Consider the following 265856-nt stretch of genomic DNA (forward strand, 5'->3'; position numbering starts at 1 on the left):
GCCTCTGACCTTCTAGCTTTTAGAAATGTTTTAGGTACTTATGATGTTGAATCCTGTAATCACTTGTGAAAATTTTTCTAGTCCATCTTCCTTGAATGAATTGAAATGTCTATTTCCTACAAGTAAAAAGGGCCTAACTTTGGCAAAAAGCATTGCTGATCATGAACTTGCTGAAATCTGTGAGGAGAAAATATGGAATTGACTTGCTGAACTGATAAGATCTGTCAGGGTCAGTCATGGGTAATTACCTCAACCTCTCTAATAGAAAAGATTGTGCTTGGAAAAAAGCATGGTAGGAAAATGCACTTGTCTCAGCAAAGGAATAGTGAACACTTGCCCTGTGCAGGGCCAGGAGTTGGACTCAGTAGTCTTTATGGATATCTTCCTACTCAGGATATTCTATGATAGCATGATTCTGTGACTTGAATTATTTTCCAGAATCCATGTTACAGGAAATAGGAGTTTTATCACAGCAGATTAAATTTTTATATTAAATGTTCCTCTTTGTTCTGCAAACCGAATCTCATTCCTCTTGACCTTATTTAATATGGTGGACACCAGAGTTTAATATAAAAAAAAGAGAAGAAGTATTTGCTTAACTTCTTAACCCCCTTTTATATTACAAGGCTGTGGCTGGGTGGAAGGACAAAGGTATGATGCATGAAAACAGGAAAGGTTTGTGTTCAAGTTGATGTCCCATGTTGGCTCCAATATATGAGCATCACACTTTCCATCAGGGTGTCACAGAAATGCCATGAATCTCCTATATGCAGGTGACTTCTACTGAGAACCAAGGTAAAAAACATGACCCAGTCAAGTGTGTGATAAATATAGACACCCACTGCAGCAACTTGCACCAACACAAGCTCTGAGTCGCAAGCAAGACACGTGGCTGTGTCTCAGCAGTCAATCCCTGCTCCAGGCTGCAGTTCAGCTGCACTGGCTCCCAGGTTATTGCATCTGCACCAGCCATTTGCATGGTCCCAGGAAAGGTCTTTGTGAAGTTTTGATAAAAGGTGGTTAGATTTCAAAATGAAACTGAAAGGACATTAATACTGAGTAATCTGGGAGATGTCTCTCTACACAGGCTTTATTAATTGTTTCCTTCTGTGGTTATTTACTTACATTTACAGAGCTCAGCAGAGCTATTCCTTGCTCTGGTTTTATCTCATAAAATTCCAATGTAGAGAACTGCCATTCAGGGATGACACAGTGTGATGTAATTTAACTATAGGTAAGGTAGCTTAATTAACACTTTCAGCCTGTCTTAAGGTGGGCTTAGGATATGCAATTTTGCCTTGTGATAACAACCAGTTTTTCATTTATGTCTTTCCTTTATCACTGTAGCAGTGGAAAAAGAGCTGATATACTCTTTCCTTGTCATGTGACCTTGCAGCTCCACAGTGGGACAGGGAATGCTCTGTTCAAGAAAAATCAGTGTTTTGGGGGAAGGACTCAGCAAATTAAGTGGGAGCCTGTTTTTTCTAAAGGCTGATTCATACCAATGTGAAGATCCTCATACACTGTGGAGCAGCACTGTGCTGATCTCAACAGAGCTACTTTGTTTGATGGGGGTTAAAAATCCCAAGTGTGTGTGATTCTCTTCTGCTGATGCAACTATCACCACTGTGCCTGGGAAAGGTGCCTCTCTCTCTTCCTCTTCTCTCTTTATGGCCTAGCAACCCTACAAGGCACTGTTTGTCCCCTTTTGAAGGTTGCCCTTGCTCACGTGGTGAGCTGTGGCTCAGTGTTGCTCCTTGTGTGAGCTTTGATGCCATGAGCCTGGCAGCAGAGACAGCACAGCAGCACTGGCTTTGCTGCAGCTTTACTCCCTGAAATGAGACCCCAGGGCCTGGTTTTCCCAGCTTAGCCAGGCTGCCATCTCTGTGCTCACTCTGCTTGTCTCCACATAGCAAAACTGGGCTTTTCTCCCTGCAGCAAGGCATATTGAGGTGGTAGGAGTTATCCTGGGATGGGCTCCCCTGCTGGCAGTGGCTTATCATGGTATATTGAACTGGCCTGCTTCTTACATGTGGCAGCAGGAAAAGCCTGTCCCCATGCTGCTCCTCCTGCTCAGTTTATAGTTTTAAAAGGCACAGTCTGCTTGAGTAGCCCTTCTTCTGTGTTTGTAGGTTAGACAGAAGTCCCTGTGGGTCAGCTTTACATCTTCAGCTGTAAATGTAGGTCAGCTGGCTGCTGGGCAGAGTTTTCCTTATCCTTAAAAGCACAGCTCCTCACACACAGCTTCACAGTACATTGCCTTTGCTGGTCTGTAAGGAGGCTCCTTTTGCCAGCATGGCAAGGGATGCAGCTGCCCTCCTGACACTGGCAGTCCTGCCAGCATGAGAGCAGAGTATGTATTGGTCTAGGTGGAGCAGATATGCAATGAGAGCAATTTCTGCTGTTTCTGACACTTTCCTTTAGTAATGAGAGACTGATATCAGGCCTGTTAATGAAATTAATTATCATAGGATGTGACAGTGTCTGTAAATCAAAGCAAGTCCTTCGGTTCTTCTGTGCCCAGGCTTTGTTTATTCTGATACTAAACCTAAGATTTGCTCCTTCGTGAATCTTAGAGAGTCCATCAGAAGTCTAAAATCTGGGAAAGGTTCTCAAGAGCTCACAAGGAACTAGTTTGGTTCAGTTACACTGTTGCTTCCTTCACAGCTCACATTTGGTTTACACATCCCTGCCTGCAGGCTCTAATCTTGGCTGTGACACTCATTATGCTTTAATTTTTTTAGCTCAGTTTCCTAGGAAGTTGAAGCTTATGCAATCCTTATGCAAAAGGAATAGCCCTGAAAGGTTTCCTGAAAAGACAGCACAAACCAGCCAATGGGTTCCTGAATCAGAAAACTTATGTTAAGGTGCACACAGAAGAAGGTGGCTGGTGCAGAGCTTCCTTTGTCCATGGCTATAGAACCACAGCAGGGTATGACTGGGGCTTGGATGACCTCCAGAGGTCCCTTCTGTCCCCAGCCATCCTGTGATTCTGTTGTCCAAGAAGCACTAACATTTCAGCAAAACTCAGCAGAGGGGGACAGCTCTCAAAGGCAAACAGGTTATGACAAGTTTGAGAGGAAGGCTGTGGCATGTGGCATGCATGGGGTGGTTGGCATGACTGTGCTTGGAATCACCAAGTTCATGATCCTCCAGTGTCTCTGGTGGTTGGTGGATATAGAAGGGAGTAAGAGGATACACGGGAGGAGGGATGTGTGAAACACAAGACCTGTTAGGTGGTCTGTGGGGAGCTAAGGAGGTGCTGCATCAATGCACAGAGTCTTTCTAGACTTGATCACCTCTCCTGGAAAGACACCTTGCCTGCAGTGTGTAGAGAGAAGGGGATGCAGATGTGGCTGTGGTAGTTAACTAGGAAAGGAGTGTGGTCCCTTTTGTGGATCTTCAATTTGCTTTCAAAGATGCAAATTTGTGGAGACATCATCAGTGGGGCCAGAAAAACGAACATAATCTGTTTGTAGTATTGTAGTCCCTCTGCTCAAAGTTAGGTTGCCAAATTTCTCAGGGAAGAAAAGCCTTTTTAAAAAACTCAAACTCCTAAAAAATTAAACTAATTTTCTGCCAATCTTTATTACTGAGATTTAATATATTAGTGCTTTATTGAAATCAATTTATTTGGCTACCAGAAAGAGTAAAACAAATTCAGGAAAAATTAAGAAATGGGGTTTTAAAAAGTGAAATATCTTGCATTTTTTAAAGAAAGTATCACTCTGTAGTAGATTATTGAGACTATATGAGATTAAGTCAAATCCCATTAAATTTTTTTTGTTTTGTTGCTTCTAGAGAAGTATATTACTTTATCCTGCTCATGAATATTCAGTTCACTTTTTTTTCTTTTAACTGCCTCCTCCTCCTTGAGCACAAACCATAAATGCATAACCCCACATGGGAAACTGAAATACAAAATTCTACTTCAAAAAACCTCTGCTAAATTGATGTCACTTTAGTAAGCCATTTGCAGGGCCACTTCACTTAAAAGCAAAGAAACCTTTAAGGGCATCCTTTAGGTCATCCTGACCTGTTAGCTCTGCTGAGGCAAGCTGTCTTTGTTCTCAAAATAAGAGAAGTATCTAAAGCTTTGGGAAAAAAGCTATCTCAGACAGAGGTGCAGGACTTTCACATGGCACCATTTGCACCCACATTTGGTGGGTGCAGCCAAAGCCAGTTGAGTTCACCACCTGGTGGGCATCCAGCCCTGTGGAAGGTATCAGTGACATGTCTTGGTCACTTGCAAGGACGAATGCCATTTCAGCTTCAACTGTAAATAAAAACGTGGTGCTCACAGGGAAGTTAGTTACCACTTTTCTGCAGAAGAGAATTGGGCCACTTGGAACTTTAACCCATTTTCTTTCACAAAGTTACAGAAGAATAAAATAGGGTTTCATAAGGGAAGCAATGTAGCAATAAATATGTCTTGTCCTTTACCTCCCTAAAAGAAACCAAAGACATATTTGATTTGACAGTGGACATAAAACCCCTCATTTTTTGCCTCATTTCCTTAACCATAACTAACAAATATGCAAGGCTAACTCTACGTATGTTAGCAGTCATTTCCATGTGGTAAAGGAAGAATTTCTTGTCAGTTGTTAGAGTACTGGCCCAGGGAAATGACAGAAAAGTTTGATCAAGAGCCAGTGCTGGGAATATATCACAAGTCTGGAGGTATGACAGGCTGCCCAGACTGCAGTGCAAGGCTGAGGCAAACCTGCCCAGCTTGGCCCCGAGTTCACCCATCAAAAAATCACTGCCAGGATATGTGCAGCTTTCTACTTTGATGCTCCTTGTTCTGCCAGTGTGAGATTTGTTCATCCCCTGTCCCTCATGATGCAGGAGGATGTGTTTTGCAAAGATCATCGGCTTCCTCTGAAAAAGGCATTTCTGTCCTGGCCATGGCTGGATGCAGAGTAAGATTTATCTGAGCTGCCAGAGCTGAAATGACTGGAGATATGTTATTGTATTTCCAGGGAGAGTCCCATACGCTGACTGTGTATATCAGCTGGATCACATCCCCAGAATCTCTGGGAAAGAGAAGAAAATGACACCCCTCTGAAGAGAGGATGTCTGGTTTTACATGCACAAGGATCAGTCAGGTGCAACACAAAAGGATGCAGTGTATGTCCAGACCCTCCTGAGCAAAGTGATGTCAGAGGGTTCTTCCCTTGAAAGGGTCTGCAGAGAAATAGTCCTCTAAAATTGCTTGGCTGGAAACACATTTCTTTCTATAATCTACTAAATAGATGCAAACAAGATTTCATCAGGACTTCTAATGGATCTAGGCAGATTCAGAGCTGCAATCAGACTGTGACCTAACCAAATCATGTCTTCTTTGACTTCTCTAGGAGCTACCTGATGTTGATTGGCTTTTGTTACAGAAATCTATTTGGGCAGCAGTGAGGACAAGCAGGGAGCAGATGTTCAGGGAACAGTTTCCTCAGAAAGGAAAAGGCTTTTTCCTGTGGCTGCTGTAATGTCTTGAATGGTGATGGGGAAGGTGCCTGAGCTTTTATGATTCCTGCAAATACATACATAGAGCAGGAGCTGGGAGGAGAAAGGAAGGCTTTAGCACTGTCTGCTTTGCTGTCAGCTGAGGGTCAGGCTGCCAGCAGCCAATGCTGACAGTGGCTGTTTTAACTCAGACTCTGTCAAGGTTTTGAAGGTGGAGGGAATGTGCTTTTAGAGGCAGGGCAGTGACCTGGAAGGATGCAGCAAAATCACTGGAGCAGATGAGATGTGGGTCAGAGGCAGCACGGAGCAGAAGGTGCTTGCTGAGCCAGGGCTGTCTGCCTCAGTGGGAGGTGGGTGCAGGAAGAAAATGAGGTGTTTCTACACAGCCACTGCTCTATGCTATGGTGTAAGAAGAGGGGGCAGATCTCCTCAGGCATTTGAACCAGCTGAGCTGTACCTGGGGAAAGAAGTCAGATGCAGCTGGTTTCTGGATTATTCTGACCAAAAACTGCAGTCTGGGAGTTGTCTGTCTTGCCTCCTGCCAATGTACTGGGAGGACTGACTTTCCCATGCCACCTGATTGCAGCCTGTGGATATTGGCAGTGTAGGTTGCTGTGAGAGGATGCTGTGTAGGAGCACTCAAATTGCTTTCTTGGCTGTTTCTGCATACCTGGAGCAGTATAACTGCCTCAGATCATCCCCAAATGTAGGCCAGCTAGCTTGCCTTACAAGAACAACACGGTCAGGAGGGGAGCAGTATGTGGAGGCTGTGCTGCTGGTAGTGCTTGATTTACCTCACCCATCCCTGCCCAGCTGTGCATCCTGCTGAGGGTTCTCTTATCAGAGACAACAGCACATCCGAGGCTCTGCTGCCTGAGAGTCAGCACTGGGGGTGGAGGATAAGCAGATAAACATAATCTTTACATGAAAGAGGCTAATCAATCACTGAAACAACTTATCAGTGCGTGTGGGGGGACCCTTCACCTCTAACAATAGCTAAATAAAGATGATGTATGGGGTTTTTAAAATATAAAATACATATACATGAGTTCAGTGACATTTTCTGCCTTGTTCCAAACAAAAAGCCAGACTATGAGCAATGATGTTATGTGGCCTCACAAACAACTCTATACATAATTTATAGAGTTCTAATAAATATTTGAAGTATACTAATAATGTTCTCTTGAAATATGTGTACTCTTATGTCTGGATCCTTCTTTTGATACACAAATAGATTTGATAACAAGTTGATTCCTCCTAGCTAGTGACCTTCATTTATTCTGGCATAAAACAACTAGTATTTTTCCAAGTCTTCCACAATCTTACAAAATTAAGAATGGAAAGCTGAAGGGAAGTTTTGGAGTCCAGAACTACTAAAGAATTGAGGACCCAATGTGAAAAAAAAATAGTATCCTAATATTAGCAGAGTTGATAATGAATTGCAGAAAGATCAGGATTTATGTAAATTAGCAGACTTTGAATATGAATCCAAAATCCACTGAGCAATCTGGAATATCTTCCTGATGAAGCATTTCACCATGTTTCAGGCCCATTTGGGTCTCCTGCTTCTTTTCCATACACCTGCTCATTGTTCCCAGGTGTGGCAGTCAGCGGCCAGAGCTGTTTTTAAAGATGATAGGCTGTATTTTGCTAGGATGTATCTTTGTGTAGGTTACTAGCTATTTCCAGGAGGTAGCTCACCAGGACTGCCTGGAGTAGTTGGATCTGGGTTTTTTGGCCTTTTGGTGTGTGCAGCTGCTGTTTTCCACATGCCTCAGCAAATGTGGGATTGGAACCAGGCTCCACTGTGGAGGGGACTGACACAGGAAGGAAGGATGCCTGCAGTGCCAGTACACCCTGCAAAAGGAGCAGGAGGGCCAAAGGCATCAAATTTTGAGACAGGGCAAGATGCCCAGTCAGGAGCACAATTATTCATGGACTTGGCTATGCAATTTGTAGTCAAGGAATTTTATAAACACCTTATTCACAGGTAAGTGTGTTGTCTTGTGACAGCCTTATGTCATATCCCAAAGTAAAAGGCCTTTATCAAGAGCTCTGCAAATTAAATTGCTACTTTATATTAGACTTTTTTTCCAGTGGCTATGAATTCCTTGGAGGTGCTTTGCTTTATTAACAAGAGGAGTGTGTGCTCTGCCAGAAGCTGAGAAGAAATAGGTTATGGTTTCTGGAGGATTGGATTTCAAAAGCCCTTGCAGCTGCTTAGGTAGAGTTTAAACCTTTTCTGCTTAGGCCTTGCAAGTGCTGTGCTTGCCAGGTTGGCCCTTAGCCTAGGAATGTCAAACATCAGTTCTCACACACTCATTTTATGCCTTGTGGTTACCTGGGGTGTCCACAGAGGGAACACACCGCTCTGTGCTCAGACACTGGTCCCAGTAAAGGTCCAAATATGCAAATTTAGGCCTACTGTAAGCTTTTTGTAAAAACTCTTGTAAACTCACCAAACTGAACTCTCAAGTGCTAGAAACAGGAATTATTCTACTTAAATTTTCAATTACTTAATTTCCAATTACTTCAGGATTTAAGCCCAGTATAGATAAAGCCAGCAATGTAGTGAAATAAATTTGGAGAAATGGAGTTCAGTTATTTTTAATTTGGGCAGCTGAGCCTTTCTTTTCTATCAAACAAAACACAATCCTTTCTTTAGTTGTTTCTGGACATGCCTAGAAGCACTAATATTTTTGCAGCTTGATTTTTAGCTTCTTTTCACCTCATATTCTCTCTGCCTTGAAGAACAATGTATACCCTTAGCCATGATATTTAAACATGCACCCTCTTCTTTGGCCTAACACTAGAAATGTTTTTATTAGACAATATTTGTCAGTGTCATGGTTTACTTGACAAAGTAAAAAGTCATTGTGGTGGAATATACTCTCAACCCTGGTGTGACAGTGTGTGCTCCATGGTGCTGTGCAGAGTCTGTGGTGGGAAGCAAGGACAGCTGGCCTCAATTCACAGCAATTCTGAGATTGCAGCTGAGATATTGGCCACTCACAGAAGGGAGGATCCTGCCAAGGAGGTTTTTTCACTCTTTGCTCTCAGTACTTGCCCAGGATTGAAGGGCTGGCTCTGCAGCAGGTAGGATGGGGAAGAGAGAAAAACTCTACCATGACTCCCTTTGGGAAATCCTCGTGTCTTCTGAGATTACTGTTTAGAGACTGAATTTTGCTGCATCTGTAAGTCAACAGTGGGGCAAGAATTAAATAATCTTTTTTTTTCCAGTGTGTTACAGGAAAAACCAACTTTACCTCCTTTATGTGATTGTTTTTAGGATGTTGAAGAAGCATTTGGCATAAGAAGGATAATTTTCCAATTAAATACAAAGTCAGGTCATACACCCAGCTCCTTCTCAGCTGGCTGTCAGGCTGTACAGCAACATGCCAGGCAGTGTTGTCTAGTGCCTTGCTGGTAAAAAAAGGCACTCAAACCTGCATGCTCCCTTTTTGAGTACTTGCTTTAAATCCCTTCAGTTAAACAAGGTCTTCTTGTAGGGATGTGAAATCTGGTGGACCTCTGCATGAAAGCCTTAATATCCAGGACATAACTGTCTCTTTTAGTGAGATTTGTTGCAGACCAAATTAAATCACTGGAGGAAGTTCAGCTGTCTTTCTGATAGCACTTCCTTAATGATCAGTGATTTTACACTTGAATATAAAAACCACAACATTCTCAAAATGTTTGGCATTAATGGGAATGTACTCCCACTGAAGTCAATCATTAAATGATCTTCATTTTAATGAAAATAATTCTAAAATGCCATCTGAGAAAAGCCTTCCAGGCAAATTTTTAACTCTACAGAAGTTATTTTACTTTGCCAGACTATCTGACAAAGTAAGTAACTTTATCTAACTTTAGTTTGACTTCTGGTTGGTAGGAATCTTCCAATAGTCAGTTGAGAGTGAGCATTCCCAGAGGGCAAATCATTGTAGCCACCAGTGATGCCCCTTTTAAAACAGGATTAACTACTCTGTGAAGGTTTAGGTTGCAGTGCATTAATTGGATTTTTACTCTATTGACTATACAACTATAGATACTTGTAGTTCACTCCAGGTGTTTATTGTTTACCACATATTCTTAGGTGCTTATAAAAAGGGTTCAACTTAGTCTGTCTGTCAAAATGTGTGTAGATATAGTTGCAGCTCATACCAGAGGTGAATTTAATTTAAAACAACACAGATTAGCCATTCTTTAAAAGCCTCATCTTGATCACTGCAAATTTTCTAGGCAATGAATCAAATAATACTGTCATTTCTACTTAACTTTCCCTTACACATTGCCTTTGCTATTCAGAAGTTTTTCTCTTCACTGGTTTTGTTTGTTTGCTTTCTCCTCTGTACTCCCAGGAAGCTGTAAGCTCTTGTAGGGCAGTGCTGGGTTAAAGTTTAGTGAAATCAGATTTCAGACATGTTCATCTCAAAGTCCTCTACTGCAATGTTGTGACTCTCCCTAGTGCCAGTAGGAGTCACACAACTCAGCTCTTGCATATTGTTTTGAAAATACTGAAGCAGATTCAGTCTTTTAAAATATATTGTACTTCCTTACTTTCTTGGATAATTTCCCTTTCTGAAAAATGTGCTAATTTCTGTGCATATAAACACTTGCTGTGGAGAGCAGCAGAAAGAATCCATTTCCTGTAGTTATTTTGTCAGGGCTACAAGTGAATGATTCTCATTTAACAAAAAAATCCAATTGAAAATCAGCAAAACACTTTGAAAATTTGTGTTGATTTTGCAAATAATTCAGGGAAGAGGGGGAAAAAGTCTCATCACAATACACCTCAAATCCTCTTGACCAGCACATCCTCTGTTATCATACATTATTAAGTTAACTGTAGACCTGAGTAATTTTATCTAACCAGGGACATATTTTTTAGTCTTTCTTTTTTATTCATCTGCTCTTCATGGGCACCCCCTTATGCTTTGCTGAAATCTAAGAGTATGTAGAGTTAGCAAGATTGCTCTGCAGAGGGTACCCTGAGTGCCAGAGAAGTGATGGAGAATGATTCCAGTGTGTCCTGCTTTCCAGCTGGGCTGGCAGAAAAGCTGTCTTGATGGTATATGTTGTACTGCAGGACAACCATCTTCTGGCTAAAACACAGCTCAGTACTGGTGTAACCCTGCTGAAATGACCAACATGACTCAGAAAGGCTCAAGCTTTGTCCTGGAATGGCTTCCACAAACAGGAAGCCAACCCTCAAAGAAGCACACTGATGTGCACACACCCAGTGCTAATTTGGGCACAGTAAATATCATCCTGACTCATCTGTTGGCTTTCTCTGCCACTCTTTCTGGAGGGTGAGGACTGCAGGTTTTATGGATGGTGTTTCTAACAAGCAAATCAAATGCTTCAAGCCTGAAGGGAAAGTCACATCCCCTTCTCACTACTATAATTTCTACATTATCCTGACTGAAATTAGAGGTACAGTTCTGAAAATATATCTAAAGGTAGGGTCCAAGGGGAAGAATCTTTAAATTTATTTTTATTCTTGTAATTAGATGCCTGAGGAGGAACAAAAATCTCTCTGTGAGAGTATAAAGTGCTTACCGGTTAATGAAATGGAATCATGTTCCCCATTAATTTGCTTTGCACTCATTTATTGTGAACCTCTTAAAAGAGCTGATGATTGAAAAGACATATGTCTTGAAAGCATAAGGATTTATTCTGGAAAAACATCTATTGTTAACAGTCCCATGTGCAAACCATCTAATTGTATCATTGGTAGCCCTGGGGTCTCATTTATCTTTTCCTTTTGCAATTTCAAGGTTTAGTTACATTTGTTTCTACTTGTACCAGCCAACCTCATTTAACAGACTGACAACAGGGAGAAATGTTCCCTCTCTAAAAGGCTCTTTCAGGGTGAAAAGGGCTCTGTGTTCTGGAGAGACATTTATCTCAGTTCTAAGGCTGGCACAAATCTTACAAATCTCCCAAATTCTCCCTTTAAGCCTTCCCAGAAGAGTCTTGGCTCTGAATGCTTCCAGGTGTGGGTTCCTTATGCAGGGCTGTGTTTCACTGCACAAGGCATCTCTAGAAGATGTGCCTGGAAGAAAAGCCAGAAGAATTAATATACAAAAGTAGCACCTTCCCTGTTTGTTTGCTTGTGGTTTTTAATCTCACCCCCACAATCTTCTGGAAGGATTGGGGAATCTCCAAACAGGAGGCAGCCAAAATCTCTGTAAAGAAGGTGGCTTAACATAAGCTGTGATGGTGACCATGCTGAGCTGATGCCCAAGAGAAATGTCTAGTAAAGATGAGAAAGGCACACAATTTGCAGGTAGAAGGCAGCATCTCAAACACAAAGCATTGTTCTCTTTTATATCCAGCACCTGCCTGAGAGAGCAAAGCTCTGTCCAGGCTTTGTGCTAGGCATTTCTGGAGTGTCTCTGATGGCTTGTCTGCTGTTTTTTATTTTATTTATCTTTGTACTGGACTAGACAGGATCCAGAAAAGGTTTTGCTTCTTTTTACCCCCCTTTTGGGATGAGGAAACAGGCCAGCAGCAGGCAGTTTTCCCTAATTTTTATTGAAACCTTTCAGCTTTAACAGCTCCACATGTGCCAGTACTGAACAATAAGTGCCAAACTAATTTTTTACAGGTGGATAAATTAGGTGCCTGAGTGTTTGCACATGTGCCCCATTTATTTCAACTGGCACTGTAACATATTAGCTTGAGCCATAGGCCCATGCTCTATGGAAGAAAGTGAGATGGAATAAATCAGTGCAAAGCACTGATGCTCCTGAGGTAGATTTTTTCCAGCTAGCTGGAGATCAAGTATTGCTAAAGCAGACTTCATGTAGCAGGGGAGAACAAGGCTGTCCAAGGCCCTGAATATCTAAGTATTCGGAAATTATTTCAAAGATTTTAGTATGTGAAGCTCCTGGAAAGAGGCAGGCTTTCCATCTGTACTTCTAAAGTCCCAGTGCAATGCCATACCTATCATAACTTTTCTTCCCTAAAATGAGGGATTGGACAAAACTAAGGGAAATTTTCCCATTTCAGTGGTGTTTTGGTGTAGTTTAGTCATGCATTATTAACGGTAGCCAATAACCCAAATGCACACACTGAGTTTCATCAAGGTTTAATGACAAATGCCATGGACCAATCACCATCTTCTTTCTGTAAACTGTTAACAATTACGTTTCCAGTATTACCCACTCATGCCCATCACCCAAACTCACAAAGGTGTGTGCATCCTCCCTGTCCACACAAGGTGGCTCCCCCCCATCCACAGCATCTCCTCACTTCTTTTCATCTCCCAAGGCTGTTTTTCTTCCATGTCCCTATTCCTGCACCTCAGTCCCAGGCCCTGCTGTGGGTGCCCGTGGAGGGTGCAGGCAGCAGTGGGAAATGGGGGCCTGCTGCTCTGGGAGGTGTGTTTGTGCTGGGCTGATTAACACCAAGCAGCTCCATGGTGTTCAGTAGCAGAGAGAGAGAATAAAAAGAAGGTGCTTCCCAGAGCCCAGTTTGACTCAGAAGATGAGAAAATGCAAGGGGATTTAATGAGACTGTGGTCAATGTGAGTCTTCAGCAAGTGAGGCAGCAGCCAGATGTGTGAAGCTGGCATTGCTTGTAATATAATATAGGCCTGAGGTGCTCACATTAGCCTTCCTTCCTTCTTTCCTGAATGATGTCAAGGGTAAGGAGACTTTTATTTAGCTTTTCAAAAAGAGATAGACCCTGAATACAGGCAAGGTTTTGGGGTTTGAGGGTTTTTTTTCCCCTGTAGAAAATTCCAAGAGGATTTTCTGTGTTGGAAAATCACAAGCTGACTGAAGAATAGCACTGGGAAAACAAGGTGAAGATATGCAGCACTGGGCTGCCAAGGAATTTTCTGGCTTGCTGATTCTGTAAGTATCCCATTAGAAACTCTTTTTGCAACAAGCTGTGCTTCTTTTTGTAATATAGTCTGATAGGGCAATTTAAACACTGCTTAATTATCAAGTCTGATATCCATTATGTTGGAATGAATCAGTGTGCTATTTTGTAAAGTAGATAAAACTAGTGAGATCATATTCCTCTTTTATTTTTAATGGGGATTTCTTAGATGTCGCTCCAGCTCTTGTAACTTGAAAAAGGATGTAAAAGAATTTGGTGTGTTACTGAAATGAGCAATGTTAAGGCATAACCCACCCCATAACGGGTTGTTGTCTTATCTCAGCTTCACTTAAATGAGAGTGAAACTACTTTGCTGAATTGCAGTATTTATTATTTAGGCATGCAACATCCACTCTGTTACAGTAGTAACAGTCTGAGAATACCAGGTCAGCCTGGCAATTACTAGCTGCTTCATTTATTTGTGGAAGCAATTTGTGCAATTCATTATCTCTAAATGTAACACAAGAGGTTTGCTGCATTTTAGCTTTTTTCCTAAGAGTTTTTACAGTATTTTACTGCTCTGACTCTTGCAGAGTCATTTTTAGCTGATGGGAAACAGAGTAGGAAATGGGTGAAAAGACAAATTCTCTTTGTCTTAGTGTAGCACAGTGTAATTTCTTAGTAAAAGATAACACCATTTGTTCTAGCAGCTTATTGGCAGTAGCAATTTACCTTCTACCCTGGAGTATCTGAATTTGACCTCTTACATGTCTTTTATACTGTAGTTTTAAGATTCTTAAGAGCATTTTGATTTAGGCACAAATGCAGCAATGTGATTAAATCAGGATGAAGCATCTACTTAAAGATAATTATGTACTTATATATGTTGCTGAAGATGACTTTCCTACTGATTTATGCAAGGGGAAAATTGAGTACAAAAATACCTAGGAAATAAGGCAGGTATCTATTTCTTTTGAGATACCATATCCTCTCTCCTCCTCTTTTTTCCATATCTCATTTAAAAAAACGGTATTTTTTGATTTTTAAACACTCAATAAGGGTGTTTTCTGCAGCTATGCTGATGTCCCTAAATTTATGCCAGTAAGTTGAATCTCCATATGCTTTCTATCTTTCCTTAGCAGTCTCACTAGGCCTACAGTGTCTGTTAAAGTTGTTTTGCTGTTTTAACAGATACTGTTAAAGAACAGAAGTTCTAGAATTTTAGAACTTCTATTTAGCTTTTTGTTGTTGTTGTTGTTCTATCTTCTGGAAAGATTGATGTTGACAGAGACTATTAAGTTTTAAATTTCTGGGTTCCTTCAGCTTAGTGATGAAGGGACACTCTCTGCAGTCACAGAGCCTGTGCAGGATATACCAGAGCTCCCTGCCAGAGGACTCTGCTCGTTTAGGAGAGCAGCCTCATTGTCTCTTTCAAAGCTGTGGAGTAACAAGGGAAGGCCAAAGTTTCTGGGCTTTCACAGCACACTCTGATACTGGAGGACTTCACCCGTTTCCTACTGGTCCAGTACTTTCCAAAGCCCAGTGTGGGCAGACTGCTAGTCCCCCAGCAGTCTGTTTAGGTATGGCTAACTGGTACCTTTACCATTAGATGGTGCTTCCAGCCTGTTCCTGCCTAACACTTTTATTCCTGGCACCCCAGCCCTGCAGTTACCATTGCTGTTGGAGGGGAAGAGGCCCTCTTGCTGGCACTTGCAGCAGAGCACCTGAACGAAGCCCAGGAAACAATTTTTCTCTTCATTTCCAGGCATGGTGCTTTGCTGACTTTGTGGTTACTCCAAGCTAGGATATAACATCTTGGTGTTGATGTATAAGGTGGGAAGTAGTTCCATGTGCCAGGTTAACTTACAGTCCCTCGTAATCTGCAACTATGGAGGAAAAAAAAGATAACCTGTGCCCCAGAAGAAGTTTATTGACTGGATTGTGCAGTCAGGACAATTAACCTATTCCTTATTTCGAAGTTCATTAAAACACACTGCTTTTCCTGATAAGTGGTGATAGTCAATGATGAATATTAACCCAAAATCCATAACAGGCCCTCTGGCACCCTGCTCTATACATCATGGCAAGTGTGGTTACAATTCTACCCTGGTGCTTTGCTGCCATGCCCTTGAGCTACTCATTAATATTTGTGCAAAGAGTCCCTAAACCATGGACATGCCTAAAATGTGAGCCCACCAGAACATGTGTTGATAGCCAAATTATGGGTACCAGTGGTACACACTTCACTGAGGCCTGAGTAAGTGTAGGTAGCTCAGTTTGGCTTTGCCTGGACCAACATTTTGCCTTCCCAGGGCTGATGCATCCCTGCAAGTGGGGCAGAAAGGCACATGGCATCCTGGGCAGCCTGTGCAGGGTACACAGGAGAGAGGATGCTCCCCTTTAGTACAGTCACACCTGGGGACTGAAGTGTTTCCTTCCTGCATGTCTGGCCAGGCAGAAAAGAGCGGATCCCTTCTAAGCCATATGCAAAAAGAAGGCATACCCTGTTTTTGAGGGTGGAGATACCAAAGTGCAGGACAGGAAGCTCTGAAGCTGGAATGTGGTGGGTTGGGAAGGTGCTCCCCAGACCTCTCTCTGGAGCACTGACTCACAGCTCCCAGTGAATCAGTGCTTCCAGGAGTATGAAGCAGGATGCAGCCTATGGCAAAAATTGCAAGTAAAAGAGCTGTAAAAAGAAAATGTGCAGAGTTCTTGAGGTCAGCTGAGAGCAATTTTTAAAAGAGGTCAAATGTAGATCATAATGTTTAGCCTTGGAAACATTGTACTCTCACAAGCTGCTTTCATTTGCGTATTTAGAGAAACAACACAGCATGTTGGGGCCTCAGTTTGGGTCAGGCTGCCTCAATATAATGAGTGGGCAGTAATCATAAGATTCTGTCTCTTTAAATTAGAAAAGCCAGAAAATCTTCTTGCTGAGCCTTCTTGCTATCACAGAGGTTTACAATTTACGTGGTATTTGTCTTTTAACCCTGAAAAAAGGGGTGACAGCAGATTGTGTTCAGATGTGTAGATAAGCTCTAATATATGGAAAGAAGTCAATACTCAGAAAAAGCTCTCTGTGGGCTCCAATATATAGATTTGCCTAAGAAAAAATCCAGACTTATGCCATAATATGTATTTGGGAATTTATAAGAGGGGGATAATACTCTAGTTTGAAAGGGAAGTGGGGGAGTTTTGAAGGCAATGTTTTCTCCACTGTCCAAACCAAGAGCCAGAGCAAGAGGACAATTCCCAGAACCGGTCTCATCAATTTAGCAAGACCTCATTTGCTTAGGAGCAAGCATTAATTGATGGTGATTGTAGCAATTTATTTATCTAGTGGTGAAAACAGATACACAACTCTACCCTTTGGAATTAGACACTTGGATCTCCAGGCCAGGAAAGAAGCACATGGAGATGTGGACTCCTCCTGAGCCACAGGGCTAGCACAGAAATGGAGAGAACTCTCTCCTTTGTTTCAGCTTTGTGGCAGTGTACATAGGAGCACTTAACCCTGAGGCAAGGAGGTCAGCCTTTGGCTCCTGCAGAGAAGAAATGAAGGGATCCAATAGCACAGCAATCCTTTAGTCCTCATTTCTTTTTAAGCTATGCATGATTCATGGGTTACACTAGAATCCCTCCAGCAGAAGGCCATGGATCATTAATGCACAAGTCCACAAGATACGTGACTTCTTGCTGCTTTTGTTACAAATCACATTGTCTACCTTGCACACAGCCAACTTTACCTGTGGCTCTCAGCACCCCCCATTTACAAGTAAATTCTCTGTGCTCCAACGTGTCATGTTAGATGCACCTCCTGTACAAACCACCTCTGTACAAAGAAACCCTACCACTTCAGGAAAATGTGCACTGATGAAAGCAGTCAGTGCCCAGGAAGAGTTACACAGAGCAGCTTAACTTACACACTGGAGCAGGTCACACTAATGTAATTGCTGACCCTCTGCCTTTGGGCACAGAGCACAGCATCCATGCCACCCCTGCAGTACTGCCCTGGGTGGAGAGGATGCCCTTCTGGCTTCCTTTTAGTTCAAGTCAGACAAAAGGATGTTTTGTGTTGAACTTGAAGACTATCTCAGATTTTAAGTAATTTTTTTCACTTACTGTGTGCTCTCTTTGTGAAACAGTAGCTGCAAAACACATTAACAGCTGTGGTCCAAGATGTCTGATTGGATAGTAAAAAGCTAAAGATAAATAAATAGGCTGGGGCAGACAGGTACCAAAAAGTAGCAGATGGATCATCAGTGGAGCGCAGTGTGATCAAAGGTACATTCATTTGCAATACACTATGCACAGAGGAAAATAAGATGTTTCTACTTGTCTGAGTGGCAGTAAATTTGTACAGTAACACTGAATTCTGGGGTCCTATGTGCGTGAGTGCTCAAGATCAGACTACTTTGGTAAATGTGCTCATTTTCTCAGCTAAGCTTCAGCCTACTCATTGAGTTAATACCCCACCTAGCAAAGCCTACTTGTCTTCCCAGCATGTTCCCCTGAGAGCAGATAAAAAGGTGACTTTTCCTCTGCAGCTGAAGGAACCTCCATATGTGCCCCTGTCCCTTATGACTGGGGTTGCCTGTGAGTGGGAATTGCAGTCCAGCCCTTTATAGAGTTGCCAGAGTGAAATACAAGAGTTGTGCCCTGGAATCACACCACAGATGCATCTAAAACCTGCCCCCAAGCAAAGACAACATCACTGTAACTAAAAGTAAGATATTTTAATATAATCTTCCATCTTCATCCTTACTGCTCTTATAGGGAGGATCCAGCTGTTCAAGTGTGAACAGCTCCTTGGTTAGCAATTTCAGGAAATCAAAAGTTGGGAGAAGTGAAAGCTTACAGATTTGTGGCCAACTGGGACTCATCTCCTGCCCAGTCTCCAAAGAGATGCGTTTTTCAGGGCCAGGCAGCTGTATTTGCATAGCAGTTTTTGTGGGCTCACCATTTCTCAACAAGTAGCTTCCAAAAGTCTCACTTTACTCCTACTTCCAGGTAAAAAGAGCTGCAGAACAGCTAAGATTGGTTTGGTCTATTGCTGCCCCAGAAGGTGTCACTGAAGAGCCAGGAAAGGGGCAGGTTCAGTAATAGTTTTAACTGGGCTCTTAACTGCAGCCTCAAGAGGTGGTGCCTGGAGGTTGGAAACAATTTGGAGTTACAGATTCATGTGCCTGCTGTGGACTGAAGATCTGGAGAATTTTGCATCACAGAATAAATACCCTGAAACTTGCAATGCTCTGTTATTCCTCAGCTAAATCATCCCACACTCTGTAACAAAACCAAACCATTCTTGGGAATTTGGTGGTAGGAGTTTGTTTTTTATAACACACCTTTAAAGGATTGTGTTAATCTTCTTGCTCTTCACTCTGTTGTGTCAACATTACATTATAAATAGTACATAATTTTAAATAATATCATTTTATTGTCCAAGTCTTTAGGCCTTTTCTTAAGAATAGGAGGAAGAGCTGGGATTTCCAATTGCTTTGCTATGATTTATTATTATTACGCATCGTCAATAGTCATGGAAGAAGCACAGATTTGGCAGTGATGTGAGAGGCCTCAAGCAGCTTGTACTGTGAATTCCACAAAGAACAAGTTATACACAGCAAACTGGGTGTCCTTCTCTCCATTTGGGAAAGGTAGTTTGAGTTATTGTTTTAAGTCTTTTCTCCAATGTTAAGCATTTTAGAATTTAGAATTGATCTGATACATAAAGCAGATTTATGAAGGCTATTCACCTCCATCACGGATATTGGAAAGAAATTCACCACTGACGTGGCCAGAGTAGAAAAGCCTCTCAAAAGGATATTAAATGCTCTGCTTTTTAGCCAGTCTCTTAACTACTGAAGACTAGGCTGTGATCTGATCAGATGTGGGGGGTAAGATTATCCTACACCAGTCTACTGCTGGTTGTTAGTTCCTTCCCCAGAAACATGTGCTGCTGTCTGAGGCAGGGTAATGGACTGGATTATTGCATCCATATTCCCCTTCCTGGGCTTAAAAGAAAGTAATTGGAGGGTCTTAGAAAAGGAGGGGGGAAGGGGGAAAAAAAGGGTGGGTTAGGTGATGTTGAGCTCTATAGCTGGTAGATTTCTAGACAGTTTTCTGATCTTCAGAGTATTGATATTGCAGATCTCCTCCTTTCCTCTAGTTTCCAATAACGTCCTCAGCTGAATTGGTTTGTCTTGTTTATAGATTAATACAGCACAGCCCTTTGATATATTGCAGCTCTCTGAAGTAAAAGAACAAAGGAGGGAGAATAGATTTTTCCCTGACAAAGCTATGTCAGGTGAATTTCTCCACTGTACTTCCAAGATTTGAATCAAGAAATATGAAAAAATGTTCCAAAGTCACTAAAAAGTGTTTCTTCTGGTTTGCTAAAAGCCACTCACAGTTTCACTGTAGTGAAAATTCAAATATTTTTCCTAACCTGCTCAGCACCAGATGAACCACAAAGTGGCGGCAAGTACTTCTAATGGTATAAATACCATAAGCTCATAGGAATGTATAAGAAAAAATTTATTTTGTTTCAATGAGAGGAAAATGTGCTGAAACCCCCACATTTTTAACAAAATAATAGAGTGTACACAGTGACATTCTGCTAAAAAGTTTGATGTTCACACTGAGGGAGTAGAGCAGAGGAGACTTGCAGGTTTCAGTGCTGGAATTTTGCCATTTAATCTTTCCTCTGGCGGATCAGCATGGAGATTACATAGCCTCTGTGCATTGTTATCCACAGAAATAAAACCTATAAGAATTTGTTCAGCCATACTCCCCACTTTACTGATCCATTTTTTATTTCAGCTGCTAATCTGCTAAGGATTTCAGCCTTTAGCTCAGGGTTATCAGGATGGCATTGTGAGTGGATAACATCTGTTTCAGCTTTCATCCATCTAGAACACAAGCATTAATCACTAGAAATGGAGTGTGAAATGGAAAGAAAAGTTAAATGCACATTTGATTCTGAATGCTCTTGGAGAAAATGTCTTTCAGGACCTGACCAGAGGGAGAACTTCACTGCACTATAACTGGGTTTGCCAGTGCATCTTACATGAAAAGCTAGTCATTATCTGATAGAAATTCTGCTCATTTCAGTTTATTTTAAAGGCACAAAGCTTGTCCTGTCTAATTTAAAAGTTTAAAACAACTAATCCCAAAACAGTGCATCTTTTCAGCTTAATTTGGTTGTGGTCATCAATAAAGCTTCTCTTCCCATGCTTTCTGTGCCCCAGCTCACACCTGGAGCCCTGAGCTGCTGCAGCCTCATGCTGCAAATGGGCAGCTGTGGCCATGATTTCTGGGGGTGCTGAGGAATATATAACAAGGACTAGGACCAGTCTGGGACCAAGACACACTAAGCTGACTCAATAGGCCTTTTCCAACCCGAGTTTCTAGATTTTCAGAGATGCTGTAAGGAAATGTGTTGATTTTCTACTGTTCTGGCACATGTCATGGGAGCTCTTAATTTTTAACTCTAAGAACAATGATCAGCCTGCCTTGATGGGAGCAATTATGCATGAGATACTGTGATCAGAGTTAATTTGAGTTGTTTCTGAGCATGTGTGCTTCTCTCACAGCTGCATGGGAAATGTTTACAGCACAATGGGCTGGATTTGCTCCATTTTTTGAGGATTTATATGTGGCAGGTATCCTCTCTGCATTGGAGATCATGTTGGGTGGTGGCTCTGGAAAGCTGGAGATGGAAGGTAGCTAGATTCAGACCTAGCTGAGGATACATGTTTAATATCTATCCCCTTTCAGATGATGTTTCCAGCTTTGCTTCTTACATCACTGTATGCTCAAAAAGCAGGCAGTAATTATATTCTGAACCTCTCAGAGAAGGCTTCTTTCAGAATTCCTCCAAAACCACAGAATTTAGTTCATCCATAGCTGTCAATACTACCTACTACTGTCATTTTAAAACCCCTTTTTCATCAACAGTGAGTTTGTCAATGCATAACTTCTCTGCAGTGGAATGAATTCAGCAGATTACCTGCCTCAGTATCCTTTATCATTCTTTTCCTTTGTCATACTTTGAGACAAACCGTTCTCAGCATCTTGATCTCTCAAAGTCCCTGAAGAAAGCCATTATAGCTCATTAAAAACATCCCAACAGCCCTTGCCCATCCATCAGGTCAGTGCTATAGCTCTGGAAGCATCCTGTTTCCAGATCCTGAGAAGGATGTCTCTCTGGGGACAAGAGAAAACCTGTTAATGAGAGTATTATTTCTCTAGCATTTCAAAACTGAGCCCAACCTTAACCTTTTCATAAAAATTACTTCATTTGGTGCCCTCCCTCTGATTTTCTTGCAGTTTAATTGTAGGTAGGCTTAAATACATTAATTTTATGCATAGCAGCAGCCAAGCTTGCTCTGTATTCTGGGAAGTGTTTCTGCAGGCCCTCTGGTCCTTTGATTTCCTTGTGTGCTTTTTAAAGAAGTGAAATAGTTGATGTTTACTCATTACAGTCACAATACTTGTCAGCTGAGTTGGCATCTTTTCAAGTGAAGGGAATGTCATGCAGCAGAGATCAGCTCAGTCCCTCCTCAAACTCGGCTGATCAACATGGGACAGTTACAATAGAAAGGGAGAGACTTTGAACCTCTCTAATTAAACCAGCAGTCGTTCCCAGGAGGACACACTGTGTCTAAAAATCAAGGCCTGTCTTTTTTTCTGTTCATTGCTGCATATGCTTTAAGCTATTCTGACAAGATGTAGTCTTCACCTAAAATGAGTGTGTCCACCCTGGTCTAACATGAATCATCTCATTAGACCAGGAAAAAACAACTGCACAGACAAGCTCACAGATATCTATTTACATTCACTTTGTGTTTAGAAAAATCCTTTCCCATTCTAACAGATAAGAATTTGCTTTTACAAGTGAGGTGAGAATATGTCAAGCAACTGCCAGACATTGAATCCTTTGTGTTTTCTCCAGCTGATGACATTTACCTGTGCTTTGAGTAAGAATTGAGAGTCTGTCACCTCCCCAGATAGTCCTTTCCTACCTTTACACCCTCAACTTCCCACTACCAAGTAAGTTTTCCTTTCTGCTTAAAAAAAAAAAAAAGGAGAGAGGAGAGGAAGAGAGAAATGATTGGCCTTATGCTTTTTGGGTTATGTTGTTTAAGGCATATCTAAGGCATATCTTACTACCCTTCTTATAAAAAAGACAAATAAAGACATTTATTACTTGGTTTTACTTCTGCAGAGGTAAAAGTCTAAACCCAGAATACCATCTCTGACTAATTTGTTTCTTCTATAAACATAACTTTTCTTCTTTGCAGGTCTTTTTAGATTTGAACATTCCTTCCATTCTGAAAACTGGTACTTTTAGAAACCTCTTGTGAGTTTTAAAGGGAAAATGTAACAAACTCACAGGAAAGCAATAGAGGAGTCAGTGACTGTTTTTCTGTACAAATGCTGAAGTGCAAAACTGAACTGAGATAAAATATTGTTATTTATATCAGAATAGGAGTAACTGCAGTTCTAGACGGGGTAGATAAGACATCAAGAGTATAAAATGTATGTAAGCAAAGTCTGTGAGAAATATTTCATTCTGTGCTTAAAGAATTAAAGGCATAAAAGTTTTGCAAAGAGAAATTCAGCATCTGAGGCCAGAACCAGGACCTAGTCTGGAGAAGAAGTTCTTTTCCTCACCAGATACTCCTTTCCTTCCTTTGAGTTCTATGTTCTGTACCAGCTCAGAGAACAGACTTCTTGAAACTACTTAGTATTCACCACAGAGATCAGCCTTGTAATTTTGTGAAAAGTAACATCTGTTCAGGGAGAAGCTCTGTGTACATGCATAAGCAGGTTTCCAAGACGTGTATTTCAGAGAAGAGGAAACAATTTTGCTCAAATATCCCTAAAAATTACAGCCTATTTAACATAATCCAGTGACCCAGAGCAACCTTCCTGGGGAAAGAAAAAGAATAAGTGATGATGTCCAGACCCCCACCTGACACCAAGTGATATTGCTCCTTTACAGATCTACTCCATTATGGTTTTGCTGCCTGTTAAAAAGAATTTCCTGTCAGTGGCAAGTGCAATTTTTCAAAACCAATCTATATGCTGGACTTCCCTCTGGCTTTAGGCAGCAAAGCCTTACATCACTGTCATTGCTGACACAGGCATCCTGTGAGCTTTCTGACTGCATCCAGAACTGCTGAGGTTCATCTGCTTTCACTGGACACTTTGACAGAGCTGTGAGGAACATGAAGTTTTGCAGCAGAAGCACAAGCTGGCTGAGATGCTTGGCACAGCTCTGATGAAAATGGGATAAATTTGAAGGTTTTAATATGACTCCACACCCGTGTAGGTTGATTTGGATTTTGTTCTGCTTAAAAAACCTCTTTTCCTAAGAGTTACTTGAGGTACTTCTGAAAAGCACTACCAAATTAACTCACCATGTTCAAATGTAATTATTTTTTTCACTCTGAGAATATTTTATTCTTCCTATTATTCTTTTCTCTTCTTTGTAGCCACTGGGAAGCAGGACAAGGATTAATTGCATATCAGAGAATCTGCTGTTCTGGGTAGCAAGAGATCATTGATGGTCTTGAATTCTGGTTTCAAACCTATATACTGGATGAACATTACACCTTTAATTGTACACATATAAATATAAGTGATAACACTTAATTAACACATTCCGTATATTTGTGTATTTTTTGCAATTTCTCAGTCAATGTAAGCACAGGTAGCATTTGTTATTCAAACCTATGATATGTTTTTCGCTGATTGCCTTTCAAAGGACATCTGTTCTTACAAGTTGGTCTTACTTTTAATGTCTGTATCTTTACCACAAGAGTTCAAAGTGAAAAGCTGCCTACATTTAACAGTTCTTCTTCAAAACAGTGGCACAAAACCACCATGTGACAATATGTGATTGAAAAAAGCAGCCTTTGGCCTCATGGCAAGGCTTGTACCCAGTGGAGACCTGGTGGAATGTGGGGCTATGGTGTTCCAGCTGTGGGATCTGCTTCCAGCAATGTCCCACATGGGTTAGCTGCTCCACACAGCTGTTTTCCCCTGGGTGTGAACAGGGACAAATATCCTGACCTTCACAGCCATGTATAATTGAGGGAGCATTAACAGAAGGGCTAAGCAACATGCTCCAAGGCTTGTGCAAACCTAAGGAGCTATTACCAGTCATTAGATAAGATGACATGTTATCCTAAAATCTGTGTCTTTGCATTCAGGGTATTTTTTTCTATCAGCATCTTCTTTGTTTTTTTTCAGTCAGCAGCCTCTTAGTTTCTCAGATGTCACTCTCTCTCTTTTTCAGACAGATCAGCAATGTGGTTTTGAGGCAAATATCCGGATAGTTTTTATTTACTGCTCTTTGATTCATAGCCAGAGCAGCCTCAGAGTACATGCACCTGGAATCCCTTTCAGTGAATCAGCAGGGGAAGATGCACTCTAGGAGCATGCCTAATTTGCTGCAGTTGTTGATGGATGCTGACTTGATGGAACCAGACTAAAGCTACTCCAAAGCCAGTTCTCTGAAATGCAAATAGTGTGCATGTTGCATCCTCACTAGCAATTTCTTTGCCTTACAGATGTGCTCCTGCTTGCTAATGCAGCAACAGCACAAGAAAGTCACACACCACAGCAAGCCTGGTTTCCCTGTGTGAAGGGATCAGGAGACACAGTCACTGACAGGGGTACAACACAGTTCATCAGGGCTGAAAACATAATTTAACTTGCAAAATGATGGAGCAGCCACCTACAGTTCTCTGTGGCCACCATCAGGTCACCCATGTGGAGGTCAGAGTTCCAAAGGTATTATCCCACTATTTCAGGACTCCAGTAGTAGCTAAATCAAGCCATCCTCTGTAAGAGCACCTTTGTGTTTTGACTGCAACAGCACAGATCTAATCAGTGACTCTGGGATCAAACCAGGTCCTTTGTGGCATAAAAGGGACAGACAACTTGCTCTGGAACAAACCTTTATGTGCTGTCCTTTTGGGCTGTAAGTCAGAGCATGGTCTTTGATAGTGTGAGATCTGTTCTCAGGAAACATTTTTCATTCAGGCTTCAGTATTTTGTGTTTTACTTCTATAATTGTAACTTGTGGCTGTAACACTGGACAGGTCTCCCTGTTTGAAGCAAAAGGATGACAAAAATACTGGCATCCCTCTGTGCAGACAAGCCAGATGTCCTTCAGAAGCAGCAAAAAATATTATTGTACTTTTTCTTCCTGATCTCCTTCAAGCCCCTGTGGGAGTTTACCAGAGGCATCAGCAATAACAAAGAGTCCTTAAAATGAATTGTAACAGCCAAGGAGACCTTTTTGCTTGATCACAAATGGAGTCAGAAGATGAATTTCGGAGAGAAGAGCAGGGAAGAAGCTGTGAGAAGTTCCATAATTTATTAGAGATGAGCTGGCTACAAGAGTGAGTCAAGAGTCAGACAAAATAAAAAGGGTCAAGAATGAGAACAAACACAACCTGGGAAGCAGCTGCAAGCTTGGGAATAGGATACAATGTTATTACAAAGCTACTAATAGAGCTGATTTGTTACTCTCTGGCCTGACCTCCAGATCAATACTACACATCGAGTGTCAGGAACTAGATTCAATCATCTGTAATTCAAAATGCCCCTCTCTGGAGAGAACAAAGTAGTAAACAAATAGGAATTAAGCTGTGATTTCTGTCTGTCTAGATCCAGATCTACCTATGGGCAGAGTATTGATCAGTCAATACATAACTAGGTATGTGTGCAGAGATTGGTACTGGCCCTCATGAAAATCTATGTGTCTATGTTTATGAATCTGATAGGAGAATATTTTATAGAAATACATGTGTTGGATTAGGTTTGCATGGCCAAGATTTTGGTAGCATGGGGACTACAGAGGTGCCTTCTGGGAGAAGCTGCTGGAAGCTTCCTCCCTGTCCAGCAGAGACACTCCCTGGCAATCCAGAGATGGAAGTGTCACTGGCCAAGGCTGGGCCAACTAGAAATGGTGGTAACCCTTCTGTGATAGCATATTTTAGAAAAAGAGAAAAAAAGTGATTGCACAGTTGTAATTGTGGCCAGAGAAGAGCAGAATGAGAACATGGGAGAGGAACAGCCCTGCAGGCACTGGGGTCAGTGCAGAAGGAGGGGGAGGAGGGTATCTCTGCTGAGATTCCTCTGCAGCCCGTGGTGCAGCCCATGGTGAAGCAGCAGTGCCCCTGCAGCCCACAGAGATCCACAGGGATGCAGAGATCCCCCTGCACACCAGAGCAGGTGGATGCCTGAGAGGAGGCCATGACCTGTGGGAGGCTCACAGTGAGAGAAGCCCACACTGGAGTAGCCTCTCCATAGTGGAGAAGCCCTATGGAAGAGTGACCTGTGCAGCAGGAGTTTGGAGAGGACTGCTGCCCAGGGGATGGACTCACATTGCAGCCATGCTAGAACATCATTTATACACATATTTATATGGTCAGATTGGATGGGACTCTAATCAACCTCATGTAGCTGAAGATGCCCCAACTCACTGCAGGGAGGTTTGAATGGCTGACCTTTAAAGATCCCTCCCAACCCAAACTCTGCTATGATTCTACTTATGGATATGTTTACATATACATGAATGTTTTTGTTTCATCCTTTGAGACTTTGTAACAGCTAGCTTGTTTTGTAATTAACTTGAAACCTGACCAACAACAAGGGCTATTGGAATGGTTTTGAATACCAAATTGGTTTTGTGTCATGTCTTATCAAAGTTTTTGAAATCTAGCCCAGATTTCACTGGACAATTTGTCAGATCCTGGATATCTCGGCTGCTTTCCAGTCTGCTGCAGAAGGAACCTTGCTCACTAGATCAGCTCAGCATGTTGGGCTATTCTCTGAAATGATACTTGCAGTTAGTTACTGGCCAGGCCTGTGGGAGCAAATCAATAACAGCCAAACTCTTTGATGTATTTTTCACACCAAAGCCATAATGGCAGCATTCAGCTTAATTTGCTGGCTTAAACATTTGGAGGAAAATAAAATAGGTCCATGGTGCTTGATATGAACTGGCTTCAGTTGAATAGTAAGAAATTAGGAGCTTGGGTAGTCACAACTAAACATCATTTAACTCTAGCTGTAGCAAGACCCTTGTATGTGGAACAGTTTACTTCCCAACACAGACTGTAGTTTGGGATTCCTGAATGAGTGCTTTGAGACAGAAGTTTACATTGGTGAGGGTGCAGGGTAGGGAAAGTAAGGTCTGCTCTAGAAGTCTTGTTTAATATAAGATACCTAAGATCACAAAAAAATTTCTCTGGAAAGAGGTCTGGGGTGAAGTAGTTGAAATGGCATTGTATTTAGATTCCTGAAAAACACCCTGGAGGCTACAGTTATAGAAAGCAGGGTACCATGAAAGCAACTGATGGGCTGGATAGAGAAAGTAAATCAGGTAAGAGCAGCTGGGATCTGTTATCTTGTTACTGGCAGGTCTTTAAAGCTGCCTATGAAGCCTGTGCTACAAGCTCCTGCTGAAGACTTTTATTGGAAGCTCAAAATCTTGTTGGCAGGACCACCAAAGCTGTGAGAGGCTCATGAGCCCTTTGGAGGCTTGGCAAGTGGGGTCAAATTGCTAGACAGATAACCTCTTTGCTGTAACTCCAGCCCAAGTGTGGACATGGGAAAGCTTTCTGATCACAGTGTGTGAGTAAAGAAAGATTTTCAGGTTGTTTACCTACTCCATCTTCTGCAGTGATGTTCCAGGCAGGGATCATGGCACTAACGTGGCCAACATGCATCATTCATAGAAATGTCTCCTAAGATGAGCTCAGGGCAGACCATAGGGTCTGCAGACAGGAGACAATGCAGCAGAAAAGGAGATGGAATACAGAGCAGCAAGATCTAAACAAGGTCTCAGAATTGTGTTATCTGCCCAGCTCAGCCAGACTGAAAAGAAGGATGGGAGCTGACCTCTGATACTGTACAGTGAATATATTAGCCAGGAGAAACATTTTTGCTAGCAAACCACTTACCTCTGCTAACAGAGACAGAAAACAAACAAACAAACAAAAAAAAACCCCAGTCAGAAACATCATCTCAGCAGGGAACACACTAACAGAAAGGAGCTACCACAGCAAACAGAAGTCTGCAGTATCAAAACACTGTGGGATCTGCTCATTTTGAAGCTTGCCCACTGCCAGCTGCAAAGTCTTCACACTGCTGCTTTTATGCTCTGCAATGTGACACGAAGCCAAGCCCTTTACAGAGTAGATACTCCCTGCACCTCTTACTGGGTCCCAGCTTTCAGCAGTATCAGTCACTGGAAATTTTCTTCTTCCTTTTGCCACAAGAGGACTCCAGTCTCCAGTGGCTCCCAGGGAGATGGTTGTGGATTTTCTGTCTAACTTCTCCAGAGACCTGTTCCAGCAAACTAGCAATTAGGATCCTGGTTTAGCAGCAGCTCTGTTTTTCAAAATGTAAAATGAACAAACATGTTTTTTTAGAGCTCTAAACAGACAGACTACTATTTGTTAACAAGAAACTCCTGTTCCATCCAGCTATGACATTGAATATTTTTGCTAAGGAACACTGCACTGGAAAACCCTTGTGGGTAAAAGTGATCTTTTTCTTATCATTAGTTGTATACAGCTGTGAAGCTTATGACTAATGATAAAGACCCGTGTTTAATAACATTTTTTCACTCATTTCTTTTAAGCTTCCTGCTTCTTGTCTCACTATGTGCCATGAGCTTAAGGGCAAGTATCTTACAATGCTAACAACCATTCATATGATGTCTGATTAATGTGGTTATGGCTCTAGAGCCATTGTAGTAATTATAATGATAGAAATATGATCCTCTCCATTTTCATTTTAATAGAGGCCAATAAATATATCTTATGGCTTTTATGGCATCTAACTATCTAGTCATGAAGGGGAGCTTGTAGAACTATTGTAACTATGTTGTGAGATATAGGAAAGCATAAAATGCAAGTCTGACAGACTCTGCCCAATGAGTATGCATTTACAGTTCACATAGGTGGGGTCTGATCTCTGATGGGGGAAGAGGAGCTGATTCAGCAGCTGTGAAAGGTGGAGGATTGAAAAGGAAGATACAGGGGAAAGCACTGCAATGATTTCCTTGGCAGGCTGCTGACATGAGAGAACTCAGTGCTCTCTTTGTTTCTGCTGCTCACCTGCCTGTCTGCATTTACCACAATTTCTAGACAACATTTATACTCTGTTGCTGCACATCTCCAAAGGTTGCCATAAAAATATGTGAGATACTGCTTTTCAGTGTTTTGACTATTAAGGTCTTTGAGTTGCATTATTGGATTGTTAGGACTGAAGTAACAACAGCTGAAACAGCCTGAATAGACACTCCTAGCACTAGAATTAAAGCTTATTGTGCTTTGCTGCTTTTGTTACCCTGTTTATGATAGAGTTCACACCAGTTTACAAGCCCTTTTAGGACAGAATTTTGTTTCTGTGGTAGGAAAGTTTAGTGTTGCAAACACTGGCAAATGCCCAAAGGAAATACCACAGCTGCAGACCCCCTGAAAGGAATGTTGATTTCTTGTAAAGGAGAGCTGAAGCCAGAAGGGTCCTCAGCCCTAACTGCAAGGTACATCCATCAAAGAGCTTCTGTCTAAGGGATGTATGGCATCTGGGGGACACTGCTGAATTAGCCTTAACCTAGGAAGCTCAGGTGGCATTAGGACACACAAAGCTCACCCCAAATGCACGGCTGGGTTATGAGCTCTGTACTCCACATCTACATCTACCCACTTAGGGTTTTATGATACACACCTCAGGTGTATCTGCATGGACTGCAGGCAGCACATTACCAGCAGATGTGTTTTCTAAATGGCTGTTAACAGAACAGACACTAGAGGGCTGTGGAAAATGGTCTTCAAAAATATTACTGTGTGCATTGCTTACTCCCCACATTTCTGTGCGGGACTTATAAGGGGGAGAACAGATCTAGGTCCCAGCTTTGACAGACAGACAGGGAAGTGATGGATTACTCTAACACAGTCAGGAGACCCATCTGGTGCAAGGTCTGAAGACACAGCAAATTCAAGTTCAGGGCTCCCTGGACCATAAGAAATGCCATGGCTGATGCAAAGCATCAGTCTGAGGTAAATTTTCTCTCATTTTCTCCAGTTTATGGACAAAGTTTTGACAATTTAACTGACAATTATTCTGTTCTGTGTATCACTAATGTCTCATGCTTTGTCCTAGAGCACACAGGAAAACCTAATGTGTTGGTTTTTTTATCAGGGTCTCTAACTGTTTTGACAGAAATAATTTTGGATGCTCAGGTTTTTTATCAAGTTAGTGTTGTGTAGCAATGTGGCAGATGAAACCCTAGTAATCATGGAATGATTGCCTGATAAGAAAATAATTTAGTAGAAATCTTAGCCAAAACACTTTTAGAAGGGTTTTTAAAAATGTTCAAAATGGAAATTCCTGGGAAGTGAACTCTAAGTCCCACCAAGATTCTTGTAGGGTGCTAAAAACTGTAGATCTCTGTACTAAAGTAGCTGAGAGGCCATGATGGGACAAAGCCAGCCTGAATGCAGACAGGTAGACCAATGTCAAGTCCATGCTTTTGTTAAAAAGCCATTTATACCAGACAAGGTGCTGGCAAACTACCTGGCTGCATTTGAGTGTTCCAGCTCTAAAAGCAGAAGGAAGTGGAGAACACAGAAAGGACCCCAGTGTGGCCTGAAACAGACAGGACAGGAGGCAGCAGGGAGAGTGAGAAGGCAGCATGAGGCAGGGTGAGCTGTTTCATGCTCTGAGAGGATGGCTCAACCTGGCAGTGCCCTGAGCCAGGGTGATGAGAGGCCTTGGCATCCCCATGCAGTGCCCTGCCCCATTGCACGGTACAGGCTTGCCCTCAGGATTAAATTTTGGTAAGGATTAAGAGAAAATCCCGGCCAACTTGAAGGCAGCTGGAATCATGACAACTCTCCACACCTTGCAGATGATGGCAGAAATCACAACAAATACAGGTGAACTTAGAATCACCTGCTCTATGCAAGTGATTCAGGGGCTTATTTAATGGGTAGAGAAGGGCTGTGTGAATAGCAGGGACAGCTTAAACTGTGTTTATAGTGCTTCTTTCCAGGGAAGAGAAAAAATGGATGGTGACTTCTCCTTCCAGCACCACGATCTACTCCTAGCTAGGTACAGTACATTCTGCTCTATGTCCCATTGAGCTCACCAGGAGAAAATCAGCTACCTCTACTGGCATTAGGTATGTGGATATCAGTGATGCAGGGTGAAGCCTTGTAGTCCCTGCCTGGGCTGGAGTTGACTGGAGGCAGTAAATCAGAGAAACTGTGCCCTGGTCCAAGCTGAGATTGCATCTTGGGATGAATTCAGGATTTTTCATTAAGATCTGGGAAACTTTTTCAAGTAATGAGTTGCTTTTTTTTAGTGCTGGAAGCTGGCTTTATGTGTAGTATGAGGAACATCAGAGCTATTGATCTTTGTCTTGCACACACTAAAGAGAAAAAGATCTGGCTTTTCTGTGAAGGGTGGGGTAGTAAAGCATTTCAAGCACATGATTTAATGCTTCTGGTTTCAGAAGCATGAGTCTGAGCTTCAAGCTGTATTTTGCACCAAAGCTTCAGCTCTACATGGGTGATTCAGACTTTAGTGATGCAAGTCAGACTCATGTTGGTCACATTATTCCCTCATGTGATTTTTGGTTTCAGAAAGTTTGGGTGCCTTTTAACTTTGCTACATCTCTTCCCATGGAGATGATAGAGGTGTGAAGTCCTGTTTGGCTTCCTATTCTCGGTCCAGTGCTGAACCGTGGGACCCGCAGAGTGGAGGAGAGAGGCAGCATCAGTTAAATGCGTGTGGCTGGGTCGTTTTCTGCCGTGATGCTTCACCAGATACTCTGCTGCCTATAAAGTCATGCCTCCCCCGAAGGGCAGGCAGGCTGAGACCAGGGATGCGATGATTGGACTGTCCTCCTCGTCTGGAGGAGCTTAGGGGTCCGTGCTTGCCATGGGATTGATTTTTCGCTCTGGATGCACAGGCGAAGCTGGGAGCGTGCCCAGCTGCGTGTCAGGGCTGCATATTGCATGGGCGCCTTTGAGGCACGGCGTCGGCGGAGGCGTGCGGCTGGATGCTGAGACAAAGTGCTCCTGCAGCTGCAGGGCTTCAGCGCGGTGATTCCTCCAGGTTGGCTTTTCTCCATTATCTTGCGCGTGGCGTCAGTGAACCCCAGGGAGGGCTCGCTGCTTGCTGGCCGGGGGGTCCGCCTGATTCTTGTTTAAAGGGTTGGTTTTGTTTTATTTACTCTGCCTCGGCTTCGGGCTCTCCCTGTGCCGAGGAGAAGAAAGACACAAACTGCGGGGAGTGCGGGGGGGAATAACAAACCGAAGGGAGCCGAGCTCCGGCCGGGAGAGGCCGAGGCGCTCCCCGGGGGCGCTCCCGCGGGGAGCCGAGCACCGCGCCCGCTCCGCGCCGATCCCGCCCGGATTTTGCACGTTTCCTTCTCCCTTTCTTTTTTTCCTCCCCTCTCCTCCGTTTTTATTTTTTCCTCCCTCTATTTTTCTTCTCCATTCCCCCCCTTCTCTTCCCTCCCTCTCTCCCTAGCGTGGTTGGATCAGTCTTTTGGTATTTCCTGCCGCCGCCTCCCCCGAGCAGCTGTCCGGCCGCGGCCCGGCGCTGCGCGCTTTCCGTGCCGCCGGGGGAGCGGCTCGGCAGGGCCCACGCGTGTCCCCGCTCCCGTCCCACGCGTGTCCCGGCGATGCGGCGGCGGCGGGGCGCGGCGTGCTGAGCGCGGCACCGCGCGGGGGCTCGGCCGCCCCAGCCAGGTAAGACGCGCCGGACATCCTCGCCTCCCCCTAAAAGCCACGTCCTCCCCCGAATCCCCGAAGCCATCCTGCCCAAAATACCCTATAAAAGCAAATACCGCCCCCCCCCCCCCTCCCCGCCCTAAATTATTCCAATAAATCCATCCCCCGCCTCCCATGCTAGCTGTTCTTCCTGTCCCCCGCGCTGCCAGGCTGCCTGTTTTTAAGTATAACGTGGTACCCTGGAGTCGGCTTGCGGGCGGCGTGATTTCAGCGAGGGTCTGAGCGCCGGGAGGGTACCCTGCCGCCTGTGCCCGTGCTTTGTGCCCAGGTTGTGCGTCGCCGTTTCTACGTGTGCCTTTTTTGGGGTTTGGCGACGGGAGCTGTGGGGTGGATCCCCTTGCCCCCCGACTTCTCGGCATGGCAGGGCTGGGGGGCCAGCAAGCGGCCGGTGTGGCGTGTGGGATGGCGTGCTGTCAAGGAGACCTGATTTCTTTAGACATGTGGGCATATCTGGTAGGTGGAACGCATTTTTAATGTACTTCTTCCAGCATGGTGAGGAACTAGTAAGGAGACTGCACTGTTACTAATTGGCTACGTTTAATTGACAATAGTAATTACCTTTCCTATAGGTGCTTGTACAGATACCGTAGTGGAGACCATAAGTATTGCTATCTGAAAACCAGATTTTGGAAACCTGACTTTGGAAATGCTTGTAACTTGCACTAAGTGAAGCAAGGCAGCATTCCTAGAGAAATAAACACATAAGCACATGTGACTTGACTGTTGGATCAGAAATCATATTTTTAAAGTGCTATGCAAACCTAGAGCATTGTAGTGTGAAACAATTGTTTAACATAAGTGAGGGGGAAAGTTCTTTAAACTGTGTAGCAACCTCCTAGCTTCATCCAGGTGCAGCAGTATCTTTGTTGTCAAAATATTCCTTCCCCCTCTTTGCACTGTTGTAGGAGATAGCAACAGTATTCAGCAGTGTCTGTACAGCAGAGAACAGCCGTTGCACTGGATGTGTCCCCAGCTGCCGCCTTTCCTCCTTGGCAGCAAGTTTCCAAAAAGGTGTGAGTGGGGAGGGAGACACAGACGCCTCGAGCCAGGCTCTGTGTGTGGTAAGTTCTCTTCCCCAAAGAGGAGAATGGGTGCTCTGAGCTGGGCAGTTCCCAGTAAGACGGTAGTGACCCTGGGAGCATCCCCACCCCAGCAGGGCAAGGAGGGGGACAGAGCTAGGCCAAAGGGACCTGGGGGCTGCAAGGGACTCAGATTCAGCTCCAGGGGTTACTTTGGGGTACTGTTGATGGAGGCACAGACAGCAGCTCTCTGATTCAAGGAGAAAATACAGGCCATAGTCCTACCCACCGCCTGTTTTGGTTTGAAGAAGACAATGTGAACCTAAGGAATGATTTAATCATGGTGATGCATGAAAGTAACTGAAAGGTGGATTCACTGCTCTAATCTTTTCATGGTGCTTAATTTAATTTTCATGTGCTTTATTGCAACACTGATTCATCAGGTGAGTGGGAGGGAGGCTTGTAGAGTACAGGTGGTTCAGTTTCCATTACTGGATTAGATATTTCTCAAGGTGCTTTCTTGGCTACAGCAGGAGGAAAATGGGTCTGTGTCTGATACAGTGTTGTGGTTTGGAATCAGGTATCTCTAGGGATAGGCCATTCCTATAATCTGTAATATGCAGTGTTTGAAATCAGTGTGCCGTGCTCAGAGCAAAACTGAGACTCGACTAATTCTTACTATGTTCATAAATCATAAACATTTCAGTTAAGCTAATCTGAATTGGGTTAGACTCATTCCATGTCCAAGGGAGCTGTTATCTGCTGGAGGTAATTGTGAGATTGTCAGCGTTGCCACTGCTGAAGGTCTTTTAGTGCTGGATCTGGGGCTGAAGAGGTAAAAATGAAACTGCCCTGAAGTGTGTCAGCAGGGCCCTGCTGCTTCTGAGCTGCAGAGCACAGACCTCCCTCTGCAACTGCAGAGATTTGTGCTATTTGATCTCCTGTTTTATTTGGGGGAAAAGCTGCATTTAGTGTTTTTTCTCCTGACCTCCCTGCCTTTGGAGCATTAACAGCACAGTGTTTTCTCAGCCAGAAATGCTGCTCCTCACGCCTCCAGTCCTCAACATGAGATGTCTCTGGCAGCACGTTGTAGGTGTTTGTGCATGCCTGCTGTGGTTACTGAGGTAAAGGAAACACAAGAAGCAGCTCAGGGAACGGGAACAATCCACATGCCAAATACACATCGGTTTTGGCAGGAATGAAAGTGACCTGCTCTGCCAGCGTGTCTCAGTGTGGGTCTGGGCTTGCTCACTCCTCATGCAGGCTGCTGACTGTCACTGCTGGTGTTTATGATGTGCTTTAGAGCATCAAGCATCTTGAGACTGAGCAAACTCCTCCCTGGTGCTCCTCAGCCCTCATTTTGGAGCTCTGTGGTTTTGGTGCATTTAATTGTACAGGGCTGTGTCTAAATCACAGGTTCTGCCTTCACCTCAGCTCCTCCCCACCACTGTGGCTCTTTCTGGTCATGCAATGAAGGGGGAAGGAGACAACCATCCTGAAAAACACCCTTTTGATAAGTAGCTGCTGAGTCTCTGTGGAGGACTAAGGAGATGTACAACCTGCCCAGGTTTTCACATTTCTTAATTATTGGAATACTCTTTCTCTGCTCAAGGCGTGGGAGTGTTGTGCTTGCATCAGGTCTAAGTACTGTATATGCATCTGTGGAACACAAAAAGATCAAGGGACTAAAGGGGAACATTCTGCAAAATTGGAAGCAGCTAACAGCAGGCTAGTAAGAGTTACCTGTAAATGATTTCTGCCCATCACAGAAGGAGAGTGATGTAAAAGGGGGATTAGGGTTAGAAGGTTAGAATAGTCCAGCTGCTTGTGTGGTAGTGTTTTTTAATTTCTTTCAAGCTGCATAAAAACCATGGACATATCCCTTGTTCTTTAGTCTCAGTTTTCTGTAGTGTCTTTAGTTGAAATTATGCCATTTTTTCCTTTATGCTCCTTTCACATTGAAGGATTTATAGGTATATAAATCAAAGTCTGAATTGAAAAGGCTCAGTTCTCCTCTTTGTTTAATAAACAGCCAGCTGTATACCTGGGCTTTCCTTTGCAGTGTGCCACTGAGGCCTGTGCTCAGTTCCAATATCAATAACTTTACTGTGTTGGCAGTTTTCTTGATAGTAGTTTTACTATGTGTTTTGTTAAACTCCATGCCAAGCTTCAACTTACTGGGAATTGACTGCAGGGCTGCATGCGTTTGAGTGTTTTGGCAACCCGGTTACCGTTCGCATGATTATAGCATCAGTGAAAAATTAACCAGCTAAAGGCAAAAGAGAAATCCTTAATAAACTGGGATGTGTGCAGCTCTCCTTGTGGGGGGGAGGGCGAAACTCAACAAGAGGCTTGCCTGCTTCATCCTATCTAATCTGTCAGTGAATCAATCAATGTGAAATTGTACCCCCAAGGAATAATGTAATAGCTATTTTGTGTGTATTCTCAAACTGGAATGCTGCTGTGGTAGAGTCCTGAAGGGTGTGCTGTCTAAATCGATCAGCAGAAACCAAGATAAAAGCAGACTTGCTGCTGATCTATCAGATGTGGCAGAGAGGCATTGAGGGATGAAATGTCTCGTTCTGTGTCGAGTGCAAAGCTTAAATGTGGGCTTGGTCCTTCTGCATCCCAGCACTTCAGGCACAAAAGCAGTTTTCTGATAGCTCTCCAGTTTTCTCTCAGCAAAATCATGAGATTGCTGTGAAAGGTACTTTAATTTTCATGCCAATGCATTTTGTTGCAGACAACTGTCGTAGTGTCATTGTTCCATCCCACCTTCAGTGCTGCAGAGGCAGCTTGCCTTTTCTTACCTGTGTTGTTTGATGCCAGTTGAGAGTGGAAAGGCTATGCTAGCGCTGCATTTTTGAATTGATTTGCTCTTTTCTCAGGTTAAAATGATGGGGAATTCTCTCCTCACAGCAGTAAATTGCCATGTCCCAGTGAGGAGAGGAAGGGAATTCTGCTCCATTGCATGTGTGGGTAACTGTTGGTCATTGTGAATAATCTTTGCAGAAAAAAACAATTTAAATTTGTGTTATTGTTTTGATATTTTTGCTCTTTCTCTTGTTGCTATCACTTCAGCATCAGGAGAGAATCATTTTTATGTAGAAGTAGGAGGTGACCAGGGCTTTTATACACTTTATCAAAGATTGCACAGTTCATTTGGGCAGCTGTTGCTGGCTCATCTGTAAAATCCCTGAAATGTGAATGTGAAATTGCCACTGGAATTAATGCTCTGTCAGAGTGGTTATTCTGGCAGGCTCCTGGCATGGATGCAAATAAATGAGATTTCCATTTTATAAGATGAATCTTTATGTCTTCTCTTTCTGTCTTGCCTTGAAAAAGAGCCTTGTGCACTGCTGCAAGCCTGACAGTTGCTGATGGAGAGTTATTTTTTTTTACCTTACCTTACTAAGGAAAGTAATCTGGATTTGCAGATAATTTCATTTTTTTTGTGTGTGTGGGTCAGACTGTTCAGGTCTCAACAGTATTTTTTTTTTCTTTGTAAATTTGTAAATCCTTACTTGGACTATGAAGGCTTTTAGTGGGCACTGAATGCACAGTACAAATTGTAGCATTAGTGGGCAAGGCAGTAATTTAAACTGCCATCCATGGAGCTCTGTTGTTGTAATCTAGAGCAGGACACAGGTGTGTTAGATATGAAATACGCAGTGTTTGCATTTTTCAGTTTCGTTCATAGTAGATTTTCTTTCCATTTTGACATCTGTCATTTGCCCCAGCCTCTTTGTCCTACTCTGCCTTTGTAACCCCTCTCATTCAAGAGGAGATAGAATGTATATAACCATGTGTAAGGTTTTTTTTTTTTTTTAATTCAGGTTCAGTGGATGCAAACAAGGCTCTTTTTTTTTTTTATATTTGGCTTGGTTGTTTTGGTTTTTTGTTGGTTTGTTTTTTTGAGGGTTTTTTTGTTTGTTTTTCTGACCAATGAACCACCCAGGCTTTGTTGCCTGTAATCAAACTGCTGTTACTGCCTGAATTTCTTTCTGGGCTCCAGGTCACGGGAGGCACCTTGGCACAGCTGCAGTCATTTATTAATACCTGCACTCATTTATTCCTACACCTATGCATTGCAGTAGACTTGGGGAGCTCCACTTGTGGACAAGGCTGGAGGCTGCTTAAACCAAGCCTAGACTGTCAGGCTTCTAACCTAGTTTTTCCCAAGTGTTTGGTGTTCAAGTTCTGGCTTGTGGAATCCCTCAGGGTAGGTGCTGAAAGCTTTCTTTTCCAAGAGGGTGAGGTGTGCTGAGGAGCTGGGAGGATCTCTAGCCATGAGTATGTCTGAGAAGTGTAGTGCAGGGTCTCTCATTTCTCAGTTCCTTGAGAAGATACATGGCCAGGGTGTGTCAATATCAGCTTTCCATGGTTTTTTTCATCCTCTCCTCTCTCTGCCTGGATTGTGTTGTTTGGCATCAAGGTCTCTTATTGGAAATTCACACAATATTTAGAGCAGTATTGTCTTGGATTTTGCTGGGCTTTTATGTAATATAAATAAAACCAGTCTCATTGTGTAAGCAAGATACTGAATAACTTGTCTAAAAGAGCTAAGACAGTGGGTACAACAGTGGCAGTTTTATTCTCTTTGGACAGGTGCATGCCCATGAGGAAATAAGAGGTAGGTAGGGACCAAGTGAGAAACATTAAGCAATAACCAACTGTGACTCAGAAGCAATTTAACCATAATAATCCCCACAACACTAAAGGTTCTTTTTCCCAGAAATGCACAATATGCTTTTCTCTGCTATAAAGCTGTTGTCAGCTGACATCATTGTGTTAACATAAGGCTTGCTGTTATCCACAAGATGCACAGTTAGCAAAGAGTACTTCCAGTGCTGGCTTCTAATTATTACTAATGTTCTCCCAGTTGTTGAAAAACAATATATTAAAGCTATTTCCTACTTAATATTTTATTCCTGATGGCTGGTAAGCTTATGTTGTGTTAAAAATAAGGCTTCTAATATCACTCCAAGTATTACCAGCATTTGATTTATTTAGAACACAGAATGACCATTTACCAAATGCCTCTCTTGAGTACCTGTTGTAGAGATGCTTTGTCTTTTTTTTTTTTTTTTTTTTTAATAATTTTTTTTAGAGTACCAGTGTGGAAATTTATGGCTTTTATTTTTTGTTTATCATGACCCTCTCAAAGTCTGTGTGTTTTCCCATTGACTTCATGGCAGCCAAGTGCTTTTTATCCTGTATGTTTCTTGGAGAAATCACATTAATGATGTATCACTAGCCAGAGAGAGCTTTTGCTGAAAGCACACAAAGGCAATAATTTACCTTGTGATTTTATAAAAGCCAGACTTTTTCCCCCTCATATTAAAAAAGGAAGCTGTTGAAGGGAAGGAAAGTGAACGGAGAATTGGTGCTCAAGTACTGTCTCTTCAATGCGAGAGGGACATTGCAACACCATTAATGAGATTCTCCCATTTTTCCTTGGAGATGTGGTATTGAATTTAGAAATAGATTTTGAACAATTTTCCACTGAACATCTCACTTTTCTGCTCACTGAATAGCTACAAACCCTTATTGTTTAATAGCTATCTTCACTTTTAACTGATAGAGTTTCACAGAGGTACGGTAATAGCTGTGAAAAGGTAGGATTTTTTCTAGACACTGTTTAATTTACTGTAATTATATTAAGTGCTAAATTGAAAGAGGCTTTTCTAGTTAAGATGAGGATAATGAATAGTTGTGTGTTATTACCATAGCCACAATGGGGGAAGGAAGAAGTGATTTAAGTTTTGCTTGAGACAGAAAGAAAGAAAACCTGCCCCAATGTGGTCCTTAATAATTAATTTTCCCCTCTCTATTGCTGACTCCCAGGTTTTGCTAGAAGAGTTTTCTGCCCTTGTACCTCAGGGATGCAGCAGTTTATTAAAGGAATCAGCAGGCACTCCAAGTGAAAATGGCTGTGGAAATAGAGTGAAGATCCAGATTGCACCCTCCAGCCAAGCCTGGAGCTACACAGGCAGGGGCACACGCAGCAAATGCCATTGCAGCTCTGAAGGCACTGCAGTGTAGCATGGCTCCCCCGAGGCTCTGCTCCCTCTGTGCTTTGCCCACACTGCAGAGAAAGCTGTGGTTTGCTGCTCTTTTCTGCTTGGAGCAAGTTGCAACATCTCAAGTCCCCGGGCAGGCTGAGTGGGCGCTCCCAGCTCTCTGCCACCCACCAGCACCCGCCCCTGCTGCTCTTCCCGTGCCAGAGCTGCGGCTCCTTGTGCTGTTGCTTCCCTCCATTGGCCTTGTTTGAGAGCCTGAGCAAATCACAAGGTGTGCAGAGTTGTGCACGCCATGTGAAAACACACCAACTCACTGTCTTGGCATATTTGATGCAAGTGAGAATGGCATCTTTTATGCCACTTTTAACATGGAACTGCTGTAAGCACACCCTGCCTCTCCATGTGGATAGAAGTGCTTTATCTGGGGCAGGATTTCATTGTGTCCTTGGAAGTTGAAGCTCTTAAAGGGAAAACCAAAGCATGTTCCCTCGTTTATTCACCTCTGTACCCTGGGGTCCAAGACACCACTTCTGTGCAGTGTTTCCTGCACTGGCTTCCCTTGCTGTCCTGCTAGGACTGCTGCCAAGTTATCTACAGGGACTTGTCCCATACAAGTGTTTATCTCCTGGGAGTTGCACTCGTGCTGTGCTCTTACCTCTCAAAGTCTATCAAGAGTGCGTGTGATTGTACTTGACACTTGAGATCTGGGCTAGATGTGAACCCCTAGGGAAAGGCAGCGTGTGAATTATTTAATCTCTTGAGCATTCCAGCCCCCTGTATAAAAAAGCATTAAGCAATATGGGGCTTTTTCTTGCTCTAAGAGAAGGTCTGTGTCAGCCTTGCTTGAACTCTCAGAAAGCTGAGTATTTTGAGCACTGAACTTCATACCATTGTTCCAGATTCATTGGAGTGCAGTTATGGGGGACCAATGTGAGCAATGTTTACTCCCAGATGGACCAGAAATATTGCTGATAAACCTTCTGTTTTCTTCCCTTCTCTCCCTCTTTCTCTTCTCAAGTAATTTGGTTCTTCTGGATGAGACAGGTTGAGGCAATGCAAGTAGGATAATTTTGTGGTTAGGGTATTTGGCTTTGAAATCAGGAGATCAGTGTTAGTTCCTGCTTCCATCACAAGCCTCCTGTAGCTGTGAGGAGATTGCTTGCACCTCTGTGCCTCTGTCTGCACCGGAAAAATAACAAAGTAAGTTTTGGGGTTGGGTTTTATTTATTTTCCTGTGCTGGCCTAAGGGGTTCTGTTATGAGGGCAGGGAGAGGGTCTGATCTCTTCTTGGGGTTATTTGGCATTGTCTGCTGGCCCAGTTCCAGCCAGAGTATGCCTGTTTTCTCTGTGGATAAGGCTACTAGGAAGTCTTCAGGTGCATCTTTTTTCTTTCTTTTTTTATTCACTCCATTCTTTTCTCATGCTTTTTGCTTTCATTTAACATCAAAATTAAATGGTGAGTTAAGCAGAGCAGCTTTTAATAATGTGTAGAAAATGAGCTGAGCTGTACACATAGATGGTGCCTGTAGGAAGCCTGGAATTATCCCGTAGTGTTTTTAACGGGCAGTCCTACTGCACTGTGAGCTGTTGACTCAGTGAGGCTGTCTTAGATGAGCTACAGATGAGACTCCCAGTACTGTAAATATCTGTGCCATTTAGCTTTGAGTACCAGGAAATGAAACAGCGTGGGAAATAAGAAAAAGGTTTATTTTACTGAAGTCAGTAAAACAATATTTTCTTCAAGCTGATTTGGAAGTGGACCTTAGAAAAGTTAAGCGGAGAAGAAATGCAGTGTTTTGGGGCCAGAAGTGTTTAACAAGAAGCATGAGCTGCCCATAGCTGGCTGCTCTGCTGCTTGGTTGCAGCACAGCGAGGTGCAGGTCAGGCAGCTGGAGAAAGGAGATCACCATGCCAACTGCTGGAGAGCCTAAGGTGCTTATCTGGTGAGAAAGTGGGCTCGAGTCGGAAGGCTGGAGTTCGCTGTCTGGACAATGTAGCTTTTCTTTGCGTCTTGGTTGTTAAAGCCAGCTGTATCAGTCCTGTTGATCTCATTTGACTTTGCATCTGCAAGGATTTTAACCTGGGATTCTTACATCTGGTAATTTCTGGTTGAATTGCAGCATTTTCCTTAGGCAGGTAGTGCATTTTAATTTTTGGTGGTGATTCTTTTGTGCTCTTCAGAAATGGGTAGAAATGGTAGTTTTCTTTACAGTAAAAGATTTCTCTGTAATCTGGCATTTTTCTATCTTCTTTCTTCCTGCTTTGACATCTTTTCCCTCTAAGTGATTACAAACTATGATCTGGTGATCCCTTACATGTCTTTGATTAGTTAAGTAGGTTGAACATCTTAAGTCTCATTGCAGTTGATTAAAGACTTGGAGACAGCCTTATGGTTTTTTGCTGGGTCCTTTCCAATTTTTCATGCTGCTGCATTTCAGGTAAGGATGAAGATTGCATGTGCTATGTCAGCAGTGATCTTGCAGCTGTCGAAGACAGAAGTAAGGCTGCATTCTGGCTCCTGCTCTTTTTGTTCCTTCCCCCCTTGTTTATGCTTCCAGGAACTGAGCAAGGCCTGTTCACCCACGATATTGCACTTGGCATTCAGACTCTGTTAGTTATCTATAATTCTTTATAAATCAGAGCTGTTTTGGAAAGCTAAGATTTGTGTCTGGACAGGGAGGAGGGGGTGTTTTGGTCTGGTATGTGGCAACACAAAGTTATTTATCATAGATTGTGCTCTCTGCACTTCAATAATCTGCTGACATTTTGCCAGTAATAAAAAGGTCGAGGAAAAAAGTTGCTTCCTACAAATCATGGCATTTGATTGTTCTCATTATTAACAGAGCATGGTTTCCTTGGAACAACATTTCAGCCATCCCCAGCTTTGTAAACAATAAATTACCAGCTGGTACAAATGCATAAAAATGAAAAAGCAGCTTTCTTTTGATGTTGCTGCTCCCTATTCCAGTGATTTGTCCTTTCCTGAAGCAGGATGTGGGGAAGATGGAAGAAAGAAGTGTCCCTTGGATGTTAAATACAATAGCAAAAAGAAATTATGCAAAGTTGATACTTGAAAAATGAGCCATTAAGTTGATTTAAAAGGCCAAAATCTCTGTGGTCTAGGGTTCACAAAATGTTACATATTCCTAATTTTTAGAAATGGCTTTCCGTGTCACCTGTTAATAATGCTGTGTTAGGTCCAAGACACAATAATGCAGTTAAACAAAACATTGTATCCTCTTTTTTTTTTTTATTTTTCTCTTTTTTTTCGTACAAACTTCCCTATTGATTTTTGTCCCTGAGATGCCTGAGCTAGCAGCTGCAGTGCTGGTTTTTTTTGTTACCCCAAGTGGTGCTTTCTGATACAGAGATCACTCTGTGTGAGGCAAGGCTCTGGTTTAAGTATAACAGCAGTGGCTGGGCAGTGGATAAGCATCAGCAGTCAAGTTGGAGATGCTTGGCCACCATCCACGGTGGGGAGCTTGGGTGGATGTGAGGGAGCTCAGAGGGAAGAGGTTACTGTTTGTGGGGGCAGGCTGGTGAGTGTTAGTGCTGTCAGTTAGGGTAGTTTGTTAGTTTGCACAAGAACCAGGAGAGTTGGTGTATTTTTGTTACAGGAAATGAACAAAAGTGTCTTTCGGAGTGTTGGCTTGTTTCTCTTGCAGCAGGGTATTTGCTGCTACCCCTCCCAAAAGCATCTCTGTAGATACCTAAGAATGCACGCCTAAAAGCTGAATTATAACAATTACATAGCTATGGTGGACAGAGGAATTGTGTGCTGCAGTTCTTACTGCCAAATTCAAAATTAATTTGAATGTAAATCTTTTCAAAAAAGGGATTGTAGAAAGGTCTGTGTTGAGGGAATACAGCTTTTGTAGTCTCTGGCAGATAGAATCAGGTTTTTTTAGGTTTTTACAGTGTCATTACATGAAAGTCCAGTAGTCAGAAGCTGCATATTTATCTACCCAGGAATTCAATATTGCTGTTAATTGGTGTTGGAAACAAGCCAAATCCACTCGAAATAGATTTATTAAAAAAAAAACAAAACTGTTTTGCCATTTGAATTACTTCAGCCAAACACTCCTGGGCAGCTTGTTGGGTTTTACTTTTTTACAGAGCATTATATATGTTGGTCCTGGCCATGGCTGATGCCTTGTAAAATGCTGAAATGCGCTGGAGCTGGAGCAACCTGCTGGCTGTGAGGGGGCCAAAGGAGCATTCCCAGCTTCTAGCCATTCCTAAGGAATATGGGGAATTGCCTTCATGCCTTCTCTTCTAGTCTTTTGTATTTAAATGTTTTCAAAGGTTGTGCAGGATAATGTAGTGTGTTTCTGTACTTGCTTTGTATCAAAAAGACACACTGCTCCTTTTCACCCAGCAGATGTGTGCAGGGTACCTAAGCAGACTTCACAGAAAGCCCCTGAAGATTTGTGTTTAGCACAAAATGTACAAAATCTTCAGCTTTGCCTTTAAAGTAACTTTTCTAGGATGACTTACATCTGGAGGTCATTCTTTCCTCTCTATGCTCATTTCTGCTGTAAGAAAGGATGCAGCAGGTTTCCCTTGTGAAAGCATCCGGTGCTGCTGTGTTTGGGTTTGTGTGCTCATCCTCCTGCTCTCTGGAGTGTGTCTCTCACAGAATACAGTCATTTCTGCTCAAAATTCTTTGTTTAACCAGCTCTGGCAGGCTGGGAGATAAAGGTGGAAACTTGGAACGAGACTGAAGAAATGGTCCTAATTTTGGGAAGGTTTGAGTGGAACAGGAAGGGAGCAGGTGGGCAGGATGCTCTGGGGCAAACACATAGTGAAATGTTAGTGCCTGTGTGCATGCAACAGTCACATCTTCCTTACAAGTCTGTTGGACTGATGTGACATTTCATTAATCAGGCACCAGTGTTATCCTGGGAATTTCTGTGGCTTTTCTCCACCCCACTTAAAACTGGACTTAATGAGCAGCTTCTGGAAAGTGAGGGGGGAAAAATACGTCATGCCTGCCACTGTTTCCTTTCACAGCTCATTTACTGGGCCTTTTCTTGATATATTCAGTAGTTCTTCATAGACTTCAGAAGGGTTGTTTACAAGAGAAATTTATCAGGTTGCGTTTTCTCATAAATGTAATTCAAGGAAATGTCTCCCACTGCTATTTAAAAACTAATATGAAGTCAGGCAGCTTTTTGCAGCTATCAGAGGCTATGTCAATGGCCATAGAAAACAAAGAGGGAGCCAAGGAAAGAAAGGCAGGGTAATGCAATGGCATTTGAAACACTGTTTTGTTTTCATTCAGATATTTTTAGCTAATGGTGATTTTTTTCCTTTATGTGAGTTGATGTATTGTGTCAGTGGTAGAAGCTGCCAGTGTAGATGTTTGTCCCAGGAAAAAGATACCAATTGACACTGAATACATTTCAGGGGCTGCTGGATAAAATTATGTTAAGAAATGCTTCAGCAACTCTCCAAAATCTAGATTAAAAATTGCAGCCCCAGTTAAATCAGGGTTTAATTAGTCTTACAGCAGCCCAGAGCCTTTGCTTTATTTCCACAGCTATCTTCCTGCAGCTTCAGGCACCCCACTCAGGTAGACACGTTGCTTTGCTTTGTTTCCTGCAGTCCTTCCCAGGAGAAGTGATCTAAATACTTTCCAAGACACTGATTGATTGTTTCCAATCTTTCCTTGGCTTGAAATGGATTTTTGTCTTTTTGATTCTATATATCCAGTTAAGTGCTGATCTAAATCCCACTGAAGTTATGTTGGTAGTGGGTGGGCACTGGGGAACGGGCAAAGGTGGATGATGGGAACAAGTAGAAAATCAAGCCCATGGGTTGTACTCATGGCTTGAATATATAAAGGCATTTTCTTCATATACATTTGGGCTGTCATTGTAGTCCAGTTTCTCTGGGCCTTGCAGCTTTCATGGACTGACAGTGTGATGCAATGCTGGGGACTTACCATGTTTGTAGGTACAAGCAGGACACGCCCTTTACTAGGTGTTCATGAGTTTTCTGGTATTCTACAGAACAGCTGCTCTAGAAGAGTAAAATGATGCAAAATGTATGTAAAAACAGAGCAGAGGACCTTCCCTGAGTCTCCCAGAGCATGCAGACCACAAGTGCCTTGTGCTTAAAAAGTTTTCTTTCCTGAAGTTATATTTGCTAAGCCCTCCAGAATGGTATATATTCAGCACTGTCTGTTCTGGAGCAAGCAAACTGGGAGCAGTTCCACAGCATCTTTAAAAGAAAAATAGCACTAGAGGCACGCACAAAAAAAAAAAAAATCCCATTCCTTGCTGGAAGGCAGCCCCCAAGACTGCAATAATTTATATGCTTTCCTTTTTCAGTGCTGTCACTGGGGAAAATAACAGTGTGCCTGCTTGCTGTCCACGGATCTGCTGTGCCAAAGCAAATAGTTGCAGCAAGTGGCAAGCAGAGAAGGCACCAAGGTATTTGATGGATGAGTGTTCCTCCCCCAAGCAGAGAGGAACATTTGTGAGAAACTAGTAATATACTGTGGTTGAAATGGCCCATTCAGGGTATAAAATTCCTAATCAAGTTGCCCAGGAGAGAGCTGGACAGCTGGCGCAGGAGCAGAAATCACTGCAGATAAATCAGGTTGGCATCTAATTGACTGTGGGCCCTGGACAGGCCCTGTTAGTTTTTTTTCCTCTGGTGGATGAAGTCAGGAAAGATTTCACTGTGTGATGACTGATGTTTGTTCCCCCCAGCTTCTTGCCTTCCTCTCACAGCTGCCTCGGTTCAAGAGAAACAAGATGCTTGTCCTGTTTTGCTGCTGTTAGATTTGGCTTTGCAGCAGTGTCCCCAAGTCCTTATCCTGTCCAGTCACGGCAAGGAGCTGCTCAGACAGGTCCCAGAGCTGGTGGTGTGGGGCAGCATTAAGCTGGATGGAGAGCTGCAGCATCACTGTGGATGAGCGTGGCTGCTGAAGAGCCCCCCAGAAGTGGGAGCAGTTCCGGCTGGCTGTGAGGGTGGAGGCAGGCTCCTGTGCTATAATTACAAAGGCTGATGTTTAATTGTTGCTTCCTGCTTCAGAGGTGTGCTGTAAACTAAGAAGGTGCTTTACAATAGTGTCATTTAACTCCTTTCTATCATCTGCTTTTATTTTAGTTGATCTGGGCTGGGATTTCTCAAGGAAGGTTTCCTGTGCTCTGCAAATCCCTTGAAAGAGTGTGGGTTCTTAGCTCTCCTGGGGGTGACTTGATATTCCCTCTAAACCAGGATAATTGGGCTCTTCTGCACATCTATTTGAGCAAGACCACTGTGTCCCACATATGAAATCCAGGGACTAGTTGATCTTGTGTTCTTGTTGTATTCATATTTCTCAAGTCCCATACTGTACCAAGCTGTTCTTCTCTGCAGCACAGTCCTTCATGTGTCTTCTCAGGGGCTCCTCCTGGGCTCTAGACCCACCCCTATTTATTCCAGTTACCTTCACAAGCTACAGCTGCTGCCCAACTCAGGACTTTGCAGCTGTAGCTCGTGTGGAGCAACTCGGACCCACACAGATCTTACAGGGACTCTCTCCATAAGGACCCACTTATTTAATACATAGATCTTACCAGGGACTCTCTCCATAACAATACATATATTCAGGCCCCCACAAGTTGAGTTGATGTGAGAGGAATCTGGTCCACTTCTCTGTGTTTCATAAACTGAGGAACATCCTGAGATGCTCTGTGATTGCTGGATGTAAGGGAAGCGGAACGAGTGCACAGTTGGAGGGATGTGCAGTTCGGTGGGGCATTGAACTGCAGCCCTTTAAAAAGTGCTGAAGGGAGAGTGGGCAAAATAGTGCCCTATTTTGGGGCTGCTAGCTGTTCTTCCACCTTTCTTTTTCTAAATTTAAATGAGATAAAGACCAACTCAAGGCTGGAGAGATAAGTTGCATATTGACTAGGTGTTCAAAATTAAAGCTCTGGTGTGTGAGTATAGTCAAAATAGCTGTGACAATGCTTCTCAAAAAGTACCTTGCTCATCCATTTGTTGGCGATAATATTAAAGATTCAGGAAATTTTTTTCAGTCTTGGAGATCTCAAGGATGTTAGAAATTGTGAAGCTCAGTTTAAGAATAGGAACGTCAGGAAGGGGGGCTGAGAAGCCTTCTTTACTGCTAAATTTTTAAAGTTCTAGCTCCTGTTCCACACACACATCCAAGCTTTTCTTTCTCCAAGGAAAAGGTTGGACTTTTTTCAGGTTTTACTGACAAACAAACACTTTTTTGAAGCAGTCCCCTGAGGTTTAACACAAAAAAGAATATTGTGAAATTGATTACAGAATGTCAAATCATGGCAGCCCTAGTTGAAGCACACAACAGAGCCAATATCTCTTTAGTATCCTCTTTTGCACTTCCAATTAATGCCAGAGGAAGGTGTTTGTTCGTATGCAGGACAAATTGGACTCAACTCCAAGATAATGCCATGGATGGGTCATAGGCCTCCCACTGGCATGTGAGCTGTGTGGATATGTGCAGATAAGAGCGTTGGATGTAGGTTTGTCCATAGGAAGATGTCGGGACTGGCATGTTTACTTGTAACATGGAAGCAAGGTAGCTGTGTGAGCCAGGTGCTCCTCCCACGTTGCTCTGTTCCCAGGGGCAGCAGAGTTTGTAGCCATGTGCTTAAACTGCACCTGGTGCTTGGAGCAGGACACTCAAAGGTGCTTTTTATCCAGCTCTGTGCTGTGCCTTCCTTTGCTGGCTGTAATTGGCAGGCTTTATTCAGGAAAACACTCAGGCCAGTTGGTGTGGTGGTAATTAAAGTCACTGTTATATGTTATAATACTGTGTGTTGTGTACTCTTTGGAGGAGGAAGGCAAAATAGGTGAGGAAGTGGTAGCTTTGAAGAAGAGGAGTGGTTGTGCCAATTATCCTGGATGAGTTGTTCAGTGGCAGTTAATCCATGTGAGTGAAAACAAGTCCTCTGTGATGGAGTGCCAAGGTCAGGAACTTGAGCTCTGTTTGAAGAGTGAAAGTTACAGTCTTGCGGATTAGAGCTCCTTGGAAGAAAACATCTCTTGAAAAATTGAAGCAGAGCTTTTCCCACTGTGTCATCCATGTAGTCTTCCCTTTTTGATGACCAGAAAAGGACAATGACAGAGGAGTGTTAAGACCCCCTTATATGAGTTATTCCACAACTCAGGGGTCTGACACAATGGCTTTGTGAAACTTGCCTCAGAGTATGTCCATATTCATGCTTTTGCATGCAGGCTGCCAGGGGAGATCAACCACTGCATGCACTTGATTTTGCAGAACAACTACTGCAAAGATGCATTATCCTTTGCCATCCCTGGTGTCAACAGAGCTGAACTGATTTATACCACCTGGAGCTTTTGTTCAGTATGCTGCTACATTTTTAGCAGGTGGAAAATGGTCTGATTCAGAAAGGTGACTGACATGATTTTGTCTGTTTTCTCATGTTGCTAACAGGATTGAGTCAGGACTCAATATGTTGGAGGCTTAGCTACATTTGCAATACAGTTCCAGTAGCTGGTAATTTGGGGTATCTGGTTCACCCATATGAATCCCTCTATTGTGTAGAACAAGGTCATTTTCCTTTCTGTCTGCCTTCTGTTTATTTAACCAGACACGATCTTGTAAACATTTTGTTCAATATCTGTGACATCATTTTCGGTTCACTTCATATGTGGGTTATATGTGTTTGTCCGTGTCCCCCTGCCCACCTCTCCACCCCCTCATTGCTAGTGGATATGTTCTGTAGGCTATCCAGAGATTGACATGTCATTTTAGTCTCTGAAAAATGATGCTATTGGTTCCATGATAGACTGCAGTTTGTAGCACATGTGATCTGTGATGCTGAGCAAGGAGACACCCCTTTATATCATTATATTGACCTTGCTGACACGTAATCACACCCACTGTAGTATGTACTAGTGCCATGTATCCATAGCAGAATATAAATACAGTATTTTCTGTATATAGCTTTTTTTCTTTAATGTAGTAATTTTGTGTAAATGGTGCTGTTTGCATGCACAGATTGCTATCTGCCTGTGCAAACAAACATGTAAGGCCTTGGATTTGGAATTTCATTGACTTTATTATCCACTTATATTGGTGTGCTTGAGCAAACAAGTCCCCAGTAAATAAAATGGCATAATGTATTTTACACGTACCTCTCCTGGGAAGTGTGTGTATGGAAGGCAGTTGTTGGGCCTTAACAGTACCTGTGAGCATTAAGTCCATTGAAAGAACCAAGTTGGATGGATATTGGTCCTTGCACCATCAGTACCTCTAGTGCAATGTGAAAATAAACACTGAGGACATTAATTCCTTTGGAAATGGCTCCCAGTAACTTCTTTTTTTATTGCTGATCCATCTGGGATCCATTTGACTCTTTTCTAACTTACCCATTAGTAATTTACCATTTTCTCTTTGTCTTGGGTTGTTTTTCCTTGCATGTTTGTGGTGATACTCCCTTCTGTCACTGAGGCACTGTAAGTTTAATTAGTATGTTCCAAAGGCACTGGAAAACCTGGAGGGCTGTATTTGGCTAGGAGTAGGAATTTTTCAGAGGGAATACCCCACTGCTCACATATAATTGAAACCAGGCCTTTCCAGAGCATCTCACACTGGAGAGCTGTGAGTACAGACACACCCTGTAATTGCATAAATCAGAATGAATCTAAGGGGGACAAAATCTGTTGAAATTATATTTTGGAAGTCAGGATTGCTATTAATGTTTTGAGGTTTGGTGGCTTTCTGAGCTGTTTGTGGATAGAAAAGCTGTCATTGCTCTGAGAAGTTCCTGAGCACATTCCTGAGAGGGGATAAGCCAAGGCAGTTTTGGGAATGGAGCTTGGGGTTCCCTTTTCTGCTGCTGAGCAGTCACACCAAGGCAAACACCAGTGCTGTGAGCATGCACCAAAGCCAACTGGGCAGAAGGGCAATTCAAATCAGATAAAACCAGTTCTTGAACAGATTGAGCTCTGTGCTCTTCTAAATCAGAACAAAAATGTCAAATTCCTTATAAATACCAGGCAGTGCACAGCTGCACTGACCTGGCGTCTGTTCTGCTCTGATGGGTGGAGAGCAGAGTCGAGCTGTTCCTCTGTGAGCCTGGAAGATGGAGAAATATTGAGGTTTTCCTTCTCAAAAGCAATTATCTGCATTTCCCCCCAGCCTGAAGCAATGGGTCACGCTCTCCTTAGCATGGTGAAGAATGTGTCTAGTCAGCACTGGGGGAAATTCTGGAATAGTCCAGGAGTGCCAGGCATTCAGACACAATACCATCATTGGCAAATCTGCGTGAATAACTTTGGAGTGCTGCAATGTGGGCTGCAAATTGTGAGGCTGACTCCTTACACAGACCACAGATCCATCACTTTGAAATGTCAGGCCTTTGTCACCCAAAATAGTCTTTTGTCTTCTTTTTCCATGCATGATACATGGAATTTTTTCTCTTTTGCTTTGTGTCTTACAGTGTAGTTGGAAAAGAGCCTGTGCAGTTCCCACTGAGAAGCTCAGCTGGGAAGAAAGGCTCTTTCCTGACTGCTTGTTGACCAAAGAGATGCAGACACAGTTGAGCTGTGGTCAAGGCAGGAAGCCAACAGGCAGCTCTTGGGACTCCTGGCAGAGTGTTGTGATGCTCTGCCCTGCAGTGCTGTGTCTGTAGGTTGTAGGAGACAAACCAAACTTCACCTTTTCCATGGCTGGAGCAGCAGTCATGGTCCAGCCTGTCAGATTGGCACTTTCAATGACAGGATTGTGAGAGTGGTCTCTCTCCCTCCTGCTTACTTGCATGAATCAGGTATGTGGGGATCCTCTGTGAAAACACAGTATGTGGTATTAGCAAGAGGGAGCTGTGATCCCCCTCAGTTCCTCAGCTGTGGTGATTTTCTGAGTCTTCATTAAATGAGGTGTGATCCATATGCGAATTCATGTTTCAGAAGGGAAAGAAAAACAAGTTTCTATTTTTACACACATTCTTGTACGATCAGAATTATAGCACCTGCTGAAGTGTAGTACACGCTTAAATCTCATCTGGTTTTGAGGCTGAGGACTGTGCTACACTGTGAGCAGTGGGAGGGGAATCAGGGTGTTCCCAGTAGCATTTTTGTTTCGAGATAAGGATTGTGCTTGCAGATAGAGTCTCCACTTGCGGAGTAACTTCCACTTCCTGTGTTCTGTTTCATGTTGTGGAGCATTTTTGGAGTATGCAAACTACATTGCCTTCATATGAAACCAAATTGTGTTTATGATAACCAGAAGAGATAGTCCAAAGTGAAACCCGTCCTGTGACTTGATTCCTTAATCTGGATGCATCAGCAATGTTGGTAATTACAGTTCATGAGTTTGGATCTTCATATTTGGGAAAGGCACCAGCCTATCAGCAGCCTTGGAGAAAACAGGCCCGTGTGCTGTGTGGGAGCCTGGAGGAGACACGTTGTCTCAGGACCTTTCACAAGTGTGGTGGAAGATCAAGAGGGCTGAAGTATTGTGTATCACATTGCTCCCAAGGTTAGCCCCAGCAGAGTGGAATGTATTTTTTCATGTGATTTCTGATGCTGTTGAGATTTGACCAACAACAGTCAGAGCTCAGTTTCATTCTCATGGGTCTTCTATGCTCCAGAGCAAACTGGGGGCTTTTGGCCTTCTCAAAACTGAAGTTCACTATTAGTGCTTTTTCTTGTGCTACACTTAATCTTCTAGAAGATGGTACTCTTGAGCTCTTTCCCTGTAATTATTACTTATCAATATCACAGAGGAAGCCCAGCATTATGAGAATTATCTAAATACATGAAGAGTGCACTTCAATTTTTAAATTTAATGTCTGAATTTGCTTTTCCCCTTTTAGATTTGGTATCTTTCCTATATAATTTAATTTCAGGTAAGAAAAGGTGGGTTGACAAAGGTGGATTTCATTTTTTGGTTTTGTTCTTACACCACTCTTCTACTCTTCCTGGGTTAGCTTCACATGCACAAGTTGATTCTGTGGAAGGAGGTGTACAAACCCAATCACTTCCATGCTCCTAGTGTTTGTTTTTTTTAAGGTAGGACCATAAATGCTTCTTCCACTTTCACTAGGAGGCAGGGCATGAACACTGTGTAACTGAGTGAGTAGCAGAGGGAAGTGGATGTGTATTTGTACCAGGATATGTCCCTATCCAGCACTGAAGAGCACACAAGAGCAGCTTTTCCTGAGCAAGTTCTGCCTTTCTTAGCACTGTCATGTAAGTAAGTCCCTTTTTCATATGCCACTCTACCTTTCAAGTAAATTGAGGAAACCCAGCAGCTCTCATTTCCAGCCTGAGACATGTGAAGGAACTAGTCTGTTTCTGGGAATGTATTAAATAAAATCCCCATATCAGGTGTAACTTTAGTGGAAGAAAAGAGGATATTGTCCTCCAGCCCCATTAATGTAGGTTGTAATTGACTGGCTCTATCATGTGTAAAGCTTGAAAAGTCTACTTAGAGTCTTGTTGGGATGATCAGAGTTGAATTTGACCAGCTTAATCATCCCATACTATTTGCTTATGCATCCTAACATTGTGTCAGAGGGCATGCCAATGAGATTAGGGCCTTATTTTCTGAGACATACAAAAACCCAGAGCAGTATCCCTAAGCATTCACATCTGGGGGCCCACCCATGATATTTCTCCCCCTGCCCCAACACTGTCACATCACTGGTGCTTTTTCAGAGCTCTTCAAGTGTAAATCAGGGTTGGAAAGTCTGCTCCCGTGGATTGGTTTGTAGGATGAAATCACAATGTTCAAAGGCGTGAGCAAAATTCTCCTACCAACCCAGAAGAAAACATTATAACCAGAGTGTTTGACTTCTGTTTAGGGGGAAGAGGACCAGCAGCAAATGTACAATTACTGCTTAATTGTCAGTACTATCAGCATTTATCTTGTGTTTTCTGATTGGTCTAGAACAGGGAATTGTTTGCCATGTGAACCATTTGTTTATACCTTTCTAATACCAGGAAGTTTTAAATATAAAAAAATACCATTGTTTGAGTTGGCTCTGAACAACACTCCTGAAACCTTTAATGGGCTCTGAATGAGGGCAAGAGCTCAGTGGCTCACTGTTCCATCCCTCCTTGCAGGGGCCATCTCTGCAAGTGCTTCTCTCCCTCTGCTCTTAGGCTTTTACCCTTTCTGGTTGCACAGAAACTGCGCAGTCAGACCCCCAGGATATGGGGAAGGGTGTTACTGTCCCACATTTCATGGGACCTGTGAGGTCCCATGAAAGGGTTTTTTTTTTTTTGTGACAGAGAGTTGTGTAGGTGTTAGAGGAACAGCTCAAGCTGACCTCAATTCCAAAATCTTTTTGTGCTGCAGCTGTCTGCTGATAGAGTCCTTATTGCAAAATGTCACATGGACCTGAGGCAGCTGTCATCTGAAAAGGTTATGTTTTACCAGCAGCTTGAGTTTCTTTGTTTTCATAATGTTGAGTGAAGCTGTTTTAAATTTTACTGGGGAAACCAGGGACACTGACTGATAACCTCAGAGCATCCTGTAAATGAATCTGCATGAGCAAATTTACACAGAAAGTCTTGTCACTGACCTCCTAGATAACCTAGATAAAGATGGAGCTCCTCTTCAGCACTCTATGTATTATGCAAGTAATACTGCAAGTAATAGGGTGCTGTGAGGACACTCTCAGATCCTTTTTTCTTTTATATGCTCATCTGGTTTTTTTCTTGTAAGTAGTTTTAATTTTTTTTTAATTTTGGCAGCTAGAAAGTAGAAAGTTGTTGCTGTTGAGCTAGAGCAGGCTGTTGTAGCCTAAGTTGTTGCTTGTTGATTTATCCTTGCACAACTCCCAGGAAAATGTACTGCAAGCTTTGCTCCATCTGGCTAAATGCCCCATCCTCTGTGAGGCACAAATTGAATTAAGAAACAAAGCTGTTTTCTACAGTCTGGCTGTTGCTACTCTGTCAGACACTGTTAAGAATCCATTTTAAACATAGATCCCAAAGTCAATTCCATGTTAAGTACAAATAGGTGCTAGAAAGCAATATCTTTGTAGCTAAATGCTGAAAATGGTATTGATTTTTCCCATTGTCAGTGCCAGATGTGGAATATGAACATGCCCTATTGTCCCAGGCAGACTTGCTTGGTAATAAATAGTTCTACATATTATTCAGGTGTCTCCCTATTGGCAGCAGGATTCTTGGAGATCTTGGTTGACTTTCCAGAATTAAAATGTAGAAAATCTGAGTCTGAACTTTGCTAGGATATCTACCTAGCAAACAGCTCCAAGAGAGGTGTGGGATGGGGCAGCCCCAACCTGGTGTCAGGGCCAGGTACTGGCAATAAAGACTGCCTTGTCCTAAGCCTTGGAGATGGAAGAGTTTGGGAAACAACGTGCTATTTTAGCAGATGTATGGGTTTAAACAAAATAAAGTGAAGCTGTCAGCCCTTTCCCCAGTCACACTGAAGTCCTGAGTCTAGACACTCCCCCAGGAGCCCAAAGGTGCATCTCTGAGCTGATCCAACTTGCTTCTCCAGCTGAGACACATCTGTTGCAGGCACAGGTTTGTGGTCAGCCGCCAAGGCACCTACTGGTGTGTCAGTGGGAAAAGTCCCTCAGGAATGTATACAATAAAAACAAATTCCCTCTCCCTTAAGGTCACACAATATGAAACTGTCTACCATGGAGCTCAAGGGGAAATGAATAGTGGGGACCTTGGAAATCTAGAGCTGCATCACTGAGTCTGTCAGGTGTACGAGCTGAAAGCTCTGACGTTTCTACAATTGCAAGCTAGAAGAAAGTGTGAGATAGCATTGCTGTTTTGGCCTCTCTGTCATCTCCCTGCTCCTTTGCAGCTCAGTCCAATCTCAAGATGGATCCAAAATTCAAATACTAGTTGGGAAATTTCTGAGTGCACAATGTTCTTCCCTGCATCCTTCTCTCATATCTCACCAGCTCTATTAAATGAGGAGCAGAAATATAGAAATGCATTTAGTAATGATGTAGTTTCTTCTTTATTTCTTTTCCTCCTCTGTTCTCAGAAATAGGCAGTGAGTGGTTGGATCATGGGGTTGCTATGGTGAGCTTTAAGATACACCTTTGATCATAGTTGGTGAGTGCCAAGCCAGCATATTAATTCCAAGCAGTCCATATGCTTCCAGACCAAAATACCTCTCTCTTGCTACTCTTCATTTTGTTGAACACTTAGCCTGCTAGTTCACAGGCTACTGTGTATTACTGTGTTGCTCCAAGAAATCTGTTCACGTTTGGTATTTCCTTTCCTCGCTGGAGGGGCAGCTGGCAGAATTACTGCCTGAAAGAAAGTCCTTGGACGTGGTTAAGAAAAGACTGAGTATGGCCCTTAGTGCCATGGTCTAGTAGACAACGTGGTGTTTGGTCATGGATGATCTCAAAGATCTCTTCCAACCAAGTTGATTCTGTGATTCAGTGACCGTTTCTCCTCATGGACTACTGCTACCTCAGCAAAACCCCCCAGTAGCAATCCTGATTTCAGGTAATCTGCTGTAGATTTAGATATTTAATGTGAACTTCTGGGTATGTTAAATGAGACAATGAGATGCCTCCCTTGAAAATTAGTAGCAGAACTGCTACTACAGATGAAGGAGACAGGGTCAGATGATTTTGCCCCAATAAGCACTCTGCAGCAAGGACGGCTAGGTGGTGGTTTTCTGGCCTTTGACTTCACGTGTTCTACAATGGATAAATGCCTCCTACCTATGGAAATATTTTGCTGTCCTGTGTGGTTTTATACAAATATAAGTGAAAAGCCAAGCGACAGGGAATGTGGTGCTCAGTTCTTTTCTGTGATTTATGCTCTGGTTTATCCGGCAAGGCAGCCTACGTACCCGAGAGAACAGTCTGAGTATCTGTGAGAACAGAGATCAGATAGCGGGGCTGCCTTGGCTTGCTGGGCTGCAGGGCTTAATCAGCTATTAGAAGATGATATTAGGAAATCTAATTTACAAAGAGACTCTGTTCAGAGTTTTGAGTCTTTTGTCAGCTCTAATATAATATTCAAGAGGAAGTTCGCTATTTCAGTCTAGTTCTTTTGGGTTTACTTTTCATTTTTGTGTGCTTCTTTTTCTGCCAAGCAATTGCCCGCTGCATCTATTTGCTAGGACTTGCTTATCTAGGCTTCTTGTTATTATCCTGGCTAAAAAATTGTTATTTACTCATATGATAATACCTAGAGCTTCTAATCTAGCATCAAAGCTTCATTGTGATGGATGTTACACAGACCATTAGTTTATTAAAGATGGGTATTTGTTGTCTTAGGAATGTGTGGGCTTACTTTATGATAGCAAGAAGGGACAGAACAAGGTAGCAGGAAAGCATTCACACGCATTATATCAAGTGACAATCACACCAGCTTGTTTTGAAATGGCAAAGGTTTGAGCCTGTGGAAAAAAAAATTGTAATGGCTAGAAAATGTTGTTTTCCCCAGAAACAGAAATTATCAAAGTGTTTTCATTTTTGTTGCCTCTGAGAAGTATTTACAGTACTTTGGCAGCATAGAATGGGTTTTTTGCTACTGTTTGCAGGACTACAGCCAATTCCACCAATCACTGGGCACAAGAGGTTTCTTTAAACAGAAATTGGGAAATCCTGGGTAAGAAGTTTGCATGACAAATATTAGTCAAATATACACTCCTTTGAATTAAGACCTGGCCTGAGACTCTTGTAAGTCCTTGGCTTGCTTCAGACCCTGCAAGCTTCTGCATCTTCCAGCAAGTCTGCAACAGTTGGTACAGCTCTTGTTACTCCAGTTGCCTTAAGTCTGCTACAATTGTGTTACAGGAGGCAGCATTACCAACCTTAAAGAAATTAAATTGGTAAATCTGAGTATTTATCATAGGCTGAACTTGATGGTAGCATTAGCCAGCCAGGCTGGGGACTGGCTGGTTTTTGTGCAGCCCTACCAGGAAGGACCGTAGAGGTACTGTGGACAAAATGTTAAAGGTGAGCTGACATTGTGAGTGCAGCAAACTGTCTGCAGGAATGCACTTTGAGGAGCTTTGACAGCAGATTGATATTTTCTTCTACCCTTTAGTGCCCCCTCAGTTCAAGGAGGTTGTGGAGTAGCTCACTATATGAGGAAAACACTGCTAGCAGTGAGTTTGAGACACTTTCAGAGTACGGCAAAGGGAAAGCTGAATGTGTCCCAGCAAGCACAAAGTATGGGAATTTCCCCTCCTGTGGCAATGGAGGGTTTAAATGTTATCTTCTTGATCTTAAATGCCTTCTCAGCAGCCCTGCCTGTACCAGTGGGATTTGTCCACCTACGTCTGGTGGTGTCCTTGGAAGAAAACCAGCTTTTGCATAATCAGTCTCAATAGGAGGGTGCCTAAAGCTTGCAAGGTCAGGTTTGTTTTGTTTGTTGTCTTGCTTTGGGATGTATTTTTTCCCTTCCCCCCCCCCCCCCCCTTTTTTTGGAACAACAGTGTATTTCTCCTGCCAGCAAGATGTTTCTTTTACCTTGGAACTGTACAGCTTGCGCTTCTGGTCTTTTTTGCTGGCTCCTACGCTTGGCTTTCTGTTGCTCCTGCTGGTGAGACTATTTCAGAGATGTGCCAGGCTTAGCAGGCTGATCCAAATTTAGGTCTCTTTGCCTTCAAACAGAACAGAGGGTCTACAGAAGTCATTTTTTAGTGTGACTGTTCAGAATAGCTAATTGGCTTGTTGGCTCTGCATGAGACTGCACAGCATCCTTGGACCTGGCTGTGCTGGGCACTTGACTTTTCTTCTTTTATGCCTTCATTACTTGCCATGGTGATGGCCCTAGGTGACAGAATACCCAGGGAAGCGTTGGGAACAGAAACCTCCAGCCGGGCTTGATGTGGGACTAGACTTAATTTTACTTCTTAAGCCTGTGTTACTTCATTCTACCCAAGCCTGTTTCCTTGCTTAACTTGCTGGTTTCTTGATCCATTTTCTCTGTTCTTTGTATTTCTAGTGACATATTGGTACTGCCTGGCAGGGAGACATATTTCCTGAGCAGGAGATGGCAAAAAAGGGTGGAGCAGAGATAATTTCCCTGATGCAAGCTGGATTAGTGTATACCTTTATAAGGACTGTACCTGCAGGGCTGTCTTAGCTCTTAGACTGCTTTTAGTTACTGAATGGTTGGAGCTGGGACATTTTAGGAATCAGGGAGCTATTTCTGGCTTGTTTGGGTAAGAGGGGGTTGGAAACAAACTGGCTGGTGAGAAACAATGTGGCATATAACTAATTGCAAGACAAATATTGTCTTGTATGAATGTTAATTATTTTGCTTTAAAATCAGCTGGCAGTTAACTACTTAGTCTTTGAAGTCCTTTACGTCTTCAGTTTAACATCTAAACTGTAAAGGAATCCACAGCTCTCTACAGCTGGCTAGAAGCACATTTTAAAAGGTGCCTGCAACTTAGCAGTTACTTAATTTGCCCTATGTTGTTCAGCAGTAGAGCAGTAGTAAATGTATAACTCCAGGAGTCTACTTGTAGGTGTGTCTGCTTACTGTATTTCTTTATTCCTAGATTTTTAAGGAGCTGATATTTGAATAAGCAAAAGCAGATCAAAGGTCTTGCGTTATCACTGGTTGCTTTATTGATTACTCAAGCCTCCTTCACTCTCTCATTAAAAGGTTTTGAGCCCTTCACAATCTGCCGCGTTGCGCAAGAGCTGTGCCAGGTGAGCGGCACCCTGTGCCACAGCTGCCAACTGCATACTGCACCTTCCTTACCTTCCAAAATAGTCTTCATTTTGATGGAATTGTCTTTATTTTGACCTGGTATAGGTCTTGTGATGGGGTTTTATGTTGCTTTTTGAATGCAAAAGTTTAGCTAAAAACCCCAGTGAAATAAGCTTTGAATCTTGGCTCACATGCTGTGGATCTGTGGGAGGAAGTTGGTAGTAGGTACTTGAATAATTTTCAACATTGCATGTTAGTCTTGGGTGGAATTAAACTGCTCTAAAATGAGCTGCTGCCATGGGGACAAGGTACTAATGATTTCAGGGTACCAAAGAATGCTTAGTCAGGATTTGGGAGAATAGCCACCCAAACCACTATGTCCTGTGTCTTCATTCCTTGTTTCTGTATCATGATATTCCTGCTTACAGCCCTAACATCAGTAACTGGGACACGGGAAGGAGCTAAGGTTGCCTTTAGGACTCTGAGGCATTTCAGTGCAGTGATAAATGGCACAAGTGATTTCTGAACTGCCCTTCATGTAGGATCTCTCCCTTTTGTTTGACACCAGTGGCTTTGTGCTACAGTAGTTGCTCTTGAGGAGGAGCTGGGAGTGTGGCTGCTTTGAAGTTATCATCAACTGTGGTGATGAGGGGGGGTTTGGAGTAGGTCAGGTAAAGGAACAGAGGACCAGAGCTCTTCCCCTAAACCTCAGGCCTATTAGTGAGGTGTGAAGGGTAGGAAGGGAGCTGTTGTTGGTCTCCAAGCATCTCTTAAGGGTAGTTCTTTGCAGAGATACCTGGCATAAGATTGCATAGATCTGGACCAAAATATGTCATCTCTATGCCATTAGGTCCATCCCCAGCCTAATTCAGCAGCAACCAGAGAAACATATTTTTTCTATTTTAGGGTTAAATATCTACTTGACTGGCATTTCTATTCTCAATTCATTAAAATTAGAACTAGTCTGTAAGTAGTACTCTGTAGTTCTGAGATTTAGACCTCAGCCATTCATTAACCAACAAGCCAGTGCTAATTTTAATTTCCATGGCTGCAATTTAATTTTGCACTAAGATTATAGATACTTCTGTGATTGCCTTTCAACAGGCTCACTAATACTTCTGCCATGGCACTGTTATTACTAGCAGGGACATACTAATGCCTTCCTGCTTAAACCTGTCTGAGAATCTATTAATGGGGTGGCCTACTTCCAAATTGCAAAGAGGAGCAAAAGCTCATCAGGCAGTGTAAATGGTGATAATTTCAGCAAATGCTTTCTGTGTAAGGAGACTGATGTTTTAAGTGTCCCAGCAAATTGGTAATAATGATCAGCAATTCTCCACCATTCTTCACAAAGGAACAGGTCTTTGAAAGAAGCAATTAAATGCAAACACCTTCTGGACTGAGCTAATGTAGACTTCTCTCATTGGTCTGTGAGTTATCCATTAGACCTACAAGTCATGTTTAATGAGCTTTCTGCTTCCAGCCCAGCAAGGAGCCTGTAATGAAGCTGGAGAAATGTGACCAGCATTTATGGCAAGCGCTTACTTCAGCTTTCAAATGACACTGGGCAAAGCTGTGATTTCCTCATAGTGGAAATATGATAAACCAGGAGATGAGCAATAATTCTGCAACATCTGCTGTTCTGTTGAGCTGTTTGCTCATCTTACAGGTAGTGACTGCAGGATGAACATCAGGTGGTTCCCTAATGCAATGATGTAGAAAGATTTCTGATTGGATTCTGTGTACATTCTGATTCTGTATTCATAGGTGCAAGGAAGAGATTTAAATTGAAGGTAAAAATGGATGCAGAAGCTTCAGTGTAGGGGTCTTTTTGCTTCACTGCAGGCAACATTATTGACATGTCTGTATATTGCAGTAACCCCTGAACAGCTTCACCTGCCCAGCTGCAAGATGATAAAATTCAAAGCCTTTGACTGAAACCCAGGGACCAGGTTTTGTACCCTGTCTTCTGGTTAACAAGAGAACTCAGTTTTCTGATTCAGTCTCCTCCTGAGCCTATGTAAACTCCTTGAACTCACAGTGTCCTTTCACAGGGTGACCCTGCCCAAGTGAAGACCAGAAGTGCTGTTAAGACATTTAGTAGATTCAAGGTCCTGCTTTGGAGAAGACACCAAGCAATCAGTCACTATCCACACTGATGCCAGTCATTCTTTTACAGACCTCTTTGCCCCTAAGTCAGGTGTTTTCCATACTAATGGGCCCCAGACTATTCAGTCATTCCTTAGACTGACTTTTAATCATTCTTGCGGCCTTTCCATATTCCAGCTCTAGTTTATCTTGTCTGAGGTGAGAGGGCCAGGGCTTCATGCAGAATTCAATGTGTGAATTAGCTGTGGATTTATAATGATGTCTTCTCTACTCCAGTTTGGGTTCCTAATGAACTTCACTGATAACCTGTGATAAGGAGTGGAGTCCTTATTTCTATCCTATGTTTCCTAACTTTTAAATTATTCTTTTTCCATTCAGAAACATCCCTTCTTATCCTGAAGCTTTTAGCTTTCAAGAACTTAAGATGAAGATCTTTATCACAACCCCTCTTGAAATCCAGTTTATGTGAGATCCCTTTTATTCACCTGGCTGCTGACATTTTGTGTGAACTCCAAGAGGCTGGAAAGGCAGGGCTCCCCTTACAGCAGCTGTATTGACTCCTCAAGGAGCTTGTATTTATTTGGGTATCTGTTGACCTTTATAAAGGCTTCACAAAGTTGCCAGAAACAAGCATTAGTCATAGGGACCTGTGGCTCCCCATATCCTTGCAAAATATTTCCTAAAGTTGGCTTGTTTTTAATTTTTCAGTGACCAGGCTATCTCAAGTCTGTGTCCTTAAATTTGGAAATTAACACCATCTAATATTGATTTGTTATCAGCCTTTTTTCCTATTTGTACCAGAAGTACTCCTATGAATATTGAAATTTCAGATAGACTCTGAAAAGGCTTTGCTGTGAGAAGCTCCCCAGTTTCTGTTTCTCTTGCAATGAGATCTGTGTAGGTTTTAATGGGGATGGGTTTTTGTTAGTTACTTGAAACAGCTTTCAGATTAATTCCTGCTATAAAGAATATCAAGAGACTAGCTATGTGTCTTTCCCCTATTTACGCATTTTATTTTAACATCAATTCTCTTTAAAAAGAGAAAAAAACACTCCGACAAACATCTCACACTTGTAATATTTTTTGTTGTTCTGGAAAGGCAAAAGGATCTTCATATTTAGCAAATTTTGTTTTGGTCTCTTTACACAGATCAGTGGAAAGCAGTTGCCGCTGTAAACAAGAATTACACCCTGTAGTTTTCTTCTAGCAAGACAAAAATACTTTATGTAGAACTTAAATTGTTGATAAAAGTCTCTTCATTGCTTTAAATCTGAGTGGTCACATTTAAAGAAAAAAATCAGTGCTGCAGTTTGCTCATTCGAGTCAGCTCCTCTAGGACTTATTTCTTTCCTGTGTTTACCCAGTTCCATCTGATAAGACCATCTATCTTTTGGTCACAGTGGGCTTGGACTGTGTGCAGAGCTCACATTGGCACTGTGAGGACAGTTTATGGCTTTTCACATTGATTTCTCTGTGCTGTTACCATTTATCAGCTTGTTTTCATCCCTTGGAGGTATGCAGAAATGCAAATGCTAACCTAGTTCTCTCAATTTCTAGAAGTATCTGAAACCAGTGAATGCTGTAAGGAACTAAATATCTTTCCATCTCAACTGTTGTAACATGAAGTCTTTGAAATAGTACCCAAATTGGGCAGTTAGCAGGCAGGTAAATGGCACTTCAGCACACAGGGCATTTTTTTTGCCTCTGTTCTTATTTCTAGTTGCAACATTTTGGTTGGTATTTTTACAGGTTCCAGCAGAATACCTATTGAATTGCCACCACTACTCAGAAAAACATGCTCAAGGCTTCCTCATCACCTGAGCTGCTTTGTCAATCAGCTCTCCTAGTTTGTTGTTGAGCTTTTTGATAAGTGTTCACTGCTGATGTTTTTGTTATTATGAGAGCTAGAAGCCTGTATTTACTTAAATGAAAGCTGGTGTGACTCGTGTTCATGTTTCACATGGGAAAATACACTGAAACCCTTTAAATGGAAAATGAAAAGGCAAGTTTTCACAGCGAAGTAAATAGTACAATAGAGATACCTTATTATTCTATGAATATTGCAACTGGAGCTGGTGAAACCTGTGGCTGCCCAGACCCTGGAAAGCCAGGCTGGTTTTGTTCAGTTTTGCAGCTGTGGAGTTGGATATGGATATCTGACCATCACATTCTGGATTTAGGTACAGTGTGATCTTTACTGCCCAGTCTGCCTTTCCACATTATTTGAGTTCACCTGCACCTTGGTCTCACAGCTGCTGAAGCCACTGACAAAACTTCCTGTAATTTTTCCATATTGTGTGATTGAGCTGTGCCAGATCTCTGCGTGTTTCTCTCTTATCATCTGGGGAAAATTATATGAAAAGGCAATTCCTGATAACTTTCCTGAAGTCCCATTTGCTTTTAAATATCATCACGTTATAGTAACCAGACCAACACCAAAATAAGTGTGGTATTAGCTGAGAGTTATTAGCTTTGATGTTGGTTAGTGCAGCAGAGGTTACTAAAGTGCTTTTTTTTATTACATGCTTGTGTTTTTAAAATTTGGCAGGGGGTACTAGGAAGAAACATAGGTGTTCTGACTTGAGCATATGAACAGAAAGAAAATCAAAGCTTATTTAAATTCTCCAAGTTTCCTGGTTGATGCAGTGTTTTATACCTCATGACACTGATATACACTGAATGCAAGAGCCCCAAACTATCTGTGTAGCAATAATGATATCCCAGAACTCTTCACATGCCGAAGGCTATGGCTGCTGTCAGTTTTACATCCTGATTCAAGCAAGCAGCCCTGCTCTACAAACCCCTGGTGTACAGTTTAGTCTCTGTAGGCTGGATTGGCATCACTGAACTGCTGTCCTAGAAAGGCAGTATAAATTGAGTCCATGTAATTCTAAAACACTGCTGTGAATGCTTCCAAGGAAGATGCTTGTTATTCTTACATTCTTAATATAAGAATATTCATAATATATGAATATTCAAAAATGTTTATTGAATATATAGCATTAACAGATATCCTGAATTATTTTAGTTTTTAAGTCAGAGACATTTTTGGATACTGCATTCTTCTGTTAAATGAAAGAAAACTATCCTTAGACAATTCTGACAATGACATCTTTATTTTCAGCTGAGGAGCTGAGGACATTTAGTTTTGAACTACTGGTCTCAAGATTTATTTTCCCCATTTCATCAGGTTTAAATGCAATCATGATTGTTCGTCTCAGTCCCAAGCTTTCAGTGTTCCCTCTTCTTGGTTTCAGTTTGATTACAGCTATATCAGGAATACTGCCTTGTAATCCAGCTCCAGATATATGGCTTTCTTTCACTGAGTATATTCTCCTAGGAAATCCAACAAGTAAATTGATTTCAGGGCATAAGCTGAAAAGATTTCACAAATGTGGAGTGATCAGAGTTTTTCAAATGTCAGTCCTGATTTCAGGTTATATCTTTAATATGCCACTTGAAAGTGCTGAAGAAGATCCTGGCTTGCAAAATGTGGCTGCTGAGTTCTTTGAAAGTGGAATCTCTTGTATTCTCTTCACTAGGACATCCAAGTTGCTAGGTGTTTTTCATCATTTTTCCAAGAAAAATGACCCCTTCTTTTTTTCCTCAATCTGAGGAGTGTAGCTGGCTCTTAAATAGTGGGAAAAGCTGTTAGCTGTGTTCTGAGTAGTATGAAGTCTGTTTCTCTTTCAAATTTTTGGTTTATTTAAAACAAATTCTTGAAACCCCTAAGCACTTCTGTATGTGTGTAAGCTCAACCCTAACCCTAGGCAGTAAAGGCAGCCTTGGGCTAAGGCTGGCGCCAAGGAAAAAGTTGTGGAGGAAGCCACGTAGTGGCAGTTCTGTGTTCCCTTGGGATGCCTTTTGGAGCTGCAGTGTGCCTGGAGCTCTGGGCTTTGTGGATTCAAACCCCTAACCCTAGGTACAATCCTAACCCTGACCCTAGGCAGTAAAGGCAGCCTTGGGATCTGTCTTGCCCATATCTAAAAGAAGGAGACAGTGGTGCATTGCACTGGTGGATGTGTAGCAAAACTGGTACTCATAGGCAAAGGAATAAAACTGTCTATTGTACTTCCATCCTTGCCATCTGTTTGGGGAGATGCCAAATAACATCAATGCTTGGGGTGTAGGTTCATACCACACTCACCACGTGATGTGAAGGCCAGTTGTACCTCTGTTGAACTTTTCTCATCTGATGCCCATGCACATTAAAACAGGTCCTACAAAACCATCTTATTTATTTTGGGGAGGTTGAACTTCCTGGATCAGCACACTGTGCCTGTCAGTGATGACACAAGAGGTCAGAGCTGTCTTCCCTCCCAAGGATAAGCAAACATTTCCCCTCTAGGGAGCAGCTGATTGTTGAAGCTGTGCTTTGGGTGAGGATGCCTGCATCCCAGTGCCAAAGCCTGTGTCCATGGAGCCCCTATCCAAAGCACCCCAAGGTGCTTTGGATAGGGGCTCCATGGATGGCTGAAAGTTGGGGAGGGCACATCAGGTGCACTCTAACAATCTCTGCAGTCAGTTGGGTGGAAGGTAGTTCAGATCAGTGACTGGCAGGTGCTTCTGAGCCATTGTCTGCAGGAGGTGGTTGTTGATTCAGAAAGAAGGGACCAAGGTGAGTATATTCTCATATAAAGAGTAAATTTTCATAAGTATGCTGCTAAATCTTGCTGTCTGAACCACAAGCATTTGCTCACCAGCCTTTCAGACCATCCTAGCTGTTTTGGCATTCAATATTTAGAGGTAAAAAATCCACCCCAGCTTCTCTTTCACGTAAGTTCAGTCATTGCTGTAAATCATTCTGCATGTAGTTTGGAATTGCAGTGTAGGTGGTTCTGAAATGAGCCATTGAAAATAATATTAAATCAGGATGTGTGCAAGAATGAAACCGCTTTGACCCTTTGAACTCCCCTGGGGTGTTTAAAATAGTGATTGGTGTCTTTTCTTACACAGTCCTGTCATCTTCCTGAGTGTTTTACCGAGCTGCATATTCTGAGCATTGATGGATGAGCTCTGGGCAGTCTTGCTGCAGCAGATGTAAAAGTTGCTACTCCCTGCCCTGTATTTTCCTGGGGGTAATGGAGCCATAACAGAAACAGCAAAAGGTAACATGCATTGGTAGCTGCAGTAAAAAATCCAGTATTTCAGCCTAAAAATACTTCTTAAGCTGCTCCAAGGAAATTCTTCAAAGCCAGGGCACAGTCAGGGCTACTGTAAAAGACAGGGACACAGTTCCTCTGTTAGTGTGACAATCTCAGATATAACACTGTAAAGCTGATGGACTTTTCTTAAGATTTTGTTTTGTTTTGTTTTGACAAGGACTGGAGAAAAGCCAAAGTGGTATCTGCTCAGGCTTTCCCTCCCTTGGGTTTTTGGGAGCACAGGAGCTGGAGGCTTCTCTTGCAATCCTCAGTACAATTCCAGCTGATTTAAACAGACCCAGAACCAACCTCATGCTCTTGGTTGGTAGTTGTCTCGCTGAGTTTTTATTTTCCTTTCTCTGTCATATTAGACCTTAGATGACACTTTCTTTTAGGCCCCCATTCTGGGAACCAGGGGATTGCCCAGAAATGTGACCTGAAAGTGCTGAAACATTGCATATCTTCCATCTCCTATTTGAGAACCAGGAAGGAAATAAAAGAACAGAAAAATTATATTTTAAAATCTCATGGTGTGGTGTTGTGTTGATTTTTGTTTGGTCATGTTTTTCAAGTTGGCCTCATGAGTTTCAGGGTTTGACTCGTGAGTGTGCAGCAGTTCTGTGAACATGCAGAAGTCTTGGCAATCATGGGGAGTCATGATGAAGGACAAATGCATCCTTATAGTTATTCTGAACAAGGATAATGCCTTAGTGTCTGACACAGCATAGTTTCTGAGCTTCTGGGATACTCCGCCTCTTGTCTTGTGACTTCTCCAGCAGGAACACAGCAAACTATGTTGGCCAGCCAGTTACATATTCTGGGCAGGTTGCTCTTGCTTAGTGCTGTGGTACATGGTATCTGTTTCAAAAGCACTGCTGGCACGTGTGTCCTTTGTCCTCAGCATGCTGGTGGTTTAAGGTAGGAAAAACTTCTCTTGAGGAAGAACTTGTAGAGGAAACAGGAGCTGTATTTTTAGCACTGTATTTTTAGAGCTCTGAACAATTTTGCTCATCTGGAATAGGATGCTTAGCTTGATCCCACAAGTTCTCATTACTTCAGAAAGCAGAGTTGTGGCCAAGGATCTCAACAAAGAATTTTCAAGCCTGGGCTTGCTGTGAAATGATCTGGAGTTTCCTTACACAGAGCAGCTCTCCTGTGGACTTCCCTCATGTCCTGTAGCTCAGCTCCATTTCTTGGCTTGCTCTTGACAAGCATTCTCTCTTTGGTGGGTCTTACCCAGACAGTGTCTCTTTGAGGGGGAGGTCAGTAGCAACACCAATAATTCGCTGTTTATCATTTGCTGCCTGTAGCTTCTGGTGGTGAAGAGTGGTTTCAGAGCTCCATGCTAAGAATTTGTGGTGTAATAGACCAGGCCTCATCTCTCCTCTTAAATCAGGACAAATTGTCTCACTGCTGTCTTTTCAGGGCAGTGCTGGCAGATGAGCTGGACTCTCTGTGGCCTGTGCAGACCATGAGAGCAGCACAAATCATGACCTTGAGGACAGTAATTGTAGCTAAATTATTCCCTCACTGCTTCTATCAGCAGCATTCTCCGTGTCACGGACATGGCTTTTGTCTGACACCTGTGCTACCCCTCTATTATGCTGATTATCTGCCAGTCGCATTTTTTTGTATTGTTTGTATGATTTTGCTTGCTGGAAGCCCCTTTCACATAGCAGCCAAGGGGTTTCACTCTCAGAATACCTATTTAAAAAAAAAAAACAAACCTAAAACCCTCCATGGAAAGACCAGTTTAAGGTTTAAAACAGCTGCCTGTCAATCCAAACACGAAATAGGTAATGACTTGGCATCTTGCCAGTAGCTCCCATTCCTCTGCCATGAATAATGAGATAATGTGTTTCAAATTAACTCTTTGTGTAACACTGGCAGATCCCAGGAGAAGAATCTCCAAATGTGAAATTGTAAAACATGGTTAATGTAGATCGATCTCTCCTTCTCTTCACAGAGGCAACCACGTTGAGTTCAGAGTTAAATTTGCTAACTGGGAGTAGTAGAGGAGAACAATTAAGAGCTAGGAGAAGAATTTTCTGCCTGTGTTTTAAGAAGGGGTAATGGAGCAGATAGTTCAGGGCAAATACAAGAGACTATTTTGGTTCTTAATTTTTGGTGGAATAAATGGGAAAGCCAATAAAACACAGACCTATTCTAATGAAACCAATGGTAAATAAGGAATGTAAATAGCTTGTTGAATTTGGTCCCTACTGTGGTACACAAGGAAAAGAGAAGACAAAGTTCTTCTGTCAAAACATGTCCTTATTGTGGTAACAAAAATAAATATTTGAAAATGAACTGAGCAAATTGGAAGCAAAAAATCAGTTTCTCTTCTGAGCAAAAGCAAGTAGGATACAAACTGTATTTTTGTTACTGGAAATTTCTTTGGTAAGTTTGAGGCAGGGAAGAATATTATTTGCACCAGATAAAAACACATTGCAGAGTCCAGAAAATGAGTCCTTAGCATTGAAATGCTGATGCAATGCAAAGTACAGTTTTATAAATAACACATTAAATTAAAAAAACAAACCCAAGTATGTTTAAACCAGTCCCAGTGGTGTGCATTAGATGAACTGCAACTGGCAGAGGCAGAGATATTCAATCTTTAATCACATTCACAAAGAGGAGGAGACCTCCAAAGATGTGCAGCTCTCTGACATTGAGCCACTTTTAGGAAATATTAGTTTTAATGTGACTACTAAAGTCTTTTTGATCTTTCCAAATAGTTGTAACCAGGAGAATACTAAAAGGCCTTCTTCTTATGTAAACAGCTTGTCTCAAAATTTATGGGGATGTGATCTTAGCTGAGACAAACATCTTCTGTACATTGAAATACAGTGTAAGCTATGGGAAAGAAGATTAATTTCAGCCAAAGATAAATATAAACAGTACATTTTGAGCTTTAGCAGAAGGTATTTCTGGGTGCAGCCTAATAGGCAGCTGTCTCTTGGTGCTTGCAGCATTGCTTTGGCTTCTGACGGATGGGTGAAGATGATGTGCTTGACATTTTGTTGCAAATTTGAGAGTCCTGCTACTTTGAGCATCCTTGCATTTGTTGAGCAGTGCACACGTATATTTGTGCTCTTTTTGAGGAGCAGGTGTCCTGCATTGAGACTATCCATCAGTCTTTGCAGGATGAGGACATAAATAATTTACATCAGTTTCATTGATGGGGCTGTTGCAAAAGCAGCTCTTGAAATACGTTTACTTTGCTCACTGTTCCTGGTTTAATGGACAAAACCTGTCATAAAATAAATGCAAGTACTCAACAAATGAGGTTTCTCTTTGTCAGTTCTGCTCATCTGGAATCTAAGCCACCTCTTGGAATGTCTGTAGATAGCTCAGCTCCATGGATACTCAAATTCAGCTTAATTCCTGTGGAATGAGAAATTGAGTGGGAGACATAAGGCACAGACCAAACCGCAGTCGAAGAATATTTGACATTTATCTCTGTAAGCTTCTGTAAGGTGCTTAAAGCTGCTCAGCTGCTGTTGATGGAGGGCAGTTCTGCAGGAGCCAGGCATTGTGAGCCATGCCAAATGATGTAAGCTGGAGGTCTGGCTCACTAAAGCTGATAGTCACAAGTCCTGAGGGCAGGTACTCATAGCTACCTTGGAAACAAACAGCTGTTGTGGGACAATACACCCTCCTGAACTTGAGGAAGTGCTGGTACCTATCTTCATGTCTTCTTCCATTTAGATGTGTGTGGGTAGCCAGATACATATGTGGCCATGTATCTGTGTGTTTGTGTATGAAAAAGGGAAGGGATGCAGTATATGTCAATTAGGATAGTTCATATTTGAATGCTTTTGAAAGAGTTGCATGGTTAGAAGGAACAGGAAGACAGGTTAGAGCTGGTAGCACTTGGAGCTAGGGGATGCACAGTTGTTTATTAGATGCAAACAATTTCAGGCTGTTGAAAATTGTCAAACGTAATTTTAATACTTCTGGGAAGATCACTGGGTTTGGCTGTCTTCTTATTGTATGCCTTGACAGCAGACTCCATGAGACTGAGGTGAGTGTTCTTACTAGTTTTAGACTTTTTTCTTGCAGATGAACATGTAGAGAAAAGCAATCCCAGAGTGCTGTCAGTTCATTGCTGTTGGCAAGTGGAAAGTTGGTCCTGATACAGGACCAAAATGAAGCTGCTTTCCATTTGGCATGAGACATGTGAAACAAATATTCTGTTATGCTGAATGAATGATGCCTTCCTTTGGCACTTCATCCAAACCAAATCAAAAAGCCTCATCATCCACTGGAAAGAAAATGCTTGCAGCCACAAAGCAAGCAGGGCACCAAAAGGGGTCTGTTTAATCATTTCATGTGTTGCTAATGGGAAAATACATAAAGCAAGCCATTCGCTGTAGCAGGCACTTTTAAGACTTAAGAGGTTTTTAATGCTGTGTGAGTATTACTGCCCAGTAATTGGTGTCATAACTTTTCCTGGTGACTGTCCTGCAGAGAAATTGCAGTCTGGGCCTGAGAGATGTAGTGAGAGCTCTTGCCACAGGGAGTTTCGTGTCATAGTCTGGACTTAATATAACATAGGCAGCAGAAGGTTAAAAGGACAGAAAGTAGAAAATGCAATCTGGAGACTTGGGGGTGACAGTAGGGAGGGAGCAATCACATCTTGCAGCCAGATATTTCTGAAGAGTGTGTCAGACTGCTGAAGATAACTGGTTCATAAAATCAGTTAGTCACCTGGAGAGCTCCATAGCCAAAGACTGTCCTCATAATAGTGTCTGTGATGGAAATGTGGAAATCCTGGACTGGAACTTAGATTTGAAGTATATTGGGAGTTTTGAACATTCTATGAATATTTTAGGGTGTAATATGTATCACATACTGCTGTGGATGTCTGGTGTTCACATTTCTCGTTTGGCAGCTCACAGACTAATTTTCCCAGCTGTGTGGCAGCAAAACCAGTCCTAGGTTCCAGGTCACTGGGTAGTGGGTTTTTGTTAGCAAATGACATTGTTTGCACCAGTCCCAGCAGAGGTTTTTTTGGTCATTTGAAATACAAAGGAGATCTAATATTTTCCTCTGCTTGGTAACAGCCTCCTTAGGCCTGACTCAAGGCACCAAAGGTACAAGACATGGGGTCATGTGTATCTTACCTGTGTGGTGCCTATTTATGAACTTGGTTCATGTGATCAGCCACTTCGTGTTCTGCTCTTACTTTCTTGGTTCTTGGTTGGTTATTCTTTCTGCTGCTTCCTGAGAAAAGTGGTTTGAAAGCCAGAGGAGTCCAAGAAAGTTTTGCTTGCCTGGTCCTGCCCAACCTGGCATTGTTGTGTCTAAGTTACAGCCCTCAGATATATATCACCATTTGATTTTTCGGCTATTTCTGCCACACTGCAGTCACTGGGAAAAAAACTCCAACAAGCACAGTATGAAGCAGATTAACTTTTGTTTCAGCTACTCTTTTCTTCTTAATGTCTTCCATCACTGCCAGGAACTTCTGTCTGAGGCAGTACATTGGAAAAGTTTAGGATTTTGATTTCATGTTACCGTTGTGGGTGAGCCATGGCGCATAAACCAACAGTGATTTTTCACATTGACAGCACACAGATACTGTTTGTTTAGCTTACTCATTTTAAGGGAGGCAAGGCTGAGGGAATGTCAGCTTGTTTTCTGAAATGCCAGCCTTTTCAGCCAGGAGCTCTCCCTTTGCTGTACGTTCAGAGCTGCTGATGCATCTGAAGGATGCCTCCTAGCTTGGATTATTTTTGCATAAATACCTACCTAACAGCTGTTTACAAAAAAATTTACTTTGCATAATTTTTGTATATTTTTTGTCTCATTTATTAAAGACTAGCTTTCATTATCTACATGAAAGGTACAATTCATGTTTGACTAAGTGTGTTAAGATTGTAGAAAGTAGCTCTGTGCTTCACTGTAAGAGGTGTTTCTGTGGTCAGTCCTGGTGTCTTCTGAACACAGAGAAATTTCTCTCATGAAGAAATGTTGGTTTCTGATTTTTGAGTCTTAAAATAGCATAGTACAGAGTGTGGTTTTGGTTTTGCAGCTTCCTCTCTGCAAAACTCTGTGTAGTTCCAAGCTGACAAGATGCTTGTTTGTGAAACTGGAAGCTTAAATATCTGGATGTTCTCAAAATGCCATTGCTATAATAGGGAACATGTGCTAAAAGAGTTGAAAAATGTAAGAACTTTTACATGATTAAGTCCATTTCCTGACAGAGATATGGCAGATTTCAATAAAGATTGTTCCCCACCATTAAAGTGACATTGCAGTGATTAGAACCAAAAAGCTTCTCTTCCAGCTTTTCACATGCTTGCTCACACAAATAATTTTGGTATTGAAGAAAACATTATGAAATAAGTGAAGTGGTTGACCATTTGGGGATTTTTGAAGTGACCAAATGATGCTTTTCCCTGCTTTGTTTAGAATAATTAAGTAAGTAAGACAGTAATACAGAACACCTGCCTGTAGAAGTTTACATGGCCTTTAGCAAGGATAAGGTTTCTGGAACTGTTTGGTAGAAAGCTGTTCAAGTGGTGTGACTTTGAAGAGAGCTGCATCCTCAGGAGTGCAGTATGTTCTTGCTCTCTGCACATTGACAAGACCATTGCAGATAGCAGAGGATTGAATCCTGCATGGTATGAACAGGAACATGCACATAGCAGATTTATTGAATCCTTTAGTTTGGAAAAGACTTTTAAAAACATCAGATTCAACCATTAACCCAGCACTGCCAAGTCCACCACTCAACCATGTCCCAAAGTGCAACATCTACATGGCTTTTAAATACCTCCAGGTGTGGTGATTCAACCACTACCCTGGACAGCCTGTTCCAGTGCTTAACAACCCTTTTGGAGGATAATTTTTTTCCCTAATATCCAATCTAAGCCTCCTCTGGTACAACTTGAGGCATTTCCTTCCTTGTTCTATCCCTTGTTACTTGAAAGAGGAGACCAACTCCCACCTGGCTCCAGCCTCCTTTCAGGTACTTGTAGAGAGTGACAAGGACCCCCTGAGCCTCCTTTTCTCCAGGCCAAACAACTCCAGCTCTGCCAGCTGCTCCTCACAGGACTTGTGCCCCAGACCCTTCCTCATCTCTGCTGCCTTTCTCTGGACACACTCCAGCATCTCAATGTCCTGCTTGTCCTGAGGGACCCAGAATGGGACACAGCACTCCAGGTGTGATCTCAGCAGCCCTGAGTACAGGGGGACAATCCCTGCCTGGTCCTGCTGGCCGCACTATGGCTGATCCAGGCCAGGGTGCCCTTGGCCTTTTTGGCCCCCTGGGCACTGCTGGCTCATGTTCAGCTGCTGTCAGCAGCACCCCCAGGTCGTTTCTGCCCAGCAGGGTCCCAGCCCGTGTCCCAGCCTGTGGCCCTGTCTGGGGCTGTTGTGACCCAAGGGCAGGACCCAGCACTGAGCCTTGTTGAACCTCCTACCCTTCCCTGACTGAGGGAGCCCTTGATCTTCTCATCCAGACCGTCAGTAAAGGTACTAAACTGGCCCCAGTACTGAGCCCTGCAGAGCACCACTTTGGACTGGCTGCCAGCTGGATTTCACTCTATTCACCAACACTCTTTGGGCCCAGACACCCAGCCAGCTTTTTTACACAGTGAAGAGCTCACCTGTGCAAGTCATGGGCAGCCAGTTTCTCCAGAAAAATGCCAAAGTCCAAACACAGCTGTGCTTATTTCAGCCCTCACACACTCAAATGCCCCTGGATGTGCTGTTGTGTGTGTGTGAGAGCTGTTAGACAGACACACTCATTGGCTCACATTGTGCAATCAGGTGCATGTGGGAAGCTTACAGTCATAGGCCCCTCTTTTGCAAACATTTGCGCTACTGAATAATTTCACCAGTATAAAGAGGCCTGTTAGGCAGGAAAGCACTAGAGGCTTTTTATTTTTTTAACTTGGGGTAGTTTTGGTTTGAAATACATGCTGTCCCTCCTTTGTCTTGGACACAGTCTGAATAAAACCTTTTGCTGTTATTTAATACTATTCTGGCAAGAGTAAAATGAGAAAGGAGAGTTTAATACATGCAGAGACCTGTATACATAAATAATGTGTTAGATTCAGATATAGGTGTAGATGGAACTAAGAGGTATGATCACAAAAATGAAATTACTCATCAGTGTAAAACCAGGAATGAGGAAAATATTTGGAGATTAATCCAGATTTAATCAAATCATTGCTTTATGCTCTCTTGAAATGCTGTTTCCTTGCTAGAGCCCCCTGAGGTGCAAACTGCCATACATCATTTCATACACAAGACAGATGATGGTATCTGCAGATACTGGGTTTCTGTAGGGGTTCTGCCCTTGCTTATCTCCATCTCTGCACTTGTATATTGTTATATTAGGGTTAATTGCACCATAAAAGATCAAAGGTGGTTTTTTTCCTAAATCATTTTATCTGTCCCCAAGGCTGCTGCTAGCCCATTTAAAGTTTTGTTTGTTTCCCTTTCACTGGGTGACTGCAAATTGAGAACTTCTTCCTAAGTGGTGCCTTTGAAAAATGCTGATGTGATTCGTGCCCCTTCCCATGCTCCAGCTGTGAAGAACTCGCTGCTGCTTGTGGAATGACCCTATAGGCACCAATGACCCTATAGGCACTGTGCCAGTGAGAGTCCATCCTATACATTGAGATGGAAATAGAGTTTAAGATGGTATATCAGGCATCTGTGAGACTGAATTTATAATTTTAGATTGGAGTGCTGTGCCTTCAGGTTGATTATCTATTAATTTTAAAACTTTATACCCATGAAGAGACAGCAGTCTGGACTCAGCCCCCTATTTATTTGCAGGTAGACTCCCATACTCAAAGCAGGGACATAGGCCTTTTCACTGCCTTGCCTTGCCACTGCACCTTGTCCTTGAACTGGAGGCATTACAGGAGAGGTGGAAGGTCAGATTTTGAGTCAGGCATTAGGAACCAGCTGTGTTCCACTGAAGTACTGGGGGGGTTTGCTCAGAGTGAAAAGTATCAGGTCCTAGACTGTGATCTTGGGGAGTTTGTTCTGGTTGCATCTTCCCCTTATCTCACTTCGTTGCCAGTTCTCAGTGTTCCCAGACATGGCTGGCAGCTGGAAAGGCTCAATGTTGGACCATATGTCCCTGCTCCAACCTGTGTGTGTTTCTGAGCTGGTTGTGCCTCGTGAGGATCTGCTGCCATGGGAGCTGGGTTCAGCTGCCATGGATTTTACCTTCCTTCATGCGTGAAGTGGGTGCAGCAGCACTGGTGGTGTCAAAGGCTGGAATGAAAACACACAGCTTGGCCAAATTGCAGTACTTTTCCATAGGAGTGGTACTAGGATCTATTTGCAAGTTCCAAGTGTGTGTGTGTGTTTGTGTGTCTCAGGGGAGGGTATCAATACCGAGTTTTTCCAAGGCAAGGTCCCTGGCTAGCATGCAATTTACATTGTATCCCCATTCATTCATAGAAATCACTGATTATCTCTGGTTGAAATGTTCTTCAAACCAGCCCTGAGGCAGTTGACTGAGATGCTGAATTTCAACACAAATAGTCTAAATTCAATTGAGTATAAGTCCTCTACTGGGAAGTGTTGAGTAAGTTTAATTACAAGCCACTGCAGTGATGATAATAAGTGTGTCTACCAGTGCCTATGGTACTCTCATTCTTGGTGTAAATAAATTAGTCAGATCAAGCATTAGGAAAACCCATGTACGGTAAAATGAGGGATTGTTGGAAGAGGCTGGAGAGGAAAAGCTGTGGAATTTTCCTCACTGAAAGTTAGTGAGAGCACAGTATAGAAATACCTGCTAGTGCCTGACCTGAATGCACTCAGACTTACTGCGGGCAGAGGCATGGGCAAGAAATGCAGTACAGGGCTGTCTGAGATCTCTTTGAGCCTGGGGTGGAAGGATACCACATTCAGGAGTTAACCATTTCACGTAATTTCAGTATGTGTCTCTCTGTTCCGTCCTGAATGTGGCCTTAAGTAGTCATTTGCTCTCTTTTGCCCCTTGTCAAAATGACACCATAGCTGGGGTTAATTCTGCTGCAAGAATGTCAATGCTGTGCCATTTCATAAATGTTAGTGTTGCCTGCTGCTCCAGATTCTGCTCCAGGTAATGAATTGCAAATCTTGAAAACCTCAAACTTGGAATTCTCCCCTTTCCTCCCAGTATTGTAATTTGTACTTGAGGCTTCCACATGCAGCTGCAGCCAGACTAGGGGAGGACAGTAAGGCAGCCTTGGCCCAGGTGTGTCCCTATAAGGTACTTCAGTGGTAGAAAAAAGTTACAAGGGTAGTTTGAATAGTTGTTTAGGGACCAAAATTGTGACTGCTTACTTTCTGAAAAAGGATGTATGTAAGTGGGATGGAAAGGAGCTTCAGTGGGTATTTTGGCTTGCTGCTTGGAGCTGTCTGACTTCAATGTCTGCCCTAAGAGCATAGGAATACCAGGCTCCTGCTGAGAGAGGCTGCTGCTTTGAGTCACTCTTGGCAGGAGCCTCTCCCCTTCAACTGAAAACAGAGACTAATTTCCCGATTTAGGGGACACAATTTGTTATGAGAAGTTGGGCAATGTAAATACCAGCAACAAGGACCCTCCTGAAAGAGGAGAGCTCTGCTGGAATACCTGCCTGCTGGATGTACAGTTCCCTGGAATCTGCTGCAGGGGGGGCATGACTTGTGGCAAGGAGAAAGCTACTGTGGAGACTCTGGAGTTGAATTTGCTGTTACCTATTACCAAAAATAGACTCCTGTGTTCTGGTGTATAACTTATTATCTATATTTTGTATAGCTGTTACTATCAGTTTCTGTTTATTAGTACTGCTTATCTTTCCAAGGTCCTTCTAGCAGATGTCTGCTTGGAAAGCCTGGGTGTCATTTTGGTTGATATTGTGGTCTCTCTGCAGGCCTGAACAATAGTCTTTTTTATCCCCAGCTCCCCTGCTGCTGGAGCTGAATGTCAGGGATTTACAGAGCAGAGAGCCAGAGAAGAAAAGTGGGGCAGGATTTGGGCTGCTGGTTGTTTTCCATCAGTTGTAATGCTATTCCTCCAGTATAAGGTGCATCCTGATTCTCTCTATTCCACCTGCAAATAGTTTCCACTCTTTTTCCAGTTTCAGGGTTTTTCTCTTTCCTGGATGAGATCAGAAACCCAATGTGTTCGTGCATTGCCCAACAGGGAGAGTGAAACCTACATATTTGTGCAGTTAAACATGGACTAGAAAACAGAAATGCAGATGGTTGGGGTTTTATTCTTATCTTCCAATTCCATGTTATATCCACAAGACCACCAGATTTTTGTGACTAGGTGCTTCATGGTCACGGGAGTATTCAGCATCAGTGGTGACTGGTGGAAAGCTGACCTGTCCCAAGTGTCATTCTATGTTAAACTGTTCTGGAGCAAACAAAGATGAAGTGCTCAGAAAGGACATGTGAGAGAAGCAGAAGTGAGGGAGATTTTTTTTTTCTTGTATTAGAAAGTTAAAGCAAAATGTTTGGTTTCATTTTTCTACTCCATGCAGTTTCTGGAAGCATCAGTACTATCATGCTGGTGAGAAATCTGAGGAGAGTTGCAGGAGTTAATTTAATTCAAATCCTTTTCTATTGCATAGTAATTGGTTCATAATAGATATATTTAGGACAATATGTGCAAAAATGTTGCTTTTCTGCAAAGTGAGGGTGTTCCATGCCTCAGTGTCCTCCAAAAGCTTTTGTGGGCTTGTTCTTCTCTCAGACATTCTAGGGAACTGTGTTGGGGAATGGGTTAAGTGGCTGCTTAGGGCAGGACTCAGGCTGTTGTTTCATGTGAGGACAGCAGAAGTATCAGCTCCAGGATGGGTTATTACCATGCCTAGTGCCCATCTCAGATGTTTGAAACTGACTTGGTATGTTCACCACAAACACAACAGTCTGACATTGTTCAACCTGCTTGTGTGTGTTTGTGTAATTTAAATTGTGCAAAGGAGAGGACACAGGAACTCTATTCCTTGCTTACCTAAAGACACTGAATCCATGTTGTACCCAAGGCAGAAATGCACCTTTTCCTTTTCTTTGGTCTAACATTATTTCTAAAGATAGGACACACCTAATAAATGAGTCAGTTCCCTACATGCCATTAGTCTCATACATGCCATAGTAGAAGGCCACCTCTTTGTGGTAACCAGGAAGGAACAGATGTTTTTATCACCTTTGGTCACTGTGAGTAGTGCCTTACTCATGATAACCACCCATGGGGATCAGTCAGGCTATTTGCAGTGCAGTGTCATTCATGTGTGGGAGATTATCAGAGGCTGGTCCCTTTTATAAAAAACAACCAGTTTTCTCTTGCACTAGAATGTTTCTAATGGGATCACCTCATTTATTTCTTGCCTTAGAATGTTTCCAATGGGATCTCTTCATTTTCTCAGGGAAAATTTCCAAAAATTATTCCCTGCTGAAATTAATTGTGATTTCAGTGGAATCAATTGTGATTTCAGTGGAGCACTTGTGGCAATTTAGGAACAGTTCTACTCTAAACTCATGTGCATGGACTCAGGGTGCCCTGGGAAAGGAAACTGGGTAGATTTGACAGTGCAGTGTGATTCCAGTTTTTACCAAGGCAGGATCTTTGTGAAGACATAGGTACATTCATTGTGAGATGTTTTTCTGCTTCTGTTAAAATGCTGTACCTACCTTGCATGTGGTAAAGATATAAATGCTACCTGCCAATCAGTCTCTCTTTGGAAAAAGCTCCATTTATAATTACTGTTTTATTTGCTTTGATGGAGATGCCTGGGCTTGTTAAGTCCTGCAGTGTTTGACTGAGCTGAGTGGTCTGATCAAGGAAAGTTGCTGTGAAATTTTCTTCTGCTTTGGTGAAAGTCAGTTTGGTGCACAGAGTTGGTGAGATGCCAAAGAGATGTGTTTTTCTGAGGTCTAAGCTCTGCTTTTTGTGAATGTCATGTAGGACTGTGAGATGAGTTCAAGGAGGAAGAGGGGAGCCCTTTTCTCATGATGGAAATCCTTGGAAAGAATTTAAGAGCAGGACACATGAAGGGAGTGGTATTCTTCAACTGAGTGTTCCAAGTGAAGGGTAGAATTGAGTGGATGTTGAATGGGTTAGGGGCTGAATGTGTCTAACCATGTACATGTGCATTTAGTCTTGCAGGTTGCCTTTGATGTAGAATTGTTAATTATCTTTTTTCAAATTACAATTAAAAAAAAAAAGGAACCAGCTGAGGGATTTTTTTCCTCCATGTGGGTGTTGTTTCCTCAGTCCTGGCTGCTCTGGGTGGAATTGTTCATTGCCAAGTTTTAAGTGTAGCTTAAGGTTAATAGTTAGGGCTAGGGGTTAGGATTAAGGGTTGGTTTAGGCTTAGTCAGGGTTAGGTTCAGTGTTTGGGTTCAGAAGCTTAATTATGCCTCTCCATACACTAAAAGCTCATCTGCACTATTATCTTGCTGATTAAATTGCAGTGATCTGTTTTGTTTATAAGCAAAAAAAAAAAAAAATAAGCCAATGTGATATGTAATAGTTGAGAGGCAGTAATTGGAATTTTCCAGTGCTTTTTCAGCAAGGAACTGTAGCACTAAGCTTTCTCAGTCTTGAACTTTCTCATTTGATAGAGGTAATGTATCTAAATAGATATTTCTTTTTCCTTGTGAATGTTTTTTTAAATAGAAATTTTCCACTCATTGTCCATTAATATAATTTGGCACAAAGATAGACTAATTGCATGGGCGGGCACAGTGATAGAGATATAAATCTCTTCCAGTGACAGTGTCTTGAAATAGCAATCAGTAAAGATATCATCACTGCAGTGTTACATTGCAGATAGATTTTGTTGCCTTTCTTTGGGGGTGAGTGTTGTATTGAACCCATCCGTGTGTGTGTGTACATGTGTGTACCGTGTGTGCAGCTGTGGATATTTAATGTTGTTGGATCCTTCTGTCCCTGAACCATTTGGAGGTGATGGATGGTACCATGGAGAGATCTAAGCAAAAAAGCAATTTCTGCCTTCTTTTTTGTCCAACTTCACCCACACTGTAACACTGTGCTGTTGGTGTCAGCTGTTACCCAGAGTGCTCAGGAGTGCTAGGTCATGTTTAGCTATCCCAGGCCCCTCTAATATCCCTGGAAATCCTGGGGTTGACCAGCTTTGAACTCAATATTTGAAGCTAGATTTCAAGGGATTAAATGTATACTTGGCTTGTTTGATTTATTTTTTTCACCAGCAGGTCCTCAGTTACCCACCTTCTTGACTGTCCCCACAGGGAAGCACTTTGGTTGTCCCACCTAAACTGAATCATGGCAATCTGTCACCTCAGTCTTGCTGGAAATGCTGTAAAATGCCAGAGCACAAGTAGCAGGTTTGAGGTCTTGTATTGTGCTTGGTGTGGTCACCTGCTGTTCAGTGCAGGGAGCTGCAGAGAAAGGACATTTGTGTGGCCATTCCTCTACTGCTGTGTTCCAGGTGTGGGATCACAGCTAAAGTCTGTTTTTATCTGTTTTTCCATTACTGGTGTATTCACTGTTTAATACAAGCAAAAATATTCCAGAAGCCAGCCTGGCTCTGACATGTTAGTCTTGGTTCCCTTGTGCTGATCTCTTCTTGCCTATGCTGCCACTGAACCACCAGTGGGACAAGTCTGGAGACTCAGCATCAGGGAATCTCTGACTCACTGATGACACAGCTGCAGAAATGGATTTTCTTGGCAGAAGAGGCTAAAACAGGCGTGGTTTCACAGGAAAAAAAATCCCTTGGCAGCCACTTTATGTTGCCATTTTCAAAATGGCATGTTCTGTCAGAAACGCTGCTTCCACCCCTTCTTGCTTGCTTTGGATTTAGAAACACACTCTTTGATGGGGAAAGCGGACTTGGGGCCACAAGTCCTTCCTTTGGGTGTCCACCCCTTCAAGGCAAAGGCTATTTTCTAGATCACAGCACTCAAGTCTGACTGTATTTATCAGAGTTAGCTGCTGCATGTCCTCCTGTGCCTCCAGCACGTACAGCACCTCCTGGGTGGAGTGCAGGCACTGGCTGTTCTGCTGGATTTTGAGTCATTCCCTCCTTGCTGTGCAGCTGCTGTGCAGCACAGTTTAAACCAGAAGCCCGTGCAACACATGATACCCAGCTATCTGTGGCATGAAATGGTGTGTTACCACTTCAAAGGCAGCCCAGAGCCTCATGGTTGTCCTCTCAAACAGCCCCTGCTCTCTGCTAAACATAAAAGGACATTGTGTAAATAGCCTCACTTGCATCAAAGTCAGGTCACCAGCTGTGGATCTGGCTCCATGTGTCTGGTGTGTTCTTTACCAGCAGAGATAATGGTATTTAAAGTGACTTTTACTGAGGGTTTTGACTCTTTGGTGTTTTTTACTGCATCTGGCTCCATTACTGGTTTTCTTACCATTCCCATAACATCTTTTTCTTTTTGGGAGCTGTTGTAAAAGCAGAATCTTGTACAGCTGAAAGCATTAAAGCCAAAGGGTACATGAAGAGGGAGCAGAACAGTCTGGTTCTGACTCAGGTTGCTGGATTCAAAGGAAGCTGACACATCAGTCACCTCATATCCAGTCCATGGTTCTACCTTAATTTTAAGCTAGAGTACACAATGTTTGTCTGTGTAAAAGGCCATATTGAAAACAAGAGTGTTAGAAGAAATAAGGTAATTTACTTTTTATGGGTGTTCCTTCTGTCCTGGTTTATGTAGCTCCAGACAATAAGTAGTTGCAGTTAATGTAAATTAGGCCTAATGAGCAGTTTAATGTAAGTGCCCCATACATTCAACTTACCAGCACAGACTGCAGAAAAAAAAATGACCACTAAACAAGTTACTGGCATAGTCTGAAGTATGTGGGTCTTACTGTATAAAGTAGTATCAAAATCATGTTAGGAGGCATCAAAATTTCTTCAGATTGCCTGATTCTCTGACACAAAAGCACAAGCTTTTGAACATCTTGAAATCTGGGTTTCTGAAGGTTTGGATAAATTTCCATTTTGCTGGAATTTTTAAAATCTGAATAACTCTTACCAAGAAAAGCCTTTTGCCTTTTTTTGTACCACTTCGTCCTCAGTGGCTGTGTTTCTTATCAGAGGTTGTCTGCCATATGCCAGTATAAAGAAGTACTTAGGACAAAGCATGTTGGCACCAAGCACTAAGTGGGGGTATGAAAATGTGTGACTCTGAAAATGGACCAGAGCTGTGGTTGCAGTTACAATTTTTGCAGATGAGTGATTTGATTTGGAAAAAAATCCTTCCAAAGGTGGGGTGACATGTTGGTTCATGGAAGCAAGCTGCCACTGCTGAGAAGTCAAGTTCATGATTTAGCAAACACTTTTTCATTTTCCCTTTTTAATTGCAGAAGTCAGTCACAGTTCATCTTCTGCATGTTGGGCCACGAGGAAGAACAACTTCCTCGTCATCCCTTATGCTGGCTTTTTCTCACTGTATGTATGAAACTAAGGGGTGATTTTTTTCCTACCAGTTTTAGTAACTAAAGTCACAACAAACAATTCAGGATTGCACATAATCACAATGGCTCAGTCTGTTTAGAAAGTTTACTTTGCCATGTAGCAGCCAGCACATGTTTTTTCCATATGGAGTTTTTTGGTCTTTTGTGCTCTGTAGCTGCTGGAAGCAAAGGACACTTGGGTGGGTGAGGAGCACCCCTGTCCTGCCTTCACTGTGTCCTGGGACATGTGAGCTCCAAGACTGGTCCCAGCAGCCTTTGTCCTGATTTTCAGCAGTCAGAGCACCCAGTTTGCCTGGTGCACTGACCTGTTTGCCCGTGGCTTGCTGAATTCACTCAGCCTTTTCCTCCAGTTCTCGACTGGGCAGCTCTTGAGCCTGCCAGTCCTCCTTGTCTCTGTCCTTCTAGCAGCAGCAAGACAAACTCTCTCATGAGAGAGAGTTCGCCTCTGCACATTTACAGTCTGCCTTCAAGAAAAGGATTTCCCTCTGCAGCTTTTGTTTATTAAACTGAGAAAAAGAACAACACCCCGAACCCAAAGCCCTGACATTTATTGGCAGCATGGCAGTGATTCAGACAAGCACAAATCCTGTCACCACCTTACTGTGTCATTTGGGAATATCATTACAATAGTGCACATTTCACACAGCAGTATTTCCTCTGTGTCCTGGCCCTGGAAAACCTCCTGTTACTGGATACTGACCAAGTTGTTAATGGAAAGTTTGGAAGCAGATGAGGCAAAATTTATAAATACATATTAGCTATCTTCTTGCTTCTTCCTGAATCACAGGACCTAATCATAGATTTGGAGAAAGGTTTACATTTTCTCTTAACTAGGGCTCAAAGCCCAGACCTACCCATAATTATTTCTCATAGCTTTGTTCCCAGAAACAGGCACAGAGAATGTAACAAAAGTATTCTCAAGATTAGCCTGCTAGCCAGGAACATCCTTAGTAGAGTAATCTGCCTAGAGGGATGGATGGTGAGAATACTCTTGCTGCTGTTGGCGGCTCCCCCTTCCTGCCATTTGAGGCTTCTTTATTAGTTTCTAACAGCTTTTATTTTCTGATGCTTTTCTGCCTGGCTTTTCGTACGCATCTTTTTCATACCTGGGATCCTGGGTTCTTTGAACTGCAAGGCAAACTGGCTGTAATTCATTCAAGTGTCTCTGTGTACATGTCCAAAATGGTACCTCTTTAATCTGATCCTGTAATGCCTTGCATTTTTTTCATTCTTCTACCTTGTTACTACAGTATTTTACTGGTCAGGTACAGTGGAGCCCCTGTGAAGGCAGAAAGATAGAGCTCTTCTGAAAATTAGCCCTGTAGCAACACAGCATCACATTCATTGATGGTGGTAGTAGCAGGGAAGATCTGTGTTGGTTAGTAGATGTTAATGCTATAAGTTGACCAAGTTCTGAATGTGTTCTTTCAGGGGACTGCCAACACAGAAAAGCCTGCAGACCAGGCAATGGGATCAGTGCTGAATCTATTATTCTTCAGGAATTAAAGTGCTGTGATTTAGCAAAGTTACTTTCTTTAGCATGAGCCATGAGCTGGGTTGCTGTCAGTGGCAGCACTGCTGGGGAAAAGCAGCATCCTGTCAGAGCTGTACTTTGCATAAAACAGCAAGAATGCCTCAGTATGATCAGGAACCCTCTTCCTATGGCACTGTTAGTTTGCAGACAGAAAAGACTGATTTAGGCAAAAGATGCTTTTTAGCAGGTAGGACTGACAGAACTTTATTTGTTTCCAATGGCCTCTGTTTTATACTTAAATGTTGCCTTGACATATATGAATGTCAAATAAAAACTGTAGCAGTCATTTTAAATATAGCAAAGGCTTGAGATGGGTGGAATTAAGGAAAAGGCAGGAAATTGTTTTAACTCCTGCATTGGTAAAGCCACTGACACAACTTATATATATAAACCATGGAAATCAAGCATGTCTTTTCTGAAAAATTGAGATGTTAGTTTCTACATATTTTTCTTTTTCTATATATATATATTTTTTTATTATTAATACGGCAATTTAGGGAGCTGGTAAAGACTTGGCCCTGTTCAGAGAGCATCTTGGAAGCAGTTTAAGAAAACAGATTAATTAATTCTATTTGCTTAAAAAATAGGTCTAGTTTGTAAATAGCATGAGAAGGTGTAGCAAGAAGGATTTGTAGGATTGTTTGAGAACAGTCTTACAGCAATTTAGAACTGAAAGGTTTTTCTTTATCAAAATTCTGGATATAAAATGGTTTAATCTGCTGCTTACTAAAAATGAAGGACTTTCCTGTGTCATTCCAAAATGTGCATTTATGGAAATCAGCAGTTAATGGGGATCTGGAAGTGGTGAGAAATCATTACCAGGCGTGCATCAGAAAGCAATTCTTCCTCCATCTCCTCCTCATTTTGCTTGATGGAAAAGCAGCATGTAAGCCTGGTATGTTTCTTTTCTGACACTCTGCAATCACAAAAAATGCAAAGCACAAATCTCTTTCATGTCAATGATATTTCAAGAGGATTCCAGGTCTAAAAGGAGAAAGAAAAACAAGTTGTTTCTTATTTATTTGCTTTGTTTTGTTGTTTTCTTTTGAAGCTAGAAATGCACTGTGAAGATTGTACAATCAGGGAAGGGCCTGGGAACCTCAGCTGTGCTAAGCCCTCCTTGCCAGAACCACTGAGGTCCTCATCTCCACACTGGGATGGCCAAAGGCTCCTGGGGCTGGAGGGCTGAGCAGGGTTGTAGGGAGTCTTCCTCAGCAATGCCTGTGTCCTGCTGCCTGGCCAGAGAGGGGTTAAGGGCTGCCTGCCTGCTCCATGATTCAGAGAGATTCCAGGGGAGAAAGTGTGCCTTTTCTTGGAGGAAATCAGAAGAAACAAAGGGAGGTGCCTTTGCTGCTTCAGCTGTAGGAAGAGGCTGTGTCTTGTGTTACTTGGGCATTGTCTTTGACTGAGTAAGAAATGCCCAGAGGAAAAGGGCCAGTGTAGACTTTGAGGCAGGAGCTTGCTGAGATTTCCCTAGACAGGTTAACAAACTTTTCCAAAGTCATTGTGTCTTTGGAAGCAGCTTTGCTACTGGACCTGTGTGGGAATTGAACCTACTTGCATAATCCATGTGTCAGCTCAGTTGGTTTCTAGTTGTGAATTGGTCATCTATTTGTTGCAAGCATCAGAATTTGGAAGTATTTTATGTGAGACTGTCTGTTCTAAGGTCTGGTTTTGCATTGTTAATTTAGTAATACAAAGCTGTATGTGCTGCTTGGCCTTTCTCTAACAGCATTTAATAGAGGTCTTTCTGAATGTTGTCCTCTTTTTGGAAGATCAAAGTGTTTTGCTTGCTTTTTAAGAAAGCAATCAATTCAGCCAAACTTATAGAAAAAACCACCTGGTCATATGAGCTTGGGGACCCAGACATGCTTTTCCATTTACATGAAGGACACAGTTACTTGGCAGAAATGGAGCATAAACAAAGAAAGAAACAGTGAGAACACAATTACCAGGCACATGGAAAATTACTTTCAAGCAAGTCTCTTTGAGATCAAGAAGTGTTAAGACAGATCCTGTCCACACTGACCCCAGGCAGGTCACCACTGACCCAATCCCAGCTGAGGGTATGAGCTAGCAAGAGAGCAAACACATACCAGTTTGCAGAAATTGGTTTTGTTATGGCATTCATTCTGAACTAGTGTAAGAGGTAGGACATCTTGGAAGCAGTTATAATAGCTTCCTTCTGGGAAGAAATTTGATGATTTGCCATTGTTTTTCTGTGCCTGAAATGGATGGTAGAGGTAGATGTGCCATTGTTCACAAATGATGCTGTGACAGTTCCCTGCTCTGGATTGTCATGCCTTGCCTGGAGCCAGTGAGTCTCAAGGCTGCCAAGGGCAGACCACAGTCTAAAACTGTTTGTGAGGAGCCACCAGGTTGCTGTGATATTTAGTGATTCATTGCAGAACAGGGGTTGCTGCCTCTGCATGCACCCATTCCAAAATTCTCTGCTCTTTAAGAAGCAATAAAAAATGGTGAACCAAGGGAAACACAGGGCTGCAGAGACCATAACATCTTTTTCCTGGGCAAAACTGTTCCTAACACCTCCTTGTCTCATGTGCCCTGAAAAATCCCTTCTGTTTTCACAGCTAGGGTGTCCTTCTCAGACAGAAGCCCTGCATCTATCCCATCTCAGTGGGGATCTCGGGCCCTTCACAGTGCTAGTTGCTTGTGAACCCTTCTCTTTAAATTCATCCCAGTTTTTATTTTTGGCTTGTAATACCAAGCCACAGAGACTTCTTTAAAAACTGTCTGAAAGCAAGAGAAACACTTTTGCCTGAAGATTCCCTGAGACTCTGGGACATGCAGTAAAAATTTTTACTTTCCACTCTTTCTGTTAATTACTTCCAGAATTTACTGCAGGGTTCCTCTGCCTTCTTAAGTGAGGCTGGATATTTCTGGGGTACTGTGCACCCTGCATGGTTCCTCCCCTGCTGGTAACCCCAGTTTCTGTGGTTGCCCTGATTATCCCAGCCCCTCGTGGGAGAGGGTCTGTGGATCCTGGCCTTGGTATCACTCCTTGCCTGACACCCCACTGGGATTTATCATTTCCTCCAAGGTGGCAGCTTTAAAATCCTGGCAGTGTTTGTGCTGGCTGACACATGAGCATTGCCTCCCACGAGGCAGGATTTCAATAGTTTCCTCCTGCAGTGTCTCTGATAGTTGAAGTATCTGATCCAATGTAAGATCATGTCTCAGCAGGTGCTGCGGTTTCAGCAAACAAAGGTCTGTCAAGTGTGGAAGGTGGTGTTTATGCATACATTTAATCCTTGTTTGCTCAGTACTTTTAAGGTGTGAAATACCTCTAAAATATTGGCTTCTCATTGTTAATATTACCTCTGCATCTTCATTTATTCATGAGAAATTAGTGCAACAAGTGGGAGTTCTGAAATCCTTTAGCCACACCATTCCTGATGTCTTGGAGGAATCTGGTCTGACACAAGTGTGCCCCAAGACCCTAGTGCGTGCCGCAAGAGGAGCTGGAAACCATGTTTCAGTTAGAATTGTTATCATGGAAACATGTTGGAATGAGTTACACAACTGGAACACTTCAATGGAGGCCTACAAACTTTACAGAAGAGATAGACTGGGAAGGAGCAGGAGTGTTGCACTCTCTGATAAGGAAGGGGGGGATTGTGAAGGGCTGTTTCAGAGACAAACAGCTAAAACCAGTTTGAGCTTGTGGGTAAAAGTCAAGGACCACACCAACAAAGGACACCTTGTGGGTGGGATCTACTGCAGATACCTGACCCAGGGGGAACCTGTTGCTGGGGCCTCTTGGCTCAGCTACAGGAAGCATCATGCTCACAAGCTCTCATCCTGATGGGGGATTTCAGCCATCCAGATGCAGCTGGCTGTAGGCAATCCAGGGGCTTCTGGAGTGCATCAAGGGTAAATTTCAGATCCAAGTGTTACACAAACCCAGTGCTCACCAATGCAAATAAACAGGGGTTCATGGTTACAGGGGTTAAGACTGGAGGCAGCCTGGGCTGTAGTGAGCATGCCCTGGCTGGGTTTGTGATCTCAAGAAACATGGGCGTGGCAAAGAACGAAGTCAGGACCCTGAACTTTAAAACAGTAAACTTCCAGCTGTTTAAAGAATCAGTGGATGAGATTCCCTGGGAAACTCACTACCCTGAGTTTATCCCAAATCCTGTCCTTAGCTGACCAGAGCTGGCAACCCTTTAAGGCCACTTTTCTTAGAGCACATGACCTCTCCCTCTCAATGTGTAAGAAATCAAGTAAGGCAGGCCAGAAACCAGCATGGCTGAGCAGGGACCTTCCTCTCAAGCTGATGAGCAAGAAGAAAATGCACAGCTAGTGGAACCAGGGTCAGATGACTGGGGAATGTACAGGGATAATGTTGGGGTGGGATCAGGAAAGGTAAGGCACGGATAAAATGGGACTTGGCAAGGGATGTGAAGATAACTAGGAGGGATTCTTCAAGTACAGTGGTCAGAAAATAAAGGCTAAAGAGGGTGTACCATCTCCCCTCCAATAAAGGAGAAGGAGAGCTGGTGTCAAGGGAGGGGATCCTGCCCCTCTTCTCTCATGAGACCCCACCTGGAGTGCTGCATCCAGCTCTGAGGCCCTCAACACAAGAAATAGGTGGATCTGTTGGAAAGAGTCCAAAGGAGAGCCATGAGCATGGTCAGAGGCATTGACCACCTCTCCTGTGAGGACGGGCTGAAAGAGCTGGAGTTGTTTAGCCTGGAGAAGAGCAGGCTCCAGGGAGACTTTGTTGTGGCCTTCCAGTACTTAAATGGGGTTATAAAGAAGAGGGAGAGCAACTTTTTACATGGGCAGATAGTGATGGGACAAGTGAAAATGGTTTTAAACTGAAAGAGGGCAGATTTAGATCAGATATTAGAAAGAAATTCTTTGTTGTGAGGATGATAAAGCAGAGGAACAGGTTGCCCAGAGAAGCTGTGGATGCTCCATCCCTGGAAGTGATCATGGCCAGGCTGGATGGGGCTCTAGGCAGCCTGATCTAGAGGAAGGTGTATCTATGGGTTCAGCAGATGATGATCTTTTAGGTACCTTCCAACCCAAGCCATTGCATGATTCTAATTCTCTGAAGTCAGTGTAAAACTGTACAAAACGATACTGACTGATACACTGCAGTGGGTGACAGCAGCAGATAAAGATATTTTTGCAAACTCCTTCTTCATGATAAGGACCAGGGAAGAGCACATGCTGGAGAGAACAACAGCAACACAGATAGCCTTGGGGGCGAGCTTTGGCTGAGGTGTGTGTTCTCTGTTTGTCTCTTAATTTAACAGTATCGGGAAAACCCACGAAGGAAAAAATGTGGATATTTTCCAGATGCAGAGTGATTCAGGGCTGTAATTACAAATGCTCGCCTACTGAAATATTTGTACAATTGCCATGGGATACTGTAACTAGCAACATCCATTGGACTGTTTTTAAATCTAAAGCAGTAATACTGTGCTAGTGTACCTGAAGTCTGCACCAGTGCTTGGCAAACCTGCTTCTGCGTGGCAGGTTTAGGTTCTGTACAGCTTAAAAAATTATGCTTTTACTGCTCTGCTGCATCAACTGAGAAATGTTTGTCAAACTCATTTGTATCTGAGTCCTGTGCAGAGTGCACTGGGTGATTCCTCAGTTGCAAGGATTTACTTTATTCCTTTCAGTTTCATTTCAGAAAGGAGTGAATTGGAGAGGGTTGTTTGTTTCGGTTTGGGGTTTTTTTTTTGCTTTTGATTGCACAGGGATTCTGTGGGCTAAGAAGCCACTAAAAAGGAACAGAATGAGAGTGAGAGATTATGCAGGACAGGAATAGATCTGTCACAGTTGCAGATTGTTTATTGCTGCCGTGCTTTGATAAGTGACAGCAACTGGCTGTAATTCTCCCGGTGCTGCCCAGCTCTTTGATCAGCAGCGAAACTGTTAACAGTGCTGACAATTAATTATTGTGGATGGGCATTGCAGCTTGAACTTCCCCTGCCAAACAGTGGCAGATCACACCCGCTCTGGGCTATTGTTTAAGGCTTTCTTTGGACATATCGCTGGGCTGAATCACGTCGTGCTTCTTCCCGGGATTTTCCTCCACATTGGCCGTGGTTAGAGAGCCGCCCTGGTTTTCGGAGCGAGCGCCGGGCTCGCAGGCAGGGTGCTGGCAGCGTGTGGGAGGTGTGTTTGAGAGCCATGTGCCCCTGGAGCAGAGGCTCTGCGTGCCTCTGTCTTCTGTGGCTCCCGTGCTGATCTGCAGCCTGGAGCTGGGCAGCTCCAGGAGGGGTCAGAAAGCCCTGTGAGCATGTAGCAGGCGGTGAGGAGCTGGGGAAGGGATGGTGGCTCTGAATGCAGGTGTCGTGTGGGAGAGAGGAGTGACTGCCCTCTGAGGCTGCGAGCGCTGCGGTGAGTGTCCTTTTCCCCTTGCCTAAGACTGATCCCAACCTTCCTACTTTCTTAGCACTCTCTAAAATCCTCCCTTTGTGTAGGCTCTTTCTTTGTGCCTTTCAGTCTCTCCTTTTTTTACCTGACCTCCTCTTCTCCCCTCAGCTCTTATTCCCCTCCTTTCAGTCTCCTCTTCTTTGTTTCCATCCCATGCCTCAGAGGCTGGACAGTCTTAAGCAATTGCAGTGTATTCTTCTGAACATTTATAGCCTTATGCTTTGGGAACCTTTGACTGGCAGGGATTGTATCTGATGGATTTGAAAGTATCTGAACACCCTATTTGCATTTCTGCCTGTCTGCTCAAAACCACACGGACACTCAGCTCCCTTGAGGCTTGAATTCTGATAGCAGCAGCTGTGGCAGTGGCGTCCTGTGATTTGCTTCATCAGTTGACATTTCAAGAAATTTGGACTGATATAATAAGGTTGGCCATTTTACTGCCCTCTGCTGCTAAACAGCTTGGGTACCTTCTCACCTGCATAAAGGGTAGATGTAACTGGCTTTATTAGTGAGAGCCCACATGAAAGTGTGCCCCCTCTGTAAGTTTTTGTTGCTGTTATTATTACTGTCCAGCAATCTGCATTGATTTGTGGTGTGTTTTATTCAGCTAAACCCATGATCAGCCCAGTCCTTCTCTGTGTCTAGATGGCGTGTAGAGTTAGGAGTTTTTGCAGTGTTTTCAAGATCAGGAGCAAATCCTCTCAAAATTAGGTCTTGCCTATGTAAACAACTTGCATTGCTTTTTAACTCCTGTTCTGTAATATTGATACAACCCTCCCCTAGTGTGAATTCAGCTATGCCAGTATGAACATGCTTATACCAGTGTGGCTTGTTCCCCTGTGGGAAAGAAGAACCAGCTCTTCCAGTATAAAGCACTTTTTTGGCTCTGATTACATCCACACTTTTGTTGTATCATCAGAAATATAGCAGCAAATAATACTTGTAATTTAACAAGGAAAAACTGGTAAAAAATCATGTATAGAACAAGTCTTGGTCTGCAGACTGCCTCAATAACTCTTTGACAAGAAGTGTTGAATGTGCTGTGTATTCATAATCTTGTCTTTGTGACCAGAGGTACAGTGGAAAGACTTGGTGTTACTGCCATTATGTATTCACAGTTAAGAAACTAAGAATTGGCCAGTGTGTTGGCTATAAAGTCACGACTGTGAGTCATGTGAGTCGTGGTTGTTGTTTATTTATAAATAAAGTACCAAAGATTTTATTCACTTTCAGAGTGATTACTGACCATTGCTTTTATGTGCAGCCAATTGGCAATGTAATGGCAGAGATGTAAATTCCAGTAATGCTTGCTTAGAGGTGCCTTTGAGCTGTCAGGGAAATAGAGAGATATTTTAGCAATGTCACAAAAATGGTTCCTGAAAATCTGCTTGCATTAGGGAAATGGGAGTGCCTGGTGGGTGTGAAACACTTATCTGTGGTCATCTACCTCAGTCATCAGTAGGGCAGGGCAGTCTAGAGACCAACAGTACATAGTGAAACTTTGAAAAATTCCAGTCAGACACTATAATCCTAAACATCATGGTTTATCAGTGGGGTTAATCTAGATGATCAGTACGTGTAGCAAGGAATTTGTAGGGAAGACTTTTGGTGTTTGCAGGCAAAGGAGAAGTACATTTGGTATAGAAATCACTTTCTATTCAGAGCTTTTTGGGAAGGCAGTGCCACCAGCTGAAGTGTTTTTTTGGGCCAGAACTGTCTTAATTGTACATGACTGATGGCAGCTGTCTGGAAACATGGGACCTAACTAAAGCTTTTAGGTTCTCTTCTACCAGAGAAAATAAGCAGGGGAGGCTCCTTTTCTTCTGCAAGGTAAAAGGTTATTTTAAGGTATTTTAAGTTATTTCAAGGTGATAGTGATATAAAGGAATTGATGGAGGGGGGAGAAGCTGTTGCCATTAGGGAACTGCAGAGGTTTGTTCGAAGGAACATGCTTTGTTGTGCTGCTTGTTGGCAGTTATCTTGACAGGTTGTTGAGGGAAGTAAATTTTCACAGAACCTAATAGTTTCCTCCTATGAGTTAGTGTCACCTCTGTCTCATTTAATTCCCACCTTTGCTTGCTGTGAGTGCCATTTCCATGCTGCGTTTCTCAACTTCATTACCTCCAGACTGAGCACTGCTTTGGGAGCAGCTTTCCAAACTGCAAGGGGCTTGTTCTGCAGAGCAAGGTGCAAATCTCCTTTGCTGTTTTTTCCCTGAGCTCACTGACTCCCCATGACTGCAGTGATGGTGGCAGAGGTAACTCCCACGAGCAGGCTGGGTCTCTGCCTGCAAGCTGGGGCTGCAGCTGGGGTGGCACAGACAGGCAGCAGGCAATAAAACTGCTGTATGGTCGTCAAGAGCAAGCAGCTGACCTTAAGCAAATCTGCAGCTGGGTTGTGATCCAGCTGAATGTCCAGCTTGCCCTGGTCTTTGCTGCCTCTTTCTAGGAGGAAGGTGATCTGTGGGAGTCCTTTTGCTGGGGTACATTATTTCTTTCCCTGAGCTGACACTCATGGATTGTGTCTGTTCTGTTTGCATCGGGTGGAACTGCAAGCTGTCAACAGCTGATCTTCCACCTTAAAGAGTCCAGCAACATTGGCAGTCCTGGAAGGAGAGGCAGAGACATCAGACAGATCCTTGCCTGCATCTCTTGGCAGCATGGTTTGCAGTCAGGACAGTTTGTGAGATTGACAGACAGAGGCAGTCTCAGCTTGGCCCCCATCCCACATGAGTCTGCAGAATCGACTGCTGAGCAGTTTTGGAAAGGTCCCTTTTATTAATCTGCTCACCTCCACTTTTAAGCAGATAGGAAATTGTTCATTATAAAAGGCTCAGTTGTCCTTACAGCGGTCTCATCGCTGCTGTCTGAGGAGTGAAGCTGTTAATATCTGTGTTTACACATTTCTCTAAAGATGAGGAGATGAGTGGAAGATTAGTTTTGCTGTGAAAGGCACTGAATGAGCTGACCTGATCAAGGAGAAGACATTAAAATGTTACGCTCTTTAGTTTTCTCTGCTTCACTCAGACATTAGCTGCTGTGGTCTGATGCTGTTTAGCAAATACATTTGGGTCCAAGTGCTGCTTGAGATGACAGAAACCCAATATGCTTTTTGAGGCAGAGACAATTACTTGTTATGTGTTTGTACAGCTCCTAACACTGTGGGTTGCTGTGCCTCCTGATTGCTAGTGGCTGAGCAATAGTGTTTGTTACTGGCAGTTGGTAATAGCAGCCTGTGTTTGTGCCCTGTAGGGGAATTTGGTACATGTGCACAGCCATGGGATGTTAAAGATTTTGTACCTTTTAGAGGCACCACAAAGTCTGCATAGACCATCTAGCCTTCTGCCATTTTAAGTGCTTCCTTACTTCATTTAAGAGATATTTGTTTATTCTTTCCCCTGTTGCCCTCCCAAACTTTTCAAATCTTTCCCATCTGGGCTCTTTTGTTTATAAATTCTTCTGTGTTTGGAGCTTGTAGGCAGCCACCACTTTGAAGCCTGCTTTTCTAATACAAACCAAAGAGTTGCCAGGAAGCATCATGGGCTCTTGCTGTCCTCTGTGCTCTCTTTACAGCACTGCAGGTCTCTGAGATTGCCTCTGTTCTACCAGTTGGATGCTCAGCCATGCGCTGCCTACTGCCAATCAGCATCTCCCTGCTAAGGAGGCCACAAAACTTCCCTGATTTACACAGCAGAGGATCTGATAGAGCACAGATATTTTCATTCATTTTGGTTTGTTTGTATTGAGAAATCAGTGTGGCAGCTCCCTCCTGTTGTATGAGACCCACATAGCTGAAGCCTATCCCTTTTTTCCTGGTATGGAAAAGAAGAGCTGGTCAGCCCTGAGAGGGCCTGAAGTCTGGCCTCATAAAAACTGTCTGTCATCTTTTAGCCATTCTCTTTGTCACTTCCTTTCCATAGCAGAGATAATGGAAGTGTTTCCTGCTAACTCCTGTCTCTCTGATAAATTGCTGTGTCCTTTGTTGGAAAGCATTGTATAGCTGCTCTTAGCACTGTGATAAAGAAAATGCTGTGAACTGGCTGCATTGTGTTTGGCTTCCTTTCAGACAAGGCCAGTCTGGACACTGAGGACCTGATCTTCCTTTTGGGTCAGACCTCAGCTCACATTTGTGTGGGAGGCAGGGATTTATGTTTGCTTAAAGCCACATTTGTGCTTTTGGCATGGAGCTATTGAAGGTCAGTGTGATCCATAAATCTCTAGAAGCAGGGTCTGCAGGTGCCCCTTGTTCTCCATACCTCCTTTGAGCTCTCCTCCCTCCCCTGTGGCATAGACATCCTTGTCTTGGTGTTGTGTTGTGTGGTAAGGGCTTCCCTTACCCTCCCCAGGCAGAGCTGATTTTGACCTCCCTTGTATTTCCAGTTGCCAGTGCTTATAGCCAGGAGGCTTTGTAGCCAAGCTATACTATTGTTTCAGTTCAGATTTTTTTGCCTGGATCTCTCCATTCAGTGACAAAAAAGCTGATGTCAGTATAGGTTAGCTTTAAAGTGAGAAGAGTCCTATTCCTGAATTCCACAGCTTTCTGATTTGTTGTCTGGTATCAAGAGTTGTATTGTTAGGTTTGCTGCCCACCAGCCTGGGAGTCCTGATTCTCCAGGGCTTTAGTTTATGGCTGATAACTCAGTTTCAGTCTTGCTTATGTCCAGCATGCTGCACCTGGTAGTGGGACAATTGTATGAGTAGCAGAGTAGTCACTGGCAAAAATAAGTAGTCACTGGGATAGTTTTAGTTGAACAGGTAGAAGGAGATGGGCAGAGGCAAATACACAGTTAAATATGTATGACATGGGTGCTCATCTACCTGTGTGCCTAAAACTTCCTCTGGCTGAACTGAAGGAAAGCCACAATGCAAAGAGTTATCCTGTCTGCCTGTTTTCACTGTGTGAGGTAAACTGGGAGAGAAGGAGAGACTGGAGTGGGCACAGGAGAGTTTTCATCCTGAGAGATGAGGCTGAGAGTGGGTTTCATCTTGCATGCTCAATCAGCCCTTGCACGGTTTGAGTCCTTTGGGCTCATTTAACACAGCATAAATCCCACCCTGCACACTCTTTGTGAGTTGTCTAGTTCCCCTCCTCCTGCAGAGATTTTTAATTAAAAATCAAGGACCAAAATAACTGCAGTACTGACTTTTAACTATTGTCAAAGAAAGAGCTGGATGTTCTCGTTTCTGAGAAATAGTGAGGTTTATGCAAAGATACTCAGTATATTAATTTCCTGAAGAATTTCAGGTACAGTGGCTATAGCAGAGGAAGTATAGGTGGATTCTAAATTTAAAGCACTGTACAACATATCTTGATATATTACCATGCCCAAAAGTCAGAGAAGCTGAACAGGGGCATAAAGATCTCTTCAAAAATAGATGCACTTCCTTAACATTTATTTGGTCATGTTTATTCAGCCCTCCTTATGAAGGCCCCTGAGATTTACAGATCCTGTCTGAATCTGATAGGAGAAACAAGAAAATAGAGGAGTGGAAAATTCAGCACGATTAGAGCCCCACAGGATGTGGTCATTTCCCCATCATTTACCTGTTCTGCAGAAGTGGGTGAGCCAGGTCAGCTATAATCTAGTAGGCTTGGGGTTAGAGCCATTGGGTGGAGATATAATTTGTGCTCATACAAGATTTCAAGGTAGAAATACGCTTCTAATCTAAAATTCTTTGGGACAGTGGATGCTCATGGCATAATCTGGAACTGAATCTTTGTGGTATTGAACAGCACTTGTTTTCTGCCTTGTAAGATGGTCAGTAAACATCCTTGCCTGCCATTACCCTTGCCTTACTGCTGGGAGCCCAAGTCTGGGAATGGCTCAACAGACTTGAGGTAGAAATTGATTCTGGATTACTTTGTTACATGGGGGCAATATTTCACAAACAAGGGAATAATATCAGAGGGACCCTCTCAAGCATGAAAGCAGGTCTTCAAATTAACTTGGTATTTGCTAGCAGTTGTATGGTGGGAATGTAGCCCCAAGGCACAATCTTTTCAAGACTTAATTGTGTAAAAGTTGATGTGGATATCATAGAAAGCCATCAGTGAGGCTTGCAGTCATCTGGGTTTTTAGAAATGTCATTAAAAGTAGGATACTTCCATTAAAAGGGAATATGTTCTCATTATGTGATTTAGCAGGATGAGGCCGTAATGATGCTCTTTAATATGTTCTTTTCAAAGAAAAATATCAGGGCATTGATATTTTTGACCTTGAAGATGTGGCCTGCTTGCAAATGATGTAACTGTGCCCCTGTCCAAACCAAAGTGGTTTTTTCACGGCTTTAAATTTCCAATAGCTTTAACTAAAGCAACTAAGTTACTGCCTTATTTGTGTTTCTGTGTACCATATCTCACTGCCCTGAGTTTATCCCAAATCCTGTCAGCCCCTGCAGGAGTGGGGATGGCAGGGTCCCATGTGGGACTGAGCTCCCTCTTCCCAAAGCCTGTTGTGGTGAATCCATCAGGGTGGCCCTTAGCACAGCCTGAGCTCTCTTACCCCTGAGGTAGCTCTAGAAATAAAGGGTTCTTAGAAGCCATTCTCTTAGAACAGCTACAGTTTAAAATGATTGTGTGGGAGGTTGTTGGAGGGTATCACTAACAGCACACATGAAAACTTCAGGGCATGGCAGGATGTGGGACAGCCATTCCTCAAGCAACATGTACTGTTTGAGTTACGGATAATTACTGGAAAGCTCAATGTGTCAGAGGTGGAAGTGGTTCACCATTATGTAATTCATTAATTCTGTTCATGGGACTCAGAGACTTGCTCCCTGAAATGCCTGGGCTTGGAGATGTGTTCACAGCAGGCCTCAAATGAAAACTGTCACTGGTAGATGAGCTGAGGAGATCAATAACTGCAACAAAAAGGAAGCAGAGCACTTCAAATCTGCTTTTGAGTTATATGTCCAGTATCTTCATCTTTGGCCTAATATTATTTATATTGAATTTAATAAGTGAGTGTTTATTTCCTTAACTAGTACAAAGCTTTCAACACTGTTTTTAGTGTCTTATACCATGTCTCTGTGTCTGAGCCTCATGTCCATGGAAGTCAAAGGGAATTTTGCCTTTTGACTTGGACATTGTGGTTTGGCAGTGCCAAAACCACTGTGTGCTGCCCAGGAGACGTGCCCACACTTCCAGCACAAGCAGCAGGGATTCAAGGATCATCTGTACTGCTAGTGAGGTGTGGTGGTGCCTTATATCTGCTTACCTGAACAAGCTTGAACGAGCAGCAGGCACCAGCAGAGATTTCAGAATGAATTGGCCATGTGGTGCTTGTTTGATTTCTCAGATACCATTTCTAGCCTGCCTTGTATGCCTTCCTTGTAGCCCACATTGTTAGCCCTACTCCAGCTGTCTAGCTCAAGGGTGGTTTGTGTGTGTGTGCCCAAGTTATGCTTACACCTTGATTTTGTGTTAACTTATCTCTAAGAGCCTCCTCAGTTCACTGCTGAAAAGCAGGTGGGAATGCTTTGTGTCACCTCTGTGAAACTTTCAATTAAAGATGTATGGTAGTGTTTCAAGATGAACAGAAATTTAGAGGCAGAGATCTGGTTTCCTGAGTTTTTCCCAAATTGGATCCTTACTGGAATTTCTTGGCTAGCTGTTATGAAAACTGTATCAGGAGATGAGTTGTGATTTGTGATTGCACATTTCTTCCTATATGCTGCACATGTGCTTGGTTGTACATTATATTTTGGTGAGGAGTCTTTGCTAATCTGGGTTTTAACTTTCTTTTCCTGCTTAGAAGAATGCTTATGAGAGATATCAGTAACAAATAATGCTAAGCTTTAAATAAAAGTTCAGTAAGATGGATAAGGTGCTTGGTATATACTTAACAGGTGTGATTTATCTCTTCAGTTGAAAATATCAGAACGTGGGATTAAAGGGCTGAAGAGGATTCCAAGCAAGCACCTCACCTTCCTGCATAGATTGGTGCTTCAAGAGAATGCCTTTGCATGAGCTATATTGAGTTGAGATGCATTCAGGAACTGGGGGCTAAAGGAGATTATGGAAAGTATGATTTACTGAAAATAAAGTGAGATAAAGAGATCTGCAGGAAAGGTTCTCACTCCTGTTTTTCACTGAGTGCTGGAGACTCATCTTTCTGGTAGTGTGGGCTAGACCTTCAATTCTGCATGCACCTGCCATTACCAAGGAAATAATTAATGTTGATGTAGTAGTTGTAATTACAGCAAGTGAGGTATGATCTATGCAGTTAACAAGGGGAAAGACCAGTGAAATGCTATGTCAGGAGAAGCTCCTCAGTGCTAGTGGGAAATTTAATATGCTTTGTTAAATTAATAGCCTTTGCATAACAATCAATTTACAGTTTAAAGGGCAGAGGAGGTAGATGTAAAAATCATTAAGCATTCATTTCAGCAACCCACTCGATATTCTTAGCTGGAAGAAATAGCCAGTGCAATATTTAGTGAGTCAGTTGCAGCTGTTTTGAGAAAGAAGCAAACCACACAAGGATTGTGTAGGCAGTGCTTATTGCAGTGCCCTTTTCTAAGCCATGAGGTTGCAGTGATCCCTTTCCCCAACACAACGTGGCTTTAGTGATGGGCTGGTGTTTACTCACAGATATTTTTCCAAACCAGAGATAATTCTGAAGTTTTCCTACATGTCAAATAAAAATGTTCTGCCCTGTGTGACCCTACCTTGAAGTTTCCAAGTCCTGTGTTAGATAGGGATCCCCAGAGGAACAACCTGGGATGTTTTTTTCTCAGTGTAGGCATTCAGGGCCTGGTTTTGCCTGCAGTTGTTCTGTTTGTAGCCTTTGTACATAATGCTCACGGTAGAGAGAGATTAGTTGTAAGAAGATTATGCCTCTGAGTGCTGCTGGTGTGCCTGAAGCTGGAAATGTTCTGGTGTATACAAAGGAAACATTAATCAAGACGTCTTACAGAGAATTAAGGGAGGAAATAGTTCTGTCTCCTGATCACTATGTGAATTTCACTGCCCAGTGCAGGAAAAGGCAGGGAGTGATAGAAAGAAGTTGTTCTTCTGTTCTCAGAGAAAGCAAGGGCACATTGCTGGGGTGGCTGTGGCAGGCAACTTCCTCAGAAACAGCACAAGGGAGGCAGCTCTAAGGACTCTGCAGAACATGTGAGCTTTGAGATGGATTGTAGGGACAAACTACCCATGCTCTGGGCTTGCCAAAGCAGCTGAGAGAAATCTATTGCATATAATCTTAACAAAGCCCATCCCTTGGTTGCAGACGGGTGTCTTCAACAACCCACCTTACTTGATTTTCCAGCCTGGGCTGATTGTCCAGCTGAGTAGTGTGGCATGCAGCAGAGGATATGGCAATGCATAAAATCAGAGCACTCCTTCAGTACCACTGGTGAGGAAAGGCGCTCTTGCCTGCACCACAGAGAAATAGCTGACCCTAAATAATTAAGGGAATAGAGAATAGCTGACATCTGCTCTGAAGCTCCATTGCTTCAGGTTCCAACTAAGAGCCCAAGAGCCCAAAACATTCCGTGTCAGCTGCAAAATGTGTGTTTTACCATTTCTCTAATCAACAAACATGAATTAGGCAGAGAAAAACATTGCCTGCACAGTCACTTTGCACTGTATCGGGTTTTGTTTAACTGCTACTAGGGGGGTGGTGGTCCAATTATCTATCTTATTAATAGGCATTTTTGGGAATAGCTTTCAAAAACAGATTTCACAGACTTCCTGAATTGATTGTGGTTCTTCTGCTGTTGTAAATCACCAGCACACCACTGAACTAATAATTTACCCTTATTGAGGATCTGTGCTGCTGCTTTTTCCTTATTAATACTTACAACTGTAATCATTAGATATGTATCTGCTAACAATTTTCCTTCTCATTTCATTCATGAAATTTTTACCTCCTCGGGGTTAATTGGATCAGGAAATGTCATTATCTTTAGATCTAATTTTCCCTATTGATGCAGGTTTTGGAGTGAATGACTGTTTTGAATACAAAATACGATTTAATTTAATTTCTGGGAAATACTTAGTGACCAGATAAAGAGAAGGTTGTTGGAAACAAGCTTTGAATAAATTAAGGGCCCCCTCTAACTGGCACAGCCTTCTTGACTACATAAAACCCCTAATTAACTATTTATAGAGAAGTACATATTTCCAATCTATTTTAAAATGCTGGAAATGAGAGTAAGCAAACCAACCTACCCACAAGTTTGCAGAGGGTACAGACAACGTAATATCTGCACAGTGTTTAGCTGTGTGGTAATTATATATCAGGAACTTTGAAATTTTAAAGAAGGAGCCAGGAAAATTCCTTTCCCAGAAGTTTCAAGCCTGATGCTAAAAGCTTCCACTATCTTCCCAGCAAGCACAAAAGGCACAGGATGCAGAACAGGTTTGTGTGAAAGGCATCTCTGCACCAACAGTGACCATCTTTAGGTGTTGTAATCACTGCCTTCATCCAAAATGGGTCCAGTCCCAGAAGAGGAGAGCACTGGCATTTCCCATTTGCTTTAATAGCAGCCACGCGGTTTGCTGATAAAGTTACTTTTATTCTTGCCCCATTGCTCTTCGTTGGCTGTTGCTGAAGCCACCTGGGAGGGAAAGTCCCATTGTGCTGTTGCACCCTGTTAAGTTCATGACTTTCATTTGTCCTGTGCTTCATGGGGGTTTGCCATAGACTTCTCTTCTGCTGTATTTTGCATTTTTAAAAGATAAAGAGGTCTCAAAGACAGGGTTAGTAAGAAATTTATTTCTTCCTGCTGAATTATTTATTCCTTTTTAAGCTCTGGTGAACAGCTCATATTTAATAGCCCATTACTTCTTAGAGAGCTGTCAACACAAAAGGAGCAATCCTGAAAAGGACTGTGTTTAGTGGCTCTGTCAATACTCTCTGTACCACCTTTCCTTCATTTTTATGATCAAGAGCACAGGATGGAAGGACAGAAATGAGCTGATCTGCAAACTGCAGGGCACTTTAATCTACCAAGACTAACAAGCAGGTAAATTAATGCAGGAGCTAGAATGAAGGTTTTTCATTATGGGATTATTTTCCTAAGTGAGTGTAGGGATTCTGCACTAGTTGGCATCTTCAAATTAGGACATGTTGTCGTTCTAGGACAATTCTTCATCTCATCTGCTGGATTGGGAGGGAATGCTGTAGCAGTGGGTGACATTTCTTGCCTTGTGTTACATAAGTGGCTTGGCAACAGAATGGCAATTTTTGGCCTTCTACAGTTCTGGCCTAATTTTGATCTTTACCTTCTCTCTATTCCCTGAGCCCTACAGAACTGGTTTCCCTGAAGCATCTTGCCATATCCTGAAGCAATCTCCAAAATACTGATTTAGAAGTAGATTTGGGTTTCAGAGCAACAGTGTTGTCTTCAAATCAACCGTGAAAGATCTGAGGCTCTAATCACTCATCTCTAGAAGCCCATCTTCTATTGTTGCTTATTTCTTACCAGATACTTCATCAGCACTGAATTTTTATATGTTTTCTGGATTATTTGCATGTCTAAAGAGTCCTCTTGTGAAAAGCCATGAACACAACTCCCACCTTCCCGTTACACCCCTTTGGAAAATTGCCCCTCGCATCTATTGTTCATCTTCCCTTACAGCTCTCATGAGCTTTATGTTATTTGAAGCCAGCTTGAGCAGTCAGACCTTTATGGACAGATAAAAGAAGTAGTTCTCTAAGTGAGTTAATGAGGCCTCAGTTTCTTACGGATTTGTGGCTTATGTTGGATTCACTGATATTTGGTAATAGCTGGGTTCAGAGGACAACTTTACAGTTTCCCTCCTTTCTTTAGCCATGATCTTTTAAGATACAACTTTTAAAAAACTAATATTATCAAGTTTTCTAATATCTGCTGGAGTTCTGTGACATTTTCAAATAGTACTAAAGGGATAGGGAGGGAGGATAAAACAGGGTAGATACAGATGCAGACACACACAGCGATGTCTTTTGGAAACCAAAATAAATATTTTAGGTTTATTGTAGAATCTTAATAATGCAAACTACATTTTCTCCAGACAAGGAGAAAAGTGTCTGATGTATTAAGAAAACCCAAAATACAACAGAAAAAAGTCTGGTTTTGTGATTTTGTGCTACATAAGAGCCTGTCTGGATGAGAGTCAAATATATCTTATAAGATGTCTTTGAAAAACAAGCCAGAAAACACCATGGTGGTGGCATGGTGTGTTGCATGGTTCTGTGTGTGTGACTGGCATCTCAGGGAGCTTCTGTCACTGGGGGTCTTCTGCTAAAAAGCACCAGTTAAGAGAAACTTACTGACATTGATCTGTGTGGTCAGAAAGAGATGAGCTTCTGCCACAAGTTCATATGAAGGCATGTAAGAGAAGAGCCAGAACTGAGAAAAGTATCTTTGTTACTAGCTGTTCCCAGTTGAACAAGGCATCCAGATTTTTTCTGCTATCAAGCTGGTGGCTTAAATAGCAGTGGAAATGAGAGAGCATCAGCACAGCAATTCTGACAATTATCCTGTGGTTAAATACTGTGAAATAGTAAGTGGGCATAACATCAGTGTGTTGGTCTCTCTGCATAGTAAATAGAGCAACAGTTGAAAAAAAATTGTGTTTTGGGGTTTTGCTGCTGATGTCAGTGTGAGCTGGCTGGCAGTTCTTCACGGACAGAGCTTGTGGTATTGCTGACAGATGATGATGGGCACAGCCTTTCTGTTGCCCTGTCAGGGTGTAAGAGCTGATGGATGGATGTTTTATGTTTGTAACCTGTCCTCCAGCCTGCTTTCACTGGGTGGGCCTGGGATTTCTCAACACCTTCCTGTATGATTGGCACAGCCTCACCTGGTCCCTGCTTTCTGGGAAACTCACTCATCTGCTTTTGTTCTGAACCACTTACGAGCAGTTCTAGAGGTAGAGAGTTAAGACTGCCTTTCTGGGAACAAGGACAAAAAATAGCTCACTGTCAGCATTCCAAACCCAGCTATTTAGACCTGGATTATTTTTAAATACTTTGCTTTCAGACACATGGCTGGCTGTGTTTTCCTCCCCTCTCTCCTTTCTTTTTTTAAAGTTAGCAGTCAAGTTTTGCATCTCTCCCCGCCCAGCTGTTTGCAATCAGGAGTTTCTAAGCAAACAGAGGTTTATTTACATTGCTAAGTTAGCTATGTTACCTGCTGCCTCAGAGATGCCGTTGGCCACAGTGGCAGCCTGGGGACCTTTTGAGCCTGGATGAGTTTGCAGAGCAGTTTCCTGGCCCATTGAGTTGACAGGAGGCAGGGCAGCAGCAGTGGAAAGCTGCAGCCGCCCCTTTTCCCCTGGCTGCCATCACACAGCACGGCCCTCATGGGGTGCCAGGCAAGGCTCGGCCCGTGGCAGCCCCGGGCAGTGTGAGTTTCCTGGAGCTCCAACAGAAAGCCTTTCACCCAGAGCTGCGTGAGGGGGCTGCAGTGAAGTTTGAAGTTCTGCTGCTGAGTCTGTGCTGTCTTACACCACTTCATGCTGGGGGCCATGCTGGCACACGGGGCTTTGGGGTTCTTGGCAATCACTGCACAGACCTTGTCCCATCCTCTGCAGGTGATGCAGGCCCAACAGGGGACACACGTCCCTTTCAAATGGCAGCTGCATTGCCCAGGGGAGTCCCAGTTTTGGGCAGCCCCATCTGCTACCCATCAGCCTGTTGTTGGATGTTACAGAGCCTGATGTCTCACACGTCCCATGGTGAGCTGGGTTCAGAAAGACCTGCTACTCAAAGTGGTTTTGGTAACCCATACACATTGCTGGAGTCCAGCCTGGTTTACATCAAATAAAGCTCTTGGGCACCGAGGCCTTCTCTTGCAGGAAAGAAGGAGCAGATTCTCTCTTGCCTTCTACACAGCAGCTAGTTTATAAAGCTAATGTAGCCTGCTGGGCAAATAAATGCTTAAAAATTGCAAAACCTGAAACATTGGGCCTGTCATCTACGGGGATTGGCAGGGAAGGTGGAGGTAGAGAGCCCAGATAAAACACAGGAGGGGAGTTCCTCACTCTGGGACATATTCATAACACCCCCTCATGTGATGTCTTGGCTGTGAAGGCTGAGCTCCAAGAAGCTGTTGAGGGTTCTCCATGAAATTGGGGCATTTGGGGAGCAAAAGCACAGGGGTTGTCCTGGAAACAGGAAGGGTAGGGCAGGGTCTTCTAGCCTGTTATCAGCCCATTTCCCCCCTGTGCCATGAGGGTCACTTTAGGAGCCTGTAGGTCCTGCCCCTCAAAACTGCACTGTGACTCTGGGCAGCCTTTTATTCTTTGTTTTCCCAGTAACCTAAAAGAGATGGGAAAATGTGGAGAAGCTTTTCAGGAAATGTGTACTATCCTTAAGGGGTTTTCCTTACCTCAGTAACTGTCTACCAGAGAAGCAGCAGACCTTGTGGTGAGGCATGCCCACCCAAAGGCTGGGTTAACACTTCTTACTGCTATCCAGAGCCCTGCCTCTGGCTGCACATGGGGAAGGAACAAAGCCTGTAACTCGGGTAGGAGACAGTCATGGTATCTGTTTGTAAAGGGTGAGAAAGAACTGCTTGTTAGATGGGTATAAAAAACCCTTCAATTCCAGTCAGGATGGTCTAATGCATTAGCCAAGTGGTGGTAAAGAGCAAAGTACCACCAGTACAGGGATGCAAGGAGGCTTCTGGGGACACAAATGCTGGTCTTTATCCTCACAGAGCAGCAATATCTTACTGATCAAACTGCAAGGCTGATCTTAATGCCATTTTAAAAAATTGAAATCATTCATATTTGCTGCAGTATAAGAGTGGGAGTGACTGGTGTGATCTCTTGGTGTTTCCTGCAGCCAGTGCAGCTGGTCTTCCTCCACACAGCTCAGATTAATGATGATTTGTGTGGAGATGGTGTAACTCTGTGGACACCAATGGAGTTGCATTTATGAGGCTCAAAAGCCTTTAAAAAAAAAAAAGAAAAAATAAGAGTTTCAGGGACTGTGTACTGAATGCTGGGCACTGAATGGACCAAGTGAGTAGCTGTTAGCCTGATAGATTCTTGTGGGCAGGAAGATGTTACACTGCCTGGATCCACTCAGGAGCAGTGTCCTGCTTCCCTACAGTTTAGAAATACTACACGTCAGCAAATGAGTAATTGTAGCTTCAAACTAATCTAGGTTTTTTCCCCTGCATGGCCTTTTGTCACTCTATAAAAAGATCTGTCACACTGCCTTGGATTAGGTGGTTCTGAAGCAGCGGAGCCATCTAGGTGTGAAAACTTTGATTTCCTGTGTCTTGAAATTAACTGTAATCAATCTTTCTTTTTCAGAAAACCCCCCCAGCTCATGCCATGAAGGAGGAGAACTTCCTTCGTCGCAGGTTCTCCCTCTGTCCGGCCTCGTCCACCCCTCAGAAGGTCGATCCTCGCAAGCTGACGCGCAATCTGTTCTTCGGGGCCGACAACGACATCTACCCGCTCAGCCCAGGTGGGTGGCTGGGTGCCACTGCAGAAGGCAGCATTCCTCAGGTGCTTGGCTGCAGGTGGACATCTCAGCATGCTGCCAGAGAAGCAAAAATGTGAAAGAGAAAGTGAGAGAAGCTGCTGCAACACTGTACTGGACCCCAGACAGTGCTGCTGTTTGTCATTGCCATGGCATTAAATGGGAATAGAGGGCATGAGAATTGGGGTTTGTAACTGATTGAATGCTGCATGGCCTTACATTTTAAAAATTGCTGTAATGTTTTCAGGCACATCCACTTCAAGTCACTTATGTGTTTCACCCTAAGCGTTGCACTTGCTTAAAATTTACTGTCCCCATTTGCAGATGTTTAATGGCAAGTTTCCCTGTTCAGATTTAGAGCCCAGGATAAATATCACAAGAGCAAAATTTCTGTGGTTAATGTTCTGTAAATATCTACAAGCACTACAAGTACCAGGAATCTTGACAGGTCGCAATGAATGGCAGACTAGCTTTAAGCATTCTCTTTACATTTTTTTTTTTCAGCTTTGAATTTCCTGCCTTTGAATTTTCCACCTTTCTTGAAGGAAAAAGAGCTCATTTTATTGTTTCAGAATTTGTTGCTCACAGTAAACATTGAAGTCTTCCCTTGATTGCAGTCTGCAGACAATGCTTCTGTTCCAGTCTGTAAACAAGTGCTTCAGGGGGCAGTCACAAGTTGTAGAGCTGTCATCTGCAGCTGCCATGTCAGTTGTAAATAGTCAAATCTCACAGCACCTGTGAGGTCTCAAAACACTGATATCTGGAGAAAGAACACAGCCTCTGTCAAAAGGTTTCAGTGCTCATACAGATGTAGCACTCAACAGACTCTCTGGGCTTTGCAGATGTAGCCCAGAACCAGGTCTGGGTTTCCCGAGCTAATTGTCTTTAAGTGTAAAGGTTTCAAGGGCCTCTGATTTTGCAGGTATTTTGTTTGTGAGTGTCTGCTGCAAGGCAGTGGGGAGCCTGTTTTCAGCAGTGCTGACTAATCCTGGCTGTCACTGAGGCAGCTGGAAGCTTCAACAACCTTTCAGTAATCAAATTGAAAACAATTTAAAATGGGACACCTAAAGTCTCATACATTTCAAACCTGGAGGGACTTCTGAACAGCTGATTGCCCATAAGTACAGTCTGTACAAACGTGGCAAATAAATAGCTCACTTCTGCTGTCCTTGGGAGCTGAAGGGCTGATTTTCCAGCTTGTATTTGCTTCCCCTTGTTTGAGATGATGGAGAGCCATATCTTAGAGTTTGCCCAGTTCTTTCTTCAGTCCTTACCAGCATTTTCAATGCTAAAAAAGTCACTGACTCCCTCACAGTTATATTTCAGTGCTGTAATATTTTAGAAACCAGGGAAAGTTGAGGATTTCAGTGTGGAGGAGGTGGCTGGAAGAAATTTTCTCTTCCTCAGCTTCCCCCATCACCTTGTTGCTCCTTGATCCCTGCTGGCAGCCTTTGCTGGGCTCAGCAGAACAAGTGCCTTGAGCCACGATGGATCTCCTGTTCTGCTGCTCCCAGGAAACCTCCAGCCCCAGTGCCTGTGAGGGCTGTACCCCTCAGTATTGCAAAGGAAGAGCACAGGCTAAAGGATTTGTAAAGGAGAGAATATCCCTTTTAAACAAACAGAATTTGCTCCTTCAGTCAGGGGATTTCTTGCAGGCAGTCTGGGGTTTTGTCTATCCTTACTCCTCTCATTTCTTTCCCTGTCCCCGTGGAGCTGCCTTGTCTGTTTGTTTTCCTCATATTTCCTGCAAGAAATATGAGGAAAACAAATATATGTTATTCTTCATGTTCAGCTGCCATTTCCTATGGCAGGCTCTACTTTTACTCCTTTGCTGCTGTTTCTGCCTTGTTTTCCTCTGAGTCTTGTGTGCTTCTCCTGTTCCTTCTCCTGTTCCTCCTGTTCTCACCTACCTTCTCCTGTTCCTCTGAACAATGCTGCTATCACCATAGATAAGCCACAGCTCTGTGTCCATAAGCTGCATCCCATATTTCTCTGTTCTCTGTTTTTCTCTGTTGTTTAACATGAGCTTTCAGTTCTTGAGGCTTTTCCCGTGGCCTGTGTTTTGCTGCCTGAGCCCAGCAGGTTCCCCTTACATGAGCACTGGGCTGGTTGTGTTTGAGTGAGCAAAGCCCAGTGATTTCCTGTCTGGAATTCAGTGAGGTGTGATGTGCTGGAGCTGCAGCTCTCACTGCACCATCACCTAGGATTCTCCCTCCAACAATGAAGATGTGCAAATAAATATTTCAGAGAGAAGGGAGTGACAGACTTTACACCTCAGGAGAGCTACACTCTGGGGATGCAGTTCAGCAAGAGAATCAATTTTTTTTAAAGGAAACATATGGGAAATGCAGAGGGCACTATCTGAAATAGCACTTTGGACTTCTTGCCTTTTGCTTGCATACAAAAGTGCTAATGATTCTTGTAACTGAGAGAAAATTGAGTAAGATTTCTTTTTATAGGGAGCTCACAAATCAGAGGGACATGAATTCTTGTTCCTTGTTCATGTCTGTCTTTTACTTAGCCATGAGGAGAGAGAACCTTTCTCTGTTTTCTGTTTCAGAGGATAGGAAATTTATTGGTATAATATTTTTTACAGAATCTCTTTTTGATTAAGCTGCAAGATCACAGAGTCTTTAAATAAAAATTTAGATTGGCTTATCTGAATACTAAGAGATGTACTTTCACAAATATGGGAATTTTCCTGTGAAGGATACACATAACTACATTTTAGGTGTTCACATTGGGTCACATGGCTGATATTTACAGCAGAAATTGATCTTATTTGCAATAGCTTTGTCACACATCAGAGCTTATATTTCCTCTTGGAGTTCCATCAGTCATGCTTGCTGTATCATTCTTTACAAAGGGGAAAGGCAAATGCACCTGCAGGGCTGATGCCCAGTGGAAAACCAAAGAAAAGGAATGGTTACTGTTCTGAAAAAGAACTAAATATTTAGTTCCTCCATGCATGACAATAACGGATAAAAAGAAAGTATCAGTAATTCTACTCTCTAGCCACAAGACTAGAGTGTTGGCAGTTTTGGGTTTTTTTCACAATGTGATGAAGGCTGTTTCCATAAGCACTACTGATTCTCTTCCCAAAATGCTTTTTGTTATTTGGTGCAGAATTTCTGGGCTACTTTGCAGAGGACCCTTCTTTGTGTGCCCTGGTGGCAACGAGCACTTTAAATTGTGAAGTTCATCTCTCTTTCTATTGTGTGCATTGTGTTTTCTTGATCAGGGAGATAAGTGTTTCACCTTCTATAGCCAGTTCATGTTTAGCTCCTCTGATGTTTTTCTGTGGTTTCCTATTTATTTTCTCGAGGTGGCTGTGTCTGTTGTGCTCTGGGTGAGACTTTCACTTTTGAGTTTTCTGTGCACTCAACTGTGTGGGTTTTTGAGAAACTTCTACATCATTCCTGTGAAGTTTGTTCTCCAAACAAGGGCTGGCCCTCTCCTTCTGCATGGCTGCAGCAGGATTCCTTGAGACAGGAAAGATGAAGGATTCAGAGGGATTCTCTTCTCTGAGAAACAACCTTTTCCTCACAATTTCTAGTAGACTTAATGCATTTGGCATAAGAAACATAGTAGATGTTGCTTCATGAGCATGCCTAATGAAGTCTTGTAAATGATAGAGTTGGACATGTTCCATGTTGGAATGTTGCATGTTCCTTTTTTTCCCCATAATGCTCTGTGAGCAGAATTGTCCAGAACCTCAGGAACAGGGAAAATCTCATTGTTCAGGTGGCAATCCTTTTAAATGAATTACTGAGAGAAGGCAGAAATGTCTCACATGCAGGCTTTTTGTACAGCTACAAGCTAGGTGTCAAGCTTTCTTTAAGAAATGAGACATGATAAAGAATGGATGTGAATTCTGTTGTGCTAATAGACACCATTCCCTTGGAGCAGGCAGCAGCTGATTCCCATTAACTTTACTTGAACTTTTAGACCATATGTTACTTTCCCATACATGTGCAGAAAAAACTCTTCATGGGGAAAAAAAGTGCAGCAGCTACATGGCTTTATGAGTTTTTTTCCATCTTCCTCTGCCTCTTTTGGGGAGGATGGGGGTTATAGAGATGAAAACGCTGTAAGAGAAAGGAGAAGTATGGAGATCCAGGTCCTAATCCATGCACAGCAGAGTTTATGGCCATCCCACTTGTCATGGTAGCCCAAAGTCACTGTCAAATCTCTGGCCACACACAGCTGTTTGGTTTTTTTAAATTTTTTAAATTTTCTCCTGCCCACAAACATCAGGATTCTGAGTGCACTATTTAGGGCTCAGTGTTTCCAGGGGAGGAGTGACAGCTAAGAAAGTAGATTGAGACATGGGTCTCGTGTTGTGGCATCACTTTACTGCGTGTCTGGATGGGTCCTTCCTCCACTCCACTCCCCCACATGAGCGGCACACGTGCTGTCCCTCTTCTCCCGGGCCTCCTGTGTCAGCATGGGCCCCTGGGCTGACTTTCCTAACAGTGCTTGGCTTCTTAAAAGGCTGCTCTGATAATTCCAGGAGAAATTATGGTTCTGACACATCTATGACAGTTTCTGCTGACTTTGGGAGAATTGGGGTTTTCCCTTGCCGGTTTTGGGTTTGGTCGTGTTACCAAGGCTGGCCCACACAGTGCTGGAAACATTTTCATCAGTTCCCATGTTTGCAGTGTGCTACAAATGGACGGTGTTTCACTGTCTTGGTAGTTCTTTACTGCATCCTGTATTCTGAAGCTCTGATTGCCAGTGATTCTGAGAAGAAAATGACATGGTAATTGGTTAATGACTGTCTTGCCCCTAAAAATCTCATCTCATCTCATCAGATTCTGTTTTTTTGGCGTTTTATTTAATAGAAGCTCTATGCTTTCTTTTACTCTAAGGCCCTGATTACATTTGGCCAAGAGAGCAGTATTTATCATTACATTTTATTGCTTGGACTAGGACTACACACACTCATGCCAGTATATAATATATGCAAGTTTAGGATATTTGAGTAGTGACTATACATTTCTACAATGATTGGAAAATGTCATAGTACTCCTTTACTGCTCATAAATTTAAAATCTTTCTTATTTTAACAAATAACTTGGTCAGAAGACATTGATCTTCTGCAAGTGAGTTGGGGTTTTTTAATTTTGTTTTACTAATTATGCCTAGATACTCTTCTGTCTTCTGTAACATTTTGTGATCATGGTTATTATTTGTCCAACAAAGCGTGCTATCAAGTGAATCAGTGTAGAGTTGCCAGATACTGACCAAGGAGGATTGAATAGCTGCTTATTAACTGAATTGCTTTTATTATTTGCACTGATCAAGGCATGGGGTATGTAAGGAAAGAACAGACTGTGGTAATGTAATTAAAGAGTGCATCATAATGCGGACACAGAAGGGAGCTGATTAGGGATGCATAAGCAACCTTATTTCTGGCTTTTTCCAGCTTTTAAATGTTGGACTTTGCAACCCTCATGCTGGTTTTCCATGGTGTTTTGAGACCTTACTTTTGAGCAGTCTTGTTACCCAAGCATGAGGATCAAGGCTATTTCAAATTTGACACGATCCTTCTCTGGGATCATGGTGTGCTTGCTCTTGCTCATGATACTTCCCTTGTGTGCTGATAGCAGTAGCCCTTCTCAGGCCATGATGAGCCATGGTTTTGCACAGAATTTCACTGGTTTTGAATCACATTTTTTTTGTTGTAGGAAAAGATGTGGAAGGAAACAGCCCATCATCACTGAAGGATGAGACGCCACAGACTCCAAACTCCATTAGCAAGGTACTTTGGGATAGGGAACCATTCCCAATCTTGCTTTCATTTCTTCTTAGGATCTTATTAATCATTCTTGTCCTTTTGTAAACATGATTGAGAAAGCCTCTCCCTCTGTTTCTGCAGGAACTGTGTGTGCATATTTTGAGGGAAAGAAAATTAGTGTTTTTGCATGGTTGGGATGACAAGGAAGCTTGCACTTTTCTCTGGCTTGATTTCACCTCCCACAGAAGAACCTGGTTTATTTGGACCTCATTTGGCAGTGTAATTAGATATGAATAATTATGGCTGGAAGGTTGATTTTGTCAGCAGAGGTGTCTCCTGCTGTTCCTGATCAGCAAGGCAATCATAAATCTTAATTGTTTTGCAAAAGAAAACTGTAATATTTAGTGTAGTGCACAGCATCTGAAACAGTGAGTGGAGAGCCCGAGAGAGAGCTCTGGGAATTGGTGTAACAAGAGAGGAAGACAAACTAATCAACATTTCCTGAACACAGCTTTTCCATCCAGCTTGTTATGGAGAGCTAAAACTGAATCTAAAGTCCCTGGATCTCACTGCTCAAAACCTGCCTCTAGATCAAGACTTACAGAGTGCCAGGGTTTGATTTCCTGTAGAGATGGAATCAACCTTGTAATGAGATCTGGCTTTGAGATTCATGTACAGCTTTTTTGGCTGCAGCTCCCTAACATGTTTCTGGAGGGTAACTAGAAATAGAAGTGAGACCAGTTAATTAAATTTTAACTAAATTTATTTTAAACTATGAAGCTATAAAATGCGAGTGGCACCAGCTGAAATGAAAATATAGCACAAAAGAAGCAGCTGCAGACAAGTGATTTCTTGTGAGACATGAAAATAATCTCTTCATCTTCCAGTACATTTCTCTGTGCTCGCCCGGAGCTCGCAGGTTGTTCTGTACTGCACTGGCAGAGGTCAGCACGGGGAGATGATGATGAGAGGAGCTTTGGGAGTATGCAACAAGGACTTGTATACATGTCCTCTGCTATTGCTGGAACCTGGCAAGCTGCAAACCAATCTTGGTTTTGCTTTTTCAGGCAGGTTCCTCAAGGAAAATCAGCCTCCCTCTTATCCTGGCAGTGGAGAAACCCAAGGACCAGGTAACTGCATCCAGGGCTGTGTTTTAAAGCTAGATGTTTTGCACGCCTTACATGGAGTGGTGTTGAATTTCCAATGACTTAGAAATGTAAAGAAGAAGGACTTTGTCTGGAGAGGACAGCTCAGAGCACTGAAATGCTGTCCAGAGGGAGTTTAATTTCTGAGATTCAGGATGAACATAAGAATAGGAATGTATTTGTGAGAGGTTTCTGGGTGAGAGCATGGCTCAGCTGTGTTTTCCCAGCCTCCAGGCCTTCCTTGCCATTCAGTCTCCCACAGGGATGTTTTTGAAAGGAGAAGCACCCACGGAAGATTTGGGTGCCCACCTAGATTTCATGTCTAGGTGAAATTCACTTCACTCTTCTCAACCTTGCTGTGTTGTACACTACCTTGCTCTCCTCCAGCCATGTTCCTTGCCTTCTGTCATGCTTTGCAATGACAGTAGGGAGTCCTTATTGTGAAATGTCTTGTTACTTAAAAATTCAGGCAAACTGGTGGCCAGTTTGTTTAATATGTAATTTTTCACATCCACTCAGCTCTAATGCCATAAAATAAAGCCTTACTGTCAGCTTTCACAGCTGTAAGTAGGGATCTGTCATACTATTTTAGTTTAAAAATAAATAGTGATTCCACCTACTTGAACCAAAGGGAGAAGTGTGCTCTAATGGGGTCATATTTAGATTCCTGATAGCAGGGGGGAGGAATAATTGCTAGAGATTGGACTGTAGAGTGTGCTAGTTTAATTAATGGATTAAAAAGTAAATGTGATAGGTTACAGATCCATGCCATGGATATTTGCCCTTCTTTTGGTACAGTAGATATGAAAAACCGTGTTGGAAATCAGTGTTCTTTCAGCAGCACTACTTTGAGGTACCACAGCACATTAACTGCTTTCACTCAGTAGTAAGAAGGAGAGGAAAGCCAATCAAGTGATTCTGTCCCTGGACTGCGGCTTGGGGAACCTCAACTCTGCCTTGGATTCCCTGCATTGCCAAGGCACATTAATTGCATTTCTGTTTCACATCTTCATCAGTGAGATGGAAACAGTTCTGCATTTTCTTCACCCAGGCCATATCCACATTGCATGATGGAGAAGGCTTCAGGTTGCCCAAGTTAGCAGAGAGAATGGGGCATAAAAACCCTATAAATGTCTGGGAACTTGTGAGCTGTGAAGAGTTATCTGCAACCACACTGCCCTGTGCTCATGGTGGGCTGCTCTCTCTGAGGTGTGGACACATCCCAGTTGTTCTGTCTGAATAGACAGTCAAATATTTGATATATTTTTGATACTGGAACATTTGCTTTCAATGTGTTTGTGGGGTTCTTGGCACTATATATATATTTGTAATTTCAGCTGTGGCTTCTTGACCCACATTTTATTGGAATATATTTAGGGCACAGTTTAGCTACATATTACATTGGTAACTTTCTGCAGCACGTTTTCTCCTATTTAATTTTTAAAGTGGAATCTCTTTCATCTCCATTTTCAAAGGGAAAAAAAATAGCATACTTATTTCAGATTGTTTCTCCTATTAGTTTCTCTCTGGTTTAGAGTCCTTTATCCTTGATTTCTGGGATGAGAGCTCATAGTATCACCAGACTGTCTCTAAGCCTCAAGCTTGTCTCTGCAAGCAGGTAGTGCAGTTAGCACACACCTGATAGTGACAGTAGGTGTCTTTGTTTTGCTTTGTGTCTCATTTGATGCTGTTACATTCCTCTGAGCCACCTTTTATTGCAGGATACAGTGCTACATATTCTCTTTCTTTCCTGTATTAATTCTACTGGCTAAAGGGCAGCTCAAGTTTCTTGATATGCATGCAGGGCCACAAAGAATGGAGGTATATTTTAAGGGATAGTCAGAAAAATCCTGAAGCTGGAGTTCCGTGGTACTTCACTGTTTCCAGTCTCTTGCTAATGCTGCAATGAAGTCTATGAAATTGTAGGAGTGGGGCTGTTGCATGCACAGTTATGTGATGTATTGGAAGGCAAAGCATTGTGAATGAATTCTGCAACATGTTCAAATTGTTCAGGTCTTTATTGTGTGATTGTAATCTGGATTATGAATATAACTGACTGCTACGAATTTATTTTAGCTGCACAGTGGTTTGAAACTACACATACTCATCACTTGAGATTTAAGCTCCAGTTCCCATACTCTCTCAAGCTCACCCTGCTTGATCTGTGAATCATGCTTCTGACTTCTGAGGTAATTCCAGTCATGGCTACACTCAGGACTAACATCGAAGATCATTCACAAATGTGACAGTTTACAAGGGTACCTTTTCCTCTGTTCTCTCTTAGCCAGCAAACCAAGGAATTGTTTGGCAGACAGACCCAGATATTGCAGGAATTACCTTGGAGAGACTCAGGAGTGAAACATCCCCTGTGTGTGTTAAGCTCAGCTGAATGGGAGATTCTGGCCCTTCCAGGTGGTGGCTATGCTCAACTGAACCCTTGCTGTCTTTTCTTTACCATACTTGATGCCCTCCATGTTGTGGATGGAATTATTTTGGAGCCTGTTGTTTCTATGAACACTTACACTCAGTTCCTGTGCCCTGGCTCAGCACACTTTGCTTCCTCAATTCCAAGGGCAGCACTTTAGGGCAGTCACAGTTGTCCACAGAGGGCTTTGCAGCTGATTTCAGCTGAGCAGAGATGTAGCCTGGAGCATCCTGGGAAAATCAGGTTGAAGAGGGGTGGGATTTTGCATGTGAAATGGAAAACATGGAGCAGCCCTAACTTCTGTAGGTACATACAAGCCCTGAAAACACCCAGGTGCCTCACAGAGGTGAATGTGGACAGTAGTAACTCAAAGCTGATAACTTTGGGCAAGCCACAGCAGTGTAAGGATGTCAGCATAGATCACTGGTGATTGTAATTCCTTATTCTAGTATTTCTGACCAGGAAGGTGAGGGGAAGTGGAGATGCTGAAATTGAAATTATTTATTTAAAAATTTAGCAAATCTGGAAGTCCAATTGTTTTTCATTGCTCACTTTCTTTGTTTAATCTCAGCCTAGGGACAAAAAGCTGTGCCTATAGCTGGAGGGAAAATAAAAACTGCATCAGCTTTCTGCTGGCACAAAGTCTATGATAGTCATGTGAAACAGCGTCTTTCTCAGTGTCCAACTTCCCATCTTGCCTCAAATGTTCTCTTTAAATATTCTGACCTTGCAGAAGAAACTTCCCATGCAAGGCACACTTAAATGATCAAATAGAAATCCTGTGAAGTCTGTGAGTTTTTCTTTATTTACCATACTTTGATGCAATGGAGCCAAGGATTCCACCAAACACTGGTATAACTTGATATTTGAAGTGCTGGGATGACTGAACTTCACCAGTTATTTTCCCCAGGTGCTGCTGTCATGTCAACTGTTTATATGTACAGGCTTTTCAGTTTGTGCTAATCATTGTGCTGTTTCAGAGTTGTAAACACAGTCACTGTATCTTTGTAACATTGTTGAAATAAGAGGGCTCATTACCTTGGGTTTTTTTCCCAAATGGAAAGTTTCAGTTGAAGATTATTCAGCTTGCTGTAAAGCAGCATATCAGTAGAAGGGCAATCTTTCCTACAAAGGTTCTTTGTTGGTAAGAATTGTTTCACTGACTCAACTGTGCTTTGGATGAGCTGTTAATTCACAACAAAAGTAAAAAAGTTTTCAAAAAGAGATGCTTATAATATAATGAAACCAAAATTGCTTACTTTTGGCTGAGAAATCTGTGAATATTCACATAAGTAATAAGGAGTTTCTCAGTTGCAACGTCTAACTCAGCTTTTCTATAGTTTTTATACTACTTAACTTTTCTTTCATTTCTTTTATTTCTGTGTGATCATGATTTTTAGCAATTATATGTGGAAAAGATACTGGAGAAATTACATCTGACCAAGGACATGTCACTGATTTTGTGAAGCATAACTTATGACCCTGGCTCCTTTTGTTCTGCCTTCAAATTCCCATCTGATCTTGTCTTTCTCTTGCTTGGATACAAAGAAGACGAAAGGGCAGCTTGTAAGCTGTCACTGCTGTTACCATCCAGAGCACAGCTTGAGAATGACTTTATTTAAAATCTTTCTGATTTGGAATAGTTCTGGCTGTTGTGCAGCAAGGATTGCTTGAGCTAGGGAACAGGATATTCCTCTTGCTGTTGTCCTAGGCAGGGCTGGCATGCTAATGGGCTGGCATCTCCCACACCAGAGTTGATCACAGGCTGCTTTTCTGTGAAATGATTTGATTCCTCTTGGAAATGGAGTCACCAAAAAGACTCTGGATCAGAATAGCACTATTGTGAGGACTCTGCATGTTCTCTTAAAAAGCCTGGCAGAAGTGTTAGGGTATTGTGATGACTGCTAACAATCAGCAGTGAATCTCCAGAGCTCCAAGACTGAGATGAAAGGGAACAGAAACTTAACTGGGATAAAAAGTATATTTTTGAGTACAGTACAGCCCATTGTCAGCAGCAAGGTCATCACTCAGTCCTGAAAAGGACAGGTTTGATTAGAGAACTGAAAAGGGACAACAATTTCTTCTCCCTATGAGTGCTGCAGCATGTTCTGGTGAAAGTTTCTGGCAGAATAACAGACTTCCCTCTTCAAGGGAACCAGTATCTGGAAAGCCTACTTACTACTTTCTTATTAGAATACTCCAGTGTGCTTTTTCTTTCTTTAAAAAGGACACGAATTCCTTACTCTCCCATTGTACAAAGTCTTATTTGTGGCCAATATTGTTCACATATTGTTGCAAAGAGTGGGGGCCAGATTCTGGTACCCTGCACAAGCATTATCCCAGTGTCCTTGGAAGACTTGCTGTGATGACAAAAGGCTTCTCTTAGTTTTCTGCCAGGCTGAGAAAGGCAGGGCAGTAGAAAGACATCATTAAATGTGCTTGGTATGTCTTAGCAATGTGAGACTCTGCTGTGTCTTAGGAATCTTTAGTGCTGATTGCCCAAATTTACTGAATCTTATGTATGCCACAAGGTACAATCAAGACCGTTAGGACAGATTAATGTAAAAATATTAAATCATATTATTTAATCCTGGGGGAACAGTCCTTACTATCAGCAGCATGGAAACCTATGGTATGCTGTCCTGAGGAGTTAGATCCCACCTGTCCTGTGAGAAAGCAGGAACTTTAGACCCAGAAACACAATGCTTTTCACTCTGTAGATCACCAGTTTCCTTGCCAGCAAGATGCTGTTTAGGATCAGTGATGGTGCATCCTCATAGGCACAACAAGAAGCAAAGTTGGAAGGGAGAAGCAATCAGTCTGCCTTGATAAAAACTAACTGGGGAGCTGTCAAAAGTCCCAGGTCAGGCACATCTGAAAGCTTGTCCAGGCTGCTAGTTAAAACCATGGCTTAGTTGTAGTAACATTTTCTCTCTCTTCATAAAGCATTTTGCAGCCATCTTGGGGAGCTGTGATATTGGTCACACAGCTGGTAGGTACATTACAGCTTTTGGGACATAGAGGCACAGAAACTTATTTTCCCATGCCTAGAAATTCTTATATGGGCAGTGAGTACCTATGTTACTGCTTCTTTCTCATCCTCTGTCAAGCCTGTCTTGGTGACCACCATCCCTGTGTCCCTGTTTCCCCTTACAGGCCAGGTTCTCACAGATTCTGCATGTCCAGGGGTAGCCCAAACCTGGGGAAGGGAGTCCCTGAAGGAAGCAGCACAGTGTTTCAGGAGCCACCAGAGCATCCTCTAAAGCTCTTCATCCAGCTGCTTTGACTAAGTGAAGCGCCAGTATGGAATGGTTTCAGACAAGTTCCACTGTATTTATTGAGCTCCTGAAGGCTGTGGGGGTGTCAGGGGAGATTATCCCTTCATCAGCTGTTGTGTGCTGTGGTTTGATGGTGTGCACAGCAGTATTGGCTGGAATTGGGCACCAGTGTCCTTGGTCATGGAGTCAGCTCTCCCAAAGAGTCAGAATCAGTGTCTGTCTGTGTGAACATCCCAGGTTTAAAGCCTTGTGCTTGTTCAACTCTATTTTTAGTGTGACCCAGAGAGACTCCAAGGAGGAGGCAGGGTGGGGCTGGTGGAGCAGTGGAAGTGCCTCTGTCTGTGTCAGTGCCAGTTCCCCACGAGCTGCAGGTCTAGGCTCAGGTTTGCTGTGGTTGGAAGCCTTTCTGAATTCAGCTGCCAGCAAACTCCCCAAGCCAAGTGAGCTTAGGGGCCAAAATTTCATTCTTTATATAAAGTGCTAAGGTGTAATTTTCTGTATAACCAGTAACTGTAACTTGCTTTAATTACTAGAGAAAAAAGCATTCTCTATCCTGATGCTTTGCAGGCACCTGAGCAGTATTTCCTAGAATCTTGGGAACATCTGTGCTTTTGCTGCTTCTCACACTGGCTAATGAGGGCTAGTACACAGTGTTTCTGTGTCTGATCCCTCAGGCCGGAGGGAGTGAAGTTACTGATAAACAATTGGCTCATAGTTGTGTCTCAAGGACAGGACATTCTTCCTGCTAATTGGGAAAAAGGGGGAGAATTCTTTTGACCGATTTCAGAGGACACACGTCTCGAATCATGAAAGCATAATCTGCTAATAATTCTGAAGGATTCTTGCTCAGAGATATTTAGGCACTTGGAAAGGTTTCTAGAGAAAGGCTTATAGCTGATCTCCCAAATGTCTACTACTGCCCTTTGAAATGTGACAAAGACCCTGTGGGCACAACTCTGCTCATTTGTCACATCTGTGCAGTGGTCCCCACCATAAATCTTGTGGTTTTACAGTAAAGTCCAAAGCACAAAATACGAATCAGAGACTGCATTGCAGGCAGAGGAGGCAGGCTTAGCTTTCTGTGGAAACAAAACCAGCAAACACTGAATAGTTTTCAGGAGTCCTGGAGATGGCCTTTTCTTTGAGTGGATCCAAGTTGACTTGTGAGCTAAACAGTCAGATCAGGGCTTTCCTTGGCCTTTGTGTGTCATCATTGTTTTCATTTCTCTATGTTTAAAGTATCATGTGTAGTTTTGGTTTTAGTGAAAGAATACTACAAGGGGATGTGAGAACAAGTAATGGGTTCTACAGTGACTGTGGCTCTATTGCAAATTGCAACTTCTGCCCTGATTTCTATTTCTGCATAATCTACAAGGAGTTTTGCTCAGTTTAGCAGGCACCCTTATCTCCCATTTTTGCTCCTGCCCCTGTCTCCAAGGTATAGTTGGTGGCTTGTTTGCTGTGATCTGGTCATGCATTTCTGTGTTTTTCTCTGAGTCATGTGAAAAGGACTGATCTGGCTGTCATTAAACACTTTCCTGGTCACACTAATGTACAGTATAGTTCGTGGCTGTAGTAGCTCAAGAGGTTTCTGTGTCACTGGGAGGGAAAGAGGAAGTGTGTCTCTTCAAACTGAAGGTGCTGTAAAATTATTACATCCATTTGTGACATCAAGGAGAGAAATTCTGAGAGCCCGGTGGGTTCGTTTCACATCATAGCAGTGAATTTATAAATGAGAAATATATTTGATACATTTTTTCCTTAGTACACCTCATTTTTGTGTCACACTCATTAAATCAAGGTGGCTGAGGGCTGAGCTTTTCTTACAAAACTGTCATGTGTGAATGGGAGAGACAGTGGCTGACCCCAAAAGATCACTGTCTGAATGCATCAGACACATGAAAGGTTGGAAGGAAGAGTGGTACAGAGAGAGAAAGTAACTTCCCCAAGGTCACATAAAAAGCAGCAGAGTCCAGATTGTACCATAATTCTGTCACCACTAACCCTGCCCAGGTTTTGTGCATTTGCTGACAGAACCTTTCCATGTGGAGGTCCTTGTTGTGAGCTGGGCTCTGGAGAGCTGCACTTTCTAAGCATCCTTTATTTTGGTAACAGTAATGCTGTCATTCTGCCTAATGGAAGTAAAGCAGTTCTGCAGCCCATCAGCATGGCCATGAGATCAGTCTGTAGTTTCTGAAAGTGAATTTAAACAGCACTGACACTATCAAACACCATTTGAAGTGACTGTGTGTATTTTGTGCTTCACTTTGCAAGGCCAAGATGAAGGTGATTTCCTGTGTTATCTGTAACACGATTAGGTCATTTCTTGCCCACCCATGTTTTTGGACATTTCAGTCAGTGCAACAGTCATTGCCAGTATCAAGTCTAGTTCTGAAAAATCTTTAACAAATTCCCCATAAGTTCTGTTCTAGTAATTGAAATGCTTTCAGATCTGAACGGAGTTGGACGGTTTTCAAAATTAGAAATAATTGTTTAGCTTTCTGTTTTGTTTTATTTTTTATTAGGTTTTTTCTTTATTTTTAAACCAAGATTAATGTCTTCATGGGAGAAATACAAAGAAAATTTGGTGGGGAATTTTCCAACCAGCCATGGGTATAAAAAGGAAGTTTGGACTGCACTGTAGATATGCATTTTGTGCACCTGCTTAGTGTTCCACTGCTGAAGTCTGCAATCAGCTCTTTCATGGATTCCTGAAAGTTGTAAACAACACTTTATCAGAGCATAACTTGAACATCTTCATGTTAACACATTCCTATTTTCTTCACTCCCCATTTTTTTTAGATTGAGTATAAGCTGTGCAATGGGTCTGACAAAGAGTGTGTGTCTCCAACAGCCAAATTCATGAAGAAGGAAACACTGAAGGTATGTTCAAAGCAGCTAGGTCATTATCAGCTGACTTTCTTTAAAAAACAAATTGTACCTTCCAAACAAACCATTGGAAACAAGTCAGAGTCATTTCCCAAGACCCAGAGAAGCCTCTGAATCTTCTAGGAGTCATTAGAGGCCAAGGACATTTACAGGCTTTTATATACAAGATTAGATTATATACTGCAAGCAGAACAGATCAGTGTAATTATTTCACTGTGTTTGTATGTTCTGGAGCCATTAGGCACCTCAAGAGGATTTTAATCCTTCACTGCTCTTGTTAGGACAGACTTGCCTGAGCAATCTGAGCAAATTGTAGCTTGAACACTTGCTTGTCTACCAAACCAAATGTATAAATAAATGAAATTAGATACAGTTTCTTGAATTTGAGGGGTGAGGAAGGCTGGATATCAATCCTCTTTCCTTTTCCTCAAATAAAAGACAAACTAGGTTGTGTTTAATGAAACTTCAGGAGCAAAGAAAATGCTTGTTTTCTAATTATGTTTTTATTCCTCCGTGTGCTCATTTCTGGGGAACCTGTGCTGGGTCAAGTTCTTGCTGTGCTATACATAACTGTCCTTAATGCATTATGTTCTTTCCTCCCCAAAAGAGGCCATGATTACAACTACTATATTTTCTCTGTTCTCAACCAGGTACAAAAAAAAAATTACAGGCAGGAGAAGAAAAGAGCTACCAAACAACTCTTCAGTGCTCTGAAGGATCCCAGTGTGGTGATCACAGCAGACTGGCTGAAGGTATTTGATACAGACCATTTCTTCTGAGGATGTGGGAAAAAATAAGTGAGATGTGAAGTAGTTGATGTGTCTGAGATGTATGCACTAGCACTTTTGTAAGTGAAAGAAGACCAAATAGTTTTCAAGCTTTAACTCAAGCTTTACTTAAATAACTGCTATAAAAATAGAACTGTGGATATTTACTTTCCACCTTAACTCAGTTAGTCTATTCCATGTCCTTAAGCAGCCAAAAGGGCTCAAAAAGGGCATGGTACAAAGGGAAGTGATGTTTCTCTCTTTGTTCCTCTCTGAAAGACTCTGTTGGCCTCTTCCCATAAATGTGGTTTTGTACTGAACAGGGAATAGACTGAATAACAGCCTGAAAATGGGCAGATACAGCTTGTTCTATTGACAATTGGATTTTCTGTTGTCACAGCACAGAATGAAACATATTGTACCTGATGACAACTGCAATTTCTCCTTGTGCACAGACTCGGGTAGTGACAGCTTCTCATTGAAATCCTGAAACTTCTGTGTGGCAAAGTAAATCTGGATTGACATTGAGAGATGAGCACTGCTTTTCTCCTCCTTTGGGGCCATTTAGTCTTCTCAAATAATAGTGAAGGTTGAATCTTTTATATTGGCAAAACCTAATTTTCAAATATTGCCTAACACATAGCTCTTAAGAAAAACAAAGTAACTTAAGGATCTCATGAAACAATACAGTTGCATTTGGTTAGTGGTAAAAACCTCCAACATTGTTCTGCAATTATTATTAGAGGTCAGAAAAGTGACATGTTTATGGTTTATTTGAGAAGTTACATTGGCAACATGGTCTTCCTGTAGTGTTTACTGTTAATGAAAAATAAAAAACACAAAATACCTGTTGCATGTTTACTGTGACTGGAAATTTCTGGTGAGCTGCAATAATGTGGTGGGCCACAAAAACAGAACACAAAAAAGACTTGAGGTTTGGCATATGCATACTGAAGGCAGGAAGACCTTAGCCAAAATCTAACCTTACTGAGAAACTTCTCCATTCTTAAAGCTGTTATCTTTAATGTACTCCTATCAGATTTAATGTTTTCTATACAAGAGAGAGCTGCATTGAGCTCGACAGAGAAGTAAAGCAGCTGGAGACAGTACTTTTAAAAGTGGGGTATTTGACAAAACTCATTAATAGCAGTGTTCTGCAGAACACTATTAAAATGACTTATAAGTCAAGTTAGACTAGCTATAACATTTTTATATGCAATGTTGTAATTGGCATGTCCTCTGTGACTATTAACAGATCACTCTCGCATGGGCCAGCAGTGCTCATTGCCTAAAAAATTAACCAAGCTGCTAACACTGAGCTAGTAATAAAAATAGGAAGACTACCAAGCCAGTAATAAAATTATGAAGACAAAATTCTGCTATCCAGATTTCCAATTTTTGGGATTTTGCTGTGAGGTCCCTAGGACTGTTCAGGGAACACCATGTATGTTCCTTAGGAAGTGTATCATGGTGCAGCCTTGGAATAACCATACTGGAAATACTGTATCAATACTGAATAAACGTTGGGTTTCTTCTAAGGAACAATGTAGATGGTACTTTTTTTTCCCTCCAGATTCGGGGGACTCTGAAGAGCTGGACCAAACTATGGTGTGTCCTGAAACCAGGAGTGCTGCTCATTTATAAGACGCCAAAGATCGGACAGTGGGTTGGGACAATTCTGCTCCATTCTTGTGAGCTGATTGAGAGACCCTCCAAAAAGGATGGCTTCTGCTTTAAACTCTTCCATCCTCTGGATCAATCCATCTGGGCTGTAAAGGTAACAATCCTGATGAGTCAAACAACCTCTTCATGGTTACCAAAGTTTCTGAGCACTGGTATTGCCTAGCACTGATATTATTTAGTTATTCAGTTGCTGTTAGCAGTGGTGAATTGACTGCATAAAAAGATTAAGGATACCAAAGCTTGATCATTGAATGACATCAAAGATACATAGTCCTTGTGATTAGTTCCACAAATGTATCATTCTCAGTGTACAGATGCCTGCATAGACTGAGGAAAAAAGGAAATGTGTTAGTGCAGGAAAAAAAGTTAAATACCTAGAAGCTATATCAAGCCATGACCTACATCTTTAAAAGGAGTTGGGCATAGACACAGTTAACTTAAAGTCCCCAAAACAAGGACACAGAAAGCACCAAGTGTTTCACACAAGACAGGGAGATTGTTGGCAGAGTGACAAAAAACAGGTTTATAATTTGACTTCTTTTTTTTCTAATGCCCCTGAAATTTGGATTTGTTTGCAATGGACTTGGAACTCAGTGTTCAGCTCAAGCCTTGACTGTTGCACAAAAGTATGACTTGAGATAGCCCTTATTGTCTCTTCTTTGAAATGGAAATTGCAGGATTTTCTCCACTTCATTTTGACTTATTCTTCAGGCTGAGACAATCCCTTCCTGTACACACAGTGGCTCCTGCAACAAAAATGATTAATAGTTTTTTACACTTCTTGAAATAACTCCCTTCAAATCTTAAAGAGCTGTATTCCTTTTTCTTCTTTCTTTTAAGAATAGGCAAAAAAAAAAAAATGTAATGCATATGAGCAAAGAGGAAGATCCCAGCACCTCCTGAGAGGCACTCCACATCTTTTGGATACCCTGAAGACAAAACTTAAATGTTATTTTATTTGTTTCCCTGTCAAAACCAGTGACAAAACCAGAGTTGCTGCAGATATAAATTCTCTAGGAGACATCACAAGTGTAAATAAGGCATTATGAGTTGATGCCTTGCTGCAAGGTAGTCAGCAGAGGGAATGGAAATGGAGAGACTCACGAGAGTGCAGTGAAAGCACTTGTCATGGCATCAGGAGTTCTGACAAAAGGGAGCAGCCCTGTGGGAGCAGATCAAGCAGACACACTCCTGCTCATCCGTGCAGTTAATTGAACAGTTTTAAACACAGCTATACAATCACTATAAAAAGCCTTTCCATTTTTAATAAGGTAGGAGGAGAGAATTAAAATTAACCTCATCAACCAGGGGTGAAAGCTGCTGATTTCTGCCAGCAGCTCTGATTTGTGCCTAAATGCATTGCTTTTCCTTAAAGTTTCAAAGGTTTCGTTGCTACCTTTCTTCTTATTCAGTTTCGAGAGTTTTGATGCTTTTTAAATTCAGAACATGCATCCAAGAAGGTTGTCGACGATTTACTGTCTATCAACAAAAACCTTCCTTGTGACTTGACAGGTCAACTGAATTTTTCTGAGAAGCACAGTCAGAGGAGGTAGTGAAAAATAGAATCAAAAGTGCAGTCAAATACTGAGAGGCAGAGTTGCTGACAGATCTGAAATGTTGCACTAGGATGCCCTTCCTTTGATATGAAGCATCCCAAAGAAAGAGGAGGTTTTATCAGTGTGTGTGTGCATTTAAATGTGTATATCTAATTCTTGTGTCCCTTGAGAAAACATAAGATAGAAATAATAATTAGTATATTAAATGTGAAGGGAGCATATATCTGAAAACGTTTGTGGACTAGAGGAAGTCCAACGAGGTTTAAATTTTAAATTCAAAGTAATATTCTGCATCTCTTGAGATATACTTAGAAAACCTTATTCAAGCTGCATAGTAGGATGCTCCATGAAACCTGAGTTCAGCCTGGATTGTTGTGTGTGGTAGATGCTTTCAGCCACAAGGTAAACACCAAAATACACATCAGGAAGAAAACCAGTGAGCTGCTTGATGTCAAAGAGACTGTCTGCACTCTGTCAACAGTTTAAGGCTGAAACTGCTAAAAATACTGTTTTATTTTATGTCATTTCACAGCCTCTTTTTAAAGCAACAGGAGCAGAATTGACTGATCTACATTGGTTGTATAAAATTATGCAAAGAAGGTCTGTTTCTCATGAAATATAGATTAAGCAAAGATTAAGCAAAAGATTAAGCAAAAAGTCCAAGTTACTGTCCATCACAATGGAAATAAGATCTGGATGAACCCCTTTCATTCTTGGCCAAAATGGCTTGTGAATTTTCAGAGGTTATCCAGATTAGAGTTGATTGTCCAGCTTTCACTCTCATCAGTGGATTTGCAGTTTACTCAGGGAAATTACTGAACATCTTTGTACATATTGGCCTGGCTGCCCAGCAGATGTTTGGAGCTAAGTGGGGTTCAGCACTGGAACAAATGTCTGGTTCAGGCACTGCCATAGGCCTTTGATAGGTAGTACAGGCCAAATAAATTTGATGTGCAGGCATTTAACTTCAGTCAGAGCTGGACAAGATTTTGGGACACCTTTCAAGACAAGATGTAAAGGCCATGGCTTATAGTTGAAAGCTAAATACATGCTTTCCTATAAAGCTCTCTGGGGTCTAGAGCTGTCTTAGAAGCATATTGCTGAGGGAAAGATTTCTTTATTCTATGCTGCTTCCCTGGCTTTTTGAGAGTTTCAGCCTGAAACTCCTTTGCAGTGCACACGAATTAGACCTTTTATCCATTGGTTCCATCCAGGCCTTTGTAAACACAAGGCCAAAACTGTCAAGGTCCCAAAATCAGCCAGCAGTGCAAGCAGTGGTAAGAAAAGCTTCCCCTCCATGCTCCAAATGCTGCTGCAGAGTCACTCTATCCAGTGTGTGAGGACAGTGTGATCCCACACTGCTCCTGGGAAGAGACATTTGCTGAGGTTCCTGCAGGAGACTGGGGGATGCCAACCTAGTAATTTGTGTGAGAGTGTGGGTGTCTGTCCTCTTGCAGCACAGAGGGAGTGTAGAGCTATCAGCTGGCAGGGTTTGCCTGCCTGTCCCAAAAGATGTCCTGGAATAAGTTGTATTTCCCTTCAAGCTTGCTCAAAAGCTGGATGAACAGTGTGGTGTGGGAAGGCTTTCATTATCTGCAGCCTGTTCTGACATTTATTTAAAACAACCAGTAAATTGGGGTCAGACCCACTGCATCTGGGAAAATGTTTAATTTGAATTTTGTTGATTTGTAAGAATTTGAGTCATTCCTTTAAAGAAAAAGTTCTAGTAATGGTCTTGCACTGCTGCTTTTCTAGTTGTTATTCTGTTCCAGAATACAGGAGTTTAATCTTCATCCTTGTGGTTATCCACAATACTGTTAAGGAGATTTCCCTCCCTTTATTTAAGCTTTGTTTTATGACTCTCTGAGATGTCTTGTCATACTATCCAAAACTGTCAGTCCTCTCCATTTTTCAAAGCCCAATCACCCCCTGTTTTATAGTGCCTTTTGAGTGTCAAAACAGATGTAAAGATAGGAATGATCCTATGGTGGTCCTTTCTTAGTTATACTGCTCAGGGGTGCAGCTGGGGTAATACTTTGAGTGAGGGATGGTCATTGGCATGGTGCTCAAAGGCTGGGAGGCAGAAAGCAGCATTATCTCTGCTGTGCAGATACAGAACATCATTTAATCTGTGCAGATGTTGCCCTTATTTTCATGGCCTCCTTTCTTTTCTTTTTCTGTTGGAAATGGCCCCCTCCATGCATGAATATGCCTTACTGTTGAAAATATTTCCTTGAGAGAGTGACCTGGCTGCTTCTTGAGTTAATCTATGTGCCTAAATGCCTGTTAGAATCTTGTGTTATCCCTTCCTTCCCATTTCCCTTTTATTTTTAAAATTGTTTCTCTATATCGTACTGTTAGGCTGTGGGGTTTTTCCTCAAACAGAGCAAATATCCACCTCTGCACTAAAAACACAAGTAATGGTGTTATCAGTAGTTGTCCAATGCCCTGCTCAGCTGCAAGCAGCTGAAAGGAAAAATGCCATGGGGAATGATGCCTGATTGCATTAATGTCACTAGTAATGTCTTAAGCTGCTCTGCTCTGGTTTACAAATCAAATCTCAACTTTGCCAGTCCTGCCTATTAAGCCTTTAAACAGTCTTAATTTTGTGAACCTCCTGTGGGAGAGGGGAGGAGAAAAAGAAAGTAACAAGGAATCCAGTTTCTCTTGGCAGCAGAGGAACCCTGCAGATGTGAAGGCAAGAAGCTTGACTGGGGACCATTTTTTTCTTAACACTTCATCTTCATACACTCAGATACAATTTGATGCTTTTCCTACTTTAAATTCTGTCCAAATTTTGGTTTTCTGAGTATAACGTAAAAACAAAAATCTAGATAAAATGACTATTTAACTGTGAAGCACTTGTGTACAGGAGCAGTTTTTAATAGAATTCACAGTTCCGTGCTTACCAACTAGAAGGGAGGAATCCTTTCAAGGAATATGATTGGATAATATAAAGGTCCATCTAAGGGAGGAAAGTAATACTCAAACTGCAAAAATCTGCCTAGAGTTTTTCTGCATTGTGTGGTATTCTCTAGAAGGTCAAGGAAATCTGTACTGGAGCATCCTCTTGCTCCCCCCTGCAGGTGACATAGTGGTCACTCAGTATTGGTGATGTTTTTATTTCTGACATAATGTCTGCATATTTGAAAAATATTGAGGAAGAGGATGAGCTGGGTCACTTTGAAAATGCAATGAAGGAGGAGAGATTTCTATTTATTTATTTTAGGTTATGGCACAAAGTCCATACCATGAAGACTATGAAGCTGTGTTCACTGTATACAGGAACTGCTTTTTCTTAGCATTTTCTGGAGTTCAGAAGAGAAGGAAGCAGGGAGGAGATCAAGGAGGGAGCCTGTAGTTCTGCTCAAAGAAGTGTCTCATCCAGGATGAACTTTGCTTCCGTGGGCATCATTTCTGGAGGGTCATGCTGAAAGCATGGTGGCAGGATGTTTATGAGACACTTTTTATTTTTTTGCCACAGCTTTCAAATGAAAGACAGCATAAAATGAGCAAAGCCTGAAGTGGCTGTCACCACAGGCACCACAGCCTAAGGGTTCTCTGGATTTAAAGGTGAAGGATTGCAACCCAGTAGAATGTGCCCTTGCTGGGAAACCTTTGGTCCTCAGTCTGTGGTTTTGCCATCTTCACCTTTCCCACAGACTCAGGATGGAGTTTCCCCTTTGTTTACTTCCAGGGGAGCTGCTGTTGCCTCTCTGCTGGAGACACTCAGGGCACGAGGTGTGGCTCTGTTGCTCGTGGTGGTGAGTGAAGAGTGTTTCATGTGAGTGTGTCTGGCTGCCAGCAGACTCCACATGCACCTCATGGAGCAGTTCCTTCTGGTGCACGTGGTGTTGTACAAAGGTTTGACTGATTTTGTCCCAAGTGGCAGCAATACAATCTTTCCACTCTTGCATATCAGAGTAAACACAGCAGGTTTTGGGCTGAGCATAGGTTAGACCAAGCCCCATTACCACAGGAGCTCATTACTGCCTTGGAGCTGCAACAGCAATATCGTGATTAATAATGAGTCTCTCCAAATTATTCCATCTGCTCCTGCCTTCTTTCCTATCACAAACATGCACACTCTGCCTGGGAAGGGTGGAAAGGCATTGAACAGTCCGTTGCAGCTTCCATGCCTTACGTCTTTCTGTCTGTGTGCATTTCCAGGGACCAAAGGGAGAAAACGTCGGTTCGATCACTCAGCCTCTTCCCAGCAGCTACTTGATTTTCAGAGCAGCCTCCGAATCAGATGGTAAGTTTGGGGGTTTGTTTGCTTTCTCCAGATAGCAGACTCCCTGCTAGTTAAGAAAACAGGTTGATTTCAAAAAAAAGTGTGTAAAAGAAGAAATGGTGGTTCACCCAGCTTGAAAGACTGCTCTTAGCAATGGTCAGAACAAGTCAAGCAGAGTTCTGGCACATTTCATTGCCCTCACTGAACAGCCACCTCTCTGGCCTTGTGTATGGAAGAAGGACTTAGGCTTCTCATTGGGGAAAAACCATTAAGTCAGTGTAAACTAAAGGGTAGAAGTCCCAAAACTGATACGAAAAGAGCTCTGTGTCCTCAGTTGAGCAGAGACTTCATGGTCTTATCTGCCTACATCTTACTCTGGGGAGGGATATGTTGGAGGAAAATGGCATGGTAATATTGAAGAGCTGTCAGTAGGTGCCTTTCAGCCACCTGAATTTTACTGTAAACTATTTGTGCTGTGGTTTGCAGTATAGCAGGCCCAGATGCTGGTGACTCCACATGTAAAATACTATTCTGAGAATTTGCAAAATTATGGAAGGTAAATTTAGGTCAGTATATAACAGACATGCCAGCTTGCTATGTGAAAATCTCTATAAATTACTTCAGAGGATGTAAAATATCAGTGATTTATAAGTAGATAAGAAGATTAAAACCATGTTTTCATTCCATTTGACCTTCAGACTACTCTAACTTTTTTTTCATAGCAAATTAACCTAGGCTGTTCGTTTTACAGATATTTTCACCTACCCCACTAAGGGGGCTCATCTATCCCATATGTTCCTTTGGGTCTCATCTAGAGTAACTTTAGGGACATAAGGACTTCTTGTGGAGTGAAATGGGCTTTGAAAGTAGTATCGTCCTGGTCCAGTGATAAGGTTTTACATTTTCCTAAGGGATGGAAATGAAACAATGCAAATGCACCTTTGGCAAAACACTTAGAATAGGAGGAAACCTTCCTTCATTGCAGACTTCTGTGCTATTTTCCTCCTGCAGTGAGAGGAGGACAGTTCATGATGAGGGACACCATTGTGACATTGAAAACTGCTCGCAGATGTCAGTGCAGTGAAATTATATGAAAATAAGCAGAACTTACATAGGCCCATAGAAACACATCTATTTCCTAAAGTAGTCTGCTTTTGTAGTTTATTTGTGTAAAGGAATGCAGGATTCTAACCTGGCTCCAAATATCACCTGCCTAGAAAGAGATAGATTGATGCAATAATCTCTTGTGGGGAAAAATAGTGCTGTAGGGTAGAGCTGCTAAATTAGAGGCATTTCAAACCCTGGTTATACACACAGCCCACAGAACAGATACACAGAACAATCCCACAGAGTTCTTAGGCAACCAAATAGCTTCAACAACTGTCTGTCAATCCAGATTTTATAAAATATTATTTCCTTAGAGACCCATGCACTTGTCGTTCTACTAGTTTAATTATTAATGATTAAACCATAGAGGCAAAGAGACCTGTGGCTGAGCTTCTACTCTCTCTTTTTATTATGTCTGCCATAGGCCAGTTACACGGAGTAGAAGAGCTTTAGATTTGTTCTAACTAACATTAAGTTAGTTATTGCTCCTAAGGTAGCAATAGCTCCCAAGAGATCATCAGAGGTAAGACTTTTCTAGCTGTGATCTCTTGGTCTGGGTCATACAACACGAGAATTTTCAGTGTTGAAATACCCGTGGGAAGTTTTCTGCCCAGTGAATTATTACATGTCTCCAGTGTCAAAAGTTCTTAAAATAGTGAGTTACTGGAACACATTTTGAGAGCCAAGATTCTTGAGAAGCATGCAGAGGCAAGGCAGATCAAAATAGAGTTACTTTTGGTTTAGTGTGATTTTCCTTTATTTTGCTGCTTCTCTCCAGTAGGATCCTAATGTTAGATGGAAAGCTAATGCAATCAGGGAAAGGAGGAAGAACTGAGGTGCCTCTCAATCAAATACCCTAAATGTGATGTATAAAGTAACTAGGGCCTTTGATTCAAGACAAAATACAAGTTCTTGAACAGCACCAGCAGTGCCCTAGAGCTACCTGCTCTAAGAGCACCCACATTATCCCTGGTGGATTCTGAGTCTGATGAGGTGATCATAAAAGCCAAAGCTTTGGGATCTATTTAGCAGTGGACTTCACAAAAAAAAAATTGATACTCAATTGCACCAGAAATATTAGCATGAAAAGTGGTGTAATTTTCAGCTGAATGAGAGTATTTGACTTCCCAGCTGAGGTCAGTGAGCTGTGGAAATTTGGCATCTTTTGTGTAGGAAGGGCAGGATGTGAATTTCCAGACAAGAGGAAAGAACAGCTTCCTCCCAAACATGTGTCCTGACAAAGGGTCAAACATGGGTGTCATACATGGAGATGAGTGACTTGGGGACAGTATTAATGTCAGTAGGTCATGTAAAACATATGCAGACACAGATACAAGGAGCAGAAACTGCTACATGTAAAGAATTCTGTATAAACTGCAGGAAATTAAGGCTTTTACTTTGCAGTTTATATGTTTTGATTTTAAGCTCAGAACACAGGACTGAAATGGTTTTAGACTGTTACATTGCTTCACCTATTGTAAAGAGGCATCTCCAAAAGGGTGTCCCTGAGTTTGTTTCATTTCTTTAACACACTGAACAAACCTAGAGGATGCAGGAAAGACAGGAGATTGAGGTAAAATGAGCTAAGCCAGCTGAGACAACTGAGGCAGGTGGGATCTGGGCCCTTGTGTATATTTGAGGTGTTTTCACATCTCCCCTGTAGGGCAATACTGAATGAATCTACAGCATCTCTGAGGAGGTGTCCTTGTTGTGTTCTTCTTAACACAGTCTCCCATGTTGGTAGTGGAAAATAAACAACAAAGCACTTGGCAAATGTAACTAACTCGTGGAGGCCTCTGACTTGCTGGGAAATACTGAGTTGCTGCATATGTTAGATGTACAGTTCAGCCATCCTGGCAACTCTGTCATGATCAGCAGTTACATGGCCTACTTTTTCTCTCAGCATTTCAGAATCCCCACTTTCCCCTCTGCTGTACCATCTGTGACAGACTGTTGGTAGGATTTAAGATCATGACTTCTGGACGATCTGCAGAACCATTGCCCAGCTACAGCAGATTTCACATTCACAGACCAGACTGCAGTCTGCTTTTTGATGTGTTTTAAACATCAACCTCTGGAAAGGTCCTGTCAGCCTACAGGGCTCAACCTGTACAAGTGCATGGTCTTTCTTTCTTACCAGTTTCAAAAAAGAAGACTGCTTTTTCTAAACCAGTGACTGTGTCTACAGTTCAGATTTGTGTTGAGGAGTGAGTTAGAATTAGTAGTTTAAATCTGTCCCAAGCTTCCTGCCCAGACCATTCTGGAGCTGCCCCTGAGATCTAATTAACGTATCCTAAGCATTTTAAGTCTCACAGTGAGGATCTCCACTGTGCCATGGGCCCTGCTGCCACAGGGTGTATTCCTACAATGGAATTCAAAGTGGCAGATTACCAAGAGTTGAAATCTTAACAGTGGAATTGTAAACCACATTTACATTTTATTCCTTCTGTCTGCCCTCTCCTTCAGGTATGCTTTGGGTAGCCTCCAGTGCCTGATGTGGATGCAGTTGTGTGGAAATCCTGATGGATTACAGTGTTGTTTCTTTTCTAGGCATCTGGCCCTTCCCCCCAAACTGATGCTCTCATCTGGGGAGGAAATTAGGTTATTGAAATAAGGGTCACGCACAAAAGCAAAGAACCACAGGGAAGATTGCAATTTGAAACCAATTTAACAATGAAATACATCTCTGGGTCTTGGCAGCTCTGGAGGAAATAGAATATCTTTCTAGCTTTATATCTGTGTTTCATATTCCTTAGACCTTTCACAGTGGTTTATAATCCAGGCTTCTGCAACAAGATTTCATTAAGTTCACTGCATAAATTGCACCTGCAGCTAATTGAGAGCTCACATCCTTGCATCTTGACAGCCAAAGTGGGAGAAATCATGCACGCAGGCACCCAAGTGGTACAGCAAAATAAGCAGTCAGCTGAACACGATGACCTTAATGTTCACTGACTGAAGCAAATCAGCCTCTTCTCACCATTTGTGATTTGTGTGCACTTGAGCAAGAATTCATCATTTCCAGGTGACAGTCTACTTCAGGTTGATTTTTAAAAGCATCTATCTTGTAAGTGTGAGGCATGAGGCCAAAGCTGGAGGACTTTAATAATTCAAGAAGAATAATATTCCCTTAGTGATGTCTCTCTGGAGGAATGTGTGGTTGCTCAGTGTGAGCCTTTTGAAGTCTTAATTGGCAAGAGATTCATCCCAGGTGTTCTGAAGCTACAGGAATGCAGTGGAAAAGAAGTATAGTTCCAGACTGATATTTCTGTGTGTAAGGGTGTGATTCCATCTAGAGCAGTTTTTCTTTCTGGTGAGTGCTGAGAGAACATTGGCTGCGTCTTCCTTGACCAGCTGCTGCAAAATGTGGCAGATAGACTTGGCACATCAGATTATGAGTTCTTCTAGGTGAGTGCAAAGAATTTCAAAACTGAATAGCTTAGTGTTTTCAGTGCTGCCTGGTTTTGTCCTGTGAGATATTTTGGTAATTTTAGATCTCTTCAAAGACTAGGACAGAGTCAAGTTTTTCTTTGAACTGAACCTAGGTTAGCAGCATAAGCACCTTCTGTTGTTTTGACTTTTTTTTTTCCCAGGAGGAAGAAGAAATTATTTTTGTCTCTTGGTTTTAGTAGTTCCTTTTGTCTGTGAAAAAAAAAAAAAAAAGAGTTGGTGCAAGCACATGCCTGCTGCTATTCAGCCTTGCAGCCTCCAGATTTCTTCATGGTGCCAGCAGTGCCCTGCTGACCCAGGAGGCGTCCTGCAAGGAGCCATAGTGATTCCTGTTTGCACCTCCAGCCAAGGGATCAGGACCAGCCAGCCTGGTCCTGCTTGACCAACCTGATCTCCTTCCATGGCAAGGTGACCTGCTTAGTGGATGAGCCCTGGAACAGGCTGCCCAGGGAAGTGGCTGAGTCAACATCCCTGCAGGTATTTAGAAGACATGCAGATGTAGCACTTTGGGACATGGTTAATGGTAGACTTAGCAGTCCTGGGTTAACAGTTGGACTTGATGATCTTAGAAGTATTTTCCAATGTAAACAACTCTCTGTCTCTATATAATTTGATTTGAGAAGAGCTTAAAAGCTTGTGGGGAGATTCTGCCAGAAGCTGACAATATGCTCCTGGGTTTTTCTTCAGAATTTAAACATATGCTTCATTTAGGCCACAGTGTGTGAAAAATTATAACTGATAATTGATTGCAGTTTTTGCATTGCCACTTCAAACCTCCTAAAAGAATATTATTGTAACTTCTTTTTTTTTTTGCTTCCTTCATATGCACCCTTTTGGGCTGCCATTCCTCTCTGAAGGAACCCAGATCTTACATTATTTTCTGATCTAATTACCCTGTATATAAAAAGCCCTATTTGAGTCACCCACTCAAAATTAGAAGATGTGAGAATTGGGGTAGCCATGAAGCCTTCATGCAGTGCCGTCACTGTAGGCGACAGCCTTTAATTATGTGACCACATTCGTTTCTCCCCTTCTGCAGCTCCTGAGGGAGTGAGTAGAGTTGTCAGGTAAGCAATTAAGTAATCCAAATGCTAGCATTTTTGTATCATCTGCACAATCCAGAAGAATACAGCTCAATAGAAAGGTCACTCAGATGTAAAAACATTTCCTATAGGCCTTTAGCAAGGAAACAGGTTTATCTTGTGTGCAATCCCTGTAATTGAGAGAGTATAATATTATGGTTTTATGCTGCAATTAACACACCATTGACTTGCAGAGAATGTAACCTTTTTATTTGCAGAGGTAAACCCTTGTTTTCCATCTGGGTTGGTGGCATGTGTTTGGATTCACAGCACCACCTGATGGCTGAAGGCCCATTTCTGGGCTTGGGGATGCTCTGCATCCCTTCGGTTCGGTTTCTGTTAGTAATGAAAACAAGGGTGTACGCTGATGCCATTTCTGTGTGCTGCAGGGCACAAAGAATGCTGACTGCTGATGCAGAGCAAGTTCCTCTAAAGCTTTGTGTATCTGCCTGGGACTATTAAAATGAATATTTAATGATTTGGGGATTTTTTTTTTTTCATTTAAGCTCCTTGAATAAGGCTTTTGAAAAGACTCAGGTTTCTCATAACACCTTCCAGGGTGTTATCTGAAGAGTTGGAAACCCTAGATGTATTGTGTAGAAATTTCCTGTGGTGATGTAGTGAACCCCCAAATGTTCGACCAAGCCTGTAAGGTCATGGCAGCACCAGTGAGCCCCTGTGGCAGTGTGGTGGGGGTAAAAGAGCTGCCCATGGGCCATGGCCAGCATGGGCTGCTCTGTCTCCATCCCTAGGGAGGGGGATGTCTGAGGGAGACTTGGGGCCACCCTTGCCTCAGCCATCACAGGATAATGAGCATACCTGGGAGCTGCAGAGCACTGAGATGACCTTGGTGCTGCCTCAAAGGGCTCATGCTGCTACAAATCAACCTACCTGTCAAAGCATCTGATTTTAACAGCCTATTTAATACAAAAATATCTTGACATATGCAGCATTTCCAAATGTCAAATCACAGAGTTCTCACTCTGCGGAACTGGAAAAGAAAAGCAATTTTAAAAGCAGAGGAGAGTCAAGTCAGGGAGCCTGAGCAGGAGTGTGCTCCCTTGTAAGGCACAGCCTGAAACAGATTTGCATAGTGGTGGGTTTGGGGGACAAGGAATATGTGGGAGGAGGTGGATTTGTGCTCAGTGCAGCCATTTACTCTAATGGGTTATCCATGCAAATCCTCCACATAGAGAGAATGGCATAAATCTCTGCCTCTAAAGCCTTAATGCAAGAGTATTTGTTAAATACAAAATAGTGTGAAATCAATTCCAACAGCATTCAACCTTTCTAATCTTTTATTAAACATTATTTGTATTGTCATTATTAAATCATAAGCTGATGCTGCAGGAATTTATTGCATAAAATTTGAATATATGAATGGGGCTCTACAGTGTTCATGGCTAAATGTTCAAGTGCAATTCTTCAAAGATTTGACATGTTTTTATTTTACTGGTTGCAGCTTTGTATCGAAGCAGGCATTGAAAGCCACTCAAATTTGTAAATATTTCTTTATATGCATGTTCTAGATTTTTTTAAGGTGTCATTTGTCTTATAGAGCCAAATTTTGGTAATTATGAAGTTGATGGGAATTCTGCCCAGGAGAGCAGCAGGATCCCAGTGAGATTTATGCATGTGCTTGATGCTGTGTGATAGAAAAGAATTTAATGAAAATTTTGCCAAATGGGACCAGGAATGAATGCGATCCAGGGAAACCCTGTTTGCAGCACTTGCCATTGCTAGAGAACAATTCTTTGTTTCCTTCACTGCCTCTCAATCACTCTTCTAATTATTGTGAAATGTATTCTGAGAAGTGTAATGAAGAGCTCTGTTTTACAAGCTTGAAATTAGAGGATAACTCCCTTGATACTTCAATTCTCGAATGTTCAGCTAATTTGCAGGTGTCCTGGCCTCATTAATGACTGCACTACAGAAGCAGGCTATTTTCAGGTGCTTCCAGGAGTACAGCAGCTCCAGCACTGTGGTGGTTGGGCTTCAACACACAGCTTTGTAGCCTTGTATGGATCATTGCAAAAGGAGCCAAGGGGCAGCTTGGATTCCTGTGCTTTTCATTTGCTGTCTGTCTGTGGGACCTGTGCAGGCCATAGGGAAATCCAGTGTGGCTGTGCATAGGAGCTGCAGTTTGTCTTGACTCTGTGCCATGCTTACAATTTCTCCAAAATGGACCCTTCAGGTAAAGATTTTTTTGCAGCAAGATAAGAAACAATGATGCCCCACAGACATTATCTGATGGACCAGGCAGAGAGAAGGAATGGAAAAATAAATTTAAAATACAGAAAAAGAGGGAAAATGAACAGCCTGACAACTTTCTCTAGTTTCAATTACTCTGTCACATATTGACCATCCTGGATCTTGATTGGAATGGTGGTGCAGCACTGCAGCCATCATGGGACCTCTGAGCAGGCTGTGGTTCAGTGATCCCAGGGTAAGCAGGGTTCTCTCCCACACAGCTCACTGCCCTGGTATCTCCCTACCATTGGGAAGAGCATGAGGTGGGGATGCCAAGGGGTGAATGTGTTCTGGGGAGTGTATTACTTGCAGGCATGAGATGCTGGGTGTTCCGGAAGCACCATACCCACACAGATTTCTTGCATCTCAGACTAAATCAGAAAGGGGCAATGGGATGTGAACAAGTTGTGGGAGAAGGGGATGTTATTAGGGAAGAGGGAGTTGGGGTGAGCTTCCCACTGTATCACCCATGCAGATGTGTTACTTGTGCAGCTGCTAAAACACACCATTCCTGGCAAGATAACCTAGGGATCATATGTATGAAAAATATATTGTACCCAGTGACTTCCTGAATTACAATGATGATGAGCTTTACTCCCAGGCAAGAAGCTTTTGAGAAGCAGTGCATGAATTGTGTAATTTACTCTGCTGTGCTTAAATAATTCCTTTTGTTTTCACAGGCCGATGCTGGCTGGATGCTCTGGAGCTTGCCCTGCGTTGCTCCAGCCTCTTCAGGCTCGGTGCCTCCAAGCAGGGGAAGGATGGAGACGTGAACTGCTCCAGTGATTCTGCACATGCAGGGCTCAACCACCTCTTGCACACCAGTGCTATGTCAGACCAGGAGTTCTTTCAGTAAGATGGGGCTGTTACTTCTTAATGCACAGAGGGGTGGCACATGGCTCAAACTTGAGTGTAATCTAGCCAGAGTCCACTGAGGAAATCTGTTTAAAAACCAGCCTGTGTGTTCTGCTGCTGCATCCTCACTAATACATGGGCTGGGTACTGCCACCTAATGCTTGAACACATGGGCTGGGGGAAATCCCAGCTGTGTTTGTTTGTACATAAACAACTTTCTTCTGTCCCCTGCTTGGGCCAAAATGGTGTCTGGGGATGCCAGCATGAAAAATGGCTTGCTTGAGTAAAGATTGCAGAATCTAGCTGCTGTAGTTACACAGACACAGTCACTAACAATGTCTGTGTGTTGCAAGCACATATGGCTCTGAGTCTGATCTATTTTTTAATAATGTGTACTCTTCCCTAGTAATACTGTGTTATAGTCAGCAGAGTGCCCACACTACATCCTTAGATTTATAATTACTTTCTCTCTCTGCATGGGTTTTGAGGGGTGTCCAATTTCTTCCTCGATGAATCAGATAAATTTTTACGTAAGGGGAAAGAAGTCCCCACAGCCTTCTTTCTATTAATATTCCTGGTATTACTGCAGCGTTTTAGAACATCAAAGCTCTGTACACATTGAAAAGCCCCAGGCCTTTCTGTTGCTTATAGCTGAATAAGCAACTTCAAGAATCCTCCTGGTATAGACATTTGGCCTTTGGAGTGAGAACTGGGAGAGGACGTGTCTATTTCTAGTTCTGCTGATTGGAATTTGACTTTCAGAGCTCACAGCAATGCACCATCAGTTATGCAGTTTCTAGGGTAGCAATTCTTGCAGTCTGCAAAGATGATGGCTTGCAGAGCAGGACCTCACCCTTAAAAGGTTTTCTTGGTCACATTCATGACAACAGCAGGGGTCTGAGTCCTCTTCAGAGTGTTTAGGTACCTCTGGCCCCATGGGATCTAAGGGGTGGCATCATTTCAGTCTGCCCTTTGACCTGATAGGTTCTGGTAATCCCAGCATGTGTTCTCCAGTCCTGCTGCTGTTCAGGTTTTTACCTAGAGTTTAAAGAGAGCTTTACTGAAAAGCAGTGGGAGAAGAAAAGGAAATCTAATATCTTACTACATCATGTGCCCTAGTACTTGTGCTCATGGGTTTCTTTCATAATACTTTCCTTATGTCTGGAAGTCTCTGTGCTCACTGGGATAATGAATTCAAGAATGCAGTAGACTTGTTTTTTGGCTGATGGATGTGTGTACAGAAATATACATCATATTAAAATGGAGCCTGTGGCACTCAGAATATTTGGGCAAACCCTTGGCTACTGTAAGCTGATACAGAAGATAAGGTTAAAACTGTAGTAAAAGTATTTCTTCAGAATGTGATATGTGAATGCTGCTTAAGTGATGCCTCTATTTCACCTCTTAGTTGTCCAACATTAAAAGCCCCCTTGAAATATGGGACTCAGAAGTAGCAACACACATGGCAGAGTTCTCAGCAGGACAGAGTACCCACAGTTGCAATCAGATATTTCTTACAGTCTCAAATTTTAGCTGAGTCTGGTTCAAGCTGGGCATTCAGCATGTGACATCTGGACAGTACCCCCTCCTTTCTGAGTCCTACCTCTGTTAGGAATGTGTAGCCAAACTCCCCAGTGCTTAAAGCCCAGGGGAGTTTGAGGGTTGCAGGACAGGAGGATGACTTGCTGTCATCCCTGAAGGAATGAAGAACATTTAAATAAGGGAGAATGCAAAACCCAAACTGTGCAAGTGCTGAGCAAAGTGGTTTTGGTTTGCCAGTGACAGTGGTTTCCTCGCAGGGATTCAATCATTCTAATTAAATGCTTTCCCTACAGGGAATCTTACCAATTAAATTGGCATGCAGTTGTTAGGGGGCCAGTTAATTACATTTAACTCTATGTTCAAATTAGCCAAACTACTCTGTCAAGAACAGAAAAAGAAAGGGAAGATGATGGATATTATGGGGAGAACAAAACCCCCTTGGGAGCTGGCAAAAGCAGATTTTCTGTTGAGCCAAAGTTGCATTTGTCTGCTGGCTGCTTTGCTCCTTTCCTGCTGGGAAACAAATCAAGATTATACAGTGATTTCAAAATCCACGTCTTTAGTAACATATAAAAATGAGAGAGAGAACTGTGTGAGTGAATCAAAGGCTTAAGTACTGTGTAAATCAGTGATTTTAGACAGGAGACTTTTAGGGCACCAGGCACTCTTCTTTTTAATATGAAGTTGTATTTCTTGTGGCTTCCATACCTCATCTCCAGCAGCCCCAGGAGTCTGGCTGGTTACTTGTTTGCAAAAGCCTAAGTTTTTTTATTTACTTTGTGTAGAAGAGCAGTATCAAACCCAAAGAAGTCCTGGTCACCAATTGATGTTTCCAGGAATGCCACTTACAGAATAAAGCACTGCTGGAAGAGAACTCTAGTATGCTGAAACAGTAAATTAGCCATGAAATGTGCCAGGTTACCCATGTTCATGGTGGAAATCCAGTGCTGAATTTTAGCATAGTCATTTCCCCCCCCCCCTCCCAGCTTTTGGATTCTGGTCCAAATCTCGTTGGAAGCTCCTGGGAAGTCTTTTCATTGATTGATTGGCCAAGCTCGTGGCATGGCATTTGTTTTTAGCATATCACACATATTCAGTGGTGATTCTCTTTGGAGAAAGAACCTGGGTGCACTTCAGCATCTCATATTTGATCCTCAGAATGAGAAGCATCTGTTTTCCCTTTGGCTCCCCAGAGTGGCTCCATGGCTCTGGATGTATTAAGTCTTGCCTGGTTTGTGGTGGTGGGTAATCAGTGCACAGCTCAGTGGAATTTGATATGAATTTGATTTCCCTCTTGGACTAAATCTGAAATCCTTAAAAAATACTAGGGTGGTGGGTGGTGGTGGTGAGAGAAAACTAAGAAAAGAGTAATTTACTCCATTAAACTTCAAATACTTCCCAAATGTGAGGCAGGTGACACTGGAAAACTTGCTCTTCTTACAAATGTGAAATAGAAACAAGTGCTGCATCTCAGCATGAACTAAAAGCTTTATAATGAACTATTCTTTCAAGTATTTTTCCCCCATGGAGAAGATTTTCACTAGGTGTAGGGAGCAAAGCAACCACAGACAGCACTCACATGTTTACCTGATCATTGAAAAATTAAGAACTAAATTAGGTATTTAAATGATCAAAACCAAATAATTTCATGAATATACCATCCAGGAAACAACTGTGGTGAGAAATCATGGGATAATATCTCTAGACAGCTCTCTCCTCATCTTTCTTCTGCTTTATTATTTTAAATTCATGTGTGTGTAATCTGTGTCTCCAGTGTATTTGGTTATCACTCATTACATTTGCTGCCTGCTGGCTAAAAAAAAAAGAACTAATATCCTGGCACTAGAACAATAAAGACACATAATGTCTGATAGAAAATTATTAGTGCTGGTCATTGACTGTGATTAATGATCTTAGTTTTATTATACAGTGCAACTGTCAATTAAAAAACCTTGTGATTTGTATATATAAACACTGTCTATATGTATATGTATGCAGACATACATATATTTGCAAAAGGAACTAAAAGAAAGATTTTCTAAAGGCACAGAAAGCTGTAAGATGACACTTCCAAAAGAACTCTAGAAACTGGGCTCTGCCAGAAACTGAGCTGTGACTGTCACAATGTGGCTTGCTTGGCAAGTTAAAAATCATGAGTTTATTTCAGTGCATAGTTGGAAGTTGAGATCTTCTGAAAAGCTGATGCCAGTTCTGAGTTTTGATTCTTTTGTTGCTTTTTTTCTTTTTAATTTAATAGGGCTCTACCTAGCAATGCCTAATTATCTTTTTAAAATAGAAATTAACAAGAGTGGGGAAAAGAGCAAAGGTGGAAACTTTCAGCATTCATTCTTAGTGAAAATTGAAACATGGCCAGATTGGCCTGAGAAAATGCCCATCATAGAGAAGCTTGATGCTTGATGGAACATTCCCATGTACTGAGAAATCTTGGAGAGGAAGACAGTCTACAGGAAGTTACAAAACTCTTCAGAATCCAGGGCCTGTTTAGATCCTCTGAAACCCTTTGTATAGTTGGAAATCTTTTGTTTTACTGCTCTATTCAAGAGCAATTTTTCATGAGGTCTCAGTTAAGATATTTTCAGAGGAAGGACCAGCTGAGAAGCTCAGCAAATAGGAGTTAGGCCAGGCCATGGAAGAGGTAATGTGTCTGCAGACATGTATGAATAAGGAAAACTGTTTCCCATGATAGATACCACTTGAAAAAAGTGCATTTAGTGAATACTTTTCAGCACCTGACCTCTGGCCTGTGCAATCAGGTTTGGCATCTGTCATATGAACTACATCTGCTTTTTCAAGTGGAGATGCTATAGGTTACTTGAGAGAGAATTTTTTGCATTCTCTGAAGTCTGGATCACTGGGCATGATACTTGTTACACCTTCCATGCTTTCCCTTAGATGCTGTTATAATTTGGGAGTTCTTCTCACATGCAGTTGTCCACTCCATGCTCTAAACTCTGTTCTTCCACACAGCATCATCTGGGGGAAGCACATTCCCCCAGAGGAAGGAATGGATGAAGGAGGGGTATGAATGTGAGAAAACACTTGCTTCTATTAGTTTTTAATTTGTCTTTTCTAGTGTAGGGCTGACATAGTACCACCCTCTGTTGAAATAAAATAGCAATAGCACTGAAAAGAAAATGTATCTCGTAACGTCATATTTCTTGTATATGCTGCAATCCACTGACTTCTGTAAAGAGGAAAATCTCTCCTGATGGATACTTCAGTTCTTTTATCAGCAGTGTAGAGTTGTAGGAGTGCACTTGCTCTGTATCCCTCTGGTCTGTGGGCTCCCATCCACAGCCAGCAGCAGAGCTGTGTAAGGATAGGTAAATGGAGCTGGCACCTTTTGAAAAGTGCAGTTTGGAGGGAAAAATTATGATGGAAAATCCCTCATTTTTCTGTGATAAAACCTTTGTTATTCAGGAAATCAGTGTCTGAGACTGTCTTGGTCTGCACAGCCTAGTTAGTCCTGGGAGTGTTTTTACTGTGTTTTAAAAGCCTTAAGCAATGTGGCTTTGTAAATCAAACTGAAGCAAGTAATGAGCTGTGTGTTGCAGGTTGAATGAATCAACCCTGGAGAACAACCACCACTTGGAGAACGATGCTTTTTCGGACAAGTCTGAGAGAGACAACGCAGAGGAGTCAGAGAATGAAGCACAGGAGAACAGCCGCAAGACTAATGAAAGTGAGAGTGATCAGTCAGAAATCCAGGGAGAGCTCTCTCCAGGGAGGAAGGGGACCACTTATATTGAACAAGTCTATGAAGAATTTGGGGAGGTAAGAAAACAAAAATCTTGATTGCTGCCTGTTCTTGTTAAAATGTATCTGTTTATAATATTTGTCCTTCAGCCTTTTAGCTGTATGGCAGGTAACAGCCAACTTTATGAGTTCTGGTGTTTAACAGAAAAAGCAAAGCACAGTTTTCTGCTAAATTACATGGTGTTATGTGCTTTAATAATTCTGCATTATGAACAGCAGCTCTGCTACTGTGCTTTGGTGTGTTTCCAGCATGAGCGATTGCTTTAACCAGTTATTGCATTAAAGATCTGCACAGCATTGGCACATTCATGGAGCCAGCAGGAGGGGGGATTATTATCCTGGGCATGTGTCCTGGCCAATTAGGGCACTCAGTCCTTGTGTGATACAAAATATGACACTTGCCTTTTTTTATTATGCATGGAACATCCTATTTTTTGTGTCTGAATGGAGCATTTGAGCCACTTGATTGCTAAATGCCAGTTGCTTATATGAAAGCCATTTCTCATGACATTTAACAGCAGGAGGATGCATTTCTGTTCCACATAAGAGCCTTGCTAGCTGATGTCACTGTGACACCTCTGAGGAAGGCAGTGGTAGAGAGCTGGGGCAGCCAAGTGTGCTGTGTGAGAATCTGTCTGAGCAGGCAGCAGAGGAGCTCTGCTCTGAGCCCTTGGTTGCCTGCTGCTTTGAACAAGGAAGCTGAGGTCCTGTTGGTGCATCAAAGAAACACACTGCTGGGAAGCTGGGTTTTTCTTAGAGTCACAGAATTGTAGAACAATTTACATTGGAAAAGATCCTTAAGACCAAGTCCAGTTATTAACTCAGCACTGCCAAGTCCACTGCTAAACCATGTCCCTTAGCACCACATCTACATGGCTTTTAAGTGCCTCCAGGGATGGTGGCTCCATCACCATCTGTTCCAGGCCTGTTCCAATGCTAGACAATCCTTTTAGTGAAAAAGTTTTGCTAATATCCAATCTAAAGTTGCCCTGACATAGCTTGAGGCCACATCTTCTCCTATCACTTGTTACCTCGAGAAGACACCAACACTCACCTCTCAGCAACCTCCTTTCAGGTAGTTCTAGAGAGTGATAAAATCTTCCCTCAGCCTTGTTTTCTTCGGGCTAAACCACCCAAGTTCCCTCAGCTGCTCCTTACAGAACTCGTGCTCCAGACCCTTCACCAGCCTCTTACACTTTTCTTTCAATGTTCTCCTGAAAGTGTAGTAGTAATATTGACAAAAAATATATAGTCAAATATACCCTAATTACACCTAGCTTCTCTTCAGTGCGTTTTTTTCCCCTCAAATCCTCTTGCAGACAAATAGCAACAGGGTTCAAACAGGAAATTTTGAATAGCGATGAGTAACTACACAGCAGCAAAATGAAAGCAAACAATTTCTGTCAGCTGCTTATTCTAAAATGACCTTTCTTCACATGACAAACTGCCCTAGAAGTGGTGGTAGTGCAGGCTGATATTTTAGTGTTTGAACAAATATTACATGCTACACTGATGTGTATATGTGGGTGTGTGAGAGAAAGAGAGAGATCTCTGCAGTTTTACATTAAAATAAGAAAAAAATGCAATACAAACCAAGTGGAAAAGATTGCATTTCTGTTGGAGAGTGACACTTTGTGTGGCATTAAATAAGTCTCTCTGTAGTGTGTCTGCTCAGGCACAGGTAGCATCCAGCGGGCTTCCAAAAAGAATTGCCATGTGGCCTTGGCCCATGAGTGTTTTGTAAGATTTCTTCAGGAGGTGGGGCTGTCATCACCTGGGCCATGCAGGTAGGACTCGTTTTTGAGTCTGAACTCACTGATGAAAGGAATGTAGAGAAAAATGGGTTTTGTGCAATGATGTAACTCCCCTGGGTGGAGATGTAGCAAGGTAAACATGTGCCAGAAGTCAGGTCAGTCATCATCTTAAACTGGAACTGCCCTCAGCCTGTGTGTGCAGTTCGGGTGTGGCAGCACAAAGGTCACAGGCTGGCACTGTTGCATTTTCAGCTTGGCTGTGAGGCTCATTTTAAAGGTGTGCACGTGGGTAGGTGCCTCATTAGACTCTTGAAAGGTGTTTGTGCATTTTGCAGTTTTGACTTGTTTGCAGATGGAATGTGAAGGGCAGAGACAGGTGTCAGAAGAACTTTGAGATTGCAAAAGTTGGTCTAGAACACAATATAGGCACTTTGATAGGTAGATTGATAGCAGAAAAAAAAAAAAAAACATTTTTTCCAGGCTTGTAGTTTAAACAAGTTCTAAAAAGGGTTATTATTTGAGGTTGTTCACATCTTCCTATACCTTTTTCTCTTTCTATTTATGTCCATCTTGTGTGCAGTGATTCATTGTAAGTAACACTTTGTCCAGCAATTTCAACATGGCATTAATTTATATTGGCAGTAGATGCACACTTGAGAACCTGGATAAATAATGAGAGTTCTGACAGACCTCTGCATTGTGAGCCCTAGGTGATGCTGTGGTATTCCATTTCTCCTTGGAGGTGCAAGGTGTGCATTGCATCAGACTGTCAAAAGAAGAAGTGTACAAAAATTGAAAAGCAGCAGAGTTGTAGAGCTTTGCTGTTCCTCAGTTTGAAATTCCCTCAGCCTGCAAGCCCTGTAGGACTGGTGAACTTGCTGTGACTGTAGGGCTGATTGGGAGGCAACATGGAGGCAATGCTCAGGTGGTGAAAAAGAATGTTTATTGATTTATACCACCTGAAACTCCTGTTGTGCTGTGCTATCCCCTCTCCCAAACCAAAGTCCATTCCAAAAGTAAATCTGTGCCCTTTTTCTCATAGAAATCTCTTGCCTAAAATCAGTAGAAAGCTCAAGTATTCTCTTTCACTGTTAAATTATGATGCCTAGTGTTCACTAAAATGGAATTTTGTTTGAAAATTTAATTTACCTTCTCTAGTGGTGTGAAAGGCATGTTGCACATCTCATAGACCCATTGAATGCATAGGAACTACACAGGACTGAAAGCACAGCATAACCCCTGGCTTTTTTTACCTTCACTTCTGCTGCAAAGGGCTCTAAGCAGCACTGGCAGGTGCTGGAGTTTTTGTGCCTCTCACCTGGTAGTGGGGCCCTTGCCATATTGACAGTTTGCCTTGTCTGGAAGTTACAGGACTGCTTATTTTCTCTGTTGATTACTTGTTTACTGCCTACATTTTTCTACATCTATCCTAGTGAATCCTATAATCTCTTGTTTATGGAGAATGGGACTGAGCTGCCTCTGTGCATCCCCCAGGCCGCAGGGATGCTGTGACAGCTCTGGGCATGTCCACCCCTCCTGAGGGCCTGCAGTGCAGAGTGCCCTTGGCTAATGGTGCTCCATGCTGGCCCCTGGCAGCCCTGGGGGAGGCAGTGCCTCAGGATGGAGCACAGCAGAGCTGTGCTCCCTGCCTCGTGCCAGCCTTCCCAGGCACCCAGGGCTTTCTGCTCCACTCACGTGATTGCTTTGGGGGCTCATTTCTACTGAGGCATGGCTGATGTCTCTCTGCAGTGGTGTAGGTGAGCAGTCACCCTTGTGCCAGGGCCTGGTGTGCGTGGCTCAGCTTGGACCCTGGAGAAATGTACCCACAGGGAATGGTTTTTCTGTGCCTGCCCTGAAGTTCCCTTTGCCTCTGCAGACAGGGGAGTCATCTCAGACAGAAACTGTCTCTGAGGAGAACAAGAGCCTGATGTGGATCCTGCTGAAGCAGCTGCGGCCTGGCATGGACCTGTCGCGGGTGGTGCTGCCCACCTTCATCCTGGAGCCGCGCTCCTTCCTGAACAAGCTCTCCGACTACTACTACCATGCTGACCTGCTCTCCCAGTAAGCAGCACAGGCTGGGCCTGACCTGGGCACTTCTCCTGTACTTGGGAACATGTCTCTGTGTGTGCCAGAAAGCTCCCAGATAGTACTGAGGTCACTGGCTTCAGCACAGATCAAGCCAGGCACCAGCTCAGTGACTTTTTATAGATAAAAAAATGCTGCCAGTGAGGGACAAGGAGGGAAAAGTTAAACACCAGACAAACCCTCCTTTGCATATGGATGTGTTTGGCACTGTTGGCTGGAGCTGGTGGGAATTCAGCCGATGCCTTGGAGTTTTGCACAACAGAGCTGTGCCACCTCCTGGTGTGCTCGTGTACATACACGAATGGGGGGATAGGATGGAGCAACCAAAATTGTCAAGCACTTCTGTTCCCCGAAGCAATATAATTATCATGGTTAAAAAATAAATAAGAAACATCTTTTAAAACCATTGATGATAGAGGCCTGCTGGGAGCAACACAGTAGAAAATAGGAAATGTTCTGCTTCCAGATAGGACCTGCCTTCTAAATGAGATATACTTAGTGGACTATAAAACCAAGATGTGCAATATTCTAATAGCAGCACTAGTTACTCATTTTTATTCCACTTTCTCTGGGTAATTACAGAATCATGGTATTTTCAAGCCTTGTTTGTGGTATATGTACCATCTGAAGTTAAAGAAATAGTTCTCCTCAGTGCTGATATGTAAGAAGACTTCAAGAGGTTTGGAGGTTTTGATTAAAAATTGTTTAATTTGTGGTTCGGGTGATCCTTCTAAATGAATTTTGCAATAATTTACCCAAGCTGATTTTTAAATCTGACTGAATGGTTGGAAATACCAGGAATGTCTTTGGTTTGGTTTACTTCCTGCTTCATCTTTGAGCATTGTTTGGAGGTGCTGGCTGAGATGACTTTTCGGAGTCCCTTCCAACCTGAAGTATTGTATGAAATCTCAAAGTACTGGTAGAGCTCATGGAGCACATCAGCTTTAAAAATCTTTTATGAAAGAGGAAAGCAAAGAAAAAGAGACAAAAAAAGCCAGTTTTTGATCTTGATGGGATAGGTTTACTTTTATGACTCACACTGTTCTGCTAGCTGTGACTCAGTGCTAGTGTAAGTGGAAGGACATTAACCTACTCCAATATCCAATCAAACCTGATACACTCCAGAAATTTTATTGGTCTGTTTGCAGAAATGTGGGACAAGTGGTGCCACTTTTTAATAATTGTGTTGTATGACATACATTACTAAAAAATAGATATTTCTGCTGGGAGATACCTTTTTCATTGGCAGCAGAACAGAAGTTACTTCTCTTTAGTTGTGGGGAAATAGATTTAAATTGATGTTATTATACTGTAAGAAGCTAATGGTATGTGTGACCAGTATAAAGAACATTTTATGTTCTATTCCATTCTGCAGGGCTGTCCTTGAGGATGATCCATACACCCGGATGAAGCAAGTTCTGAGGTGGTATCTGTCTGGCTTCTATAAGAAGCCAAAGGTAAAATGAGATATGAAATTGGGGTTGTAATGGGCATTGAAACCTTCTGCTGTGGTTTTATTTAATTTCTCTGTTGCCTCTCTTTTGAGACTTTACCTCTTTTACTGCTCAGAAGACTTTGACCATTACTTTTAAAACTGGGGTTGCATTTGGTTTCTGAGTAGACAGTGAATGCAAAATAGTGACAATCAACCCCAGAGCCTTTGCACTGCACAGTTAGAAAGTAAAACTAGTAATCAACAAGTAACATGCCCTGGGATGCAAGGTTTTCCCCTTTGCTGAAAGCAGGTCTTCTTTTCTCTTTTCTGGCCAATTAGTACCACTGTGCCATGTTCCCGCATCAGTGTGCCCTTGCAGTGTATAGTAGCAACAATAATAAAGTTTGATCATCTTTGATTGGGCAGTATTAAATATTAAAATGGTGAGAATAACAGATTAATCCATGGCTGGGATGAAGAGATTAGATTAGATAGATATGTAACTAGTTCTTCAGTTTTTATTCTTGTGATTGACTTTGTGTAAAGCATCCAAGAAAAAAATTACTGTGTTGTTTTGTGGCCATCTGTAGCATTGGATTGCAAATCTTCATTTGTAGCAGGTTTTGATTACTTGGTTTTTCAGGGAATAAAAAAGCCATACAACCCTATTCTGGGAGAGACATTTCGCTGCTGTTGGTTTCACCCCCAGACGAACAGTCACACATTTTACATAGCAGAACAGGTGAGTTATTGTTTGGATGCTCAACTGTTGCCACCACCAACCTGCTTGCACCTCCATGCACAGAAACACACTACTCCTCTCACCCTAGGAGCTCTGTGTAAACAGGCAGAGCAGAACCTGGGGTAAACTGGCAGCTGATCTTTTTCCTTTGCAGATTTACAGAAATTATGTGAGGCTTGGTAGGCACTCAAGACCATAACAGCAGGTCTTCCATATATAACATCAGCTTCTTCAATGGGATTCTACCCTACTGTTTTCTTATTGTTAATAAAATGGGGGTTGTATTGCCTCTGTCAAAAGGGGCATAAAACACACAACCAAATCCTTCCATCTTTTTATTTCTAAACTTTTTATTATTATTTTAATAGGAGTAAATTGAGGACTTGTCTCTATGTCTTTGTGATTAAATGAAGGGCAGAGCTCATAAGTTAACTGGCCTAACAAAGTGTAGTTTGAGATTTATCATATTAATAAAGGAATCTGAGAACTGTGTGGTCTTTGGTAAAGAGACTCCCCAGTTTCACACGTATTTTTCCCCTATTTGATTAGATAATTTTAGCTTTGTTAAAATTTTTATTTCAATCACTGCATGCATTTCACGGAGGTTATTCAAATGCTGCACTGAGGTTCTGCACTGTTCATTTATTGTCTTGAAAACCTTACACTTTACCTATTGCCTGAAAGTCATCTTATGTGCACAAGTTCAAGAAAATACAGGGTGGGGGAGAAGGATTAGATGTATAATGCTCTCATACATAATAATGGTGTCATGTACTGTGTTCCCCCTTTATTTTGCACCCTCCCTCTGCTTGGCCTGTGCACACTGCTCTAAATGACCCCTGCCTGCTTTTGTCCTAGGTGTCCCATCACCCACCAGTGTCAGCTTTTCACGTCAGCAATAGGAAGGATGGATTCTGCATTTCTGGCAGCATTCTAGCTAGGTCCAAGTTTTATGGTAAGGCATTAAGTCTAGGCCTCCTCCAGGTAATGTTGTGGCATCAGTTTTGGTTTGTTTTTCCATCATCCCTGAGTGTATTGAGAGTTAAGAACTAAGAAATGGTTGACAATTCTATCACCAGGATAGCCTAAGTCCTTGACTTGGCTCTCCTTCCCCATTTCCACCATTTCAGTGTGACACCACTCTGATGTTAAAAGAAATAAAAAACAGAGAGAAAGATTGAGAGCTTTAAAAATCTGTTTTTCAGAAGGCAAAGGCTGACAATAATAGATGGGATTGTCAGTATGCACTTGGTATGTGCTCATGGATGAGTTACATTTCAGCTCTCTGGCACTCAGGCAACAAACACAAAATTCTCTGAATAGATTTGAACCTTTATCTGGCTCCCAGAGTCCTGTGGGGTTGAAGCCCAGACCTTCAAAATGTCCTCCAGTCATTTAATATCAATGGAAACAGCACAACTCCAGGCTCTGAAACACTGTTCCTGTTTGAAATCAGTTTTTTGTTTAGACAAACATTTCGTAATTACTGTCCTCTGCTGAGTGTGTTTGCCAAAACACTTTAAGATAGTCTTTGCTGTCCTTCTGGCAATTTCATTTTTTATTTGGGATCATCCCCTGTTGCAGCAGACCTCTCGTTGGGGTAGAAATGAGCCAAGACACTGACTCATCTTTGAAAATGTGAAAAGGGTCCTGGTTTATTCTTTTTTATAACTTAGCCATCCTGACTCTGACTGCAGCAAGTTCCTGCTGTTGGCTTCTCTGACAGACTGGTGGCTATTCCTGCTGCAACATGACTGCAAGTATTTCCTTGCTGCCTCTGACTGCAGGCTTTTACCGAGCTTGAATGTGACTGCAGTCTCCAACAGCAGCCTCTAACTCTGTCAGACCCAGACTGACCTCACATCAGATCTTTTGTAGCAGCAGCTCTCTTCCTTGTTTTGTTCTTCCTCAGGGCTCCTCTATCTCCTCAAGGTCTTCTTCCTCTAGGCCTTCTTCCTCAAGGATTCCCCCTGACGGGCCAACTCAGTTCTTTCTTCACACTTAGCTTTGTTAGTCACAGCTACAACTCATTAAGGGCAAGGCTGTTCTTCTTTGGTAATTAGTACAACTTTTGTTCTTCTTTGGTAATTAGTTAAACTTTGGTAATTTGTACAACATTAGTACAACTTATTAGGGCAAGGTTACTTGTAGTCCCTTCTTCTACACCTACAATCCACAATCAGAAAAATTGTGAGAACTGGAGGACCTAAGAAAGTTCTAAGCTCCCACTAATGACCTGTTAAATCTGCTGCTCTTTCTCCAAGAGGGGCTAAATGCCAGAGCAAGTAAGAGCTGCAGTTTGTTAGAACTGCCTGCCTCCAGCTGTGCATGATTTGCAGGGTCCTAAATTTTGAGAATTTCATCTCTTCTTTCACTAGTGACCTGCATTTGAATGGAAATGCTTTTTCTAAAGTAGGAGGAGAGGCAAAGTATAACATGACTTTTTAATGTGTGTTTTTTTAAATTCTAGGCAACTCACTTTCTGCATTGTTGGATGGGAAAGCAAAGCTTATGTTTCTAAGCAGAGGGGAAGAGTATATAATCACTATGCCATATGCCCACTGTAAAGGTAAGGTATGACTCTTCAAATAGGAAGCAGAGTCACAAAATGGTGTCTTGCTGACTAGCTTTGCACTGGCTCTCCCCTCTCAAGCAGCTGACAGCGCAGGGCCTGGTAACTCCAGAGAGCCCCCCATGAGTCACAGCACTCAGCAGACCTTCAGTAATCCTCACTGAAGTCTTTCTGGTTTACCTGTGCACAGCCCAGGAGAGAATTAGGCCCATCAATGTTAGCTTTCACACTATGCAGAAACAGAAAAATACTGCATATATGCACTGTAGATAAAATGAAAAGAACAAGACTACATTTCTGAGCTTCTTAAGAGAAAAAGTTTTTATTATGTTAACACTGAAATTGCTTGATATATTTTCTAGCTTTTTGAGGATAAAGGAAATTCCTGAGTTCTCTTGCTATTTGTTTGTTACTCTAATCATTGTACTTCTCAGAGTATGAACTGCCTCAGTGAGGCTTGCTGCTGCTGCTGGTGAGGCTTTGCTCATAGAGCCAGTGTGTGCTGAGCCTGGGGCATGGCTGCTCATTCACTGCTCCTCAGGAAGCTCTGTCTGCATCATTTTCACTGCAGAGTAAAAATCAGCAATCAAATCCAATTTTGGTTGAGTATTTTTTAATTTGGCACACTGACTTCTAAGTTTATATTTAGAAGGGCCTGGGTACCTGAAAACAATAACCTCATAATATCATGATCTCTGTGAAGTATTCCTTTCCAGAAATCATCTTCTTACCAATTTTTCTTTTTCTGCAAAAGACCTTCAGCAAATGGTAAACATGTGTCAAAAGTTCCCTCATGACCTCTAGTCTCCCAGATTCCATTACAGCTTCTCTCTTCTTCAATCACCCTGAGAGAACTGACTGGGTCTGTTTAAGCACAAGTATGAATGAGGTTGCTGGGCACAACTTCCTTTATTTTTTCTGTCTCACTTTCAGCTTGTCACAGGTGCACCTGTGAGTCAGGCTATTTTCTAGCTGGTGTTAGAAATGGGGAATATGGACTCGGGGAGATTCTTCATGCTTATCGTAAACAGCCATTTCCTAGAAACTCCAGTTCTGTCTTTTCAAAACTTTAAGCCAAGTGATGAATTTCACAGTGTGTCAGCAAGAGCCAGGTTTACTTGAGAAAGCAGGTTGCTTCCACTGAGGCCTCTCTTAAGCCTCTTTTTTTTTTTCCTTTCAGGACTTTTATATGGTACTATGACAATGGAGCTTGGAGGGAAAGTTACCATTGACTGTGAGAAAACCAACCACAGGGCAGAACTGGAATTCAAGCTAAAGGTAAGATACCTTAAAAATGGCCCCATTTTGAGTGCGTCTCAGGCTTGCCCCTGTGCCCAGGCAGAGTTTGATAATTGATAATTGATAATGTGAGCACCAGAGTGGGACCTGCCTGGAGAGAAGGTGTCACCCTGCTGCTGGTTTTGCCTTGTGCAACTCAAACTGACCCCAGGAAGCCTTAGTTTTACATGACTTTTTCTGGCTACTGGCTTTTGTTCTGAAAGTTTCGCAATTTACAGTGTGGCTTCCGTTTTAGCAGGAATGATTAGTTTTGCTTGCAAAATCTAGTGAATGTACAAACTCACTAGAACTCTTGCTCCTGTACTTCCCTGACATTTGCACATACTTGTCTTTAAAGCCTATTTTTCCAATAGATCTGGTGTACTGGGTTGAAGACATATTTCCCTGACTTGGGTGTCATCTCAAACTTACAAACACTTTAGAGCCTAAGGTGCTTCTTTTCTGGCTTGAAAACAGTGTGATTCATCCAAACATGTCTCTGAAAAGTCCTGATGATGTAATTACATGCTCTGCTTTGAGCATTTCCTAGCTGTCTATTTTAGTAGACTTGTGAGAAGTTGCAGGTAAACCCCTTAACTTTGTTCTTAATTTGAATATGTACCAGAGATTGGTGTTTAAGATACATGTGATTATTATATCCATGGGTGTTGTGTGAAATTTGGGTTTATTTTGTTATTTAACACACACACACACACACACACACACACAAAAGCTTGCACAAATGTTTTCAGAAAGTGCTTGCTAAAATGTCTGAAGAGGTGTATTCTGTGCATGGAAGAGCGGCTCACACTGTCACTGGCATTTCCTGTGTTTGGCAGCTAGGAGATGGTGGAGTTTTCCATTGTTCTGGGATTTATTTATTTATTTTCCTTGACTCTGGAAATACCCTTTTTCTTTGGTTTGTTGTTTTTTTTTGCTGTTCAGAGCTTCTTCACGCTGGAGACTTGACACACATGATGTCAGCAGCAGTGCCACACTGCTGTTGCTGTCCCATAAGCAGGAAGAGTCCCCACTAGTGCTGCTCCTTTTCTTTGGACAAGGGTGCAAAGGCTGTGATTCTGTACAGTGGGAAAGAGTTGTCCATGTACACTTATCCTGATGTCTGGCTGACAATAAATAAGTATATTTCCAATAAAGATGAGACCTTGCATTCCTGAGTGTTAATGCACCTCAAGGCTTATCTCCCTACCTGCAACTGCAGTGGTATTACAAACAAAAGGAAGGGGGCACAATGTGAGACAGTCAAAATCCATGTTAGAATTCATTCTGCCTTTCCCCAGAAATACTATAAGTCAGCCAGTTGCACTTTCCTTCCCTCCTGTTGCATCTCTCTGTTGGCTCCCTTCCAGTCCTCACTAGACTGAACACGTTTGCTGTTTCTCTTCTCCCCTGACAGCCCTTCTTCGGTGGCAGCACGAGCATTAATCAGATCTCGGGGAAGATTAAATGTGGAGAAGAAGTGCTGGCGAGTCTCACTGGACACTGGGTAACATTTGATATTCAAAGTTGCTGGCAGGTTAGGAGCCCGTGGCTGCAGGGTTCCAGGGAGGACTGGCAGCCCTTGGCAGGCTCCCTGCACTGGAATGGGCACTGGGAGGGCCCTGTCCTGCCTGTTCCCCCCAGCCCCAGGGCATGCTGGTGAGCACAGCCTCGGCCACACCTCTGAAGGTACCTGTGGAGCTCATTTACGCTTCAGTAGTCCCATCCATCTGCAGTGAAAGGAGCGCTGCACTCCCAGAGCCTGAGGAAGCTGGCAACAGTAGGGGGGTTCCTCACCAAAGGCAATGGGTCTGTATTTAGGGTCTGAGGCTTAGGGCAAGCATCATGGCAGGACATAATGTGTATGAGGTGTGATTGTAAAGACCTTGAGGCTGCCTTTTGTCTGGAGTGTTCAGTACTTCCACAGTTAGGCTGGGATTCAGGGAAGAACTTAGAGGGGTTTGAATTCATTATTTTCACAGCAAACCTTTATGTAGAATACAATTACTACCCTGTTCATCAGCTGAGGGACAGAGGCATCGATTTGGTGAGGATATTATCTCTATGGTCAGCTCAGAACAGCCAGCCGAGCACCCGGCACCTTTGTGCACTCAGTATACACAAGTGATTCACTCAGAGCCAGCCTCAAGCCAAAATCCAGCAAGAATAAAGTTGCATAGTGAATGATGTAGTCTAATTTTGATTGGAACTCCTGGTACCTAAAACAAAAGCAGTGACCCTTGGCTTTGGCCTGGACATCTGGGTATTTCTCTGAGCAACATTTGAGCATCTACATCATCATTGCAGTTGGTCTGTGCTCCCTTGCCAGTCTGTAGAAATTGACATTTCTGAGACAAGATTTGTCTCATCTAAAAGAGGTATTTAAAGAAAGCCAGGTGAATCGTGCCTGGATACCCTTACTATAGTGAGGTCCTAACCACAGTGTAGCCTTTGGTACTGGACTGGACTTGTCCTGTCAGGTAATCTGTCTTTTTACATAAAAAGCTAATGACCATTTTGAAATTGGGAGATTTTCCCATTCTAAGCATGCACAAGGGATTTGCTCCATTCTGAGCTCCCTGTCCTGCAGGATGAGCCCTGTCAGTGGTGAGTTGTGCTGGGCTGTGGAGTACCCTTGTCTGCAGTGGGTCCTGCCAACACCACCTGTGAGAGCCCATCATCCAGGGGCTCTCCTGAGCCACAAGGTTGAGTGCTGCTCAGCTCTCAGCCTTCTGCTTTTACCCTCCTCCCTTGATCTTTGTCCTGGGTGTTAGTGGTGCACAAACTGCAGTGATGTATACAAGAAGTTAAATGGCTTTGGAGTGGTGGCTCTGTGAGGTGCTGCTTGCAGCAGTGTGCTGTGAACAGAGGAGCTGCTGTGCAGTGGGGTAAGGATGGTGTTGGTTCTCCTCCTTCCCCACTGGGAGTACTGGCCTGCTCTCCTGGCTTTTCTGACAGAAATCCTTACACCTGAATTGTCCTTGCCTTGGGACCTGCAGACTCACCTGAACAAAGAAGGGAAGTAAATCCCAATGCTGCTCAGTCCTAGGGTCACAGCAGCAGCTGAGTGCTTGTATATATGCTTGTTAGAGATGCACGTAGTGGTGCTTGATAATGCCTGCCTACCTCATGCTTTCCACACTGGAGGTCTCTTGGGGACCTGGGATCAGACCTGGAACTAGCATATGGAACATGGGAGAGGGAGTGCTGAGGGAGACTTTGGAAAAGAGAGCCGGGGATCGTTTTTATATGTGCTGGGTGGGAGGTGGGAGGAACAGTGGTGAAAGAGTAGTATCTTAGGGTTTCTGTGGGCATTCAGGTCTGGGGACAAGACTTAATAGAAGGAACCAGGTCCCTTTCTACTCTGATTAATGGTAAATGCAGCCACTGTTTCTGGCAATGCCTTGCCTCATTCATTTTAGAAACTTTCCAGAAGTGTTCGGTGAGATTTTATGGGACAGAGGAGGAAAGAAGCCTCCTAACCAACAGGTATCCCTTATCATCATCCAGGAGCAGCTTCAATTTGTCAGGATTAATTTCTGCCTTTGTTTTCTGATTGTCATGGATTCATTTGCTTTTCCTTCTCAGGATGGAGAAGTGCATATAAACGAGCTGAAAAATGGGAGCACAGAAACGTTCTGGAACCCGACGAGCGAAGTGCGCAGGCAGAGGCTGAAGCGCCACATTGTGCTGTTTGAGGAGCAGACAGACTTTGAGTCAGAGAGGTGGGGAGCTCGGGGAGCATCTCACTGCTGCCTCTGTCATCAGCAGGACTCCTCCAATTCCTCAGCACAGTCCTGGAAAGGCAGTGACCTGCTTTGTTGGCACATGTTACCCAGCCATTTACCTGTTTCTTTCCAGACTATTGACTCTGGAGTATTTCCATGAAGTACAGCTCTAAAATCAAACTGGGCTGAGAAATAGCAGAGGCTACATTTTATCTGCTTAAAATAACAATTCTGCCTGGACTCCAGAGATTTCTGTAACTGCTGGAGCATTTTATAAAAGGGCAGGATGTCATCCTGAGGTTGGATACCTTGTTAAGAAGGGTTATTTCAACCACAAGCTCTTAAAGTACATGTAGGAATTGTGGGAAGTCCTGGCATCCACAGAGCAGTACTTCGAACCACATAACAGGATTTTATGAATGAATGTAATTAAACAGATGTTTAACCCTGCCTCATAATCTCAGCTGAGATCTCCAATGCAGTCTGCACCAGGCTTTGTAGGATGATCTAGGTTACATAAAACAGGCACATAACTTAGTGTCGAGTTTGACCCTGACTGGATGCCAGTACCCAAGAAAATCACTCACTCACTCTTTTCTGCTGCTGGACAGAGGAGAGAAAAATTTATGAAGGGTTCATGAGTTAAGGACGGTGAGAAAATAATTGTCAGTTACCATTGAGGGCAAAACAGGCTCGAGAATAAAATAAATTTATTGCTAAAAAAATCCAACCAGGATAATGAGAAGTAAAATAAGCCCCTGAAACCACCTTCCCCCCACCCCTCCCTCCTTCACAGCTCTACCTCCTCTCCCAGTAGTACAAGGAAAGACAGGAAGGTGGGGGTTTCAGTCAGTTTGTCACCCATGGCTTCTCCTGTTGCTCAGGGAGAGGAGTCCTTTACTGCTGCACTGTGGAGTCCCTTCCACAGGATACAGTTCTCCATTAACTTCTCCAACATGGCTCCATCTCAGGAGCAGCAGCTCCTTACAAACTGCTGCAGTGCGAGTCCATCCTGCTGCAGCATGCATCACTCTTCCTCAGGGTCCTTCATGGACAGGCTGCTCCACAGGCTGCAGAGGAATCTGGCAGGAGGAGGCACCTGGAGCACCTCCTTCTGCTCCTTCTGCACTGACCTTGGTGTCTGCAGGACTGTTCCTCTCACATGTCCTCACCCCACTCTTCTCCAGTCACAATTAAAACTGTGCCACAACCTTTCTTGTGATTTTTTCCTCAGTAGGTCATGACAGAGGCATTACCCCCACCCCAATCTTGGCCAGCACCATGTCCATATTTGGAGCCATCAGGACTCTGCCAGATGTTGTGGAAGCTTCTGGAGCTTTCCACAGAAGCCTCCTCTGTAGCACCCCTGTTGCCAAAAACCCGGCCATGCAAACCCAATACACTTAGAAAATGGAAGAAGTGAATAATGCACACTGTACAGTTGTTGAGCAAGAGTTGAGCAGAGTTATGTGGGGCTGGCTGGCTTTAATCAAATTAGTTGTGCTTCCTCTCCACTACAGTCAGCCAGCACCAGGCAAAATCCCAAGCCAGCACATGCAGTTGCTGCCTGGCTCTGCATTACGTTGTGCACTTCTCTGTGGACATCTGATTTTGGTGTTGCATCACATCACCCTAAAAAGATTCCCCTTTTTATACGTAAAGAAAGGGATCGCATGAAAATGAAAACACACAAAAATTTAGTTTGGAAAGTGATGCCTCGGGTTTTAGCTTTTATATTTTTTCAGATCTGTACTGCTTTAGTACTTCTGAGCTTCACATTAGGGGATGGTGAGCTCTCTTCACAGAGTAGGTAGACAAAGCAATTCCTTCTCTATCTTGGGACCAGGGACAAATGATCCAAATTTCAGGCCCCAAAGCATAAACAACATGAACTGAAGAGAGGAAAATGAGAGAGATGGGACTTCAGAAGTTAAGTTATAATTGGACAATTAACTCCAATATGAAAATGGACCAGAACTTATAAAAGTGAGAGACCCCATGACCGGTCGTCCATTTTGCCATTTTGTGACCATTTTGCTTCATCTTTGGTGTAGCCCTGGCTGGGCTCTTGTGCTGCCCAAGGTGGATCCATTGAGGCCTTCTAATAAATCCCTACTTTATTCTTTAACTCCATCTAGGTCTCTGTTCTAGGTCAGCCTTCACAAGGCATCAACAGCAGTGGCCATTATGAGCAATAAAGTCTGTATTTGTATAAGTTACAAATGTGTTAACTCTGCAAAGCAGGGCAGATTGCAGTACATTTTTCTCTTAATCTTCAGAAGGAGATTCTTTAAAGGAGAATTTTGGTCTTGTGGGCAAAGAATCTCCAGTTCTCTGTTTACCAGAGTTTACGGCCAAAGCTGGCTCCCTTTGCTATATGAGAGATTAATAATGTTTCATGCATCCAAGAGAAGGAGGAATAAGGAAAAGTTACAAAGTTCCCTAACAGACATTCCACCAAACTCCTTATTATGCTGACAGTTGCATGAATAAATTGCCATCTAATCCAGGTTATATTCTGCCTAAATTGCTTAGTCTTCCCTGCAGTGCTGCAAATCACCTATTTTCACAATTGTTGTGGAATCTCTGAAGCTCATACTGTCATGCAGCTCACCGTGGAGGGTCTCATTGTCTGACATATGCAACTCTTGATGGAGTAATTTGCCCTTGTCAAACAATTTTGTGCTGTCCCTCTAAGGTTCAAAGAATTAGGGGACTCACTCTTTACACCACTACATTCTTTAGGAGAGGCTTTACACCACCAAAATATATTCTCAGGTTGTTATTTCACTCCTCCCTGCCCCATCCCCATCACTGAGTTTCCTTCCTTAGTTTCTGGGAGAAATTATTCATACACAGAGATAGGGGAGTGACTTATTAAAAATGAAAGGAAGGCATTGCTCTGCATCCAGTTACTTATCTAAGAAGCTGCATTTTTGGAAGTGCTGTGTTAATGTATGGTAATAGAAATACGATGAAAGCTTCAGGATCACTTTTAAATTAAGAGCTTCACAGCAAGCTCCAAATTAAATGCAGTAATGAATTCATCTTCTTAATGGTGGACGGGTGTTTTGTGGAGCTGGGAATAATGGAACATCTTGGATCTCCTGTGCACATTCTAAACACTAAAGCATACAGTAATATTTTGGGAAGGCTAGTTGCTAGTCTCAGAAGTATTTCCAATCTGAAATTAAGATTAAAGTGCTCTGATTAGAAGAACTGTGGAGAGGCTGATCAGAGCTTGGCTATAGTAAAAAAAAGTAATTTTTCTCTGGTAGAAGGCAGATCCTCTCCCCAGGGCAGATGCTCAATGAGAACAACTCATATAATAGATCACTTAATCTTTGGCAGCTGCAAACAAGTGTTCATGATTACAGCTTGTAAGCATGAGGACATGCTTGTTGCTTGTGGATTGCATCAGCTTCCTACAGATCTGCTTTTAGTCCTGTATAGGAGATGCATGTGCAGCTACAAGATGTGCGCATAAGTTCATTTTCCAGTGCTTCTAAATTTTAAATATAAAGACTTGTTTTGGGTATAGACTTTGATGCAAAGGCTTCTAAACAGAAATGCCTGAAAGGATGAGGAACAGAACAGATTCTCCACCAATCACCTCTAAAGAGACCACAGATCCCAGTGAGTTGAACACAACTTTCTTATGACAGCAGCATAAGAATTCAATAACAGACAGCACTGAAGAACTCAATTATTGTTGAAGGTGATGTTATCTAAGAGAAAGTTCCTTCAGCAGGTCACCCATACAGCATTCAGAATTGCCTTTCTCAGTTTCTTTAACTTACAAGCTAAAAACAGAGGCTGAGCAATCCTGGTACAGTTCTGCTGGTGTTTCAATACACCCAATAAGTTTCTGCTCCAAAGTTCCAGCTGGCAAAATACATTGCTGGTTCTAAGGTGGTTTCACTTCCTTCCTTGATTATTCCTAGGCTTTGGCAGCACGTTACCAGTGCAATAAACAAAGGTGACCAGCACAAGGCGACGCAGGAGAAGTTTGTGCTGGAGGAGGAGCAGAGGAACGCCGCCCGGGAGCGGAGGGAAAGCGGCGCGGAATGGAAACCGCTGCTGTTCCGGCACGATGCCAGCACCAACGAGTGGCGCTACAAATACGAGGAGTGAGTGCTGGGCTTGGGGTTCCCAACACATCTCACTGCCTGCTTCCCAGGGATGCAAGCAGGGCTACAGACCTGTCATTGGAGCCCTGCCATTCCCCAAAACTATGTCCAGAGCTTGCCCTTTCTGAGCTCCATGTCATCATTAGAATACATGTTCATGATACTAATTGGGAATGGCTGGAAATGAGGGCATGGCAATGGAAAATCCACTGTGTCATTGATGAAAATTCCTATTGCTGCAATGAAGGGCAGAGTCATTTAGCAGAGCTTTTCTGCACTGTTCAGAGCAGAGTTAACAACTGTGCTCTCCTCCCCTGGGCAACAAGGGCAAAGCCTCTGGAGACTGAACCCCCACACTCATTGCGAGGAGCTGTGAATGTGCCGGCAACTTTCTGTTAGTCCTGCCACTGCATCTGTAAAGTCTGGCTACTGTCAGGGATGATTGCCTGCCCTGATGCATGTGGAATTAGTGTATTGGGCTAATGTGGGATTCTTGCTTTTCTGATGAATTTTTCTCATTTGGTCTCAAAAGTCTAAGGCCTTGGGATCCTTTGAACGACATTGCCCAATTTGAGAAGGATGGAATACTTCAGACAATGGAAAGACACTTATCCACAAGGATGTCAAACCACAAAGCAACATGCATAAACAATCAAATTACACGGCACAAGGTAAAAAGCTTGTTCTGGGGATTATCATCTTCTTTATGATTGTTTAGATACACAGCTCTTTTTCTACAGCATTTTCATGTAAAAGCACAGCATAAGCTGAAAGTTTTGTTTTGGGTAAATATAGCTTGTGACTATAGACCTGCAGTATTATACCATTATTAGCTCCCAGGAATTATAATTACTGATTGATTCATTCTATCAATTTTGGCATTTTTCTTCCACCCAATGCTAGTGACAGTGACTCTTACACTGAATTTTGCATATGACTGAGCTGAACTTTACTGTTCAGTGTTTCCAAAGCAGAAAACTTCCTGTAGGTTTTGGAGTACATAACTGAGACCCCCTGACTTCAGTTTCAGTCTCTGCCATGAGCCTTTATCATTCACTCTCTCAGACAAGACAAGAAACATCTTTCCATCCTTTCCCTAATACAGTGATAATACTCTCCTATTTCAGTGCTTCCATCTTTGGAGCAATACCTGTCATTCATAACACACTTTGCAAATGTAGAGCTGCTAAACTTGCTACGTATAACCCATATTACGCTGAAAAACTTGTATCTTGTTATCTACAGAGACTTTTCTTTTGTAATGCCCCACACTGGAATGTCTCTGATTCAGTGGGGAAGTTGGAGTTCATAACTGCTTTTCAGACCCTGTAGGGAGAAGTTTGAATTAATGTGTTTGGTTTACTCATCTGAGAGAGAGGGCAAAACTTCCCAAAGTGCATCAAGAAACTAGGCATAAAAATTCCATGATGTTTAGATCCTCTGTGCACCTTCTGAAAAATCATTGCTGGGAAAGTTGATTCTAATTTTTTTCTTCTTTTCAAGCTTTCTCTTACGTACCTGGCCAAGTTAGGTACATAATTCAACAAAGGAACTGTAAGGCTCATCTATAGTGTGTGTCAGTTAAAACTACAAGAAGAATAATTTGGATAGGTGTCTTAAGAATGTTGTCACTTGGGGAAATGCTCCTGTATGAAGCACATGTATAATATCCTTAAGTAGCTGCCAGAGTCCACTACTAGGAGTTGCTGAGAAAGCAATCAAACTTCACAATCTCACACTTATTTCCCAGCACCCCAAATTGTTTTGTTTAAAGCAATCACACACCTCTTCAATGTGATAGAGACTGAGTCACATCTAATCCCTGTTTTATCCAGAGGTCTGCCAAAGACTGCAGGCGCCGCAAAACCAGTGATCAGCCTTCCAACCACAGCCAGAACACAGAGAGCAGCTGTTCAACGCCAGAGTCAGTGCAGGAGCTGTCAGATGATGATGGCAAGTATCTGGGTGTCACTGGGTCAAGCTTTAATGTTCTTTCGTTGGTACTTTAATTCTTGAGCCAGCCCTGAGACATTTCCCAGCCCAGTTAATACCATGGGCCAAGAGCCCACAGGCAGCACAGGGAATGTTCTGCTTTTCTGTTCTCTGTGTGTGCTGTTTCTGCCTTACAACAAGGACTTCCCATCTCCTGGCAAAACTGGAAAAATACAGTGACATTCCAATCAACACACAGGAAACAGGCTGTGTTTCTCTCTCTTTTCTCTGCCTTTGTTAGAGGTGACCTTGAATGTTTGAGAGAGTGAGCAGGTGTGAGCACTCCTCTCTCCTCCCCTGAGCTGAGGAGCATTGTTTCCTTAGAGCTGACTGAGAAGCACCCTGACCCAGAGTCACAGGAATGACCTGGATCTTCTGCCTGGAAGATTCTGTTCCCTGTCTCCTCCCCATGTTTCCTCCTGAAAGTGTCCCCCCTAGCAATGACAATTAGTTCACAGCCACCCACTTGCTGTGTTGTGTTTCCCTACCACCAGAATGGTGATGCAAAACATAATTGTCCTTCAATGCTTTGCCACAGGGTTTGAAAGCCTGTGCGCTCAGTGTGGGAAAGAAATGAACCACCTGAAGGAAATTCACTCAGCTGTCTTATCCATACAGAAAGCCCAACAGGACATACACAGGTAACCATTCACTGTCATCAAACAATGATTTTAATGGGTTAAAAATAACTGTGTGGCATTTAACTCTTTACTGTGGTCTTTAGAATGTCTCTGTGAGCTGCAGTTCAAGTTGTTGCAGATAAACTAACCACTTATACCACAAAGACAAACCCAGACTCTGCTTGAAACCGTTAACTTCCCCTTAACAGTCTCTTTCGGAGCAAAAAGTATCACCCTCAGGATGTTACTCAGCTCAAGGTACTCCTGACTGAAAAGGACTGGGCCAGGCCCTGGCTAAAAATAAATCTCTGCCAGGCAGAATGTGTGGCCTTCTGATCCAGCATGTTAGGAACTTCCTCAGTTTGCAGGGTATGTGATCTGAAAAACTGGGCTCCATGGAGAAAAGCACTAATTTCCAGTTTTTTGTACAAATTGCTGGTTGCCATCTGAAGGAAACAGTAACCACATCTGCTGCTGACAGTGGGCTTTGCCCTGCAGACTCCTGTGGGGAGGAATTAACTGCTAGTTCAGCTCCAGGGAGCCCTGCTGATTCCTGTCTGTGTGAGGAGTATTATCCAGCCCTGCCAAGGCTTCAGTGAGGTGGGATCCCACGTGAAATCTACCCCTTCTGGATGCCAGAGTCATTGGTGATACGCTGTTAGCTTTGCTGCAGCTCCTGGGGGTGTCCAGGGCAGGTTTGGGAAGGTTAGGGCACAGGTTAAAACTCACAGGGCTATGAGTGAGTGCTGGATGAAGAGATTTCTTGGGGTTTGTGCCCTTCCCATGCCAACCAGCTGCAGCCAGAAACACTAATCTTCCTGTTAAAAAGGGAGGCAAAGTCTGGGGAGGCACACTGCTCTACCCCTGAGGGTGTCACCAAAGTGCAGGGTTCCCTCCTGGTGGGGAAGTTCGTGGTGTGCACACGTGTGTGAAGGCACACTTCTCTCCAACACACAAATAATCATGTTGCTTTCTTTTGCAGAAACCTCAGCGCTCTGAACAAAAAGTCCTTCCACAGGAAGGCCTCTTCGGAAAGCTTCCTCCTGGACTCTCGCTGTTGGTTTCTCCTCTGCATCTTTCTTACGTGTCAACTCTTCATCAATTATGTCTTCAAATAAAATCACTACATTTGGCAGCAATAATGATCACTGGCTGCAGGAGGGGGCCACTCGCGCAAGGAGCCCAGCGAGGCACCAAAGCACTTTAGAACCAACACGGCAGAGGTGGAAGGAAGTGGAAAAACGAGGTTAAAAGGGACCTAGGAAGCTGCAAAACTTTGTTCCTGCAGATTATGTAATTTTTTGCCTTTTACATGTACATCTTCAAGGACCTCTTAACCTGTATGGGCCTTAATGCTGAAGCCAAATGTAGCTTTAATTGTGCAATTTGTTTTCTATGTTTTGTCATTTTCTGATGCAATTAATAATTACCCAGCAGTATTGGTAACCCCAAAATGATAATCACCTCAACATTTTGGAAAAGTCATGGTGGCCTGGGTCATAGCTCCAGGAGTGAGGAAGAGCAGTTGGGGAGCTGTAAAGAACTGATGTCCACGGTGCCTGTCCGGCTGCCTTTAATTACAGGAGCGAGTTGATGTTGGTCCAAAAAATCCAGCCCTGGGATATTAAGTCATCTGTTTAGTCAGCCCATGCAGAATGGGACCTCAGGATGTGTTTTATTTTCCATTCCACAGAAACTGTAAATATACACAATTTCCTAGAGCCATTCTGCTTTAGGAAATGGGAAGTATCCAGTGAAAGCTCCTTGTCTGATTACGGAGCTGACTGGGTGTCCTGGGTCTGGCCCTTTGAGGGTGATGTCAGACACGCACGCCTGTTTGTAAAACCTGGTCACTTACTCTTCTTGTTATTATTTGCTATATGGCTGTTTTATAATATCACACACTAGCATTGTAGAGAGAAATCCACTGCCCCAGCATAGGTGAGGAGGATGGGAGCAATGTAGGTGTACGTGTGTTCGGTCTTAGGCACATTTATTGTCAAAGGTCAGGAAAGAGGGAGGGTTTTGCCACTGCATTGTTCAACCCTGTTAATAGTCTTCCTATTTTACACCATTTTTTAAAGATTTGCAATATTTTCTGTAGACTGCAGACAATACTAAGCCTTTCTTTTCTGGCCTGAAGTAGTTCCAAGTGGTAAGTACTGCTATATATACAGCCTTAAAATACTTAGTGGTGGTGCCAGTCTGGGCTATCTTTCAATGTAAATGTTTCCAAATTTTTAAGTACATTCCTTGTCATATTCCCCAGTTAGGGGAAACCTGTTTGTGCTTGATATGTTGAAATAAAACTACACACAACTTTCAGTGGCAGTCTATCTGACAAATTATTTTTGGGTTTGTGTTTGATAGTATTTTAAAAGTAAATTACTTTCTAGATGAAAATCTGCGGGAAATTGCCTCTAAGAATATCAGACCTGGGCCATAAGTTAGAATGGCAATAGCAGTTTGATACCACTCTGGCTGAAATTGTCAGAAATTGTCTGAAATTGTCTTCTTATTGTAGCAACTTCCACAGAAAGCGAAGTGGTTCCCATGATTTTCACTTTTGTACATGCAAATGTACAAACTTATCTTGGACTTAGGAAACCTTTATATCAAGGACTTGAGGATAGGGAATAATTGTTCCACAGAGAGAACTGCACCTCTCTGATATGAACAGGCAGGGTAAGAGCCAGCATCTGTAAGCTGACGTTCAGGAAACTGATCACAAATGTTAAGGGGTGAGAGTGGCTTTGTTATTAGCAAAGGTCTCCAGAAAACCAAAGCATCCTTCATCCTTGAGGAAACAACCTTGGAGAATATCAACATTATTGACGCAGATTGGGTGCCTTTTTGAAGGATGTCATCCTAGTCACTCTTTCTGAGGAAGTCAGACCCATGCCACATGTGGTGTAAAACTCAGTGAGAGGGCACTGCCTCTGCTTTCCAGGCTGTGCAAAGTTCCCTATGCAGCTCCAAAGTGTTTGCTCCTGTTTGGATGTATCCAAGTGTTTGGATGTAAAGCTGTGCAAACAAATGCACTAATCTCCTTTGAATGCTTCAGCAAGTCAGCACATCTCTGGCCTGTCAGCACAGCCTTCCTCATCACTCTCATCCTGGTTTTGGAGCATGTGTTTTGAGTTAAGGATAGGAGTAGGGCTGTTTGCATCCCTTGGGTACAACTGTATCCCAGTTTTGGGAAATGGTTACCAAACAACAACAGAAAAAACCCAAACAGCCCAAGCCCAGAACCAAAGAGAAGCAGTGGTGAGCAGAAAGCCTTCAGTAGGTGTAAATATGAATGCAGGAAATTGTTTGAATTATTTCTGTTTTACCAAACTAAGCGCCCACAGGGATTGCACTAGGACTTGTAACTGCAGTTGAGTAAAATAAACATTGTTACCACAAGAGCAGCAGTTCAGTGAAAGAAACTATCAACAAGTTAATTCAGCGTCAGCAGAGGAAGAGTTTCCAACATTTAAGGGCTGCTGTCACAGAGGATTAAAAATTAATCCAAAAAGGAACAGCCTATGAATCCTTGTGTGATTAATTTTAATCCAGTTTGAACAGTCTGGAGGTGAATGTTCCTACATGCACATGGGAAAAGAAAAGTATTCTTGAGGAAAATCATGGCCAGAAACGTTATTTTTCTGGGGAAGAACAACTACTGAGGAGAAACGTGAGAAAAGCCCAGTTATGCACTTTGTTTGCGCCATATTGGGAAATTTCTCCTCACAGCCTTTCCCGCTGCTTTTGTGATCAGGGTGGACAGCCCTTCAGCACCTGCGGCAATTAACTCCACCTTCTGCCGGAGTGAGCAGGACGGCCCGAGAGCCCGTGCCCCGCCTGCCCCCGCCTTCCCCACCCCCGCACCGGAATAAGAGGCGGCGGCGGCACGGGACGAGCCCAGAGCGATGGGCACCATCATGGGAGCCGGGCGAGCGGCGGGGCTGCTGCTGCTGGTAAGTGCCGTGGGAGCTGGGGCTCTATGTCCCACTGCTGCTAAGTGCCGTGGGAGCTGGGGCTCTATGTCCCACTGCTGCTAAGTGCCCGCTGGGGCTCTATGTCCCACTGCTGCTAAGTGCCATGGGAGCTGGGGCTCTATGTCCCACTGCTGCTAAGTGCCCGCTGGGGCTCTATGTCCCACTGCTGCTAAGTGCCATGGGAGCTGGGGCTCTCTGCCCCGCACCTGCCTGCCGCGAGTGGCGGCTCGCAGCCGTCCGCAGCCAGAACTTAAATCCTGGCTTTTGAGGCGGAAAAAGTCTTCCTCCTGCTCTAGCGTGAAGGAGCCTTTGGGTTTTTCTGTACTTTTCTTCTTTAAGAGACTTTGGTAACTTTTTCGAGCTTTTTGTTCGTGTTTGATGTCTAGGGAAAGTTACGGCAGCGCCGCTGGCATGAACCCAGCGCCCTCAAGGAATGTACCGCATCTCCCTATCTGTTCGTATCGCACTCGCTGCTGCCCTTCCCTCTCTCCTCAGAGGAAAAATAAGAGTTACAAGTCAGGAGTGAGTTCTTTAATACTCCTCGGGTTGTTTAAGTGTGAAACTGGGAGATTTCTCACCCCCCACAGTTAGGGGGAAGATTTTCAGTCTACCGAGGAGAGAGTTTAAAGAGCGGGACCCTCTTGGTTTTAGCTGAGACGATGCCCGCTGATGATAGTGCTGGGGAGCTCGGCGTGCTGGCCTGCTCTTCCCCCCCTCCCGCTGTTGCTCTAGGCTCTAGAAGATTTCTCTCCGTCTGCGAGACCGCTCAGGAGGTGACTCAGCGGGGCCGGGCGTGCGCTCGCCTCTCTGGAAGCGCTTGGATATACCGGCACTGAGAGGCTGCAGGGGAACCCTGCCCAGTAGTGCGCGGTCTGCACCTTTCTGCCTCTTAAAAAAAATCATTCCCGATGCTCCTGTAGTATTGCTAATGACTCGACTTCTGCCTAAGATTCGAGCCAATGAGACGTGTCCGAGGAGTCTGTGGGGCGTTTCCTCAATTTTGCGGGAGCGAGACTAGCACTGATTCTGATTAATTAAAAGGATGGGCGAAGGAAGAAACTAATCCCTTGCACACCGCAAAAACTTTGGCGTCTGCAGTTCAACTGTAGTGAAATAGTGGAAAGAAAACAAAAGTTTATGTGGAGGCAGGAACGTGTGGCAACAGTTGCCTAAAGCCCATCAACTGCAGCACGGTGCTGCCTTAACCCCAGCTTTGTGATCGCAATTACTGCTGTGAGCAGCACTTAGCAGAAATTAGTTTGGGTTTCCTCTGTGGCTTCCCATAAATTTCTGAATGTGTTTCCACGTCTTTACAAGTTAATCTCCCCAAGATAGTTATCATGTCCATGCAGGATGACTCACTCAAAAGGCCTGTTTGCCTCCGCTGTAGGTTGTGCTACTGACGATGCCTAGAGCCCGAGCGAACTGTGGGGAGAGAGAGTACTCCCATCAAGATCACTGCTGTGTGTTTTGTGAGGCAGGTAAGACTGAGCAGTTACAGCTGATAGCAATTGCTTCCTACATTGCGTGCTGGGAAAGTGTGAGCCTGGTTGGAGCCGTGAGGACTTCTTGGTGCTGTAAAGGCTGGGCTCCATTTTGAAGTGGAGCCCCTTATAGCAACAGGTGGTGACTGGGAGAGGTGCTTTGGCATCAAGCCAGGATGCCTTTGCTTGTGGTTGAGGATAAAGTTTTTGAAGTTAATTGATTTAGTTAACACAAAGAACAAGCCTAGGAGAATTCTGATATTTCTGTGTCTGTAGGCAAAGCTTCAGTATGGTTTTGCTCTCCTCTCCTTGCTCAGTGTGTGCAGAGCTAACAAGTTTTGCACTGAGAAGAAACCTCTCATTATTATCAGAAGCTTACTGGTGCTTTTAGGTAGGATTCACACAAAGGAGAAAAAAAAGTTTATTGAAAGCAACTCTCCCTGGGCTTGCCCCTTTCCTTCAGCAATGGCACCATCCACAGGCTCCCTGCCTGCTGCAGTGACTCATCCTTCCTGCCTTGCTGGACACCTCGTTTTGCACCTCTCCCTGTCTGAGTGGCAAATTGCAAATGTGCCTCCTGACTCTCCTGTGCCTATTGGTTTGTGTGGCATGTGATTGATTTGCAAGGAAGAGTTGAACCTTTCTCAGAAATTTGTGTTGTAATATCTAGGTTTAGCCCTTTGTCTGTCAAAAGATCCCAAGATTGCTGCTGCTGCCAGTTCTCTTCTTCCACAGGTACCTTTGTTGCTGATCACTGCAATACTTCACATTTGCAAGGAAAATGTGACCCTTGCAAGGAAGGAAAAAGCTTTACTGCCCATGCCAATGGCTTGGAGCACTGCTTGGCTTGCAGACAGTGCAAAGAAGGTACCAAACCTTATGAAACCTTAAAATTTTCCCCCTCTTTAATGTGAAAAACCTGGTCTTCACTGGGCATATTGAACTTAAAAGTAAATCGCCTTTATGGCCTGAGTATAATCTTTCCACTTGCTAACTTATTTTTAGGTCAGATAACTCTGAGACCCTGTACCCTGACACAGAATGCTGAATGCCAGTGCAAACCAGGGTATTTCTGTGAAGATGAGGGCTGTGAAATATGTCGGAGAATCAGTCAAGAGTAAGTTTGAGAATAAGTTGCTATTTTCCTTCTGGGGAATGTTAGAGTTGTGGCCCAGTCTGTACCAATAGTTAACACATGTCATCAGGCTGTAAATAATTGCCCTGAAGCCAAATGGCATTATTCATGCATTTAAATTTTAGGTGTCAAAACCTGTGATGTTGAGACCTAGAAAGACGTGGACTTGAGCATGATTGTGCTTGTTGCTTATGGCTGTAAATTGGCATTTTTCATGTCTTCAAGTTGGTATTTCCACAGAAACATATATTTGAATGAATTTTCTAGCACCCAGCTTAAAATTTTAGTATGTAGAACTACATGTTGAAGGCAACTAACCATGCATGAATAATGCCTATACTCTGTGGCTTGGTTTTTTTTTTCCCCCTCCACTTAGATGCTAACATAGGTCAATTTTATCTGCTTTGCTTTTATTTTATCTTGCAGTTTTGTTTTGGATTGTTTAAAGGTACACCTCTATCAGAGTTTATGCATGTTCCATTCATAGTTCTGAGCTCTGTCTGAAAAAGAATCATGCCTGGACAGAGCTGTGTACTGATCTGGAAATGTTGATACAATGTTCTGTTACCCTCCACTTCAGGCATCTGGACGGGAAAGAAATCATGAATTCCACTGATACCATGGAACTAGGCTTAACTAATCAAGGTCTGTTACACAAATCCCACTCACCTTGGTTTGTTGGGTCCGTGGCTTCAGGCTAATAACACCAGAGTAGTCTGTAAAGCAGTGGTTTCAACTGCTGTAATGTACTTAAGAGCAGCTGCCTTTTAGTCTGGGAGTTATTTGCTAAAGACAAGTTCTCAAAGGGGTTGTTGGGGTAAACCACCTTGAGTTTCACTTGGTGAAAAGCTACATGTGTTGCCAGGGTTCTTCAAGTTGCAAGGGTGACCCAGTTGAAAGTTCTGGGTAGTGTGAAGATGTTTACTGTGCCTGGAGTGGGTTCCTCTTCTGCTAGGAATGCTCACTGTCCATGCTACAGCACCCAAAGCTAGCTATCCTCTTTTGCGTACTCGTTTCCCCTTAAGTGTCTCTCCATAAAACCTTGTGGAATTTGCATTGCAGCTCTCTGCAGAGTTCCCTGATGCCTTTGGGAGCACGATGTGCAGTGCAAACAAGTGCTCACATGTTCAGGGCAATGTGTCCATAAGAGTCCCAGGACAAATTGTCTGGGTTATTGTATTAGTTCTGGGCTTAGGCTTTTCTCTAGGACAGCAAGGAATATCTTTTGGGGGGACAGTTTCAGTACTATTTTTTTTTTTTCCTTACTTTGCAGTGAAGGAAGCTCATGATTGGTTTATTCCGGTGCTTGCATTGGCTGCTTTGGTTTTCCTCGTTGTCGTCATTGTTGTTCTTGTTAAAAAGCTGAAGTGTGATAAAGGTAACTGCTTGATTATTATCCATGAAATTTGCTTTCCACAGCTGGGCAAAGCATGCACTAGGGCTGTCCCTGGTTCTTGTGTTGCTTTACAAGGGACCTGTTTAAGCTCTAGTTTAGTTTGTGTGATTGAAATTAGCAAATGAGTAAAGTGGAAGAGTAGTTTTGCTTGGTAAATAAAATGCATAATCCTTAACTATGAGTTTTCTTATCTTGCTGACAGATGCCTCTGCTTCAAAGCAAGATTATCATAAGGTCCTTAAAAAGGACTTCTCCAATCAACTTGCCTTGCATTGGCAAAGAGGAAAAACCTGTGTAGGGGTTCAGGTGCATGGGGCAAAAAGTAGCAGCTAATTAGATCACTAATTCCTTTCATTGTGTTTGGTTGTGGAGATTTTTTTGGTACAAATTGGTTCCCTTTAGTAATTTGAACCTCTTAATGTGAATATTCAAGTTGGTAAGTACTATGTGAATTTATTTTGTAGTGGAAACTGAGCTGTTTTCCTTGGAAACTTCTATTTCTACTATTGTTCCAAAGTATTTTTGCTACTAGCATGGTTAAAATAATACTGAAAGCTATTATGAATCTTAAGTGCTGGGTTTGTTTAAATCATGTCTTACTGATTGTATTGCAGTAAAGACAATTTCTGCCTTCTGTATTGCAATAGCCTACGAAAATTCTGAGAAACAAAAGCTGGAGTAGAGGATGAAATGGCTTAAAAGTCAAACAGCATCTTGTAGTCTTCATTATGCTAAGCAGTATTAAGGCACAGTATTTGTGTTGTTGCTAAGGGTTGTACTGGGATGAAATATATGACCGGTCAAAGAAACTAAATGGCTTTTAAAAGCTTTGGCTGTGTTACAAAGTTTCTATTGTGTATAAGTCTTGTGGGATTTCAGCCATGTTTAAGTTGCTGCAATTCTTAAAAATTGCTCAGACACTTTTTTTTTTTTTCAGCTGCTGTAACTGTTAAAGATATAGAGGGGTGTCTGGTAAGTATGTGATGGACCCAGTGTTTAATCTCTAATTGTTCGCAGCCTAATTGTACCTGACACACAGCTCTCAATGTTTGTCTCACTGTAGATCTCTGCTAGGATGTGTTCCTGTGATGCAACAAGTTGTGATTCATGCAAGGTCAGAAATCAATTAGCAAGTGTCTGATGCATTCAATAGCTGTTGGTGTCTCCTTGTCAATACTGGAAAACACTTCAGAGCCTGTGACCAGGATGCTTTGGAAGTGGGGAAAAAACTTGGACTAGCTGCAAGTTTTCACTTCAGACTGTCTCCAAGTGATACCTTGATCCAATTAATTTATTTTTTGCTGCTTCCCATGTGATGGCAGCTATTGTTTGGTGTTGCAGCATGGTGGTGTTCCAGCTCTCACGGCACTGTGACTACAAATTATTAGTTCATAAGACTTAACCACTCCTGATCCACTAAGCGATTGAGTCTTCCTGCCTCTGGGCTCATGTCACAAGCTGCAGACCAGGACCTGACAGTCTGAATTCTTGGTCCTAAGCAGTCCCAAAAGAGGAGGAGTTTGGGGCTCAGAGCATGCCAGTCTCAAAGTACATCCCTGAAAAGGGTTTATCCAGCTGAGACTGGCTGCTGGCGTTAGTTCCAGCTTGAAGCTGGGTATACCCTGGCATCCAAATGCCATTTCAGAACTTTACTGTTTGAGTCTAAAAAACCTATTGCTAGTCCAGCATTCTGCAAGACAAACACAAGGCTGGATGAAGTAAATACAAGCTGGCTTTAACTTCTCTAGTTAGAAACTACATCACTACCAGCACCACAAGGCAAAAATGAGCTCAGTCTTAGTTTTACAAAACAAGTGTTAGTCTTGATGAGCAACTAGGAAGAATATCCATACTGTTCTCAGTGTGTGTACAGCACTTTTTTTTTTCTCCTTGGAGCTTCTCTTGTCCCTCACCAATGCATTACCCACCCAGTGTATGCACTCTTGTCTAATGTTACTAAGTAGACATTTTGAGTAATTAAATGCATTTTAATTATGTCAAAAATACTTGAAGACTGAAGAAACTGAATTGAAAGAGATATTCAAAGGCTCACCATAAACTCTGCTCTTTTTCTTTTTTAAGGTCCATAAGTGGCTCAAATATGTGAAACACCCCAGGTTTTTTGTTGGGTTGTACCCTGGCCAGATTTGCAGCACTTCACCTATTTATAGAAGCTGATGAAGAAACATGACAAAAAACCTGGTCAAAAAATGCTGTAGCATAGGAATAGCAAATATAACATGTCTTTAATTTCAATAAAATAGTTGCAGAATGATGCAGTTACAAATTGGTGCATGGTGCCACTTGTCTCTCATCTAAGAGCTGTCACAGGCAGATGCAAAGTCTTGCACTTGGAGTGCTCATGCTTCTGTAAGAGCTTCTTTGCTAAGGAGAATTCCACTGATGCAGTCCTGAGGCTGAGTATTTTGGCACCCACACACGCTCCCTCCCAAAGAACCAGTGAATTCATACAGCTCTAATGCCCCCAACAGCTGCTGATACTTGAATAGCTGATGCTGGGTTTTGAAACAAAAGACAGTGCTCTTTCAGTCATTTGTTTTCCTGTTTAAGAATTATCCTGTATAAATAAGATCAACTTCTATAATGTGCTTATACCCATAAACAGAAAGTGTTTCAGTGAGAATGATGTGCAACTATCTGTGTCATATGTAGGGGGGCTCCGCCTCACATCCCCACTTATGCATGTTGGTCATGGGGTGGTGTCACCTGTGGGTCACTGTCACTGTGCAAACAGAAAGCATGCTGGCTTATGCTTACAAAGGGCTTGTACCTTAATAAACACAAGTCTCAGGGGCAGAACAGTAACTCCTCATCCTCATTTTCCACATATAAACAAATACTCCTAAATCTTGCCAGCTTTAGCACTACCTGTCACATGAGACATGCTACTCTGCTTTGTGCTTGTACTGGTCATGCTGACCTGGTGCTGTACTCCCTGGCTATGCTTGTTTAATGAATTGGTAATGCCAGAAATGAAGGGAGCCTTTCTTGATGGCTTCCCTCCTTCTCCCCTCACAAAAACTATGCCATGTACATGGGTGCTCACCTGCTTCTTTCAACTGATTATAGTTTGTGAACCCACCAGGAGAGCTAATTCAGCCACAGACAAGGTAGTGCACTGCCATGGAGCTGACAGGCTACTTGGCAACAATTCTGAGCATCAGCCTTGACACAGCAATAGCCTTGGGGCCCCTGGTGCTGTTAAGTCATCTCAGGTGCAGCAAGGCAGTTTAATTCCCTCCTGTCTTAGGAGCAGTACCTGTCTTCTGTACCTAGAGAGGAGCAAGCAGCAATCCACATCAGTAAGAACATTAGGAGAAGTTTCCTGTGGTTGTTGTGGAGGCAGCTTGTGTGCCTTACCCTGCAGTCTAGTGGGTGCAGAACAGCCAGGGAGGTGGAGAGTCAGGCTCTGAAACCATTTTGTCACCATCTGCTAGTACAAGCGGGGGTTGTGATGGTTTGTTTTACTAATCTCAGAGTACAAAAGACACACAGCAGGGGACTCTCAGTATTAATCAAAACAAATGCACCTTTTATTGAATGTCCTTAGCAAATGTGATAGAAGGATTAGAAAGATTAGATAAAGGATAGAGAGAGAAAAAGAAGGGGGGGACTAGCTGCCAACAGAGAGACAAAATCCTCATGGTCCAGCCAATAGATCCATCTTGTCACGTTGGGGAGAATCTCAAAGTCTTTGGGTCTTTTATAGTCTTATGTCGAGGGAACAGGTACAGGACAGTGGAGAATAAGTTGTTGAGAACAAGTACAGACAGTCCAGTTCTGAACAGAATAACTCAGTCCCAGCAGTGAGCAGGACCCATTTTTCAGGACTGGGTCCTATGGGAAACCAGTCTTGGTCCAGCAAACACGCCTGTAGGCAACACCTGGCAGACATCCTGCTTCAGACAGGCCAGCACCCCTGTGTTAGAATTTTAAGGGTCTCAGTCCTTGGGGGGGGCTTCAATCTCCATCCTTGATGGTGATCGTGTGGCATATGAGGGATCTTCCGTGGGGGATCACCAAAGTTACCCCAGAAAGTCAGTCCTCCTCCAAAGCGGGTGGCATCTGGCCAAGAGGTGGGGAAATCCAGGGGCTATTGTGATGAGTGGGTACTGTGCAGCAGGTCTAAGTGTACACAGTGAGCTGCTCCTTGTCAGGCCCTGCCCAAAGCAGTGTACTGTGGTGACACAGCAAGCACACCTGTGAACAATCCCTTGGCAAGCACCCACCTCAGCCAGGCCAGAACTCCAGTCAGGATCTTCAGCGTCTTGGTGTGTGTCCTTGCGACGGTTGTGAGGCAAAGGAGGAAAACTTCGGATCATCTCTTGCACATTTGAAGTCTAATTCTGTAAAGGCTGTTACTTTGCCAAATTATCAGCTCTTCTTTTATGTCTCTGACATCTGGTAGCTTCAAGTATTTCCTTTTCTTCCCCCAGAAGAAACTAGTGGAAAATAGTGTGGTTTCTGAGCAGGGCACTGTCCCATGCAGGAGCTGGAAGTGCCGTATGACAGCGTGGTTGAGGGTGATTGCTAAGTCCTCATTGGCAGCAAAACCTGTGCAGAATTCTGCTTTTCAGAAGACTGCCCTATCTAATGTTCCAGGTGGAACTCCAGCAAATTGTAAGATAAGTGTACGTGTGTGAAATGATTATTGCATTTTCTCTAATATAGGTATCCCTTTAGTTGAGCTCGTAACTATTCCCAGAGCTTTCAGCAAAACAACAGAGGAAACTTTCCCTTAAAGATGTAATAGGAAGTATGGGAAGTGATAGCCTGGGGGAAAAAACCTTCAATCCCTCATTTAATTTACTCTGCCTCTTTGACCTCCCTGACAGAAGGTACTGTTTTGTGATAGCAGCAAATGTTGCCTTGGAGCCAGTAACGTGTTTGTTTCACAATGCAATTTTCTTTACTCCAGTACTTTCAGGTCTGCTCTGAAATCTGCTTTCCTTCCCCTCTTTGCTGCGTGTGATGTAAAAGCAAGTTGTCAAATAGGTAAAAAACAATAGTGAGTGAAACACCCTGATTTGTTGGAGTAATGGTCCAACTTTGTATTACAGATATGACATCCAAGTCAGATAATTGTTAAAGATCTCTCTCAATGTGGTAAGTATCCCATAAATTGGCTGTACTTGGAATTTGGTTTTATTTCCTGTTGACTTCAGTCTACTCATGGAATAGTATAACGAGGCTAATGAATATTGCTTAGAGCTATAAGGCTTCCAGTTTATTGTAAAATGTGCTGAAACAGGATTATTGCTGCATTTGTAATCCCTGGGTGAACTGTTCTACTTTGGAGCATGACTTTTCTCATGGGAGTATAGCACAGTCATGATTTTAAGAATGGTACCAATTTTTGAAAAAAGTTTTAAAACGAGTCTGCATTGCGGCAGTGCACTCTGCTTTACTGAGTGAGGTGTAGGTGAGAGTGAGAGATCTCTCTGTCAAATGTCTCCTCACGTGGAAGAGCACATCAAACCTCCATACACCCTCCTGTAGGCAGAAAATTGTTGTGCTGGATGTCCAAGTGATAGGTTTTGCTCGTGGTGGTCTTGGTGTGGCCAACCTGTGCCAGCAGCATGATGAAGTAGTTAAAACTTCCTCTTCAGTAGCCCTGCCAAGGGAACATGCCAGCCAATGAAGCCTTCCTCAAAATCAGACAGTGGATGGTGTCCTGCCTTAGGAGACCACTACTGAGAATGCACCAATACCTTTAGCTACTTTCAAGACCACTTAATAGAAAACTTATTTGTCCTGCTGCTTCTTAGGTACCAAACCCAGCTGCCTTGCTGCTGCTGTTTGGTCCGTGCAGGTATTGGCTGAAAATTAAGGGGAAAGTATGTGTGTGAGCTATGGAAAAAAAACCCCCTGTGTTTTAAAGTCCAAGCTGATGTGTGTTGTGTGTTTCTTCTTGCAGAACTGAGAAAGACCTTTGGTGTCTTTACAAAGGAAGTACCACCACAACAGTGGAAGCAGCTTATGAGAACTCTTCTACAGGAAAATGATATTGATAAAGTTATATCTAAATTTCCTAATAATAGAGAAGAACAATCATATCAGATGCTTCTCATCTGGAAAAAGAGACTGGGAAAGAAGCAATGTATTATTTATCTACTGGATGCATTGAGGCACATAGATACCAAGGTTTATTACACTGTATTAAACACTTTAAAAAGTCGTAACACTGTAAGTAGGAGCTGAAGATTAATGTTTATGAGGAACTGCAAAAATGTTCCTGTGTACATATGTGTGTCTTCAGACTTCCTTAAATGAGGGTGTCAGGAACTGCTGGTAGAAATAGTTAGCCTCCTCAGCTCATGGAGACAGCCGGAAGGGATGTAATACCTCTGTTTTTTTCATGTTTACATGACCTTTCTACCTCTGAGTCATAAAATATTAAACACAGGTGCTGGATGCCCACTTCGGAGCCAGGAGCTGGGGCATCCCTTACTTTGTGACAGTGCTGTCCCAACCTGCGGGCGGGTACCAGGAGTCCGCTGCTGGTTTTGCGTACTGCGATGCTTTCGTTTCCGAAACCATTTTGTGTTGTATCGGGAGTGCTCAGCACCGCTGTGTTTGAAGCACAGCAATAAAACAGTGGCTCAGACAGAAGCTCGCTCTGGGACTTTGTTCTGCGGCGGAGCCTCCATCCTTGGGGCTATTTAAGGAGAGGCGGGCGGCGCTGCTCGGAGCGGGGACTCCTCCGTTGGCACGATGCCCTGGGCGGTCATTTCCCGGCCAGGCCGTGCGGGGCCGGGCCGTGTGGGGCTGGGCAGTGCCGTGTGGGTCCGGGCGGTGCTGTGTGGGGCCGGGCGGTGCCGTGAGAGGCCGTGCCGTGTGGGGCCGGGCGGTGTGGGTCCGAGCAGTGCCGTGCCGTGCCGTGCGGGGCTGGGCAGTGCCGTGTGGGTCCGGGCGGTGCTGTGTGGGGCCGGGCGGTGCCGTGAGGGGCCGTGCCGTGTGGGGCCGGGCGGTGTGGGTCCGAGCAGTGCTGTGCGGGGCCGTGTGGGGCCGGGCAGTGCCGTGTGGGGCCGGGCAGTGTGGGTCCGAGCAGTGCCGTGCCGTGCCGTGCCGTGCCGTGCGGGGCCGCGCGGCGCTGCCCGTTGCCCGGGTGACGCAGGGCTGCCCGTCGGAAGTAGCGTAGTGCGGGCGGGGCGAGGCTTCCGGACGCGCTGTTGCATCAGCTCGGGAGCGAGGGCAGGCGGAGGCAGCAGCAGCAGCAGCAGCAGCTCCGGGATGGCAGCAGCCGCCAGCGCCGAGCACGGTAGGTGGGCGGGCGAGCGGCGCCGCGGGCCTCCGGCGGGGCCGGGCCGAGGGGCGGCCGGCGTTGTCACGGCTCGGCGGGGCCCGGGGTCGCGGCGCCGCTGCTGTCACGGCGAGGTCGCGTCCCTCGGAGGGGCCGCGCTGCCCCGAGCCCCGCGCTGGGGGCGCGTCCCGCTGGCTGCGGCTGCCCTGTGCCCCTCGCGGGTGTGAGGTTGGTGCTGGTGAGGTTCGTGCCGCCGTTCGCGATTTGTGGGGACAATCGGAGCTCCTCGTCACCGCCGTCCGGGAGCGGCTGTGCCCGGCTCGGTGCGCTCGGTCCGTGGCCGCTCAGAGCTCCCACATGTCTCCGTGCCTCCCGCACTGCCTGCCCCAGCCATCGGTGCTCTCCCCTAACTCACACCTGAACTTTTGGGCTTTTACGGGCTTTTTTTTTGTGGTCGTGTTGTAATGATGGGTTGTACTCTTCGCTTCCATATGGAAGGAGGGCTGGGGTAGTGCTATAATTTTTGGCACTACTGTAGCAAATGGAAACTTGGCATACCAGTCATGCAAGTATGAAATACCATTATGGTATGTAAAGGGTTGGAAATTTCTGTCATTCCAGTTGAGGATCTGTAAATACAGATATTTATGCCCCTTTTTCTTTAACAACGCAACAAAGTAACCGAAAGTTACTTTGATCTTTATTCATCTCGTGTAATATTCCCACTAAAGTGCAACATTTCTTGTCATTAAGGGATCAGCTTTTTCAGAAGTCTTTTCAGTGTCTTAGGGGGAAAAAACCCAAGAAAGGCTCAGTTCAGGTGCACTTTGAGAAACTCTTTAGGTACTGTTTGTTAGGGTGGAGTTTTTTTAAACTGAATCTGCAATTGTTATATTTAGTTTCAGTTCAGGAAAAGTGGAAATGAAACTTTCCGGGCTCAAAAGACTAGGATTGAGAAGCTCTTCCTTGGTGTGAGATACTCCAGTCTTAAAAATCCCTGTTCATCTAAAAGCCTCTTGCTCCTTATGTGTGAGACTTGATAAGTCCTTTGTTTTTCTGTCTCTGTGCATGCTGTGTCTGGCATTAGCTGAAATCACTGCATTGGTTTGGTTCTTGTGAAATGTTAATGGAAAAGGAGAATTCATCTTGTCTGAGCAGATGGTTGGAATTCTTTTCAAAGGTACCAGAGTGGCTGGCCAGGATGACAAATGGCCTGTTTGGAGCTGTATTAATAATGTTACATTTGTCTTTTGTGGGTTGTCTTAAATTTGTGAAAGCCAAGTTGGATGGGAAGTTACATTTCAAAATGCTCAGAATTGGGTAGGATTTCTTTTTGGAGAATGCCTCTGCAGAATTCCCAGAACATTTACATTGTCATCTAATTATGACTGACGAGGTTAGCAGGTTCAGGGAAGCCCAGGAAACATTATTTTTCCCTGGAGTGAAGTAAATCCCTGGTTTTGTATCAGCTAGCTTACTGCCTTCTTTATGGCTTTCCTGTATTTACTTTGCCATCCAACACCTTCAAGGAGCAGAGGTTTTCATTCTCAAGTTAATAAAAGTGAAAATTTTCAATGAAATTTGATATTGTGGGGATTATGTGTCTTGATTAAACCTCAAAAGTTATCTTATGTGCAGACAAAATGTAGAAGCTGTCCTGTGCCTTTGAGTCTGTGTGTTGCTGCTGTCTCTCAGACAAACTCCCAGTGTCCTTTAAAAGTCTCTGAAGCACTCCATGCATGGAAAGAAGAATGTGTGACACTTATATCACCCAAAGGGATTGTACATCAGTGGTCATGGTGTGAGAACTGTATTAATTGATGTCTGCAGTGGAACTTTTTTGAAAGAACTGTCTACTGGATGACATTAATTCTTCTGATTTTTCAAGGTTATTTTGTTACCTCTCCAATGCTCGTGCTCAGTGCTTGTTTCCTCTTGTGTGATACGATATCTATGGATCATTCTGTTCACATGAGTTAAAATTCAGTGTTATGCAACAGCTCTGTAGTACTCTCGTGTTTCTGCTGTCAAGGAGACACCTCCTGATGCAATTGAGTAGTAACAACTGCATCTGTTCTGTTTTGGGGATGGAAACAAATTGCAGTTAGAGAGAAGGGCAATTCCTTAGCTGTTTTCCTAAAGCAACAAGGAAAACAGGTCATATGTACATTTATCCATTGGGCCTTCTCCCTCAGTACTTGTTGAATCCATTGATTGGTATTAATTAATCCATCAATTTGACAGTGGGCAGCTGCCTCTTGCACAGCATTGGCAGACTTGGCAGTGATGGGCTGGAGCTGTGCAGCAGGATGGGGATACTGAAGGGTATGGAAAAATAGGATGCTGCACTTAGGAGGTACCAGGAAATGTTTCAGTATGAGTCTTTAATGAAGAAGGAATTGAAGGAATTTGAAGGAATTGCAAGATGGGGGGAACTGAGGATGCAGAATGGAAATCACAGAAAACCAGGTTCTGTACATTTTCTGTTCTTCTTTCAGCCATGATATCAATTAAACCAGAACAGACTTTTACATAGACAGCTGTCACTGATTCCTTTTGCTTGAAACAAGCTATCCATGGCTCCACTGCCTTCCAAGGCACTGTTATCACAGTCATCTGCTCACCACAGCCTGTGAAACTGATTTGGGACCCTGGGAATGGGACACTGAGCCTGCCAAACATTTTAATTTGAAGTATTAATGTCTGTGCCAAGATTGATAAAAAAAGTTTCAGTTGTTAGGCTTATCAGTGCTAAGCTGGTCCCGATATTCACAAGCAGTGTTTGCTACCTCTCCTTGCCAAAATTAGCTTGTATGAGTGCTGTCATATTTGTTGCATTTGTGTGTAAGTTTGGGCAAGTTCCCTTTTAGATTGGTTTGCAGATGTGGTTGGAAAGCACTTACATTGTTTCAGATACACTGACTTGCTTCCCATTAGCAGCCTGATGTGTGAATAATGGTCATAATAACCATAATAATACTTTGCAAATTGAGTGTTGCTTTTCCTTGCAAAAGATCTTTTCTTTGAGATACAGTTTCATTTCTACCTAGATCATTCTTGTAATACCTTTTTTTTTGCCTTCTTCCTCATATCTTTCATGTATACAAAATTCATGTTCAAGTCTTAGGTTTCCACTGTTAATGAACAGAACTGTTACAAACTATTTAATGTGTACAAACATGTGAAGTTCTGTGTTGATAAACATCAGTAAATATTTAGGAGCATGAAAAGATTATAGTAAATTAACTGTGTGAGCCAAAGCTGAATCCCATTCAGCTGGGTAAGGCAAACTATGAGGTGGAGTTATGAGCCATTATTTCCTTGGTATTCGTTATTTGTACTGAGCAATTGCATGGATAGGCCTTGAGAAGGATTTATACTTTACATGCATCTGTCTTCTTTTATTCATAGTTATTTTAAATTTTTTAAAATAATCAAAATTCACAAAAGATATTAAAATCATTCACCTTTTTTCACATTAGTTCTCCCAATGCATCCCTATATCTCATTTATACCCCAAAGAGTTGAATACAAACATGCTTGATATCTAGCTGCCACTTCCCTGTCATCTTGAGTTGCTGTTGGATATTTTAATAATTGATTTTTGTATAGAAAATGGTTCATAAAGTTTTAACTGATGAAAAACTTTGTGCCATCCCTCCCATCCTCTCCTAGCCATCACTTTCCCATCTCCTTTCATTCCTGCCTTTCCAGGAGCTGTGAGCACCTCCATGCTTTGGGAACTCCCTGTGCAGGAGATGTTCCTGCCAGTGTGAGGAGTGACACTTGTGGCTTTGGGAGCAGGGACAGGTGCTCTCCTGCTGCTCTCTCGCTTCTCTGCACGTGACCTTGGCTTGGGTTACCTTGCTGGCTGACTACCTAGGCAGGATATTGCCTTCATGTTTGTACAGTGCTTTGAACACGCGAACAGAGCCACAAACATTGAATCACTGTTGGAAAATGTGAATGCTGGGTTTGCCTAATGGCAGTGCTAGCATAACCTCAGAGTGCTTTGTGCCCCCTGGCTCTTCCAGGGAGCATCCCCACCAACACACAGAGCTTTCCTCTGTGTCCCTGTGTTTGTCCAGAGGAGACATAACTGAACCTGCTTTGCCTGTATACCAAAGAAATCACAGAATTAAAAAATTGTGTGAGAGGGCCGTGGTCTGATATCCTTTCTGTTTGTTTGTGTAGGTTTTACTCATTTTAGATATTATTCATGTGCCTGAGGAGAGAAGGGAGCATGGGAGAAGTATGGGAATACACAGGAGCAGCTGAAGTTGTGAGTTTCCAGAGCAAATAGGAGGAACTGAGCATTGTGCTGGGAGCCTGTGTGCAGGCAACACCCCTGCAAAGATGTAACTACATGCTCAAGTTCAGTGGACATATTCACAGCCTTTCCACAGTGCATAAAATGAATCATATTTAAATATTGACAGGATGAGTGTTTTAGCAGCATGGAAAAGAGTGACTGATTAGGTTTGCTGTATGTGAAGGATTTTCTCCAATTTTGGTAGATTATATTCTTCATGAAAAAGACCTGTGTTCTTGTCCTTATCACTCTTTGAAAGATGTCTTCACAAACTTATGGCAACATGAACATAATCCTGTTAACAGGAAATACGTAGTTATTTGGGAGCTTGTATTAAATCTAATTTTCTGAAATTTCTTACCAGTTGCCCGAGCTAATTTACAGGGGGAGATGTGTGTTATAAGGATATATTTTGGTCATGGGATCTCCTTCTTTTAATGCTGACCAAATGTCCTGTGCCTCTCTTTACAGCTTCCAGCTACAGTTTTATTCTGAGCATTAGTGAAGAGGAAGCCAGGGTGAAGGCTCTGAACGAGTACCTGAGCACTCGTAGTTATATCCAGGGGTTCACATTTTCACATGCAGATGTGGAGGTGTTCAGAAAGTTTTCGGGGCCACCTGTGGACCAGTATATCCATGTTGTCCGGTGGTACAGACACATAGAAGCAATCTATGATGGCAGCAGTGACAAAAATGAGCCTTGTAAACTTCAAACAAGTGAGTAATTTGAAACTGGTGGGCAGGTTGTAGACTAGCTGACATTGTGTTGGTTGTTACTGCGAGAAGTTCCCTTTCATACTCTCTTGCACGCCTTAAGAGTTACAGTGTCAATTTGTATTCAAAGTCATAACATTATTCTTGCATACAGTTACTGTGCAATTGATAGATCCTGAGCTATTTGGATGTAAAAGCTGTTACTTTTTTTTTTTTTTAAGTTAAAGTTCCTCAGTGTACAGAATTTGATTATGTGTGTTTTCTTTAAAAATCTGGCTATCTTCTGGTTTGTAAAAGAATGTGTGGGTTTGGGCTTTTTCCTGGAAATACCAAGATTTGCCCAGTCTACTTTTTTCCTTGCAAGATTGACCAAATAGTTGTTCTATAATATACAAATCCACAATACAATAAACTGAATGCTTCCTCTTCTAATTGTTATTAACACTGAGCTTCACAAAGAATGTCTGGGCTTCTTTTTTAACCTTGGTAATTTAGGCATGCTGATGATTTGAGGAAGTATTAACTGGTTAATCTAGGTCATTGTGTAAGCATGGGCAGGCATTTTTGGGAGCTGCATCACTCTCCTGAGTTGTTTCCCAATGAGCTAGTCTAATTTAATTGCCTTATAGTGAGATCCTTGCTCAGGGAGTCATGAAATAATGAAAAATAACAACGCAGAGCTGTTGTATAGTGTTTGCAGTACCTACAAATGAATGCATGTCTGTCATTCTTGCTGATGGTTGTTAACTAGTATTGCTCCAATGCCATCTTCTCACAACCTCTCCCCATTTGTGTTCTCAATTCCTAAAAGACCAGCAGTTAAAATCAGACTGCTATGAGTAAATTCAGTGTGTTGTGTGTGCCTGCAAGTGTTTGTGCTGGTTATTATTTCCTTCCAGCAGAGAAGGGATCTCAGCTGCACCCCTGGCTCTGGTAGCAGATCTGTCCACCAACTGCAGATTGTCTGTAGACTTCCATGGAGCAGAAACAGAAAAGGTTTCCATTTTCCTGACCATGAAATCTTTACTGTTAAATCTCTCTTTCTGAAGGGTTATATCTTCATGATGTGTTTCAGGAATCCTGGAATGGTGTTCTGCAGTGTTCACCATGAAAATAACACACAAATCTGCCATGCTTCTTAGGCCATGAATGCTTCATTGTTGTTTTTTTGGTGTGGCAGAAAGCTCCATGGTGGATTAGAGCAAATGAACTTCAGTTCCACCAGAGGAAAGGCTGTAGGCTGGCAGAGATGCATTTGACCAAACTAACCTATATTTTACCAGCCTTTTACTTTGCCCTTGGCATCTGTGTAGTGGGTAAAATGTGACACCTAACTCACAAGCTGAGAAATATGGAGTGCAGTATCTGGGTTTTTCCTTATGTTCGTGTGGTTGTAACTGAAGAAAGCTTTACAGATTTATCTTTTATTAGGCTAACCCACACAGGCTTCTTTCCCTGAGGGAAGCGTTGGCCACAATTAAGCATGCCAGAGTAATCTTTGTAAATCAAAGAGTAAACAAATCCATACCTTGGTGTATGACCTGTGTTATGGAGAGACTGCTCTTGAACTTGGGGTGTTCTGTTCAGGAGTACCTCATGCAGTGAAATGTTTAGAATGGACACACATTTCCATGGATTTATAGCATGGAATTTAAATGAAGTCCCATGAAGTGAGACAGAGTACTACACTTAACATATTTTTTTCTTATTTGGGCAGTTAGTCAAAAAAGCAAGATGAAGAGATTACATTTTTTTATACTGTGAATGTTTACATTACTTGAAGGTTTTCCGCCAAAATGTGCATATGAAGCTATTGAGAGAAACAGAGTTAATGAAGAGCACCCCGAGACACAGGATAAGAAAGGCAATTTTGTTGTCAAAACAAATAGTTTGTATAATATTTTCTTGCAGCTAAAATGCATACCATGAGAATTCCTAAACATAGTGCTGTGTGTATTAAGCTGGCAAACTTGCTGTATTTTTGAATTTCTTGGTTTGCTTTCATGCCTAGTTAATGTGATAATTGGTTTAACATCATTACAGCTGTAAGCAGCCCAGTACACAGCAAACTGCAACTCTGACAAATCACATGCCCACACTTCTCTTTGAAAAAACCCCATGAGTTTAACAGCTGTGTTGCTTCTTACAAATTTAGGAGAAAACAAATTCAAGAATATTGTCACTAATATTACCCTGGGTTTTATCTACTCTCTTTAATGACAAAGTGTAGCCTCTTGCTGAACTGGAGCATATTTGTGGTAAATGAGTGTGTTCAGTAATGCCTTGTGTACTTAGCAACAATGCATGATAAAAAGCTGGGGTTCTTTCTAAGCCTTTCTGTCAGCTCTCCCTCTCACCCTGAGTGCACATACTCTGTCAATATTGGCTCTAGAGACCACCTCTGGACTCTGGAGATATTTTGTAAATTCTGTGTGAGATCTGTGATGTGCCATCACAGTAAAATCAGTGGTGTTGCAAAAAGCCCAGGACTGCCATAACACTTCATTAATGATTCATTAAATTTCAAAACTCATGGTAATACTTTACCTGAATTGCATGCTCTTGCTTTTGTACCCTCTTCCTCACTGCTGTTTGGATCAAAAACTAAAAGGAATGGCAATTTAGAGAGTAGAAAATAAACTAGATTGCAATAATTCACTTTGGTTTTGGTGGCTTTGTAGGAGGCTCTAACAGAAGTAGCTGCAATACTAGGATTGAAGCTCTTTTCTCCATTTAGATGTGGGGTTTTTTCCTTCTGAAATAATGATGTGATAAGGAGAAAATGTTATATTGCAAATCTGTGTGTGGAAAGTGTCTTTTAAACTTTCTTTAAACTACCTTTTCTCCTAGGTAAAGGCAAACGAGTGCAGCCTCCCTGGTCTCCCCCTGAAGGGACAAAACATTCCAGGCTCTGCCTCTACAACAGTCTGACTCGCAGTAAGGTGAGAAAATGAAAGGGAAGTGGGGATTTCCCTAGAAACACAAACAGAGCAGCCATCAAATCCTGTTTCTGAAGTGTTTGCCCTGTCAATAGTCGGGTCGCTGGGTTGTATTTTGTAAATGTTAACAAGCACAAGCCAAGAACTCTGTACCAATCAATTGCATTTGCTGGGCAAGTGTAATGCTATTTACATTAACATATGTACACTACAAGTGTGTGTATCTTTGTGCATACTGCATAATATACAGTTTCAAGTTGTCATGCAAAGTAGCCAGGCATTCAACTGTAATACCCATTAGTGTAGGCAGTGTGAGCTGAATAAAATCACAGTTTCTTTATTCAGATGTTGTCTATGTAAAAAACGTCTCACTAATTATGTAGATGCAATATAAAAAGTGTAAAACTTCTTGTGGTCTTGTTTGAAAGTCCTTTGGGAAAGAGGAAATATGAAGAATATTAATTTTACATGGGATGTAATATTGAAGTATCTGTGAACTGATTATAGGGTGTAACCTTTTTCAATGCAAAAGAAAACTTTTACAAAAAGTTGGAGTAGTGCCCTGCTCAGTCCAAATAGTTGTAAGCTGATAGCTTGGTTGATTAGAATGCATAGAACATAAGCAGCCACACCTCATTATCTCTCTCACAGGATAAAGCTAGTGGTGATCTTTAGTTACGGTAAAGTTGAAAATGGAATAACTACTTGTTTTTTGTAATTATAATCCATGTTTTCACGTTCTCATCTCCAAATGGGGTGTTACTGGCCTGAGGTCATGTCTTCAATTTCTTCTGACCATTGTATCTTCCCTTTCAATTAAGGAAGTATTTCAGCCTCAGAATGGAAAAAAGGTCTTGTGGTATTGCTGTGGTCCAACAGTTTATGATGCTTCTCACATGGGACATGCCAGGTACTGCATTCCTTACTTTGATATAGGTGGTAACAGTGCCTAGTGGAAGCAAAAGAGTATTAGAAGAAGGTATTACTCAGATGAGTATATTACTATCAGTGCTTGCAATTCAAGATTAAAAGCACCTTATAATATTTTATCATTGTGGGATTAAAAACTTTCTAATAGATGGGGCAAAGTAAAACTGCTGCACAGTTATTGATTAAGGTTAAAATGGTTTGTGGACAGAATAGATACTGCTGTTTACTGAAAACACCTCTGGGTTGTTTTTTTTTTTTGGTTTTAGGTCCTACATCTCATTTGATATCCTGAGAAGAATCTTAAGGGATTATTTTAAATATGATGTTTTCTATTGTATGAATATTACAGATATTGATGACAAGGTAAGGGGTTTTTTAATCTATTTTTTTGCAAAATTTTTTGCAATCTAAAATGCTCAACTTTTAGAATGGAAGTCAGTCACATGTAATTGCCACTTGATAAGCCAAGATAAATCTTACACTTATTAACTGAGACATACATTTTGTGCACAAAAGCACTGATTTTCTCTGTTTTGTAGCACTCCTATGGTAGCAAACTCTTTAGTGTTGTATAATAATGAATGCTGTCACAAATAATGAAGACTCAGTATTTTAAAGAGATCATTTATTTTCTTTGCCTAATAAGGTAATTCACTGACTCTGTTGAGGTAGCCTATTAACTGTGTATGGTGTGTTTGATTTGTGTTATTGCACATTATTCTTGTAGCTTGTTAAATTTATAGGGAAATGCCTTTTGTAAATAATGGATTTTATCTGCACTTTGTATAACTATGTGTCACTTCACAGAAATATTTTCATGTTTCTGATTTGTAGATCATCAAGAGAGCAAGACAAAATCACCTTTTTGAACGATACAGAGAGAGCAAATGCACACCAGATCAGCTGCTTGAAGATGTTAGAACTGCCTCAGAGGTGAGTGTGGTAATCTCTGCTTGTGTTTTAGGGTTTCACTCAGTAATGTAGGAAAGCATCTAGAGAATGCTTCAGACTTTGCTGCCTCCTTAAACTTTCTGCTTCTTTTAGTTCTGGTACTGCACATGTTAGAAATGTTACTTGAACTGCACATCACTTTGCTTTTTACATTGCTTTAGAATTGACAAATTCTTTAAAAGGCATCTTAGCACTTATTTGTGAGTCCTCAAACAGCATTTGGATGTTTGTGTGTTAGAAATTCAAACTTTAAAAATAATCCTTTAAAAGAGTTTTTGATCAGTGGTCTGTCCATAATCTTTTAAAGCTTGGGAGGTTTCTCCTTTTTACCTTTGATGACCTTGGAAGGAAAAGGCTGGAAAGCTTTAAGGATTTAATAAATTGTGTATTCAGGACTGAAGGTGAGGGAAGGTGATTCTCTGGTAATTTTTAGAGCTACAGATTACAAAGAGATTATCATTCTAATGAATTGAATACAGGGCTGGAAATAGGAGGCTTGGAAATTTTGCCCAACTATCTTTGCCTGACATACTGCCTAAACATTGCATTTAATCTCTCCCTGTTTCACATTAAAGCTTGTCCTTTTCAAATTCGTGGTAATCAGCTGTGCAATTAAGGTGATCAGCTGCACAGAAAATGAAAACAGCAGTAATTATGATGATGATGTAGTGATTTATGAAGTCTTTCTGAAAAAATGAAATTGGGTACAAACTAAAGTCTTGTGATTGCACCATTATTTCTGATGAGGAGCATATTTCATATTTCAGTAGTTGATGTCAAAGCTTTTTCTGTGGCACAATGTCTTATTCATCACTAGCAAGGTACAATGTGGCTAAGATAATATCCTGTGTATGGAGCATGGTGCTGCTGTACTGCAGTTGGCTTTCTAATTTATTTTTTTTAATTGTAGCTCTTTTCAGTTAAACTAAATGAAACGACAGACCCAGATAAGAAGCAAATGTTGGAAAGAATTCAAAATGCAGTCAAGTCTGCTTTTGACCCTCTACAAGAAGCTCTCCAAGCAAAGCTCCCTGCTGAAGAGATCAGCAGATGTCATGAGGTAAGTTTGAGCTCCTTTTTATATTTTATATTTGGCTTATAATTGTTAGGAGGTTTAAAAATATTGTGTAGCTTGTAGTAATTCCCTGAGACGTATGGAACCTTTAATTAATAAAAAGAGAAATGATGGGACTGAATTTTTAGTACTTTGCACTCAATACAGGAAATTTGATTCTTCAGTTCAACTACAGACTTTTTGGATGCTGTTTTTATCAATAACTTTTTTTTAACCTTTTCAATGAGGATTTTGCTCTTTTATGTACTTACACTTTCTCTTTAACTTTTTTGTCTTGATGAATTAATTTCATTATAGGTTACTGAACACACATTTCTGATGTTCCAATACTGGTGTCAGTTTTCCACACAAGTGTTTGTTATCGGAGAGGAAAATACCTCCCCCAAAGTTGTGTTCAGGATTATTTTTATGAAAAACAATTACATTTAGTGACAAATATTCATGTTCACTTTATGGTACTGTCCAGTAATCAAGTCAGTCAGTATAACTATTTTTAGTAGTTATTGTCTTTTTGTAAATTATTTCCATTTTTATCTTCTCTTGCTTTCAGATTATTTGTGATAAGTACTGTGGGGTACATGTGGTTATGTGCTCCCTTCTTGAGAAGAACCTGTCTCTGAATTATGTTACTTTTTTTTTTAAAGCCCAGCTATTCTAATATCAAGTGCTTTTATAAAAGGCTATACTGATCTAATGGAATTTTTAAAAACCCTAAAATCTAAGCAATCATACATTCTGCATTATATCCTAGTGTCAGAAATAGAAATCCTTTCATATAAGACTAAAAGGCATCCTTGCTGATGTCCAAATTAGTCTTTCAGACACTTTTTAGCAATGTGCACAGTAAGGCCTCTTTTTAGATTATCCAGTAGCAGTGGTGGAACAGAAAATGTAATACAACTGCAGGTCCCATCTGGTGTTTACAGCATAAGCTCCAGATGCCTATTGAAGTGAGCAGTATCAAAACAGATACCACTTAACAGTTTGTCTTCCTTGCCGTGGTTGTTTCATCTATATCTATGAAGAACAATATGATAAAAATATGGTAGAAACCTGCATTACTCTGTATTCACAATTAAGTGTCTCATTGCACATGTCTTATTCTTTATTTCTCTTTCTCTGTTAAGAATAAGATCTTTCTGCACAATTTAAACAGGGCAAGTCTTGGATCAGGTGCTCTTATGATTATTGTTTTCTAGACACTATTGGAAGAAGCCAAAGATTTGCTGTCTGACTGGCTGGACTCAAAATTTGGCAGTCAGGTGACTGACAATTCCATATTCTCAAAGCTCCCCAAATTCTGGGAAGGGGAATTTCATAAAGATATGGAAGCACTCAACGTAAGTAAATGAACTGTTTTCTCTTCTAAATATGTTTGTGCCATGCCTTAGAGTACCCAGAAGACAATTTAGCTCCTTATTAGCTTTCAAGAATCTCATATTTCAGCCTTATTGAAAATTACTTTAATATTAATAGATAGGTGTTAAATTAGCACTTGCTCTGTTTCCATCCAACAATCTTAAATCTGTTGTGGTTATTGTTGCACATCACTTAATGTGTGCTCTCCTTGCCATTCTTCTGCTGCAACATGGGGAAATAATTATAAATTGGTCCAAAAAAGTTTGAGCTGGAACCTGTTGGCTGCACAAGAGATCCCTGCCAACCTCAGCATTTAGACTGCCTACTTAAGAGTATTCAGCCATTAAGAAATTATGTGATGGTAACCACCAAGAAGAGATTTGTCTGTTACACATAAAATGTTGTGTTGTAGTTCAGGTCAGTGAAGGTTGATTTATTTACCTGCAAATCAGAGGGACTTGCTGTCTCTTCTGTCAGAAGAGCTGGAATCCCCTCAAAGGCTGAGGAAAAGTGGCCACAGCACATTGGCTCAGAGCAGAAAGCTTGAAATAGGAGTGTTGGATTTTATTATCACTTGCTTTTGAGCAAAATTGTAACCAATACATAACATATATGTTTAGTGCATATTTCCATATATATATATTTAATTCTGCTTTTTATCTCTAGGTTTTACCTCCAGATGTTTTAACACGGGTTAGTGAATATGTGCCAGAAATTGTGGATTTTGTGAAGAAGATTGTGGATAATGGTTATGGGTAAGTTTGCTACCTGATGCTCAAATGATTGCTTTCAGCTGTGAGCTGTTTTCTCTGTTTCCATCTGCAACAGTAGTCTTTGCCAGGAGCCGTTCTTCATCAAATAAAGAAATTTCAGGTTTCTTTGCAAAAAGCTGTTATTTTTACCTGATGTGCTTCTTATGATGTACTATAGGGTGAAATCCTTGTTCATTAAAGTCAAAGTCCCATTCACTTGAACTGTGTTTGATTGCTAGTCTTCCTCAAACATTGTCCAAAATTGACGTGTAATAGTTAGAAATCAGTTGCAAATAACATAAGAACTACAACTTGTAAAAATTTATGACTGTTTCTTGATACCTCTCAAAAGCTTAACAATAGCTGCTGTTTTCTCTTCAAATAATTTTATTATAACTTCCAACAATTTCTCCAAAGCCTTCATATGGTAAGGCCTTAAAACATAGGCTCACCTAAGTCATATTTACAATACTGAGCAGTACCATAATGTGAGTGGAGTTACTAGAAAACTCATGGGAGTCATTTTGGGGATAAAACTCACTTAAGTTGTGATAGAAAGTTAGCTAAATAATGATCTTTAACTTTTCAGGTATGTGTCTAATGGATCTGTATACTTTGATACTATGAAGTTTGATGCCAGTGAAAAACACTCCTATGCTAAGTTGGTGCCTGAAGCTGTAGGTGATCAGAAAGCTCTTCAAGAGGGTGAAGGTAAAGATTTGCTCAGTTGCTGAAGAAACTGATGATGTATTGGTCTCTTCAGCTGGTTTCACTGACATTTGGATCAGTCACAATCAGAGCTTAATGATTTACCTGCTGCACTCCCTTTACCAATTTCTTTGCCGAATTTTTGTAGCTTGAGCCAGTACTTTCCTGAAAGTTTTTAATTGGAAAATACCAAGAAATGTTATTAATCCTAGGATGGTTTGGGGTTGCTTTTTATTTGTTAGTGAGGGATTTTTTGGTCAGAATTGTGAATAACTCAGTCATTTGGCCATAGCCCAGTTATTTGCCCATTCGTTTGGCTCAGAGTAGGAGCAAAGACTTGAACCTGGATCTTCCACATGCCAGACACGAGTTTTCCATATCAGGCTGGGGTTATTTCATGACAAATATTTGGGTTCCTCTTTACTACTGAGAGCTCTTTGTTGTGTTTAAACAAATCCAAATATAGATTTTTTTGAATAAAGCTATAGCAGAGGATTAACTTAAAATGCTCAGTAAATGGAGCTCATTAGTTATCTGCTCCTAAAGTTGTATAGTTTTAGCAAATCATGCAGAAAGTTTACAAAAAAAATATTAAAAGATTTTTTTATAGTACTCTTACCAGGTGAAATCAGGACACTCATAGAGCAGTAGGTAACAGAGGAGTAAATGTAGTTATTGAACAAATACCAACTATTCTGTGCAGCAGCTGAGATTAGGGAAGAAATATTCTATTATCAGATTGTATGTGCAGATTAAGACAATCATAGTCTCAATTTAGATCCATCTAACTTTGGAATGAATTGAATCTGCGGTCTTACTTGTATATGTTTATGGGTTTTTTTCTTTCTGTATTTCTTTTTCTATAACTGCAGTATTGGATTTGTGCTTGGTAAGAGAATGTAGATGTGCAGCTGATACTTGTCAGCCAAACATTAACCAAACCCCAAAGGATTATCAAGGTTAATAATGAGGATTTTTGAGGGTTCAATGATTTGGGCATTTGTGTTTTGGGGTTTTGTTGTTTTGGGATTTTCTTAAGGTTATTTTTATGTGAGATAGAGCAATGCCAAAAATCAGTAATGCTGGTATAAAATGTATACATTTACATTTTCCCTTTTGAAAGGTGACCTGAGCATCTCAGCTGATCGCTTAAGTGAGAAGCGTTCTCCAAATGATTTTGCTTTATGGAAGTCCTCCAAGCCAGGAGAGCCCTCATGGGACTCTCCATGGGGAAAGGTAAGGAAGGACTTTATAATAAGGATTTGGATTTTCTTCGCTTATTTAAGTAGCAGAGTTACACAAGTTTTTTTTGCCTCATTTCATATTAACACCGTATAAATTGTGGAGATTATATATTCAGTCCTAAGGTTCTGTGGTTAGCGTTCATTTAATAATCTAGAATGTGTATCAAGTGTGATACATTTTAAGCAGAAGTTTGCATGCAGGGTCAGCATGGCTGTTACTTGTTGTTTGGCCTCTGTTAATAGACAAGCTTTATCTGCAGTAAATTCTGTTTCCTTTTTTTGCCCTTGTGATCAAAGATATTAGTGTAGCTTTTAAAAGAACAGTAAGAAAGATAATCAGAACATTACAGGCTGGATTGCCAGGCTGAATCTTTTAATCAGTTTCCTTTTGTGAAGCTGAGATTGAAAATCTTTTTTACTCTTAGTAACAGCATGAGGAAATGAGACAGGGGCAGGAGAGGAAGACAGTCACTAGTAACCAAGTAATGCCTTTTTGTTAACAGGGTCGTCCAGGTTGGCACATTGAATGTTCTGCCATGGGTGGATCTGTTCTAGGAGAGTCGATGGACATTCATGGAGGAGGCTTTGATCTCCGATTTCCTCACCATGACAATGAACTGGCTCAGTCTGAGGTGAACAAACTGACCTTCCTGCAGTGATAGGGCAACGTGCTTTGCTTTGACTGCAACTTACACAAATCCCTAATTCAGCTTTTTCAACTTGATGTGTGTTTTGTACAAACACAAATTTTGATTCTCAGGATTTTATTCTCTCAGTTTTCCTACTTCATATGTATGTAAACAGTCTTTTAAACATTTCTTTGGGTTTTGTTTTTTTCCTGCAGGCATATTTCGAAAATGATCACTGGGTTCGGTATTTTCTGCATACTGGTCACTTAACAATTGCTGGCTGTAAAATGTCCAAATCTTTGAAGAATTTCATTACCATAAAAGATGCACTGAAGAAACACACAGGTAAAAATTATTTTGGAATGGGAATGGCTTTGATGTACTTTGAGTGGTGACTGTGATAATTTTTTTATTCAGGGTAACTTCAGGTGTCTTCTTTGCTAACTTTAGAACAGCTTCCTTGTTCTTCTCATCCTTGTTGGTATTTATCAGCATGGATGGTAGTGGTTGTGGTTTTTTTTGGTAGATGTAGTGATAGTAAGGAATTTAAAGATTATGTTCTTAGCCACTGCAGTATTGGAGTCCATGAAAGTGTTTCAGCTTATAAAAACTTTCCTTGTTTATTTTAAACCTGCTACTAGCACGACAGTTACGGCTGGCTTTCCTCATGCACTCTTGGAAGGATACACTGGATTATTCAAGTAATACCATGGAGTCAGCTATTCAGTATGAGAAGTTTATGAATGTAAGTTTTCCATTTCTTCTCCAGCTCTCTAATCTTTGTGTTGTCATGTATGTTTCAAGGAACAGAACTCCAAGGATATGCAGGCCATATTCCCAGACTGGGTTTGCTTTCTGAATCCATCAGGTGGGATGGCACAGTGCTTATTTAGATACCATCAAACTCTCAAGTCCTGTAAATCCCACTGACTGCTACATTTCTCTGCAGTTGGGTGCTCTCTCCAAGTTTTGACATCTCTGAGCAGCTTGGCACTTACACACAAGATCAATTTCTCAGTTGCTTATAGAGCTCAGTCCAACAGACACTCTCTAACATTTCTACCAGGTCAGGCTTTACACAAATGTAGCCAAAGGGGAAGAAGGAATATTGTTCCCACTTTGTCTCCTCACCACAAACATTGAGCCATTGCCTCTGTGCCTTGAGTGAGAGGTTAGGTACAGTTCCTGCCCCTGGTTAGTTTGGAACCATAATTTAAACTCACATTTCCCACAAGTACACTGTACAGCAGTTTGAAATTGTTGATCTTGGTCTCTCCAGCTGTAGCTGTTCTGCTTTTTATGTAAAATGTTTGGTTTGGGCCACAGATCAGGTTAAAATGACTTTTTACTGAGCTGGATGCCCATTCATAACAGATCCTTTATAGAAAGTTATTTTATTCTTCAGCTTCTATTTTTAGCAACACACTTTAAAATCTGCCATAAGAACTGCTGCCTAAACATTTTTAAAAGGTTTTTTGTGTGAGCAGCTTGGTGTTAGAGTATCATAGGGTATCATGTAGTAACAGGGCAAGAGATAAAAATGAATTGCAGTCCAACTGTGATTGACAGAGTTATGCAAAATTACTTCATTGGGTTTTATGGTCTTGAGAAACATCATTATATCCTGGCTGAAACAGCATTGAACCCATAAAGTTTAGGAGTCTCATTAAGAAATAACGACCCCTTTCATAGTAAGTATTGGTTATGTGTAATTGAAACCAACTTCTACCTATATTCTTCTTTTCCAGGAGTTTTTTTTGAATGTGAAGGATATTCTTCGAGCTCCCACTGATGTGACAGGCCAGTTTCAGAAATGGGAAAATCAAGAAGTAGAGCTGAACAAAAAGTGAGAGGAGCGTTCCTACTTATCTCTGAATTGTGTCACTTCATCTTTGATTCTTTTTCCTTACCATATCACTTACAATGTGAAGAGTGATATTTATGTCTGTAGCATTCCCACTTAACATACCAATTCTTCACAAGCAATCATTTTAATCTTGGGACAGCTTTATGAAGGATAGATTAAATTGTTAATTTCCCTTTTGTTTATGTTAAGTACACTGGCATGCCTCATTGCCATGTTTGTGAAGGGAAAGAACTCATTTGTTAGATAGCTGTCATTTTCTTCACTATGTGAAATCTTGTTTTGTCTCTGAGAAATGACCAATAATTCACAGTGTATACAACTGGAAATATTATACTGGAAAAACAGTATTTTACATATTTCAAAGTATAGTAAGCTATCTGTAACAAACAGAAGTTAAATGACCTGACTAAACCATCAAAGATCAGTGCCAGTGTTTGAAAATATGTTGTTGAGGCAATTATACAAATTTTGCAGTCTTTTAACTTCTATAACAAAACAACCATTATTATTTGTAATGCAGACACCTTCCTAAATGAATTCCTTTTTGTCTGAAATTTAAAATAGAGGCATCTTGCATGGCAGTGCTAAAATTGTTTCCTAGTTCAGTTCACTGTTGTGGTCACTAATGTTACTATTGAAGGATTAAGTGCAGATGTTTCTGTGTAGCGATATGCTCTGAAAATTTTATCTTCAATTTGAGGTTGGTGGAGAGAACCCCTTTATTTCAAAAGGTGGGAGACAATAAGTAATGGAGAGGTCAAAAGGAAGGGATAAAGAAGTGGGAGAAATAGATGATGTGCTTTGTGGATATTTGGTTTTGTCTCCTTTCTTCTACCACTTCTTTTTTCTTGGAAAAAGTACATTGTCTGAAGCCCTAAAACCTTTGTGTCATGAAATGATACTTAATATTTATTATATTGTATTATTTATTATACCTACTAACATGTCACTAACATGAAAAGATTTGCATTAATTTATTCCTTTTATCTACTTATAATATTTTCATGACAATTTACTTTGTGTTAGCTTCCAAATTGGTGCTTCTTCCTGGAAAGCTTCTAAACAGAGAACTTGGCTGGTACACAGGGATAGGAGAGCAATACTGTAAAGAAAGTAATAAAAAGAAGATACTAAATAAGCAATTTATACTGCTTAAAAAAAAAACAACAAACTTGGATGAAAAGGCCAGTTGCTGAAAAATTGTTTGATGTAATTTGTGTGGTTAGTTGTTGCCAATTAGATTATGCTGCCTGTCTTTGTCTATAGCAGTAAAACAGGATCATGATAATGCCTTTTTTCTTGTTCATCTGTTTCTTTCAAATACAAACTACAACCACCAAAAAGTTATCTTACTTTTAGGTCCCCTTGCTCTTCTAACAGAGACTTTTCAGAGTACATTGCAGGGTTTTTGTCATGAGTAGTTAAAAAGAATCTTTTTTGTCTCAGTTTTTACGAGAAGAAAGCAGCAATTCACGAAGCACTGTGTGACAATGTTGACACCCGCTCGGTTTTAGAAGAAATGCGCTCGTTAGTCAGCCAGAGTAACTCCTATATTGCTGCAAAGAAATCCTCCAGACAGATGCCAAACAGACTTCTTTTAGAAAACATCAGCTCCTATCTCACTCAAATGCTAAAGGTATGTAACAGCAAGGAGTAATGTTGCTATTGCACTGTGCAGTTATAACTTGTATTTTCAAGTATGGAGGGATCTGTACAGTCTTTGTTTAAATCTTACAGGAAACTAGAGATCCTCCACACATCCCCCAGCCAAAACAACCCAAGCTGCAGTGAGTGCAGGAGCAATTCTGAGTTCTCCATATTGCATTATGTTTTCAGCTAATGTTTTTTTTTTGAATAGTGGAGAGCCCCTAATACGTTCAAGAGAAATTAGCTAGTAGAAAAAATGAGGTCAGAATCTGACATCTTTAAAGCTAAATCTGAAAGCCAATGCTTTGTATGGTGTATGTATGTATCAATTACAGATCATCATCAGAGCATCAATTTGTATGTATCAATTACAAATCAGAACCTCATCTTAACAGAGTTGTGAATTCTGGGTTAAATGAGATCTATTTGAATGCCTAGTATGTGTGATTTTGCTTAGTTTTCACATACCTGTGAATTGATGTGTACAATCTTTTGTTTTTCCTTTACCAGATTTTTGGTGCCATAGAAAGTGATGATGCAATTGGTTTTCCTGTTGGAGGGACTAGTCAAAACATAAATGTAAGTGAAGGACAAAATGCACTAAACAAAATTACTCTGTATCCTCTGAGAGCTTAGGTTAAAGTGATGACATTACTGATATGTAGCTGAATTGCATTCTTTTTGCTTTTAGCTTTTGAATCTGATGTAATTAATTGGCTTAGGAAGCAGGATTTTTATTTTACAAGCACTGGGGTTTTTATAGGTTTGTTTGATTTAATGACAGACAAATTGTATAGCAACCAGAAAAGGAATTATCTTGTCTCCTGAATGATGAGTCTGTTTCCTAAACCACATGTGAACTACAGGCAGCACATGTTACAGTCTAAAGACTCATTACAAGTATTTGTATGCTAAGTAGTTTCAAAAATGTAATTATACTGATTAAACTTCTTTGTGGTACACCAGAAACCAGCCTGGAGGCAGCTGGAGTTTTATCCACATTTCAATCTTTTCTTCTGATCTCATTTGCGGACACAGTTCTTATGTGGCTTTCAAAGGCTGTTTTGCTTTAGTCACCCAACAGTTTTAGGTGCAGAATTTTTCTGGAAATACCTGAGGGGTAGCTGATGAAAATGCTGGTGGGCTCTGGAATACCTGGAATGTTTTCTGGTGCAGGCAGGATAAATAACTCCATGTGAAAGCTATCCACCCTTAGTTCATGCCAAAAATCTCTTGTGGACGCATCAGTGCTGTTTTACAAATATTTTTCTGCATTAAAGGTGTGACCATGCACCTTTGTGTTCCTCCTTAGGAGGAGTAAATTAAACATTTCTGGTGTAAAAAAAAGGCTTAACTTCTTAGTCATCAAAGAATTGGCAAGCTTGCTTATGGTTCGAAGAATGGGAATGAACACTCATCCCATAATTGCCAATGTAAATACTTCTATTTGTGGAAATTTCCATTAATAATGTAATAAGGAAGATGTTCTGTATTGCCTACATAACCCATCAACAGTGATTTTTAAATTTAGGTCAGATTTTTTTTGAATTTCAGAAGAAAGGTAGAACTTAAACACTTACCTTTTTAGGGAAAATGAAAATTAAATTTGTATTTAACACTTCAGGCAGTGTTTCCAATAGATATGCTTTATGGAAGGATTGGTGATAGCTTGAGGCTGTCCTTTCTTTAAAATAGCACTGCCAAGGGTAGTAGAGTGAGAAGAATCTTGTGCAAAAAAAAAAAAATCCTGTGCTAACACATGTTGTTGCCCACAAAAACTGGATTTGTTACCCATGTGCAACAAGCCGGTAATTACACCCTCAAGAGCAACATTGATTATTTGTTTCAGAGTTGTGCAAGTCTGGATGCTCGGTGGTATTCCACAAATCAAGCACACCAACTATCAAAACATTTTACTATTTATGCATTTTGGCAAACAAAGCAACTTGTGTTCACTGGCTACAAGTTATGTAATTCTCTTATTAATTTGTATTCTATCCCCTCTTGGTTAATAATTTTCTTGCTTCCCATGCTAATTAGTCTGCATGCTCAGTCTTTCTGTTCTTGTGAGTTGTTGGTCCCTGAGTTGGTGTTTGAAATTACCTTTTACCCAGCGGGGGCTGATTCAGCACAGTTGCTGACTTGGCTTTATGAGTTTCTTCCTTATCTTGGGAGTTCTGCCAAGCGTCCTTGTGGCCTGTAAATTCTTTGTGGCATTCTTTGTGTCCACTATCAGTGGTCCATCCTTCTGCCCCAGTTTTGTTAACTTCCCCTAAGGTCTGAGATCATTGTAGCATGTCTAGGCCCTAAACCTTAACAAGGCAATTCTACCAACAAGTAGTTTGTTTTTGTAAAGCCTGGGCATCACTTTTAGAATTTGCAGTTAGCTGCTGTCTGTTTCAGGGATTACATCTCCCTTCTTATTGATTAGGCTTGAAAGAATACAAAAAACAAACATTAAAGAACATCCTTTCTTCAGAAAGTTTTACACATTCCACATTTGTTAGCACAGTTGTCAGAAGAATCTTGTGCTAACAATTCTTACACTCAAGAAGCTTTTGTCTTTATCACCCAGATCATTACTAGTGTTAAGCATTATAATACAAAAATGCATAATATCACAAATATTTTGGCTGTTTCATTAAATATTATACTGTCTTTCAGTCTTCCATGCAAATTCTTATTTATCTTAGCACAAATTCAAGGAGGTGAATTTCCAAGGTTCAAGAACTTTTCATTAGTTACAGAAGGCTGTGGGTCAGGCCAGTTGTTCCCTTGTCTAAATTAGAGATGAAAGAACCAATTGAATCAGTATCTCCAAAAAATACATAATCCAATTCAGAAGTGCTGAAAGAAAAACTAACTTAATTACCATGGGTCAGTAATTTACTTGAAAAGTGTATGTAAGATATTTGAAGTCAGAAAGCCTCAGTTCCATAATATCATTTTCCAAGTGAATTCAGCATTTCTCTCAAGTTAGTTGTTGTGGAAATAAAAATCTTTCATCTTTAAATGACTGATAAAGTAATGACAGTGTCTGCTTTCCCCATACCACTTTATTTCCATGAAGAGGTATTTCCAGTGCAGTGGGGGAGTGGAGATGTGACTGTTCCTCACTTTCCAGTCTCTTCCTTGGGCCAGACTTGTCAGCACTGGATCTGATTATGAAGCTGATTGCAGTGTTCACATTTATGAAAGGTTGTAACAGAACTCCTTGGTTCTTTTCTTAGGAGCACTTTTCCATCATGACAGACTATCTTGTCCCTTAATTGCACAGAAATTTGTCATGGAAATTAAACAGACAGGAAAGACGTGTGGAAATTGTAGAGGAGACAAAAGTTGGCATTTTTTTTCTCTCTTCCCCACCCTCCAAAGTAATTAAACTTTTAGTTTAGGCTTTCCCCCAAGGGCCTGGCTTTTCCTCTTGGGATTCCAGAGAAGTGTAGTTATTGTGTAGTTGTACTACTGATCTGTAGTTGTTTTTGTAGCTCATCTGTAGTTGTTTTTGTTGCTGTTTACTAACTGCTTGCTGCTGCTATTCACTGCCATTGAGACCAGACTCACAGGACCTTTTCTCTGAGATTTTGTGCCTAGTGTTTACTTACACCTGAAATAATTCAACAGTAATCTTTCCCCACTTCTGGTGGGAGAGGGAGTTGTAAGAGGAATATAGAGAATTGCACAGTCTGTGCAATTAGCATAAGCTAAAAATCTCAGGAACAAATCTGGGTTCTAATGAAAATTAGTCCTAATAAGTTTGACATGGTATTATTATCTGATAAACAGCTGGGCCTAAGACAACACAGTACATGAAAGAGCAAATTTATCTGAGGGCTGTTTTTATCCCTGCACTGCATTATAGTTAGCTGGATTGTGGCATGACCTTGTGGAAGTGATGAATCTAACTGAAAGGAGGTGAAAAAGGAATGGAGAGGCTGAACTTGACAAGCTGATTTTATCTGCACAAAATTGACAGCTAATGCAAATTTTAATCTATCCTTTGACATCAATAGAGCAATGACAATTTTTATTGATACACATCTGCCTTGAGGGTCAGATTCCATCCAACAGCACATAAATATGAAGTGGGTAGGGACATGTTTTATATCTAAATGATGATTAACTAACTATGGAAATAATGATCCTGCAGATTGAGTCTACAGTGATGCCATACCTCCAAGTTCTTTCTGAGTTCAGAGAAGGAGTGCGACAAATCGCCAGAGAGAAGAAAGGTGAGAGTTCACTTTTTCCTGTGCATGAGACTTTTCTGTACTTTCCTGAACTTTTCCTGCACATGAGACTTGGAGATCATAAGAACCAAACTGGGGGACAGGATGGAGCTGTGGGTGTGAGGCAGCTGATAGTCTCTCCTTCTTTAGAGAATAAAAGTAAGGCATCTTTAAATCAGAGCTGCTTTGAATTTTTGCATCTCTGCTGCCTGTCTCTTTAATTTGGGTATCCTTTTAGGCTGCTAAACTAATTTTCATATCCTAAAGAATCTAAAAGTTCTGGAATGATGAGGTGTAGCTGCTGTTTTTCTAGGTTAGGGTGCTCCCTTCTTTATAAGTATGAAAGTACCCATGATCTCTTCCCTGGGGAGCTTGCATTTTCTTGAAAGTGCAGATTGCTACACAATAATAGTGTCTGCATTTAAATAGCCCAAGATGTTCACTATTTGTTAGAATAGTTGGAATTGTAGCTCCCCTGATGGTAATTGAGTGTTTTCTTTGGAGAATTCATCTGGGAGTTTGCTAGAAGTTTCAGGTGCCTTTTTTAAATCCCTCTGAAAAGCTTTGATCATGCTGTGTCTGTTGGCAGCAGAACTACATAGTGTTAACAAGGTTGTTCCTTTAGCATTCTTTGATTTTACTGATATTTCCTAATGGAGGAGCTCTTACTATTTTCTGTTGTTCCCTGTGGAATTTTGCATGTCTTCAACATGTGTTTGGTTCTTGTTTTCTTAAAACTTTGACACTGGGATTTGTATGTGAAGGCAAAACAGGGCATGTTTTTTTATATACATAAAACGTACGAGTAACCCATATATTACACAGAAACAAAAAATTACTTGTGGTGTTTGGTAACCTATTCAGCTGGAAAAGACTCTGAACTCTCATTCTGCTACTGTTTGGAGTTCTTCCAAAGCTGATAAGTTTACATTAAAAGCACAAACTGTATTTGCTAATGTAACTACTTTGTTATTATTGTCAAACTCTTATAGGCCTAATTGATGCTGAGAAACAGGCTTAGTAATAAGTTCCAATAGTTCCAATAGTAAATATTTTCTGTAACTTGAATTAATTCAAGAGGTTTGTGTGTATATCCTCAGCCAAAAATGTGAGCTTTATTAGTCTTTTAGTATTTAACATACTTCTTCATATGAAGCTTTTTTTTTCCCCTTGCTTTATGATGGTTGAGCTAAATTGATCATTGCTTTTAGCAGTGGTAAGGTTTAAATATCACAGAGATCATTTTTAGAACACACTTGGCTCAAATGCTTACTGGCACTTGAGTTTCCTGCTTGGAAGGCAGTGATTTTTTGCCTGAAATACACTGGACAGTGAGAATCAAACTGGATCTAGTGGCTGCTTGGTTGGGGTATGGAGCACTCCGCAATTTGACCAGGGAGGCACCTTTCTTTTAAACTATATGATATATGGAAGCTGACTGGTGGTTGGCAGGACCTGCACTGACATACTACAGATTTCTTTCCCTTCTCCTATTAAATTCTTGCTTGCAGGAAGCATTAAATTACTGTAAAAGTTGTTCTGATTAGTGGCTGGGGATATTGCCTCTGCATGGCTGTAGGCATAGGGAGTTTCCCCATCGTAGCCTGTTGCTGGCAGGGTTGTGTTAGATATTATTTAAAACAATCAGTATTGCTTTAAGTATTCTCAGATGTTAAATAAAAAACATGTGGCTCTGTAAAGCTCTGTTACAAATTTTCCCATCCACACACATGCACTTTCAAAATGTATCTACAAAACATTTCACAGAATAGCCATTTTTAAAGCTATGGTTTTTAATAATAATCAAAATATATGTACTCTGCAAAAATGTTACATCATCCAGAACGGGTAGCATTCAAATATGGACTTAGTAATTCTCACAGTGCCCACTGCACCTTCTGCCCTCTTCCAAATATGTCAGGAGTTGACTGGAACTGGGACGAACTCTCTCATTGTAGCATTGCCTGCTCTTGTCTTTTGCTGCCAGTCTTTATATCCAGCATTCTCTAGATGTTTTTCAAGCTCTTCTTTTCCTTCCCATCACAGTGTTCTGATTCACAACATCTCAGCATCTGTTTCACATCTGATGCTCTTTGGCTTGAAATTCACAGAAAATGTGAAGAGGTCTGGGGAATAGTCACAGGCCCAAGGAGTGTCCATCTGCTGGGGTGTTGGTGGGCACTGGTGATAAGGCATTTGTCCCACTGGTTTCCTGGTCACTGTCCTCAGTGAGAGCCTCCTTATGTCCTGAGGCAACCCACAAACAACCCCCTACCCAATCCTAAACATATTTGCTCTGGAGATGCCACATGCAAAGAACAGGCACATCTCAGCTTTAAGAAGTGTGGTGCTGACTCCTCTGCATGATAGAATTGATCAGAGCATGTGTACTCTCAAAAAGAATGTTTCATTATACATTTCTCCTTGATGGATTTCTTCTTCTTCAGCTTTCAATTATTCATGATTTTAGATAAGTGAACATCTGTAACTGTGCAGATGCTGTTCTGGTGAATAAGTAGTGTTTCTTGATAAGCAAACACCTTTTAGTATCAACAGCCAGTGAGGGAATCTGATCCCTGGTTTACCTAATGGCTGATCTAGAGGTGCATCAGACATGACTGTGGCTCACTGTGTGTCACTGCTGTGGATCAGAGAAACAAGGACTCAGTTTACAGCAGAACAGAAGATGTTCTGTGCACTGCAGTGGTTTCCTGTGCAAAGAGAGCCACAGAGCACAGCCGTGCCCTGAAACAGGGTGCTCCTTCTCATGGTTTTAGGATAGTCAGTGCTGTTCACTTGCAGCTCTCTGAGAGCTGTGGGAGAGATGAAGGCTCAGGGATGGTACTTGTATCTACCAGAATGTGCAGTGTTAAGGAAGCTCCCTGGATGGAAGCTTCCACTCCCTGAAATAATAACCTTGAGACCCTGAGTACCTCTTGGGTTTAACCAGCTAAGAATTGCTGAAAGGGAGAACACCTGCTCATTATAAGCACATCTAACTCAAGTATCTGTCTTATTATATTTGCTAAGTGTTCTTCCTAAATACCAGACAGCCTATGAAAAATGCCACAATTCACAACAGCAGCATACTGGGCCTCTTTGATGAATTTAATCCCTCTTAACTGTTGTGCTGCTTCTCAACTGATACAATTTCTTATCCAAAAATTATCTTGTATGAAGATTTGTTTTCCCCTTAAAATAGCATATATTTCAGCTAAATCTTAAGTTCTTACACTTTGCTGTCAAAGGCTCTTTGGTAAGTTTGCAAGGGGAAAAAAAAATAATTAGCTGTGATGTCCTGGTCACCACACAGAAAGCTAAACCAAAATTCTCTGTTCTGCTGTAAATAGATTGCTTGAAATATAAAGAGGGTGTTGGGATTACAGCTCCTCTGACAAATCAACAAAATCATAGTCCTTCAAAGGGCAGTGTTAGATTTAGCACAGGATATGTTAATTTGTGATTTTCTAAAATTAGGTTTTTAACCTTTCTTATTGCACATCCTATAGTAACCATTAGGATCTTCCTGAGTCATATGCCCTTCCACCATACCCTGGCAGAATTGTTGCATCATTTCTGAATTGCCTTGGATTTTCTTTCTGTTCTTCTTCAGGAGCAGTGAGGGTATCTTGGAAGACAATTATGATTTTCAAGTCCCTGCAAAGAAATACGCTGCTTTTTTATGTGGCTGCAATAAGGCAGGACTTAGTTATCACATTAAAAGAAAAGACCTTTCTCTCTCTGTGTGAGAGTGGCAATTTCTTAATTGCACTGAAGTAACTATGTAGCTGTACAAAACTATACTTTGGCCAAATTTTACTTCACTAAAAGTATTTTTCATGCTCTGTAGTAACTGAAGTGCTGCAGTTGAGTGATGCTCTTCGGGATGACATCCTGCCTGAACTTGGAGTTCGATTTGAAGATCATGAAGGTACCCAGTTATCTCCTGAAAATTTGTAGGATCTGTTTTTATAATCCTGATGTTTTCCTAAGAAGTGGGAAAACAAATTTAGAATAATTCAGTAAACTCAAGTATTGCAGAGCTATGGCATATCATATGTGCACCATATATATATGTTATATATATATATGTATATGTATAATATGTACTATATATAATAGCACATAATATGTATATGTATAATATGTACTATATATAATAGCACATAATATGTATCGTGTATAATAGTGTATATATATTAATATATATTAATATATATTATAGAGCTGTATATTGGAATACATGTACAGAATAAAAAAACATACATTGCAATATTTTTCACCTTTTTGTGTAGCACCTAATTTCTTAGTCACTTTTGAGTAGCCACTGAGTTGTATTTGCATTTAGCATGCAAAAATAAAACAATTATCACAGGATGAATACATTTATCTTTGGCTAATCAAGAAATTAATCCATCTCTTTTTGCTTCTTCAGGACTTCCAACTGTGGTTAAATTAGTGGATAAGGACACATTATTGAAAGAAAGAGAAGAAAAGAAAAAGGTAATTATTTTAAGCATCCTATATTTTTAAAATTGAAAGTAATGTGTAAGCTATGGATGTTTTTACATTTCTTTGATAATTCATAAGAAAAATCATAGACTAGCAACACAGAAGATGACATAAGAGAATTGATACAAAAAATTTAAGTGTGTTGGAAAAAAACAATTTTTTGAAACAGCTTCTTGAAAACTTTGTATGGGACCTAGTGAATACCTCAAAGATTTTTTATTTCATTGCTTTTTAAGATCTTCATATAATAAGGCATGTTCAATATTGCATTCAAACTGTCTTAGCTTCTCATTGGAATTTTTCTTCCAGAGAGATAATTCAGACTTCTTTTGTTTGTACAAATGAAGTCAACATTTTCCATAGAACTAATCTGTATTCATCTGATAGGCGAGGAAAAAATGTACTGGCTAAATCTTAATTAATATAGTATGGATTAGTGAGATACTCAGGATGTGGGGACAAGAATTCATGTTGCTCTGTAAAGCTTGTGAATTTAAATTCACATGCACAAGGTCGGTACAGATCCCCTGCTTTAGGCACTTCCTAGTATTAATATTTGACTTTGTAATATTTAAAAATAACACTTCATATGTCCATCTTCAGTTTTACCAAATAATAAAATTCTATCATGACTAGAAATCTATGAAAGACTTTCCAACATTTCTCCTTCCATGTTGATGTTTTTTAGAAAAGGGAGAAGTAATTTTAGTCAATTCCAGATGTTTTCATCAGAGTGACGTTTGAAGGCAATTTGTTTAATGCTGCTGGGTAGGAACTGCAGCCAGAGTCCCTTTTCCCTGGCAACAGCATTATGTTCAGTTCTGGCAGAACACTTAGAGAACTGACAGGTCTCTCCCAGGCAAGTGCAAGATGGGATTTTTAGCAAGTTGGCTAAATTTAGGTAGTTGTTTCCCTAGGAACATCAAGTGATACAACTGCTGCTTGAGGAACTGTGATATCTTCACATTTTGAGGCAAGAGCTTAAAATATCATTGAAATACAGTCTTTTTTAAAAGTCATTTGCAAAACAGTTTTCCCCCTAAAATGATAGGACAATTTATTTTAGGTATTCTATTATAGGTATCCATTTTGCATGCAAAATGCATTCTGAACAGTTAGAACTGGTTTAACTGTGAATAAAAGCAAAAGAAATCAAAGTCATACAGTGGGAAGTATCAGACAATCCTAATTATAAGGCATGGTGGGTTTGCTGCAGGTCATGCTGCCAGTTCTGTCTGTAATTAGATATCCAGGGGAGCTGGCTCAGGTTTGTAGAAAACAACCAAATGGAATAGTGCCTTACCTTTTACTCACTTATACTGCCTCTCACAGATAGAAGAAGAGAAAAAAAGGAAGAAAGAAGAAGCAGCCAGGAAAAAACAACAGCAGGAAGTAAGTAACCTCATTTTGAAGGAAAGTGTAGGCAGCAGTGGTCACGTGCAGGAAGGACCATTAGAACACAGGCTCTCTGCCCAGCCTTGACCAGGTCTCCATTGCTTTTTTTTTTATTTACAATTTCCTGCTCAGAATGCCTTTGGCTTGCAGTTCAGGCTTGGAATTTCAATTCTGATAGAGAAGCCATTTTTGAAAACACAATTAAAGCCTGCAAAAACTTATTACGGAAGAACTTGTAGCACTTAAATTTCAGTCTATAAATAGTATTACCTAGTTGACAAAGTAGCATCTTAGATGCTTGTTAGTGTTAGAGATGATTTTGCTTGTGTTGTTTATTATTTTATTCCCTTTCTATTATCATAGGTATATGTGAAAGGGTTTCTTTTTCTCCTTTTTTTTTCTTTTTCTCTGTAAGAAATCCCCTGTTCCTTATGATTGAGCAGAGAAATGTTTTATCTCTGTGATTGAAATTCACATAGCTCAAAGATTTTGGGCTTTGGACGGGGAGTGGACAGAGGAGATCAACTCATAAGAAAAAATATTGTTTGCCATGCTGATGATTTTAACAGTACAGGAAGTACATTCCTGTGTTATAAGAGGACGAAAACTTTTAGAGAGCACCACATACAAAAATAAAACAAGATAAATAGCATTTATCAGCCACAAATTCCAAGTACCTTTTTCATTTTTTAATAAAGGTTATTCCCCGGCATAGGGCAAAAATTACATGGAAAAGATTCTGAGATGTGCTTGTTTACAGACAAGGGAGAGTTCAGTTTGTTTTCAGTGCAGTTACTGCATCTGATTCTTCTGTGACCTGCATTAAAACCTTAGCTTGTCAACAAGAAACTTGGGAAAGGTGGTTCCCCTTTGCAGTGAGTTAATTGCTGAATATGTTTATGATAGCAGCTATTCACTTTGTGTTGACTAAAGAACCAAGTTAGCTAGACTCAGATGTAGTTTTTGGAGTTTATAAGCAAATTATTTTGAGTTTCTGCAATGTATCTGTTTTATAAAGTGGTTCTCTACAGGTTTAAACAGTTTTTCCCTCAGACAAGCACTGCTAAACCTACTGAGTTGTTCCTCACTCCAGGCTTCTTTTCACATAATAAACAATTATGAATTGAATGTTCCTTGATTTTGAAATTATAATGTACGTTTCCTTTTACATATGTGACAGGTTGTCAGTAATTAACTGTGATGTTAATGCATGTTTTATATTACAGGCAGCAAAACTGGAAAAAATGAAGATTCCACCACATGAAATGTTTAAATTGGAACTTGACAAATATTCCATGTTTGATGAAAATGTAAGAGACTTCTCTTCTTATAGGGAGAGGTTTTCCTCCCCCAGTTGTGCATACTTATTTGTACATGTTTATAGCAATCTTGTTCCAAACCTCCAGGGCACTGCTATTATTGTAGCAAGAAGAGGGAATGAGAGAAGGAAAATGTGATATATGAATTTTATTGTGCACTGGGGAGCAAGGTTTCTGTTAGCCATCATTTCAAGGGTGTTTTCATTCTACAGTCCTTTGTACATTCATTTTACATTTCCTTTGGCTCCCCTTACTGCAAAGCAAAATACATATTGTGGGTAGGAATGTGTATGATGTTCATTCACAGACTTACTACTCTGGTGCAAGGCAGGGTATTCATTTGCAAGTACAAACTCCCCAGCTCTTCCAGAACTGATATTTTTGGAGAGGTCCTGTGTTCCCTGTTCCCTTGTGCCCACTGTTTTGCTCTCTCCTGGCAAAGGCTCTCTGAAGGGGCTGTATGCGTAACTTTGCTCTTGATTGTTCCCCTTGGAGATAAAAGGGTTACTTGGAAAACATAAAGCACTGTTTCTTCACTTCTACTTCATTTGGGTCATTGATCCTGCTTCTGCCTCTCCCTTTCACCTACACAAATTCAAGTCATGGGGACAAGTCAGAATGGAGAGGATAAATACTGGAAAATACCCCTACAAGGCAAGGAGAATGTCCATAAAAATGCTGATCATACTTTCTCCATCAAGAATATAAATATGTTACTGCTTTTGCTTTAAGCCTTGAATTCAATCTGCTAGTATGAATAAAATATTATTTTAACCATCTGTTCAGGAATTAGTCATTATTCTCTTAACTAAAACCACCTAGAAGTTAGTGGTCTAAGCTTCCCTTACATGGTTCAGGACAGAAGATAAATACACCCTTATGCCTCTTATTTTGCTAGGAAAGGAACATTCAGAAATAGTCAAAGTTAGCTGTCAAACTTCTGGATGACTAAAATTAGTCAAGATACACCCCTTCCTGACAGCCTGTCATTATGACATTATCTCCCTATCTTATTAAAACATGATTCCATAGAGAACAAAAGCAGTCCAAGAACTTATCTTAAATACTCTTTTTTTTTTTTACTCTTTTTCCCTCTTTATATTTCAGGGATTTCCCACCCATGATACCGAAGGCAAAGAACTTAGCAAAGGACAAATTAAGAAACTAAAGAAACTTTATGAAACCCAAGAAAAGCTACACAAGGAGTATCTACAAATGGTTCAGAATGGAAGTGCAAATTGAAAACAACAGGACTTTTTATGTAGAAGGCGAGTGCTGGGTTCCCATTGAAGAAGTGAGCATATACTGCTGCTTAAATTTCTGTTTACACTTTCTATTATGTGCAAAGTCAAATTCCTGTTTACGTGGGTTAATAATGTCATCTGGAAATGTAATAAAAATCTATCATTAAAAAAAAAAAGCCAACATGTAAGAAGTTTCTTCTCAATGATAGCAAATGTGGTTGCCAGTTCTGTTTGTGAAGGTGCTGCTCAGTCAGCAAATCCACATAAGGATTCTTGTTCATTCTAGCTGTTCAGGCTTTGGTTAATTTGTCCTGCATACTGATCTCTATCTAATACCCCATGTTACAGTCAGAAAAAGTATTGCTAAAAGGGAGCTGAGTAATTTGCCCCACAGTAAGAACAGTATTTTCCAGATGACTTCAGTATCTTTACATAAGCAGGAAAAGTGGGTAGTTCCACTATGATACTCATTCTAGCTGCTGTTATTAAAAACACTCACAGGTATACCCAGAACTCTTTGCATAGTAGAAGTTAACAGTCCCTTTGTTGAAAAAGGGAGCAGATCATCAACCTGCAATTGCAGTCAAGTGGGTAAGTACAAGGCAATGCACCTGCATTGAACCAACAGCTGGGAGAGACATGAAGGGCTGGTGGCAGAGGTGGTGTGTCCTTGGAGCTATCCCTTCAAGGAAACAGGAGCCCTGCCAAAGTACCTGATTACCCAAAGTACTCAGTCCCTAATTACCAGTTCAGAGCCATGCCATGGGGAATTAACAGAGGGTTTCCTACTGATATACAGTTTGTGGATTGATTTGTAGCTGGGGAATATAGCTAGGCATTGCCCTGTAGTCAAGACTGATGTTTTTAACATGATGATTTAACCCTGAGATAAAAGCCTTTCTGATGTAGTATGATCACACTATACTGCAGGGAGAGTTCTTCATTGCCTAACAATGCATTTCACTGGCAGAAGCTACTAAATGAACTAAAGTTCATGAAATCCTAAAAAATATCTCACCTACTTCACAGCTGCACAGAACAGCCAAGTGTCGGATTTGCAGAACTATATTCATTCAGTATTCTCAAGGTGACCTGCAGAAATTCATACTGTGACACCTCTGTTTTCTCAACTCCTAAGTTCATGCTACAGTGATCAGGCTATGTTTCTTTTCGTAATTAAGACTTAAAACATCTTTGCTTTTCCTTGATATTTTTATATTTATATTCCTCCTTCTGAGAAATGAACACATTATTTGGAGTAACAGAAAGGTCTAGTAGGGTTTTTTTCTAATTTGTCTGTATTTGCCTTTGAAAACATACATAATGTTAAGGTCAGTAAAGCAGATACATCTTGTGTACAGAAAATAAAATCTGTTGTGAAATACTTGTATGTGAACTTTTTGTAGTGGGGAAACTATTGAGCTTATTTTTATTCCACAACCATCTTTTTGAAATGTGGTTTGCAGGACTTTTCCTTTAGCTTGCTATTACTAATTTAACTAATTTTGCATTCAATATTTGATTGTTCTGCTAATTTCTAATCAATTTTATAAATGCATGTTTAAACTGCACAATGATACTTTAAGCAGCCAGCCATGGCCATTAGGGCACCTTCTCCATCCTGTGGTATGGGAAGAGGAAAGGTTCAATTACATTTTTTGCAGTATTTTAGATCCCAACTCCCTTTGGCCTTATCAGCTCATCATTTTCTTCCCAGCATGCTCCCTGAAGATGCATGTGCACTCAGGACATTTTTGAAGGATGCCTATACTGCTTCTGAAATTGCAGCTTAATGTCTAATAGTGCCAGGAATTTGAATACAGAAATTGTTTTCAGTGATCTGAGTCAGCACTTACTTAAAGTGAGTTAGTATTTAACTGTGGAGAAAATGCTGTTGATCCATGGCTGTCCTGGGCTGTAGTTTATGACATCTCCATGATAAAATCCTGGCTTTTGCCCTTACATTTTGGTTTTTTCTCTTCCTCCTATGTTTTTAGTAGAACCTAATCCAATTCCATTATTATATCAATATAAAAGAATGAGTTTTTTTAAAATGCCCTTTTTCTTTCCTAAATGCTTCATTTTCTTTCTGGGACAACTCTCCTTGCAGGGATCTTGGGAGCATTTCAGACTCACATTTTCCAAAGGTTATTTTCCTGTTTTTCTGTATGCTTCCCACATTCACACACTGCTTCCTCCCTCCCTTGGTATGTTTTTTGAAATTCAGCATGCATAAAATCCTGCTGAAGGAAAACTTGGTAGCAAACAAAGAATGCTGCAGCCAGGCTTGGATGCACACTGCTTCAGATGACTTTTCCAGTGTGGGTGTGCCAATTGATCTGTGGGATTACTGAATTGCACAGACAATGCCTATTCCCTGGCAATCCCTCAAGGTGGCACTTAATTGGATTCCTCTGCTCTTGCTTTGTGAGAGAGACCTGGAAAGCAGGAGAAGGGAATGCAACAGCAATGGGCTGAGGTGTCTTAGTCATCTGTCTCACTCAGCCAGGAAAAGGGAGTGGACAGACTACACAGTATTTAAATTTTTGGGGTTTTTTTTGGGGGGGGGGGAGGGGGGTGGGTTTTTTGTGTTTGCTTTTTTTTAAAAGGTTGTGTATGCATATACACTCTCAGGGAAGACAGTCTGAAGTATGATTTCATAAGCATTATGAAAAATTATTAAAATCCTCATAGCAAAATCTTAGAATTTTAAAATATTTTAATTTTCTGGAACAGAGACCTCATCTTGCTCAGACAGCATGGAGCTTTTCATTTCCCACCTATCAAAGAATTTATTCAGAGATGGCAAGGGAAGATAAAAGAGTGGTGTTTCTGTTTTAAATTGCACCCTTGGCTGAAGCCCAAACTTGGCAGCAGCAAAATTTGTTTGTCTCTTGCTCAGAGTGTGCCTTTCAGCCTTTCTGATGTGAAAATTCCCATTAACGTCAAATGTGAATACTGCTCCACTCAGGAGAACAAATTCCTCCCATCACTTAGTTTGCTCAGATACTGGTAGAAAAAATCTGTGAATTGTTCAGTGTGAGCTTGATGCCACCAATCTTTTCAAAGACTTTCAACTGGTGAGTGCTGATTACCTTTATGGCACTCTCTTTGACCTGTTTATAACAACATTTTTATTTGCTGTCTCCTGTTACACAGAGGCTCTGGTACATTTTAAGTGTGCAAATAAGCAATTCGCTGTCACATAGAAGCTTAAAATGTAGAAAAATAAATGGAAGGTAAGTTGAAGCATTCTCAGCTGGTGGTAGTTGTTGGACCAACTTCAGCTGCCTCTTTATTACACAACTTCTACCACACAAATATGGGAAGAAATTTCACTCCACTCTGATTTCACAAGGCAATTTCTATATGTACCACATGCATATATACTTAACATGCCTTGAGACAGAACACATTAATTAAGAAGCACATCAGCTGCTTAGTGCCAAGGCTCTGCTTAGCAATGATCAAACTTCTTCCTCCCCTGCAGGAAAAGTCATTGACAGAGGAAATCTTATATCTCAGATGAGGCTGTGAATGTCTGGCATCTCACCCCGTGAGAGGAGTTTCCATTAATACCCACCCAAGGGCACAAGACACAGACAGTTTTAATGCCACTTACAGACCTCAGCCTAAGCTTGCTCTGCAGTGTCAAGTGCATCTGCTTGGCAGCTCTGGCACAATCCCTTCCCTCCTTGGTTCTCCCAGCTCTTGCATGTGAGGCTGGGTGCTTAAATCGAGCCAGGGTGATTCAGCAGATATCCCTGTGCAGCTCCCTGCAGGGGAGCAGCACCTGGCAGCAAGATGACTCCACAGCTTGGGCTCTTTCCACTGTCATGGAGTCTAGCACTGTGCTACAAGAGGTTAGACAGCAGTCAGCAAAAATCCCTCACTGACCATGGGAGAGTTAATGCCCTTGGAGACAGGCACTGAAAATCCAAAGGTTTAAGTGAAATGTGTGTCTACCTTGATAAACAAGCACAGAAAGGTGCAGTAGATCTCACACCTCCTCTGGTAGGAGACAAAGTCTGGAGGTTGTACTCAGCATCTGAGCAGCTGTTAACAAAATGGAGATTGACAGAAAAATCTTAAGAGAATACTTGATAGCTGTGAGCCAGCAGCAAGCACAGAAGTGTGGAGTAGGAATACCTTCAGATAAGCCCTTCTCTCAGAGTTCATTGTGCTCTTCTTTGGAGCACTGAGAATCAAGCATAGTCACTACCATGAATACATACCTGACCTTAAAAAGTCACTACTACGAATAAGGTCTCAAAATTATGGGTTACTGGAAATACAAGGAAGCTGTTAACCTGCTGATGTTAGAAAAAGGACTTGTTTGGAAAAACAGGGAAAGGGAGCTGGAAGCAATGTAAAGAAGGGGGACATTCCACTGAACACATCCTCTGGACCACCAAAACTGCTTGTTTGTGCAACTGGCTATAACATTCCTGCAGTTCTTTCAAAATGATCTTTTTAATTACAGTATTGGTATCTAATTAAAGATTCCTTGGTTATGCCTGTAACTTAAATTCCTACTGTAAATTATTTAATCCAACATTAATATATTGACTAGTTGTTTTAAAGTATTGGTCTCATTGCTTCCAAACACTAGGTGTTATAGAAATCCAAGCTGCAGCCCTGGAGACAACATCTTAGAACAAGGGAGCTCCCTGAGAGGAGAAAAGGATTGGGGTTGTTTTTTTGGTTTTTGGGTTTTTTTGTTGTTGTTGTTTTTTGTGGGTTTTTTGGTTGGGTTTTTCTTTTTTTGTTGGGTTTTTTTTTTTTTTTGTTGGTTTTTTTTTTTGGGGGGGGGGGTTTTTTTTTTTTTTTTTTGAGTGAAATTTGAGTGAGATTGAGTGAAAGATGACTGAAACTCTGGAGGTGGCTCCTAGTGCTGAAATTGCACTGAAATTGCCCAATGCTCTCAGACTGCCATGCGCACAGAATGTGGGCTGTAGTGGGCTTTTCCTGGCTTCTCTACCAGGGAATTGTGTCTGAGCCGAAGATGGCACTGCCCTGACCGCCTTTGCTGTGGAGGAGCAGTAAGGCAGCAGCAGCAGCAGCAGAACATTTCTCATTTCCCAGGCCAGGCACGGTGCCTCAGAAACCGCCTGGATCCTCTCCCAGCATGGATCATCTCCATGACAAATGGCAGTTCCTGAGACGTGCAGGGATCTCATTGCTGACATGGTGGATAGCCCACCCAGCCGGAATGTTGTCATGGCTGTGTCCTTCTGAGGACAGGTCAGAGGTGGTGGAGATGCTCCGATTCTACCCAGGGGCAGAAGAATGAGCTGAGGGTTTCTGGTGACAATGAAGGGTGGCACTACTGTGAGTGCTTGGGACGGGCCCACAGCCTCAGGGTCACAGGCCCGGTTCTCCCGCGGGGCTGACATTGCTGGAGGAACAGCGGGGCCGGCACACAGAGCCCAGGAGGTTCCCGGGGTTCCCGGGGATAACTTTCCTCTGCAGGAGCCGGGCAGGAAAGGGGCGCTGCTGTCACTTTAAGGGCGCGGGCACGCGCCGTCCCCTGCGGCCCCGCCCCTCCCCGCATCACGCGCTCGCCTCGCGCGCGCCCGCGGCCCCGCGCGCCCCCCGCCCGCGCGCTCCAATTGGCCGAGCGCCGCACCGCCGAACAGTCAACATGGCCCGCGTGCGGCGTGGCGGCCGCGGCGCCGCCGGGGCCAATCGGCGGCGTCCTTGCTGAGGGAGGGGCCCGCCCCGCGGCCAATGGGACGCGTGTTTGTTAGCGGCGGCGCTGCCCGAGCGAGGAGGCTGCGAGGAGCCCGGCGGCGCTGCGGCCTCTGCGGCGTGAGGGGCGCGGGCAGGTGAGGGCGGGCGGCCCCGGGCCCCGCGCCCCGGGCACCCGGCGGGCACAGCGGACGGGTCGAGCCGGGCGCCGCCACCGCGGCGCGGCGCTGGGGGTTCGCTCAGGGCCCGCTCAGGGGCGGAGCACGGCGGCCACCGCAGCCGCGCGGCGCGGAGGGGATCGCGCCCGGCCTGCCGCGGTTCCATTTTAAGGGCGGCTCCAAAAGTTGGGGCCCACGGAACGGGTCCCGCGTTGCTCCGTGCCTGGGGCCGGGGAACGCGGGGGTTCCGGCCGCATGTATGGCCGCGCTGGCTGGCAGCGCGCCTGCCCTGTCCCCGCCCTCCCGGGGGAGCGGGGAGGAGGAGGGCGGCGGGGAGGGAGCGAGGGCTGCCGGGCTGAGCGCTGCCCCCGCCGCCCTGCTCGGCCTGAGGCAAGGCCTGCGCTGCTTGGCTGCGGTGCGGAGCTTTCGCCTGATCTCGGGCACGGTGCTGTGTTCCCGCAGCGCGGCCGGCGGTTCGGGGGCTCGGTTTTGCATTTGCGTTCCTTGTCTCACATGTGAGGGCCCGTTTGAGATTTTCTTTGATGCTGCGATTGTTTACTGCACACAATACTGGTGCCCGTAGGATTTATCAGATTCCCTTCCTGTAGCGTCTGCTCACGAGGCTTTCAAATAGAAAGGTAGCGCGAGTGTGGAATTACGGATGAAGCCGGAATTACTAGGAACATTTTTATGAGGTCATGTCTAAACAAAATAGTGTTCCTTTTACTAAACTTCGGAGGCGAGCTGAGTATTCCTCGTCTCCGGGGTTGTGGAACAGGTGAATGAGTTTCTTCCTCAAATAATTTTTCATGATTACTTCTTATCCCTACAGAAAGTATCCGGCTGTTTGTTTGTGGCTTCCCGCGGGGCTACAGCTCAGTGCCTCTGGAACGGAAGCTGTAACTTTCTCTTCTGATTTGTTGTAGTTACGGAAAACGCTTAACAGCTGTGGGCAGGAGTCTTCCTGTGAGTTCAGGAGCCCTTCAGTTTCCTGTTTTGTCCTTCGGTTGTGTTTAGAAGGTTTGTGCAAGGCAGGGAAGATTTATTCCGTGTACACTTCTATTTATGAGTACATCTTGCCACTGTGTTGATTTTTTCCTTGAATTTGTGTCCTTTAGGATATTGTCCTTGTAATGAACTCTTCCTGTCCTGGTGTGCCTCCAGTTTACAGTCCTGCAGCTTTAAGGGATTGCTGGGGTGTGACATTTGTGCCAGACAAGGTGCAGCAGTAGCTGCCTTGTAGGACAGGGGCTTGATCTGATCTCCTCCATCCCCAAAGCTTCATCTGTGTGAGTCACTGGGATCAAGGAACTGCCCAGGAGAAATGAGGCACTAATTTGGCCTTTTAATGGTGGTGGCAGTAGTAATAATCGTTGTTACTTCCTTGGGTTCTGGTTGCTTTTTCCTGTCTTCATTGCCTGTAAAGTTGCTTGGAAAGCAATGGAGACAATGTCCACGAGGGCTTAGTGCTTTGGTACTGGCTTTTGTCAGCTGGTGTGTGCTGAGCTCTAGCTCTAAAATTACCTTTCCCCCCCTGGCAGTGGCCCTCAGCAGCTTGTCCCTAACAGTTTTGTTGGTGCCTCTGTGGCAGTGGAGTCAGTGCAAGGCAGCTGGAATGAAACTGGGAATCACAAGCTGTCTCCTAAGAAAGTTGCCTCTGATTATTTATTTATATACTTCTTTTTACTTTCCAGTTGCCAAAGACACAAGTCTAGGGGTGATACAAGACTTGAAGTATGTGTTTGCACCAGGGAATGGTGCCTTTTTCCTTTTTTCTTTTTTTTGTTCTTGCTTGTTCCTGGTGAGTGGCTTTTGTCAGAACATGCCCAGTTCATGCCTGTTCCAGTGGAGATAAATTCAGCTGCTATTCAAACATTGTTCCATGTTTTCCAAACACACATGAGGATCTTGAGGAGTAGTTCCCTGCAGGAAATAGAGCACAAACAGCTGAGCAGAAGAATTTTCATGTGGAGCAGAGTCTGTTCCATTAGCTGGGTTGCTGGGCCAAGGCTGGAAGTCACAAGCCCTGGAGGGTAACCCTTAAGTACTGCCAGTCTGCATTTTTAGTTGCCTTCTGTGCCTCCTCTAATAGAGACTGGCATCATATAACTTGTTGGCTGAACTCTCATATTGGGTCAGTTTGCTCTGTTTTACCTCTTTTATTGTATCTTTTTATCCCTGCCTTCTGTTGCTGTGGAAGGAAATGCTCATTTATGCTCCTTTTCTTCAGCTGTGACATTGTGAAGATCTGGTTTGCTCTAGCAGGTGGTTGCTGGCTTTGCCCCTTTCCCCTGGTGTTTAAGGCAAGAGGAAGTGTTTGGAGGTGAATCAGCCTGAGCTGGTGGAACACCTCCTCTGCCAGAAGCCCTTTTGTTTTGTTCTGGCCTGAGCCTGCAGGGTGGGTTCCAGGCTTGTATGGGAGATGGGAGCAGCTTCCTGTGCAGTCATCTGGAGTGCCCTGTTAGTGCTGCTGAAAAGCAGCAGAGCTTTCAGCCCAGTGTGCAGTGGCTGTGCCAGGGCTGCCTTTGCAGCTGGGAGCAGCGCTCAGCGTTTTCCACACGGAAGGGTGTGTGCGAGCCCGATCCCTGGGCTGCTCCCGTTGGCAGCAGCACTCAGGTTCTCCTTTGGTAGCCCTCTGTTGGAAGCTGGGCCTGGGATCAGCCCCTGTGGCCTTCAGAGAGCTGGAGAAAGCAGAGCTGTCAGCTCTGAGTGACTGAAGCTGCTTTTTGTTCTCAGTTTGACTCACAGACCAAGGTCTGCTTTTGTGAAAGTCTGGTGGTGGGAAACACCACCTGTGTTTCTATGGCAGGTAGTGATTATTGTGATTTGTGATCAGCTTTTTAAAGTGGGGGTAGAAACCCCAATCTCTGTTCCTGAAATACGTGTGCTGGGCTGGGCTATTTCACTCCAGAAAGGAAAGAACAGCAGAATAAGTTGGACAATCTGGCCCCCTCTGGTTTCTCAGGAGAACTAATTTAGATACTGGGGGCTGGGGTAGCTGTGCTAAACTTGGTTCCAGTCATTGTTAATAACGAGATTTTAACTTCTCTCTTGCCTCTTCATTTTCTGACTCCTGATAAATAAGGAGCAAATCTTAATACCGGGGATTCTCTCTTCCCTGTTGCTAGATAAAAAAAACACCAAATAGAAGACAATTATTTAGCAAGAGAAGAGGTTTTGACAGTAGAGCAGCAGAAGCAGCTACTCACAAAAATAACCCTGATTAAACAGACATGTGAAACATGTTTTTCTGCCTGGGTGATGAAAGAAAAAAGTCATTTGGAAGTTATTGTAATTAATTCATTTGAACTTTTGCTCAAGTGTGCTACATAGGCAGAGATTAAAAATTCATTATTTACTATGATGCTGTCAAGGAATTAGAAAATAATACATTTATGTCTTCTTCTTTGGCTTCTTTTTGATAGAATGCTGAGCTAATCTAGGAAACTGTAGCACTTACCTTCAGACTGAAAACCCATAATGGGGTAGAAATTCATTAGTATCTGGAGTATTTAACAGAAAAAATAAGTTCTGCGAGGGTTAAACCACCTGACAGACTTCAAACCTGAGCAAGTTTCATTTTGAGTTGGATACTGTGGTAGCTATTCAGTTTCCTGGGAGGGATTATGCATGATGAATTTTATTGCAAAAAACCAGTAGCTGTTAATTTGCATTGAGGTCTTAAACAATGACCTGTTCTATTTTCATCTTCTGTTGAGGTAAACAAATTACTGTTCAAGTATTTTTAAACACTGCTTTTCAATTTGCAGGTGGATACAGGCACACAGATGGCAGATAACAGGTATGTTGGGCTGTTTTCCTGAAATTAAATCAAGGTAGTTAGAGCCAGGTGTATATCTGGTGTTCTGCTGGAGAAGTTTTGTTGTTTTTTTTTTTTTTTTTTTTTTTAAACTGTGAAGAGTGGATTACCAGACTTGGATAAGAATAAAATGGTAATGTTTTTCTAAATGCTCTAAAGAACTGAAGAGCCTTAGTGTTTCTCTAATCTGTGTAATTTAAGCATGCAAAAAGGCACCTTTTTCTTCTAGTTTATTTAGTATTTTTTGACCGTACATTATTTTTATGGAACTGGTGCAAATCTATATGTGCTGCTGCTCTTCTGAGGCTTGCAGTGCTGGATAAGGTGGTCTGTCCTGTACCTGATAACACCCATTTGCATTTGCGCTATCTCTTCTGGGTTTGTGTGTTAGGGTTAATTTCAGCCCTATCCAGTGTGCATTATGTCACCTCTGAGGTGGCAGGAGCACAGGGAATACTGGCTGGCTCTTGGCTCATGCTGGGCCCTCTTCTTCTCCAGCCTAGGAAGTGAGATGGAACACCTTGCAGCAGGGAGCTGGGGAGGCCAGGGACATGTCTTTTAGAATAGGAGCGAGTGTTTCTATCAAAACAGAGAAGTTGGAAACAGAGCTTTTATCTCTTGTTCATCTTCCTTTCATAGCTGCATCCTTTCCCATGTTTTTCTGCATCACTTACACTAAAAGTGTCTCATATTTTCATCTCTGAGTAAAAACACTTTCCTGTGCAGAGTGAATGGCCACATGATTCACAGACTGAATCATACACATGATTGGCCAGCTGTTCACTTAATGAGATGAATTTATCTGTCAGAGGTTTTTGTTTTGGGCTTGTTATGTTTTGTTTTGAGGTTGGTTTGTTTCTTTTTAGTTTTCACAAGCTTGAAGACATAAATATGCCTTTTATTGGGATAATTGTCTATAAAACATGTCTGTAGTAAACCAAAGTACTTCAGTGCTGACCTTGTGTAATGTGATGCTATTTTAATATGTTACCCTTTGAATTCTTTTAGTAAAACAGAAGATACTGCTTCAGAGTCTCTGGAGGCTGCTAAAAATGCAAGCAACAAGAAAGGTATGAAATACATAGTAGTAGGTGACATTACAGAAGTGTAACAAGCCTTTACAATCAAAACTGAAGATGTGTTCACAGCTGAAAGCAAAACTATGAAAACAATGGTTTTTAGGCTAACTGTTCACTTTCTGATGTTTTCCATGTTTATTGCAGCCAAAACCAGAGTGAAGGCTGTATTTTTGTGTGTTGTGACTGTGGTGCTTTTCCATTGCCTGAAATGACCTTCTAGACCCTTGCAATAAGGCCTGCAAAGGCTGGCTTGTAACAACACGGTTTCTTTGTCAGCATAGTTACCAAAGTGGGCAGTTCTCTTTGTATGCTAGTTCTTTACTCTCTTGTTTCTCAGAAAGTGCATCTTCAGAATGTGTCCTGGAAGTTTTTACTCTCCATTAGCAAGGTCTACAGATAACTGCTGAGTAGTGTTTTTCAAATTAATGTTTCTGAGTGCAAAAAAGCTGCAGTTCCATTATTTCTCCAGATACTCAAATTTGTAAGTTATAGTGAAATATATTCCATATATGTGGTCACTGAATGTTCTTTAGGTCTCCCTCATTCTCTATTTTTTTTTCAATAAATCCTTTGTGACTGGCAATTGAAAATTGCATGAGAACTGGTAGACACCATTGAATAATTTTTAAAGTCAAGTTGCTTGAGAAAAAACAACAAAATTCCAAATAAGTAAGAAGAACAAAGCAACACACAAATGCAAGCATATAAAAGCTTCACCATGTTAGTGTGTGCTGTGCAAATTATTGGGTTTTTAATACCTGGGGAAAAGAGCACTGAGAAAGAATGGAAAAATGTGAAAAGCAAAAGTCCTCGCATCATTACACACTGCATGGTTATTAATAAGGATTTTTAACACCTAACCAAAAGCATTTTAGATCTGAACTCCTGTAAAAGTTGTCTTACTGGGAAGTGTTGTGATGGTTGAGGAGTCTTACAGATTATAAAATCTTCTTGAGGTAAACACAAGTGGTTGTCAAGGTCACAGTGCTGTGCTGCTTATTGTACTATACACAGAGTTGGAAGGGCTTTTTCAGGAGTCACACTAACTGGAAAACAGATCTCCTGGAAGTGTAATTCAGTGGTTCTCCTCCTGAAAATTTATATGTGGCTTTAAAGGTATAGCTAATACAGAAGGATAGAGAAACTTCTGCTTTGTACTTTGTTACATAAGGGGAAAACAGGAAATTTGCCTGTGTTGTCAATATAGTACTTGCTTGTAAAAGCAACTGATAGATTTGCAAAGAGAAGAGTGCTTTTTCTATCATTATCTTTATTATTATTCTGTCATTATAGAATAGTAATATCATATTCTATTATTTATTATTTTTATTGTCATTAACTTTATATTCCTGAAAGCTGGTCCTGAAGTAATTGTGTTAGCAGTAAAATACTCACTGTTTTCACACCTTAAATAACAGTGATAGTGATGTTATTTGAGGTGTGAAAATAGTATTTTTACTGCAACTGCTGTAAGACTCAGTATGACAAAAGCATTATAAATCTGTGCAAATTTGTTTAAAAGGGGTTTTCTGTCTTCATAGAAAAGCTGGCAGACCAAGTGATGCAAAATCCACAGGTCCTGGCAGCTCTTCAGGAACGTCTTGACAACACACCAGTTACTCCTTCCAGTTACATTGAAACGTAAGTAGTGGGCATGATAAAATACTGAAAGACTGAAGGCATAATAGAATATTGTTACTGTAATTAGGCTAGACAATCAGAATAAATGATTCACTAAGAAAAATGGGTTACTTAACCTGTGATTCATAGTGTCTTACTTCTGGAAGAAGAGTGATGTTTTACCTAATGCAAACTTGCAAACAAAATTTTGTCCCGTTCAATATTTACCATGGCTGTTTCTTGTTTTGGATAGAAATAACTCCCCTCGTTTGTTTCCTTCTGTGACCCTTAGTCCGACAGGGTATGTGCTACAGTGACTGATGATTTCTATGACATTGCTCTTCTGGATGTAATGGAAAGTTCAGTGCCTGTATATCCCTAGTTTGAAACTTAGTTTTATATTGACTGTAAAGTAGATTTAAATGCTGCCTTTAATAAATACTTACACTTTTATTTCTTGACTGAGAATCGCTGGTTTAGACCTCTTTTCAGAAAAAACCTAAGTTCTATAGTGAGATCTTTTTACATGACTATGTCTAAATGTTTAATAATTGAAAGTGTAGATGGGCAGTGTGTGCTTTATGAGTATGACCCATGAAACAAAGCTTTCTCCTGTAGAGTGCACAGTTCTTATTTTTCATAGATGGATCAACACAAATCTAGTCTCAAAGTTTAGGTGTAAACAAAGGTATTAATTTCAGATCTCTGAACTACACGGGGAGGGTAGTGGCCCCAGGGAATGGAACAGAAGATAACACCTTTGAGAACAACTTGGGTAGGAGAGGATTCTTTCAACTTTTTGAAATAGGTTTTGGAGAAACATGTATGTTTGACATAAGCCTTTTATTTTAAAATTGCATGTAGTTATAAGCAACCTAATTCTCGGTAATACGTGAAATAATGCTGAGCCAACTAGCTTTTAACCTTAAATAATTTTGATTTTTAGCTTTCCAAAAGCAGTGATAAGAAGAATTGATGCCTTGAAAAAGCTCCAGGTGAAATGTGCCCATATAGAAGCTAAATTCTATGAAGAAGTACATGACTTAGAGAGAAAATATGCAGCACTCTATCAACCTCTTTTTGATAAGGTAGGAAAATTATGTATATAATTCTTATTTGTTTGTTCCTGTCAGTTCTGGTTATGTATATATAATTTTACATCTTCAACTACATTTTTGGGTTTTTTTATCACAGAGAAGAGAGTTTATTAATGGGGAAGCTGAACCCACAGATGCAGAGGCAGAATGGCACAGTGAAAATGAGGATGAAGAAAAACTGGCTGTGAGTATAAGCTGGGTCATCTACTATGGGTATATCAGATTGTCAGAGTTAAATTCTTGTTCTTGCCATTGAAAGGAGTTTAGTGTCAGTGCTGTGTTCTTGTGATGAATGCACTGTTCTGGCCAGTGAAAGCTTCTACACCATTAGTTTAGCCTTTGTTCAAATTTGAGGAGCTGCTTTTGTTGGCACTGTTCGTAACCTGTTAACAGCACCTTCCTGCTAATGGGTTCCATTCCAGTGCTACATGAAACCCTAAGATAATACAGGACTGGTTGGTTCTCTGCCTGTCTCCATTATTTTGGGGGACAAAGTTAGCTTTCATTTTCATAAATACAGGTGGGACACTTGTCACACAGCCATAAAACAGAATCGAGCTAATAAAGTGTCTGCTTGTCTGGTGGATTCCTACTTGTCCATTGAGTAGGAGCTGTCTAGATTTAGGAGGCATTTTATAGTCTGTGGGCTGCCTGTTACTTTCCCAGCATCATTTCTAGAGATGTGTGCTCAGGCTTTGTCTCAGAAAAGCAGCCTACTTAGAAAACTTTGTTTGCCATTCTGTCAGGTTTTCTTTGCATTTTTTGCTTAGCCTGATTCCTTCTTGTTTTTTTTTTTTTCTCTGTTCAAAGTGAATTGTTCTTTGTTTTTACTGATCTCCTGAGATTGAGCATGACACTGAGTGCTCCATGTGCATGAGCAAAAAACATTCCTTAGGCTCTGTGTAAATACAGCTTTGACAGGCCATATTCCACACAATAAAATCAGAAACATGTCTAGATGGGAAATAAATTGCAGCTTCGTATTCTTGGCACGTCATAACCCAAGCAACTGCCAGAAACATCTTAAATATCTGCTGCTATCTGGTGGTGTAAAAGAAAAGGTGCAGCTTTCAGACTCAATTCCCAGGGTTGTTTAGGATTGAGAAATTACTTCCTCATTCTTCTTTTTTACATCAGTTATGTGGAAGGACATCCTGTTTCCCAAAATAGTAATAATTAGACACAGCATAATAATGAAAGATACCTGTAAAAAACAACTTTAGAAGTATTCTGCAAAATGGGCAAGCTAAAAAAGCATTTCAGAGAACAAAGTTAGATTTTAAATATTTAGATGGAATGCTGTAGGTGGCTTATGGAGCTACAGAAATTAGATTAATAGAAAAATAGATATGTATTTTTTATCTTTCTAGAAAGAAAGAAAGTGTTTTAATTATTTCTGTTGTTTCAAATCAGTGAAGCAGACACTTGGTCTATTTAGTGTTCATATAGAAGAATTTCAAATTAGTTGAAAGTAAGTCTGAATTGTGTATATGTTCAGTTGTGTCAATAAACCTTGTATCTCAACTTCATTTGCAGAGGAATAAAAAAGTAAATTTTAAATGTTCCTTAAACACAGCTTCAGAGATGGCAATTGTTTTGTACTTCTGTCTCTGCTTAAATTGTGACTTCTTAGTATATTTAATAATTTCTCAGCTGTTTCTGTATTTCTTTCCCAGGGAGAACTGAAAAATGCAGTGGTAATAGATGAAAAAGCAGAAGAGACAAATGTCAAAGGAATTCCAGACTTCTGGTTTACTATCTTTAGGAATGTAGATATGCTAAGTGAATTAGTACAAGTAAGTTTTTACTCTGAAATGAACAACTTCTGCTGTATCAAATGAATTGCTGCTTTTCCTGTTAATAGTCAGTCCTTGTGGAGTGTGAGTCAATCCTTTGGTGTAAGACACCAAATCTTTTGAGTCTTTGCAATCCCTGAAGATGCTTGAAATGATGGACAAGCATTTTTAGTTTAATCCATAAAGGATTATTGTTGCAAGGTTGTAAGAATACCTTGGATTGGTTGAATTTGTGTTAAATAGCTTAGGTAGTTATGCCTGCACTTGTATTAGTGGCTTTTAATAATGTTACAGAAGAGTTCCCTGGAGTGTGTCTGCCTCTGAATCTCACTGGTAATAAATCCCTTGAATGAAGTTACTGTGTCTTCAGTAATACATCCCAGCAGCTTTGTTTACTGAAGATCAGCCCTAAAATGATTGAGAATTTAGCACATAGAATTTGCAACTATGATTAAGAAATTTAGATCTAGACCTTTACTTTAGCTGAAATTGTTGAATTAGTTATAAGGTATGCTTCTTAATTAAGGAGTGACTGTTTTTCTAAGTATTGCCTGCTGAATTGAATTTTGCTTTTTTCTGCTTAGGAATATGATGAACCTATCTTGAAACATCTGCAGGATATTAAAGTTAAGTTTTCTGAACCAGGACAGCCTATGGTGAGTTTTCTCTGCTTGTTTCTCATGAAGATTGTATTAATGAAGTGAGCAGCATTCCAAAATACTCATTAGCTCTCTTTGGCTGTTGTTGTGTGTGGGGGAGGTTTCTTTCTAAGGTATTATTTTCATGCATTGCCTTTGAAAGATTTATCTCCAGATTTCCATACTTCTTGCTCTTTCATTCTTAGCCTGGACAGCTCTGACATTACTGTCGTTTCTAGATTAAAATTCTGGCTGAGATCTATCTAGTTTTTGCTTTCTTTTCTCTCTCAAATTCAAGTGTAGCTGCTCTTAGTAATAGAATTACATGCTGCTTTTGATTTGAAAATGAATTGTGGGAAAGATTCTGTGTATCAAATATTATTTCAAAAGCAATATGACTTGGTAATACTAATCAAAGACAATGATTATAGATAATATGCCTGTTGAAAAGAATAGAAAATATATTAGATAGTATTTTTAAAGTGTTCCTCATGAGTATTCTTTAAAGTATTACTTCATGCTTTTTTAATTTTGGAAATTTGTTCTGTTTAAGTTCAATGTACAGAAACAGATACTGTGTTTCTTGAAGTTGCTCTGCTGCTTATTCAGTTTATGCAGACTATACTTATTCCTTGAACTCCCTTTGAGGGGGAGGCAGGGAGAAGGATGGAATTTGAGCCTACACATACTTTCTTTAAATTTTGTCATTCTGGCTTTTTTCTTATATTTGGTATTTTTTGTTTTGCCTTATGGAGTGATGGTCTTCTGATAATGTCTGAAATAAATGCCATCATTGAAGATTCACATAAGAAAGACAGGAGGACTTTCTCAGAATAGCTTTTAATGGTTAATAGCAAGTCTGCCAGTACTGAAACACTCAGGCTGATAATTGGCAAGAAATTAGAATGGCAGAGAAAAACTGAGAATTAAGTTTCTAAAGATTGCAGGGCTTAGGGAGAGGATATGAGTTTTAGGAAGAAAATGAGTTGTCTAAGCACAAAATAAAGTATTCTAAGAAATTGCCTGTTGTGTCTTGAAGCATATCTATTCAGTGGCATTTGGATGAGATGGGAATAGGGTTGTTTTTTTTTTTTGCCCACATGATTTTTGTGTTCTCATTCAGCTTTGTTTTATAGTACCTTAAGCTGGAGAGCTCTTTACACACTGAATTTATCTTGTCTTGCACTGTTCGTAACCTTTTGACAGCATTTTTCTGCAAATAGGTTCCATTCCAGTGCTACATTAAATCCAGTAATGGAAGGCTGACAAACTCCATGTCCCTTCTGTATTTGGAAATAAAGGATGTGTTCCTAACTGCTTGAGTGAAACCTGTTCTGCAGCTGTGTGTGACTGTCTTCCAACAAAATCTGCAGTTCTTTGTTGAAAATTGGTGCAGCAGTGGTAGCCTTGTGCTGTATGAGCTTCACATAACCAATGTGTCATAGATACACTAATTCTGCTGGGGATTAGGTTTTGCTGCTCAAGAAATATATGATAATTAGGAATTTTCTGATTTACTGTTGACCCAAAACAATTAATTGTAGTTATGGCACTCCAAAAGTGGATTCACTTGACTGCAAATAAAGTGCTTCAAAGTCCTGTTTGTTATGGCTTGCACATAGAAACTTTCATCTGCATGAAGCATAAATGACTCCATTACTGTTTACTTTTTTTATAACCACATGGGTAAACTCATATGTATTTTATAATTATAATTTCTCTTTACATATTTATTAGGACATCAGGATCCTTAGCTAGCATATTGAGACCTGGATGATGTATCTAGGTATAACTTAAGTAGCTTAAAAAAAGGCAGTTTCTTTTTTTTTAACTTCATGAGCATATATTTGATTAAAAAACCCCAGGAATGTCCACATAAAGAGTATTGGAAAGGTTATTACAACACTTGAAATATTATGTGAAGCTTGGAGCTTCTTGTCTCCTAATTAGCAGGTATACAGTGAGATGCTGAACTGCAGTGTGTGCAGATATTTTTGTCTTGCTAGCCCTTGGGATCCTGCATGCTAAATAGTGCCACTGGTTGGTTATTTATAGCCCCAGTGATGGTTTATGGGATTATTTGGGTATGAGTGTTCGTCACTGGTAGTGGATCAGCTAAGTTTGTAACTCTTCCCCTGAGCATGTTTGCCAGAGGGAGATTAGCCTTAGCTGAAGGCAGCCTCCAAACCATGCAGCTGTCTCAAATTGCTTTAAAGGGAAGCAAAGCTGAAATAGCCACTGAAATCAGCACAGATAGCCCAGGGTACTGCTGGGTCCCTGTGGCTTCCTGTCCTTAATCAGGGAGCACAGGGGTTGGGGAGGCTGCTGTTGCCATTGGTCCCCATCACTCCTGGACCACTCTCTTAGCAGGCATGAGTCATGTGAGGAGATTCATGGGGTCTTAGAAAGATTAGGGGCCTTTGGGGGATGAGTGAGGGATAAATATCTGTGGTGAGCAGGCTGTTATTAAATATCTGTCCTGAGTTATTTATCTTGTCCACACATGAATGGCCTTGAGAAAAAGGATGGCGAGGCAGACTTGGTGGTAACAGGAAGTTTTCTGGCCTGAGTCTGAAGAATGCCTGGGGAAGTATATGCAGGGCCAGTCTTTTAGCAGTTATGTAATCTGTTTTGTATGCAGATTAGGGCTAATTCGTAATGCATATTACTGGGAGAGTAAATCAGATATTTAACTGTTACACATGCTGTGGCTGGGCACTGGTGTTGGAAGCTTTGGCTTTCAGGCCTTCTGTTGTGCTGAACTGACCTGCAGACTTTTCCCCCCTTCAAGTCACTAAATCAATACTGCCAAAAAACTTTATTCTTTAGTGCTCTCCCTTTCCAAGACCGCTTGAGTTTTAGTGTACTTTGAAATGTTCATAGTTGATCCTGAGTGCAAAGTGAGCATTGTGCAGGGAGTTTAGAAACCTTTACTGAAAACTGATGCATCATGGATGCTGTGGTTTTCTGTAACTGGAGCTTTTTGTTCTCCATGTAAGAAACTGAATCTTTGCAAATAATTTCTGAGTACCAGAAACATCTGCTTCAGGCTGTAAGTTGTTGAGGCATGTTGGTTGTAGGACTCAGTTTATGAAATCAGTGTTCCTTTGCAGGATTTTCTATTATCAAATGGATAAAAACCCCTCTGGTTCCAGGGGGACTGTGCTATTTAAATAGACTTTTGCAATCTAAATTGTGCTTTAACTGGAAATAAAGTCTGATTCACTCTCTTAAGATCATGATCAGACTTGGGGGAGCAATAGAACCACATGGTGTTGTTACAATGCTAAAATTACTTCATAATAACAACTTCATCCCAAGTGCAAGGATGATGAGAGGCTTCCATAGGAAATGAAATCAAGACTTTTCTGAAAATACCTCTAAGCTTGCTTTCAAGACAGCAATTCTATATGTGAAGGTGAATGAAATCTACTAATTACCTGTTTTTAATTTGAATATATGCCAAGGTTGTTGCAGCTTCTTGCACATTTGAAATTCATTGACATTCATAATTTCCTGCTTCTGCTGTAGTTTCAAATATGTTTGCCATCAGTTTTTTTTCCGTGTTTTCAGAGTTTGATTAATGATAATTATGCTGATGAACTATTTAATAGATGAAAGTTAGTAGTAACATAAAATTTCTTCCAGTCTTTCTCATTAGAGTTCCACTTTGGGCCCAATGACTACTTTTCTAATTCAGTCCTGACAAAAACATACAAGATGAAGTCGGAGCCAGACAAGACAGATCCCTTTTCATTTGAAGGACCTGAAATAGTTGATTGTGACGGGTAAGGAAAACTGAAATTCAAAAAAGCTTCTATAGTACAAATGTATAATTTTTTTTTGCTTATTGTGATAATGATTAGTAAAGATAAAATGATTACTGACTTCAAAACTGGGAACATTTGTAGGTATGATGATGATGATGTTAGTCTCAGCATGCAGAAGTAATAGATGCATAGATGGAGATATATTGTAACATTGTGTACATTTTAAACTGAACACTGTTCAAATTTAATAATTCTCTAAGGTAACAAACCTTTTATTTCCAGATAACTGGGTAAATTATTTTTAGTTCTTACCTCTCACAGACTACCCCCATCCTCAGTCTGATGAGTAGCCTTGGACTCTCTTGGATTCTTGTCGTATCCTCAGCAATTTTTATTCCAGCACTAATTGGTTTATTATTATCAGGCAGGAATAGGTCATATTTATCATGTGTTCTTTCAGCCTGCTTTGAGGCTGGAACATAATGGTTATGCAGTTTGATCCTGACAGCTGTGGCTAGTGCAGCAATTTTTTTAAATTTTATTTTTATTGTGTTTGCAACACACACTCAGAAAACAGCTGTGGATGGTGAATTCTCATGTCTGTTCTGGAAGCCTATTGAGTTGAACACCACATTATAGTTTCTCGGAGGTAAAAGAATTGTTCCATCTAAGCAAACCCTTTCTATTCCTATCCAGGATTACTGCTCTGTAACCAAATTCCAGTGCCAGGGCAGAGCTGACACAAATGAAAAATGGCTTTTGTACCCTGTTGTTCTTAGCATCTAAGTATTCTTTTCTCTTGCTGATTATTTGGGTTGTTTTGGTATTTTTGGTGGTTATTTTAGGTTTTTTCTGCCCCTTCAAGGATGTGTTTTGGTGGTTTGGTTTTTGGGGTTTTTTAACTCACATTTAAGGTGTGCCACGTACTTGGTTTTGTGAATGCGTGCTGACAACCTCAAAACCTCTTGACTTCTAGTTCTAGATGTTGTTGAATCCAGCATTCACCTGCAGTGAGGCAAATGTTCTTCTTGAAGTTTAGTTAAAGTTGTGCCTAAGTAACAGACCACTCCTTTTTGAAGAAAACTTTAGTTCATTACAGCAAAATATTTTCTGTTTAAGTATTATAAAGGAATGCTTTCCTGGATTGCTGATTTGTCAGAACTTTGATTTTAGTTGATGTTTCCTGAGGGAGGTGTTAAATAAGGTACAAGTAGAGCAGGAAAACATGTCTGTGCCTTGTTATACAGGTTAAGTATAAAACTGCTGACTTTGGCCATCTGTCTATAGGACAAGGTATTTTGGAGGCATTTCAGGGTTACTGTGACACCATTATTTCCATTGTAGGAGTATTAGCTGTGTTTGCCCCTCACTATGTGCCATGTACAGCTTTGGGTAAAACTTGTTTGAATGGAAAGAGACTTTTCATTGAGTGTCAGTTTGTTCAGCAGCAGAATGGAACTGAAAATTAGTCTCTGTTCAGCTTGCTGTGCTTGGCTGCCTGGTCAGTCTGAGCACTGCTCTTTGGACAGCTCAAACATCCCTCTCCCTGGCCACTCTTTGGACATGCATTTTTAGGGTAAATGGACACTGCCTTGACCTGTAGTTAAAGGATATCATGTATTGTTTTCTAACAGTCTGACTGGTGAGATTTTCTCTGGAATAGCTTTTAATCCTGGCCTTGGTTACAGAAGTCCAGTTGTTGGGCCAGAGGAATTGAATTACAGGTGGAGTGAGGGTAGTGATTAATCTGCCAAGACAAACTTGCACAGCATTTTCATTTAGGAAAATATTTGACCTGTCCAACATACACATAATCTCTAGAACTATGATCCACTTCATAACTGGTCAAGCAGCTTTATCTAGACAGTAATAAGCCATCTTGGCCTTGGTGTTGCTGCTCTGCTGCTCAGTCCCTTCTTTTCCCTGGTGCCTTGTGTTAAAATGCTGTTTGTCCCCTGCTGTCTCTAGGTGCACCATTGACTGGAAGAAAGGCAAAAATGTTACAGTTAAAACAATCAAGAAGAAACAGAAACACAAGGGCCGAGGCACAGTTCGAACCATTACTAAACAAGTACCTAATGATTCATTTTTTAACTTCTTCAGCCCAATAAAGGGTAAGTGTGGAAATGTAAGCATTTAGGATCCTTAAAATATGTTGTTATATATTTGTATTTATGTGACTTAAACTTTCAAACTGTTTATGCTGCTGCATTGTAAAGTGCTTACTAGAGGAAGATTGCAAACTCTTGCCCATCCAAACAGATGATTTTGTTCTGTTATGCTGTAGAATTTGACCAATAGGTTTGCAGTGTAAACAGGAATCATAGTAGGGAGAGTCTCCTAGACTCTCTTAAAGAAGTTGACGTGTTTTACCACAGGATGGCTCCATGCATCAATTTGTTTCTAACATGCAAAAGAGCTGTGTTCCATTGTTGGTCAAGTTACAGCACAGCAGTTTCATTGAAACCTCTGTGTCAAGAGACAGAACTTTCTGTCCTTTCTTCTGGGAGTAAATAGTGATCCTTGATACTCCATAAATAATTTTCCTATTTTCCTAGATCAATGTTAGATGTGTACTCACATTTTAGACAATTCAGATGGATTCCAGCACCAATTTTTTTTTCTTGGTCCATCTTTCATTGTCCTCTTCTGCAAGCATAGATGAGGGAAGTAGTTTATTTTGTGAACAAAAGGGGTCCTACAGGAAAGATGGTGAGGGACTTTTTGGAAGGGCATGTAGTGACAGGACACATGGAATGGCTTTAGACCAAAAGAGGGCAGGTTTAGGTTGGATATTAGGAAGAAATTCTTAACTGTGAAAGTGGTGAGACACTGGAACAGTTTGGAGCATCCATAACTTCTCTGGGCATTCATGGAAATGTTCAAAGCCAGACTGGATGGGGTTTTCAGCAGCCTGGTCTTGTGAAAGGTGTCCCTGCCCAGGGTGGAGGGGTTGAAACTTAGTGATCTTCAAGGTCCCTTCCATCCCACACTCTTCTGTGATTCCAGAGGTGCACTGAACAGAATGGTTCTTGGTTCTGGTGTGGGCTATTATGAACTACCTGTCCCTCCTAATTACTACTGCAAATGCCCATGTATGTGGGTTAAAAAACATGGGATATGTATTTCTAAATTTGGGGTTGGTACACAAATGTCCTTTAATGTTTGTTGCTGCTTTGAAGAAAGCATGGAGATTTGTCTTCTGTTGGTGTTATGTTGTTCTTTTAAATACTCAGAGGATACATTTTGGAATTAGCAGTATAAGACAAGACACTGACATCTGCTGGCAGTGGATAGTTACATTTTCAACTTGAGAACTGAGCCAAATTATCACTTTCACAGTAGATCACATGGTAATGTAGGGAAGGGAAGAAGGGAAGTACGTTTTGATTTGTGTTGGGGTTTTTTGCTTTTTTTTTTTTTTTTTTTTTTTTTGGTCATTGGTTAGTTGGTTGTTTTTTTCTTTAAACAAACAAAGCACCCACCCTGTTCTTTGCTGGTTACAACACTGGGCCTCTTCTCAACAGTGCTTTACAGATTCATGTCAAAATGTTCACCTATTTAGTTCCAGTTGTTTTGGGGAAGAGGAAGTGATTTGTAGTGCTCCAGCCAAATGAAGTTACTGTAATTACAGCATATATAGAGGAACCAAGTATGTTGATCTGCGTGTCCTCTGAACCCATCCTTGTAGAAAGAGTATTTCCTTTGCAAAAATCTCTGACATCCAAATGGCAGCACTGATGCTTTAGCTACAACATGTGAAATTCTTACAATTTCTGTAGGTTTAACTTAATACTAATCTGAATTGTCATAGTTTTAATAGCTACCTTGTGAAGCCTTTATAACCTCAGTGTTTTCAGGTATGAGAAGGTCTCTATACTGTGTTTTGTCATCTTGAACATTGAGGTAGGTGAGAGTATACAGGCATTTCTTAAATTTGTTGTCTTTTCTTTTTGCAGTATCTGGTGATGGAGAGTCACTGGTAAGTTTTTGAAACAGCACAATTGCTCTTTGCCAAGTCACTGTATAGTGACTACAGGCTTCTTTTATTAAGTACTGTGTATTTTTTTTTGTTATTTTTGCCTTTGACAAAGCTGGGCTTCACCTTGATAAAGTGAAAGATACTGTCAACTTCTCCAAGTAATCCATTGACAGTTCACTGTTCCACAATTTGCTGATCCAAGACCTTTCCGGTGTCACTGTTGGGAAGGTCATTGTTTTCCCTGCCCACTCAGCAGTACTGTGTGGCTGGTACCTGACTTGAAAAATCAGTCTGGAGCATTCTGAGCAGTTCTGCAGCATCAGATGCCAGAGCCAGCCAAGTCTGAGCTTTTTAATAAAAGGTGTCTTGGCAGGACACTAACAACCTGTGTGTGTAAAGTAGGAAGCTTGTACAGAAAATCTCAATTCTGCAAATCTAGATTTAGCTATTATTAGCTGTTATTACAAAATGTAGTGAAAGTACCTATGACCTGAAGGTTGGTGATGACAGTGTGGTGTTTTCCCAAAGATGGTACTTTGAAATATTTTCATCTGCTTCTGTGTGTCACATCACATTTGCAGTAGAAAACTCAAGCTGATTTGTCTTACAGGATGAAGACTCAGAATTCACTTTAGCAGCAGATTTTGAAATTGGACATTTCTTCCGTGAAAGGATAGTCCCTCGTGCTGTGCTGTACTTCACTGGGGAAGCTATAGAGGATGATGATAATGTATGTATGCAATTAGCAGTTTGTTTATTAGTCAGCACATAGAAACATGCTGCTCCTTTTCTGATTAGACTAGGGTGAAGTATTAATTACACGAGAATAACAAAAAAAACCCCTGAAGAGATCCTGCTACTTGGGGATAGGAAAGGGTCATTCAGCTTGCTATAAGTTGTTATTCTGCTTCTGGAAGGAGCTTAGCTGCATTTACAGTGTTTGAATATGTTACACCTATTACTGCAGAAGTTTTTATGCAAATACTTGCAGAGCTAATTAAACCTTGGGTTTGTTTTTCAGTTTGAAGAAGATGAAGAAGGTGAAGAGGAGGTAAGATGCACACTATTTTTTATAGATTACTGACTACCCTTTCCATTCCAGTGCCAGGAATAATTCTATATGGAGCAGAAAACAGTTGTTCATAAATGCTCTTGTTCATGGTACTTCTTTCCAAAAGAGTTCAGCATTCATGACTTGAAAAACTGTGCCTGGTTTTCCCTTTTCATAGTAGTACTTCCTGCAAGAGCATATATCCATTTTTTTATCCACTACTTTGAAAACTGTTTTCTGACATGAGTCAAAAATTAAAGACAAGCTTTTTTTTTTCTAGAGTGCTGCATGGTAAATATTTGTTCCTTAGGTGGTAGTGGAATTTCAGCTGTCAGCTTTTAGCTGTCATAAGCTTGAAGAGTGGGTTTTACCAAATGCAAAGTGAAAAAGGGGAAGTGTGCAACTGCTCAGCATAAACAATTTAGGCTGGCTCTGGTCTGTTTGCAGTAATGTTGTATGAACACAAACACACTATGAAAGGCTTTGCACAAAGTCACTAAATGTTACCACACTTAAATGAACTAACATCCTTTACATTTTTTTGCTTTTACTGCTATTACTGTGCTGTCTTGCTGATTTGTCAAAGGTACATCCCTGATTGTTGTCAGTTTCAGCATAGCAGAGTACATCAGGGGTTATCAAGCTGATGTGATATGAGCTGGCAGCCTTCAGCATGCAGTCTCTTTTTTTCTCTGTGCTTAGGCTGTGACTAAACATTTTCATATTTTTTTTTTAAGCTGGATATTGATAGAAGTGTGTATATGTATTTTTAATTGGTTTTCAGTGCCAGATGTTATCACTATGTAGTTGTGTGTAAAACTGAGTGCAAAAATCCTGCACAGGAAATGCATAGCCTGTCTAGAGTAATCTAAATAAAGTGGGTCTTTGGAGGGAGACTGAACTAAAGAACTAATTCAGGCATGTATGCCTATTACCAGAACTAAAATTCCAAATAATTTGTTAGGTAGAAGTTTAAAAATTGCTGTGGGACTGCATTAGCAGTGGGCATAGGAAGGTTGCCTTAAGCCATACTGAGACCTTTATACCATGTTTTAAAGATTTTGTATTTAAAACTTGTAAGATGCTGAATTCTTTTAAATCCGCCCAGTGCTGACATCTGAAACATTCTGGAATACAGTGATAATTTAATTTGCTAGTTTGCTTTTTGTCCATTACAAAAAGTTGCACTTTTAACCTATTTTAATTTCTGTTAGTTTATCTCTATTTTGTCATAGGAGTTGGAGGGGGAAGAGGAGGGAGAAGAGGACGAAGATGCAGAGACTGATCCTAAGGTAAGGACTTCTGTGTGCTTAGTGATAACACAGGCTATAATCATGAGCAGTGTAGTTAAGGGTATGACAGTTTGTGAAAAGATCAATCAAAAAAACACCCTAGCTTCTGACTGCAATGTTTTTATTATCTCCAGCACTCAAATTGCTCTTCAAAGAGAAGTTAATGTTTCCATCAGTTGAGAAAATGCAAGTTTTTGCTTCCAACATGCACCAAGATAATTTTCAATCTGTGTGCCTCTGCTCCTTAATGGCATCTCTGTGTAATGCTGTTACAGTTTTCCTTCAGAAAGGTCATATTTAGATGTTCTTTGGCTGGACTTCAAGCTAGAATTAGTCTGACAAATCTCAACTAGCTTGTTTGTTTATGTTATTTTCCTTAGAATTGTTCTTTATCGTTGTCCTGATGGCTGCAGGTTAGACTCTACATGTCTGTACTTGGTTAGAAATCAAAAAAAAGTCAGTCTTCAACTTTGAATTTTAAACTTTATGATACCTGGCTTAAAATTCAGCCTTGAGGGTTAGTGTTCCTTCTGATAGGTTTTTTTCAGGTCTTCAGTCATGGTAAATGCTTATATTTAGTGAAGCTGGGACAGTGATGACAGACTTGTGTTCATGTAGTTCTTAAAACATCATAAAAGTTTTCAATTTTTTATAAAAACAGGTGAAAAAGTGAAAGGCATGCAAAACTGCTTGATCTTTGGATAAAAGTCTTAACAGCAGCTTGACATGTCACTCTTCTGGTACAGTTTTATACATCATCCTATCATTAGTAAATGGTTTTTGTCACTATCAAGAGTCAAGTTTGTTTTTCTTAAGGAGAAATACTGTATACTAAAGAAAGTCTGTCTTGTACAAAGATCAATCAAACAGGGTTAGATTGGCAAAAATCAGTATTCTGACTGCTCTGTAGGATTCAGATGCAGTGGTGTACCTATAAAGGGTAAAAGTTGGGCAGCTGAGAAACAATGTTAGTTCTACATCAACATATGTTTGTGTGAAGTATCCTTCTAGAGGATTTGGTATTCTGTAGGGAAAAAAATCTGAAGTTATCTTGGAAGGTTATGGTTGTTGCCTCCTGTATTATTTTGTACATTTCACTTTTCATCCATGCTGACAGTTCCTTTCAATTTTTTCCCATTTAGGTGTAATATAAGTCTGTTATTCATTCATACATTTCTAGGTAAGGTGGAATTCCATTCATACCTAACTTCCAAGAGTCCCATTTGTAGTCATGCAATGTGGTTTGTTTTCTAGGGTTTTCTGTTTTGTTTTTGGTTTTGGTTTTTTTTTTCTTGTATGGGGAAAAGAAATGGGAGAATGGTGACTTCAGAGTTTAAGTTTTATGAGTAAACAATAGAAAGAAATGGGTAGGGATGAGTGCCTTTAAATCATATAATTAAAGTAGATTTTTCAGTATGACTCTGCCTTCCTGGCACACTTCCTGCTCTGCCTTCGTAGCAATCAAACTGTATTTCATATACACATGGTAAAAGATACTGAGACTGGTCAGAGTATTTTTCCTTGTTTCTGGTTTGATGGTGCATCTCTTTACTGTTTCTAATGCACTTGCAAATTATTTCTTAAATATCTTCTCTGCTCTTTCTAAACTCTTCTAAGTCATCAGCTTACTTAGTATGCCTTTTCTAGCATCTTATTTATGCTGCCTGACAAAGGCAAGCAGTGACTCTTAGAAGCCTTTTCTTGATCTCTCATGATTCTGAACAGGTATTATTCTTCTGTTCATCTGTCTCTTTATTTAAAAGAAGAAAGAAAAATTTCCTTCTGTTGTATACTGTCATCTTTCACCTTTCATCCCATTCCTCCCAGAGAACAATGCCTGCAACAGCCTCCATACTTCTTCCCCCTCTGTATTTTAGGCTTGTGTCTTTTTTAATTATTTAGAAGAAGGTATAATCCTTCCAGCTCACTCCCTCTGCATAGATAATGCCCTTCCTTGCCTTTGTTAAACTCAGAATGGAGCTGTGCTTCTGAATTGGTTTTTAGTGCACTGGTGGTTCACCTGCAGCAGTAGAACATCTGTTTGTCACAGTGGCTGCAGTTTGTTACACAGCTGTGTTCCCTTCCTACAGTTAAAATTGTTAGCCACTGGCTCCAGGTTTTCAAGTCAACTTGGAATTATTTTATTTCATTTTTTGACACTGATACCCCAGTTCTGTCCTGTTTTCCATTCTTTTTCCTGCTTGTATCATTTTCTGATCCTTTTGTACCCTGTTCCTTGCCTTTCTTTGCCTGCCAGTTCCCACTCCCTTCTTTTCTTTTCTAGAGTAGTTTTCTTTTCCATGTACACAAAAATAATTGGTCTGTTTTCCTTTCAAATCCAGTTTCTCCTTCTCAGTCATTTCCCTATTACCTTCTCCTTTATTGTTGTAGTGTATTTGTTGTATTGTTGTAGTACATTTGCTTCATGTCAACACTTTCTGTTTTGTTAACTTTTCCTCCTTCCTTCCTGTGAGTTTTTTAAGTACATTGGAGTTGTTCAGATAGAACCAGTTCATTATCATCTCTTACACAAAGCACTTGTGCCATGTGTAAGTTGTGACTTTGGAAGACTGGGCAGTCAGATGATTGAAAGTAGCTTCAGAAGATGCTACAGAACTGGATAATGTAGCTGGTTTTGTCTAGTGCATTTTCTATGTGCTTGCATGTCCCATTCCTTTAGCTGCCTTTATTTCACCTTGCTGAGGCTGTGCTGGAATTGAGAAGTAGCTGGCAGGGTAATGCAGAGTGCTGGTTTGAATCATGAGCAGAAGAGCTGCTCTGTGTGTGAGACACTGCTTGGGCTTCAAGATCTGTTGTCTCCTGGGTTACAGTGGCAGGACCTGGCAGCAGCAAATTCATTTCCAGACCCTGATGTGGAGGCAGGCAGTTTGGGTTAGGGTTGCCCACTTAACTCCAGCTAGCTCTGGGTTTGCATTCTGATATCCTTGCTTTTTCTCCTTGAGTAACAGAGAACAGGAAATAAAGATAAGATTCAGTTTTAGGTCCCATAATTGGACTTTAACATTGAAGATGTTTCAGAAAGGCTTTCTACCTTCTCCACTGGAAAGGACATCAGATTTAGTGCCTGGTGCCTGCCTTGATACTGCTGTTGGCAGCAGAGTTCATAGGGAGAGTCAGATGAGATCCTGTTCATCTGCCTGTTCCTGCATGGCCACCTTAGCAGATGGGAAGCTTTCCAAAAAGTGAATTGCAAAAGTAAGGAGATAAAGACTTCATTGCTCTTTGAATCACCTAGGAATGTATCTTGCCTAGTGTGTTTAAATACTGAAGACTAACAGAAATTCAGTGTTTCCTTTACAATGTCTTTTGAAAAAACAAAACTGCTAAAATAAAAGGCATGGAAATTTTGGGCTTATGTCCCCAGCCTCTAGGGCACCAGTTTACCTGGATGGGCAGACACAGTGGGGTTTGTGTAGGAAAGAAAGCAGTAGTAACTCAGACCTGCTTTCTTCTGTGTGTTAGCTCTATGTTCCTGTGAATTTTAGGTGCAATTTTTAATTGTGAGAAAGTGATGCAGTAAGTGAGTGGCAGTAACAACAAGCTATATATTGATCTTTGTTAGCAAAAAAGAAAAAATAGGTGGGAGTCTCAGCTTGTTCATATCCATTGGAATGGTATCTCAGACTGAAATTCAAGGCCCAGAGCAGTTTAAACTCCTTGCACAGAATAAGTGAATATGAAATGAAATACTTTAAAGATACAAAAAAATTTTAAATCCTACCTATTTTAAGATGAATTAAAGTCTGCTTATGGTTACTGTAAAGAATCTGTTTACAACCAGAAGAATTCTTGTCTCTGTAGCCCTGGTTGTGATCTTGAATATGTGTGTTCACTGCTAAATTTATTTTTAAATAAGATGCAATTCCTCCTTATCTTTGCCAGTTCAAGTCTCTCTGGTCTGGCCAATGCACTTCACTATCTTTCTGAGATATCATGGGAAGTTAATTTAGGGAAATAGAGCATGGAAAGCTTGCCAGGATGGGGTGATAAACAGCACAGGGACTAAGGCAGATCAGTGTAGTGGTTGGCTGACCCAGTGTCACCACGTCTGGGCTCTGCAGGAGGAGCAGGCTCAGGCTTTAAAGGGGAGTGTGGATGTCAGCTCTGCGTCCCACTCACAGCTTGGGGTCTGGGCCCTGATTTTACAGGAGCCAGCAAAGGCCAGAGATGAGCTTCAGTGTGCCTGTGCCTGCTGGAGCAGCTGTAACTGGAAGGGAATTGTGCTCTCTTTGTGCTGATGTGCTCTGGGATTAGGCTGTGAGATGCTCTGCATGAGGCTCAGGGTAGGTGAAGGCAGCGTGGGGCTCACATGCAGGCTTCCTCAGCAAAGGCAGTGCTGTGTGTTAAAGTGGTGGGAGAACATGGATTATGTTGGAGTCTGGATCTGAAATACTGCCTTCATACTTAGGGCCTGCTTAAACATTCTGTGTATAGGGCCAACAGAGATACATCCTCAAGTGTAACCTAAAAATAGCAGTATTTGTCTCAAAATCCTCCAACAACTGCCTCAGATCCAGGAACCCCTCAAACTGTATTTATTTCTTTTTGTCTGAGAGCAGTAATCAACACTGAAAGGTTCTTAAAAAAGAACTTTGTGATATCTGTGACTCAGTTTTTACAGGATAAACACTTATATGCAGTAAATATGATTTAAGTGTTTACAGAAATAAGGAAAGGATAATGGAGTTTATTAGAAAATACAACAAGTGTTTTGTTTGATCATTAAAATTTGGCGGAAATGGTTGCGGTGGTCAGCCTAGGTGTGTCTTGATCTAAATATAGCAGGTGACTAGGAAGGAAGGAGGGAGATGGAAAGATTTTTTAAAGTACATTTTAAATAGTAGATTTCTTGTTTTATCATGGCTCTTAGCCAGAAGGCAAAGAGGAGAGGAAGTGATTTTGCCTGCACACTCTTCCGGCCATGTTCAAATACCAAGCAGTTTAAAGGAGAATACAAACCTTTAGAAAACTTTAGATAAAAATGCTGCTGTGTTTTGCTTGCCCCTCAATAAAAAGGAATGGCATGCAATGAACTACCAGTGGCAGTTAAATTTTCATTTAAGAGCAAGAATGCTGATTTTGTTTTGTGTAAACATACCCCTTTTCCTATATTTAGTCCCCAGTCAGTGCAATGTAATTCACATTGGTGTTACTTGGAACTTCAGGCAGATGAGAGAGAACAAAGTTAAGGTTAGCCAGATGTGCTGAGTGAGGAATACCACAAGGAAGAAGTCTGAAAGGTTTCTGACACATCTGTGCCTTTGGCTCTAATGCTGAATTGCAGTGGGAGTGATAGTGACCACTGTGACCGTAAAGCAGTTTTGGTGAGGAACAGAGAAACAGCCTGGATTTGGTGCAGGTTATTGGGGCAAAACTTCATGATAAGGAAGTTTAAATTAGTGCATCTGTTCTTCCTTTCTAGAGGCAAAATGCTTTAGTTGCCTTAGCTCTTGGTTACTTGATGTATACTGAGTTTAGCATGGGTACATATTTTATAGCCCATAAACCTCTTCTTTAGGATAGTAACTAAGAAATATTTTACTTTGCATCAGTGAGGTTCAAGGTGTTGTGTTTTATGCCTGTATTTTTCTTTATTAGACTGCAGCAGGTTTCTGTGACTGCTGTTTGTGTATAATAAACTATATTAAGAGTGGTAAGGGGAGAAGCAAAGTGGAAAATCACTGAATAAATTCTCCTGCTTTCTAAGAATGCTGTTTTACAATGGAAAAAAAACAAGAACTGCAGTGTAAACGTGAAGTTCTTAGCTGTTTGAGTACTTGTTCTCATTCCCAAATACGCTTCCTTTTGCTAAGAGGGAAGTTGTTTAACTACCTAATGAAGGTGTTTCTACTTTTACATATTCAGATTAACATACGGACTTCTTGCCCAGTGTTAAATTGTTGAATAGTTACCTGCTGGTGATGCAGAACCTAGAAGAAATCAACACATTAATTACATTTTTATCACCTTAGCAGAAAGGGAAAGGCTCCTAAGGAAAAACTCAGACGTGCTGCAGAATAAGCAGCCTGCCTTCCTCCCTCCTCAGAGCTGTAGGAGGTGGCAGTTTATTGTTAAAATTGTTCAGTAGGGCTGGAAGTCAAATAGAGCCTGTGGTTGAGGGGAGTAGGTGGTGGTTTGATTTCTTGTTTGTGTGAACCTTGGCCTACAGGATACAGTGTTAACAGCACGAAAATAGATAAATTATGGGGCACCAAGCAGCTGGGGGCAAGGGAAAACCCAGTAAATGTGGTGACTCTGTTGGACCTTTATGATGTAGCTTGAGTTTTCATGTAGCATTCCTGTACATGCTAGTGTTACCTAGTTAATTCAGAACTGCATAGCAAGTTTCTCTGTATTTGTTGAAGTGTTTTCTTTCATGCCAATTTGATTTTTAACTGTTTATTTTCTCTTTTTCCCTTTATGCAGAAAGAGTCCAGCCAACCTGCTGAATGCAAACAACAGTAATAAGGAAATACCACTTGGAAGTGATATTTGAACAACTTGTAACAAATAGTTGGATACCTGGCCTGCAGTTCAGGATATTCTATCGCTGCAGCACAATCTTATTAACAATGCTTAAAATTAATTTGTTTTAAAATGCATGATTTTCACTAACTTTATTGCTTAACATGTACAGTGGCAACTTCAATGCATTTGGGAAATATGAGGTTTAAATAAAGCACACTCTACAGCCGTTGGTACACTGTAGCTAAGTATGTCAATAGGCCTTTAGAGCCTTTTGCCCTATGCATAGGGGAATAGTCCAGACTACCATGTGAGGATTATCCACTTTCTTGCTCGACATTGAAAATCGTGGAATAGCAATGTGCTGAGAAGCTAAAGTAAATGGATGACATGTATGGTAGCTGAAACAGATAGAGCAATATGACTTTTTTGCTAGTTCCCTCCCCCATTTTTTAATGTTTCTTGCAACCTACAGATTGAACTAGTGCTTGAGCAGCTTTAAATGTCATATTTATTATCTCAGTACAACCAGTTGAGTTGAAGTAATTTTACTTCATTGAAGAGGGTGTCATATTTGAGACTTAGTTGTTCATCTTACTATTTATTTATTCATGTTTGTAAGTACTTTGACAGAATTAGTGCTTTTTAATAGTTTTTAATAGTTTTTAATATACTTGAAAAATTTTCTTCCTCTTTTGCATACAATATGGGTACTTGTAAAACAGGTAATTCAAAGTGGTCTCAATGTAGTAGTCTAGACAGAAGAAACAAACTCGCATCAAAATGACAACTCTTCTGGATGAAGATCAAAATGTAAAGGCCAAACTTGCTGTTGGTGGAAGTGGGTTGCAGCCAAAGAACCAGACAATTTCCAGTAGTGTTATCGCTTAGTGTCCAGCATGAAAGGACCTTTCACTATGAACACGGAATCTATCAAAGTGAGTCAGTTTAATAAATCTGAAGTTTGGGTGTCTTACTTGCAACACTGAAATTATTCCATTCCACATTTTGTTTTATTTCAAGTTCTGAAGTCTGCAAAACTATGTTTTGTTGTTGTGTGGCACTTAAAGTACACATTTCTAGTTTCAGCATCCATTACCAACCTCTGGCAGCAGTTGAATAGCAGCTGTATCAACACTGTGACCAGGCATGTAGAGTGCTCCAGCCTTACCTTACACATTTGTAACTTAATACAGTGTTTTCAATTTGTACAGAATAGATAGAATATTCTATTAAAGTTGTGAAACATGATTGGTGGTGCCTGTCTGGTCCCTAATGTTTCCTAGGAGAAATGAGCATCCTGTTGTGAATGGTGGAGTGTTAAACACAGCACCTTTCCAGCTGTTTGCCCATGCAGCTCCTGGCTCAACATCTGTCTTTGCCAAAAGCCAAAACAGGAGCCCTTGTAAATATAACTTGCTGGCAGTTCTTTGATGTAAATCAGAACAAACTTGCTCAATTTGCAAGCAAACAGTCTGGAATCTTTTGTAAGAGTTGGGCTTTTAGGGAGGCAGCATCATTACAAGATTCCACATGATCCATGCACTTAGGTCACGGACTGAATGAGGTGCTGGGGGCCAAACTGGTTTATGAATGTTAAGGTACTCCCACAGCTGACCTCCCAGTCAGAAAATGTAACACTACTACTCAGGTGCCACAGTATTAAGGCAGGAATGAGGAAAGAAGGCAGGAACAGGGATAGGTTCTGGCCTGTATTTTTAAAAATTAGATTTTTGTAGCCTAGTCTGACTGCAGTGCACTCGGGCAGGCATGGAGAGCAGTGTGAAGGTGGTTCTGACAAGGACAGGAATAATGGAGCTTGCCTGTGTGCAGACTGGCTCAGCACAGTGCAAGGTACTCAAGTAGAGAGATTTGACCTGGTTTGTTACTGTTTCCTCCAATATAAAGAGAAATATCTCCCCGTCCTCAAGCACTACTACTTTCCACTACATGGTTAAACGGGAGTGCTGCTACCTGGAGATAAACATCTGCAAATTAGCACACCAAAGTAATTTATGTGCATGAATCCTGAAAGGCTGACTTTAATTTCGAGAAAACGGGAAATTCCAGAACATGTGGAGCAAATGTGCCAGCATCTAGGGAGCCAAATGAGATGGGTGGGTAATGAAGCTGCCTAGCAAGATGTTCATCCTAGAGAGAATGATGGGAAAGCTGACCTGGGCTTCATTCAAATGGAGTTAATGCTGGTTGACACAGCCTAATAGAAAACAGATCTTGTCAAAACCCAGCTGTGCTCTTCCCATTGCAGATCTCACCAATTATGGCAGAGATGAGCAATTCTTAGACTTCACTGTTTTCACTTAGAGACTTTGTGTGCAGGAAATGAACTGGTACCTGTGCAGCTCATTCCTCTAACAGAGTATGAAGAACTGCTGAGGTGGTAGGCAGAATGTCATGGCCAGATAAATCCAGGCTGAATGGTAAATCCAGGCTTGATGGAGTGTGGGTGTGCAAAAATGCGCAAGTTACTGTTTGAATGAATTTATTTCTTCTTTTATATTGGTGTGTTTTGTAGACTGGGCCATGAGACAAATAAATGAATGCTTTATGCAAAGCCAGTGGCAATTTTTTAAAAATGGTGAGGTGAAAAGCAAAATGTCTGTGCATCCATGCCTGATTGTCATCTGAGCACCCTGATAAAAACCCTGAAGTTTAGTCTGTAGGAACACGCTTTGGTGATGCAGCCTTCATGTTGGTGGCTTCTCATTCGAGGGAGGAAAAAACTCCAGTTCTGGGCCTGAAAGCTGAAGCAGCTGGAAGCACTCCAAGAGGAATTCATCTGGTGTGTCACCTGCTTGGGATACACATGATTAACAGCCTCTCAGTGCCTGGGTTGTCTAGGAAGAGAGCCTTGGAGGTACTGCTCTGCTGCCCTATCTGATGCAGGAACAAATGGCAAATGCTGGGCTGCCAGCTGAAACTCAGGGACAGTCTGTGGCTTCTCAGGAGTCCAGCACAGCACCAGGGTACCTTCCTGGAGATTTGGTGTTTGGGATAACAGAGCTTTTGGTTCAATTCCAGTATGTTCAGTTATTTGGGGTTCACTATTTGGTTAGGATCTGTGGTACCTGGAAAAATTAAGATGGTCTCTGTGTGTTTCCACTCTCCTCATTAAACGAGCTTTTCCTGTTTTAGAATAAAGGAGGCTGCTAATGGATTCACGCTCAGTTAAATGCTGCCTTGCTGGCAGTTCCTCAAGCAAATGAGGTCTGGCTGGGAAGCCAGCTCAGCACAGCGCAGGCCGAGGAGCCCCATGCTGCAGAGGGACACGTAAGAAGAGGTCAGACTAGTTCAGCACGAGGAAATCGCTTCCCTGCGAGCTCAGCGATGCAGAGGTGAGTTCAAGATGTGAGACATGGCCCCGCTGCCTGACGCTGCATTGAGCTACCACCTGAGGAACTTGTGCTCGAAATGGGCACCTTCTTCTTCTGAAGCATCTTTGCTCCAGCACTGTTGGAAACAGCTCTAGCTCAGGAAACATCCTTCCCAGCTGAGCTGACAGTAAAGATACAGAGGGACTATTTAGAGGACATATGCTCACAGGACAAGGAGGCTTCAAACTGAACAGCAGGTTTAGATCAGATATTAGGAAGAAATTATTTATTATGAAGGTGGTGTGGCACGGGTTGCGCAGAGAAATTGTGGATGTCCCATCCCTGGCAGTGTTGAAGACCAGGTTGGATGGGGCTCTGAATAACCTGGTCTAGTGAAAGGTGCCCCTGCTCATAGCAGGAGGGTTGGAACGAGATGTTCTTTCCACCCAAACAATTCTGAGTCTATGACAAATGGCAATGTATAAAAAAAAAATAAGAGTTCTGTATTCATGCTTCTTTATTCTCTTGCCTTTTTCCAAGGATAAATACCTGTATTATTCCCCAACTAAAATCCACAGGGAATTGATTTTATGTCAATATCTGTTCAGGACTCCTCCCCTGAAGCTGAAGTACTCACAGTTTTTACCTTTGCTGTCCATGTTTTTCACTACAAATCAGTGTGCAAACAACTCTGTTGCAGTAGCTGTGACCTGTGCATGGAAAAACTTACATCCTCCCTTTCCCAAATGGCTTATCACACTAATAGCAGGAAGAAGTTTTTTTTTTTTTCCATTTGCTCATATTGATGTCCTAAATACCACCAGCCTCTCACAGGCCAGGGCCGTGAATCCTAAACAATAGTTGCCCTAAGTCATTGCTGGTTTGACAAGCATCCAAGAAAAAGAAAAGGGAAAAAAAATTTTAAAAAATCCAAGCCTGTGCGCTGTTAATGAGGCATCATGTGAATGAAGACTGAGCAGTTTGTCAAGTGCTGGCTTTTGTTTCCAGGCTGCCTTTCCTCTCTGCTGGTTCACCTCTCCATTACACAAGCGAAAACGCTCGCTCCACCCAGCAGCACTGGCCTCTTGCACAAGCTGCCTTACCCTCCGGATTTTACCGTGGGAATTTGGACACCGTGTGGGGATGCCAGAGCCGGTTAATGCAACCCAGTGAGCCTGTGCTGCAGCTGCCAGCTCTGCTCCAGAGAAGCCTCCTGGCCTCTGTGAGCCTCCCTGGTAACAGTCCCCCACTGCAAAAAAGATCCCTCCCAGCAAAGTTTCCTTTCCCCAAAAAGCATCACCAGTGATGCTGTGGCCTCTTGCTGGCTCGCCCCCACCTCCCTGCTTGCCCCAGCATCTGCAGGGTGGACATAACCCGTACTAGACTCAACCCAGCTTGAGAAAAAGGGCTGAAGAGAAGGGAAACACTAGGGAAAGGAATTTACTCATCATTCATGACAACCTAAAGGGTGGAACAAAAAATTAATAATTTGCCCCTGTTTGGGGCAGAAACCAAACAGCATAGGATGGTCTGATCTATCACTAATGCAAGTTTCTGCACTGTGCGAATATTCCTTGTGAGCTGTTAAATTGGTTTTTATTACAAAGCAAATTCACTCTGGTTTTTGAGTCTGCCTTTTAGGGATAAATGACAACTTGCTTAGTTATATAACGTCTATTTGATAAACTCTGTTAGGTCACACTTAGAAGGAGGTTGGGATTTTTTTCCCTTTTTTTTTAATATTGTTCTTTTACTGAACCCAGTTATCTGATTTTCCTTCTTCCTTTTCATGCTTCTGACTTAAGGCACATTCCAAACTCTTTGATTTGCCTGAACAGAAAGAGCATGAGAGAATGAAAGTTGGGTGAAAAATGAGTATTGGAGCTCCTGCTAAAGCCAACTGCTGGAGTTGGTGATGGGATATAACTTGTTAGGGGAGTTACAGCACTTGTGTAGAGGTCATGCAGAGCTCCTCCACACGAGTAAATAGTTCAAGGAGTTTTGATGCAGAGAAAAAACAATTAAGATATAACTGCTGCTGACATTCCCCTGAGCCGTTTCATCTCTTACTGCTTCAAAAAATCAGGGAAAAACAAATTATGCACTTTCAATCTGAGATTTATATAGGCTGAATTGTTGCTTAGCGTATGAAAAGATCAAAAAGGAGATCTTTGAAGACAGATTGCCTACAAAGAACACTGGACTGTTATTACATTAAAAAAAAAAAAAAAGAGTTTAATAAGCACAGTTCAGGTCAAAATGTAGGCAAGTGCATGTGTGCAATAAAGTGTTTGCAAGGGCTGCTTGCTCAGGCGTTTCAAAGCCGGGCAGCAGGAGGGAAAATCGCAGAGCCGGCATCTGGAGCAGCAGCAGCAGCAGCAGCAGCAGCAGGATTCCACGTGTGCCCTGCTCTGCACCCGGAGTGCCGACTCACACTCGCTGGAGCTGCTTCGGCTGGAAATTCCTGTGGTCGCAGGGATGGCCTGGCTGGTTTTGGGATCTCCCGGCCAAGGAGCAGAGGGGATGGAGCCCTCTTTCCCTCCACCCCCAGCTTCATCTTGTGCCTTCTGGGGAGCAGGTGTTTCAGTCACTTTCACCCAATGAGGCTGCAAATAAACACTGGGACTGAACCCCTGGGAACTGATTCTGTTTTGGCTGGGGACAGAAAACCAGCAGCGCTCTGAACGTTCACTTCACAGTGTGAGATCAGCACCGTTCCTGAATCCAAGCAGGGGTGGGGATCACCCCTGTGGGTGCTCCTGGCCCTGGAAACAAGCCATCCATGACCTTGCAGCATCCCTAGGAGATGGAGACCAAAATGCAGAGCTGCAGTGGGCATCCAGCTCCAGCAAGCCCCTGGCACAGCCCGGCACAAGGGATGCTGCCCCCAGTCTTGTTCTCCGCCCCTCATACCCCTGAGCATCCTTCCTCCACACCTGGCCTCATCTGCGGGCGCAGGGCAGGAGGAGGCAGAGGGAGGAGAGGAGAGAGGGGAAGGAGAGGAGGCAGAGGAAGAAAAGAGAGAGGAAGAAGAGGAGGCAGAGGAAGGAAAGAGAGAGGAAGAAGAGGAGGCAGAGGAAGGAGAGGTGAGAGGGGAAGGAGAGGAGGCAGCCTGGCCTCCCTTCTCCTCCGCGGTGTGCGGCAGCCTCTCCCAGCAGCCAGCCCGAGCAGCACTCGGGGTTTGCCGGCTGCGAGGAGCCGGCCAGCAGCAGCAGCAGCAGCATCTCAGTGCGGGTCCGATTTCAAAGGCAGCCCTGATAAAGACGTTGGGGGAAGGCAGAGCAAACAGACACCGTAATTGCGGTGCGCGCTTTCTCATCTCCGCGGCAAGTTGCAAAATGTGCCGCCTCCTTCCTTGTCAGCCGGGCTTTAATTGGCTTTAATGAACAGGCAATTACATTATTTCAATTTTTAATTAAAGGGTGTGTTGGTGCAGGGGAGGGAGGGCCGACCCCCTTCGAGCTTGTCAGTGGCACAAAGGGAGGTATCTGGGTATGGTGCAGGAGGGTTTTTGGGGGGCTCCTCCCTCATACCCCTGGGGCAGGGAGGGCTTCACGGGGGCTCTGGGCTGTCTGGCAGGAGCAGATGGAAGCCAGAGGCCTCCCAGCCACGCCGCTGGCAATTGTAGATCTTACCCCAGCACCCCCAGGCGAGCTGCAATCAGCTTCTTTTCTCTTTTTCTTCTATCTTTATTTTTTTTTTCTTTTTGTGCTAGAGCCAGCAGATCAAAGGGGCAGCAAATAGCTTTAAAAAAACCCAAAAACAAAACAAAACCCAAAAAATCCCAAACAACAAAACCCCAAAAAGCCCTTCCAAGCCAAACCAAGCCCTCCCCACACTGTGAACCAGCCAGAAACACCTCCTGGATAAAGTGCTTGATGCATGTTGGCAGGAGGAGCTGCTGGGGTGGGATGAGTGTCTTAAAGCTGAAGCAGAGCCACAACTGGGTGCTGACTTTATTTTAATATTTTATTTTATTTTATTTTATTTTATTTTATTATTTTCTAATGCCAAGCAGCAGGCAACTGCCCTGTGATAGAATCACCTTCCCTATGACCCCACACAGTGAGCACCAAGGTGGGACTGACCCACCCAGCTCACCTGTTCATTTTCCTGTAGACACCACCTTGTCTGTCTGTGCTAAAGCATGACTGGAGAGGGAAAAATGGAGGCATGTGGTAGAAATGTTCCTTGGGAAGCAGCAATAATTGCAGGGCCCAAGCTGCTGGCTGAGTGTCTGTGCTTTATTGCTCTCTCTAGCAGCCAGGCAGCCGGAGCTTTGGCCTTGACTTGGTTCCATGTGCTGGGATGTCCTCCGTCACCGTGTTTCAATAAAACACAATCACTTTACGACTTCCTGTAGACAGAGATAAAAAGTCATTCAGAGGAGAAGCTGGCGGCTCTGTGGCTGCACTGCACCCTTGGCGTTCCCTCCGCCCCAGCCGCCATTGCCAGGCTTGCCCTTGGCTTGCAGGGAGCACCGAGCTGCTGGCCAGGCATGGCTGGGATGCCCAAGGTGCCCACAGAGCAGCTGGCAGAGGCAGGAAGGTGGCCAGGCCTGCACTATAGCCAGGGCCACTCCACGGAGTCCCAGGAAGGGCAAGGGCGGAAGAAAAGGGAAAGGAGGCAAGGTGCAAGGTGCAAGATCCTTGTGAGCAATGATCGGTTCACCTGCTGGTCAAATATAGCTGGAGCTGACTGGCGCTGCTGTGTGGGCACGCTGAGTCACCTCTGCTGCCGGCCAGCCGCCCCAGCCCCGCGCCAGGTGGGACAACAAGGTCGCCTTTAGGCAGGGAGAAGGGAAACCTGCCTTTTGAAAGAGCCGGGTGGGAGCTGGGACAGTCAGCACTGAGGCAGCAGCCTCCTCCCTTTGAAGGTCGGGGCTGAGATTCCGCTGCAGGCTCCGTGCCAGCCCCCTTCGAGCACAAACCTCCCCCCTGCCTTCCCACTTCCTTTGCCCCGGGCTCCCAGATGCTCCACAAAAGCTCATCGCCCTCGCTACCCGCAGCAATCATCGATCACAGCATGGTTTGTGGAGGGGACTGCTTTACAGTGACCCACAACCTGTTATCTCCCAGAGAAAGGCATCTGCTCCCACAGAGACAGCTGCTTCTCCATCCCAGCACCCAGCTTTCTCACGAGATGAAGGCCTTTCCCCCCTTTCTTCCCTCGTTACTGCTGGATGAGAAATCACTTGATCCAAGATGACATGCAGCAACTGCTTGCAGAGAATGAAAACTGCCTTCCTGCAGTTCAGGCTGGGGAACAGGGTGCCCTTCCCTTGGGGCAACCTCATCCTCATCCTCATCCTCATCCTCATCCTCATCCTCATCCTCATCCTCATCCTCATCCATCTATGAGCAGCCATCACTGTTAGAGCCTGGCTTCACACCAGAAGCAGAAGCAGCGAGTGAGGCCCCCAAGGACGATAAGTGGTGGAATGGCTGTGGCTAAAGGGGATTTCTGGCTGCAGGTGTGGTTGTGCTTCTCCTGCCCCTGCTCAACGCTCAAAGAGTTTTCCCATGGAGACAGCCGGCCCTTGACAGGCAAGTGAAACAGGAGCAGCCATGAGTCACCAAAGATAAAGGTCAAGCTCGTTATCAGCCATGGGAGAGGCTGGGCTGGGTGTGCTGCAAAGAAATGTGCTCAGAGGCCAGCCAGAGCCAAAAATCCCAGTGCCATGGACACCTCTGCCCAGGGGACCAGCCCAGGGGTGCTGGTTTTCTTCTCCCACTGCCCATTTCCCAGCAGCATCCGGTGGTGATAATGGGTTTCAGTGTGCCCTGGGCCAGGTGGCGCCGGCAGGGTGGCTGATGGGTGCTTCAATGAGCTGTGGGTGCTGGAGCACCCACACGGCTCCCACAGAGTGCTTGGCTCTTGTCATGTGTTCCTGGGGTGCCCACAGATGAGTCCTGTCCTCTGTGGCAGGAAGAAAAGAGATTTCTCACTGAAATCAAACATTTTTCCTTCTGCTCTCACACAGCTTCTCACTTCAAGGTCCCATGAGGAGAGTTAAGGCTGGAGATGTGCCATGTGCACACTCCCCTGTGCCTATGGAGTCCAAAAAGGCTTTCAGAAAAGCCTTGGCAATGAGAGGGGGCTGGCAGTGTCTGTGTTGGAAACTCCAGCCTCGTTTTCCAGTATTTTGGCCAAATGTGTGATTTGCTATTTGTGTCCCTGGGTTACTGCTCTTGCAAACAGGCACAGTCATGGACATGCATGTCCGCTCTGGAGTGCCCTGCCCGTGGCCTCTCTGGCTGCTCACAGCCCACAAAGCTTTTGCTGCAGCCCCGGATCCCGCAGCTCTGACCAGGGGTTTCCAATTATGGGAAATGTGTCCGGTTCCACGCCTGACTCCTGCTCCAGTAAGGCTGGAAGAATGGCTTAGTCATCCTGGCTGCCTGCCAAGCCATTTAACTCGTTTTGCTCCCTTTGGAGGTTATTTCCGGGCTCCAAAGGCCAGCAGGGCTCCCCACTGCAAATGTCCGATAGCCGATAAATGCATTGAGGAAACGAGGAACTTAAAGCACTTTATCCCTGATGTAGCAACCCTGGTTACAACACCTCCAGAGAAGCTCAGATAAACCCATCCTGGGTGGTAAATGCCAGTCAGTGCCACCTGTCCTTGGCTGAAGAAAAGACCCCTCTTCTAAAGGACACCAGTAATTTGGGACTAATGGCTAGGATTTTGTGATATTTGTCCCAGCCAGCTCTCAGCGATTACCCCACAGGAAAGGAGTTTATGTGTTTTAAGCTGTCACACAGTGTTAGAGATGTCCTGAATTTTCAGATCAATGCAAATAACTTCCTCCCCCACCCTGCAGCTGTACCAGAGGCTGGGATGGAGCCCCACTGGGCTGATAGAGGACATGCAAAGGGGAAAGTATGGGAGCCAGGTTCCAGAGGAAACCCCTGGGAAGGGGGAACAAAACTGCCCCAAATAGAGCAGCAGGATGCTCTTGGCTGAGCATAACATCTCTGTCCTGCTCCCCCCGATCCTCTGTGCCATGGCTGCATCCCCCGTTCATCATTCTGCTGTAACCTGGGCTGCCCTGCCTCCAGGGAAATCTATTTTTGGCCCGTCCTGGGGGAGCAGAGCCTGGCCAAGGTTACATGCCAAGCACCCTCATTTCCTCCTCTTAACTGCCTCCCTGCTTTATCACAAACTTTCTCCCTTCATCTTTTTTTCCACTCGTAAATGCTGCAATCACTGGGCTCCCACATTGCCCAGGGCCACGGGGCCAGCAGGCTCAAACCCATCTCCTAAAACACTGGCTTTTTGCTCCCTCCACAAAACAAACAGAGATTTCCTCAAACCCATTTCTCCCAGCCACCAAACTGTAGTTTCTCTAATAGAGCAGGGAAAAAAAATCCTCAGCTTTTTATGGCTTAGGATTTCCCTTTCACACCTCCTGGCTCAGCCAGGCGGCACAGGGACCACCAGGAGCAGAATGACAGCATCACTGATGCTTGCCCAGCCCCAGCTCTCAGCCTGGTGGGACATGCCCTGAGCTACTCATTGCAAATATTTGCCCAGGTGGGGCCAGGTGTTTGAGTATGAGGTGGGCTGAGTAACCAGCAGGAAAGAAGAGAGTTTGACTGCTACATTTTAGCCCCATGGGCAAATATTAACTCGAGGAGCAAGCGGACTCCTGCTATCCGCTGCCACACGAGCCACGAGGCAAAGGACAGGTACAAACTGGGAGGCACATGGAGCTTATAAACACCAACATCCACAGCTCAGGACTACTGGACTCACCCCAAACCCTTTCATTTATTTGGTGGTAGGAATGGGGAGACAAATCAGTGATAGGTGAGAACTGGGAAAAACCAATCAGAACTGGAAAAATACACATTGCTGATTTCCATTTTCCATTTTATCCAATGTTTTTAGGATTTTTTTCTCCCCTGTGGCTTTCAGATGTCACTGAATGACCTGAAGTTGATGCCTAGAGAGTATTTATTGCATTTTAATCCAACATATGAGACCCCTGTTTCCCTCCAGCCTTCCTGAGCATTGCCAGCCAGGCACCAGAGCATCCTCAGCTCCCACTGCCTGCTCCAGGAGAAGCACAGGTTTAGTGAGGGAGCAGCAGGGTAATGGTAGCAGGTAAAGATCACAGCAGTGGAAACAATGGAAAGGAGGTGAAAGCCTCAGGAGAAAATAGAAAAAATATCCTAAACCCTCATCTAACCGCTTCCCTTCACACCTGCCACAGTGTGTACTGGCTTCAAAAAGAAAAACTGGCAGCGAAAGCACAATGTCAGCTCTACCACCTGCCCTGCCACACACACCCCAGCTGTCCGGGAGGGAAAGGATGCTCTTTCCCCTCCAGCTACTTCCCACAACCTGGCCCTGGCCACTTCTGGGAATGATGCACTGGAGGAGTTTCTTTTTGATGTCTTTCCAGCCCTCCTCGAGACAGGAAACATCCCAAAGCTGGACAGTACCATGACCTTATATTCTCTCCCCAACTCCCTTAAGTTTGCTGATGTTGTGGTTAGGCAGTCCTGTGATCCTTTTCAGTGTTTATTCTAAAAGTTTATATACTGAAAAAAAAAAAAAGAAACAAAAAAACCTCCCCAAAAAAACCAAAACAGGCAAAATTCAGAATGTGAGGGCAGGAGGATGTGCCAACAGGGAGTTCAAACCTGTGCTGTCTGTCAGGGCAGCCAGGTGGGGACACGGGTCACACTGCCCTGTGTGACACAGGACATCCTGGCCCTTGTCAGGGCTGGAGCTGCCACAGTCTCCACACACGGATAAAGACAGGACAAAGATGGTTTAAAGCCACTTCCTGGACCTTGGCAAATTTCGAAAGTTCAGGTAATGTGGAGCAGTGACCTTCAGTACGCAATGTCAGCGTACTTCTGCAAAGCCTGGCCCTTCACAATCTCCAGTAAAAGCACTGCAGGGTAATAAAAGGCAGCAGGCAGGCAATGCCAGGCTGAATGGCATGAGCTGAAACCACCAGGGACTTCCTTTGCAAAGAGCTCATCAGTGTCAGCCCAGGCTGAGGTCTCAGACATTTATTGTTGCTGCTGAAAATAAAGATATCCCAAATATTTATCCCAAGAGATTTAGTGTGAGAAGTTGAATGCTTCAGCAGGGAAATGTCCCGTCATTTTAAAGCTGTGAGCTGTAGCCTAAACCATCTTCTGAGCTCACAGGACATGGGAAAATGTTGACAGCATTCAGAGGGGTCAATAAATAACCTCACAGTTCAGGGCAGGGCTTGGCAAGCCACTGGCTGGGCTTTCCTTTCCTTTGGCAGAAGGGGAAGTACTGAGTCCCCATGGATCCCATGGGGCCCTGTGATGGGGTTCTGTCCTCCCCTCTGACATTTCAGGGTGCTCATGGATCCCCCCATGATGCTCAGCAAGCTGCTTTGTGAAGAGAATTGTGAGAACAGGCTGTGTTGAGGTCCACCAGCATCTAAACAGCAGTCCTGGACCAAACCCAAACTGTGGGGTCAACACCTTCCTCACCTGCATGAAGACGCACCCAGGCTCCTCCAAGCCAGGCCAAGCTACACAGGGATCTTGCAGCATCTTTTTACCTGTTGTATTTCTGCCAAATGGGCATGAAATTGCGCCAACAGGCTCAGAGATATGGGTATTAGGAGGGGCACCAACAGCTCAAAAGACCAGATAGCACAAGACTTCTTTTTCCATTTTTATTTTAATAACCAAACTAAACACCTGTACAGCATCCAAAGTGGGGAACACACTACACACACAGTCATGCCCAGGCTGCTGGAAAGAGACAGAGCAAAACAGCCCCTCTTCCCCCAGTTTTTAATGCCAGTATGGAATTTGGGTGCCTGGAGTTGTCCTAAGCAGGTTGGATTTGGCACATTCCCACCCTTATTTGGCTGTCTGCTGCAGAGCACAGCCAAGGCCCGGCTGACGGGAAATGACATCTTTTCTTCCCAGCTCCTCACAACTGCTCCATGACTGTCTGCAGCAGTTTACAACATGTAATGGTAACACACTGACTCAGTGGGATGAGACATTTCAAGCCTCTCAGGAAAAAAGAGTCTTAGTCAGATAAATATTAGTAAATTGAGCAAGCTGGACTACGTGCTATTGCTGATTAATCCATGGCTTGCGTAGGGTACAAAAAAAGGATCTCCCAGATTGAGCAAAGATGCTTCCTCTGATGCCCTTGTTTAAATTAACACAAAAGCTCCAGCCTTGCTGCCCATCATTTACTGTAATCACCTAACAAACAGCCTGGGTGGCCTTCACCCCCCTGGCTGAGACCTTTGCCAGTGAACTGCCCCTAAGAGAAGAGCTTCTTCACCTGAGCTTGGCCATCTTGGAGCGATGCCCAAGCTCTCTGTGTTCATGGAAAGGCCTGAACATCCCCAGGGGACACTGAGCCCCCTCCCAGGGAATCTCCAGTATGGGCAGCTGGCCCTAATGTGCTCCATGCTGCTCCAGGAGGTCCTGCCCACAGAGGGATTGGCACCACCAGTTCACCAGTGGAGTTTGGAGGGACCCAATGGCACCAATTTGTCCCAGGGCATTTCTGAGGGAAAAGAATATTAAGGAACTATAGCCAAAAACTTCCCAGAGATACTCTGAAACAGTCTAAAAACAAAAACAAAACAAAAACCCCAACAAACAAATACGCCCCCCAAACAACAACAACAACAACAACAACAGCAAAAAACCCCAAACCCAAAACAAAAAACCCAAAAAACCCTACCAAATATTTAAAGGAGTATAAGGATGTGAAAAAAAATGAATAAAATGGGAAAAACATGAAAAAGCTCTGCTCATCATAGACTTTCCCCAGTAACAACCCACCCTTTTAGTTTACAGCTATTTAGGGTTTTTGAGTACAGGTTTCCTAGGAGACTCAGTGGTCACTGTACTGAGCTCCAGTTAAAAGTGCCTGTGGATACAGCTACGCCCTAATATAAACATGGAGGGCAGCAATTTACAATGCAGGACCATATGTTCCTCTGTTGCTAATCGACTTCAGCTGCCAGGATTACAATGTCAGTGCTGTAAACCAGCTTTTTCCCCTACACATGTCATGTTGAAATCATTATAATAAAAGCAATTTTACAGCCTTCAGTCTGCGCTCCCCTCTGCTGCTGAGCAGCCTGCATTAATGCCAGAAAAATGAGGGGTCCTTCTCCAAGACAGAGTCCTGGGGGAGGAGATGCACAGCTCCAGGATTACAGAGGGACAGTGGGAACAAATCCAAGGCAGCTGCAGGAATGCCAATAGCTGCAGCAGGAGCTCCTGCATCTTTTGGGAGGGAGATGCAAAGTTTGGGCCAGCTGGAAACCCTGGTGGGATAAATGCACGGCTAAATCCCACAAAAAGGGCAGCAGGTCCTACTGGTGGGCCTGTGGAGTTAAATTGAGAAACTCCCCAATTTTTTGCCATTTTTCCTCGGTGTGATCCCTATCCATCCTCATCCCTGACCTTAAAGCTGGGGCTGCTCCTGGCGGTGCCTGCCTGGCTGCCGCGCTTTGTTACCATGACTCACACAGGTAGCCACGGCAACCCGATGCTGCCGGCAGCAGGGCACTGCCGCCTCCCTCGGAAACAGTGATCAAACAAACCCCTCCTCTGGAGCGGGCACTCACTGCAGCGCCGTGTGTCACGGCACAGCCACCGATGCAGCCTGCCAGAGCTGGCACCACCAGCCCATCCATCGAGGCTGAGTGTGGCCATCCCATCCCACACCCATAAAATCATCCCTGTGCACAAGACACGTGCAAGCACCCACCCCTCAGCGGCTGAATGCTGGTCCCTTCTCCTGGGAAAGGGATGAAGCCACACTTGCATGCCAAATTGCCATTTAGGCTTCTAAAATGCCCCTGGTAAGTTGGAGATTGCTTTGGGGCAAAGCAGAGGGTGGTGCCAGCACCCCTGGCAAGTGTGGGAAGAGGGAGATGGCCGTGTGGGACAGGGCTCCTGTGACTGAGTGTCAGTCTGCTTCCCATCACCTTCCTCTGGTGCACACTCCCCACTGGGTTATTTCCCCCCTCTTCCGAAGAACAGAGACAAATTCCTAAATTTTGAGTTTCCTGGAGATGTCCTGTATTTGGGGGGCAAGAAGGGCCAGTGCCTGATGATTTTATATTAAAGGCAGCTTTATATTAAAGGTGGTTGTGTTTGGGAGCTCACACACTGTCGAGGCACAGCCACGGTGATGTGCTGGGCTGCAAGAAAAAAATCCCTTCTCTTTCTCTCACTGGTAACACAGCTAAACAACCAAACCCAGACTAAAGGGAGTGACAGGTTCCTCCCAGCTGCCAGCCCCAGCTTGGACAGAGACAGCAGCAGCGCCTGAGCTGCAATCACCCAAAGCTCCCATTAGCTGCAGCTTGGTCATGGCCCTTAATTATCCAAGCCATCCACTACCCACACGTAGTCACAGCACCCTGTGACACTTGTCCCAAGCTCTGGTGCCAGGGTAGGATGCAGGGCTGCATCACATCTCTTACCCCTCTCCCCAGGTGCTGAGGTGAAACCAGTGCCCGCTGTCAGCTCTTCACCTAAGTTATTAACCTTATTATTTAAAAAATAGGGCAATATAAATATTTTTTCTTTCCTCAGGCAAAATTAATGCTATATTCTTGTATCAGCAGTGACCAGCTACCATGGCATGCACTAGGATTAGGGTTGTGCTACTTACTTGTCAGGAATTGCCATGTTCCTGGACCAGATGGTTCTGAGCTCCTTGCAGCTCTCCATTCTTTCCTGAGAAATGTTCCTGTAGAAAACTGCTCATGATTTGGCTCTGCTGCCCATTGTGGATTCAGCTGCAGTCACCTTTGCTTTCTGTCTCAGTAAAAGTAATTAAATTTTAAAGACTGCTTTAGGGAATTTCTGCATGGTCACAATGGCAGAGACCCTATGGTACTTTACTAGACTTTCCTTTTATTCTTTTATCCACTTAACTAACCCATCTTAGGTTAAAAAAAAAACATGGAGCTTTCATACAATGGACATATGTTCAAAACTAGGGTCCCTGTTCAGCAAGAACCTACCTTTTTCCACTGTGAGGAATTTTTTCACTTCCCCCCCCCCCCTTTTTTTTTTCCTTCCTAGCAGTTTTCTAATTTGGCCAGTATTAAGGCAATTTTACTGAGGTGACAGCTGGGGGAGGCATTGAATATTTCAAAATGATGGATAAATGCACAAGAAAAATCACCCAGATGAAAGCAAAAGCAGAAAGACAGAGACCAAAGTGGTCTTCTGACCCTGCATCTACAGATACAAGTTTCATTTAAAAGGAAATTCAGGTTCTTTTAGTGGAACTTTTGAAGCAAGGTGTGCACAAACATGCCAAGTCCTGCAGCCTTTCCACACCAGGAGCCTTCCTCCAGATGTTCCTTGTATGTTCCTGACTTGCTGCCTGTTCTTTTTTTCTCTTTTTGAAGTGGTGTCCCATTTCCTGTGCACAAAGACCATTCCCTGTTTCATTTTGGGACCAAATTGAAAATATCCTATTGATTTCTGCTCAATATCCAGCTCTGCTCCTGGTTCGCTCCAGCTCCCTTGTTTTTATGGGTCCTTTTGGTCAGAAAGTGGTTTTACAGAGCAGACCAGCATCTACCCTGAAAATGTAGTGTACAACCTAACTGTAAATCAGTCTGGGCTGTTCCCCTCACTGAAACAAAATAAATCACACTGAAAAGCAGGATACAGTGCTGGCTCTCAGGGAAAAGCCCGCAGCTCTTCACATGCCAGGTCACAGTTGCACATATGTTATACAGCCTCTGCCCTACCCCACGAGCAGGGATGGCCACCGTGGTCTTCCCAGAGCGATTCCCAGCCCATCCCTCCCTGAAAAGCTCAGCCAAGCCCTTCCTGGCTCATTCATCAAACCCAGGAGCATCACACAGCCCCCAGCGTTTTTAGGAGCCTCCCCCCAGATGTGCACGCCGCAGTGCACTATCAAAGCGCGGCCCTGGAATCTGGCAGACGGGAGACTTGCAGCGGAAATGGGTTTGGCTCCAGCTCCGATCTGCTCCGTGAATGGGCCTCTGACCCTGCCGGCTCCCTGGGAGCGCTGCCAGCCCTTCAAAGGGGCCGGGCCCTGCCCTGCGAGCTCACCGCTGGGATCGGCCTGCCAGCACCTCTGCGGGTGCCGGCCAGCCGGGCAGGGCGGCGGAGGAGAGCAGCGCTAGAGTCCGAAGGTGATGCTGCACCAGGTACATACCTGAGCCAATGCTGCTGGAGACACAGCGAGAACCAGCTCGTTAAGCACAGCCCTGCCCTCGGCTGGAAGCTGGATCAGCCCTGTGTCAACTATCGTGAAGGAGTGACAAAATGAGAGGTGTCCAAAAGGAAGGGACTGCAGCCTCACACGTGCCTCTTAAATATCACCTCCAGCTGCCACAGCCTTTTCTGACCTCCCCATGGCGCTGGGCACTGCCGAGGCTGGAACTGTGGGGCCTTCCCTGGATGAGGGTATGGGCTGAGGGAGGGGAATGGCATCAGCCCAGTGATTGCACGGGATAAAAATAAGGAGAAGCAGTATTAATGCAAAACTGGAGAGGTGGGCTGCCCTCGGGAAAGGACGAAGGAAGGGCTGATGGTGATGGGGCAGAGCTGGTGGGATGCTGGGCCTCAAATGAAGCTGGTGGGCTTGGTCAGCCCCTGGCTGAGTCTCTTGGGGTGACCAGGGGCTGGACTCAGAGCAGATGTCCATGGAACATGGCAGAAACCACCCTGGGCTTGACTCAGGCCCCTCTGCCCCAGAGAAAGATGATGCCAGGGCAGATTCAATGCTGTGAAGATGCCCAGACCCAGGCCCTTAGGAACAGTGCTGGGAGCATCCTGTACCCCATTAGGGATCTGGGAAGGGACAGGGAGTGCTCAGAGGGGCAAGATGGGGCTGTCTCAGATCACAGTGGCCCTCACCTCACCGCGGGCAGAGGAAACACGGGTGGGGAGGGCAGTGGGCAGGCAGGACTGGGGTCCCCTCATACGGCAGCAGCAGCAGTAGAGTGGAAGCCCCCGGCGAGGCAGCCCGTGGGGCAGGCACCCCCTCCCCACAGCCTGCCCACCCACCCGGGGCAGCCTCCAGGACCCCCGGTTGTGTGCCGGGGCCGCGCTCATGGCGCAGGCCCCGGGGCAGGGGCGGCCGGGCGGGAGCGCGGCCCGGGGGGCGGGCGGGAGGCGGGGCGGGAGGGGGCGGCGGGCCGGGCTCCCCGGGGGAGGCACCGGAAGGCGCCCGGCGCTGATTCATTGCAATAAATTGTTCCCATCGCGGCGCGGCTCGGTCATCGCCGCCCGAGCAGCAGTGGGAACAGCAGCCGGAGCCACCGCCGGGGAGCGAGGATGAAGATGCAAGCCGAGGTGATCCGCGAGGGCGAGCTGGAGAAGCGGAGCGACAGCCTTTTCCAGCTGTGGAAGAAGAAGCTGGTGGTGCTGACCAAGGACAGCCTCAGTCTCTTCCCCGACGGGCACAAGCGAGCCAAGGGCAAGGAGCTGGGCTTCGGCTCCATCCTCAAGGTGGACTGCGTGGAGCGCACGGGCAAGTACATCTACTTCACCATCGTCACCAAAGACCGCAAGGAGATTGACTTTCGGTGTCCGGACCAGAGCTGCTGGAACGCTTCCATCACCATGGCCCTCATCGACTTCCAGAACAAGCGGGCCATCCAGGACTTCAAGAGCCGCCAGGAGATGGAGCAGGCGGCGGGCACCCAGGAAAGGCGGCTGGCCCGGGCGCCCTGAGCCGCCCGCCCGCCCGGCCGGCCCGGCCCCAGGTGAGCCCGCCCGGCCCCTCGGCGCTGCTGCCGCCGCTCTCCGTGCGCTTTCCGCTCGATCCTTTACAATTATTCATTCCCCGGCGCCCGCTTCGCGCAGCCCGACGGGCTCCGCGCTCCCTCCTGGCCGGGCGCGCCCCGAACCGCGCCGTGCTGCCAGCCCGGGGCTTGCGGGACACGGCCTGTCCCGAGCCATCGCGGGGGCACGGCCCTGTCCCGAGCCAACGCGGGGGTCTGGCCCTGTCCCGAGCTATCGCGAGGCACGGCCCTGTCCCGAGCTATCGCGGGGGCACGGCCCTGTCCCGAGCTATCGCGAGGCACGGTGCTGTCCCGAGCCATCCTGTCCCGAGCCATCGCGGGGCTCTGGCCCCTTCTCCGATGCATGGCGGGGAATTTCTGGTGAGAGCCGCGCTTGTGCAGTGTGCCGAGAGAACGGTGTGGGGGTGGCGGGCAATAAGTAATGGCACTTGGCAGTGCTTTCCTCACAGAATCTGCTAAAAAAAAAAAAATCTGTGAAAATAAATGCTCAGCGCTTACTCTCCCTTTAAAGCCCCTCATTATTTTTTTTCCTTTGCCTTGTTGTGCTGCTTGTTTTACTAACCTACTTCTCTTGCTACCTTCAGAGCTTACCACTGGATGATAAACCAGATCGAGTGTCTTGGACTGAAATGGGACAGGGTACCAATGAAGGAAAGCAAAGAAGAGAGCTGGAAGCAGCTTGGTTTTCTCCAAGCCCGTTGTGGCTGCTGAGCAAAGAGCCCTGCGCTTTGCCTGAGATGCATAAAGAAAAACCAAAGACTTTCATACAGCACTTCTAGCAAAGCGTCCACGTGCTTTGAGTGGCACAGCTTTGTGAACTATTATCTTCTATTTATGAGATGCAAGGAAGATTCAACACTGACTGGTGGTGTTAAACACAATTTAAATTATTTGTAGTATCTATATTTGTATTTATTTTGTTGAATGTCTTTCAGCAGTTACTGGTCTTAATATTGCTTTTGCATTAATGTGTCCATTCCAAATAAATTACTTGAAATGTTCACTTTTTATTACTGTACTCTGGGCTGCAGTAACTTTTGTTGAGGCATATCTGTGGATACAGGCAGTGGTCAAGTGGCTTAAGAAGAGTGGGTAAGGCTTGGTTTGTGGTGCCCTGGACTGGGCAGTGGGAGGTGGAGAAAGCCCAGCTAACCCATTTGTGTTTGACCTTTTCTCCCAGCCAGGGAGGGAGAATGTGTTGAGGTTCAGTTCTGGTCAGTGGTGGAGATAGAAAAGCCTACCACAGCTTGCAGAAGTGCTCCTCTGGAAGCTCTTTCCCACAGAATCCAGTAATGGCAGCTGCAGAAGGTGCAGGAGCTCCCTGCCACGGAAAATGCTGCTCTCTGTGAATGCCCTGTGTCCTCCCCAGCCCCCATAGCTCAGTGCTGTGCTAAGGCACAAAACTGGATTCCTGGTTTGGGAATGAGAGCGCCAACGCTCCATGGATTCCTCAGCTTTGTAACAAAGCAAGCTGAACTCGCTCTCCTCTCTTCCTTCACCTCTGCAGTCTCTAGACAGAGTTAAATTTCTCCAGGATAACAGAAGAATGGAGGCAGGATCTTTTTCCCCTAGCACCCAGACCAAGAAACTTGGAGAAAAATTACCTGATTTTTGGATAAAAGTGCTGAGGGTTTTTTTTTGTGAGGCTCAATTCTCAGTAACTAACCTGGGCTTCTTCTAGAGCAATACTGCAGCACACAACTCCATTCTGGCAGTCAGGACTGTGAGCGCAGCACACAAAGTACTTGCTCCAAACTTGGTCACTTCCAGCAGGTAATTTCCCCTTCCCAATACCAGCGCAATTCTTGCAGGAGACTTTGTACTAGAAGAAGTTGCAAAGTGTGTAATTACGTAAGCCTGTAGTAAGAGCAAGAGATACTTAGTACAGGGAGGGGAAAAACCTGGAAGGAGGGTTGGCCCAGTTTCTGGAAGTGGCAGGGAGGCTCTGGCACTGCTGCCGGGTACGTCGGGGCTTTGCATCCTCGTCCCTCGTTGCTGGCAGCTCGTGCACAGGCAGGGTTGCACACGACTGAGCTGTGGATGTAGCAAACCTCTGGCCACAGCCTTTGAAAGCCTCAGTGCCCCCTCTAACCTGAGAATGCTGGAGATGCATTTAATGCAGAAAAACAACGCTCAAAAGCAGATGTGTTTTACCCCTTGTTTTTTCTTGGTACCATTTCAGAG

At 42.5% G+C, this 265856-nt stretch overlaps 5 protein-coding genes and 2 non-coding genes across 13 annotated transcripts; all 7 read left to right on the plus strand.

Annotated features, from left to right (window-relative positions):
• The first annotated feature begins 33367 nt into the window (after positions 1 to 33367).
• On the plus strand, positions 33368 to 167306 carry OSBPL5 (oxysterol binding protein like 5). The gene is made up of 23 exons (XM_059474387.1): positions 33368 to 33581; positions 106694 to 106850; positions 112556 to 112629; positions 113673 to 113735; positions 122256 to 122336; positions 122993 to 123094; positions 124683 to 124886; positions 130519 to 130603; positions 139152 to 139323; positions 144444 to 144663; positions 148276 to 148460; positions 149860 to 149941; positions 150563 to 150661; positions 151520 to 151616; positions 153132 to 153230; positions 154414 to 154511; positions 155929 to 156018; positions 158100 to 158236; positions 162184 to 162369; positions 162902 to 163040; positions 164205 to 164322; positions 164900 to 165002; positions 165964 to 167306. Exons 1-23 carry the CDS (start codon positions 33486 to 33488, stop codon positions 166097 to 166099), a joined length of 2823 nt encoding a protein of 940 aa, XP_059330370.1. The 5' UTR covers positions 33368 to 33485; the 3' UTR covers positions 166100 to 167306.
• A 1565-nt stretch (positions 167307 to 168871) lies between these two features.
• LOC132074523 (tumor necrosis factor receptor superfamily member 23-like) lies at positions 168872 to 175266 on the plus strand. 3 transcript variants are annotated; one of them, XM_059474386.1, is made up of 9 exons: positions 168872 to 168943; positions 170355 to 170445; positions 171184 to 171315; positions 171454 to 171565; positions 172164 to 172228; positions 172857 to 172961; positions 173917 to 173951; positions 174043 to 174093; positions 175062 to 175266. In XM_059474386.1, the coding sequence occupies exons 1-9, from the start codon at positions 168896 to 168898 to the stop codon at positions 175155 to 175157; spliced, it is 735 nt and encodes a 244-aa protein (XP_059330369.1). In that variant the 5' UTR covers positions 168872 to 168895; the 3' UTR covers positions 175158 to 175266. The 3 variants fall into 3 exon arrangements, with proteins under 3 accessions (XP_059330369.1, XP_059330368.1, XP_059330367.1); XM_059474384.1 differs by lacking the exon at positions 168872 to 168943 and adding an exon at positions 169330 to 169486; XM_059474385.1 differs by lacking the exons at positions 168872 to 168943; positions 174043 to 174093 and adding an exon at positions 169321 to 169486.
• A 4911-nt stretch (positions 175267 to 180177) lies between these two features.
• CARS1 (cysteinyl-tRNA synthetase 1) lies at positions 180178 to 212245 on the plus strand. 2 transcript variants are annotated; one of them, XM_059474423.1, is made up of 23 exons: positions 180193 to 180261; positions 185027 to 185272; positions 188120 to 188211; positions 189030 to 189118; positions 189405 to 189501; positions 189973 to 190071; positions 191000 to 191149; positions 192364 to 192504; positions 193190 to 193278; positions 193865 to 193986; positions 195107 to 195219; positions 195731 to 195859; positions 196072 to 196201; positions 196498 to 196601; positions 197605 to 197702; positions 199170 to 199359; positions 199881 to 199949; positions 203521 to 203602; positions 207450 to 207530; positions 208035 to 208102; positions 209444 to 209503; positions 210733 to 210816; positions 211933 to 212245. In XM_059474423.1, exons 1-23 carry the CDS (start codon positions 180234 to 180236, stop codon positions 212065 to 212067), a joined length of 2496 nt encoding a protein of 831 aa, XP_059330406.1. In that variant the 5' UTR covers positions 180193 to 180233; the 3' UTR covers positions 212068 to 212245. The 2 variants fall into 2 exon arrangements, with proteins under 2 accessions (XP_059330407.1, XP_059330406.1); XM_059474424.1 differs by lacking the exon at positions 185027 to 185272 and having other exon boundaries at positions 180178 to 180261.
• A 5475-nt stretch (positions 212246 to 217720) lies between these two features.
• NAP1L4 (nucleosome assembly protein 1 like 4) lies at positions 217721 to 245800 on the plus strand. 4 transcript variants are annotated; one of them, XR_009418583.1, is made up of 16 exons: positions 217722 to 217897; positions 221689 to 221720; positions 222747 to 222808; positions 224359 to 224458; positions 225384 to 225525; positions 225632 to 225718; positions 227211 to 227330; positions 227915 to 227986; positions 231617 to 231756; positions 233707 to 233852; positions 235698 to 235720; positions 236331 to 236450; positions 236742 to 236771; positions 237986 to 238063; positions 239206 to 239243; positions 244511 to 245800. XR_009418583.1 is itself a non-coding variant. In XM_059473621.1 (16 exons), the coding sequence occupies exons 2-15, from the start codon at positions 221707 to 221709 to the stop codon at positions 239209 to 239211; spliced, it is 1119 nt and encodes a 372-aa protein (XP_059329604.1). In that variant the 5' UTR covers positions 217722 to 217897; positions 221689 to 221706; the 3' UTR covers positions 239212 to 239243; positions 244511 to 245800. The 4 variants fall into 4 exon arrangements, 2 of the variants coding, with proteins under 2 accessions (XP_059329603.1, XP_059329604.1); XM_059473621.1 differs by having other exon boundaries at positions 238007 to 238063; XM_059473620.1 differs by lacking the exon at positions 239206 to 239243 and having other exon boundaries at positions 217721 to 217897; positions 238007 to 238063.
• LOC132075230 (small nucleolar RNA SNORA54) lies at positions 225902 to 226029 on the plus strand. Its single transcript, XR_009418743.1, has one exon. It is a non-coding gene; the product is annotated as a small nucleolar RNA SNORA54 (small nucleolar RNA).
• Positions 229149 to 229269, plus strand: LOC132075229 (small nucleolar RNA SNORA54). The gene has a single exon (XR_009418742.1). It is a non-coding gene; the product is annotated as a small nucleolar RNA SNORA54 (small nucleolar RNA).
• Positions 245801 to 263126: 17326 nt separating the features above from the next.
• On the plus strand, positions 263127 to 264690 carry PHLDA2 (pleckstrin homology like domain family A member 2). Its single transcript, XM_059474294.1, has 2 exons — positions 263127 to 263633; positions 264257 to 264690. The coding sequence occupies exon 1, from the start codon at positions 263203 to 263205 to the stop codon at positions 263599 to 263601; it is 399 nt and encodes a 132-aa protein (XP_059330277.1). The 5' UTR covers positions 263127 to 263202; the 3' UTR covers positions 263602 to 263633; positions 264257 to 264690.
• The last annotated feature ends 1166 nt before the right edge of the window (positions 264691 to 265856 follow it).

The sequence above is a fragment of the Ammospiza nelsoni genome, chromosome 6 (genome assembly GCF_027579445.1).
Source record: "Ammospiza nelsoni isolate bAmmNel1 chromosome 6, bAmmNel1.pri, whole genome shotgun sequence".
NCBI lineage: Eukaryota > Metazoa > Chordata > Aves > Passeriformes > Passerellidae > Ammospiza > Ammospiza nelsoni.

What these genes read in the sequence shown, in the direction of transcription:
- OSBPL5 (XM_059474387.1), top strand. Translation starts at nt 33,486, where the DNA reads ATGGCAGGGCTGGGGGGCCAGCAAGCGGCCGGTGTGGCGTGTGGGATG. An exon ending in CATCTACCCGCTCAGCCCAG is followed by an intron (nt 106,851 to 112,555) that starts GTGGGTGGCTGG and finishes TTTTTGTTGTAG; the next exon opens with GAAAAGATGTGGAAGGAAAC. An exon ending in AGCAGCCTCCGAATCAGATG is followed by an intron (nt 130,604 to 139,151) that starts GTAAGTTTGGGG and finishes TTGTTTTCACAG; the next exon opens with GCCGATGCTGGCTGGATGCT.
- LOC132074523 (XM_059474384.1), top strand. Translation starts at nt 169,343, where the DNA reads ATGTCTAGGGAAAGTTACGGCAGCGCCGCTGGCATGAACCCAGCGCCC. An exon ending in TTGCAGACAGTGCAAAGAAG is followed by an intron (nt 171,316 to 171,453) that starts GTACCAAACCTT and finishes ACTTATTTTTAG; the next exon opens with GTCAGATAACTCTGAGACCC. An exon ending in CAAGTTGTGATTCATGCAAG is followed by an intron (nt 174,094 to 175,061) that starts GTCAGAAATCAA and finishes TTCTTTTTTAAG; the next exon opens with GTCCATAAGTGGCTCAAATA.
- CARS1 (XM_059474423.1), top strand. Translation starts at nt 180,234, where the DNA reads ATGGCAGCAGCCGCCAGCGCCGAGCACG. An exon ending in GGACTAGTCAAAACATAAAT is followed by an intron (nt 199,950 to 203,520) that starts GTAAGTGAAGGA and finishes ATGATCCTGCAG; the next exon opens with ATTGAGTCTACAGTGATGCC. An exon ending in AATCGCCAGAGAGAAGAAAG is followed by an intron (nt 203,603 to 207,449) that starts GTGAGAGTTCAC and finishes CATGCTCTGTAG; the next exon opens with TAACTGAAGTGCTGCAGTTG.
- NAP1L4 (XM_059473620.1), top strand. An exon ending in TGCTAAGTGAATTAGTACAA is followed by an intron (nt 227,331 to 227,914) that starts GTAAGTTTTTAC and finishes TTTTCTGCTTAG; the next exon opens with GAATATGATGAACCTATCTT. An exon ending in CTTCTTCAGCCCAATAAAGG is followed by an intron (nt 233,853 to 235,697) that starts GTAAGTGTGGAA and finishes TTCTTTTTGCAG; the next exon opens with TATCTGGTGATGGAGAGTCA.
- PHLDA2 (XM_059474294.1), top strand. Translation starts at nt 263,203, where the DNA reads ATGAAGATGCAAGCCGAGGTGATCCGCGAGGGCGAGCTGGAGAAGCGG.